The 288358-nt window shown below is 40.3% G+C and overlaps 1 protein-coding gene and 3 long non-coding RNA genes across 9 annotated transcripts; 2 read left to right on the plus strand and 2 right to left on the minus strand.

Moving 5' to 3' along the window:
- Nucleotides 1–3310: 3310 nt before the first annotated feature.
- On the minus strand, nucleotides 3311–182097 carry EYA2 (EYA transcriptional coactivator and phosphatase 2). 6 transcript variants are annotated; one of them, XM_020779433.3, is made up of 16 exons: nucleotides 179999–182097; nucleotides 108028–108146; nucleotides 98332–98380; nucleotides 96396–96538; nucleotides 87554–87670; nucleotides 63772–63839; nucleotides 58686–58863; nucleotides 51886–52010; nucleotides 50496–50579; nucleotides 38496–38585; nucleotides 22056–22114; nucleotides 20216–20376; nucleotides 14342–14456; nucleotides 13681–13802; nucleotides 9562–9662; nucleotides 3311–4169 (listed from the first exon to the last, which is right to left on the minus strand). In XM_020779433.3, exons 2-16 carry the CDS (start codon nucleotides 108134–108136, stop codon nucleotides 4089–4091), a joined length of 1602 nt encoding a protein of 533 aa, XP_020635092.3. In that variant the 5' UTR covers nucleotides 108137–108146; nucleotides 179999–182097; the 3' UTR covers nucleotides 3311–4088. The 6 variants fall into 6 exon arrangements, with proteins under 6 accessions (XP_020635092.3, XP_020635094.3, XP_020635093.3 ...); XM_020779435.3 differs by lacking the exon at nucleotides 179999–182097 and adding an exon at nucleotides 179685–179804; XM_020779434.3 differs by lacking the exon at nucleotides 179999–182097 and adding an exon at nucleotides 179370–179793.
- On the plus strand, nucleotides 15738–35796 carry LOC144588985 (uncharacterized). Its single transcript, XR_013544787.1, has 2 exons — nucleotides 15738–17636; nucleotides 35067–35796. It is a non-coding gene; the product is annotated as an uncharacterized LOC144588985 (long non-coding RNA).
- LOC140706510 (uncharacterized) lies at nucleotides 179425–196679 on the plus strand. Its single transcript, XR_012086154.2, has 2 exons — nucleotides 179425–179550; nucleotides 195635–196679. It is a non-coding gene; the product is annotated as an uncharacterized LOC140706510 (long non-coding RNA).
- Nucleotides 184480–242476, minus strand: LOC144588984 (uncharacterized). Its single transcript, XR_013544786.1, has 2 exons — nucleotides 242380–242476; nucleotides 184480–184955 (listed from the first exon to the last, which is right to left on the minus strand). It is a non-coding gene; the product is annotated as an uncharacterized LOC144588984 (long non-coding RNA).
- Between the last annotated feature and the right edge of the window lie 45882 nt (nucleotides 242477–288358).

Below are 288358 nucleotides of genomic sequence, written 5' to 3' on the forward strand. Positions count from 1 at the left end.
AGAATGTGGTTGCTGACGCTTTGTTGCGAAGGCCAAATGACTAAAAGGTGGATAAAGTTTGTAATATTGTATTAACTGTTGTTTGTATAATAGTTATAGAATATGCTTAAAGTGCCCAGTTTGTTTGGATGTTGATGAACTGAGAGGTGTATAGTGATGGTAAAAATAATGGTGAGTATCCTTATTAATGTTAGGGTAATGTAATGTAATTTGTATTGATGTAAATAATGTAAGAGGTTGATATTTGTATTCCTTCATAAACCTTTGTTTGTTTAGGAGGGCAAACCATTAAGTTTCCCCTTCTAAAATAAACATATTAAGGGGGGGGAGTAATGTGGTGTTTGCCCAGGTCATGAATATTCATATACTATTTGCATAGACCAATGGGAGTGCTGGAGGGGCGGAGTCACAAGGTATAAGAGACTCAGTAGCAACAGGAGGAGTTTTAGATAGAGTTTTGAGATGGAGAGAGTTGAGAGAGCTTTGGAGTCTGGGCGGGACAGTGGTGGTTGAGGGTGGATAAAGAAGAATGTTTGTTTAAGAGTTAACAACATTGCTTGTTCTGTCGGCACCTGTATCAATAAACAATTTCTATTTGGTTCTTTTAAAATGATATATGGCCTGGACTTCTATTATTAATAATAGGTTTTGTTGATGTAATCAACTGGTGGCAGCTGAGGGGCACGTAGCATGAGCTCTTTGGCTGATAAAACAAACAGGGGCCACGTGGAATCGTGGCAGGTAGTCACGACCAAACTAAACATGAACAGGGCCAAAGGAACATATCACCTTCATTCATATGCTTTCAACACACACAAAATCAGGGTGGGGCAACTGTTGCCCTCGGGATGTTTCATCAGCACAAGTCAGCCTTGCCCAAGTTGAGAGACAACAGAAACTGCAGTCCAGCAACATCTGCCACTGTTTCCCAGTCATGCTCTAGGTGACTACTAAGAGTGTTATTTAAAGCTAGCAAGAAGTGTCTTTGTATCTATCACCTGCTAAACCAAACCTTCATATTTGTTTAGCACTCCTTCCAAAGATGACTACTTCTTGATGTCTTACCAGAAATCTAGCACGGGCTAGTCCTTGCTGGGCTTTATGACTCAGATTCTGGTAAAGCTTTGGTTGGGTATCTGGCATATCTTGGCTCCGTCAGAAATCTCCTGCCAAAAGCTCTTTCTGCACAGATCACTGACATCTCTCAATAGTAAACTAGCAAGTAACAACCACCAGCAGCAGGAGAACCGGGGTGGTGGTGGTGGGTGGTGGTGGGGCGTGGCGGCTGAACATTTAAAAATAAACACCTCAGTAAAACAAATGCGAACTAGTGTGAATTTGGCAGAAATTTAGCATTAAATACTAAGCCACTAAGGAGATCAAGAAGCCTAGTTTACATATAGCCATGAAATAGCCTATTATTCATAAGAACATACGTAGAACTTCCCTCTATCCACTTTATCCATCCATCCTTTTATGCATCTCAATCATGTTCCCCCCTCAGGTGCCTTTTCTCTAGGCTAAAGAGCCCCAAATGCTGTATCCTTTCCTCATAAGGGAGGTACCCCAGCCCAGTCATCATTTTAGTCGCTCTCTTCTGCACCTTTCCCAGTTCCACTGTGTCTTTTTTGAGGTGCAGCGACCAGAACTGTCTGCAATACTCCAGGTATTATAATGGCGTACCAGTGTTTTATAAAATGGTATTATAATGTTGGCTGTTTTATTTTCAATTCCCTTTTTAATGTTACCTATCATGGAATTGGCCTTCTTCACTGTGGCTGCATACTGGGTTGACACTTCATTGAGCTGTCCACCAGTATACCAAGATCTCTTTCCTGATCCATCATGGACAGCACAGAACTCATCAGCTGATAAACGAAGTTTTGATTTGTTTATCAGAGTGCTGTCCTCTGAAGATGCTGGCCATAGAGAGTGGCAAAACGATAGGAAGAACAACCTTCAGAAGACAGCCAAAGAGCCCGAAAAACCCACAACGACCAAAGTTTTGATTTTTTGCTCCAATGTGCATTACTTTACATTTTCTTATACTGAAACACATTTGCCATTTTGCCTCCCATGCTCCCACCTAATTAATACAGCAAGGTCAAGATTCCAGACAAAAGCCAAAACTTCTTGATTCACACTGAAGAGTTGACTTCACTTGTGTATCTGCTAAAATATTTACTTTTGCTGGCTATCAGTGGCCTGGCTTTCAGTTGACCCAGTATCCTCTGAGCCTTGCTGTCTTAATTCAATTTGTTCATCTCCTGGAAACATGACCGTCTTCTAATTTTCAGTCTTCTACTTTTCTCCCCTTTGTTTCCTGTCCTGTCCTTGCAGCCAAGTTTACTTTTGCACTGGACAGTAATTCAGCAGTCAGTCTAGAGCCAGAAAAGAATGTTTTGTGCTGCCCAATTTTACTCTTTTTTAAACCCAAACATCCTTGTCACTTTATTTTGGTTTAAATGATCACAATGCTGAAGTGCAAACACAGCCCTTGAAATGAACCGGACATTGCCCTTTCCAGATAATTCTTGCTCCTTTTATGAAGACATACATTCTGAAAATACCATCCTTCTTGTAGAATATTAATGGTAGCAAAAACCTAACATGCATATAGCTGAGGGGCAGGGAGCTTTCCCCCTTCCATAGGTTCTTGGGCTGCATCTCCATCCATCTCACCAGAACAGCTAATAGATGAAGACAGGATAACATAGTCTTAGCAAGCCTTAGCCAGTATAAGCATCATGGCAGTTGTAGTGTATCAAGACTTGAAGGGCCACACATTCCCCACCCTCCATCTATCAAGACCTGTTTATCTCCCTCTTCTCCACTACCATTTTAGCAGAATGTGATAAACATGTCAAGGAGATGAGAAAGCTCCTTAGTCACAATGGCCATATAAAAACAAACTACCTCAAAGATTGCCTCCAGGATTGAAGGAAATATGCTTGGAAATACCCGTTGTTTGGCAACGCAAGCATGGGTTTTTTATTCATTTATGTCCTACTGGGGATGTACCTGATTGGTGACAGTGGAAACAGAATGGTGGAGCAAGCAGGCCTTTTGTTCCTGTTTACCACACGTCTTACATTTTTACAAAAGAACAGTTGTATACCCTCTGAAACCTATCTCTTCAGAGTTCTTTGTTGTGGATGAGCCCTCTCAGGGTCTGGACCAAGGAACAAGTACCCTCTTGCTTTAACAGGTACATATATTGGTTTTTAAGCCTTCACCACAGGAAATGACTGGTTGTAGGTCTTCTCCAGAGGAAAAACAAAAAACAAAGTCAATTTGAAAAAATTAAACATTTTTAGCCCTAGAATTGTAAACATAGTTTTATTGCCATTCATTCATCACAAGGTAATTCTTCCTCCCAACCATGAGAAAACAAGATGGCAGCCTACATAGACATGTGCAAAGCTCACATGCCACGGTTTTTTTTAAAAACTAGCTATAGTTCTTACACCAACAATTCCGTATGTGCTCATTTCAAATGGACATGATAATGATTATTCCCCAAATATTTACCTTGGAGAAAAGAGCTATTAAATTAGAATGAGCTGAGTGCATTCAACCCAGCAGATAACAAACACAGATACTGAGCTTAATATCAGAGTAATAGGATTAGGTCATAAATTAAAAAATACAAAAACAAAATCATCTATTTCAATCTTTCCCCCTTGCTTTTCCTCAGTAACTCATCTGAGTTGATAAACTCGCCAGCAAATATGTCTAGAAATTCTGTGTCATGCCTTCCCACCCTATTACCCTTTGTTAAAACAAGGGAAAAAAAAACCCAAACTAATGAATAAAACCACAACTGGTCTTCTGTATACTTGGAAGTAATTTGCATGGCCAGTCCCCTTTCAGTCCCAAGAATCCAGTTATTAGGTCATGTAAAGGTTTCTCCTCCATTCAAAGAAACAAGAACTTGGTATGCTGTGTTCCTGGTGCAGATTCTTTTACAGGCTTTCATACAAAAGAGCTCCACCACAAGGACAGGATAGCATAAAATGCTGACAAAATAGGTTGCCTCTTCAGGAGTGATAACGAAGCCCATTGAAGAAAAAAAAATCCTGGGTTTGCTACAAGTATTCCAGCTCTAGTGCGTGCCGCAGAGCCTCAAGGTCAGCATGACAGGAGATCCTCCAGAAAGGCATGTTGTGCTAGAATTGCAAATTAACAACAGTTAGGGAGACATTTCCGAAATCTTTAATTAGATGGTGGCAATCTTCTCAATGCATATGCAGTAGGACCCCCCCAGTAGCCATGTGGGATCAGTTCCAGCACCCCATAGATGCTGAAAAATGTGGATTGTAGCAGACACTATTATAATAGTGAATGCTATACAGAGCATACACCTACTGTCCAGTTTTGGTAACTTAATCATCTCTCTCTCTCTCTCTCTCTCTCTCTCTCTCTCTCTCTCTCTATCTATCTATCTATCTGGAATTTTATTTTTTAAAATATTTTATTTTCAGACTGTGGATAAGTGAATCAGTGGATACTGATTCTGCAGGTAACGGGGTCCTAATGCAGAAGAGTGATCATACAGAAGCAGTATGCATAATAATGAGGACACTGGAAAGGTACAAGCAAGCAAAAAAGCTATCTTCATATATCGTCTTCAAATTGTTTTTGTAGAGACTTTAAAAGCATTTTTTCAACATGTGTGTGATGCCAAAAACCCTTCTGCTCTTGCAAAACTCAGTGCAGAATTGGTCATGTCCAAAAATGCCTCAGTTTGTATCATAGCTGGCACAAGCCTTCTTGGCACCAAAGGTGGAAAATTCGAAGGACACACTCCTTCCAAGAAATTGGAATTCAACATACATACAAATTTTAATTTCAGATGTTCATTTAATGCTGTTTCTAGAACACAGTCCTTCGTTGTACATGAGTCAGCAAGCTAATTTAGGAGAACTAGCACATGCCACGTTTTCTCTCCTATGAAACAGGGGTAATTAAAGTGTATCCCCAGCATCCTGTTCATTACCCAATTGTTGACTGACAAAAGGAGTACAGAGGATAATTTCATGTTTTCTGCCTCATTTAAGTTCAGGGGCCTTTCTCCAAACTGGAACAGATTATTTTATTTCTGTGCAGGCTTTCTCCCCAAAAGGGACCCAAATTGCCTTAAAATGACTAAAATACATAAAAATTAGAATCACAAAAAATAAGAATATTAAAATATAATTAAATATAACAATATTTAAAACTGCCCAATATGACTAGCTAAACTCCAGTTAAAAACACACACACACAAAATGAAATATATTGCACTCGACACTAAAGCTCATTTTTCACGAGGGTATTGAATGTCCAAAGCTCTGCTTAAAAAGGAAGGCTTTGCCTGCTGAGGGAAGGACAACAGAAAGGAGTCAATCATGTTTTGTTTGTGAGGGAGTTTCATTGGCAACTGAAAACACCTTTGCTTGTATCCTCACCAAACATGCCTGTGAAGCGGATGTTAGATATCATCAGTCTATAAGTGGCCATCAAACCCACAAACTCTGTCCAGTTCTCACCACTGATCATCTACCACAGTGATCAAAGTTGTCTTAGTACCACAACTAGGCCAAATCCAGATGGTAACATATTTAGACAGTTTATGTCATCCAGAAATCCCTCGTGCTGGGAAGCCACCATGGACTGTGGTACTATGCCAAAAGTGGGATGTTGGATGCTAGCTGATACAGTCATTGCCAAAAATATTGGCACCCTTGCAATTCTGTCAGAAAATGCAACCCTTTTCTCAGAAAATTGTTGCAGTTGCAAATGTTTTGAAACTCACATGTTCATTTCTTTGGTTTGCATTAGATCAACACACACGCACGCACGGACGCACGCACACACACACACACACACAAAACACCAGAGAAGAAAAGTCAAATCTGATACAATTCCATACAAAAACCCAAAAACACACTGGCCAAAATTATTGGCACCCTGTCTAAATTGTAAGAAATAATTGCTTGTCAAGCATGTGATGCTCCTTTAGTTTGTATTTGGACACACCTGTCGCAAGCAAGAGGTGTGGGCAATATAGTAATCACACTTGCAACCAGTTAAGATGGAGAAAAGTTGAATTAACCTTTGTGTTGTGTGTGACACTGAGCATGGAGAAAAGAATGAAGTGTAAAGAGTTGTCTGTGGATCTGATAGAAAAAATTGTGGAAAAACATTGACAATCTCAAGGCTACAAGTCCATCTCCAGAGATCTTAATGTTCCTGTGTCCACTGTGCGCAACATCATCAAGAGGTTTACAGCCCATGGCATTGTAGCTAACCTCCCTGGAAGAGGACAGAAGAGCAAAATTACTGAAAAATTACAACAAAGGGTTGTTCGAATGGTGGATATAGAACCCAGATTAACTTCCAAACAAATTCAAGCTGATCTGCAGACACAGGGTACAACAGTGTCAGCTCTCACTATCCGTCGCCATCTGAATGAAAAGGGACACTATGGTAGGAGACCCAGGAGGACACCACAGCTGACACAAAGGCATAAAAAAGCAAGACTGAAGTATGCCAAAACGTATGTGACAAAACCACAATCCTTCTGGGAGAATGTACTGTGGACAGATGAGACAAAAGTAGAGCTTTTTGGTAAAGAACATCATGGCACTGTTTACAGAAAAATAAATGAGGCATTCAGAGAAAAGGACACAGTCCCTATAGTCAAACATGGTGGAGGCTCAAAGATGTTTTGCAGTTGCTTTCCTGCTTCTGGCACTGGATGCCTTGACGGTGTGAACGGTATCATGAAATCTGATGATTACCAAAGAATGTTGGGGCACAACAGTGGTGGCCAGTGTCAGAAAGCTGTGTCTCTACCACAGGTCATGGGTCTTCCAGCAGGACAATGACCAGACACACACTTCAAAAAGCACTCAGAAATGGTTACAAACAAAGCGCTGGAGAGTTCTGAAATGGCGAGCAATGAGTCCAGATCTGAATCCCATAGAACACCTATGGAGAGATCGCAAAACAGCAGTTGGGAGAAGGCATCCTTCAAATCTGAAGGGAGCAGTTTGCAAAAAAAGAGTGCTCCAAAATTCCAATAGAGAGGTATAAGAAACTCATTCATGGTTACAGGAAGCACCTGATTCCAGTTATATTTTCCAAATGGGGTACGACCAAATATTAAGTTAAGGGTGCCAATAATTTTGGGCAGTGCATTTTTGGGTTTCTGTGTGGGATTGTATCAGATTTGACTTTTCTTCTGTGTTTTTGTGTGGTTCCCACACAAACCAAAGAAATGAACATGTGAGTACCACTACATTTGCAACTGCAACAATTTTCTGAGAGAAGGGTTGCATTTTCTGACAGAATTGCAAGGGCGTCAATATTTTTGGCCATGGTTGTTGTTATGTAGGATTCAGACAAGACTTTTTCATGAAAACAGTCTCTTTTAGGCAAGGCGGAATTCTGTCCTGGAATTCCTGCTCTAATATAAGGGAATGGTCTAGAGCAGTGGTTCTTAACCTTTTTGAAAGAAACGCCCCCTTAAGCCATTGAGGAAGTTATCATCACCCCCCTCGCCGCGGTGATGATATCTTTTATTTATTTATTTATTTAATTTACTTGTTTATTTATTTATTTATTTAAGACACTTAAATCCAATGACCCTGAAAACAAAATTAAATTCCAAGAAAATGAAATGCCCCCCAAAAAGTAACATTTAATGATTTAGTTGCAAGTGAATTTTAAGACGCAAAAAGTAATATAAAAAGGGCATAAAAACAAATGCAGGAACTAAAAATTTCAATACAAAAAGTCTGAAACTAAATTAGAATTGGAGGAAAATATATATTCATGCACACTGTAAAAAGGCTGCAGCCATCTTCACAGGTTTGGCTTGCTCCAGCGCCCCCCTACTGCCCCCTTCTGCTCCAGAGCCCCCACACCACCCCTTTTCGTTCTACCGCCCCCCTGAAAAATGAAATCGCCCCCTGGGGGGCATTATCGCCCACGTTAAGAACCACTGGTCTAGAGAAAGAGCTCAGTTTCTAAGGCACAAGATGGTCGCTTCAATCTGCATAATGGTAGGATAAGGCCTGATGTTTGTGAGAAAGCAATATAGAATAAATTCAAAACGAAGGGGTGCAGTTTGCACTCAGAAGTCCGTTCCATCCCATCATTCCTCATCTAGGTTTCCCACGTGGACCTGCTTCAATTTAAATCTTCTGTTTTCCTTTCTATAAAGTGAAGAGAAGTTGGCAGTTCTGCCACGCCTGCTGCTCAGCTCCCTTCAATTTATCACTCCTTCGACAGGTGAAGAGAAATGACCCACTCAGCCTGAGATATCATCAGGGCTGCTGGCAAAGGAGTGAAAGGCGCCCTGTTCCTCCCAATGGGTTTACAAAGCTCAGGTGTGTAGTCACCCGTGCTAATGATCATCATCCATCAAAGGCCCTGACAGCTCCAGCAAAGAATGTGTGCTCTTAATGGGAAAGAGGCTTAAAGCAGGAGACACTGGGAAAGGGGGAGTCACACAGTTTGTATTGCTTAACCCTACCATGGGGCAACCCGGTGGCCTTTGATGCACTCATGTGCACTGACCCTTATTACCTTTGAAGTTCACAGGAGTCTTGCCTAAACCTTCACACTATTATCACTTCACTTTCTTCCTATGCTTTTGTGTTCTTATTTTAAACTTCTGGTGATTCACAATTTATTTCCTTGGGAACAGCTCAGTTTACAGCAATCTCTAACAGGCGGTGAGGTGTGCACATGGGAAATGTTCAACCTAAAGAGGAGTAATAGCTTGAGGATGGGAGAAGGCATCTCCAATGGGAAAACAGCACTGGTAGAAATGGGTCACTTGAGGGAGGGGATATTACCTTAAAACCTTAGCAATCTAAGACTGAATTCCCAACTTCTAGCTTGATTGCCAGATACCAAACTCACTGAACTATCCAGCCAGGCAAGAAAGCATTAGGAGTGTGCCAAACAGCCTTGGAGATGCATGTTATCCATAAGTCACACACTTCATCTACCCATTTTCAGATTTTTACAGTTTTATCATTCAGAGCATTCAATTCACATCTCTGTTTTCTCTCAGGTACCACATATTATTCTTTATAAAAGAAAGGAAAGAAAGGAAAAAATAAAAGAAAAATAGGGAACCTTCACTTGGACAGCAATGTAAAACATCCACTTCACAGACATGTATTCAATCACTCTTCCCATATTTTTGTTTTTGGACATGTAATAGCACTGCAGGAAAGAGAAATGGCAGATCCTAATGCACCCACTGGCCTGAGCTTGCTCCTTCTTTATGTACCTAACAACATCACTGTTAACAAAGGGGAGTTTCTGTAGCAAGCAGAAATCACTGCAAAGGCCTCAAAAGCTGCCCAGGGGGACGGAAGGAGGATTTACAGTAGGAAATTGCTTAAAATGCTTTATGGACTTTCAAGATGGTTTTTTAAAAAAATTAATTACAAAAAACTTAGAATAGGAAGGAATTCCTGCTTCCTTGCTTCAAACAGAGGCAGAAAGCTCCTTCTTCTTTTTTTTTTTAAATTGGAGTTTTAAACCAAAAAGCCATACCTTTTTGGCTCCCTGTTCCTCTTCAACACCATCTCCTATTACAACGTACACAGCCTTCCGCCCAAACCTTTGCATTATCCTTTCAAAACAGCTCTCTTTCCCTGCATAAGAAAAGGACGAGCATTAATTTTCTGAACAAAGTGTATAACATACATATATCACTTTGGGGACTTGTATGGTTGAAAATCAGCCTAGAAACCAAAACCAAGAGTACACTGGTCAGAAATTTTAACAAACAGATCCTTAATATAGTGCACTTATCATGCTTATCATTATTTCAGCCTAGTAATCATCATCATAATAATGTCCCATCAAGTCAATTCTAATTTATGACAACCATCCCTGGGTTTTCTAGATACCAAAGATTTGAACGTGGCTTCCTAGTTCCTTCTTCTGATGATGATCTGGGACCGCAGAGCTTGCCCAAGGCTGCACACCATGTAACCTCATCAGCTACACATGCTCCAAATGATTTCAGATAGCTCCTTTCCTGGGAAGTGCAGCCATCCAAATTTCCATCCTTTCTTTTTTTCTTTATTTGTATCAGAGTGTTGCACAATTTTAAATTATGGACTTATATGAAATACAGGTAAAATTAAAAACAAATTAAAACGTTAAGATAATTAGAATATTTTTGACGAGGACTACTTCAATGGCCCTTTGCTAGATGTTCTTTTATACATGTGGTGGGGCATAAGCTGCATGCACCTACCGTATTTGCCGGCGTACAAGATGACTTTTTGGGCCCAAAAACGTGCCTCCAAGTCTTGTACGCCGGGTGCACTTCATTTGGGCTCGCTCCCCCGCCACCCACCCGTTTCCCTTTTCCTCCTCCTCCTCCTGCCACCCCCTTAGCCTCTTGCCTTCTTCCTCGTCCTCGGCCAGAGTCCGCCGCCCCGCGCGTGCTGAGCCAGCGGCGCGCTCGCTTGCCTGCCACCCCCGTTTCCCCTCCTCCTCCTCCTCCCACCCCCTCAGCCTCTTGCCCTCTTCTTCGCCCTCCCGCTGTTGAGCCAGTGTGCTCGCTCACCCGCCACCCCTGTTTCCTCTCTTCCTCCTCCTCCTCCTCCTCCTCCTCCTCCTCCTCCTCCTCCTCCTCCTCCTCCTCCTGCCTCCGCCCGCCCAGGCTCTTCCTGTTGGGGGGGTTCATCTTATACGGCCGGTCGCCTTGTAGACCGGCAAATACGGTAAGTGCTGCATTGATTGAATTTCTCCATAGTCACAGATAGTTCGTCCTGTATCCAAGTGGCGCTATTTCCTCGATCATTCATTGACCTTTTTATTTTGCTTCAAAGTCTATTAAGTGACTCCCAGATGGCCCATCTTATCAGGGATGCAAATTCCTTGTCCTTCAGATGTTGCTGGACCACAGTTCCTGGTATACCTCACCACTGGTTATGTTCAACATTCCCTCTAAGCTGCCTGGGTGGCACAGCGATGAACTAATGCCGAGCATCTGCAGTTAGTGTTGCCACTTACCTGGTTCGGGTTGGGGCTGGAGCTCTGCATGCACAGGGTCAGGTTTCTGTTCAGTGCTGGTGGAAAATCAGAAGGAACATTGTTAATGTTCTCTCTAATTATCTACCAGCACTGAGCATCAGTGCTGAGTGAAAACCTCATACTGTATTGTGCATGCAAAGTTCTGGTCACAACCAGAACCAAATGTGTGGAAATGCTATCTACAGGTGCGTAGTACCAATACAATACCCACAGCTGAATTATGCAAGCATATATTTTATTGTCTATTTGCTTATAGCATTTACCACTGGCTGAAATTCTGTAGTGCAACCTGCACCATGCAATGATATCATCAGCAATGGCGATCCCATCCCTGCTAAAGGTCATGAGGCTCCCCTGAGATCCTTTTCACTGCAGAGAAGCCCTCGGGGACCATGAGGCAAGGAGAGCCTTTAGTTTCTGACAACTGCTGCCACCAGTAAGACCAACCAAGCAAGCTACAGAATTTAAATGCTCCTCTTTGGTAGCTTCCAAATAGCTTTCTTGTGGTGAAAGGAACCCCAAATGAGCCTTGGGACCTTTGGTAGGAAGAATCAGGAGTTTTCAATTCCCCCCCCCTCCAAAAAAGAATCACCATGACTCCTAATGTCATCACTTACATGGCATAAGTTAAAGGAATAGGATTTCAGCCAGTATTTGGCAATAACTGTATTGTATTTACAGTGGCGCCTTGACTTACGAACGTTCCGACATACAATCATTTCAAGTTACGACCAGCTCCGGCCACAAAATTTTGCTTCTACTTGCGGCCGGAGCTTCGAGTTACAACCAGAAAAAGGCAGGGGAAAAAGGCGGGGAATTCAAATTGCTAACCGTTGGTAGGCGAAGAGGCTGCTTCTTTGTAGCTCTTTCACCTTAACGGTTAGAGTGAGTGCGATCGGAGGAGGCTTCGGACTGCCTGGTAAGGTGCTGCTTTCTACTTTTAAAAAACTGTTTGGGTGGGTTTTGCAGTGTGGTTTTGAGCTGGGTGGTGGGATTATGTTTCTATGCTGTGATGGGTCTTGCAGGGTTTGTTTGCTTTTTGGGTCCCCCCCCCATTTCTGATGGGTCTTGTAGGGTTTCTTTGTTTTTGGGTCCTCCCCCCAATTTCTGATGGGTCTTGCAGGGTTTGTTTTGTTTTTTGCTTTGCTGTTTTTGCATTTCCGAAGGGTCCTGCATGGTTTGTTTGCTTTCTGCTTTGCTCATTTTACATTTCCGAAGGGTCTTAATGGTTTGTTTGCTTTCTGCTTTTGTTGTTGTTTTTTTGTTTTTTGGGGGGGTTTTGCATTTCCAAAGGGTCTTGCACAGTTTGCTGACTTGTTGCTTTGCTTTTTTTTTTTTTTGCATTTCTGAAGAGTCCTGCATGGCTTGTTTGCTTTCTGCTTTGCTTTTTTGCATTTCTGAAGGGTCTTGCATGGTTTGTTTGCTTTCCCCCCCTTCGGCCAGAATGGATTAATTGCATTGCTGATGGGTCTTGCAGTGTGTGTGCCTGCGGGTTTTTTGGTGATTTTCCCCCCTTTGGCCAGGATTAATTGCATTTCAGTGCATTCCTATGGGAAATGGTGCTTCGACTTACGACCATTTTGAATTACGACCGGAGTTCTGGAACCAATTAAGTTCGTAAGTCGAGGCACCACTGTATTAATATTGCTCTTACCGCAATGAAGTGATGTACAATAAAACTTATTACAACCCATAATTAAAATTTAATTAAAACAAATGTAACAACCAATTTTAAAAATCAGGTCCAAATAGGATAGTACAATTTTACTTTATTTAATATTGAGTCTTGGAGAATGAGTCAGTAATAGCATAGAGCATATGAAAGTGCTCCATGTAGGAAGGAGAGAGTAGTTACTTTGTTATTCCAGAGCCAGGGGTACTGTAAGGCAGTGGTTCCCAACCTTGGGCCTCCAGATGTTCTTGGACTTCAACTCCCAGAAATCCTGGCCAGCAGAGGTGGTGGTGAAGGCTTCTGGAAGTTGTAGTCTAAGAACATCTGGAGGCCCAAGGTTGGGAACCACTGCTGTAAGGGGTTCAGACCTTGGTTTAAGAAGTACTGCAGCTTTCTGCTCTTTTGTGTGATGAGTTGACAGGGAAGTAGATGGAGGAGAGCATGCTGTGCAGCTCATATCACTGAAATAAGTTTTTCAAAAAGTAATTTCAAAAGCACTATTTTTACTTATCTTTGACTAACAGGAAAACAAGTACTTTCACAAAATGGTAACTATACTAGTAACTAACTACTAGAGGGAGTTTTTGGAATGATAGCTGTAACTACTGACTTCTGAAAAACTATTTCCTAAGCTCTAGTGAAAGTTCAACTGTCCCAAATGGCATGCTGTTTATCCCAGACTTATTTTGCGAATATGTACTGTACAAATGGAGAAAGGCAGACTGGGGAATGTTGCCTAGGGATGTGATTCTCCACATTTAGCTGCAAGTTTAATGGGAGTCCTTAAGAGGGAAACCTGGAGCTTCTAAGAATGGAGGAACATGCTGTAGTTTTCAGGCATTCTCAACCCTGTAGGTGGGCAGGATTTTCATATGGTTATTTTCACTCATCAGATTTCACAAATCTATCACCAACATTTACACAGCTGCACCTCTGTCCCTTGTTCTTACCTGTCTTTGTTGCACTATAAATATTTTCAATGGGGAAGACTGAGCCTAGGCCATACAACAGCACTTTTGCAAGTGCTGGTATGAGCTGAGTTGTTGTCACCAAAACATTTACACAGTTGGGTCTACAAAACAGAAAACACTATAAGTGTTAAAGTCAAAGAGCAACCCTCCCTATCTGAAACAGAGAGCTTTGTTTTCTCCCTTATTAGTCTAAACTGGAAGCAGGATGTACAGTTTGCCAGCAATGAGTCCCATGAAATCAGTGATTAACACAGTAAGCAGTGGCTAGACTTTTAAACATTTTTCTCTTTCCATAATTTATTAGAACTCAAAACTAGTCTGAAAGTGAAGTATGTCACAAGTAATCGCACACTGGGGATATAAATGGTGTAAAACTCCAATAGCATTTACACTATTTCCCCCCTGGGCAGCTGAGTCCTTTTATTACTTTCCTGCTTTCCACAAAAGGTATATCTGGAAGCCAGGACTGGGGCCTAATTGTTCATTTTTCAAATCGAGTTCTCCATCACATGTCCAGATGGGCCCCCCACAAATTTGGCCCAAGGTGTCCTATAAATAAACGTGCCTTGGTTTGTTTCGAGAACACAAGAGAAAAGTAAAACTTTTGCAGCCTGGAGACGACTCCTTAAGCCTTTCTTACCGGGAATGTATCAAATCCAGAGCTTTCAAAGCATGTGTTAGCCAGAGATCAGTCAGCGCTTCCAGTTCTGCTCTTAACTGCAGCCAGGTTTCCCTCTTAGGAGCTCCTATTAAACCTGCAAATAGAGAAAGCAGTATTTGTAACTAGGTCCAATGGGAAGGCATGGAATAGCTTGCACATGGCTTTTGCAAAACTACAGAATCATGGAGTTGGAATGATCTACAGATCTATCTCATCCAACCTGATACCCCAAAGGCAGGACCATTCATCCACCAGCCGCCTACATGCATCCGCCTGCACAGCATGCCAGAAGATTGAGAGAAGGCAATGTAGAGGATTGCATTGCACAAAGGTCCTTGTAATAAAACAAACAGAAGGATGCTGTGAACTGGTTGATTCTACCCATTTCTTTCAATTCATTTTTTAAACACACGAGCTACTTGCATGTTACCTTGGGGAGCCTCAGAGATTGGAAATGTTGGCTGAAACCCTCTTGCTTTGTGTAGTAAGTTGCACTAGAGCAGGCCTATAGTGGAGGTTTGGTGAATCAATTCCTATTTAAGTTCTATTGATTCAAATGGACTTGCTCTAGCTGTGGCTTTCTACCCTAAAGTAACTCAAAACTAGAGGACACCTGTTAGAATACCAGCACATTAGAAGAACTTGGTGCATATTATTATAAAAATCAAGTAAAATCAAACTCAAAGAAGACTCCTATATGTGCATTTCCTCTTATTTATTTAATGGTCAGAACTATGCTGTGCAAGGTTGATCCTGCGGTAGTTATCTGAGTGCCAAGGTGGAAGTGTTACTGCCAAAGCACTTCTGCCAGTGCCCCATGTAGTTGGATGTGCCAGATGGGCACAAACCTCAGTTCAAAGGTTCATTCTGGTTCATATGTGTGGCAACATGTTCCCTTCACCCACCTTCATGGACAATGACCCACTCACCCAGTTGGAAGGTGTGCCTTTCCTCCTCCTCTTTAGCTGTTCAGCCAGTTTCCAGCAAGAGCACAGGTTTGGTTCTCCTGCCTCCTTGTCTGAGTGGGTGATCAGCTAAAAGGCGGGCAGGGAAGTCTGTGCTCCTGTCACGGAGTGGCCGAACAGTTGAAGAGGAGGAGGAGAGCAAGTGCTAGCTGGTGAGCGAGGGATCCAGCCGGAGGGGGCGGGGAAGGGAACACCTAGAGTGGTCTAGTATGAGCCGCCTAGAGTGGTCTAGTATGACCAGATAGGCGGGATAGAAATAAAATAAATAAATAAATAAATAAACACGTGGCACCACAAGTACGAACTGGCACGAACCTCCAAACTGAGGTTCATGCCCATCTTTACCTGGAACACAAAATGAATTGCACAATGGCAGAATGCAATTTATTGTTCCTGGGATTAATGGCCATCACGTTTATGCCAGCATAACTTTATGTTATGCTGGCATCAACAGGATACTGAGCATTATTTATTTATTATCTTCATTTACCCACAATTGTTTTGCCTGAAGACACCTATACATCACAACACCGTATGAAACAAACAACAATCTAATCACAAAATACATCACATAAAAGATAAAAATGCAAAGAAAAGTTAGGAACAACCTAAGGCCTATCAGACATATTGTCTTATATATACAGTACACAGTGAACACTTGCCACATACAACAGAAGTTTATTAACAACCAAAGGTATGTTGAAAGGCCTTCTATCCACTCCCTCAGGGATGTCTTCTGTCTCAGGAATTCAAGAAGAGAATTCCAAAGGACAGAGGCAAATAATCAACGAATCAATGACTCTCTCTCTCTCTCTCTCTCTCTCCAATATATTTACCTGAAAAACAAGCAAACATCTCAGAACCTTCAGTTTAACTGGAAGAGTTCAGGTTTTTAAATAGCAACTCTGGGAGGAAAATGGTGGTGTTCCTATCTCATATTTTAAAATCTAAGAGAAGCTGCAACCTGAATTGTTGACTTGTTGGAGGTGGGCAAACCCTAGTTTCCTGTGGGTTTCTTTGCTTACCTAAATTGCTTTCCAGCAAAGTAGTGGAGACAGCAAAGAAAATGATACACTTCTCCCTCATTTGCCCTCCCGCCTCGTCGTAGAGTGTCAAGCCACTCAGAAAGGTAACACACACAGGGAAACAAATCACACCACCTCTTGCATGACCTTCTGGAGCAAACTGCAGCATCCCTGACCCCAAGTCTTCTGTGGAACATATGTGCAACTGAGTGCCATGTGCTATTTCAGTCCTATAAAAATTCTGAGCAATCTTTGAGTTCGCCTGGAAAAAGTTGTGCCGATGGAGTTAAAAACTAGCTAAGGAGCAGCTTGGGGTTTAGACGTGTTTTCCCCCCTTTCCAGATACCAAGATCAGCTGTTAATGTTTTATGCAAACCTTTAAAACATGTTCAACAGAAAATGTACAGAACTTAAACAATAACCATTAAAGTTGCAGACTGTTTCCTGCAGATTAGCAACTTCCACAGAGAAGCCAATAGTAGGAGCTGAAGCAAAGGGCAGAATAGGTCCAACCATGATTTCAATTCCCCTGAAAAGCTGTGTGCCAAGTCATAAGTCTCATTAAGCATGAGAACGACATTACTCTGGATAATAAAGGCAGATAACACACAAGTTTTACATAGCTGCAGGGACAACTAGTATTTCTACCTTTCCCCCCTTCCCTTTTCCTTTTCTTTTTTTGCAAGTGTTGTTCTGGTTATACGAGCTTTGATGATGCAATACTGGGCCAGCTTTGCTGTAAAAGATGATAGAATCCAGTATGGGTGAAGATCACCTCTTTAATGAGGTTGTAAATATGAATTTTTCCCCCATGGAAGATTTCCCCCTGATATATGAGCAACACCCCCTTCCAGTCATGCCAGTCCTACCATGAAGCAGAATGAGGAAGCTGGTTAAAGCAGGAGATTTTGGTTGACACAATAGGACAGCAAGTGGCTTGACACTCTGCGAGGAGTGGCTGGCCGTTTACTTTGTCATGATTGTATTTCCACAGGCAGAGTTGGGAAGTGGTGCTCTTGAGATTTCTTGCCTCAATGTGCCAAAATAAATTGGCTGGGTTTCAGCTTGACTGAAGGTGAGGGGTGCCATTTCTATTCTTCCACAGGCAGCATTTTAAAAATCTCCAATATCCTCCCTCACACACAAATCACCTCCAGATATTTTAAATAAAGACCCATGTGTGCATGCACAACAGGGTCACTGTGGCAGACAGTGCCTGATCTGAACTTTGGACTGAACACCCACCCATTCTCTTTCCCTGGCAGCAACATCAAGCATTCCCAGGTAAAGTTTGCCATTACTAACCTCTGCTCTCAGCTTGGGTTCATCCACCTCCCCCTCTGCCTTTTTTTAAAACATAGTACTAGAAGCAGGAAGTTGCAATCCACACACTGTTTAAAATCCCCCGCAAAGCAACGCTAAAACCCAGTGTCTGTCTGTCTGTCTGTCTCTCTTTCTCTCTCTCTCTCTTCCCCCTCTTGACTTCAACTTGTATCCACTTTACTGTCCTTTTCAGTGAGTCTTGCATTTTTGTGATATATTACATGTACGTCAGCCTCAGTTTAGTCGTTTTACTTTCTAGTGGGAATTCAGGCTTGAGTTCATCAATAACCCAATTATTTATCTTTCTGATGGTCTACAACATTGGCAATGCTCCCTTCCAAGATAACATTCTGAATGATTTTTCTTTACCATTGACCTTTCACATCTGCACCTAGTAATTATGTACTGTGGAAATACCACATAATAGGTTATCTTGCTTTGGTTTCCAGTGATACATCCTTCCACCAGCCCCTCTAAATCTCAGTCACCTTCTAATTTATTGGCTGCAGTCTGCTTTTTCATTTTTAATTGAACCAAGGTATAGACTTCATTGCTGACTTCTTCATTTTCAGCATTAACATTGTATAATTCTTCTTTGTCGTTACTTTTTTCTTCCTCTATCAAGAGTCTTTCAAGTCACTTCTGTTTCCACACAACAGTATGGTATTATCTACATATCTGAAATTAAGGTTTATCTTGTCAGTGTTCACTAATCCTTCCCCCGAATCTAATGCAGCTTTTGATATATGTTCTGCATACAGACTAAACAGACATGAAAATAAAATGCAAGCAAGTCTGACACTGTTGTCTATTCAGTTTCTCTGTACAGTGGTGCCCTGCTTGACGACGATAATCCGTTCCAGGAAAATCGCTTTTAAGCAAAATTGTCATCAAGTGGGAAAAAAACCCATTGGAATGCATTGAAAACCGGTCAATGGGCAAATACCTCATCATCCAGCAAAGATTGCCCTATAGATAACCACCGACCAGCTGTTTAAAATTGCTCTCTTCCGAAGCAGGGGTCCAGAAAACAGCCATTTTATGAAGGGAAGCCATTTTGCGGAGCTGGAAAAATTGTCATTTAGCGAACAAACGGTTCGTGAAGCAGGCGAAAAAATCCTATTTGAACCATCATTTCGCGATCGCAATAGCGATCGCAAAAAACTCATTGAAAAGCAATTTTGACGTCATGCAGGGTAAGCTTCAAGCGGGGCACCACTGTATTCAGTTCTAACAGTAGTCTCTTGTCCAGAGTAAAGGTTATGCTTCAAGACAATCAAATATTGTAACACATCAACTACTTGTAGAATGATCCATCACTTTTCATGATCTGCACAGTGAAAACCTTTACTATAAAGTATTATAATAATACTATATTATTGCATTTCAGTATAAGAAAATGTAAAGTAATGCACACTGAGGGAAAAACCAAAAAATCATGTGGTCAGTGTGACTAGACACGGAATGCCATTACGTTCCCACCATGGTGGTACCTATTTATCTACTCGCATTTGCATGCTTTCGAACTGCTAGGTTGGCAGGATCTGGGAGTGACGGGAGCTGTCTCCGTTGTGTGGATTTGATCTTACGACTGCTGGTCTTCTGACCTTGCAGCACAGAGGCTTTTGTGGTTTAACCCAGAGCGCCACCACATCCCTGTCCTTATTATGGAGCAAAAACTGATTCTTTTCTAAAATCCACTGATATCCACTAGCAGCCATTGTATGTTTACAATATAATCACTAGTGCTTCTTTTCTGAATACAGCTTGAAAGTCAGGAATTTCTTGTATATATAGTAAAATACTTTGTGTAAAAAGTGGTGCATCCCTCTGCATGCATGAGGAATTAATGCAATGACCCTGTAGTTATCTTAACATTTGAATGTGCACTGAATGTCTCCGGTCTCTGGAACACAGTTCTATTTTCTGTATTTGTTGACATATTTTCTTTGGGATTTTGATATATTCAGATTCTGTACCTTCAAACAGCTCTATTGATATCAACCCCCCCACTCTGTGTGAAGTCATCTATCTCATCTATTTATTTCTTCTCATTGCTTGAGAATAGTTTTAACTTTTTTTTTTAAATCGCAGGTTCTTTATCAAAAGCTTATTCTTGAAAGAACTTTGGATCCTTGCAATCATTTTCCATCTTCTTCTTCTTTTACCTAGCACAGATAATACAGAATACTCTTCTTGGATTTTATGTAAGAAATTTCTTGTTTCTTGACCAAGTTGCTTGGGCCAAAATATGTCCCCATCTTCCCTGTATAATACATACAAAATAGAGTGAAAAATAATAATGGCCCCTTCCATTTCATTCCAGTGACAAGGCTCTGACAACAGTTCGTTTGTTTTGTACCTTCTCAGCTCATGTGTCAGGAGAACTGGAAATTAACAGACAAAACACTTCCTCTTCTCTGGTACTTCCAACTCTCTAAATTGCAAAGTCTCTGGGCCAGTCTTTGCATCTGCTATGAGGAATAGGGAAACTGACTCATAAGAGGATGACTTTCTTGATGGGTTGGGGACACACTTACCGCCAACGTTATTTTTGTAGGTGTTGTAGAGTTCTTTCACTCGCCGATAGCGGAATGCTAATTTCCTCATCCAGTCAACTCCCCCGTGAACTCCAGAGCCCAGACAAAGATTTGCTCCAGCGGCTGAACTGTGAAAGCCATCTGCTGAGAAATTATATGTGCTGTGGCAAAGGAAGGAGAAGGGGAAAGAGTGAAATTATAACCTATGCTTCCCACTAGGATGGAGAAAGAAAGAAACAGAAAAGGGGGGGGGGAGGAGAGACATATTCCAGACTTTCTGGTCTGTTTAAATATGGCTTGAGGGGAAAAAAACAGGGAAAGTGCTGGTCCCCCATCCCATTTCCCCCTGTAGCTTTGATTTTCTGCTTACATTTTGGCTATGAGCTGATGTACTTCAGCGTCTTGAAAGGAATGAATAAATTGAATCAAATTCTCAACCCATTCCCACATGCTTTAATAATGCTGGTAGAAAGAAATGTATGACAAAAGGCCAGCATTTACCCAGCTCTTCTCCTCTGGAACCCACAATGAATTAGAACAGAAGGAATTCACAGCTCTCTAACTACTGCACATGCAATTCTGAAATGCATTTGGGCAGGGCCTGTCCAACCATGAGCCAGAGTGAGGCAAGCACCTTGGGTGACAGATGCTGGGAGGCAGCAGGGTCAGCCCCTTGGCCATTTTCCTCCCCTGGAGGAGATAACCTGTGTGTATCTGTCAGGTACCTCTTAAACTGGCCAGCTCTCCTCAGGGGCAATGGAGGGAGCTTTCTCATTGCCAGTGTTGAAATCAGGCTTAATTGCCAGCCCAGTCTTGCTTCTGGACAAGGAATGGGGATGGTGCAATCTTACCCTTTGACTCTCGCAAGTACATGTTTCTGTCCAGTCCTGCCTTGGTCAACTTGGATTTTTGTTGCCCCATCAAATAGTTGGTTTCAGTGATAAATATGTCATTGCCCAGTGAGCACGTTAGTCCCTCAGTCAAAGGAATATAGCCTCAAATGTAGGGCCTGATTGCTGCTAAATTTATGTAAACCTGAGGGATTCCTCTCCCTCTAATGTAGTGCAAATTCTAATCCACTTCTGAACTACGTACAGCAGTAGGCCACTGCTGAAAAATAAAATAATGAGCGAACTGCTGAATCCCAATATAGCAGCTCTAATACATAAACGCGGAAAACCAGGTCTTGGAGGAAGCAACATTTCCAAGTAAGAAGAAACAACATTCCTTTTAAAAATGGTAACAAAATGAATTTCCTGAACATTACTTTTATCCTGTATGAGTAATGCCCATTTCATGTTACTTGTCACTGCTTGCCTTCCTTATCTGAGATCACGCACCAGCGTGGAGGGAATATGTTCTGTTTGTAACTGGAAAATAAGACCCTCTCTGTTACTCCAAATTTATTTACCACAGGATAGAAAATGTGGGAGAATGCCAGACACACTTATTGTGGTGTCTAGAACATTGGTACACTCACTCTAGGCATTGCACATTGCCTCCTAATCTTCCTGGGTTCTGATAAAGAAAGTTATAATTAAAGGAACAAAGAAGTCCTTATTTTCCAGTTAAAAGCAGAACAGAAACCTACTTCCTGGCTTTTTAAAAATCTAACAAAGGGTAGTAGCAATTAGTACTTGTAATATGCTATGATAATGAAAGTAACAAGCAACACAACAAGCTACTTTAGAAGATGGAATAACAAGTTTTCTTCCAGCAATAATAATGTATTACTTTTTAAAACTAGTATTTCAAACTCTGAGAAAATCTGTCTAGATCAAAATCTGGATTTGTGATGGAGACCACTTGCACTGGATACTGCAATACAGCAATACCTTACCTTAAATCTTGTCCATTGTCATCTGATGATACATCATCTATGTGTATCTGGTCACAATCCTGAAAAAAAAAATTAACCGAGAAATTATTGCTTATTAAGAGAGAGAGAGGGAGGGAGGGAGAAATTTTGTGCAACAGAAGTCATCCTGCGGAAACATTTTCTGACAACTTTTGGTCAATTATAGTAATTAGATTACAAGCAACATTTCAGATACAACATTCCCAGAACACAAGTACAATACAGTAGTTAAACAGTTAATCATCACAGACAACTTACTTATACAACTTTCTGTTCACCTGAGGGTAAATTATTCCCTATTCATTCAAGGCAGTGTTGAAACATGTAAAGGAACATCACTGTCTTTCACAAGGAAAGGATTATTAGTATCTTCTGGATTTTAACCTGCAAACTTCCTTCTTTAGAACAATTTCATATGAGTCTTCTACCATGCCATCACTGCAAGCTGAATTTCACTGAATCTTACGAGGACTTCAAACAATATAAACTTCCTTTGCTTCCCCACCAACTTCCCCCCCTCCTTCACCACAGGAAATCATTTTAAGGACAAAAAAGATAGAACAGCTGCACAATGCCTTCCTAGCATGAATGTTCTATATGCCAGAGATACATAACAAGCATCTCACAAAAGGCAGGGGTAGCCCAGCTGAGCTTAATAAGAAATCCCAAATCTATTTGGGGTAACATAGAATAATCGAATAATGAAGTTGGAAGGGTCCTATAAGGCCATTAAGCCCAAACCCCTGTTCAATGCAGGAATACAAATCAAAGGATATCTGCCAGGTGGTTGTCTAAATTTCTCTTGAATGCCTCCAGTGTTGGAGTACTCATCACCTCTTGAGGTAACAGGTTCCATTGTTGTACTGCTCTAACAGTTAAGAGTTTTTTTCCCTGATATTCAACCGAAATCTGGCTTCCTGTAACTTGAGCCCACTACTGCAAGTACTGTACTCAAGGATGATTGAGAACAGATCCTGCCCCTTCTCTGTAGGACAGCATTTCAAGTATTTGAAAAATGCTATCTTCTCTCAGTCTTCTTTTCTGAAGGCTAAACATGACCAGTTTTTTCAGTCTTTCCTCACAGGGCTTGGTTTCCAGCTACCTGATCATCCTTGTTACCCTCCTCTGAACTTGTTCCAATTTGTCAGCATCCTTCTTGAAATGTGGTGTCCAGAACTGGACACAGTACTCAAGAGGAGGCCTAGCCAGTGTTGAATAGAGAGGAACTGGTACTTTGTGTGGTTTGGAGACTATACTTCTGTTAATGCAGCCTAAAATAGTATTTGCCTTTTTTTGCAGCTGCATCACACTGTTGGCTCATATTCAGCTTGTGATCTACAATGACTCCAAGATTTTAATCACTTGCAGTTTTGCTGAGGTTGTAACTGTGTGTTTGCTTATTTTTCCCTAGATGCAGTACTTTGCACTTACCCCATTAAATTTCATTCTGTTCCTTTCAGCCCAATGCTCAAGCCTATTCAAATCATTTTGAATTTTGTTTCTGTCTCCCAGGGTATTAGGTATTCCACCCTATTTTGTGTCATCAACACATTTGTTTAGCATATCTTTATGAGACCAATCAAAAAGTTACAAAGGATATGAATTATTTCAAGATCTCTTCAGTTAGGCAAGACATTTTAAAAAGTCAAGTAGGAAAGAAGGATTATAAAAATGACTCAATATAATGAGCCCTGTCTCATCCTGCAGGTACTTTCTCTTTTTACATTTCAGAAAAACGTGCAGCCAATATGACTTTTTAGATTAAGTGTCTCTTCCTTTTCTTCATGCCTCCTTCTTTTGCAACATGGGCTATAGTTTGATCTGAAAGTTCACCGTTCATACTGGATGTGACGCGAGTTGCATTCCAGCCCACAGCCCCCTTCTTTCCTTTTTTCCTCTGATTTTTCCATCCTCGAGCCTCACCTCAGCTGATCCTTTTTTGGTTTGCTGGGAAGCTACTTTCTCATTTAAAGCTTCAGACTAGAGATGGGAGTATTCATAACGACTGCCCACTCACCCTTCTTCTGCTGCCATGGGCTCCGTGCTCCCTTTCTATCACTCTGGAGCTCACAGTCACTAGCCATTCCTGGCAGGAGGTGGGATGACTAGGCTCCCTGCCAGGCTGAAGAGTGGTTAGTCGACCACAAGCTCTGGAGCAATGGAAGAGAGCGCAGAGCCCACAACAGCAGTGGAAAGGAGAGTGGACAGTCATTACAACCACCTGTGCAGGGGTATTCATATTCGTATCTTGTAATTAGATTACAAGCAACATTTCAGATACCACATACGATTACTCCCACCTCTACTTCAGACTACTACATTTCTCAAAAACTTTTCTATAGAAAAATAACTTGGAAAGGTACTTAACAGTCTAAGAGTATAGAACAGCAAAAGTTTGAACAGTAATTTAGCAAAATATATCATAACTCACATATCAGAATGATTCTGTAACAGAGATCATCACCTGCCCCTTCAAAATTGTTACCCTTTCCTCTTACTTTCAAGTAATGTAGGAATTCCCTTGTCTCTGGTTGCATATGGTTTTAAAATATTGACAGGATAAACTGTGACCAGAGATGAAGTAATTCCTACATGTATGTAATCTAATGACAGCCTTCAGCAGACTTCATTAACACAGCATGGACCAAACTCACTTGTTTTTGTACAGTTCACTCAAGAAGATTATATGTTTGAACTGTGTTGATACAAAATCAGAGGAAAACTATCTTATGAAGAAAACTTCCTTTTGCTGTGGTGTATCAGAGGCTGTGAAAGGACAGGAGAAAAGACTGCTACTACAAACCCTATCCATAAATGGATACATAATTACTGGAGAGAAAAAACAACAACCAGACCACCTTACTAGATTACACACTTGGAGTTCAGCCACCATAAAATATGCACTGAAAACCTTATCTTTTCCAGATATTTTATGGCCCACGTGAAGGAGGCCTCAACCTCAGAAACTTTAAAAATGCTGCTTTAATGGTTCCTTTATTTGATCAGACATTCCACATTCCTAAAGAGTCAGGGAACTTCCTTTTGTGACCCTTGCAATGCAAAAGTATACTGCAAAGTACATGTAAATTGGCAAGTTGTTATCTTTCCCCCTCCTTCTCAATTTGACTTGAGATTCAAACAAGCTCCATGTGGGAAAGGATTTTATTAATAAAATTTAATAGCCCCTTTAATGAGCAGAGACCTCAATATTTGGCAGATCGCCTTCTCCCGCCCAGATCTACCCGAATCATAGCCAGCGGGGACGGCTGAGGGAACTGACGCCGAGGGAGGCCTGGAAGAAGAAAACTAGAAACCGGGCCTTCTCGGCGGTGGCCCTTCGGCTGTGGAACACCCTCCCTACTGAAATCCGGCTGGCACCCTCGCTGGGTGTTTTCAAAAGCCAATTAAAAACGTGGCTATTTAAACAGTCCTTCCCCCCAGTCAATTAAGTGATTTTTTTTCTTTTTCTTTTTCTTCTTTCTGAGTTTTGCCATCTTGGAAACATGCTGGTTAGAATTAACTGTAATAATTGTATTATATATGTTCATTTTAATGTGTTTTAACCTACGTAAGCCGCCCCGAGTAGACGTAGTCTAGAGGGGCAGGGTAAAAATCGAATAAATAAATAAATAAATAAATAAATAAATAAATAAATAAACAAACAAACAGACAGACAGACAGACAGACAGACAGACAGACAGACAGACAGACAGACAGACAGACCGACCTGGCAAAATTATACATCAGGCATTTAATGTGACTGCTTGTTTATAAGTTAAAACGGTTATGTGTTTGTATAGAGAAGAGGAGGCATGATCGTGGCCAAAGTCACAGTGGGCAGAGGGGACTTGAATCCTCCCCCCGCCCCATGGAAATAATTTAGCCCACACATACACAGAAAAGGTTAAAACTCGGTGAAAGAACACATGGTTCGTATGCAGAATGTCCCAAGTTCAACCCTGCAGCACCTCCTGATAAAGCTTGACCTAAACTTTGTCTAAATCCATGGAGAGACACACATACTTTTGCCGCTGAATTGTGTACAAGGACCATGCAACAGTTTTTGTTTTTACTGTTATTCACTGTAGACAATACTAAACACGTGAAAAGACTCCAGAGGTAGGGTGGCCTACTTTATAAAGGGCTGTCTTCTATTTCCATACCATCAGAAGACAGTCATCTATTTCAAATAACTATCCACTCAAATTTAAGAGACAAGTGAGAGAAATGGTGTAATGAATTTGCTCAGCCCATGAGAAAGTTAACAAGTGATATATTTACATTGTTTCCAAATTTGTATCTATGTGTAATAATGTGCACATTGCACACATTGCTTTATTCTTGCCAATGCTAAAGACACTGCTAACAAATTTGGGTGATGCGTAAGAGTAAGGGATACATTCCAAAGCTTCTATTGACATCTGGAAAGCTTCCACTGGGCAACTCAGGATCTGAGGGACAGATGGTTAAACTAGATATCAATGTGTATTTCTTCCAATTTACTCACAAAGGGCCAGCCTACCCATTAGTCCAGGGTGAAAAAACTGTTGCCTCAGGCAACAAAGCATTAATGCATCTGAAAAAAGGGCACAATTCTGTGTCACCTTCATTGTGAATGTGATATCATAGCAGTGACTAGAAGAGGGAGCACACCTCTAGCGCCTGGAGAGTTTGTGTTGCATGCACCTTTCACAGGATTTCCTTAGAGATATGTACCTTAGCAATCAGACTTACAGACTGAACCTCTCTTTACCTTCCAGTGACCAATCACAAAGCAGAACACATTAATTGCAAGATACAAACTACAGGAAAATCCTAAGCTATGACAGGTGCTTTTCACCACTTCAAGGAATTGCACTTCAAAAATTGGATAACTATAGTAACTGAGCCTAAACAATTTGGGTAGCGCAGGAAACTAGAAACATGCACCACTATTTCCATTTTTATTGTATGTATTTATTAATCATTTATACAGTAAGCCAACACCTGCAGTTAAAATCCTTCTTAAGGTGGTTTCTAACTACTAATCAAAACATCAAGAATTCAAAGTTTCAAAACAAACGCTAAGAGTAATAATGAGCACCTTAAAACCAACACATCCAGTCTAATTCAGATTAAACCGTTGTGCACTACATTGGGACATTTTAATCCCCCCCCATCACATTTGTTGCAGAATCTACATAGATGTACAGTGCAGGAATTCTATGACATTGCCACGTGGACACTTGTAAACAATGACTCCCATATTTTTGGCTACCTGCCATGCACAGGCCTCCTCTTCAACAAACAGAAAGTGAGTTTTAACACCTATTCATGTTTATTAATAGATGGAGTAATTTCCTATCAGAGTCAAAGTGAAGCACTGAGGCAAAATACAACTTGATAAATATAAAATACCAAAATATGAATCTCCTACACCGTTTTTTTCAGTAAGCCATGACACAGCAAGGTAGCAATGATATTTCACAGAAGTTGATTCCCATCTGAGTCACACAGAAAAATCTTCGACTGACATGGGGTGAGATTAATTGAGAATAGGAAATGTCTTACAATATAAGACATTAAATTGAATTTATTTATTACCGTTGGGTGACCAGCTCATAAAATATATTCATGGCTAAAATATACAAAATGCAGTTTAAAAATATACAACCAATGCATAAAACATACTATGTGGCTAAAATATACAGTTTAAAAATGTACAATCCGTTCATAAAACATATTATATGGCTAAAATATACAAAATACAATTAAAAAAGTGTACAGCCAGTTCATAAAACATATTATGTGGTTAAAATATACAAAATGTAGTTTAAAAGGTGTACAACAAATAATTAATTGTGTACTGGTTGCAAAACATGGGAAGAATCAAATACAGCATTTTAATAGCTATCCTTTGAACCATTGACTCATCTAGGGCAAACTGGTTTGGACAGGTTCTTTGGATTATAGGGAGTCCTTCCTACGTATTTGTAAAGATCTGTAAATATTTCCTCTCTTCGGTTGGGACCACAACATTTCTCTACGCTCAACAATAAACCGTTCATTCATTTAGTCGTTTAGTCGTGTCCGACTCTTCGTGACCCCATGGACCAGAGCACGCCAGGCCCTTCTATCTTCCACTGCCTCCCGGAGTTGTGTCAAATTCATGTTGGTTGCTTTGCAGACACTGTCCAGCCATCTCATCCTCGGTCGTCCCCTTCTCTTGCCGTCACACTTTCCTAACATCAAGGTTTTTTCCAAGGAGTCTTCTCTTCTCATGAGATGGCCAAAGTACTGGAGCCTCAGCTTCAGGATCTGTCCTTCCAGTGAGCACTCAGGGTTGATCTCCTGCAGAATTGATAGGTTTGTTCTCCTTGCAGTCCAGGGGACTCTCAAGAGCCTCCTCCAGCATCACAATTCAAAGGCATCAATTCTTCGGCGGTCTGCTTTCTTTATGGTCCAGCTCTCACTTCCATACATCACGACAGGAAAAACCATAGCTTTGACTATTCAGACTTTTGTTGGCAAGGTGATGTCTCTGCTTTTTAAGATGCTGTCAAGATTTGTCATCGCTTTCCTCCCAAGAAGCAGGCGTCTTCTAATTTCGTGGCTGCTGTCTCCATCTGCAGTGATCATGGAGCCCAGGAAAATAAAATTTGTCACTGCCTCCATATCTTCCCCTTCTATTTCCCAGGAGGTGATGGGACCAGTGGCCATGATCTTAGTTTTTTTGATGTTGAGTTTCAGACCATTTTCTGCACTCTCCTCTTTCACTCTCATTACAAGGTTCTTTAATTCCTCCTCACTTTCTGCCATCAGAGTGGTATCATCTGCATATCGGAGGTTGTTGATATTTCTTCCGGCAATCTTAATTCCGGCTTGGGATTCCTCCAGTCCAGCCTTCCGCATGATGTATTCTGCATATAAGTTAAATAAGCTGGGGGACAATATACAGCCTTGTCATACTCCTTTCCCAATTTTGAACCAATCAGTTGTTTCATATCCAGTTCTAACTGTTGCTTCCTGTCCCACATATAGGTTTCTCAGGAGATGGATAAGGTGGTCAGGCACTCTCATTTCTTTAAGGACTTGCCATAGTTTGCTGTGGTCCACACAGTCAAAGGCTTTTGCATAGTCAATGAAGCAGAAGTAGATATTTTTCTGGAACTCTCTGGCTTTTTCCATAATCCGGCGCAGGTTAGCAATTTGGTCTCTAGTTCCTCTGCCTCTTCGGAATCCAGCTTGTACTTCTGGGAGTTCTCGGTCCACATACTGCTGAAGCCTACCTTGGAGGATTTTGAGCATAACCTTGCTAGCGTGTGAAATGAGTGCAATTGTGCGGTAGTTGGAGCATTCTTTGGCACTGCCTTTCTTTGGGATTGGGATGTAGACTGATCTTTTCCAATCCTCTGGCCACTGTTGGGTTTTCCAAACTTGCTGGCATATTGTATGTAGCACCTTAACAGCATCATCTTTCAAGATTTTAAATAGTTCAACTGGAATGACATCACCTCCACTGGCCTTGTTGTTAGCCAGGCTTTCTAAGGCCCACTTGACTTCACTCTCCAGGATGTCTGGCTCAAGGTCAGCAACTACATTGTCTGGGTTGACAATAAACCACCCTCATGCTAAAACTAGTCAACCTGTGAACTCAGGAGACTCTAAGGGAGCACTGTGCCATTGCTGCTGCACAAAATTTTGCTCCAGAGCATGTAATAAGGGAGTCTTGATCAGAAAGAAGTAGCTCGATGTAAAATTCATCAGGTCTCCCTGGATATCTGAGAATGACTGGGCTCAGGTGGTTGGTGCATAGATCTCTATAGAAAAGACCGTACAGTAAGATATGACCTACACTTTCCACTTGGCCATCATTACACGGACACAGTCAATCCGAGATAGGTATATGTTGAAATCTTCCCTCCATGAGTTTAGAGGGTAAAACATTAAGTCTCACTAATGTGAAAGCTCTTCTGGTCTTTGTTGTCATTGTGCTAGTCAAATTTGAAAATATTGTAAAGGCATTATTAGTGACAACACTGTATTTGCCTGACTGGCTCATATGCTCTTGAAGTTCTATGTCCCAGATTCTTTGTTTGAGTGCTGCTTTAGCGCCGACATGCCCCATCGCCAAAAGAACATTGGTGGAAAAGCCCATTTGCCTTATTTCTTTTTTAAGTTGTAGTTTCCATTCTGATTGAAAGGAGTCAAAAAGTGACATCTGTGCCAAGCCTTCTGAAGAGAAGAGAAGCTTTAGCCAGTAATTAAACATGTGGACTTTGGTGTGTGCTCTTATGGCGATTAGGCCAGTCTCCAAATGAAGGGCTACATTAGGTGTACGGGGGGTGGGGGTACAGACAGAATAGATCTCAAAAATTTGGTTTGAACTACCTCAAGAAGATGTAGGTCAGATAAAGCAAACAACTGGCACCCGTAGAGCATTTGAGCAACAACTTTAGCCTTGAAAACCTGAATGGCTGAGGGGATATGGTGACCCCCTTTGGCGTGAAGAAATCTTGTTAATGCCACTGCACTTTTATGAGCATTCAGTGCTGCATGCTTTATGTGGGGGCCCCAGGAACCCGAGGCATGAAAGATTATGCTCAAATATTTGTAGCTGGAAACCTGCTTTATGGGATGACCATTGACAGCCCAATTGTGCTTTACTCTTCTTCTACTGACCATGATAACTTTGGTCTTCTGGTAATTAATTACTAACTGCTCTCGATTACAGTAGGAAGAAAGCCCCCTCAAGAGTCTTCTCAGTCCCACACATCTTAATGAGAGTAGTTCAGCTTGGGGGGATGAAATTCAGGCTTAGATAAATCTTCAACTATGTTATTAATATAGACGTTAAACAAAGTGGGAGCCAGTATACAACTCTGTTTGACCCCATTGAAAACTGGGATTGGATTGCATAGAAGTCTAGCTGGATTACGGAGGATTCTCAGGTGGGTATTTTCATACAGTTGTTTCATTAGCAGAAGCAGTCATCTGTCTATGTTTGTAGATTGAAATTTGGCCCAAAGTTTATTTCTTGGGATAAAATCGAAGGCGGACTTAATATCAGTAAAGGCTGCATACAAGGCGCCTCCTTGGGCGGAGGAGTATTTATGAGCTAGATGTTGTAGGATAAAGCCCTGATCCAAGGTAGACTTTCCTGGCCTAAATCCTGCCTGCACATCAGTCAATATATTTTCTGCTTGAAGCCAGTCCAAAAGCCTCCCCAGTAGATATCTTGCATACAACTTACTGATTGTACTAAGTAGGCTTATTGGACGGTAATTAGCAGGGTCTCCTCTATTACCTCATTTAAATATTGGGACTATAATGGCTAATCCCCAGTCCTCCAGAATACACACTGTATAATTAATCCAGGAAAATAGGGAGGCCAGGACGGCCTTCAACAAGTCTTCGGGGATATATTCAGCACCAAGGGCTTTAACCGATTTTGTTTGGAAAATTAAGGAGGAGATTTCACCTGGGGATACTGAGGGCCAATTTGGTAAATTTTCGTAAGATGTAAATGAATCAGAAGGACTCTCAGGATGGATAGAATAAAAGCTCTGAAAATACCATTCTCAGACCATGGGGAGGATGCAGCAGTCAGGTCTGGGAGAGTATTCCCGCGTACCCCCTGCCACAATCCTCCAGAAGGAGGCTGGGTCCTTAAGTTCAGATGCTAATATCAGTCGTTCCCATCTCTCTCTCTGAGCCTGATGCTTTTTCCTCCCGTATGTTTCATTATTTTATCACTATTTATTTTCATTCCAGAGTTTTCGGATTCTAAATTTCCACATAGGATGTACTTGATTTTTCACAAAGACACTTGTAATTTGTATGCACTGTTTCAGATCATACCCTCTGGAGCCACCCAAAATGAGATTACTCCATCTTCCATATGACACCCATTCAAATATTTGAAAATGGCCATCATATCACTTGTTAGCCTTCTCTTTTCCAGGCTTATCAAACTCAGCTGTTCCTTATAGGGCTTGATTGTGATACAGTGGACCCTCTACTTAAGGAATTAATCCATATTGGAATGGTGGCTGCAAGTCGAAAAGTCTGTAAGTCGAATCTCCATTGACCTACAATGCATTGAAAACCGATTAATCCCATAACCAGTGGTTTTTATTCTATTTTTATTCCATTTTGGTTTTTTTCTGGTCTGTAAGTCGATTCTCTGGCTGCAAGTTGAATCTAAATTTTGCAGCCAGAGAAGTCTGCAACTCGAAAAGTCTGTAAGTCGAGCCGTCCACTGTACTATTATACTGTACACTTCTGTTGATACAAGCAGAGAACTGCAATAGCTTTTTGGCCACCATTACAGCCCACTCTTTTTGCTGTTGCATCAACTACTACTATTACGACGACTAATAATAAGACCAGAATGGCCTAGGTAGCATCCTGGAACCTCTGAGCTTTGATCCCAAGTAACATGATATTGAAACTAAAGGCCTGCTTGGAGGTTCTGGTTTAAGAAACGTCCTCTGCCAACTTACACTGTATGTAATTGGGATGTATACAACAGGAAGACTGTATGTGCTTGCAAGTGACATCTATTTAAACTTCCTTCAACCTAACTGTTTAAGAACAGGAAAAACCACCATGTTAGAAACACATTTTGCTTTAGAATACCGACGTGTATGAGCAGACAGGCCTTTGCTGCAGGCAAATCTGATATGCTTGTAATTACAAACTGACTGTTGTATCTCTGGTTCTTTCCTTCCTCTGTCACGTTCGGACTGCATTTTAAGTTAGGGCTGACTCTACAAACACGGTCTGAAAAAACAGAATTGGAAGCACATTTCTGCTGGCAACTTCACATGCCTTAACAAAATGATAAAAACATTTACAACTGTGCATGTGAATTGTGAAAGCTATGCTGGAATAATATTGTGGCAGCCCATTCAACTTCAATTGCACTGTGCAGTGAAATTATGTCAGGGGAAAGGCATTTGTGGAGGGATCTGCTTTTCTCATTTGTGAATGAATTGTTCTGAATGCTAAAGTTTGCGATCAACAGTAGCGATCACATTTCTGACTTAATAAAATACCATGACACTTAGTGAGACACTACCTCATAGCCCACCACCGACTGACGCTATCGTGTTACTGGGTAAAACACAGCAAAGCTGGACAAGGCAAGAATGTAAGACCATATTTTACTACAATTCTTGGTTACCAGACTAATTTTTCATTCTTGCAGATTCTACTTTTGAGACTTCAGTGAGCAAGTAAGGATGTGAACATCTGGGTGGCTGAGTATAAGTCTCCAAGTTTTGCTTGAATAAAGTTTGGCAATGAGGATATTTCTCAGCCCAGGTTTCCACATCTGTTGGCTTTAACTGATATGCTGAGATCTCACAAGACTCTGTCGTTAATGTATTTCATACAGGTCATTTGGGTAATTAAAATAAACCACAAGCACCACTTGCAGTCTCAAAGTGCATTTGCTATGGTGCTGTAATGTTTAGGTCACTTCTCCCCAGTGATCATATATGGACTAATGTAAATAAGCTAACAGGAGACAGCATTCACTCAGAAAAATTCTGGAGTTTGTTGCTCTAGAAGTAAGAGACTTCTAAGTCCATTGCTGTCAAAAATGAAAATGACTTCATGTTATGCCAGTTAAAGACTTTGCTAAAATATGACACAGTGTATTCTCAATGCTAAGGCTTCTTTTGTATCAGGGACAGATACAAAATTGTCACTCGTCTACATGTGCATACACGACTGTGTATATGATAATTCATTTAAATTAGTTTGCAAAGTCTCTTTCTAGCTCTGACTATAAATTGCCCATTCAAATATATTCCTTCCTTCCTTCCTTCCTTGCTTCCTTGCTTGCTTGCTTGCTTGCTTGCTTGCTTGATCGATCTCAATTTTAGGTAGTAGGGTCTTTTCTTAAAACCCCACATATCACATTTTGAACATTAGTAGATGGTATCTATCTCTTTGGAGTTACAGCTGAAAATCTGAAATACTACTCTAAAATGGAGCACATCTGTTCTTAATTGTATTCCTAATAAGACAAGCTAATTTTAAATGCAGAATGTCCAGTTGATATAATCACATAAGAATGCATGTTTAAAAGTGCAAATACATTTAAATAATTTTACAGGCGCAAAGAACACCAAAACGTCCAAGGACATATTCAGGGTAACATCATACTTTGCAGAAGAACCCTCTATGGGGATGAAACGAAAGCAGATGTTGCAATATACCTGCGTCTATGAGAGAACCCACATTCTTATCCTGCTCAGGGTCCTCCCTCTCTACACTCTCGCAACCTCTTCTTACGTACCTACCAAGCTGCAGGTGAACTTGCTAGATGGATTCTGTTTTGGATCACTGTCCAAATATGTTATTCAGCCTTGCTCACCTCATCATACACCACTTGATGGTGCTACAGCATGTCACAAGCTTGGCAGATAAAGTACTGTAAATCAATCTTTCTGCTGCTTTCTCTTTTTAGTCTTTTCCCTACATCTTGTTATTTTGATTAAAATACTCCTTCCCTATGTATTTCTCCTTGTAAGGAAAAATATATATATTTTCCCTGAGGTAGAGGGAAGCATCTGAGAGGGAATCAAATCAATCAGAGGGAATCTGTGGAGAAGGGCCACAGTCCAGGTGTAGAGCACACATTTACACTAGATCCTTGGCATCACCAGGTAGGGCTGTGAAAAGGATTCCAGGGTCAAAATCTTGAAATGTCAGAGCCAGTCTATGACAACATTACTGGGTCAGATACACCAATGGACTGACTCAGTATATAGGGCAGCTGCCTCTACTCATATGCTCAATAAAATGGCTGTTGGAGAAATGCTGGAACTTTGTTTTCAGTGCTCCTCTAAATTTTCATCCTTCCATGTTTCACATTTTTTAAATATGCTGTTCATGTCATGGCGTCACAAAAAGGAAGCAAATGGTTAACTGCTCAGTTTAGTCTTGTATTTTTTACTGCTACGGATACAAAGAAATGTCTCATATTATCTTCTGCTTCAGGTGCTAAAGTAATAAGGCTGGCTTTGGATGCTACACACCTCAAACTGTGTATGGTTATCATTTACTGTTCCACTTCAATTTGTGAAAAGCCTTAGGCTAGCCTTGCGCCTGCAGTATGTCTATTAAGGAAAAACAGGTGACAAAAGGTAAATAAAAGTGTATTTTTCTAATAATAAAATCTAGTGCTTGCTCTCAAAATGCAAGTTCTTTCAATTTAGAAAGAAAAAGAATGTGATTATGTTTTTGTATGACATATAACTAGACATTTCCAATTAATTAAACTTGATTTTTTTTGTTAAAATAATCTGTTTAGCTGTAATGTGAACACATAGATGGCATATTTTACCTACGTTTCCATCAGTGATATTTGTTGTTAAATGTCCTCATAGACGACCAATTAATATATAGCTTTTGTATTTCTACTGCCTCTTCAATGTTTTGGCAATTACAAGAGGCTAGAAGATGCTTTGAAGAGGTGGGACATTCCAGGGTGTAGAATATGAGCTATAAATTAAAACCACTCCTGGTCTGAATGTCTGACCAACCATGAACTCAGGGCCAAAACTGTGTGAGGTGTGAATATTTTTGAACTGCAAATAGCAGCTGAAGAGGAGAGGTTTAATCAGGACTGGGACCAAATTGCATAGGAAAGAAAACCTCTCTCCTCTATTTTTGGAAACAGCTATTTGGCATTTGATAGAAACATTCATCAACACCCATCTCTTCTCCCTCACCTCATGCCAGTAGCACACTTGGAAGCGCTTCTCAAGAAAACCTTCTTTCCCATTCACCTCAACCCCAGCTAAGGTATATAGATAGACACATATACATGGAATGGAAAAACAATGCTTGCCCTCCTAAGCTCTTAAAGAACTTCCTTTGTGGAAGGTGTGTGTTGACTTTCCTTCTGAAACATTTTGATGCTATGGCAATGGATGTCATTAAAACCCAGTAATGGTGATCTCTTTTTGTTTTGAAACCAGGTTGTCCTCCAGCACAGCACTGCTATGGTCGTGTTAAACTTCATCTGGTAAAAGAAATCCTTCCAGAACTTGGAAGACTTAAGAGGAAAAAGATGAGTCAGTCCCTGTCCTTGTCTTAGGTCCGCTTTACTTACTTACTTACTTACTTACTTACTTACTTACTTACTTACTTACTTACTTACTTACTTACTTACTTACTTACTTACTTACTTACTTACTTACTTACTTACTTACTTACTTACTTACTTACTTACTTACTTACTTATTTCGAGGATTCTACTATTGGAAACAGACAGTGTCCTGATTACTGTATTGGTGGGGAGAGGTTGGACTATATGACCGTTTATGTTCTCTACAACTCTATGTTTTTATTATTCTGTACATACCAGAAACACCTGTGCAAACCTCATATATGTATTCTTAACTTTGCCTGTATACCATCTTTGATACAACTGAGATTCTGCCCTTTTAAAAACATGCCCTAAACCAGCGATGGCGAACCTACGGCACGTGTGCCACAGCTGGCACGCAGAGCCCTCTCTGTTGGGCATGCGAGCCGCAAGTCGGCATCGAGAAATACTTACCTGTCCTCCAATCCTGGATTAGCGGAGGGGTGCAATGGCGGCCATTAATGGTCTAGTCCAATGGGGGATTGGAGGACTGGTAAGTATCTCTCTGTTAATATAGCCCTAGGGGGAAAAAAACCCAAGCACTTAACCCTTGCAGTGCATGAGCAGTTGTGTTTTTTTCTAAACTAAAACCTCAGTATTCAGGTTTAATTGCAGTGTTGGCACTCTGAAATAAATAAGTTGGTTTTGTGTTGCAGTTTGGGCACTTGGGCTCAAAAAAGGTTTGCCATCACTGCCAATTTACAGTACATATACTCATCAATACATTAAGACACTCTGCCAAAGAAATGGACAAGTGACATAAGATTTTGCACTTCCATATGAGACTGTAAAGATCAGGTGTAACAGACTTTTCCTTCTTTGCCGAGTCATCTGAGGCAGCTCTCTTTTGCGCAGGCTTTGACTCAGACTTCATTCTTAGTGACTCCTTTTGTAGGAAATGAACTATGGGCAACTGCTTTGATTTAAAGCACCTCCTCTTAAAGTATATTCAACAGCCAGCATGGATTGGCCAGGCCTGCCATGAGCCAGTGGCTGCTTCATAGTCAGCAAAGTGTTCCAGGTTGGCATGGGGGACTATCAGAATTGTTTCTATTTCTAAAGGTTCCTGGCTTTTATTTTCATGGCCAAGAACTTGGGCATGGATGGGCTATCATACAAGTGGTTTTCATTGTCTGCCACTCTTCGTTCAATGCCTAGCCATTTGTTCATGCAATCAAATGGTCATGCAATAGAAATCTAGAAAAATAGCTGACACTGTATATACAATTATTCTTCCATAATCACATAACTCAACAGTGCTCCCATATTTCACCAGTGCTCCAATGAGCACTCTTCCACCCAATTTTATCTTTACAATAACCCAGTGAGAAATAACCAGTGAATTTATTGGCTTAGTCGGACTTGACCCTAAACCGTTCAAGTGTCACAACATTCTAAGCACTTACATCACAATGACACTCAGTTGAGCCCTCAGAGTTTCTTACACTCTTCTCCTGTCAGAACTAATCTCTGATGGATGTGACCAATGGTTTAATTATGCATGGATGCCAGAGCCCCTTCATCTGTTGGAACCCAATTTACAAGGGCTCAAAGCTAATTTGTCTCTCTAGCTATTTATCATATTTAAAGAAGTTTATTTAAAAATAAACACAGAGAAAAAATTAGGTTTGAATCAATATATATTTGGAAGACAAGGGACGTGGTGGCATTGTGGGATAAATCGCAGAAGCCTCTGCTGCAGGGTCAGAAGACCAGCATTGTAAGATCGAATCCACGTGATGGAGTGAGCTCCCGTTGCTTTGTCCCAGCTCCCGCCAAACTAGTAGTTCAAAAGCATGTAAATGCGAGTAGATAAATAGGTACCATGCTGGCCACGTGACAACGGAAACTGTCTTCAGATCAGCGCTGGCTCTTCAACTTGAAAAATGGGATGAGCACCACCCCCTAGAGTCGGACATGACTGGACTAAAAATGTCAAGGGGAACCTTTACCATTTACTATATTTGGAAGACAGCTTGAACTTACATAAAATATTTTTAAAGAAAGAAAGAAAAGAGTGAATCCCAGAAAGCATGAGAGGTAGTTTCATCATGAAATTTAGCAAAAATGCCATGACTATGCTTACCATCATGCTCACTTCATAAGCAGGCATTTACAAAATAAAGACATGCAAGATAGTTTTCGTTATTTTCTGATCATCACTTTGGTCATTAACAAAGCACTGAAAAGCATGTGCCTTCAAAAGGAATACAGTTCTGGTAGGTAAAATGTCCAGAAAGTATATGAAGTAAAATGAATAAAGAAATAACACCTACCTCCAAGTCATTGAAGAACAGATGTGTATCTGCAAGGTTGAAGATCATTTCTTCCATCATAAGTCCTATTCGCACAGATGTAGTAGTGTCCTGTTAGAAAAGATGGCATCAGCCATTTTAATGTTGCTCCGTTCACAATTTGTGGTTCAAAAGCTACTTCATTTCTTAGTCACTCACAGACCTAATCTAGGCAAACAATTTAGCTGGTGTGATAGCTGCCTGCAACAGATTCTGATGATTCTGAGTGGAGATCTTCTCAAGTGGTAAGGCTTCCCCAGATTTTGGCAAGTTTCTCATTTAAATTCACCCATATTCCCAAGTTATCTTGAGCTACTAAGTCATATCATGATATATAACACAGAACTAGGTAGACCTGAGTCATTAAACTCCGTAAAGTTAAAATTCAGAGCATCACGTTTGATCTTATTTTCATAGGACATGTCAAAAATTAGGCAGTACCACTACCTGTTTATCTTGATCCACAATTTACATTTAAAAAAAAGATGAAGAGCTTGGGACACAGATCTCTCTAGGACACGGATTGACAATCTACAGGGATCTGGGAGTTTGTACGTGACCATTCTTGGACCTTGTGGGTGAGCTACATTCACTCCTTGTGGCCATACACAACTTAACATCATGCTCCCTTGCCTCTGTTTGTAAGACACTTTTGGTGGCTTTTGCAATTATCTTCAAAATGTCGGAAGAGAAAAAACTCTGCTACCCACAATATCCAAGGCTTTGCACTCTGCAAACCCAAGCTTTTGAATGAATAGATCTTGTTTTTTTTTTATTTTAATCCTTTACCACTTTAATGTGTTTCCAACCCAAACTTCCTGCTGCAGATCAATATGTTTGAAAAACCCTGAAACTCCATGCCATCAGGCTTAAGTGAAAAGACACAACGTAAGAAGAACATAATAGCTGGGAGAAGGGAAAACAGTGGAACTGAGGCATCAGACTCTAATGTTACAAAATTCTTACTTTCAATATCATTTAATTCTTATATTTTTAAAATACATTCTAGTTTAGTTCTCAGTTGGATTCCTGTACCTTGGGTTCAGTCACACATTTCTCACCTAGACCATTTGCTATCCAATTTCAACTCAAGTTGCTTCCCATACTTTACCATGATCATTTTTTTCTTTTCCTGTTAAAAATGTTAAGGTATTCCCAGTGATCAGTTGAGAACTGGGTTTGTGGCACACTGAAATATGGGCAACACAGAGGTCCAGAAAAGAACTAGGAGGTGAATTAAGAAGTTTAGGGAGTTTCTTATTACACTTTAGCCATCTTATTTATAAACCTCTCACTACAGTCATGAAGGCTGGTCACTTTTCCTTTTCTTTCTTTTTTCTTTTTGGGTACAAGAAAATCTGGAGCTTTAAATTTAAATTAAAAGAATTTAGCATCAGGGCAAACCTAGGAAGCAAACTATACACTCTTCAACAGACAAAGTGAAAATAACTCACTAGAAAGGCTCCTCTATTAAATTTAAAACTTTGTATCATTACATCTATTGTTAGTTCAACCTTTTAAGCTTTATTTTCACTAGCTTCATACTGGACCTGCACTGGGGAGCTTTTTATTTTAATTTCCTTTTGCTTTTCCAGGTACTCTTCTGGTCCCAAAACACCACTCTTTATAATTTATTATATCACCACAGGCACTTCTATCAAAATGCTCTTGTAAATTAGTTTTAAGCTGTCTCTATTGAATTTAGTTTGATTTTGTTTCACAACTTTTTGCAGTCTGAAGAAATATATTTACCTGGGAATTTTGCTATATCAAGTATAAGAGAGAGGATGATGTTCTCTCATTTATAATTAAAAGCTTAAATTAAACCTCAACATTTCATGCCAATCAAAACTCTTCACCTAGGAAAAGAACAGGAAGAACAGTGTGCATGTATGTATGTCTATATTTATCCAGAGAAACAGTGTAATGTACTAGAAAATGACTCAAATTCAGTAATTGTTGTCATGTGCTGTTAAGTCAGAACTGACTTAGAGGGACCATAATAGGGACTTCAAGGTAAGTGAGATGCTTAAGGAGTGGTTTTACCAGTTCCAAACCCCCAGTGAGTTCCCATGGCTGAAAGGAGATTTGAACCCAGGCCCCTTGAGTACTAGCTCATCACTCTATCTACTATACCAAAATGGATATGACTCAGTAGCCCTGGGTTCATATCTCCATTGGGCCATAGAAGCTCACTGGCAGATGACACTGGTAAAAAACACTCTTTAACTATCTCACATACCTTGGAAATCCTACTACAGTACAGTTGTTGTAAGTTGGAATCAACTTGATGACATGTGATATGCACACGGGCTTGTCTAGAAACCCATCACTCTCAAGGATCTACCAAAGCACTGGATGGCTAAGCTTCCATGTTTGGTGCCTTCCTGCCGATGGTACCATATCTAGGGCATTTTGCTACAACTGAGGGCCAAACTAGTTATGACACTGATGCCTAAAACTAGATGCAGTTGAAGCATTTACATTTTTTTCCACCTCTCTAACAGCTACTAGCAATGTTTTGTTTCTTTCCCAACTTCCAGTGGCAGCCAGTGATGTGAAGCAGGGGCTGCATACCTGTGAATATAATTATAATTATGTTAGAGGACAGTAGGTTCAAGTAGGTGCTACAGTGGCAGAAATAAACTCATAGCTGCTCTTTTTATGTATACAATGTGGGCATTTCACGCTATATGCATAAGGATGGAACAAGTTTATGTTTGAATAGAGGGCTGTTTAAATAGCCAAAGAAGAGGAGGCCCAGAGAGCGCTTCGACTGGTGAGTGGGTCATTGTTCGGGGAGGCGGGGGAGGGAACCCACAGCACATGTGGTGCCGCACATACAAACTGGCACGGACCTCCGAATTGAGGTTTGTGTCCATCACTAGTATCTATAGACGAGGGAAGAGGGAACACGTCTTCATGCATTTTTATTTTCCCCACTCAATTGGAATTTCAAACTTTTTGTATCAAGGGAGCTTTTTCTACATTGACTTATTTACTGAGGGACAGCTTTTCTTGCACATCCATCATAAAACCCTTAGGATTATAGAAAATCTATTGACATATATTCTGCAGTATACGCCTCCAAGTGCATTAGGTTGGCAGTCATGAGAAACAGGATGCTGTACTTAATGGGCTACTGTCCCAATCCAGTATCGTTCTTATGCCATTATATGTTCCAAGCTCCTCTAAAACCAAGGTGTGTTTCAGAATAACATCAAGCATGCCCCTAAGAACAGTTCTCACAAGTTTGGTCTAGTGATCTGACTTAGACCTATATATTTGACATTAACATTGACAAGCATATTCTTCAAGATTCCTATCCTTCCTTTTTCCTGCAGGGCTGTTGTGCATGTATTCAGCAACCATACCTATACATTTCTCACAAAAATAAGAACATTTCATATGTCTGTTCCCATTCTGAGGTAACTCCGTAGGAACTGCAGAGCACATACAATTAGGGAGAATGTTCCACCACAGAGTTCACAGTAAGTGCTTATCCATATGCAGAAACTGGGGAAAGTTTGTTGCTGTTGTTGATGTTTTTAACTCCCAGAATGTACAAGTCAACATGGTCAGACTGGAGGATTCTGGGAAGTATAATCCAAAAAAATGCATTTTTCAACCTCCGGTAAATAATTTAGTCATAAAGCTTCAGAAATGGAGTGGGAGCAAAAAAAGCTCACCACTGAAGTCCAATGTTTCTATACCAAAATAAAGCAACAGCTTGAAGCTGCAACGTTTAGTTTATTTTTAAAAACAAACATTTGCTTATGCTTGTATTGAAGTCTGCACTAAGCCCCCTCCCCCCTTTTCACCACCTGCAGCTACTCTGGATCCAGTTGGCTGGACATTTTGAATCCTGCTTCCTTCTCCTCTAAAGCTCTCCATGAAATTGCAAGAGGAAGTTGGAGGCTAAACTTATCTTTGGCAATCTCTCAAGCACAAGTCACTCTTTCGTACTTCAGTTTCTGGTTCCAAATCACTCACAGTTCCAGACTGATGTCTTAACTAGTAAACTGTTAAGACTTGTACACCCTTAATAAACAGGCAGAGAGTGGGTGCCCTTCCATTCTACCCCAACGTCAGTTCATCTGACATTCCAAATACTTGTGCAATGTATTTCTACATCTCACTTTTGCTTTAAAAAACAAGACATATGCACACAGAAAAAAAACCCCACACCAGCTACTCTTTTATTGAAACAAACAGACTTTCTCTGCTCTTGCCAAATACTTGCTTATGCAGTGAACAAATAATGACTTTTCCACCAGGAAGAAAGCATTAATTAAGTGTATTTGTCAGACTTCTATTCTGCAGGGAAAAGGGGAGTGTTATCTTCTGGAGGTGTCAGCCAGAGGTGAGGAACAGATTAGTATGCAATTGAGGGCCTTCCAAGTTAAATCTCATTTTTGCGGTTAGCTGTTAATAATGAAGTTGTCACTAAAGAAAGAGTTTAATGGTTTTAATTTGGTTTAATTACTTGGAAATGTTTTGGAAATGGGACCAGTTTGCTTGCATTAACTAGAAAAAAGAAATCATGGTTGTAAAAGCGGGGGTGAACCACATGTCCAAACGAGGCAAGTTATAATCTATCCTTTGGTTACCGAGTTTCATGCCTAGGTAGCAATACTTTAAAACTTAACATGTCTGAGTGCTTAGGAAAGCTTTTCTGAACTCCAGAAGAGCCTCTACCAGTATCAAATCCTTCACTTTCATTTAGCTATTTATTTTGAAAATGTCACTAACAGGAGTCGTTTATGTCACTGTAAGAGTATTAATGATTTATGTGGAGACAAAACTATTACCTCCTGGTTGCATTGAAGTAAAGGGCACAAAATCATTACCTTTGTCTCTTTGTCGAGTTATCTTTTCTTCCTGACACTTGTTTTCAGAATGCACAAATTGTCTTTCATCCAAAAGGGACCCCGGACTGGGTTTTTTGTTTGTTTAAAAAAATACATAAATGTCATAATTTAAATTTTATAAAATATAAATCGTTAAAAAAATGGCAGAGTAAAATAGACTGCTTTCATGCCAAAAGGAAATGGCAGAAGACAAGAAAGGACAAGATTAATGCGAACTCCTATTCATTGAATTCATCATGGAGGAAAACAAAATAAAAGACATTGCTGAGGCGGAGACTGAACAAGCAGCAGGAAAGGGGGAAAGAGAGAAGAAAATAGAAGTGGAAGGAAAAATCTGAGAGAGTGCGAGAGAGAGTTGTATAGATAAGCTGATGATTTAAACATATCAAACAGCCCTTAAATGATAGATGTGCAGATATTAGCATACAGCCTGGTGCCTGTTTTGAACTTTCATTTCCCTAAAGCTGCAGGGCATGTGCACAACAGCCATGGCTTATGAAAACTGGGGGTCACAGTATCTGGCAACTACCAACTTGCCCCCCCATCTGTATTACCTACTGTCACACGAAGTCGCAAGAGCCACAGTGTAATCACGAAAACATGCTGCAGGAGCAGTGAAATAATTATTCTGGTCTTCATTCTGTTCACCAAGTATCTAACCAGTTCCATTTGGGAAGTCAACCAGCAGGATGTATTGTTAGTGCAATAGCACTATCCTGCTTGTGTTCCCTGGCAACCAGTATGCACACTGCCTGTGATGGTGGTGATATGCAGCCATCCGGACTAAACACAATTCAAACCATTTTCCTCCTATGTTTTTGTTTAATCTAGTTTTAAAGCCATCCATGTTGATGGTTATCATCACACCTTTAACTGCCAAGGTTTTTGATAGAGTGATGACGGGTTTTTTTCGGTTATAAAAGATGCAAACAGATGAAAATGCCACATTGCATAGCTCTACTGGTAAATGGTATAATGGCATCTCCAAAATCATCTGAAGATTGCTTACAATGACTGGATGCTTTTATTATTTAACCTAAAAGGGCACTGAATCAATGATTTCATCTTCAGTAGGTTAAGCAAAATATTTCTTACTTCCTCAGAAAATCCTACCCAAATTGTATTCATCTTGAGTTAATCTACCATCTACTGAGTGAATTAGCGTGTATTTGTTTTGAATTTTTTTATATATAGAATTCCAAAAGGCTATGTTTTTCTTAGGAAGAGCTTATTCTGACTCCCCCTACTTCCCCCTTCTTTATTTCTTTTTAAAGAGGGGTGCCTGCTAGTAGGCCATGGTAGCTTTTTAATATCCCAAGGTGCCCAGCACATATCCGTAACAAAATGTAAATAAACACAGCTGAATGAGGAAGAAGATGGAAGGTTTTCTCATTAAAGAAGTAAAATAAACAGATGTCCTTAAGCACTTTGGCTTATGTTTGTCAAAGGAATGGAAGACTCTTAGATGTCTGAACGGCAGCAGCAGTGGTACACACATATTAGGCCAATTCCCAAACAAAGCAAAGAATACATGCCATTCTGATTTAGCTAATAAAGCTCAAGGGGGAAGTGTGGATTTGATTCGAACCCTAACAACGCGAGTCTTCACTTATCAAACAAGTAGATCTGAACCTCTACAATTAGTTTCTATGGGGCAGTTTTTATTCCTCCAAGGTGTAAGAGACTAACAAAAGGATGGACTTTTTCAAGTTGATTACTCTGCTACAGCTTTTCAAATCTGGTTCAAATTTTAAAGGGAATGAACTTGACCATTAAAGCATATAATAAATCTCAATTTGAAATTTCTTCAAACGAATATGTAGTGAACTATTCTATCTTGATCACAGAGTTTCTGGATGTCATAGGAAAAAGTTAATTTGGAAAGGTGTCTAACAGATTGGTTGTTCATAATGTAACACCTATTTGTATCTATCCACCTCGCCCTTTGTTTATATATATGCACCAGGTTTACTGTACATGTAGCATGTTAACATACAGAATCCAAAGACAGATAACCTGTTAATTCTTATCCTAATAATTTTTGGTCCATCATGCCAACATATATTTATTGCAGAACTGGAGAAACTTTGGCCATCCATGCTAGCTTTGCATCCTATGTAATTTGCCAATTGTGATGTTGCATGAATCTGTATATAAAGAAGTGGAGGTGAAAACTTGCAGCTTGCATCCAGTCAGCTGTGCTGACAAAAGCTAATGGCACTTGTAGTCCAATAATATCCCAAAGTACAGTTGTGCAGTTCATAAAAATGTCTACTCTGAAAAAGCCACAACATCATGATTTCAAAAAGAGCTTGGCAATAGGCGGGAAAGGTTTGGGTGATATGACTAAATGTTATAGGCCATGCAGACTTTGTCTTCCTATGTACTGAAAGAACATGGAGTGGGAAGCACGGAACTATACAAGCCCTCCCTGTCCTTCTAGCTGATACACTAAATTCTCTTTCCCAGCTTGTGTGTACACTACAGTACAATCAGAACCAGATCAATGCATATAATGGCATGTGTCTGTAGATCTGCTCCAGGTTATGCAGGATTCTGATTGGGCCAGGACTATCCCTTGCATGGAGGACTTCTATGCATATGAATCAGTCCTCACTGACCGCCTCCTCTAATACACAGTACAACGCACAGATAACCTGAAACACTCATGAACCCATTTACATCTTTTTAAAACATACATTTCTGTGTAGCTGTCTGAATCCCACCATTATGCTTTTCTTCGCATACACATGCATTATAAAGTGATAAAACAACAATAAGTTTATGCTGTCACATCAACGCTGACTTATAGTGACTTATAGGTTTTCTCGATATACGTAGAGGACTCAGCAGTGATCTATCACTCCTTTCTTTTGAGGGTGCTCTGTGACTATATAGCTTATTAACACAGGCTGATTCCTGGAAGGCACAGTGTGGACTCAAAGTCCCAATACCTCTCTCCATAGGTAGGTACCCAACTCTCTATGTGCCAAAAATGGGGGGAAGGGGGGGAGAAAGTATGGAAGAAAAAAAGGTTCAAACATTGTATTTCCTTGATGCTTCAGCTAAGCTCAGGAAAGCAGTAAAAAAAGAACTATCAGAGAAATACCTATACAAGGTTATGACTCTGGCTATTAGCTTAATTTCAAAAAACTGTAGCATGCTATTTCTGTGATAACAAAATGGTACACACTAATACACCAATGGGGATAAACAACATGGTCTTCCACATGAGGTTTAGAGGGATCTGGCTGGCTGCACTTTTGTAAATACAGTAAAGGACCTGGTGGACCTATAGACTATTACAGCAAAATACTGTATTAATTACATCCTAAGATATCCTATAAAATGTGTGAAACATTAATTCAGATATAAAGTCCAGGAGGGTTATGCAAAGTAAACCTGAAAAGCTATTCAATTTTTCAAGAAGTATGTGAAACTATTATTTAATTCTGATAGCAAGATAGGCTGTTCCAAACTGAATCATAAGTTTGATCATACTGTGTTCCCTCTTCTGCTGCCATTGTGCTATAAAGTAGGAGCATTATGTCTTTTCATCTTGTTAGCTCACCTGTTCACACCAGAATGTAATAAAGATAGGTGGGAGGAGGGAGAACAACCTGGAACAATAATGCCCAAGTACAGCTGATGCTTTACAAGACCTCAGTTGTCCAAAGACTTGCCTCTAATCTATACAGGTTTTGTCACTGTGGAATTAATGCCTGTCATGTGTGATTAATGCCAGATTATGTTGCAAGATTTGTGTGGGAAACCTTCTGACAACAAAGAGGTTCAGAACTAACAAAACAAGCATTTCTTTAATTCGGCCACAACTGGACAAGGGAAGGTTGAGCTCATGTAATCACTGTGCAGTTAAACCCCCACCATCTAATGGCCTTTCATTCTTCCATGGTAAACTTTTCTTTGGGCTGTACCCCATAATTTAGACACCAATATCCCATGGAATCTTATTTTCTTACTCTACTGACTTCCTTATTCCCACTCTTCCTTTGTTTTACACCATAAAAATTATCTACAGATATTAATTTCCACGAAGTTATTGATCACCCTCTACTAAGAGCAGTTTTCTGTAAATAAAAACTAATCACATAAGATATATTGCCTTTTCAGTTCAGTTGGGAAGCTCTACTTCAAATGAGTTTGCCTTCTGGGTCTAAGAGAAGGAATTTCCCCTAAATTTTGGGGAATTTCTGCCCAGTGATGTATCCATGTGTCCTTAGTTTTCAGAACCTTCACAAAACATTTTATTGCAAAAAGACAACAAACCCCTCTCCTTGCTCAAAATTTAAGTTAAAAAAGTTTACTAGTTTAACTTCAAGTATGTTTGCCAATCAAGGCTCCCTGACTCACCAAGGGCCCTGGTTTGCAGTATTCCCTATATTATAAGAAAGGGTATGCTGGTTTCTCGTATGTGGAGGTAATTTGACTGTTTAAACCCATCACATACGTAGGTCCACACAACCTGCATGGATTAAGTAGCACCTGGAAGCATGCCCAAAGGAACTGGGAGCTTTGACACTGCTGCATAATTTATGGAGTATTTGGTTCAAATATCTCATCATCCTGGCACACATATTTCCTGGCTGCAGCAGGTTTCCTTGCCTTCTCCATGAATGTGGGGGGTTATTAATGGATGGCCAACCATAAAGACAATGGTGCTGCGTTGTTTGGCACCCATGAGGAAAGAGGGAAATCAGGCCATTTCTTGCAAGCAAGAGGCACTATTCAGGCCAGATGAAGTGCATCTTTTGTACTCTGGACTGAACATGTGAGTACTTGAGATATGAAATGGTCTTGGTTGTTGCTACATTAGCCTGACAGCAATTGACCAGTGTATTGTGGTGGTTTGTTGGCAGTGGGCTAGAGTTAGTTGTCTAGTTTGGGGGCCAGCCACATGTACTTCCACCACAGAGGGCAGGAGGTCTAAAGAATGGTCAAATGTCCCAGTGGCATCCAAAAGTTGGTCTTCCAAAGCCTTATCCAGTGCTCTGGCAAGTTTATTCAGCTGTAACTAGTACAGCTGTGGTCACTTGTTTCTGATCCATAGTTCTGCAGCATATATTCTGTGGCATATACCCAGAGACCATTGGCAATGGCATGGTTTAAAAAAATCTTGCAAATAAATAAATAGATAGATAGATAGATAGATAGATAGATAGATAGATAGATAGATAGATAGATAGATAGATAGATAGATAGATAGATAGATAGATAGATAGATAGATAGATAGATAGATAGATAGATAGATAGATAGATAGATAGATAGATAGATATTCACTATCCTTTTGTGATCAGGCTTGCTGTCTGTGCACAGAAATACAATGTTTTGAAAAAAATGCCATTGAGATTTTGGGCTACAATTCACCACATAGTACAAATGTTGAAGAAGAACTTGGAAAAGTTACTGTTTTGGGGTTCTCAGAATTCCCACCAGCCAGGTCAGTCACCACATTGGCTGAGGAATTATGGGAGATCTGCCCTGAAAAGAAATTTTCCCTAAGGACAGTTTCCTCCCTCCATCCTATGCTCCCATGGCTTCCATGGAATGAAACAGACTGTGAATCAGATAAGCTTTGGGACAGAAACAGGAAGCTTTTAGTTAATGCTTTAGATCTTTTAACATGTATTCATATCTAAAAATTGTCAATAAATCTACCTTGTTGATTACATGTCCAGCTAGTTATATACATGATAAAACAAGCCCAACTGGGAGAACTATAAAATGTCAAATCTATTTCTACAACCATGGCAGCAGTATTCAAATGTGCTCAAATAGCCACCAAGTTGGTCATTCAATTTGAAAAATAGCAAATATAATCTCTTCCACTCCACTTCAAAATGCATTATCAAATGCAAGGAGATCACTTTGAACATAATTGTCTTTGGAAAGAAAGAAAGAAAGAAAGAAAGAAAGAAAGAAAGAAAGAAAGAAAGAAAGAAAGAAAGAAAGAAAGAAAGAAAGAAAGAAAGAAAGAAAGAAAGAAAGAAAGAAAGAAAGAAAGAAAGAAAGAAAGAAAGAAAGAAAGAAAGAAAGAAAGAAAGAAAGAAAGAAAGAAAGATTTTCACTGAAAATATTTAAGGAATCTTCTGGTGGTTACACATAAAGTCCAACCTTTTTAGCCTTTGAAAAAAACACAAGAATTTTTGTTTTCGGGGAAATATAAGAAGTATCTTGCATACAAACTAAGTTGAGCTGCATGATCAGCAGATTCACATAATTTATTTGTGGCAGGAATAATAACAGATGGAAGGGGGCTGAATATATCAAAAGGCAAATTCCAGAGTGTACAGAAAATTTGTCAGGCAAAAAGATTGCAGCTCTATATTGTCCATATCAAGTTAATTCTAAAACTACAAGGAAGAACGCTGCTTTTGTTTTTAATACTGAAGTTTTTAACCCATGAAGAAAAACTGAAAACCTCCACACAGGCCTAATTGATGTAGTCTAGCAACAAGTACAGTCATGTGAAAAAGGAAGTACAGCTTCTTTGAATTCTACAGTTTTATGTATCAAGACATAATAAAAATCATCTGGCCCTCAACAGACCTGAAAATTAGGTAAATTAGGAAAATACAACCTCAGATGAACAATAACACATGACAGATTACACTGTGTCATGATTTTACATATGTACGTATGCATGCATGTATTTAAATACCCACACGAGTGTGCTATTTGTGCTACCTCTGTTACACAGACCACAATAACAAAATATCAGCTAAAATATGGTACTATGAAGCTTTTGCATCATGTCTGCTGAATAAATGGTGTCTTTCTTTTTTCTTTTTAATAAGAAAGCCTTGACAAGAAAAACAGCTCACTGTCCTATCTAGGAGAAGTTGAACAATAGCCCCTTTTGAAGACCTTGTTGTGTTGGCAATGTGACTGGATGTTAATTAAATTTTCACATGTTTGAGGGAAATACCACTGGACTTAGTTATATTAAATATATTCCAAAGGAAAAAAAATGAGCAACATCTGTTAGGAAAGCTGCTGTATTAACTGACCTTACAATTCTCAGTGTGTTCTGTGTGGATAAACAGCAATATTGTGGAGGGAAAAGCACACACAGATGAATTCAACAGTACCTTTCCATATCTGGATGCAAACGTTCCCGTGAGTAAGGAGTGAAAAATAATTATCGTCTCGTCCAAGTCCCACACAAACACACGCTGTGATGAAAAACAGAGAGATGGAAAAAACAGACAAAATCACACCAATTACTTGGAGGAGTATATTCACATGGGATTAGATAAGTATATTATGAAGATCCTTTTATAGGCTTGTATTTTTGTTCACCCAGCAGTGTTATATGGCCATCTGAGAATCTTCTGCTCCCTAAAAAGATGCTATCCTTTCTTCCTCTTTCCCCCTTATGCCTGAAATTGCCTACCAGAATAGCTCCATGAGATATTTGATTCCTTCAAACCCGTTAGTTTTTTCAAATCCCACTTCAACATATATTTTCTGTGAACCCACTGAGGGAAATACAACTATAATTCTAATACTGTACCATACAATAACCAAGCCACAGTAAACTTAATGGAAATTATCATGTATTCCTCTTTGTCTCCATTCACCACTCAGCCATTGTGTTTTGTTTCTCTTTTGTCTACTTTCAGAATGTAAGACCCACGGAGTAGAGATTTATCAAATCCTTTCATTCAAATGAAAATCATATAAAGATATATTTTTAAGGGAAAGAATAAGATTACTTCAGGTCTAGTGGCTAGATGGCTCACAGTCAGCACCAAATAAAGGGCCAAATATCAAATAATGAAACTAAATAATGATTGTTTGACTTATTGGTCACGGCTTTACTCAAAGAAGTAATTTTGTGTGGTGTTAAGATTTCTTTCTGAAAAGTTATTAATCTCTTCCTCGTAGGATCTTCCATGAGGAAAGAAAGAATGGCTGTTAAATCAGTCTGGGTCTGCAGAGCAGATAATAAGGTAGCTTGATTATGTACAAGGATATTCAAATGAAGTTGAATGACTAGTGGTGTAGTAAGGAGGCCTCTCACACTATGGATAAGACAGTCAAGCAGAAACCTCTTGGCAACAATATCTGCACCAAGGCCCACTGCTACTGCTACCTACTCTGGCAGGCAGACATTTTAATCCCCCACAAGGCCCTAGATGTACCATTATGCCAGGGCACTGTGCGGAATAAAAATAGTTGCCTATTGTTACTGTCATAGATACATCTTTGACAAGGGCCTCTGTAAATCTGGACTGAGTCTCGGTCTATTGACTCAAAGGATTATATCACGAAGGAAACTGAACAAATTCAAGATATGATCAAGATGGCCATGAGATTTCTCTGCATTAAGTTTTCCACTAGAAGAAATGATCTCAGCTTTTTTTGAAATGTATTGAATCATAAACCAGAAAGAGATATCTGACTGTCACTCTTTCGGATGTACTCAAATACAAAAGAAATGGGAAGTGTGGAGAAGGAACCCTCTAATGTTCTTACCTCAATTTCAGCATCAGCTGTTGGGGAGGTATCATTACTTCTTTTTGATCTACCTCGTATCTTTCCATCGGTCCCTCTGTGCTGCCGGTCTGTTTCTGTATCTTTTACAGGTGTGGTATATTCAGCTACAGATTAAAAAAAGGATCTTACTAAAAGCCAAAAGCAAAAACCCTGCTTCTTCTAGTTAGTTTAAAACTATGTAAGACTGTTGAGCTTTGTAAAGCAAAAAACAAGTGTGATAAGATCTTTGGAAATATTAGTGGTAGCTCCAAACTAAAATAGTTAAGGCAATCAGTTTAAGATGATCTTTTTGCTGTTAAAGAGTTTTAACCCATTAGTTGATTTGTTAGCTAATTTGCTGAGATATGAAGTTGTTGGACTTAAAAAATATAGTTTACAATTACTGAAAACAGGCATAACAAGTTCATGCAACAACAAAATTTAAAATAGCACCATTTGCATATTAAAGATTACAAAAAAGCAACTCTAATTAAAATTTCTTTTGTTGTTTTAATTTCTATTATTATGTAATTTTGATGTTAATCAGTTAGCCACCCAGAGTAGTGGTTCTGCTACTAATTGGGAAGGATAGAAAATAAGCAAATAAGCAAATAAGTGAATAAATAAATAAATAATAAATGACTACTATATAACTTTTTCCAAAATGAAAGGAAAGGAATAATCTTATCTATACCTGAAATGATAATATTCTTTACCTTTAAAATTAATATAATGACTATTAGAAGAAACTGCAAATTGGATAGTACATTCTAACCCACAGTTTGGGAAAGCTACTTTTTTGGACTACAACATAAAATGTTGTGCAGATTTTGAGAACTGAAGTCCAAAGCAGTAGCTTTTTGAAGCATACAGGTATGCATACATTTCTCTGCTTTCTCTAAATAGGTGTGAGAAGCTGCAACCCATCAGTCTATTTGATGTAGTTCTCACTAGCTTGCACATTTGTAAGTACCCTTTAAAAAGATTAAATATTTTGCTGTTCCATTAGAAACGGTTGACTTTATTTTTTGTCATATATTTAATGCAAGTACCACTTGGTCCCCGGTCTGTGGTAACAAGCAGATGCACAGAGAAGTGACAAGTCCATTTCTTTCACTTCTTGCAACTAGAGACGAGCATGAACCACCAGTTCAGCAGTTTGTGCTGATTCATTTATTGGCCAAACAATATATTTGAAAGCTCTGCCTTCTCTGGCAGGTGCACACTCAGAAGCAGTGGCCTGCCTGCCCCCCCCCCCCCCCGGTGCTGCCTCTGAATGAGCTCCTGGTAGAGGAGGTGGCTTTGAAGTCCTGAACCCCTGTGTCTGATAAACAAACCAGTATGAACTGCCAAACTGGTGGTTCATGCCCATCTCTACTTGCAACGTAAAAAAGTTGTATATCTTCAATACAGTAATCCGTTCCAGCAAAATCGCTGTTAAGCGAAATCATCGTCAAGCAAAAATAAAAATAAAAATCTCCATTGGAATGCACTGAAAACCAGTCAATGCATTCCAATGAGGAAAATACCTCATCGTCCAGCGAAGATTGCTCACACCATTGGTCCATGGCTAATACAGAATCTGAATCCAGGTCCAAGCCTGGAGCTTTGTTTAATTTAATTCCACTAAATTCTCTGTGTTTATAACTTCAGAGAATTCACAGCAGCACCTGTTCTCTAACTACACATTTTACATAGTCAAAATGTGGATGCACAGACCATCTGCATCACAATGCCGCCCAGGCCCTGCTGAACAAGAGGGAATGAATGTGCATCACCACCTTTCGGGCCACTGATTAACATGTATAAATACAGATACTCTTCTAAAATTATAAAATAAAAGATAGCTTTTTACAAAATAAAATAAAATATTAAAAATTACAATATTTTCTCAATCCCACAAGATATCAAACATTTTAATTTTTTTAAAAAATGTTTAAAAATATCTTCAGGGCATAATTTACATCTTTTAACTGTCAGTCAAGCCACATTTATTTTTTTTCTTTCTCCAACCAATAAAAACTGAGTTGCATTGCAAGCTGAATGAATTTTTCATTTTGGCGATTTTAATTAAAAATCATATGTAATTTTAATACTCTGCATTACTCCAAGAAACTCCAAGGATACTGCAAGAAAATGTCTTAAATACCTTCACTTGGGATTATGTTTCACTAAGAATTAATGAAGCTTATTACCAAACAAAAATGCTTAAACTGAGCATTCTTAATTCAACTGAACATCACAACAAAAGCCACAAATTTAGGTGTTCTGAAGTGTCTGAACCAAGATTTGTCACCTTTTTGCATCCACGTGATACAGGGGGGTACGTCCCAGATGATACACTGAATCCCTCCAGAGAGACCCAACCTCAGATATGTTCTCACAGCCCTGACCTGATGGAAAATGCACAGCCCTTACCAATTCATCATTAAAACAGGGAATGGTTAAGGGGTGAGTTGGGTTCATCACATCAGTAGAGTGTTTGGGTCTGCATAAAGGAAAGTTTTTTTTAAGTTCAAACTCCAGCATGGTGATGGAAACAACACATTACGGAGGTGAGATGTTATTGCTGAATTTAGAAGAGCAAGGTTCTAGTTAATGGATAATCTGTTGCTTGTCATTTGCTCTTAGCTTGACCTCACAGGAATCTTGGGAGGATAACGTGAAAGCTAATTGTAGGGGGGAAAGGGATATAATTCAGCCAATTAACAAAATAAATCAGTACCATTGCTTCTCTTCTGCCATGCCAGGGCATCACGCTTTAGAAGTTGTGACATCAGAACTTCATGGAAATTATTATGGAAAATATTAATGTTGATAAAATCCATGTTTATAAAGCCTCCTTATTTATTTATTTATTTATTTATTTATTTATTTATTTATTTATTTATTTATTTATTTATTTATTTATTTATTTATTTATTTATTTATTTATTTGATTTCTATCCCGCCCATCTGGTCTGGTCGACCACTCTGGACGGCTTCCAACAGAAATGTATACAGTACAATACAACATAAGAATATTACAAACAGTCCAAACACATACAATAGTAAATCAAATATAGAAGGGGAAAAAAGAGTTAAATATTGATAGGAGGGAAGGCCTGAACGTATAACCATGTTTTTAATTGACTCTTGAAAGTGCCTAGCGTAGGGGCCACATGAATCACCAGAGGAAGGTTATTCTAGAGGCCAGGAGCCACCGCCGAGAAGGCCCAATTTCATGTCCTTTCCTTCCGGGCCTCCCTCAGCGTTAGGCTCCCTCAGCCTCACCTCCTGGCTCGTGTGGGTGATCTGAGTAGATCTAGGTGAGAGCAGGTGTTCTGCCAGGTATCGAGGTCCTAAACCGTTTAGGGCCTTATATGTAAGCATTAACACTTTGAAGTCAACGTGGAAACGAATGGGCAGTCAGTGCAGCATGGCCAGAGTAGGAGAGATATGTTGGAATTTTCTCACTCCAGTAATGAGTCTGGCCACTGCATTCTGCACCACCTGAAGTTTCCGCGTCAGCTTCAAAGGAAGCCCCACGTAGAGCACGTTACAGTAGTCTAATCTAGAGATTACGAGCACATGTACTAAAGTAGTGAGCGCCCCCGTATCTAGGTAAGGTTGCAGCCGGGCAATCCGCCAAAGATGAAAAAATGCAGTGCGGACTACCGACACCACCTATGTTTCCATGGTGAGCGTCGGGTCCAGGTGTACCCCCAGGCTGCGGACCCCACTCTTCGTGGCCAGGGTCAACCCCCCAAACAAGAGAGAATCACCCAAGCAGCCAGCCACAGCGCCACCCACCCTCAGGACTTCCCTCTTGTCTAGGTTCAGTCTCAGCTGTTCTCCTGCATCCACTGCAGTATGGCTTCCAGGCAGCGCTGGAGGGACAGGACGGCATCCCCTCCAGTTGGTGAAAAGGAGATGTAGAGCTGGGTGTCATCAGCATATTGATGACACAATGCTCCACACCCCCTGATGACCCCATGCAATGGCCACATATAGATGTCAAACAGCATTGGGGAGATAATCGACCCCTGTGGAACCCCACATTTGAGGCTCCATGAGGCTGAGACACTCTCCCCAAACTGCACTCTCTGGGGACGGAACCAGGCCAGAGCCAAGCCACCAATACCCAGCTCGGAGAGCCTCCCCAGGAAGATACCGTGGTTGACGGTATCGAAGGCCGCCGAGATGTTGAGGAGGACCAACAAAGATATTTTACCTCTGTCGGCCTCCCTCAACAAGTCATCGTACAGGGTGACCAATGCCGTCTCAGTACCGTGGCGCGGCCTGAAGCCTGATTGAAATGGATCCAGGGCATCTGTTTCATCCAAATGTGCTTGAAGCTGGTCAGCCACCACCCTCTCGACCACTTTGCTCATGAAAGAAACATTGGCGACGGGCCTGTAATTGCCAATTTCGTCCGCCGCCAAACTAGGTTTCTTTCTTATGGGCCTAATGAGTGTCTCCTTGAGGGCAGAAGGAAACCTGCCCTCAAGGAAAGACCCATTTATTATAGCAGTGGCCCATTCTGTTGTTATCGGCCTGGCTGCTTTGATTAGGCAGGCCGGGCAAGGGTCCAAGGAGGAGGAGGAGGCTTGACAGCGATCACAGAATCAGGCATGACAGGCTGAAAGGTGTCGAAAGGTGTCGAAAGTTCCTGGGCAAGACGGAGTGCTGGACGTCTCTGCTCGACTCACTGTGTTCAAAAAAGGAGAGAGGTCCCGGCGGATGGCCTCCACTTTAGATTTTAAAAAGGCTGCAAACTGGTAGGGGGAGGCCTATCACCAGGACCAGTTCCGGATAGGTCGTGCACTATACGGAATAACTCCTTATTTTTTAGTTTTTCACACTACACCTGATTCTCTTGACATGTGAAAATGTAAGGATTAACACAAAGTAAACATTAATTCATTAATGGCAACCATTTTAGTGAAAATTATAAAAGCAATTTTTTTACATTGTTAGTTTGTAATGCATAACATTTACATTAAAAAACAAACTAAATAATAGACTGATGTCCCAAAAAGTAATGAGCTGAAATAAAGCAAAATCCTGATGATTACTTAATGTTAATATTGTTCTTGTAATGATTAAAAAACTGACTTCTAAAATCATTGTTAAATACAGTGGTGCCTTGCTTAATGATTACCTTGTTAAACGTCAAAACCGCTTGACGATAAAGTTTTTGTGATCGCTTTTGCAATCGCAAAACGATGTTTAGATAGGGAAATTTGGCTTAACGATGATCAGTTCTCTGCTTCGGGAGCTGATTTTCGCTAAACGACGATTTAGAAACAGCTGATTGGCGGCTCTAAAATGGCCATCCACTGTGCAAAATGGCTCCTTGCTGTGCAAAATGTCTCCCTGCTGTGTTTTCAGGATTGATTCCTCGCTTTACAGGCACCGAAAATGACTGCCCCATGGAGGATCTTTGCTAGACACTGAGGTACTGTATTTAGCCCATTGGAACGCATTGAACCGGTTTCAATGCATTTCAATGGGCTTTTTCGTTTAGCTTGACGAGGATTTCGCTGTACAGCGATTTCAATGGAACGAGTTATCCTCGTAAAGCGAGGCACCACTGTAATGTAAGAGACTGCAGGTAATTTTAACAAATTATCTATCAGCTTGAATTTTCCAATTTCACTCGCAACTCAGGTGCAGCTTTTTCAAGACAAATCTGGGTCATATTCTTTTACACAAAGATTTTGAAATCTGGGATTGAGATCAAGAAGTACAAGAAAATCTCCCCCAAGTTCTTTCAGAGAAATCTGTGCACACATTTCCCCCTAATACCCAATATTAATTTATTCTCCTTTCTGAGTAATAGCAGCTGTGCAGGCTTGTTCCACGACTGAGCAGACCCCCATTATCCACAAACAATGTGATGCTTTATTTAAATGACACTGCCTGCCAATGAAAATTTCACTGAGGAAAGGGTATCAACAGGCATATGACAGAAATCTAATTTGTCCAGTCCTACATTTGGGTAAATCTCACTAAATTCAGTGAGAGTGCCTTCCAAGTACATGGTTTTATTTTAAACCTATTGCACTTTTATTTGTTTGTTTATTTTATTCACATGCCACCTTTCTCTCAGTAAGGGGACCCAAGGCAGCTCACAATATAAATAGCCTTCAGATATTTAATACACAGAAAGTGCAGCTGCAAATTTCAAATCAATATGTTTTTATGCACAAAAATAATATTTTCTGTGGAGATGGAAGAAGCTGGAAATAGCATTTTCTTTCCCACAATTCGTCCCCACTGATTTTAGGCTATTTGCTTTATTATACTTAATTGCATTATATCCTTCCCTTTCTCCAGGTTGCTCAACATGGTCTACATAGTCCTCTTTCCTATTTTTATCATCCCCACAATCCTATGAGGTAAGGTAGGCTGAGGAGTGTCACTGGCACAATGTCACCCCATGAACCTCACAGTTGTGTCCATTAATTTTAAACTGAAGCTAGTTTTGTCCACCTCTAGTCTGACACTAATCATTACTCTCTGGCTTTATTTATTTAATAGTGAAAGAAACAAACACATTCTGTACATGCTTCAAATCACTGTCTTATTATATTAATAATTTGGTGGTTGAGTACTGCTTGCATTGCAAACAGGATCTGCCAAAGCAAACATTTTTCTTAACTCTGCTAATCTAAGTCAGAGGACTGCATCTGGAACTTGGGTTTGGGCTGAAATTAAGCCCTACACCAAGCTAAATCTGCAATAATTAAAATGGGAAAGAGAAAAGAGGGAGGGGAGAAGGGAGGGAGAGGTCTCCAGTTACTTGAGACACTTACCAGAAAGTGATTCGGTGCTCTGACTGTTTATGTTGTGTGATGACTCTTGGAGAGAATATGCTGACGTTGGGATGGCTGATGGGCTGATGCTATTTGCAGACATGTACGAAGAATTGTAAGAAGAGCTGTAATACTGTGAATACTGGCTTTGGGTGAAGCTGGGATATGAAGAATACTCCTTTGGAAGAAGAGACAGTAGCTCTAATCATTCCATGTATGCAGAACATTTAAAAATGGCAAACACAAATAAGAGCAATGTGGTTCAATAGCTAAGCATAACTTGGTTAATAGATACGTTGCAGTGTTCTTCCTATTACTGAATATAGCACTAACAGTGCCCAGTTACGTTCTACAGAAGTAATGCCATCTCTGGCTGAAGAGCTGACTGTGTTCCTAAGCCATGAATGAGGTGCCTAAGCAATTGGCTTATTTTCGTAGGTGGAATATCAGTGATCAGTGTTCTTTTATGCGCGCACAAGTGACTGCAGGCGTTTCAAAGCACTTTCTCTGCTTTTTCATATAACTGCTCTGTAGCATTATTCTAACACCAGCAAAGCCTGGAAAAGTTACTTTCCTGAATCACAACTCCTGAAATTTGCCAGCCAACATGTATGAAATGTAACCTGTTTTAAGTTCTGGATCCCAGTATGTGGAAGTATATGCACACATATTATGTGAGAAGTTGAGGATTTAGTGCACATACTGTCATCCTTCCGATTCTGCTCCTGCATAAAGAAGCAAACTCTGTTTTATATTGTTAGGGAACACATGGTATAAACCACTGCTTCCAAGTCTTGGGTCCCCAGAGGTTTTTGGAGTACAACTCCCAGAAATCCTGACCAGCACAGCTAGTGGTGAGAGCTTTTGGACTTTTAATTCAAGAACATCCAGGACACAAGGTTGGAAATCATTGGTATTAACAAACATGTACCTGCTTTTTGCTGTATAAAGTGTAAGTGACACCTAATCTGAAACTGTTCGTTTGGTGCTACAGGAACATGTTTCATGCACAAGCACTCCATCTCCTGCATATATTACATTTCAACAGATCAAACCAATTACACCTGCACTTTCATCAGACTGTAGTTCACTGAATCCTCCAGCTAACTTGGATGATGGAGTTGTGGTCCAGAAATATCTTTTCTTGTTTTAGGATGTTCTGGCCAGGTTTAGCCCAAAACTCTCTTGTCTGGACTAGTTATAGTTTTCCCAAGGTTTCTAGCAGGGACATTTCATTCCCTATCACCCTGAAATCTCTGTAACAAGAGATGCCAGGGACAGAACCTGGAGCCTTCTCCAGGAAAGATGGGGGACTGAACTGATAGCTGAAATCCATCCCAACCTGTATTTTCTCTCCTTCAAGACAAGAGTTTGAAATTCTGGAGGAAGTTGAAACAAATGAGTGGCATGCCATCTAGTATTTAAACAATGCAGAATCCCACACCTGCACTTTCATCAGACTGTAGTTTCCTCTTTAACTGGACCAATAAATTATGGTTTCCTTCATTTTACCAATCAGGCTCGCAAACCAGTCAAGACACACAAGCCAAAGTTCATATGCAACACTAAACCATGCTTCAGTGTAACCCTGGTCCAGATCAATGCAGTGGAACCTAGAAGCATAAGTCTTGGCCATAGGTATCAATTGCATAGTAGAGGAGTGAGTAAGAAGCCAGCACTCAGGGGATCACCTTGGCAATCTTTGAACAAAATGGAGCGGAGACCATATCACCCTATTTATTTATTTATTTATTTATTTATTTATTTATTTATTTATTTATTTATTTATTTATTTATTTATTTATTTATTTATTTATTTATTTATTTATTTATTCAATTTATATGCCGCCCACACTACCCAGAGGTCTCAATTGTTGAGTTTGCTACAGCTGTGGCAGCAAAACTTTATTGCTTATCCTTTAACTAGGTCATTCTCACCATGTGCTTTGTCTATAAAGCCACTCACATTTCTGAATACAACATTTCACTTGTAAACATTTTGCACCGGACAATGCACTTTGTTTTAAATCTTTGTTGCCATTATAAAGCTACTGCCTGGAATAGACAGGGGCATGCACTTGAAGCCTGCAGGGCATTATTGCTCATCCTTAGCATAATCTCCATCAAAGGTGTGATGGTTTGTGTTTTGGACTATAATTCGCAGAATTCCAGCTCCCTTTAATCATGCTACCTGGGGAATTTTGGGAGATTTATTTCTTTATTTATTGGATTTATACCCCATACCATCTGTCAACCAGGCCACTCTGGGCAGCTAACAGCAAAATAAACAGCACAGTATCAAGACACACCTTAAAAATACAATAATACATACATTCAAACAAATATAATAACCAGCAAGATAAATTAAAACAGATGGCAGTGAAGGTGGTAAAAGGAGGTAGTCCAAAATCAAATTTTCACATTTCTAGTTCCAACTATGGTTTGACATGCAGTTACATGTATATACCAAAGAAGACCACTGCATGGTGGATACTGAACTATATATTCCTGCTGAGCAACCCAAAGGACTATGTGTATTGCTTATGATATCCTCCAGCTGAAAGCCTGCTGGACAACAAAGCCCTCAGTAAAATGTCTTCTCATGAAAAACATTAGGTTTGTACCAACCGCCTCCAGCTGTACTGTCCAACTGGCTGGTCCAGCAGCTGTACAGGCAAATACAAGCAGTTGAAACAGGTGAATGATAACTATCTGTTATTCTGTTGTGCTAACACACATTCCCAAATGTACAATGGATCAATCATCAGGCTTGATAAGCCTGGCTCTCTCCCCAGAAGGCACACATAAAAGAAACTGTAGAAAAGACTCATTTCTCTGTTATATTTAGAAAATCAGAAGAGGGGGAAAAATCAACCCCACTTCAAACCATGTTTCAACTTCATTGTGTGGTGTAATTTTTTAGTGTTTTCCTTCTCAAAACAGCAACTTACAGAAAGGTCTACAATTTACCCCACTCAATTAGCATAGCTATAATCACTAGGAATGGTAAGAGTTGCAGCACAAGCACTAGGTTGGTAAAGACTAATCTGAGTCTTAAGGAAGAGGCCTTTCCCACCTTTATTACTTGGGAGCCATTTAGATTAAATATGTCAGGAATTGAAACCGGAACCTTTACTCTACAAGCAAACCATGAGCCTTCAAGAATACATCAAACCATGAGCATTTATTTCTCTCCTTCCTACAAATCCTCCTGACAGGAAGTGGCTATCAAATAATTTAAAGTACAATGCTCATAAGATGTTATACTGCATACCCCACCAATTTCAATTTATTTTTGAAGAGGCAATATTCTGTACGAAAAAATAATTTGTATGGAATGGTTGGAATAGTGTAGGTTCATTCTTGGTATGCATCAAATTTTACTGGTAAGCTCATACAGGGTGTTTGCATGTAACGTAGTCACTGCCTATGTTTATATAAATGTTTTATACATAAAGGTGCAAACATATGCAAAGGATGATATTTACAAACAGGTACCCATCCAAATAGAGAAGAATGCAAAAATAACCCAATGGCTTCATATTCACGAAGGGCTCTATGTGACATTTCAGAATGTTTATTCAAATTCATTACCAAAAGCCAAGCTTGGAAAAGAAAGATGTGGGAGCTCTTTCTAAGATAATGGAAACTGCTAGTTCTCAAAAGGAGCTGTTCATATGATACCTGTGGTCTCCCCAAAAGAATTATGAAATGTTTTCAGCACTGCAATTGAGCCAAAGCCAAGAGTGGTAAGAGAAGTGACGGGGGGAGGGGGGAAAACGGAGATGAGGAGAGGAAGCAGTTTTGAAACTGATCTCGGTTGAAAAGATAAGGTACATTTTTGGGTTACCAAAATCAAATGTTAAGTATGATAAACAGACATAAATCTTTTGAATGTTAGTCATGCCCATGTGGGTTAGTTAGTTATTTCTGAAAGACTGATATCAGAAGGTGGTGCTGGGAGACTTCTGTTCTAGACTGTGGCCTCAGCTAAAGTCTGGAAACATTACTTTTTTGAACTTCAGCTCCAAGAACCTTCTGTCTGTCTCTCTGGGAAATTTGGAGAACTAGGGTCCAAAAAAAACCATTTATCCAAGCTTGGCTTTTGGCTTATGAGATGACTCAGGGTTCTGTTTTTGTTTCCTGTGTTATGTAACTTCTACACAAAACCACTGCAGAAGTAGATGTAATCAAGTGGTCTGGAATGAAATGTTGTCAAATGTCACAAAGTCATTTCTCCCCATTATTTATTCAGATTCCTCATAAACTGTGGAATTCTTGACCTGGGAAACAGTCTTGAGATGGATAAATGAACAAGCTGATGTGTTTGAGTGACATAGTTATATCCCACCTTCCTTCTAATGAGCCTACGCTGGCCTACCCAGACCTAGTCCTGACCTTATATGTGGGTAGAGAGAGTCCAGGAGTACTTTTTAGCAGCTTAGGCTGATATACCAATTGCAATCCTATTTAGGGAGGATAGACTTTTTCTGTTATTCATGTAACTTTTCCTCTGTTATGTCCAGGATGGATTACTGTAATGTACTTTTGGGGCTCACTTTAAAAATGTTTCAAAAGCTTCAGCCCTTGTAAAATGTGTCCACCTAGACTGGTAAGTATCAGGAGGTCAAAAAGCAAGCCTTTTGGATGCCGTAGTTTTTTCAGGCCTAATTCAAAGTATCGCTAGTGGCCTTTGGCTTGGGACCACCATCACCTTCAAAGCCATTGCTTGCATGCCTGTCTATGATAGGTGGGTATGGGGAACAGGGCCTTCTCTGGGGTGCCCACCCCCAACAAGGAACTGTATTCCTTATGAACATCACTTGTTCCTATCATTGTAGGCTTTCAAATTGTATTTCGGTTTTTTTTTTAAATGCTTTGGTGCTGTTTTGCCAATATTTGATCTGATTTCATTTTAAGGTTGCTTTAGTGAGCTTCACGCTTTGCTGTTGATGTTTATATTGAGCATTATAAGGTAAATATGCATGCTGGAGCCCATCTTAAGTGTGGGTTGGCAAATATCTTTAAAATGAAATGAACTGTCTGTTTAGAACAATTTTTTTTAAAAAAAGAGTAACAGTTATACCTGGTGTACTGTGCTGAACCCTGCAGAACCTGTTAGGCCGTTGGGTCCTTGGTAAATCCCTGAGGTACCTAAAAGAACAGAAGAAGTAGGAACATGATTCACAGCATTCCTTTAAGTCCAATATAAACAGGAAAATTACTCTCAGGATAAATGTTCTCATTCTATCCTTCCTTGGTTCTTTTGTCAAGTATTAAGGAAGACCTTTGGAACAGTTTTCCTGAAACTTTAAAGGCTCGCAATGATTAAAAACAGACACAGATAAACACATTAAAATTTACAAGGTTAAAGCATGGCACAGTGTCACAATTCTACTGTAAATTAATAAGGAATTTTAAAACATCAGTAAAAAAAGTAAAGCACCCACCTGTTAAAAACCATTTCCTCGAGGCTGCATGAATAAAAGGGTCTTTGCTTGATGACAGAAGCGAGGAGGCCACCCTTGCCTCTGTTGACAAGGAGTTCCTCTAGGAAGGGGCCATGGAGGAAACTCTCATGTCACCACCAAACATGCTTCCGAGGAAGGTGAGACCAAGAAGCTGGCATCTTCCAAAGATCTTATGACCCATAAAGGCTACTGGAGGACAAAAGAACCATTCTGATAGCCTCAACCCCAGCTATATCGTGTCCGAATTGCAAAGGCTGTAATCCGTCATAATTTTTGCATGAACAAGAGTCTCAATCACCCTAATCTGGATTACTTGCAATTAATTAAAAGACTGTCTGCATTTTCCCATACAGTAACCTCTACACTTAGAGCACTAATTTATTTCAATGACTCTTTCCCTTTCCTTAAATCAGATGAGTATTAACCTCAACAAGGCCTTTAGAAAGTTCAAATAACACTTTATTTCCTGTGAATGTGATTCACACTAAATATTTTTATTGCCTAGTTTTGTTACCTCGGTTGAACAAAATGGCCACGAGAGATCAAGCAAAGGGACATGGCATTCTTATATCAAAACAACACTGACAATGATAATTGAGAATGCCAACTGAGGATGTTTCATACTTGTATGGTCACCACAGTGGATGAGCGGGTCATGTGAACAAGCCACATACAGATCAAACACCACTTTCACAGATCTTGACAACAATAGGAGAAACAACAATTTTGCAAACAAATCAGTTTACATATTTAGCAGCAAATTATCAAAAGCGACACCCAGAGACAGAGAAGAGCTACTGATGCCTAGGTGAGGAGAAGACCAAGACGTCTTGGGAATTTGTTACTCAAGCTAGTCCTACTTTTAGGCAAAGGGAGACACCCCTTCTCATCTGGCAGAGTACCAGGAGCATCAAAACATGCCACCCTTGACTGCTATGGAAAAACCCACATTGGCAAGATCCTAATTGAGCAGCGTAGGCAATTTCCCAGGGAACTCCACCCAAAATGTCTGCTCTGGCAAAGAACCTCTCAGAGCAAGGCATTTGGATCTGGTGGGCTCTAGGGAGTAAAGATGTAAATCCTTGCTTGTTTCGTTCTGCAGGCAAGGAGGAATTGCAATTCTTTCTCCTTTACCTGCAAAAGGGAGATATATTTTCTGGTTCTATCGACTGAATGGCTTTATGCAAATTATTTGTCCAAGCTTTATAGCTTGCAAAAACTAATCATAGCTGCTCTTTTTTCAAAGAATGATTTTAAAATCTGAAGCATCAGATGAGTTCTTTGCATATTTTTAAAAAATAGTCAGCCAGTCCTTCTGTGTGTGCACGCGTGCATTCGTGCTTTCCTTCTTAAAATGAATTTCGGATAGACTGCCCCAGAGGGATTTTGCATAAACTGCACAAACATTCGATGACAGGGAAAAGAGCATTTCTTGTTTCACTTTCATGATGGAAGTAAGGAATTGGAGGGTTGTTTTTTTTATAACATTTCTTAGGTAGGTGTCCCACTGCATTGAGACAGCCTAAACTTAGGAGAACACAGACCTTACTTAATACTGTTTCTCTCCCTACTACAGAGACCAATGCCACACCTTTTTCTGCGCTGCAGAACCCACTCCCCTTCCAACATGTTCTCAGAGGGAGACAGACGGTAGGAATTGGGGAGCTGAGTAGAAGCATTTTTCTTCCTCACTCAGGCAGCTAAACAGCTTGATCTACTGCTGTCCAGAGTTGGGGGCTATTTCCATACCACCACTGTGGACCTGGAAAAGCAAAGTTGAAACAACTGAAAAACAGCTTTGGCCATGTTTTCACTTGGGAAAGGTCATGCCGTAGCTGTACCTGTGCAGAAAAAAGAGACTGTGACTCAATCTCAACAGGTAAAACTGGTTTCTCATCTGAAGAAACCTTAGACTGTTGCTCATCAGCAATATCCAGGTATACACCATCCACTTGCTCCAGGAGTAACTTCTGGTCCATAGTTTGTGCAGTATGTCCAGCAGTATTCTGGCTTATCTCTCCCTCAAAATATCAGAGAAACCACCCAAAAACGAACGATGGCCAGTTATTGGTCTGTGTGCGCCAGGATCAGCACGTTCCTCTATTCTTTAAAGAAGATAAAATTATTTTAAAAGGAAAGAAAACACCATCTTCTTGTGGTTTTCAAACACCAATTAGCTACTTAGACTGTTGCCACTGCCACTATGCCTTTTAAAGAAGAACTTGAAGAACCCCATCCTTGACACAGTTTCTCCTCGCAGGAATGGCCAGTTTCCTTAGCCATACTGGAGAGTTGTGGCTGTACACGAGAGCAGTGGAGTGCTGTTTGAGCCAAAGCGCAGAAACAAGTGCTCCTCAGTGTCTCCACGGTGTGTCCCTTTTCTGAATATCCGCTTGTTTGTTTTTATTTTAAGACCCAAGATTAAGCAGGGGAATGGACAGCTGAACAAACTGCAGCTCGCCAAGTGCAGTCAGTCACAAAAGAACATGCAGGGAGAAATAAATCTCTTGCCAAAAAGGGGGGGGGGGACTGTAGGAAAAGAATCTGCTTCCAGAATTAATTTACCACCACATCTGGCCTTTAAAACCATTTTGGACAAAGGTGGGTGGGAGGGAATTAAAATCATACAGGGTGTCAGGAGCTTAAAGATGTCTCACCACTGGGATATCAGCTTGGGTCACTACTTTAGTGGGTTTTCTCCACTTAGCAATGCTTTGGGTTCAGACTGGAGTGTTCATGCCAAGGAGATAAATCACAGAAATATCTAAGTGTCAACAGCTTTACATTTTCCAAGTCAGTGAAGAATTTTCCCTAGACCCAGCACCTAAAATCAAAATGAACATCAAAATCCATACATGCTCAGAGACCCAAGCTTAGACTCTGGCCTCTGCTAGTGATGCTCAAAACAAATAAAAGTGGTAAGAAAAGGGAAGATTTAAGCTGTAATTTGTGATATTTATTATAGTTCTTAAACACCTCATAAAGCTAGTTTGCCTTGTAATTGCAAAAAGATGGGAGAAATCCCTGGATTCATGCACAACCATCACTCGTTATGTAGAGTTATGTAGTTCATATCACTATTTCTTTGCCTCTCATTCCCAGCATTTTGTGATTCTCTTTACCTGGTGTTGTGTGTTCGGCAAGCAATTCCATAAATTGCACCTATTCTCTCTGCTTATGACCACGATGTAGGAACATTATGACACAATGTGATGTACATTATGCAACTGAGACAGATGCACATTCTTGGGGAAAGATGCCTGGGTCTTTCACAATTCTCTGAGTAATGAACACCTTATAAGGCAGGTCAATATTATCATCTGATACTGCAGTGTGAGGGAAAGACTTAAAATTGTGATTTGCTACAAATTATTAAATGTGTTTGTGCTGGGGTAAAAACTTAACTGTGGACATGTTTCTACATCACAGTCAACCAATTAGCCACTACATGAAACTGGGCAAAAATCCTTTCCCATACTTACTGGCAGGGAAATGGAAGTGGTCTTCAAGAACTTTGACAAAGCAGAACTGTTGAATTTGCTCACCCCGCCTTCAGCTTTCCATGTCTTGTTCCATACAACAGCTACTTGGACACTTATGAACATGGTCCAATGTCATGTGCATGAAAGATGGGAAATAACTTTCAGCCCAAACTCTATTTCAGAAAAGTTTTAAGAGGCCACATTCCAATAGTAGGAAGGGCCAAAGACAAAAACTGTGGGGCTACATATAGCAACATTATTTTAGCTTAAAACTATCACTGCCTGTAATCATCATCATCATCATCATCTATCAAGTAGATTCTAATTTATGATTACTCTTTTCATTATTTTCTGAAAACCGTATCCCTTTTAAGATGAACTTGAAGAACCAAATCTCCAGAGTACTCAGAAGCTGTTTACCATCCCTTTCTTTTAGGGGTGCTTTGGGACTGTGCAGCTTGCCCTAGCCTACATGGTAGCTCTTCCCTTGGGAGGCACAATGGAGAAATCAAACTTCAGTTCTCTGGCTTCATTGCCAGTTTCCTAAAACACTGAGCTATCCATTCAGTTCTATGACAACTCACTGCCTTTAGTGAGAAGCACACTGGTCGTTTAGAAGAAGGGGGCAATGAACATCACCAAATGACAGTGTCATGGAGATGGGAAAATGGTGAGGATCAGACTGGGACCTTGGATGAATCAAATTCAGCCCGAGGGGCTTACCCCTGCAATACACTATACTTCTATGTCCTAGGACACTATGACAGAAATAAAAACCCCAGTTGTGCTAAGGAGGACATCTATATCTTCACAGGCATTCTGTTACTGTTGTTATAGTTTTCATTTGCACTAAATTTTAAAGACATACAAACAGCAGGAGTAAAACACAAACAAAAGGAGTAAATTCATTAATAATAGAAAACTGTTATAAACAATTGTGATGAAAATGCTGAGTTCCACATCAGACGTACCATTGAGATGAGGAGCCACTGCTGCACATTACACATAACTAGGGCACTCTAATGACAGCCAAGGGGATCATTCTATGGATTTCTGAGACCCACTCTTCCTTCCAAACAAGTCCTATCCAACATTGCTTCCCCATCCTGTCTACCATCTTACAGCCCCCACTGTATAATCTGGCCATTCTTCATAATTTAGACTTCCAAATGAATGTTTTTCAGTTCAGATATCAGTGCAGAAAAGTATCTCCAGTCAATCACAAGTAATTCTAACATTTATCTGGCAGTCCTCCCAAGGAAGAATTGGTGGGGAACACTACAGAGATGAGAAGACTAAGGGGTGATATGATAGCACTTTTCAAATATTTGAAATACAGAGGAGGGGCAAGATCTGCTCTTCATCATCCCAGAGTGCAGGACACGCAACATTGGGCTCAAGTTAAAGGAAGCCAGATTTCTGTTGAATATCAGGAAAAACTTCCTAACTGTTAAAGCAGTACAACAGTGAAACCAGTTACCTTGGGAGTTGGTGAGTGCTCCAACACTGGAGGCATTCAAGAAAAACTTAAAAAACCACCTGGCAGATACCGTGCTCCCCCCAAAACAAAACAGGGTCTTATATTAATTGTTGCTCCAAAAAATGCATTAAGGCTTATTTTCAGGGGATGTTTTATTTTTTTCATGTACAACAATCTACATTTATTCAAATACAGTCATGTCATCTTCTTCTGGTTGCTGCACAATGGTGGATGGTGGGATTTTACTTAACTGGGGCTTATTTTTGGAGTAGGGGTTATATTACGAGCATCCTGAAAAATCATACTAGGGCTTATATTCAGGTTAGGGCTTATTTTCGGGGAAACAGGGTATACTTTGATTGTACTCCTGCATTGAGCAGGGGGTTGGACTTGATGGCCTTGTAGGCTCCTCCCAACTTCATTTTTCTATGAGTCTATGACAACGTGCTCAAAGGCATGAAAATTCTAATTAAAATCAATGGAAGCACTGGCAGAACTTTGTCAATATATATACAAAGCTGCTCTCTGCTGATTTCTACGGGTTTCTGCTCTTTGCAACAGGGACACACACAGAGAGGAGTAAAAGGTACATTTATTTATTCATCTCTTCTGGTAGTGGGTCCATGTCATCTAGCTTTCATTCAGTCACATGCACCCCTTTAAAACCAGAAGCACAAATCAAGATCTTTTCCTTCTGGGTCTTCTCCATGCAGAGCATAGTTCACATCTGTGTTCAATCAAATCAGCTGCTAAAATGTCACAATGCTCTCATTCACAGGTAACACAGAGAACATTTAGCTGGTAATAAAACAACCCAGGTATTAGAGGGGAACAGCCCTTCAGATACACAGAACTGGAAAGTACTCAGTAGGAAAACTCTAAATTGACCTCGCACTATGGAATTTCCTAATGATGGATTGTGAGATGAGACATCTGAGCATATAAGGGCAATGCTCAAACTGAAGCCATTAATAAACTCATAAATGAAATAGTCTGTATCCTTTCATGACAATCTGATTCCATTTGTCACTCCTTTTAATGTATTTTTTAAAATAGAAGTTTGCCATACTTTTAATGCAATTGCATCTAAGTGACATATGTGGCATGTCTCAACTTTGGTGGGCGAAATGTCTGAAGACATGTCTCAGTCTATGGTACTCAGATATGGAGAAGGGAAATAGTATCATACATATTGTTGATAAGACTTAATAGCTACATTCAAAAATGAATCTGAAATGTTACCTAAATATTTTCACCTTGGAAGAGCACAATAATTTATCTTTCTATAGCAGGAGCTGGCAACTTGCAACCTGTAGGCTGCATGCAGCCTCTGATTTTTGTGTCTCCCCAAACCTTTCCTATGGATGCAAAAAATTATATAAAAATTGAGTCATATTTCTGGAAGGCTCTAGGAAACACAACTGCTTTCCATTTGTAAGCCATTTGTTTTCTTGTCACCTCTTCCACACTCTTTCTTTCCACAGAAGTTCTGTTAAGGAAAGATAAATAGCATACCTGCACAAAGCAGGAGCCATCCATTCAGAAGTTCTCCAGGGCTTTTGACAGCCATGTCTCCAGGCATGTTCCTCAAGGCTCACCCATAAACATGAGGACTATTTCTTACACCAGGTCACCAGCCACACACCCAAACTTTATTTTTGACACCTGTGAACACTTCAGCGCACGCACACATGCACAAATACATGCTCATTACTTCTCCAGCATCATAGTTGGGAGTGCATAAATCCGAACAGATTTAGTCTCTGACCAATGAAATGCCATTGGAAGGGATATTTTGGAAGGGGAAGAGGAATCCACACACCCAGACTGCACTGAAGTAACTGGCAATATTGTTAATTTTAACAACAGCCACCAACGTGGATAACCTCAAATGGAAGCAGTCACAACTTTTTGAAAAAGCAACTATGCCAAACATGTAGTTAGCACAACTGAGAATTGGAACAATAAGCATGTTCAAGCAAGCAGGCTTAAGATTTATAATACTTTTGAATGTTTTGGATATGTTACAATCTAAGCATTGTTGCATGTGTGCGTATATGGATATTTTCACACAGAACAGTAACGTTTATACAAATGCCAGTAATTTCTAACTAGCAACCCTGCCAATTAGCTACGTAGGAAAACTGCTACATTCACAAACCGCAGAAGACTGTTCCAAAGTCAGTGCTTTTCTTTCCACTACCAGTAAATATTAGCAGAGGCAAGGCCTGCAAAAAATATAATTTTTCATTACCAACTTTGAAACAATAGACGAACATTTTTCATAGCAATCAGCCTTTTAAAAGACTTGATAACAACTTTTTAGATGTCTAGATAAGCAATGCCAGTCTTACAAGTAGACTTCAGGTGTGTTGTAGTGAGCAGTGGTGGGGGGTGAGTGGGAACACAACATACAACACCCAGTTTCATATCCCAACATAGCCCTGGTATAACTGGCTCCTCCTACCAGCCATGATACTCACCTTGGGTTAGTTGCTGTCTGTGAGGCTAACCTATCTCACACACCATCGTTCCAATTCTAAAATGGTGGAAGGAAGACCTTAAGTTCTCTGGAGGAGAAGCAACAAATACCCAAGCAACTAAACTGCATGGTATTCCAACAGAGTACAGTACTATTAGGGAAAGGGTTGCTCTCAGGCAATATGTACTCTACTTCTAAAGTTGCTAACTCGTCCACCCAATTCTTATTTCTGCAAAGGAAATTGTGTCATAAATACATCCCTTCAGAGAGAGAAGAGAGAAGGCCCAGATTATTCATCCCCCTTAACTGCCGATAGTTATTTTCCCATATGTGATTGTTAGAATGAGCCTGCTTGATCAGCATCAAAGGTACTGGATAGAAAGAAATCCTTGTTCCCCATGACTATGGCCAAGTTCTGGCTAAACCATGGAAAAGCTACTTTCTGGATTCCAGCTTCCAAAATCCCTGCCTACCACCACCACCACTGCTTTACTGGCTGGGGAACTTGGGTAGCCAGCATCCAAAAAAGTAATTTCTCCAAGTTATCTTGAGCACAACAAGCTAGTAACTGACCCCCTTCTATTTCCCTTTTTTCCTTAAGTAATTTACATCCACTCATTTTCTCTAGAACCCTCTGTGATGCTTTTAAAGCAGTGGTCATTGGTCATTACATTTATATCCACGATCCTCTCTCTCTCCAGCCATGATGGAGTGCAACATCACATCACCTATATTGTTCCATAAGCAACTTCTATGCCCAGACCCAACCAAACCTGCTTCATTTCATCCTAGCTGCTGAGTCCTAAAATGTCAAGGTCATGCCTCTGCGATTTTGTTCTTCACCTACAAATCTCACTGAAGTCTTACATACATATGACTCGGACTGGCTCACACATATATTTGCATAACTTAACCTTTCATCATTTGGTCACTCACAGATGAATATATGAAGCAACTAAAGAATAAAAGCATCTTGTTTGAATTGTTATTTGGTGAAATGAGCATTTTACCCAATGGCCTCATATATGCATCCAAGCTGTCACTTAACGGTTCAATCAGTAGAGTTATGAATGTATGCAGCGCCATTGCTCAGATCCCAAGCTTGAGAAAGTAACATTTTTGGACCATAGTTCACTGAATCCTCCAGCTAGCTTGGATGATGGAGTTGTGGTCCAGAAATATCTTTTCTTGTTTTAGGATGTTCTGGCCAGGTTTAGCCCAATACTCTCTTGTCTGGACTAGTTATAGTTTTCCCAAGGTTTCTAGCAGGAACATTTCATTCCCTATCACCCTGAAATCTCTGTAACAAGAGATGCCAGGGACAGAACCTGGAGCCTTCTCCAAGAAAGATGGGGGACTGAACTGACAGCTGAAATCCATCCCAACCTGTATTTTCTCTCCTTCAAGACAAGAGTTTGAAATTCTGGAGGAAGATGAAACAAATGAGTGACATGCCATCTAGTATTTAAACAATGCAGAATCCCACAGTGAGTATGGTGGCTAACTCAGCTGGTGGATGGTGCTACAGACTATAAAGGGGATGTGGAAGGAGTGTACAATTTGCTGCTTTGTGTCAGACAGCAAAATATCTTGGGCCAGATCTTTTTATAGCTGCCAATTTCAATGGTCATTCTAAAGGTACTTCACAATGAGCAAATGCTTATTAAGAATATGTTTCTGAGAATAAATATCTCCTCCAAGATGACACTTCGGGGTGAAGAAGTTAAGAGCTCAACAAAATTACCTACCACCACCAATGCTCTGGTGGCTTGTTAAGGTTCAAGATTTTGCAGCAAAACTTCTACTTACTGAAGACAGAAGAACATAAAATGTCACACGCCTGTCAGTGGGGGATAGTTCAACTTGAAAGCAACCTGTGAAAGTAGAAGATAACTGAACCCATATGCAGGCTTGTCCTACTGCTCTACTGTCTGCCATCTGGCATAATGATCCTTTTCAACAAGCCTGGCATGTATTCCTGCTGGGAGAAGTCTGAAAATGGCTGTAAAGAGCATCTTTCAGGGAACAAAAAACATCTAGAGAGAACAAAGGACTTTGCTGCTGTTGGGCAGAATTATGGCATGGAGGATTTTAATTTCTTTAAGTCATATCAGGCATTATTATGCAGCTAATTCTGCATTGAAAAGACTTGCATTCCAAAGAAAAATGCCTACTTAAACCCGACATTTGCAAATTTGAACAATCATGCTTGCAATCAAAGCTGGCTAATGGCTGTCTTTCTTGTTGTTTAGTCGTTTAGTCGTGTCCGACTCTTTGTGACCCCATGGACCAGAGCACGCCAGGCCCTTCTGTCTTCCACTGCCTCCCAGAGTTGGGTTAAATTCATGTTGGTCGCTTCGATGACACTGTCCTACCATCTCATCCTCTGTCGTCCCCTTCTCCTCCTGCCTTCACACTTTCCCAACATCAGGGTCTTTTCCTGGGAGTCTTCACTTCTCATGAGATGGCCAAAGTATTGGAGCCTCAGCTTCAGGATCTGTCCTTCCAGTGAGCACTCAGGGTTGATTTCCTTTAGAATGGATAGGTTTGTTCTCCTTGCAGTCCAGGGGACTCTCAAGAACCTCCTCCAACACCACAATTCAAAAATGTCCATCTTAATTTGAAGTTAATGCAACTGTTTACAAGAAAATGAGAAGGATGGGGGTACAGTATAAATTTTCCAACAAATGGAACAAAAATATTTTTTCTTCTTCTTGAAATGTTGCTGGGCAAATCCATCTGTTTAGCTTTCTTCAACATTTGATTTTTGCATATTTTAGTAAATACTAATACAAATTTGACATTAAAAAGTTTGCAAGGCAGGGCAAGGCTAATGAAAGGACATTTTGGATGTCATTTCAAAAAGTTGCCTTAAGTGGAAATTCCTTGATGGTACATAACATGAACAATAAAAAACAAAGCAAAGTGGAATTTAATTCTTACCCTTCCCTAGTAGGATAACATATATCTGTCACACTTGTTTTTCTTCCACATTTGAAACTTGTAAATTTTGACCAATGGTGAACAAAGCAATTTGAAACAGAATTCTCTTGCATTCCGAGTAGGCTTAACAAATCTGCAACTTCCATTTCTCTCCCCATTTAAATATGTGAATTTTGATAAACAGTGATCAGAACCAAACTGAAATGAAATTCCCCTTCCTCAGGAAGTCCAAGCATCCAGCTGCTAAGGCTACAGCTCAGAGGAAGATTTTTCGTTTGTAACTTTTCCCTGACATTTATTGTCAGTCAAAAGCTTTGTGCTTATAGAGGGGGATATCATCTATTGACAGAAAGAGCTCGGTAGCCACTAACAGGAAGTGCTTGTCTAAACTTCCTAACCATCGTTTAAATTGCTTTAAGTGGGACATACATTAATAGAGGACAAGAGAGCAAGTGTGCTTTATTGGATTGGGTATCAGACGAAGACACAGGAGGCATGGGTTCAGATCCCCACTCAGTGTCACTAGGAAAGTCACCTACTCTTGGCTAAACCATTCCTTGAACTTCTTACAGAATGTGAAAAGTGACTTGACAGCATGTAATAACAAGCCTATTAATGGCTAGTAGTCACACTGTCTATATGCTCCTTCTAGCAGCACAGCAGTATGCTAGAGAGCGCTATTGCCTTCATGTCCTGCTTCTGGTCTGCTTAGAGACATCAGGCTGATCAGTGTGGGAAACAGCATACTGGATTAGACATGCCTTTGGTCTGATCCAGCACGCCTCTTATGCACGCCTGGATTAGCTCTAATGAACTGGAGCCATAATTTACAATCTGATGTCATAGAATTAAAGTTTAATTCTACAGCAGCCTTTATAGTTCTAAAAACAGTTTCAGAACTATTTTTAAAATGAGGACCTTATAGAATTCCACTTTAATTCTACAACATCAGGTTTAAAACAGTTGTTAAAATGTGTTAGTAGAGAAAGGAGACTGTGCTGCTATTTTTCCTGTATCTATTTTACTGGTATGTTTTTCGGCTGTTATATCTCTGGATTTACTTTGCTGCAGCTGCCAGCTTGGAAGCCATTCTGGGTAATTCAATTCTACTAATGGAAATTGGTTCCTTTCCCATAATGTATTGATTCAAGATTCTGGTTGTTTAAAGAGAACGATGCATTTCACGTGTGAGAAGTTGTATGCATGTATCTTTCTCTTGGCTATCACATTTCTAGTGCACTCCATCCCCTGCCATATGTGCGAACAAGAGACAGCTGCTCACTACAGACAAAAATCTACAGCTCCTTTTCTACAGACAGAAAGCCCTAAAGCTAGCTACTGCTTACTGTTCTCCTGTGCGTGGCGAACTAATCTGATCCATTACAAGACAGAGCAATACAATGCAAGTGCATTCTCACTGAATGGAAATGACAAATACCGTATTTTTTGCACCATAAGACGCACTTTTCCCCCACAAAACAGGGGGGTGGAAAGTCTGTGCGTCTTATGGAGTGAAGAAAACAGATTATATTTTCCTGTTTTCTTCTCCTAAAAAATTGGTGCGTCTTATGGAAAGGTGCGTCTTATGGAGCGAAAATAAAAGTCTTCCTTGTCCGTGCAACCATCTTGCTAGAGTGTAACTTTTACTTGTGCTATTCATGTGGTCATTACAGTTACTGTTCACTAGCCTGAAAACATTACCATCAGTTATTATACAATACCGTATCAATCAACAGAAAATAAGCCACATACATTACACTATCAGGTTAAGGTTGCACCCCATTATACATATAGGGGAAATGTCTTTGCTCATGTTCGATCTGAGCCTCATGAAGTCATGCTTAACAACCACTAAAGGAACTGCACAGAAACAGTCACCGTTTCTGATTTTTGTCATGTGCCTTCCAACTTTTTACAAGAACACATTAAGGAAAAGTACACACACACAGAGGCAAAAATCTCAATGAGAATATTATTGTATTTTCTCAGAAAAATGTATATATGAAGCAAGATTCTATGCAAAAACATATACAGCTGGAGATACCCACACAGAAACATGCCAGTTTTGTGCAGATTTTTTTTAAAAAAATCACAAACAAACGTAGAAACAGGAAAAGATAAACCTTATATTAAATGATAAAGTCAAATTAACAAGTTTGTATGTTCCTAAATCTTACACAGACTCGCCTGTGCTTTTGTTATGCGTGCTGAAATAGCACAGCTATGTCTTTGAAAAGTAATTATCTCACGGAATTCAAGGTGACTTACTTCTCAGTATATATGTACAGAATGTAACTCTTTTGCTGGACCTAATTTTACTGTTTGGACAATACAGTCTGGCTCCCAGAATCCTCCAGCTAGTATAGTCTGGCTGAGGGATTATAGTCCAAAACAATAGTTTTTCTAAGCCCTGACTCTGTCATGAGCTTGCATGTAAAAGTTACACAATTTTGCAAAAAGGCAAGCACAGTGTTGTAAGAAGAATGGGATATGATGGTGAATCAGTGCTATCATGGTAAAGATGTGATGAAATTAAGGTGGGAGAGGAGCAGAAATGAATATGCAGGAGAAATGTTCTCCCAAGTTATCAACAGCAAAATTCATTAATTTCACGGCAACCTGAGCTTTTATGGGAAGAACAACATGAAGCACTGCATAGGGGTCTCGTATAGAAATGTTTGTCTTTAAAATTCTTTTAAAAATCAACATTCTGTAAAAGAAATAACAGTAACAATCCATGTCCCATTTCTGTACATCATGTATAAAATTCAAGTATTTTTCTTGACAGGGGTCTCAAACTTTTTATCTTTTTAAAAATATTTTAAATTAATATAATTATGAAAAATAATAAATGTTAACTCTCTCTCTCTCTCTCTCTCTCACACACACACACACACACACACACATACACACACACACACACTTACATGTGTAACAATTATAAGCAAACATACTGTAGCAATTTTTCTTCAAAATTATTACTTCCAAAGGTTATAAACAAGCAAATTGTTTTTCCTGTGCGCTGTCAAGTCACCTTGACTTACGGCGACCCTATGAATGAGTAACCTCCAAAATGTCTTCTCAGTTATAACCTCTTCAGATCTATCAAACTCAAAATGAGCCAACAGCATATTTTAACAATTCTAGCCATTTGGTTTCTAAAATTACTTCAAAAACCTGTCCAGTTTGTTAGTAAGGAAAGGCTGTTTAAAAATATATATATATATATATAGAAAAGTCTTGTGCTCTCTTTGCAACTTGAGTTTTCATTATTCACAGTTGGCCATGATGTCTTGCAGTTTTTGAACATTCTAAGTACTGAACATCAGTATTTGTTGACATTAATGTCTTTGACAGAAAGTTAACAGTGCAGCTCCTGAAAGGAAGAGTCTATAAGTAAGTATGAGAAAAGGCTAGGGTTCTTATCTTAACAGTGTAAGATGTGAACAGGAAGGCACAGGCAGAATCCTCCACCTTCCTCTGACTTGCCTCCCTTCAATTCATGCTCCAAACACTTTTGGCCTAAATACTATGGAAACAAAAGGAAAACACTTCAGAGTAGTGGACAGCGGGGAGGAGGGTAAAGTCTGCCTTTCTGTCAGTGGGAAGACTTCTTTGATCCTTTCCTGCACACTTCATTTATAATTATTCTTTCTTGCTTTATACTTGAACAGGGGAGATACACGACTGATGGCTGCTAAATTTTGTAGAGAAAAATGTTGCACAGATTTATGTTCTAATGGAAAAGAGGGAAGCAACTTTAAACAGAATTCAGAGACAGTAGACACTGGCAAGGGGCACTGAGAAGGTCAACTAAGGTACCAGACCAAATAGCCAGGAGTAAAAGCTGTTGCATGTTGTCTGTAGTTTGAGTGACTGAGTTGGAGTAACTGTCTATCTATCTAGCACTAATCAACTGTTCCTTCCAGCTTTGAATTCAAAGATAGCCCCACATCTCTGCTCACTGTTTCTTTCCCCTTTCTTTCCTTGGTTGGTGGCAGTTGTTTGCTGTTGATCAGTTCAGCTGGTTGTTAATATGTGTGCCATAAAGAAAGCAGCATACACAAGTCTATAGTTTCACGCAACTGTAAGTAAATAAATATATTTGCTTCTGTCTCACAGTAAGTTACCAAGACTTAAGTGTTAATGAGAAAGGGGTGGACTCTGGGAAACTTGTAGCTATTCTCCTCTGTGAGTCTTTGTACTTCAACTGCATAGGAAAAACGCATTTTACTATAAATTCAAAATTTTGCAACAAAGGCTGCTGGGCACAAAGGCAACTTATAGAGAATTATATTCCTAATATAGAAGGACAAGAAAGGGAACAAAACTGGTATTCTCAGAAGATGACGATGTAATTAATCAGGAGATTCAGAATGCACAGTGCTAAGAATAGGAAGGATTGGTGGGAAAGGATGTATAAAAATCTCACACAACTCTTAGGGACTGAAAGACTTTACAATGAGAAGCAGACATAAAGAACAGCATGGGAATAATAGATCAAAGAAGCAGGTTGTGGATTCAAATGCACATATGGATTTGAAATAACCTGACAAATCTCTGGACACACAGTTTAATTCTTTTCAAATGGAGTCCTGTTTTAACAACAAAACGAGTGCACAAGCAAAATATTTGTATATGATGCAGATGTTCATGATGTTCACTCCTTCAGGCCGATTCCAACACAAGTTGTTAGTTTTGGCCTGATATTAGCCATGGTCTTTGTCCTTCACAATCAACAGCTAAGGGCCCCAGGCAGCCTTCAGCAATCCTGACCACATGTTCAGATCTAGTCCTGGTTGACAGCCAGTTATAGCTAAGGCAATAAGGTCAGTACAATCATGAACATAGCAATATCTATCAGCTTCTCACCTTGGACAACACCCCACTGCTCCCAACAAACCTGTACACCTTCTTCCTTGTGCATCATTATTTCTCCCTGTCTTGAGCTCCAAAGAGAGAGAGAGAGAGAACGTTTCATAGTGCTTTGAGTGAGAGTGTATATGTGAACCAACCTTGCTGTTCAAGAGGAGCTGATATTTCTATGGTTGAAAGGCAAGGACAAAGCTCTCCCGGGAAGAGGGCACTCCCACCTCAAGCTTGTTGCAGCATGAAGCACAAGGACTGCTGCCACAATCTTAAGACTGCAACTAATAGAAACCAGCTGTGAGAGAGAAGCTCCAGGAAAAAGGGACAACCAATTTTCTATGGAGCTTTTAATTTTATGAAGTTAAAGTATCAGAGTGACAGTTAGCCAAACATAGCCTCTCTGTCTTGTGCACTTTTCACAATGTTAGATGAACCTAATCTTTATAATGCACAGAGTAATTGACATTTCTCAATGAAGAGCTGAAAATTATATTACCAGAGAATATAAGCATGTTTCAGAGGCCAAAACCTCAAGGGAATGGATGTAATTTTAAAAAAAAGAAAAAGAAAAAAGAAAACGGTGTCAGTGGAATATCCAATCATCACTGCTAATGTGCACAATAATGTATGGAATACATTCTTAACATATACAAGTAGAGTTATACTGAGCACTGTATTCAGTTTAAGCAATGGGTAACCCACAAACAACAATGTTTATGGATTGTTTTGCAAAGCCATGTATTCGTAGATCTCCTCTGGCCTTGCCACCCATGCCTCACATTCAGATATGTACTAACAATTTCAATCTGTGGATACACTATTACAATAATATAATGACATCTGCAATGAGACACAGATGGAAGAGACCCACTTGATCAGGCCAAAGACCTATTTAGCCCAGCATCCTGTTCAGGTGTCTATGGGAAGCCCACATATAACATGAGTATCAATAGAACTTTCTTTCTGTGTTTATCAGCAGCTGCTACCAAGAAGCATATTGCTTCTGACACTGAAGGGAAAAATACAGCCATCACGAACACTGGACAAAGGAGATCCTTGTGCCAACGTTAGCCAAGTCTTTGAACACCATATGTTCAAAGACCCGGCTCTACATCCGCTAGACAAAGAATACACTTTTACATGGTTATAAGCAAAGTTATTAGCATCACAGGCTTCGAGTATTCCAAGGATGATGATGGTGGTGATGATAAAACATCAGAATGTTATAAGCCACTGTGAAGAGGAACCGATTAAAGCGGTCAACCTCAAAGTGAGCCGTCCCCTCCACTGTCTCAGGCGGAAGGAATTGACAACATGTCCTATGACTTGGCAGCATGAGTTCAAGGGATAACTCTAGAGGGAGATCAATCCATTGGAGGAGTGGGAGAGGAAAAGGCAGGGATAGAACAGCCAGTAGAGGAAAGTTTCTTGGTGATGACAGAGTGGGAGAAAAAGGTGGGAAAACAGAGAAGTTGGGGTTCAGAGGAGTGGAGAGTAGAAGGGGAAGAGGAAAAGGAAAAAGGTAGTGGGGGACAAGAAAGGGAAGAGGAACCTTATGCCTTGTCATTCCCGAAGAAAGAGACAGTGAAAGAGGAGATAGACCTGTAGGTGGACGCAGAAAAATGGTCATAGAAGTCCTGTTGGGGGAGTTAAACCCTCTAGAATAGACAGTGTACGTTTACCTGAGAGGGAAGGGTCCTTGGAAGAAGGTGGTGTGTCCAGACCCTATTCCCTCGGGGGAGACACATCGCGAAGGAGACTGGGCCCTTCACCCATGATGTGGGACTATATGAGCGGTAAAGAGTACCCCTTTGAGGAAGCCGACCTTTCAGGAGAGATATGGGATGCCACTGCATTAAAGGAGACAACTGTACAAATGAGTTTGTCCATGATGTGGACTGGTTCACCTATGTTAAACGGTCCCATTGGACCTACTGAAATTATTGTACTTCCCTCCTGAAGACAGTAAACATTCAGTTAAAGATATCCAGTCTCCTGTGGTTAATCACATAAAGGAAGAGGAACTGCTTAAGTTAGAACAGGAACCCAATCATAGCCACCTCTTTGTGGTGCAAAACACATTTAAGTAGTGAAGGCCGCACACCCAATACAGTGGGGTCTCTACTTAAGAACTTAATCCGTATTGGAAGGTGGTTCTGAAGTTGAAAAGTTCTTATGTTGAATCTGCATTTCCCATAGGAATGCATTGAAAACCATTTAATCCGTATCTGCTCTTTTCCGTCCATAGAAACTACAGTGGAACCTCTACTTAAGAACTTAATCCATTTTGGAATGGTGTTCTTAAGTTGAAACGTTCTTAAGTTGAAGCAAAATTTCCCATAGGAATGGACTGAAAACCAATTAATCCGTTCTGGCTGGTTTTTTTGTTATGTAGAGGTGCGTTCGTACATTGAAGTATTAGTTCCCATAAGAACTAATGCAAAGCTGGTTAATACATACTCTACCACTGGGGGAGAATTTTTTTTAACCTAAGATGACCTAAGGTTAAAAAAAGAGCAGGAAAGTTTTTTTTTCCTGTTCTTATCTTGGATTTCTGTTCTCAAGTAGAAGCAAAATTTAGCAAATGGAGCTCTTCTTAAGTTGGATTGTTCTTAAGTAGAGACGTTCTTAAGTAGAGACCCCACTGTACAACCATAAAAGTAAAAAAAAATCAATCACAACTACTCAGTGTAAGGCATGAAGTTATCTCTTGTTACATTACAATCATAATCAACTGTGTGATGCCTTTGTTATTGTGAAAAATACTTAAAGTAACTCATTATTTGTAACAGTTTACCTCTCAACCCTCCCTGTTTCCTGCTCAGGAATGCACACCTCACATCGAAATGTTCTGTGAAAAAAGTGAAGTAACATCCAAAAATGATTTTCTGCTTTCACAACTCCTGCATAAGGAGAAGTGGGAGGACTGCTGTGAATATTATAGTACAAACTCTTAAGGTTTTGCAGAACAGCACTGTTGTTGCTGCTTGGTGCTGCTGCTCATTCTGTTGCTTATTGTTCCTATAATCCTATAGTTTCATTACAGAACGGAAAGGCATAGAATGGCCATTATGTTCACCTTGCACATCTAAATATAGAGCTAGTCACTTTGAATCTCCAGGTCATGTCACTGTATACAGGCCACACTATCATAGTTGTGAATGTAAAGCAACTACAGCACATTCTTGGGGCCAACACAAGTCTCTCTGGGCAGCTTGTGCAAGTGTGCCAAGTTACATGCTATAGGTGAAAGCAAAAACTAAAAAGAAGATTCATATCTTTCCTTTGGTTACAGGGTCAAGTTTAAGGATTTGATGGGCACAGAGAATTGCTACTGCTTTTTCAACTTTTCCATATGTATTACATCAAGTTAATTTGCTGTTTAGTCAACAAGGATCTTATAAGGTGTCAGTAAAGCCATTCCTGGGGAAAATCTCCTAGTTTCCTTTAAGTGGCTTATAAAAGCTAAGGATCAGGGTTGATTGGGGGAGGGAAGAGGAGGAAGAAATAGCCTTTGTCCGCTTTCCCAGGTGTTAAGAAGTGTGGGAAAATTCTGATAGTACATTCCTCAGTAGCAACTAAGGAAGAAAGGTCCTGAACATCCCATGCAGACCTTTCACCAGCACTTTGGAAAGGTAAATAAACCCAAGAGATGAAGAGCTCGTTAGACAAAAAAGGACTTGGGAGCTTGGAGAACAACTTTCCTGTCTTGAGCAGCTAAAAGGAAACTTGTTTTTCATCAGAAGAGCAACTGTGTATCTATGGACAAGGTTCTCAGCTGAGACAGGGCTGCCTCATTAAAACAAAAATTACATCCCCCCCCATGAAACAACATTTAGTGAATACCCATAATCCCACAGGAGAGACAAAACAGACATTGAAGGCTTCTTCCCTCCATGCAGCTCTTTTAGCACATGTCAGATATGAATTACATGGAGGAACTGTTGAGTACAGTAGCTTCCCGGCATTTTCAAGCATGAATATTGCTTTAGTGCATGGGCGTGGTGATGGTGGTGGTGGCGGCGGAATCACTTGAGTAAATGAAACAGAGATTTTTCCAAAAACAAAATTGGTAGAGAAAGTTGACATAAGGGATTAGAGCTGAAAGCATTTCGGAAAACAAATATATCAATATACAATTCAAATCACTGGTTCTCCAGCTGGGTTCTGAAGTTAAAGGCAAGCTTGTTTTGGTGGTGGTAGTGGTGGGAAGGTTTTTTGTTGATCAGGTGTAGTGAAGGGACATGGATACGTATGTCTAATCCCAAAGGGTACTCCCTTGCCTTCATAGTACATGGCTTGGTTGAGTCCCAGCTTGGGAGATTCCCTTATTTGGGGAAACACTACATAATTCAGCACAGAAGTAAAAATGAACTGGAAGTTGGTTACAGAAGAAAAAGAAGAAAACACATTTTTCCATTATGGAATGAAGTAATTTCTCTGATGTATTGAAAGAAATAGCATACAACTTTTGTTTTATTATGGACATTTGATCTTATGATGAGTCAGGCAGACATAAGTCTATTCATTTCAATTAAAGACCACTTTTACCATACACAGAGCCAGTTCTATAAACTAAGGGCAACTTACAACATTAATAGATGATATTAAGATATAATATATCTAGACATATAATAGGTCTGCTTTGATTTGGATTCCTGCATTGAGAGGTTGAACTCGGTGGCCTTATAGGCCCCTTCCAACCCAATTATTTTACAATTTTGTATCATTAAATAAACAGCAGTTGAAAAAAAAAGGAAAAATAAGGAGGACAAAATCAATGTAATATATAAAGGAAATTCAAAGATAATAAAAACTCTATTCAGATCCCTGTGAAGAGGAGCTGTTGCCACACAACCTATTTCCCACCAAATTGTTTACAACACACTAACATAACACAAAAGGAAGCAAACATGAAGAAGCCATCAATTCCTCTATGCCTTTAGAGCAGAGAGGGTCCACACATTATTATTATCTTGCTGGTGGATGACACACACTTCAGTGGTTCCCATAATAATTGGGAACAATATCAAGAGATTTCACACAGTATTATAAACAGTTGCAGATCTCAGAAATCATACCACCAGAGCTACAAACAATGGCAGTACAGTGGTGCCTCGCTTAGCGATTGCCTCGTTTAACAATGTATTTGCTTAGCGATGAGGTTTTTGGAGCTATTTTGCGCTCCGTTTAGCGATGTTCCCTATGGGGAAAATTCGCATAGCGATGTTCGGGACCTTGCCTCACTTAGCGAAGACAGTTTTAGGTCCCCTGTTTCACTTAGCAATGTTCCATTTTCGCTATTTTTAAAGTGTCTTAAAAGGTTCAAAAACGGTTCAATGCTTTCCAATGGCAGAAAAAAATCACCAAAAATTAACAAAGAGTCAGATCAAAGCCAAATTAAGTTTGCAAAGGTTTCAGAAGGTGCACTAACGATCCCAAGCATTTAAAACCTTTTTTGAACCTTTAAGACACACTTAAAATTGCAAAAACGGACATCGCAAAACCATTGGAATGCAATGAAAAGGTTTCAATGCATTCCAATGGGGGAAACATTGTATTGCTTAGCGATGTTTCCTATGGGGATTTTCACTTAAGGACGGCAATCCGTTCCCATTGGAACGGATTAACTGGTTTTCAATGCATTCCTATGCGAAATGGTGTTTCTCTTAACGATGTTTTCCCATAGCGATTGTAGCAGGCCACTCTCAAGCCTCTACCCATCCAGGCCTCTAAGAGTGCTCACTACCTCTCACCAAAACTGCTGCCACCAACCTATCCTTAAAATCAAAAGGACAAGTGTTTCTTTCAAACAAATAAAAATGTTTATTGATTACACAAAAATAAAAAGGGTGAATCACTGTTATAAAATCAAGTTGTCAATCACTGTTTATAAGACACTAGCTCACACAGACTTTTCCCTCACTGACAGGCCCTTTCTCACTCTCTATCAATCTCTCTAATCACTCATTTTCCAAACTGATCTGATCTCACACATCACACACACCTTATATAACCCAGCTCCTCCCACCTCTGCACCACCCTCCATCCTCTCATTGGCTGAGGTTCCCCTGCCCAGCTGTGACGGACAGGTGAGAGCAGAGCTGAACACCACAGCGATGTTTTTTTTGGAACCAATTAACATCGTTAAGAAGGCACCACTGTATTAGGAACAGCATACATACTTCACCAATATTGGATAACACCTGTATCTGATATATAATACCAGCCAATGTTTGTATAATTTTGATTGACTGTGCCTGGTGCTTTTGAATACTACTACTATTCATCACCACTATCATCCCTTCCATAGGCACAAGCCTTGTTGAGGCGGAGGGGCTTGCATGCTTCAATGAGGCTGAGAGCTATGCTGAAGGGTCTCCAAAGCCAGACAGGTCTCAGCTGAAAAGCCAGACCAATTGTGTCCACCAACCATTAATTATGATGAGAAGGAATAAACAGAAATCAGATTCTATAGCCCCTGGGCATCTGGTGACAAATGGGCAACAGGGCTCAGCAGACCCTGTTATGGAACCAGGACAGTCTGCTGCAAAGCTACTAGAACAACACAAATGCATAACTTGGACTCCAGCTGAAATTCTAGAAATTATTAAATGTTATTATGAGACGAACCCAACAGCCTGTGATTTTCAAAAAAAAAAAAGAATGATGGAAATTTGGAAAAGGAAACACCCAAGTAGTGACATAATTGAACAACGATTAATGGACCAGGGAAAGTTTATCATCTGGAGTAAAGTATTTTCAGAATTGGAATGGCAAGAACTAGAAAAGGTGGCAGAAGGAAAATCAATACAGAACAATGACCATAGTATGGAAGACAAATGGAGGGCAGAGGTTGACGCAATAGTGGAAGAAATCATATCAGCAGAGGAACAACTTGCCTCTTAATAATTTCAGTTGCTATCGGGCTTTGGGAACAATATCAAGAAATTTCACACAATACTATAAGCAGCTGCAGATCTGAAAAATAACACCATCAGAGCTACAAAAAATGGCAATATTAGGAACCACACACATACTGCACCAGTATTAAACAGATACTTAGGTTTTTGGTTAAAACTTGTATCTCTTACATAATACCAGTCAATGTTTTTATAGTTTTGATTGACTAGTGTTTCTGAACAACAACAACAACAACAACAACAACAACAACAACAACAACAACAACAACAACAACAACAACAACAACAACAACAACAACAACAACAACAACAACAACATGATGCCATCAAATCAATTTTGCCTTATGGGGACCATTTTCAGGATTTTTCTGGGTAGAGAATACTCAGAAGTGGTTTACGATTCACTTCTTCTGGAGGCATCCTAGGACTGTGCAGCCACATAGGCTGGCTCTAGTGGCAGGAAGCACAGTAAAGAATCTCTGCAGTCCGATACCTAAACCATTGAGCTAATCAACTCAAAAAAGAGCAAAGACTGGGTCTAAAACTACCCTTGCATAGAAGTTCACTCAGGTGTATCATAGGAACATAAGAGAAACGGCCTTATCAACACACTGGTTTAATTCAGAATCATCTACATCAAGGATGCAGAATGCCTGGTTTGTTCACTACCTCTGGCCTTCATCCTATCAAGTCTCATGTAAGGACACACCACTAGCAGCACCCCCTGCACCTCACCAGATAGAAGCACAATCCATTCATCAAGGAGATAAGGGAATGCAGTCATCTCCTCAAGGATGCAACAAAGATTCCTTCCTTCTTGTCATGTTTTGCAGTCAGGGAAGTCACAACAGGTGCAAATCCAGGTTGGGACTCAAGCAGTGCCTGGAGGAGCTATCTTCCCACGAACTGGGCAAGTCTGTATGCCCACAGTTTGCCATCCCAATCAAAAAACTAAGCCAGCACACCACTCTGCCATGTCTTGGAGGATCTGTTTTTCCAGGTGCTGGCCGAGATGCTTTGCTTGCCATTCTAACTGAGCAGGAAGCAAGTGTCTTTCTCCAGAAAGAGTGAAACATGGATAGCTTGATGCCTTTTTCTGCAAAAATGGGCCTGATTCTGTTGGAGGTGGCGTGGTAGGAGTTTTGGAACTGAAAAAGCGATGTTTCAAAAACTATGGGTGCCGCAATCAACATCACAACTACATAGAATGGTACTAACCATGCATTTGGTAGGTGTAGGGAGCCTGTCCAGATGTCGCAGTACTGAAGCTTGATCCATAGCTAAGGAACCCACTCTGCCCTGGTGAATGGCTTAGGCTGTCTTCTGTTTTGATGCCTTAGGAGGACAAAAAAGAAAGAGGAAGAAATGTTACCAGGACGTTGCTGTCAAACTTGAATAAGTATGCCCTGAATTCATTTTTAGCTCTCTGTCTGGACTGTATTAAATGGACTGTGATTTTCACACTCTTCTCGCAGGGAAATCTCAATGATCAAGCAGTATACATGAGATACAGTGGACCCTTGACTTACAGACGGCTTGACTTACAGACTTTTTGAGTTACAGACTTCTCTGGCCGCAAAATTTAGGTTTGACTTGCAGACTGAGATTTGACTTACAGACCAGAAAAAAACCAAAATGGAAAAAAACCCGGCCTGTTACGGGATTAATCGGTTTTCAATGCACTGTAGGTCAATGGAGGCTTGACTTACAGATTTTTTGACTTGAGAACCGCCTTCCAATATGGATTAAGTTCTCAAGTCTAGACCCCACTGTACAATACTGACCCCTGTAAAGGATAATAATACAATTTAGAATTAAAAAATTCAGTACCTTTGGGGTCTTATACCAACAAGCAAGTATCCTCCCCCCCCAGTTTTCCCTATCTTGTGTCACTTGTGAAATCCTGTTGGTGAAGCTGTCCCATGCAATGAGAATGATGTCATGATTTTGGGGATCCAAAGGGACCCTTGCCATTCTTGAATAACCTTTGGGAACTGTAGAATATGAGGTGAGATTATTTAAAGGTGGAGAGTCAAAGCCACTGGTGCCAGTTCTGCTACTAGGGCCACCAGTAGCAATTTTCTGCCTTTAAATTTCCTTTCCTGTTCTTCAGCTTCCAAAGGCTGCCCCCATGATGACCCGGGAAGGGGCCCTGTCACATTTTTACTGCCACAAAAAAACCATAGTGCAGTCACAGCTGATGATGGCATCCTAGTTGTGCAGCACAAAGTTGACTAACATGAGTTTTCCGCCTACATGTTGTATAGGCGCCCCGAGTAGACGTTATCTAGAGGGGCGGGGTAGAAATCGATTAAATAAATAAAAAAATATGTTTTCCTACAAACTACCATGTTTCCCCAAAAAATAAGACAGGGTCTTATATTCATTTTTGCTCCCCAAAACACATTAGGGCTTATTTTCAGGGGATGTTTTATTTTTTCATGTACAACGATCTACATTTATTAAAATGTAGTGGTGCCCCGCTAGACGCTTACCCCGTTAAACAACAAAATTGCTTGATGATGCCTTTTTTGCTATTGCTATAGCGATCGCAAAACAATGTTTCCTATGGTTTTTTTTCGTTTAACGGCGATTAGATCCCTGCTTCACAAGACAACGATTTAAAACAGCTGATCAGCGGTTCACAAAATGGCTCCCCAGTGTTTTCCGGACCTATTTCCGCAAGACAGGGATCGCAAAATGGCCGCCCTATGGAGGATCTTCGCTGCATGAGCAGGTATTTCCCCCACTGGAATGCATTAACCAGTTTTCAATGCATTCTAATGGGGTTTTTATTTTCGCATGACAACAATTTCGCTGTACAGTGATTTTAACGGAACGCATTATTGTCGTTATGCGGGGCACCACTGTACAGTCATGTCATCTTCTTCTGGTTGCTGCACAATGGTGGAGAGCGGGATTTCACTTCACTGGGACTTATTTTTGGGATAGGGCTTATATTATAAGCATCTTGAAAAATCATACTACGGCTTATTTTCCGGAAAACAGGGTAACATGTTTAACTTAACATAACTGAATGGTTTTGTATCACTGAATAATTAATCAGTCCAGACAACTGTGTTCCCCAGAACTGACAAACTGTGATCTATCGTAATTAAGGTTAACAGAAGAAAACCCATGTCTAAGTACTGTCTATGAAGTTTATTTCCACTAAGCAGAGTTGAAATATAACGTTGTTTTGTTGAGTTTGGACAACTTCCTTGTTTAAACTGGACACTTCATATCTCTTACTTGTTAGTGTTCCAAAAGCTGTAAAGAGAAGTGAAGCAGGCGAGTCTGATGTTCACTACTGGCTCTTCTGACAACACTTATGTTGTTACATTTCATACAAACTGAGATGGCCTGTTAGGTTATAACTTGTCTTATAAACAATTACATTTATTACATATTTTATTTTAAATGGTATTGCATCAAAAACAGTGAAATTAATGAAAGGCATAAAGGTTAGCACAATCATACATATGACTATGGAGACAAAGAGCAGGAAGAACTAATTTTACAAAGCAAAACAAAGAAAACATAGTACATACAGTAGCCAAAGATACAGTGCCCAATTACCATTATTTTTTAAAACGGCATAAAATACCTATGGATACCAATAGGACTAAAGACCTCTAAACTACTCTGGTGGTCAATGAATTGCACTTCTGATAAAAATAAAAAGCAGAAACAATAAATCATAACTGCTATCACCCAAGAGTTCAACAACTTCTTGTATAATGGGGTGATTAGTCATAGTGCTTATTTTGACACAATATAAGACTTGAATCTAATAGCTCCAAGTTTTATTAAATGGCTGCATTTTATGCTTATAGCTGGCTGGATAGCTCAGTGGTTTAGATATCTGTATACAGAGCCATAATTCAATACGCCACTGAGCCTCCTGGGAGTACAGCCAGCCTGTGTGGCCTTGGGCAAGCTGTACAATTCCACGGTGCCCCCCCCCCAAGAAGAAAGGAATGGTAAACCACTTCTGAATGTTCTATACCTTCAAAATCATGAAAAGGGCTCCATAAGTCAGAACTAAATTGAAATCCCATGATTATTATTTATTAATGAACCTAACAGGATTTTCAAGGCAAGTAAGGTGCAAAAAGCAGTTTTACCAGGCCTCTGCAACCGTCAAGAGTTTTCATGGCTTATGGGGATTAGAACCAGGTTTCCTGAGTCCTAGACCTTCACTCTATCCACTATGGCAAGTCAGTATCACCTGCATGGTAGAGGGAAGGGCCTTGTGCTACACCAATAGCATTTCATCTAGTAGATCCCATCAATAGCTACAAAATGGTCTGAGCCAATGGAAAAGAAAGAGCTCAGAGAAGTCATTTTTTCAGATGGCCTCCCTCCCTCTCTTTCAGCCAGCAGGGTCAGTAGCCATGTCAACATACAACTCGATCAATGGCTAATTGGAATGTTGCTCTCAGAATCTCCTACCAACTTGTGAGCTAGTTGTGGGAGTCTGAGAGTTTTGGTTAAACAAAATAACTTTTGCCTGGTGGCAGCAGGGGCAGAGGGGAAACCTTTACAAGAGCATAGGGGCATTGCACAAATCGAGAACCAAACTTTCCGTGGACATTTAAACATTAAGAACAACTTGCTCAGATTCCCAGAAGTGCATTACTGACTGGATAACAAAATCTTGTGACCGGATAACAAAATCTTGTGCCAAAGACAAACCAATTTGTTTGGACAACAATGAGTGATGATATGCTTTTATGTCAGAATCCATTGTTGCTGACTGAGTTGGACTGTTGTGGGTGTATGCTAAGAGAAACTGCTTTTCATAACATGACAGTTTGTATTCTGATTACGATCGGCAACATGCATGCAAACATTCAACCCATTACAGCCCTGATCACGATTAATCTTCAGTGACAGGCTTTTTCGGGAAGCCTGTTGTCAGACAGAGAAATAACTTGGCACCATGTTAATTTCCACATAGTTCTCCGTTTTGTCTAGGAACTTGGGATAGTTTTATTTTTGAGCCAAAAAAACAATAGTACTTTATTGTACTTGGTTGTCTGCCAAGTGGGATTTTTCAAAAATTAAGAGTATCATATGCATTGCTGACAGGGGTTGGCAGTGGTGGTGGTGGGAGCCATTGTTCAAATGATGCAGATAGGTAATCTACAGGATTTATAAGCACCATGTGGGCCTAGTTTTTGTATGCCTTGAAGAGACTAGCCAGTAGCCAAAAGGCTGGTTTTCACCTGCTGTTAAGGATGACAACTGTTCAGCATTTGTCTTGGCTTCATTCCAGCTGATCCAACACACGAATGCGACTCCAGAAAATGAATCTGCATGTTTCTCCATCGGCCTTGATGGAGAGGATCATATAATCAGAGTGCATTGTCTAGAGATGGCCATGCAATTGATAAGATTCTGTTAAATACATTTGGTTCTTTACTCAATCAGGTGCAAATTAAAGTTTTTCAAGATTGGGACAGTGATCAGCATCAAAATCTTAAAATCATAAATCTTGAGGTGCAATAGGCAATATAAGCAGTGCAATCCCATATAGATTTACTAGAATGGGAGCCCTATTATTTCAAGGGTTCATCCAGATGAGGAGTACTGTATGTCATTGTAGACCCCAAGAATTAAGACTAAAACATTCTTGCATAACCAAACCTTGACTGATTACGAATCACTCTTCAGACTAAATGTTAATGTTTTGTTATGCAGAATACAAGCACAAATCTGATTAGAACAGACACTCAATAAAAATAATTTTTTCATGTTTTCTGCATCACACCACCAACATCTAAGAACAACACATCATGGTCCTTACACCATTTTTGAAATCACTGTATGACTGAAATCCATTAGGAAATCGAACTAGAGTAGGCCGATTCAATCAATGATTGGGTGAGTCAAAACCAATGTGAGTTCCACTGATTCAATAGGTGTACTTTAGTTGCGACTTATTATTGCATTTCAGCCATTATCTTCAATTTTCAGAATATTATGATCCTCCCCAAAATGTTGTAAGATGTTGGTGGCAGTCACTGATAGGTATGAAGCATTACAAAATCTTCCAGTGACTTGGTTAAAAAAATACAGTCTAGATTAGATCCTCAGGATCAAATTCAGGAATCAAGAAATATAGAATTGCACTTTTCAAATTTCTGAATAATGTGTATTGCTTCTTTTCATGGCATACAACAATATATCTCAGGCTAAAACAAACTATCACAGTCAATTTAGCTGGCCTTTGCAGATCCCAACTTACACAAGGTAGATAGGACAAGGCCCAACACCTGGGCCACATGCAAATACTGTCTTATGTGAATTTTGACTATTTGCTTGATCTGTATGAAGCTTCTACCACTTTCAGGACTGTGGAGGAAGAATCACTGGTAAAGAAATTTGCCTACTCACATGTAACACAGTGTAATTCCCCGGAAAGAAACAGCAGCAGCAAAAAGAAGTAATGATTAAAAAGTGAATAGCTATGGCTAAAGCTACACCATCACCACAGCACAGAAATTCAGCCTGCATATCAAATACACACCACACATACATTCTCACTCAAAATGCTGCCGTTTCATTTCCCCCTGCACTGCTGCAATGATTTGATGACTTACGATTTGGTAACCCTCATTACCAGTCCAGTGGCAGACACAAAAACTTAAATGCTTAGCACTTTCGCCAATTTTCCAGCTCAGTAACCAAATGGGTTCTCATCCAACCAAGACTCAATGTTACTTTTATGTTTTGGAAGGCTCTTGGACAGTGGTTCCCAAACCTTTTTGATCTGTGGCTCCCTTGACTTACAGGTCACTGGCTGTGGTGCCTCTGGCTGGGTTTAGTGACGACCCAGGACTCCACTGCACACAATTTGGGAACCTTTTCTTTTGGAGAAAAACCACCACTCCCATAACTTTCTCACCAGTATTGCTGATCAGCTGTTCCTTCTTTTCCTCTTAATGTCTGCCACAGGTTTGCTTGCTAAGCAGAAAGCCAAAGAATAAGCAAGTGGGCAGGGGCACCTGCTGCTCATTTTTCACTCTAACACCATTGTTTGCATCATAGAAAAACTTGGATAAATGAGAAGACTGCAATAGTGAAGAACCGGAGCAATCCCCTATGAATGGGCTCCATTTCAAGGCTCAGGTCCTTGATATAAGCCCAACCATGCCAAACCTTGATGTTGGCCTTGTCAAAGGTTTTCTGCTTGGATCATTGCATGCAAAAGCCAGCAAAATCCCCACAAGCTATATCAACAGCAGAAGCTATGACATGTGACATGTTTGAAGTACTACAGGTCCCTTCTCTGTTTTACCTCTGCAGCCCCTGTATTAACATTCTTGCTTTTAAATTATGCAAAGTTCTACTGAACTGGTTCCCAATTTGGGGTGACCCAGGTTTTCCTGGAATACAATTCCTAGAAGCCTTCACTGCCAGCTGTGGTAGCTAGAGTTTCTGGCGGTTAAAGTCCGAGAACACCTGGGATATACAACCACCGCTCTACATGAAATATTTCAGACTTTCAGGACATTTCTATGATTTTATTTTTATTTTATTATTTTATTATAACACATATTATATTTTATATTATATTTTATTATAACACATGCTGCAAAATTATACATAGCAAAAGTCATTGAAGTAGGTCTACTAAGTCTAAGTTTTATGTCTGAGGAAGTAGACCTGTCTATGAAAGCTCACATTAAAATATAGCAGTCAAATATAGCATAAAACATTGCCACAATGTTTTCGTCTTTGTATTCGCGAAGGCTTTCACGGCTGGGATCTAATGGTTGTTGTGGGTTTTTCGGGCTCTTTGGGCGTGTTCTGAAGGTTGTTCTTCCTGGGAAGAACAACCTTCAGAACATGGCCAAAGAGCCCGAAAAACCCACAACAACCGTTTTCGTCTTTATTATTTTTCTTTTGTCTTTGCCTAGTATGAGAAAACAAAAGAAGATCTCTATTTCTCAAATACATCTAATATGGTATCTATTTATACACGCTGAAGCGTAAATGTGTTGTGAGCTCTTAGTAGCTTGAACAGTAGAAAACAATAGAGAAAATTTTGTAAACAACCATCTGTTCTTTATCAACCTTACTACAACATGTCTGAAATGTTGCCACATTTCTTCTACCTGTAGAAGAGCAATGACTTCATCAGCAAGGAGAAATTGTTGATAGTTCAAATTCTTTATTTTTATTCCATGGGTTTACTGATTCCTGTGTAATCCCTTTCATTGTGTGGAAATTGTGGGAGTCATGAGATGAAAGAAGGAAGACTTTAATTACTGGAAATTGTTGCCACAAGGTGATGTTACTACCAGAGGGAGATTTTTTGGTAATTTAAAGATCTCTTCCTTTCATCCCATGGCTCTCACAGCTTCCATACAATGCAAGGGATTATTACATGGAGATTAGAAAAGTTGTGGGGCAGAAGGAGCAAGTTTTTAATTACTGAAGATCTTCCTTTGCCAACCATGTCATGACTCTTCAGCAGATGTACGTTATTGCATTTCACCAAGTATACATCAGAGAATGAATGGTTGTCTGGGACACTGGTTCTTAACCTTGGGTTACTCAGGAGTTTTGGACTGCAACTCCCAGAAGCCTTCACCACCAGCTGTCCTGACTGGGGTTTCTGGGAGTTGCAGTTCAAAAGCATCCGAGTAACAAAGGTTAAGAACCACTGGTCTGGGAGACTATGGGATCTGCATTCTGACATATCATGAAGGGACTAGTGCGGAGATTCCTAACCTGTGCTTTACCATACAGATCGATTCAGTAGTCAGTCTTACAAAAAAAATCCTGTGTTTACTGCCTTGTGACCAGCTACCACATAAAATAGGCTAGCTTGCAAAATGTGATGGTGGAAAAAGTTTGTACTAAGATATTGAGATGTCTTTTGCCACTTTTAAGAGCTCTGCTTCTAAATATAGAGCTGAGCATCTCATGTAACTTGACCGTGATGTAGGCCTTCTTATCTTCTGCAGACTCCTTGCTGACATCACTTTGCTTCTCTGATGCTTTGGATCTTTCTTTCTAGTCTAAGGTACAGTTATAACCCTCGACTAGTTACTGTTCTCTCCCACTCAAATGGATTCCACTAGGCACATACTGAATACATGGAGGAGTATCTTATAGACAGGCCAAAATCACAGTATCATTGCACTTTGTGCCCATGTCCTTCCACTTATGGACACATCTGTGCATAAAGACTCCTATCATTTCTACAAATACACACATAATTATTTGATATTTAGGCATAACATATGGGTTCCATTACTGAATATCTGGTAAGGTTTTTCTGCAAGTGACTTTCATCTTTCATGAACAGGGACACAGTTAACAACTTTTGATCTTCTTAGTCTTCCTTTCCTCAGCTGCATCTTTCCATATATTTTAAGATTACCTCTGCATACAGACATTTCTGTGTAAAATGAAACAAGATACCTACTAGATACAGGTGGGCAACGTGCAGCCTGCAGCCCACATGTGTCTCCCAAGTTTGGCCCCTCACACTTGTGGAGACTAAGCCAATATGATGTAATGGATGGACTGCTTCATTAGACCTACGTTCAAACTCCCACTTGGCCATGGAAATTCACTGGAAGGTGTCAATGGTAACCACTCGAAATCTCACACATCCTGAAAATGCTATTCATGTTAAAAGTAACCTGATGGTACATAAACAGCAAGAACCACTGCCCTCGGTACTCCCTTGCACTCCCTGCTCATCCACATTTGTAATTATTTTTTAAAATATAAATGAATCCAAAGTCACTGTGCCCTCTGGGGTCATGGAAGGCAACACTTCCATGTTTTTGTACCCCTCAGTGCCCTTGCTCTTCCAAATATTTTTTATCAACTTCTTTAATATTATTTTTAACAACTAGAGGGTATGAGGGAGTGTCCAAAGTTTAAAATAAAGGGTTTAAAGGTGGGATGCAGGAGAGAATGTGTGGCCTTCAAAGTCCAGGGGAAGCTATGTATAGTCTTCAGATCTCTGGAGGTTCTTCAGCCCTGCTCTAGAATGAGCCAAGTAAAATCAAACTGCTACCACATTACTCACTGTAAGAAGGTATTCCATAAGGTTGCCCGGGTGGTGGATATGCAGTATAAGCAGCAGATTGCTGGATTCCTGCACTGTACTGAGTCTGTCCATATGTGGCCATCGCTGGAAATGATGGGATGGTTATTATATGTGGATAATGTCTATTAAGAAAAAAAAGAGAGAAAGAATTCTAAGGCAAACAATAGATGACTTCCAAAATAACTCCTGATGATCTTAATTAATAATGTCTACTATTTTGGTGAGCCATGCTTTTAAACCATGAGCACAAATTACTACTTTTTGAGAATTCCATAGAATTGCAGTATCTGACTGTAACACTAGTCAGAATTTTACCCAGTCAAAATAATTATACAGTGGTGCCTCACTTGACGATGTTAATTCGTTCCAGCGAAATCGCTGTAGAGCAAAAACATTGTCAAACGAAATAAAAAAGCCCAGTGAAACGCATTAAAACCCGGTTAATGCGTTCCAATGGGCTGAAAACTCACCATCCAGCAAAGATCCTCCATAGGGGCGGCCATTTTCCATGCCTGTGCAGCGAGGAATCCGTCCCTAAGCACAGCAGGGGGGCATTTTCTTCAGCCGGTGGCCATTTTGAAACCCGACGATCAGCTGTTTTTGATCATTGTAAAGCGAAAATCGGTTCCCGAAGCAGGGAACCGATCATCACTAAGCGAAACTCCCCCATTTAGACCATCGTTGTAAAGCGATTTCCTCGTTAAGCAAGGAAATCGTTAAGCAGGGCACAACTGTATACACATGGACCCAACTTAGACCCAAGGTCATAAATGTACATTTAATAACTACATGGCATTTCTGTACTTGAGCACTAAAAGGGTGAGATAGTAATATGCACAGTAGAACTGTACAAATGGTAAAAAACCAAAGCTGATTTCTTCCTATGGCTGCATATAGACATTATCTGTAATCATTTTAAAAAAAAACGACTGAATAATCCATGTTCAATTGCTGGTGATGGCATCTAAAGTCAATTAATGGTCTATTAGACAGAAAAACAATGGCTCACTTCAGACATGATGCCAAACAATGAATATATGCTGTGGTTTCAACTTCCAAGCACACCAGGCAAACCCTTGTTTAAATTTAGTTGTCCTCTTTTGTTCTCTTAACATCTAAAGTTTTAAATTCACTTATGTTTCTGTAATACAGCAGTCTCTGGAGACAAAGAACTAACATATCAATTTAAACACGGTGCCAGGTGACACAATAAACTATGTGTTCCAAAACAATTTTAAAACAGCATTTTGCTTTAATGATCAGTGATCAATTGCATATCATGGTTTGTTAATTCAGACATCACACAGATCTAGGGTTCTTCAATCACTGTCTGGTGAATTTCAACCAGGCTGCCCCACCCAACTCCCAGTGTTTCTTTTGAGTCAATATCCATTTGACATTCAACAAACATTCTACAGATAATAACAATGATTTCAGTTGCTCTGCTAATAATAATTAGCTTAGCAACATTTGGTTGACTGTTTATTTTAAATCGCCCAGATTGATATCTTTGATTATTTAGCAGAATTTTGTTTTAACAACTGAACTAGCTTAAACATAAATGCATATCAAAATGGTTGGTGATGTCTGGTTTCATCTTAGAGATATTTCTTCTGTTGCAAAAAAGAAGCAGCAATGTTCTGTTAAGCTACTATGGGCCATGATGATTAGGCTTTTAAAAAACCTATTCCTTTCAGAATCATCTGTATTCAAATATATTTAGATGTAACTGATTGGTCAGTTACACACTTGACTAACTGATTCAACATGTCTATTAACTCATTTGAAGGAAACATTCTCTCAGTTAAGTGCACTTTGGACTAAAGCCTACAATGTCTTTTTCTTAAGAAACTACGGTTCTAGAAACAGAGCATTTATTCTGTAAGCAACTACAGATTCAACAAGGAACTCTTACTTTGTACTGTAGAGATGAAGAGAACAATGATGTGCAGCTTTGCTGGTGCCTACAAAACAAAATTAGCACAATGAACAACACCAATTATAATCTGTCAATTATTCTTGAAGATCTGTATGTAATTAAAGTGTAAAAGAATCTGAAGTGCAGAACAATTTGTATTATCAGGGAAAAAAGATTTATCTTAGAATTGGAAGGAAATAAAAGCTTAGTTGGATGAGTGATGAAACCTTGAAAAGCAAACTAAAAATATAACAGAAATACGATCAGAACTTGAAATGCAACTCTGCCAGCAACTTTAATGTAAGACAAGATAATTATTATAGCAATTACTGCAAAGAAATAAAACAAACATAAAAGGAAAAGAAGAGATAATTCCATAAGAACAAATATGTTACAAGAAAAAATTATTAAATCAGCATTTTGCTTTAATAATCAGATGCAAATCATAGTTTGTCAATTCAGACATCACACAGATCTCAGGTTCCTCGATCACATGAGGGTGAATTTCAGCCAGCCTGCCCCACTCTATCCTCATGATAACACAATTTGGCTGACTGTTTATTTAAAATCCTTTAATCACCCAAATCTAATTTAATATCTAATTTAAAACAATTTCCCTATTTTAAGACAACAGCATCAACATACTGAAGAACTATAGAAAAGAGATGCAAGAGTGGGGGATTCCTTTGAAAAAGAAACCTATGATAAAGAATCTGCAACATTAGAAAGTTAAATTACAGCTTCTTTCAAAACAATCGGAAGAAATAAATCCTCAGGAATAAATGGGGTAACTATTATTATTATTATTATTATTATTATTATTATTATTATTATTATTATTATTATTATTATTATTATTATTATTATTATTATTATTATTATTATTATTATTATTATTATTATTATTATTATTATTATTATTATTTAATTTATACCCCGCCTATCTGGTCGGTGAGGACCACTCTAGGCGGCTAACAACAATAAAATACAGTAACAATATAAATAAACAATTCTAATCAGTAAAAGCACTATAATACATTACATAGAGTGCAAAACAGAAATAGTAAAGAGGGAAGAAGGAGGTCAAGAGGAATATGATGGAAAGGCCTGCCCAAACATCCATGTCTTCAACTGTTTCTTAAAGATACCCAGTGAGGGAGACCCGCGAATCTCAGGAGGGAGATTGTTCCAGAGGCGTGGAGCCACCGCCGAGAAGGCCCGATTTCTTGTCTTCTCCTTCCGGGCCTCCCTCGGCATTAGGCTCCTCAACTTCACCTCCTGGCTCGCACGAGTGACACGGGTAGAACTTGGTGGGAGTAGGTGTTCCGCCAGATATCGAGGCCCTAAACCGTTTAGGGCTTTGTACGTAAGCGACAGCACTTTGAAGTCGATGCAGAATCGTATGGGCAGCCAATGCAATGCGGCCAGAGTGGGTGAGATATGTTGGAATTTCCTCACTCCACTAAGTAATCTGGCCGCCGCATTCTGCACCACCTGTAGTTTCCGCAGCTATTAAATTATTTTGAGCTACACCAAATGATTGTATAAAAACCCTAGCAAGAATGTGCCAACAAATACGAAAACTAAAATTGGCCCATAGATTATAAATACAGTGGAGTCTTGATTTACAGTCGGCTCCACTTACGTACTTTTCGATCTACGGACTTCTCCGGCCGCAAAGTTTCATTCAAATTTGGCGCTTTCCCCGCCTCCCCCTTCCAGTCCATAGGCCGTAGGTCATACCTCCAGATACCTTCCAGGGCTGCCCCGCCGCCATGGGAGGCATCTCAGAGGACCCCCAACGCCGCCATCGGTGGTGGTGGGAGACCTCCGGATGCCTTCCAGGGCTTCTCTGGAAGGCATCCGGAGGTCCCCTGCCGCTGCTGCTGGGAGCCGCACCGCGCTGGGCAGTCCCAGCCATGCTCGGACTCCTGGACCGTCCAGGAATCCGAACATGGCTGGGATCGCCCGGCACGGCGTGGCTCCCAGCAGCAGTGGCAGAGGCGGGGGGGGACCTCCGGATGCCTTCCAGAGAAGCCTTGGAAGGCATCCAGAGGTTCCCCGCCACCGCTGCTGGGAGCCTTCACAGCTCTCAAAGGACTTTCCACCCGACATCAGAGGAAGCCGTTTGAGACCTCCGAAAGCAAAAAGGCAGGGAGAAAGGGCGGGAAATTTGAATTTCCCGCCCTTTCTCCCTGCCTTTTTGCTTTCAGAGGTCTCAAACGGCTTCCTCCGATGTCGGGAGGAAAGCCCTTTGAGACATCCGAAGGCTCCCAGCAGCAGCGGCGGCAGCGGAGGACCTCCAGATGCCTTCCCTGCTGCCATGGGACGCCTCGTGGAGGTCCCCCCCGCTGCCAATAGTGCCTCCAAGAGGCCTCCCATGGCGGCGGGGAAGGCCTCCGGAGGTCCCCCCCCCGCTGACGCAGGCTTTCCCAGGGTGGACCGGGCCTACCAGGGGAGGGCTTCCCCTGGTAGGCCTGGTCTACCAGGCATTCCCAGGCAGTAGACTGGGCCTACCGGGGGAAGCCCTCCCTTGGTAGGCCCGTCCACCCTGGGAAAGCCTGCATCCGGGGGGGGGGACTCCGAGAGGCCTCCAGCAGCTGCGCCGAAGCCCTCGGAGTCCTCCAGCAGCAGCGATGGTGGCAGTGGGGGAGGTCTGAGAGGCCTCTGGCAGCGGTGCCAGAGCCCTCGGAATCCTGCAGAAGCAGTGATGGCGGGGGAGCTCCGAGAGGCCTCAGGCAGCGGCGCCGAAGCCCTTGGAGTCCTCCAGCAGCTGTGATGGCAGCAGTGGGGGACCCCTGGAAGGCTTCAGAAAGATAAGGTTTTATTTTTAACATTTTATTTTAATTTTATGTGTGTGGGGGGGTCTGTTTCTTGGGCGGGTTGCAGATTAAATGGTTTTCAATGCATTCCTATGGAGAATGCATTTTCAACCTGTGTACTTTTCGACCTACGGACTCCGTTCCAATACGGATTAGTTCCATAGGTCGAGACCCCACTGTATTCAATAACATTCCAGTCCCTCCAAGGAAGGAGCTGCCATAACGTGCATTAACGACAAGAGATTATATTGCAAATATAAACTGACTACTAGAGCATAGCCAGGGCTTGGAAATTTTTAGAATGTCACCCCAGTCAAAAATTTCATCTGTCAGCATGACCGGACTATAGCCTTGCAATTTATTGGGATTGGGAATCACTGATTTATACCCTCAGACTTGGGTTGCTTTATTACCTGTGGGGTCATGAAGCTTGTATTTTGAATGCCTTTCTTTTGAACGTCTGCAGCAAAAATAAAACTGAAAGCAAAATCGCCTGGCCTCTTAAGGAGTCACGGTTCCCTCCCACTCCAGGATGTGTCCTTGTTCGGTTGAAATTGGGAGCAGGGAATCTCCATATTCTCCAGCATGAGAGTACTCTACATTCCCCTGCAGAGCTACTGTATATCTCTACGTACCACTCAAACTCTCTTCTAGAGAAGAGGGCAGTTTTCCTTTTGCAATGGGAGGGGGTTGCAGGATTAGAGAGAGAGAGAGAAAGGCGGAGGGGAAGGAGGCAAACAGGGAGGGAGCTGTGACTCATCAAGCAGCATTTTTCACTCGTCACAGACAAGTGGATGAGTGCATTTTTCAAGCCCTGAGCATAACAAAGAATTGGGGGGGGGAATCACTTTGTGTTTTGTAAAATATAGCAGAACATTTGACTGGACACCAGAAAAGCTGTGCATCACTCCAAAAAAACATGGGTTTGCAACACTATTTATCTTGCTGTGTACCATATTCTGGCAAAGAGGCTTTTATTGGGACAGACTATGGAGAAGCAGAATGGTTTCCACTTGCCAAATGACTTCTAATTTCAATCTCCCTCTTTGTTCAGTCTATATCCAGAGAATATCATATGAAGAACTAGATTATATTTACATGGAGAAAAATGAGAGAAAATTGGTGGAAGAAACATAGTACTTCAAGATATTCAGATGGCATATTACTACTAGAAGAAAAGAACAATGTTTTGAAATGACTAGTGAGGGAAAAGAAGAAAAAAAAGCAGAATTAATTGGCCAATGAGAAAACAAATACGGCTACAGAACAATTGTGTGACTGTAATGCTGACAAGAAATACATCAAAACTATTTTACAGTTTCTATATTCTGTGTCAGTCAGCAATCCAAGTGGAGACTGCAGCCAGAATATCAGAAGAAAACTGGGATTGGATGAGCGGCTGTGAAAGAACATCCTTAAAATGAATGATGTGTCACTGGAAACCAGAACCAAGATCATCCACATATAATTCTTGATTACTATATATATGTATGAAAGCTGGACAATGAAGAAAGCCAATAGGGATAAAAATGGATTCATTCAAGATGTGGTATTAGAGGAGAGCTTTCTGGACACCATGGAGTATCAGAAAGATGAATATGTGAGTTCTGGAGCACATCAAGCCTGAACACTCTCTAGAAACTAAAATGACTGACCTGAAGCTATTATACTTTGGGCACATAATGAGAAGACAAAGCGGGGGGGGGGGGGCTGGCGGGGGGGATAAAAAAAGGCTAAGAAAAGTGGCAGATAGTAGGAGAAGAGGAAGACTAATGTGAGATGGATTGACTGACAGTAATTATTCTGTTTAGTTTTTACTTCATGCTTTTTTTAAAACAATGTTATACATATATCAGATCATGCTAGAGTAAGTATAGAACTTTTGGTAAAATGTGATTACAGTATAAGGAAGCCTTTTGATAGAAAATTGATTCTAATATCTATTCACAAAAGCATATAATCGATTAATTCCAAGGGATTCCTGAGGATTCCAGTGAAGGGGCTAGGCGGATTTCAGGTGGGAGGTTGTTCCAGAGATGAGGGGTGACCGGTGAGAAGGCACAGTTTCTAATCTTCTCTTTCTGGGCCTTTCTTGGGCTCAATAATTTCAACTGCCCCACCTGAGAAGACTGAGTAGGTTGGGCAGATCTCATTGGGAGCAGGTGTTCTTTCAAATAAGAGAAATGTTGGAAGAAGAGAAGATCTCAGATTTATACATACTCCAACAAGAAAAATGGACAACAGACGGAAAAGGAAGGAAGGAAAGGCAAGAAGATTGACAAAGTTTGAGGAATATATAAAAAAATAGACAGAAAAGGGATATAATAAAAAATAAGAAAGGCATTGTAAGCAAAATATATTTAAAAACTGATAGAGGCAGAATATGAAACACCTATGATAAAAGAGTTGTGGCAGGAGGATGTGGGTAAAGAAATCAAAAGAGGAGAATGGGGAAAGATATGGAATAAAAGAATACTGAAAAATACGTCCATCAGCATCAAAATGTTATAAGGTAATACAGAAACAGTATTTAACACCTGTCAAATTAAATATAATAAACAATTTTTTATCACCTCTGTGTTGGAGATGTAAGAAAGACAAAGAAGCATACATGCATATGTGGTGTTTTTGTGAAATTAGAAGGAAAAAATGGACTTTGGTTTTTAATGAATAAGAGATTTAATAGGAATTGACATACAATTGTATCCTATGGTTGCTTTATTGAATATTGTTAATGATAAACTAATAAAGAGGGGAAAAGGAGTTAATTACCATAATGGTAACTATGGCATGGTTAATAATTGCAAAGAATTGGGAAAAAGATAATTAAATCAATATGGAAGAATGGTAGAGAAATGTAGTATATGGCATTTAATGATAAGTTGACTTGCAATATAAAAATCAGAAGAAATAAGATAAAAAATAATGATTTTAGAAAAATATGTAATCCATTTCTGGAATATGTTCTGATTACAGGGAAGGGGTATACACCAAAAGAAGAATCAATATATTTCTGGAGACATACGGGGTGGCATGAATTGTAAAGTGAAAATATTGGAACCTAGTCCCGAAGGGAAGGGTGGCACAGGGTAGAAGGGAAATGTAAAGAATGTTAGCGTACAAGAATAGAGAATATAAGGAGGATATAGTAGTTTGTGTTCGGATGATTATTGTTCTTTTCTTTTGTGTTTGTTTCAGCCAAACTCTCTCCATGATCCCAGATTCCCAACTAATATTATCTTAAACTTTTTTTTAAAGACCATTTAGTTTGTTTCCCTACTTCAAAAACAAATCACTGCTGAAAAATATTATTTGGTGGAGTAAGTTCTCCCCTCTAAGCAACCATCCATTCACACGATTCTTGCAAATCTGAGATACTTGATCTACAAATTAATATTCTACCATTGCAATAACGTTAATCTGAGAATATTCATTCCACATACAGACATTCATCTATGATGCTGTTGTTACATGCTTTCAAGTCACCTCAAACCTACAGTGACCACACGAATGAGTAATTTCCAAAATGTTCTATCATCAACAGCCCTGCTCACCTCTTAATTCAAAGCTTTAGCTTCTCTTACATCTCCTATTTTGTCTTCTTTTCCCACTGTCTCCAACTTTTTCCAGCATTATGGTCTTTTCCAGTGAATCTTGCCTTCTCATTATGAGTATGAGAAAGTATGATAGACTCAGTTTTGGTTGGTGGTAATTTTGTGCTATATTGCTCTCTAGGAAGACCTTTCTAGATTGGGGTCTGATTGTTTTACCAGTGCCAAATAAACAATTTTATGCATCCATGACTTTTAATTCTGTAGTTTCTGTATTGCTTTAAGCTGACTTTTTTGTCATTCTCTGCTCCTCCTGTTTCATTCTGTTTTAATATAAATGACAATTGTTTTATTGTTTCATTGTTTTCAAAATGTATCAGCTGCTCTGAGCCACTTTTATCTAATAATGTTGTACTGTATATATTTAAATAGATTTTTAAAAAAATCTTATTGCTATATTGATGATCTGCAGCTTCAGTTCATGGCCAACAGCATATACAAACAATATATAGTTATGGATATAGACATTAAAAAGGAATACAGTTGCATTCTCTTTTCAGACACCAAATCTTAGGGTGTCTCCAACTCACATATAAGTAGCAGAGAATGTTTGCTGGATGACATACCAGCACATCACAGATTCCATCTGCTCAATGGTACTCTCAGCACAAGAAGAATTCTGCCCATGGTCTGTATTAAGTAAAAAAATGCCTTCTGAGAGCATTAGTGATATGGCAAGTAAAGGGTTAATCCCTAGTGTTAAATAAGTTGGTGCCTTCTGCCTGCTCAGCTTCAACACGAAAAAATTGCTGGGGCCCCAACCACAGCAAACAATAGCTGGGATTGTACTAGCAAAAACAAGTTTTGCAGCATCATTTGCCAATAATTTTAAAAACAGATTTAAGCATTACTTCTCCTTGCCCTGCCCCCATTCTGTTTCTTACCATAAAAATGAAGGCAGAAGAAGGGACTTGGGGGAAAGCAGATAAATTTCCATACCCTAACCTCAGCTACCAAAAGAATGTGTTCTTAGTACCTGCCAAGCATGAACTTCAGACCACAAAATTGGAAGAGTCTGAGCATGTGTGTGTGTGTGTGTGTGTGTGTGTGTGTGTGTGTGTGTGTGTGTGTGTGTGTGTGAGAGAGAGAGAGAGAGGGGGGGGGTGAGGGCTGAGTGAGAGAGAGAGAGACAAATGTTCAGCATAAGTATCAGAATCTCCTTTCTAATCTTTTCATAAAGGGCACTTAGTATATGAGAGAATGGCTAGAATCTGAACACTTTCTCCAGCATTTCAACAAACAGGCACGAACAGTTGTGAGGCAGTGAGATACCGTTTTGCATCTACATACATGCATGTGCTTTAGAGCATATGAGTAAGACAGAAAGAACAAACTCAGTGCTCAGCAAAGACAATAAAGGGTCAGCATCTGCTTCTTGGTTATTTCAAGGGCACACTCTCCAGCACTTCATACTAGCACATTTGTGTATCCTCCGTCATTTCAGAGAGTATGACACATCATTCTAAAGATCACTGCTTGAGCATCCTGTGATCCAGTCCCGACTATAGACTGTGACATGGTACATGGATGTTTAGCCTTCCTGGGCATCTGGCTGTATGTGCCAGGCCAGTTTAAATTCAAACACATTTCAGCAACATTATACAAACTAGAAAGGCAGTTAATTGGCGGTGTGGTAGCAAAGCAATGCAGTGGTATGCTGTATCCATCTGTATGCACATCCATTATAGTCAAGATGCACACTCACAACTTGGGGGACATTTGCACTGGCAGAATAGCTTGCTATTTGGAGAGCAGTAGGGCTATAGCTCTTTTGCTTCGATTCAGAATGCTCCTAATTAGCCTGTTCTCTAGTCCATGCGGAGGGTTAGTCCACGCCAAAATAGAGCTGTGGGCAGTGTTATCTGAGACAACCACCCTGTGACATATTTAGTGGGCTGTGTCGCTGAAAAGGATAACAGAGAACTTCATCCTCTATTTATTTTCATCCACTGTACCATTTACATTTTTAAAATTTTCCTACGGATGCAGGACTATTTGAGATAAATAAGATACTGTACACTGGCAGTATTATCTACCATGCCATGTAGATGTATTCCTGTTTTGCTATGTCACTTACTTGATTTAACAACAACAAAAGGAAAGTCACTGTGGCCCACTGAATGATAGCCATGGGAAAAGATGGGAAAGGGAGTGTCATTAAATGAAAGAGGGACAAATTGGGGCAATTCAAAGACCTGTCTCAACCCTTCCCAGGAGAAAAAAAGGTGATTAGTGTCAATGGAAGGACTGGTCCCATGAGAGATAAAATAGATGACACTAAAGATAAGAACTTTTAAAGTGTAAACTATGTAGACTGTTCCAGGTTCCCTCATCCAGACATGCCCTTAGAGACTGTACATCTAGAAACCTATGATACGGAAACTGTAACAAGTAAAATTTCAATGTGTTGGAATCAAAATCAACATTTTTAAAAAGGCAGCAGTACTGTGCCCTCACAGTAAAAGTGACATTATCTCTTCTAAGCAGTTGGAGCATATATAGTAGTTTAGGACCTGAATCAGAAAATTCAGGACTCAAGCCCATTCCTGTTTCCATTTCTAGTTCAGTCGTAAAATATAAATGAATCTAAGAGCTAACACTGACATGAAGGATGCCAAGCAGGCCAGCTGAGAGAGAAAACAACAGCAAGTCATTTCATGATTAGGGAAGTTGAGTCATGTCCACATCTTGCACATAGAGCTAGGAAAGCTCCCTCAAGGGAGGTCACTGGCTGCTCATATCAGATTTGCTAAAACTGATGACTCTGACTTTAAAAACCTTCCTTCAGCCATCTCCTGACTTCTTCCTTCTGTGTGCCTCAAAAAGGCACAAGCAAGCAAAAGTAGGAGTGAAAACTATTTCAGCTCACTGTGTGATATTCATCACCACTACGTATATCTCAGGCAGAGTTTCCTCCTGCAAACCTGGTGTTCTTTGAAAAGGAAACATGGAAAGGAAGGAGAAAATTGACCTTGGAGTCTTTTGCATGCGAAGCTTACATTACATCAACAAGGTATGGAACCTTCCAAATATAATCTTCGTGCAAAATTGAGACAACAGAGTTGGAAGTAATCAAGGAAATACCAATTCATCCAAAAGGAGATTATGATGATTGTCTGAAACATTTCAGAGAAAAATATTACCACCTAATTTGTACAACCATGGCCCCATGCATTCACGGTCCTCCTACCTCCTCCACATATACTATCATGGGGAGGTATCTAACAGTAATAAACCATGAATAAGAATTGTTGGCTTACCTTCTATGTCATCTGGAACTGTGGCATAGGTGTTAGAAAGGTTAAGCTTCAGAATATCAGGGTGTTCTCTATTTACAGTCAAGCTGGGTGATGTCACTAGATCTAGCATTTCCTTATACCTGGAGGAACACAAAAAGGGGAGGGGGGACCCAGATAATTTATTCATTAATTATGCACACTTGCTAATGATTCCACTTTTTCTCCCTAGGAGTACAAATATTAAAGCTGATTACCTAAACCCTGGCTTCATATAAATTCAACATAAACAACATTCATGAAAAAAAGTTTTCAGCAAATGTTGAATTAAAAATCAAGCATTAACTTCCCTAGGAGATTATACCCATATGATTAAATGTTTTCCCACTTATCTCGGATTTTGCCATCAGAAGATTACATTTGTGTACTTTGAAAAAACTGCCACGAGGAGCATGCAGCATATATTACTATTCTACCATCACCTTCCTGTACACACACAATAGCACTAAAAAAGCTGTGAGCTATGGAAATGTCTGGTGCAAAAATGCAGGCAGGAAGCACATGATAGTATTACGGAATTATGCAACATTTAAAAGGAAAAAGCTGTTTGTAAGGATCAGTCCATTTTAATCCTAAAAACATCAATCCTGCTTAATTATCACTGAAATCAACAAGATTTCAGCAGGTTCAACTTTTTTGTAGGAGTGCATGCCTTGAATATTTACTACTGTATTAAAAAACCTGAAATTTCTGCAGTCAGGTCACTTGAGAGAAAATCACAAAGAACAGATTTCTACACATGTCTGATTTGGCATCCTTATATAAGCCTAACCCAAGTTTTCATCTGAAGCTATCAAATACACAAAATGTGTCATCAACAACCAGATTTATTTACAGGTGGATCCTGAGGATGGGGCCATGGTATCACACTAGTTTTCTAAGTAGGTTTCCAGAATGTTCATGGCCATAAATACTGGTTCCTCTCTCTAAATTATAAAATATTTGAATTAGTTCTTTAGCATCTTTTCAAATGAAATCCAGATATTAACCAGAAACACACACCCCCAAGGAGGTTTTGGGGACCACTAGTAGGAATAATTTCATGAAATGGAAGTTTTGCAAATGGGAAGATGTTGCTGAGAAATCTGCAAAATCTATGAACGTTGAATTCATTTATTCATTTTAGTTACCCAGCATAGCTTTCACTAGCACAAAAACCAGTAGTAAGTGGAAACTGGAGTAGGTACATTGAGTTGGGGGAATTTGGTGTCAACTCCTATGTAAGTTCCATTTATTCAAATACAGGACTGTAGTTGTGATTTACTACAGGATTTTAGCCATTATAGCACAGTAACTCTTAATTATGAGTCTATAAATGCAGCTCATGAATACAGTCCATTTTCAAAATGTTATACTAGTCATAGAAGTATCTTTCTCAAAGCTTTAATGAAGATACTCAATGAATTATTAAATTGGGGAAACCGGCTGCTACCTCTCCTTGCTGGTGATTTAGTATGAAATGAAGGATTTTCCAATGACAACAGACAGGAGCAACAATATACTTCCTGCAAGACAGTGTAAAAAATTCCATTAAATTTTAAGGGTTGATGATATTTATCACAGTTCCAGAAACTTATGGAACCTAAATGCAAGACTGTCTTTCTCATTTCTGCTGTAGCCTTGCAATGTTGTCTTATTCTGTAGCTTTGAACGTCATATCTATCTTGAAGTCTTATTGATTATGTAGTGTTAAATGCATAGGGATGTATTTAAATTAGTAAGTTAAATGTGTTAGAATGAAATTTAAATGCACTTATACAGGGCAGATCTACAGCATGGTGAAGGTGTATGTTGGTGGAGGAGGAGAGTTACCACCTTTCCTGCCCACCACAGGTGAGTCAAAACCCATCATACTGCTTGTTTATGCCTGTCCAGTCTTATTGGGATGAACATTCGTCTGTTGTATGGCTAGGTAAAGGTTCCCCTTGACAATTTTTGTCCAGTCGTTTTCGACTCTAGGGGGCAGTGCCCATCCCCGTTTCCAAGCCATAGAGCCAGCGTTTTGTCCGAAGACAATCTTCCGTGGTCACATGGCCAGGGCGACTTAGACACGTAACGCTGTTACCTTCCCACCGAGGTGGTCCCTATTTATCTATTTGCATTTGCATGCTTTCGAACCGCTAGGTTGGCAGGAGCTGGGACAAGTGACGGGAGCTCACTCCGTTGCGTGGATTCGATCTTATGACTGCTGGTCTTCTGACCCTGCAGCACAGGCTTCTGCGGTTTAGCCCACAGGGCCACCACGTCCCTTGTATGGCTAGAATCTTTTTTTTTCTTGATTGCTTTGGAGATTTTTTCTGTACAAGACCTCTGCCTGAAGCACTTGTGCTCATCTTACTATGCACGTGGAAAATGGGAGGGGTGCCTGACAGATTTGCCACTGCACAAGAGCTGTGGTTTTAATCAGTGCCACAGAACAAAAAGAGCAGGCAAGATTTTATGTGCAAATGGAGTCTGGGATGTACTTCAAGTAAAAGAAAGTGCAGAATATTACGTATGCCTGGTAGACATTAAGTGAAGTTTTAGAAACTCTGCCCACCCAACCTCCATTTTTGTACATTTTCAGTAGAGAGCCATTCTGCATGCGCTCAGAGTCACTCCATATTTTTTAGGCTGAGACCTGTCATTCAAAGCAGGCTTAATGGCTGGCTCAAATGAAGACTGGACTACATTTCATTCTCTTTTTCCCCAAATGGGACCTTGCAGTAATGGTACCCATAGGAATAACATAAATGAATTCTATCACGGACCTCTTTGCATTGTCAGATACACCCGAGCCCATTGCAGACGAGCCTGATACAAGCTTCACAGGAAAAGATCTAGAAGTGCACTGCCTACCCTCAACCCCCACTTTCCTTTTCACAGCTGTATACAGCAGATTGCACCATTTGTTAGTCCTGTCTTCACTCCACATCCCCTGGGGCTACAGCATTAAGCCAAAAGCATGACTGTGCTTTTAGAAAAGTGCTCCACAGCAGTGTCAGGGAGCAGAACTTAGGAGATGACAGCTGGGCAGTAGGAGAAGCGGGAGAGAGGAGGGGAGTGACTTCAAAAGGCTTCCAGGGCTGCTAACGGATTAAAAGCATATGGCAGGTTCCAAGCTGGGGCCTGAACCAGCTCACCTTTCTGTTTATTCCTGCATGCTTTTGTTCAGCTACCTAAGCTGCGGACAACTACCTATAGTCAGAGATAAAGATCTAAGATTCAGAAGCATAAAGGTAACAGATGGTACCACATCAACTATGGAGAATACAGGGCAGGAAATAAATTACTATGTACTTTGCTTGGGAGTGGTACCTTCATGTTTTGTGCTTCCTATTTCAGACAAGCTGATAAAACTCTCCATTTTTTAAAGTATATACATACATACCCTTATGGCCCCTTAACAGTCTAACAAACACATTAGCTTTCTTACTTCATGAACTGCATGTCATGTTATCCTTAAAGAGCAGGAAAAGATGCAGATATAGAAAGGAGATGAAAGCAGTAAAAACAGAGAGAACAGAAATGCAAAAAGGAGACAGTGATAATTACCTTAAGAAAACAGTAATTGGGTGGTAGCACAGAATTCTTTGCATTGATGAACATAGCTGCTCAACACATGTAACATGATTGTTGAAAAAGCAAATACTTATTTTTATTTAAGGAATTGTAGATAAGAGCTTAACCTTTTGAAGAATTTTGTCCACCTGTTTTCATACTGGACACCCTCTCTTGGAAGTTCTTCTGTTAATCATTGGCCACCATGAGAGCAGTAACAGAATGACAGGGGATGGCTAAAGGTTCTTCCACTTTTTTTGTTTTTAATTACCATTTCTGATGCCAAATTCTACAACAGCAATTTTGATACCCATGTTTCACTGACTTATTGGTTAACCTTGGGCCACGATAGACTGGCATATGCTGTGCTGGAGAAGGAAAAAAATGTGGAGAAATTCCTGGGATGGAGTGTGCAGCCAGAGGTTGGGAGTTCAATTCTCTACTGTTCCTCTTTGACAGGGGCTGGACTTGATGATTCATAGAGCCCCTTCTAGTCCTGCAATTCTATTATTATTACAGTCGTGCCTCGTTTTACGATTGCCCTGCATTACGATGAAACCGCATTACGACAATCTTTTTGAGATTGCAATTGCAATCACAAAACGATGGTCTAAATGGGTTTTTTTCGCTTTGCGATGATCGGTTTTCTGCTTCAGGAACTGATTCTTCGCAAAACGACAATTTTAAAACAGCTGATCGGTGGTTTCAAAATGGCCACTGGGTAAACAAAATGGCTCCCCGCTGTTTTCTGGGACGGATTCCTCGCAAGACAGGCAGCGAAAATGGCTGCCCTATGGAGGATCTTCGCTGGACGGTGAGTTTTGACCCCATTGGAACACACTGAAGGGGTTTCAATGCCTTTCAATGGGTTTTCCCCCCGCTTTACCAAGTTTTCGCTTAACGACGATTTTCCTGGAACAGATTATCGACGTTAAGCGAGGCACCACTGTATTGTAAATTATATAGGAGTCATTAGAAATTTGCCTAGGGAGGCTGACGGCAGTATACATGATGGGGGTGTATAGGTTCATGCCCTTTTATCAACAAATACAAATAGTTGTCTTCGTGACTTTCAAGCAGCAAGATTTTGCACTTTCTAAAGTTTGACACCCTAGGTCAAGCTCATTACTCCATCCTAGTTATGGCTTCAGGCCCTTCATTATTTTGTACAGTAAGGTAAAGGTTCCCCTTGACAATTTTTGTCCAGTCGTGTTCGACTCTAGGGGGCGGTGCTCATCCCCGTTTCCAAGCCATAGAGCCAGCGTTTTGTCCGAAGACAATCTTCCATGGTCACATGGCCAGTGCAACTTAGACACGGAACGCTGTTACCTTCCCACCGAGGTGGTCCCTATTGATCTACTCGCATTTACATGCTTTTGAACCACTAGGTTGGCGGGAGCTGGGACAAGTGACGGGCGCTCACTCCGTCACGTGGATTCGATCTTATGACTGCTTGGTCTTCTGACCCTGCAGCAGAGGCTTCTGCGGTTTAGCCCACAGCACCACCATGTCCCTCTGGATTTTGTACAGTAACTAGCCTTTTTCTCCTTTGCAAACTGCAGTAAGGTAATGAGTGTTTACACACCCATACCCACCAACATTCATATCAGTTGGAGAGTACACTGCATGCATCTGATCAAGTGGCTGCTTCCACAAAAATTTAAGCAACAGTATGTTTGTTAACCTTCAAGTTGCAGCAAAACATTTTGCTGTTTCTCCTAGTGCATGTAAAAAGAGTCACAAGATTCAGCAACTGTCTCATTCAGACATACAAATTGTGGGGGAAAGCCCATTTCTGAAAGACCCTTTACAGAACCATAGAACTATACAATTGAAGGAGATCCCAATATATAAGGTTTCCCCATATGCCAGATCAATTTTAAATTAAAATTCCATATGGACATGCTGTCCCTTTTGTGTAAGGACAGTATTAATAGCAACACACCATTTGTTTTGTTTTGTTCTGTTTTATTTTGTTTTGCTCTGAATTCAGTTCCCAGGATTGTCCAGTAATTCTCTAGAATTCTGGGAACTCTAGTCAACAGATACACAATTATAGAAACCTACATTTTGCTCGCCTGGAGAAGGGCCTAGCTCCGAGGCTGCATAACCTAGTTACAGTCTTACTTCTTGTTTTTAATGTATAAGAAAGGAAGCTGCTGCAGAGATTCCTGGGAGTGGTAGTCCTACAGGAGGCACGTTCTACAGATTCTAAAGGGGAGTCAGACTACCACTTCCAGGAAGCATCATAGCAGCTTTATTTTTTATGTTAGCAACAGAAAGCAAGCTAGGCACTGGGCTAGAACTGCCAGAATTCAGCCAACGAAGTTCTTAAAGAATTCTCAGAGTTAGAATCCGAACAATCCAATGGTGCATACATACGTAGTGGTAATAATAGTACAGTACTGTAGTAGTAGTAGCAGTACAAGTAAAGTTCATGCTTCATATTCAGAAGGTCCCAGACTTAATTCACAGGATTGCAAGATATGGCTGGAAAATACTTCTGGCTGGAAAGTTGTTGCCAGTCAGTGTGAAGGAATGACAGATCCATCAAATCTATTCTTATAGGCAGCATCTTTTCCTTCCTCTGAATACATTGTGTGTGGACTTTTTTTAAAGTACTCCTTTGCATGGCTGAATTTTTTTAAAAAAATGTGATGTATAATATCTTTTGCATACTTTTCAAACTATATACATTGTACACGTCCACCTATTGACTGAAGCATGCCTGAAAGCTATTTTCAAATGTACCCGTTCTGAATGTTTTCATTTTACCAGATGTGTATCTTTCCTGTTCATGCTACCAGTGTTGAAATGTGCACATTTCTGAATGCTAAGTGTGTCTGATTCACATCCATCCAAATAGTTCCATACCAGCAAAATACAACACAATATAATACACTGTGAGGAATTAATTCCCTGTGAGCTCCATAGCACTGACTTCCAAACGGCCAAAGGACTGCTGAACAAAGTAATTTGACAAAGCATAATACATTATAAGAACAGTACTGTAGTCACAAGAAAAAAAATGGTACTAAAGAGTGGGTGTTTAGTATCGTAAAATGACAGGATTCCAACATGGAATCAAAGACTATTAGCAGGAATCAGGTACCTGATGAAATGCTGTAATTGAGAAAATCAGTCACAGCATGAACTTTAACAATTTGAGTCAACATGCAAATTAACCTTGGGCAGATAAGAAGTCATATACATTTTAAGTGGCAGGTATGAGCACATCCCATTGCAAACAATTATGTCTGCAGTTAATTGAATTCAGATATACTTTGCTATCTAGTTTCATTTAGATTCACTAAGCTACATAATTTATATGCAAGTACAAACTCATTAGCCTCTGGCTCTAGAATTATGTATTGAAGTACCTTGTCCCAGGTCACAGAAAGAGTCAACAGCAGAACTGGAAATTAAACCCAAGAGCCCCAAACTTTGCACTTCTCTATCCTAATATATATATATATTTTAATTTAAATGTTATTACAACACTAGTAAATGAGTAATAAAACCTCCTGTTACTTGCAAGACTAGTAAAATCTCCTTTCGTTTCATTATTTAATGTCATATCAGATTTTATTTACCATACTGTAAATAATTTAAGTTGCCGTACTACACATTCAAATATTGTTTACCAGGGATAGGGAACTGATTTTAATGGGCTTCTCCAAATCCACAGCTGAGCCTATTAGAAGGATCAGAATATCAACATAAAGAGGCAGGAATGGACAATTTGCCAGTCAAGGCTACATGCATTCATGCATACATACACAGATAAGATTATTATAATTCCTCTGCTGTATAAGAGCAGCAAAAACTCAGCACATATTTTCCTCCCATTACTCTATCCCTGTCTGGAAACAGCTTCACCTGTTCAGTTTCAGCCCATTTTGAAGCTATTCATAGCAAAGAATTCAGAAAGGAAAAGTGTGTGGCAAACCTATTCAGTCATCAGCATGACCACAGCCTAAGTCAATCTAACCTTCAAAAGTTGCTATGATACTGTTTAAAAATACCTATGCTTCTCTAGAAGTCATAATCATCAAACAGCACAAGAAAGCCAGGCATTTCCACATGTTCCTTTATATTTCTAGTTTCCTGATCCCCAAAAGATCTTTTCTCCCATATGTTTTGTACCAGGATGAATGCAGACATGTTTAATTTTTGGCTGATCTAGAAATCCAAATGCAGTCCTACTGATTTTGGAATTGCTCTACTGATATCATTTTCTAAGTCCATCCATACGTCTTACACTGTTTATATTTTAACACCTCAGTCTGGATCTATTATCAAACTTGTGAGCAGTGCAAAAAGCAGGAACAATTCTGCATTACTATAACTGCACAAGCGTGCATCTATAATATTGTGCAGGAGAGCAAATCAATATTCTACAAGGCAATTCTAAAAATAGGGACAGCCCAAGCAAAAAATTATAACTTTGAAACTGGGCTTGGAATCAGCACCAGATTTGGCATAGGGGTAGCAGGCAGTCTGTCCTTGCTCTGTGCTAAAGTTTAGGTAGCCTTTTTAAAAAGAAGTAAAACTGTCCTCTGAAGATGCCGGCCACAGAGACTGGTGAAACATTAGGAAGAACAACCTTCAGAACACAGCCAAAGAGCCCGAAAAACCCACAACAACCATTATGTTTTCTGTCTGTTTAGAAATAGGTGACTCCAAGCAATTTCATATTTAAAATAGGTAACATAAATAGAAAATACCAATCTTGCTTATCTTAAAAGAAAATCTTAAATCCCACCCACTCTTTTATTTGAGAGAATCCAGGCTGCAAGAGCTGAAATATTGATCCTCAAAATCGGCCTTTCAATAGAAGAGACTTGCTAGTAACAGATTCATGAAATGATATAATGTATAATTTATTGGTGGGGAAGATATTTAGACAGTTACGGGGCAACTAAAGAAATAGATTGAAAAAACAGGTTTTCTTTAAAGAAAAGAAAAGCATGTTTGCTTTTTAAAAAAATAATGGAATGGCAGTTCTCCAGAAAGAACATTTTGCCATGTATCTTCAGGGAATTAGTATACCATTCTGTAAGGCATATTCAAACTTTTTCCCCTTAAGTCAGAAAAACAGATAGCAGTTGTGTTCATTATAGTACTTTCAGTCAACGTTCTCTCAAAATTTCTGAGTCCAAACAGTCTCCTCACCAAAGTTTTCAAAAGGGGAAATCAATTCCAGGTCTGGGCAATCAGATCTTCTGACTCTGACAATCAGGACTGAATCATCTAACTCTTACCTAACTTTTAAAATTCTTTTTGGCCAAACAGATTTATCAGAATCATGCTTGCAAAAGGATGTGTCTGGTTCTAAAAACAGAGACACAAAGATTTTTTAAAAAAAGATATTGAATTTTAAAATATATATATATTAAGAAAGAATACAAAACAAACATTCAGAAGCTTATTCATCTAAGCTGTGAAATTACTGATTTTTGCTTTGTGGCTGGGGATGGTCTTTCTTGATATTAGAAGAGCTTTGGTGCCTATATCCTGTCATAGTCTCCAGCTGACATCTCCAGTTGGTTCCTCAACAATTTTGATCATCTTGTCACTATACAACTGCTTGGTAATTTAAAAAAAACAACCAACTCCAAAATGTTATGTGCCATCAACTCAGTTCCAGTGTGTGGTGACTATATGAGTTAATGGCCACTGAAATGTCCAATCATTAACAGTTCTGCTCAGATGTTGCAGACCGACAACATGTCAGGTTGCTCTTTCTTCCTTACACTTTCCTAGCAATATGAATGCATATAATGTTTCATTTTGCAAACCTCATGCTGACAACCCTGTACAACATGCTCAGTATGAATTTTTTTCTAAATTAAAAAAAAGGTGGGGCCAGCCATTATCTTTCAAGATAAGGAAGATTGGTCTTTTTAATTAATATAAACTGTTTTAAATCTGGAGTCTTTGGGGGGGGTCATCTGTTTCTGAATGGGGGAATAAAACAGATACTTCAAAAAAATCATAACTCAAAAATCCTTTGACTAAACTTCCCCTGATTTGGCTCAGAACAGGAGCAGATTGTCTACTACCACTGTGCCAAATGTGGTGCTGATCCAAAGTTTCAAAGTTAAACAATTTTGTTTGGGCTGCCCTTGATTTTTAGAATTGCCTTGTACAACGTTTGCTCTCCTGCACAGTAAGAAAAATACTTTCATGTAGCTATAATCTACATTCAAGATGCTCTAAATCTATGCTCAGTTCTGGAAACAACATTTTAATATAGAAAAACTAAAATGAGGACATAGAAAAGCTAAAACTAAAGGATGTTGAAAAACTAAAATGAGCCCAAAGAAGAGCAAAGGTATGGCAATGAAATGGCAAAACATGCTGTAAGAAAAAATTGGCAGAACTGGATCAATTTAGTGAAGATATGAGTGGGGAACCACATCATAATAATAGCAACATGCTGTCAAGCTCATTCTAAGGTATGGTGATTCTTTCAAGGGTTTCCTACATATAGAAAACTCAGAAGTGCTTTACCAGTCCCTTTTTCTAGGGCACCTAGGAACCACATGGCTTGATCAAGGCAACACAACCTGGGCTACACAGCCTAGCTCTTCTCCAGGACTGAACTGAATTCCCAGCCTCTGGCTACCAAGCCAGATACCCTACCCAGTGAGCTATCTAGCTGGCTAAGGGCATGATAACACTATACAAATATCTGAAAAGCTGTAACTTAGAATAGGCCAAAAAGTGGCCTTCTGCTGCCCCTCAAGACGAGACTAGATCTATCAAACGATATTTCAAATATTTCAGTGTTTGACAACACTGCTTGAGATGGTCATCAAGTACAGCTAGGATAGCAACTTTTTTTCTTAATCAAGCACAAGGTTTTTGGACTAACACTCTATATACCGTTCTACAGCCTCTCAGAATTTTTCAGTGATCATGCTGTCTGGGGCATTCTGTCCAGACAACTTTTCCAGGTTGGCATAGATGGGTCACAAAGCCTGATCCACCTCAATAGGTCTAGCACACAAATGAGTGGGCAAAAGAGTGCACAATCACAACACTTTTAGCCAGGACTCTGCTGAATTAGGAGTTATTTTACAAAGGATGATATTATGTGAAAATGCTGTGTTTTCCAGTCTTGGCAGGGGCAATTCCAAACAACTGAGTCATGCAATCTGTAACTTAAACTAAATGAGTCTTGTGAGTTGTAACAAATTCCATGTGCATATACATAGAAACTACCATGAATATAGATCTCCACAATAAGTGGAGAGTGAGGATGCTTGTTATGCTCAACAGATGTCTGCCTACAGTTTCTGAGGGAGCAGAACAGGGACTGAAGTAGGTCAATATGTATATACATGGTTTGTTCTAGGTATAATATATTATGATAGGAATCTACACCATCAGTGATATGTAATGGTACATCTCCCTCTCTAATCTGCCACATCAACATTGCAGTTTAGTATGACTAGCCAGAGATAATTAACCACTAGAGGCAAAGAAGAACATGGCACCTATTCCCTTTCCAAATACAAAAACAAAAAACAAAAAACAGCTGGCCTAGAATTTGACTCTTTCTTCACTGATGGTGAAACAGTAATCTCCATTGCATATGAAGCAACATGGTAAGTGTAGCAGTGCACAACAGGCTGTGAGGTACATCACTCTCTCCTCCAACATTTTGCTGGTCTTCCCACCATCTGCTCCCTTAGGATACTGCCTTAGACCTCCCCAGTGATAGGCCTGGCTCTCCTGTTTAGGATACTTGAAGATAATTTTTCAAAAGTGATCACTGTGCATGCCACAATACAGATCTCTCTCTCTCTCTCTCTCTCTCTCTCTCTCTCTCTCTCTCTCTCTCTCTCAGAACTGGCACTGATAAGGCAAGTTTGTCAGGATTTTTCTGCATTTTGATATCCTACCAATGAAAAAGAAAAATGAAGAAGAGAATGAGTCAAAAGAAATATATGGATATACCACAGAAAGTGATTCTTCTTTCTAACCCCATTAAATGTTCCTGCAATTACAGTATATCACAGAAGTGAGTACACCCCCTCACATTTCATAAACATTTATTACTGTATATCTTTTCTTGTGACAACACTGAAGAAATGACACTGCTACAATGTAAAGCAGTGAGTATACAGCTTGCATAACTGTACGTGTGCTGTCCTCTCAAATTAATGCAACACACAGCCATTAATGTCTAAACCTCAGGTAACAAAAGTGAATACTGTACACCCCTAAGTGACAATGTCCAAAGTGGGCACAAAGTGTCAATATTTTTTGTGGTCACTATTATTTTCCAGCATTGCCTTAACCCTCTTGGGCATAGCGTCCACCAGAGCTTCATAGGTTGCCACTGGAGTCCTCTTCCACGCCTCCATGACGACATCACAGAGCTGGTGGATGTTAAAGACCTTACACACCTCCACTTTCCATTTCAGGATGCCCCACAGATGCTCAATAGGGTTTAGGTCTGGAGACATGCTTGGCCAGTCCATCATCTTTACCCTCAGCTTCTTTGGCAAGGTCATTTTGGAGGTATGTTTGGAGTAGTTATCATGTTGGAATACTGCCTTGCGGCCCAGTCTCCAAAAGGAGGGGATCATGCTCTGCTTCAGTATGTCACAGTACATGTTGCCATTCATGGTTCCCTCAATGAACGGCAGCTCCCCAGTGCCGGCAGCACTCATGCAGTCCCAGACCATGATACTCCCACCACCATGCTTGACTGGAGGTGCAACACACTAGTCTTTGTACTCCTCACCTGGTTGCTGCCACACACGCTTGACACCATCTGAACCAAATAAGTTTATCTTGGTCTCACCAGACCACAGGATATGGTTCCAGAAATCTATGTCCTTAGTCTGCTTGTCTGCAGCAAACTGTATGCGGGCTTTCTTCTGCATCATCTTTAGAAGAGGCTTCCTTCTGGGACGAAAGCCTTGGAAGCCAATTTGATGCAATGCGTGACGTATGGTCTGAGCACTGACAGGCTGACCCCACCTCCACCCCTTCAACCTCTGCAGCAATGCTGGCAGCACTCATACGTCTATTTCCCAAAGCCAACCTCTGGATATAATGCTGAGCACGGGCACTCAACTATTTTGGTCAACCATGGTGAGACCTGTTCTGAGTGGAACCTGTCTTGTTAAACTGCTATGTGGTCTTGGCCACCGTGCTGCAGCTCAGTTTCAGGGTTTTGGCAATCTTTTTATAGCCTAGGCCAGTGATGGCGAACCTATGGCACGCATGCCACAGCTGGCACGCAGAGCCCTTTCTGTCGGCACGCAAGCCATAAGTCACGAGATGGCTACTCCCCCCTCCCCCCCCGCAGCCAAACCTGAGCAGGCGGCTGCACTGCGGTGCTGGTACCCAAACAGGTGGCAGGTCAGGATCTGGAGCAGCTGGTGCTGGCGGTGGATCCAGAGTGGGGTCTCAAGGCACCTCCATGCCCGGGATTCCCCTTTCCACAGCCACTTCCAGTTTCGCCACTGCCACTTCCGGTTTCGCAGTGATGGCACACACACCCCTGTTTCTCCCCCCCCCATTTCGAGGAACGCGAGCCCAAAATGGTTTGCCACCACTGGCCTAGGCCATCTTTATGTAGAGCAACAATTCATTTTTTTCCAGATCCTCAGATAGTTCATTACCATGAGGTGCCATGTGGAACTTCCAGTGACCAGTCTGAGAGAGTGAGAGCAATAACACCTGCTCCCCGAGACTTGTGACACTAACGGGTCTCATGACACCAGGGAGGGAAAATGGGTCCAATTTGGACATTGTTACTTAGGGGTGTACTCAGTTTTGTTGCCAGTGGTTTAGACATTAATGGCTGTGTGTTGCATTATTTTGAGGGGACGGCACATTTACACTGTTATACAAGCTGTATACTCATTGCTTTACTTTGTAGCCAAGTGTCACTTCTTCAGTGTTGTCACATGCAAAGATATACTAAAATGTTTATGAAATATGAGGGGGTGTACTCACTTCTGTGATACACTGTATATATGAGTCCCCAATTCCTAGACATACAAACATATCTAAAGACACACAATGTATCTAATGAGGTGTGTTCAGAGCTTAGAAATGTTACTTTCTCAAGTTCTGCAGACCTTCACCAACACAGCAAAATCAGACTATGGGGAAGGGGTGCTATCTTGATGGCCATTTGCTCAATACAAGCAATCCAGAATGAGAATCCCAACACAGACTTGTCCAGAATCTGCTTGAACTAACTGGTCCCATCAGCAGGAAATTTAGATGAATTCATCCATTTGTGAAGTGTATGTAATGACTGGACCAATGTTAGAAAATGCTTTCTTAACTTTTATTTGTGAACTAAATCCAAGCCAACCAAAGGGCCATATGTGACTTAGGAATTGGACTTTACATTTAAGCCTCTGTACTGAGAGCAATGTTCTTCAATGGTGATGAAAGGTGCCCATAGCATTTCAAATAAGGAACAGATTCATTCTTCCACAGTAATTCTGAAGGGAAAAAAAGCCAAGTTAAACATTTTAAAAGCCTCAGATTCATAGTCCCGGAATACAATAGCTTATACAGTATATGGTGTTTCTTTGGAGAAAAAAAAAAAAAAACAACCCTCAAAAGTTGTATACCCAACTGCCAGCTTTTGAAATTTCAGCTCTTAAATTCTAAGCTGAATGCTTTACTCAGCACATCAGTCAAATGAGGGTTTCCTTCATTCAATGCTGGAAGCAAATCTTATTTTGATACCACTTTGGCTCCAGAGTTTTTCATTACTAAGAAATACTACTGTACTTATGGAGAACCTTTGGCCTTCCAGATGACTTTGGCCTTCAACAGCCTTCAGTCCTACTCTGTAGGGCCAATGGTAGAGAACTCAGAATTGAAGTCCAAAATATCTGAAAGGCCAAACATTTCTAACCACAGTAAATGTTCCTGTAATGAAGCTAGTCCCCTAGCCCCAGACATACTAACATATCTAAAGACACACAATATATCCAATGAGGTGTGTTCAGCCGGAGAAGCTGGAACATTAGTCAACCTACAATCTTGCTTCTAGTTACTTGGGAGAATGCCAGAGTGAACTAAGCATCGTTTACTTCTGAGTAGACTTTATGTATGCCAGTATTTTCACTTAGTGGGAAAATAAAAGGTAGGCAGCTTATTTTGTAGAGAAACATTTCTCAAAGCTTTGCTACCCTATGCATGATCTGCTTTCAATCACTTAGCTTACTAATTCCACCTCTTTACCACTCCTTGAACAAAACTGGAAAGATTCTTACAGTGGATACCTGCTTCTTATGTCTAAACAACTGCAACCATTTACCACAAATTATTCAGATATATTATTTGGAAAATGTCCTTTTAAGTAGGCCACAAAACAACATAAAAAGAATCAAGTATATATATGAAAGTTCCAGCTTTACATGGACTTCTTGAACATTCAACAGATTCTTCTTCCACAAAAATGAAAACACACTGAGTGGGAGATCCCATTACAAATGCATAATAGTAAACCACAAGCTAAACATGAGTCAGCAGTAAGATGTGGCAGCTAAAAATGTTTTAATGCAGTTCTGGGCTGCATAAACAGAAATAAATCTGGAAAGCTTTGTCCTGTTATGGCACTCAGAACTTCAGAAAAGGTTTTTTTTTTTTTAAGACTCTCATGCTGGCAAAGGGATTCTAGGAGTTTTAATCCAAATTAGTAACTTTTCTAAGAACTATTGATTAAGGAGGGAATTGTCAAACTGGAGGAAGGCAATGTACCTGGAGCACATGTTCTGTGACATAAGGTAGGACACGAACATGTTCAATGTGGAACTGTGAATGTTGTGTGTTGATAAACCCTTTCAAATATCTGAACGGCTTTCAGAGAGATGTAGGAGCAATTTTTTCTTATGCTTTAGTGGATGGGACCCAAACCAAACCAATAGGTATAAATGACAAAGAAATGTGTTTTGTTTATTTATTTTTAAAGCCCTCTGAAGGTTTTTGGAAGTTTGAAGGCTAGTTCTTCCCAATTTATAGCCAAGCAACTGCTCCTAAAGGAGCAGAAAATGACCTCTGTAACCATCCCTCCTCCCTACTCTCAGTGGTTTTTTTGTTTGCCTGTAGTGGGCTGCATTTCATCCACCCATGATCTACAGGAAAAGATCATACCACTTTCAACCTCAGCATCAGTTTTGAAAAGACTGGACTCTTCTCTCGACTGAACAAAAGGGTCAACATGTGATATCCTTTCAGAGACTAGGAAGCAGTGTTATAGAGTTGTTGTTCCTAACAGCATATCCATTTCATTTTCCTGAGCAAACTGCTTTTATTTTAATTTTGTATGACCCATCAAGAGAGAGCTATCTTCCATAGTGGGCTGAGAATATCTCATGTTCAAATTCCCATTCATCCATGATGCTCCTTGAGGAAGACTGCCAGGCAGCAGCATCCTGCTCCCTTATACCTGAAGAACTCAACCTAAGACTAAGGAGTGGGCCCATTCTGATGACAGAACAGAAATAGGCCCTTGAGATGACACTGAGGTGGATCAGGCAATGGTTGGAAGTGGGACTGAAACTGCTTAGAACCCAACCGATAGTGGAAAAGTACATGAGAAACATCAAGGTAAATCGGTGCTCTACCACCTGTCTTTTTCCAAGGTGCACAATGCATGGAAGTCATATCTTCAGCAACTCCTTCCCTAGTCTCCGCCCTCTTAATTCAGATTTTATGGTGTGCTGATATTATGCAAGCACATACACCTCCACAATGAGGAAACAAATCCTGATGCTAGCTGGGAGTGGTTGAAGATGGGGGTCCAGGTTTTAAAGACACCGAATACACTAAAATCAAAACTCCTCTTCCTTGAGTACCAATTGCCTTGTTTCCTTCCCTGAAGTTCCCAAGAAGCACAACAATCCCCTGAGACCTATGGTCTAGGCATGTGCAAAAGTAAATGTATAAGAACAGACTAAATCAGGGATATTTATGCATTTCTGAGGCACCTCGGAAGTGGAGAAAGAAGTTACATTTCACCTCCTCATGGTGGAACACACTGCAGATTGGTTGTTGTACGTTTTTAGGGCTGTTTGGCCGTTTTCTGAAGGTTTTTCTTCCTAACGTTTCACCAATCTCTGTGGCTGGCTTCTACAGAGGACAGGAATTAGAACTCTGTCTGTGTTCTGGTGTAGTTTGTGGGTTAGTTAAGTATTTATGACAGTGGGATCAGCTTTTTGTCCTTTTCAGGAGACTGGGTGATTATGGTGATCAGGGTGTTTTTTATTATGGGTGTATTATTGTGATAAGGGGGAGAGATGATCTGTCACTGTGATTGATGAGCGTCGTTAGTTGGTCTTTTGTGTGCAGTGATCACCTGTCCTTGTGGCTGGGTAGAGTTCACTGACCTTTTGCAGGCTGTATTTTTCAGTGCTAGAAGCCAGGCTTTCTTGAGTTTTAGACTTTCTACTTTTTTGTTGAAACTCTGCTGGTGTTTGTGGATTTCAATGGTTTTCCTGTGTAGTGTAACATAATGATTGCTGGTGTTGTCCAGTACTTCTGTGTTTTGAAATAGAATTTCATGTCCAGCTTTTTACAGGGCATGTTCAGCTAATTTTTCCGGTTGTTTTAGTCTACAGTGTCTCTCATGTTCTTTGATTCTGGTGTGGATGCTGCGTTTTGTGGTCCTAATATATACCTGGCCACAACTGCAAGATATCCGATATACTCCTGCAGTGGTGAGGGGGCCCCTTTTGTCCTTAACCCTAACCCTAACCTACAACAACCATTGGATCCTGGCAGTGAAAGCCTTTGATAATACATTACAGATTCTTCAAATTTATCTACAGTATTTACAATATTTATACCTGACTTCCCTCTCAAGAGGACCCAGGGTGGTAAACAATATTAAATTAATACAAAATTTAAAAAGAATGAACCAGATATAAAGTGGATAAAAACAGTTCAAGCTGTTTCAAAATGCATTAAAACAAACAAACAAACAAACACAGCAGCCCCATCTTTAAGAACCAGTTACTAAGGAAAAGCCTGCTTTAACAGAAAAGTATTTGCCTGTCTGAGGAAGCACAGCAAAGAAGGGAAGAGAACTCTACTACCTGGGATCAGTAACATAAAAAGTGCTCCCTCATGTCTTCCACAAATGCAACTCTCTTGATTTTAAAAGATGGCTCATAAAGGGAGATGCAGTCTTTGAGATAGCTTGTACCCAAGTCATTTGAGGTTTTAAAGGTCAAAAACAGTACTTGAATCATGCCTCAAAATGGACAAGCAGCTAATGGAGCTGCTGTAAACAGGGCAGTTACACCTGTAACTAGCTCTACTTCACAATCTGGTTGTGGCATTGCTATGCTGAAGTTTCCAAGTGAAGCTGGCAAGAAATGGATCTACATCATCTTTCTCACCCAGGAACTCTTGGAGCTGAGAAGCCACCACATGCTCCTATACCATGCCCAAGAATGGAATATTTGAGATTAATTTATCCATGGAATTCAAAGAGGGCTTTTTCTCAGGTCCTGTACTCCCATTTAATCATGCTGGTATCCTGCCCCACTGTAGGCAGGCATTCAACATTCCTCCTACCCATGTGGCCAGTCCCCCTTTAGCAGCTTTTATAAGTCAGAAAGGGCAAGAGTCCATCAGACATGTGGTGCCTTGCGCCTCTCCAAGGTTCCTGTCCACATCTTCAGGGTGCAAGCATTAAAACATATCCAGCAACAGAAGACTAGCAGGAGACAAAGTTACATTCAACTACAGCAGCTAAGTCAAAGCATTATTGTTTCTCTCTAGTTGTTGTAAACTGCCCAGAGTGGCCTTGGCTGCCAGATGGGTGGTATAGAAAGCAAGCAAGCAAGCAAGCAGATCTAAACAGTTTTGGCTGAATAACCCATTTGGCATTTGTACAGTCAAAAGATGGCTGCACAAATTTGAATTGAGGAAAAGACAAATCAAAAGGAACACAGAGCTGCTGATGAACAGCAGAATTCCATAATAAAGCCCAAGATCTCCATGGACACTTCCACCCTGAGGTAACTAAGGAATGGTCCGACTGATGACACTGCATGCTATATAGGAAATCCTTTGCCAACCATTCTAAAGAGAAAACCTTGCACGGCGATTTAGACAAATGTTTTGCATTCTGGAATCTTTTTGTAGCTGCTTTGTTCTCTCAGTCAGTTTAGTTTAAAAAGGTAAAGGTTCCCCTTGACAAATTGTCCAGTCGTGTCCGACTCTAGGGGGTGGTGCTTATCTCCGTTTCCAAACCGTAGAGCCAGCGTTTGTCCGAAGACAGTTTCCATGGTCGCATGGCCAGTGCAACTAGACATGGAATGGCATTACCTCTATTTATCTACTTGCATTTTTACATGCTTTCGAACTGCTAGGTTGACAGGAGCTGGAACAAGCGACAGGAGCTCACTCCGTTGCGTGGATTCGCTCTTACGACTGCTGGTCTTTCGATCTTGCGGCCCAGAGGCTTTGCAGTTTAACCCACAGCACCACCACATCTGTTTAGTTTACATAGCTCTAAAAAGCAAAAGTGTGCTGCTTATACACTATCACATTCTCTGGGCAGTTTGCAATTTAATTATGCAGGCTACACATTGCCCCTCTTCCCACAAGCTGGTTACTCAGTTTCCTGACCTCGGAAGAATGGAAGGCTAAGTGAACCTTGAGCTGACTCCCTGGCCCTAAATCTGGGTTATGAACAGAGTTTTGGCTGCAGTACTGCAGTTTAGCCACTGCACCATGAGGCTCTTTACTGAAATGTTACATTATTAGGATGAAGTGTTAATGTGATTGTGGAAGGATGATGGTTGTATGAGCTTTGAGTGGGTAGGTCATATAATTAGTGCCCCCTACAATCTCATAGCCATTTGCATTCCCCAAATTTCATGGGATTTTTTTTTCTAGCAGAGATCTGGGAACAAACAGATAATACAGTACTAAGGTTCAATTGAGGAAGCAGAGAATGATCTGCCACCTTAAGCTCCCTGAAGAAAAGGGATATAATGTAAATAATAAATATTATTTTAATATGTATTCCCTGTCCTTGCATCATTCATTCAATATGCAAGGCAGCTTAAATACAGCACTTAAAAATATAAATTATAGTGCTAAAAGCACATTTCTCTAGTGCTTTGAACAATATTTATGGGAAGAGAGGAGGAAAAACTAGCTTCTGCTTTCAATGCAAAACCACAGCCAGATCTCAGCAGAAGCAAGTGAACTGTAGATGAGCCAAGAATTGCAGCAGTTTACTTGATGTTCTTCTTTTTCCATAAGCACGTAATCGACACATACACATCATCAAGCATCACCATGTACCTTTGGAAAGGAAAAAATTCTAGAAGAATACCTACCTAAAACATCTTGAAAATGCCTTTTAAGGTGATAAACGGTATGAACATGAAGGTTACATATAGAGGTGCCCACATGGAAATGATAATCACTGGAATATGCGAATGAGCACCACTGACATTTAGGAAGAAAGCAGGGTGGGTTTGATTTAAATCAAGCTGATTTAAATTTTTAAAAATCAGATATTTTGGATGATTTCAATCAGAAAGTTATCTTAAGCTGATCCATCAAATTTAGCACTGTCTACAAAGTAAACTGGCAATGACTTTGCAGGGTTTCATATGGGAGTCTTTTTCGCCCTCCTTGTGGAGGTGCCAGTGGCTGAACTCAGGGCCTTTAACATATAAAAAGCTGGTACTTTACATCTAATCTACAACCCTGCCCTTAACTGATGTACAGATAGGAATGTTGCCCTGCAAAGTGTGAATTGCCTAGCAAAAGCATTCTGTAAAGCAACGTTGGTAGGTCTGGAAATTGAAAAAGCAGCAAACAAATTTAGTCATTCATTTAAAATATTATTGACCACAACTTTCCACTTAAAATAGGCCCAGTGCAATACAATTGCCAGAAATTCACTTCTAGTTTTTTTAAATGGTTTGTTGTTGTTAAATGGTCCATTGGAGTTCTAGAAGCTATTTTAAGGGTGGTCCGTTGCTCCTGAAGGCTTCCATTGGTGATAATTCACCTTCTTCCATTAGAAAAAGAAGAAAGCACAAGGAGAGCACAGGCTGCAAAATAGCCCTGGGGCAGGAGGCCACAACTTTGCCCATTCTTCTTCTATAAGCGATTTTTAACAAAGATTTTATTTTGTTAATCATCATCATCAGGGCTTGAAAAATGCATTCATCCACTCGTCTGCGATAAGTGAAAAATGCTGCTTGATGAGTCACAGCTCCCTGCCTGCCTGCCTCCTTCCCCTCTGCCTCTCTCTCTCTCTTTCTCTAATCCTGCAGTCTTGTCCTCCCCCCCACCATTGCAAAAGGAGAACTGCCCTCTTATCGCAGCACATGGAGATATAGCTCTGCACGAGAATGTAGAGTAATCCCATGCTGGAGAATACGGAGTTTCCCTGCTCCCAATTTCAACCGAATAAGGACACATCCTGGGGTGGAAGGGAACTGTGGTTCTTTAAGAGGCCAGGCACTTTTGTTTTCAGTTTTATTTTTGCTGGAGACATTAAAAAGAAAGGCACTCAAAATACAAGCTTCATGACCCCACAGGCACGCAGGTAATAGAGCAACCCAAGTCTGAGGGTATAAATCAGTGATTCCCAATCTTGTGTCACCCAGGTGTCCTTGGACTGGTTCTTGTGCTGGTCAAATGCTGGTGAAGACTTCTGGGAACTGCAGTCCAAGAACACATGGGGGAACCCTAAATTGGGAATCAGCACAGCTGGTGTTGAAGGCTTCTGGGAATTGCAGTCCAAGGGAGGAAATGGCGGGAAATTCGAGTTTCCCCACCCTCAACAAAGCAAACTGAAAAGCAGAAGGCAAAGGAAAAGACAAAGAACAATGAAAAAAACATTTTAAAGGCATACAAGCGATGAAGCCAGCTCCCTACCTTTCCACCGCTGGAGAACTGCACCGAAATCTACTTATTAATTAATTAAATAATTTATTATTTAATTTAAAATATTTATACACCTCCTATCTTCCCCTAAGAAGACATAGGCGAATACCATGTATGTAACACAATTTATTTTGGGTTTATACGCATTTCTACGTAGAAATAAAAGTGAACAAGTGCCTAGTTTAAATTTGTTAACATAAATTGCAAGGCTATCATCCCGTCATGCTGTCTGGTGAAATTTTTGACTGACTGGTGAGACATTCTAAAATTTTTCAAGCCCTTATTATTATTATTATTATTATAGTGGTACCTCGACTTCCATATTGGAACAGCATTCATATGTCGAAAAGTTCATAAATCGAAGCACCATTTACCATAGGAAGACAATGAAAACCATTTAATCCATACCGGCTGTTTTTCGTTCTTATGTCAAGGTGCTGTTCGCAAGCAGAAGCATTAGTTCCCATGGAAACTAATGCAAAGCCAGTTAATCTGTACTCTACCACTAGGGGGGAAATTTGTAAAAAAAATTTCTTCTTTTGACTTAAGATGAACTTAGGTCAAAAAAAGGGCAGGAAAGGTGTTTTTTTTGTTGTTCGTAAATTGAGGCTCCGTTCGCAAGTCGAAGCAACATTTTGTGGACAGAGCTGTTCGTAATTCAAAATGTTCATAATTGGAGTCAAGGTACCACTGTATTATTAATAACAACAACACCCTGTTTCCCCGAAAATATGACCTAACCTGAAAATAAGCCCTAGTAGGATTTTTCAGGATGCTCATAATATGAGCCCTACCACAAAAATAAGCTATAGTTAAGTGAAACCTCACCCTCCACCGTTGTGCAGCAACCAAAAAATGACATGAATGTATTTGAATAAATATAGATTGTTGTACATGAAAAGAATAAATCATCCCCTGAAAATAAGCCCTAATGCATTTTGGAGCAAAAATTAATATAAGTCCCTGTCTTATTTTCGGGGAAACAGGGTAATAATAACAATAATAACTCTCTCTCCCCTAATAAACCCTGAACTTTTGCAAGGCTGACAATTTCACATAATGCAAAATGATTCCCCCCGCTTCCAAGGTGACCCTCTGGGCACAGTTCCATGGACTGTTTATATCCTCCTGAGCATTGGCTGTCTGCTGCTGACAAGACCAAATTTAAATCTCCATCAGATTTTTGGATTTGATAACTCCTTTGCTAATGCACTGTTCAGGCTTCAGGCAACCAGTTAGTTTCTGATTCTCTTAAGCCCTCAGTAAGCCAGCTCCTAGGATAGGAAGGAGGCAGAGGGAAAAAAAGAATAGAATAATATGTCATCCCTTAAATATTGGGTTTGTAATTGTAATAGCAATGCGAAATTATCTATACAGCAAGTGAATATAACAGTAGAATTACTGTTTTTCAGCCTAAATATTGATTGGAAAAAAAAATAAAGGCAATAAAATGCACCTAATTAATTAGGTACTGATTCACATCTCAGTGACATCCCTTGTCTCACACTCAACTGCCCAAACGAGATGTTTTCCAGCCACCTCATCTATTAGTTGTAGCAAGTTATACAAATTGAATGGAATCATTAGCAGGATTTTGCCCAAAGTCAGGTGTGAATTGTCACTGGTGAAAATGAGGGCACCATATGTGTGACTTCCTAAAAAATTTTTTGGGTTGTTAAAACTACAATAACAATTTAATACCTTTTTTTCCTTTAAAGACTCTGACAGGGAATTCAGTTTTTTAAAAAAATGACCTTCAAGTATTTAATGCCTAGGTCCATTGAGTCTATTTCTGCCTTTGTAATGGTGTGTGTGTGTGTGTGTGTGTGTGTGTGTGTGTGTGTGTGTGTGTGTGTGTGTGTGTGTGTGTGTGTGTGTGTGTGTGTGTGTGTGTGTGTGTGTTTAAAAAGCTTTAACCCAAATTTTCCTTTAAAAGGATCCAAGGCAGCTTACAACAATTAAAAGACAATATTTAAGTTAGCAACAAGGAGTACACAATACTAAAATGATCAATGAATTCAATGCCAAAAAATATAAGCAACACCAAAACACATTCAATGCAGTAAGGTAAAACAATCCATTTAAAAATCCCCACTTGGCAGCCAACAACTGACCTGAACAGAAAGGTCTTTGCCTGCTTGCTGAAGGACAGCAAAGACGGGGCCAGCCTGGCCTCCCATAAGAGGGAGTTCCAAAGTCTTGGAGTAGCAATAGAGAAAACTCTTTGTCATGTCCACCAAGGGCACCTGTGAAGATGGTGGGACTGAGAGAAAGGTCTCTCCTGATTATCTTAACACTCAAGCAGGCTCATGAGGGGAGATGTGGTCCTTGAGACAGCTTGGGTCCAAGCTGCCTAGGGCTTTATGGGTTAGAACCATTACTTTGAATTCTGCCCAGAAACGGATCAGCAGCCAGTGGAGCTGCAGTAACACTGTTCCTTGTTGTGAACCGCCTGGTAATTAAACAGTTTTTTTTTAAAAAAAACTCAGTGATTATAACTTCATCCTCTTTGTAGATGCAGGCAACTATGCAATTTTTCACACTGGACATTACTTATTTCTTTTTATTTAAATTTCACCCTTCATTACATTCCGGAGATCTTTTAAGTGTAAACCAGAACATTCCAAATTCCCACGTCTGGACAGGCCCATGGCTGAGTTTTGTTATGGATGTACAGTAATGTGACACAGGGTGAACCTTTTATTATAGCATTTAATTTTAAAATTACTTTTAGTTATAGGATATGGTTTCGCTAAATGGCAAACCTGCGAGTTATTACAGTAAACCTTACTATCCTGAAAAACTTAGGGATTCAAGCCCTCATAGCTGCAATTATTATTTGCTTATAGACATAAAAAGCAAAACAAAATTACACAGTAGATATAAATGCAGATGAAAATTTGTTCCGTACATTTAGGCTTCGTTTTTCCATGGCATGAGATTTTGTTCTTCTCTTTCCTTCAGTACAGAGTAAACACACCCGCTTCTGATCTACTTTAGAACATCGTTCTTCCTATTACCTTCCATGCCAGGGTTCCAGAATACAATTTCCAGCTAAACCAGTATTTTAGATTCTATTCTAAATCTCTAGCATGCTGTATTCATCAACTGGTTTGGTACAATTTATATCCCATTAATTCAAACTAGGCTTGGGGAATATTGCAATACTAGCAAAATCATATCCATGTCCCAAAGGTTTATTATACTCAAAACTTTCTCCTTCTCTGTCCCTATGCCATTGGTTATACCTCAACTGTATCCCATGACTGAGTACCATCTAGAAATCTTAATTCTTCTTTCCAGATACATCTTACAGACATCTCAATACAACTACATCAGCGTTTTGTCAAAGAAGCCAACAAACTACTCATCCAGAGGTAATGCTAAGCCACAGTTCAGCAGGACAACTTGGGTGGGCCTGGGGGCCAAATTTTCTACCCACTAGATCCTCTGAGGGCTGCATGGACTATCAACATTGTGAAAACAATACATGAAAAAATAGGTCTCCTGGAGCTTTAAAATGGACGTTCTTAGGGCAGAGCCTATGGTGTGTTGTTGTTTTTTTTAAAATCACTGCTCCTTGAGGATCTGAGGAGTTGTGATTCATCTCTTTTTGTTGCTAATGTGGAAATCCATTTTGGTGGGGAGGGAGAGTCCAATGCAAAAATAGCTTTGAGGGGCAGCATGTGACTCGAGAGCCACATTTTGCCTGTTCCTGGTTTAGCCTTATGAGAAGGAGTTGCAGCAAACCCCTGGATTATACACTCCCTTCCACCTTACTTCTTTCAATATAGGTTCACTTTGGCATGCCATTCAGCCTTCAAACCATAATGAAAAGCATGGTCATTGGAAACAAGTTTACATTATAAATCACAGGTTGAAACTGGCTTGTTTCCCCAAAGCTAAGATTAAACTGTTAATCTTATTAAAGCAAACTGCAATTAATCTATGGAAGACAGGACTTTACATCTCTTATTTCCAGCAAACGGAAAAATGGAATGGGTCTACATCAGGGGTCTCAAACATGCGGCCTGGGGGCCATTTGCAGCCCGCCATACGATAGTTTGTAGCCCCCGCCTTGCCTGCCCCCCCAAACCGCCCACGCGTCCTCTGCTGTCAAGAGTTTAAAAAAAGTCTCACCTCGCTGGCCGGCTCTCTCCCAAGACAGCGCCTCTTGCACCCTCCATCCAGAACTGCAGCCTGCCAGCCAGCCCATCTGTGCCAGCTGACACGCTGCAGTTCCGGATGGAGGGTGCAAGAGGTGCTGTCTTGGGGGAGAGCCAGTGAGCAAGGCGCGCTGCCAGCCCTTTTCCCTGAGCGCCCAAGGTGCTGCCGAGCGATGCCTGCAAGCAGAACTTGCTCCCAGCCCATCCTCGAAGAGTGCCTCCAAGCTGCCAACAGCAGCTGCCACCGCCACCTCTTCCAGGAAAGCGGCTCTCTGGCTCTTTCTCTCTCAGCACCCCCAGCACCAGCCCGGCCAGCGGCCACCTCAGTGCCCGAGAGTGCTTCCTCCTCTTCCTCCTCTTCCTCCTGCTTCAGCCGCCTCAGCTCTGGAGGCTCCCTGGGCTCGCCTCGCAGTTTGCTCCTCTGTCGTTGTGGTGGTAGCTGCTGCTGCTGAGTGCGCCTTTTTTTGAGGGGGGCCCTCAGAGGAAGGTTGCCAGACCTCTGTGTGTGTGTGTTTGTGTGCGTGTGCACATGCACCTGTGGGGGCCCCACCCCCTTAAAAAATTTATGTTGTGTCCTCCTCCTCCTCCCCCCAGCTAGGCAATCGCTGGTGCTCCCACCCTTCTCCGCCTGGCGGAAAATCTGATGCGGCCCAGCTTCACCCAGACTCTGCCTCCAGCGGCCCCGAGGTAAATTGAGTTTGAGACCCCTGGTCTACATAGTCTCCGTGCAGTATATTTTTGTAACCTTAAATTTGGTTTTGACTAGCCCGGTGGGCCACTATAAAAAGGCAGTACCAGCTGAAGAGTCACAAAGAAAAATTCAGTGACATGTTAATTTTTTTTTAAAGTCCACTACCAGGAGATCCACTGGGCATGCTGCTGTGTCTATTCTGGAGCTACAACATAAAAACTCTTTCCATCTCTGAATATTGTACTCTGCAACAATATTCTGGGATCTAACCTTCTGAAAGAACGAACATCTGGAAACCCAGTATAGCACTGACAAAGACCATAGGGGGGAGACTGCAGAAAGCCCAATGAGAATTTTAAAAATAAATATGTGAAAATGGAATTATTGTAATCACGTTGCACTTTATACCAGTGCTGTAGGTTTCCACATGTGTTTGGTGCATTTATCTGCAAACTCAACAACAGCCGCAGGCTTAACTTTTCTTTTAGTCTTTTTTTTTAAAATGAGGAATATAGGGAAGAAGCCGGAAAAGGAAGGACTGGCAGTTTTCTTACTACCAGGAGGAATGACGGAAGTGTAACTCAGTGAACTAGGCCCATTTGTTGGGGGGTGGGGGAGCCAAAGCTGAAGATCTTCCAGGAAGCTTAGGGCTGAAATTTTTTTATAACCCTTCGGCCTGTGGGCAAAGAATTAAAGTCCTGAGATGAATTGTCACTGCACATTTGAACCTACACATAAAAAAATTTTCAGCCATTTACTGAGGAATGCCTTTCATTTATATGGTCATGATGGGCCATTTATCCAATTACACAGCATAGAATATCAGTACAGTTGAATGGATGAATGATGATGATGATGATGATGATGATGCCGCATTTCTCCCAACAAGGGACTTAAAGCAGATCACAACATTAAAATTCACACAATTTAAAAACACACTAAGTTAAATATTAAAAGATGAATTAAACAATATACAATTTAAAATACAATTAAAAGATTAAAACATAGAAACATAAAGATTAAAATTATCTACTAAAATAGGGCGAGCATTCCATACCCAGCATGGCTTAGGGAGCTTTTAAGAAAAACTCCCCTCTAATGCAGGTGAAACAGGAGCCCTCCTTTACTTCTGTTTTTTGTTTGAAAGTATGAAGAAGAACAGGGCTCTTCCTGTTGAACTTGCTCCCTGAGGAGGTTAATCAGGTTTTATGAGTAAAGCCTCTTTAATTCTGTAGAACGTATGGAAGCAGTCATAGTGATTTGCTAGGTTACTGTCTGGTTGCTTAAAAGTCTGCCACTATGATTAATTTGACTTTGCATTGAGCCTTGTATGACTTTATTTTTGTAAACTGTACTTATCTTTCAAACACTATGGAATCTCTTTCAGATACAGATGCATGAGGCATATTTTACCACCTCCCCCATTCACCAAGTTCCAGATTCAATTCTTGGCATCTCCAAGTGGCCATGGGAAAGAATTTGTTGCAGGGTCCGCACCACCAGAAGCCAGAAGAAAGGGCTCCCCCCTCCAGGCTGCTGGTCTGGGATATCATGACATGGTACTAAAGGGTTTTTCTTAAATTCTGCAGGGATTGTGATGGTCATTCTTGCATATGTAGGAGGAGTGTCCTCAAGCAACCCAATTCTGGACATTAGAAAAATTACCAATAAGTTGATGCATCTACAGCCACATCAAACACTGTTAAATCTTCTTTTTGGGGGGTGATTCCCACTTACGGCATAAAGATTTGATGACATTCTTACTTCTTACTGCTTGACAAGACACTGTTCATCACTGCAAAGATGGACAGAATGGTATCACAGAAAAATTGTATGAATGAATATGGGACTTGGTGTTAACAGGGAAACAGATGCAAAAAGTCAAAAGAGCTAAGAAACCAAATGACACCTGAGACTTTGAAGAGTTTGCTTCCCATTTATTTATTTTATGCAACAAATGATATTGGAGGAATACTCTAAATAACCACAGTAGTACTTTAAAAACACACTTAACAGCATATGTTCGCCATCCAGAAGAGACTCAATATTGGCTATTAAAAGTCTGCATAAAGTGGTAGCTTTTTAACTGTCATGAAGAGTAAGAAGGAGAGATCCTATCTAAGCTCCCAAGAGAGAGAGCATTCCACAACCTGGGAGCATCCACAGAGAAGGTCCTCTCTTGTATCCCCATTAAACCAGTTTGTGATGGGAACAGAACCGAAAGTAGGGCCTCCTTTGAAGATTTTAGGAGCTGGGAAGGCTCATGTGGGCCTCCCCTGAAGATCCTAACACCTGAGCAGGCTCAGAAAGGGAGACAGATGCAGTCTTGGACCCAACTGTATAGGGCTTTATAAGTCACAACTAGCCTTGAATTGGGCCCAAAAATGGATGGGCAGCTAGTGCAGCTATCGTAGCAGGGGAGTTATTTGCTCCTTGTAACTAACTTGAGTCAGCATTCTGACCGTTTCATTTTAAGTTTTCATTTTAAGGTTAAGATATTTGAGTTTTCCAAACATCTCCAAAAGCAGTCCCACATACCTGTACTGTGAGCCTTATCCTACTGACAGTAAACTCTGTGTTCTGCTGGAAAAAAACCACAACACAAACTTAAGTGTACACACAAGGCATGTACACAAGTGGATTATTCTGCCAGGGAAGAGAGTTTTTCTGCTCCCTGCCAGAGATACGTTTACTGTATTTTGAGGGGGATTCCAATGAATTACGTCTGCCTATGTGAACATAACTGCTCTGCATTTCTTCGTTTTTTGACAGTTGCCAATCAGCCGAGACAAGCCTTCTTTCCCTCTCTTTTCAGCCCCTGCCATTTTCCTCCCCTTCTGGCCCATCCCTCAGGCCAGCAGTCCTAACAATAGCATCATCAGTGGCAGGGTGAGGGCGCACACAACACCACAGAAGTTTGGGTTTCAGGCTAAAAATACACTTGCTTGTCTTGTTTATTCCGGCAGAGGAAACAGGGTCTGAGTCTTGGAGTAATCCAAGCGAGCTGTAACTAAGACAGGTTTCAAGTATTTCAAGGAATGGATGCATCTGGCATGTCAACTTTGACTGTACCAGTACAGTCCTGCACAAAAAACTTGGTGCCCAGGGGTGAGTCCAGAAGCCAAGTTGCTGTATCTGTGTGTGTCCTTCCGTCTGTCCATCCAGTACTGGTTGAATCACTATTCCTCCATGTGACTGACTAGAGCACACTTTCATCTCCGCTGGATTACGTTTCTGTTTATCTGCCCAAGTCATTATTGACACCAGGCTTGGGTTTAGATGTGAGCAGGCATGGGTGAGCATTGCTTACATCATGCCCCTATCCCTATCCTTCTTTGGCCAGAATCCCACTGAGCAGCTATGCTTGCATAACTCAACGTTATGCAAGAGGTAACCCTAATTATGTCATGACAGAAGTGCTATTCACAAAGCATTTCCACAGGTTGTGACAGTAACCATGGGACCGTAACCATGGGACCTAATGTGCAGTTGAATTATGCAAGCTCTGCTGCCTGCACATAACACCTGCCAAAGAATGCAATTCCAGCCTTTTGTAAGAAAGGGGGGGAAAACTTCATTCTCAAGAGATGAGAAGGACGAAGAAATTGATTTCTGAAGACAAGCTGATTTTATGCACAAGGACTCTATTATCCTATTAAATGGTAACAGATTGTAAGTCTTACGTGTACTGCAGTTGTACATCTGATAACACTAGAGTGTGTGACACTGCCCTTTCAAGGACTCTCTTAAACATGCCAGTGGTCAGTGGAAGTTAATGGGAGGGTCAAGGGGCAACTAAACAGATTAGCTGTCCAAGCAGTGTCACCCTAACTACTGGGGGACAGAGACAGTTGTAGTAAAAAGAAATAGATCACAGTATGTTCCCCTGCCAGAAGCTGAGCCTGCCCATGAAACATAACTGATACCAGGTGTGCTTAGCAGCAAACAGTGGTGCCTCGACTTACAAATTTAATCCGTACCAGAAGGTGTTTGTAAGTGGAAATGCTCGTAAGTTGAAGCACCATTTCCCACTGAAATGCATGGGAAGAGAATTAATCCATTCCAGCATTTCAGAAATATACCAAAATAAAAATAAACAGAGCAAATCCCATGCTGGGACTGCAAAATAAAAAAAATAAAAAAACAACAAAAAAAAACCACAAATAACTAATAAAAAAATCACCAAAACCAAAACAACACTGACCCTCAACCCACCACCACCAACAACAAAACAAAACCTTTTTTTAAAAAAAGCAGCACCTTACCAGTCTGAAGCCTCCTCAGCCTCCTGGGCTTCCACCACCACTGTGACCACCCCCACCAAGAGGCTTGAGCCTGGCCGGGGTGCTTTGGCTGCTCGCCTCCTGCTTGGTCCTCACTGCCCTCTGCCGACCGATGCCGCCACTGATGCCTGACACCAGCTCCGGAACCGGCAACAGTGGCTGCTCGCCTGGGTGGCCACGTTGGTCCTTGGCACTCCTCGCCGCCCTCTGCGGGCCAATAGTGGGAAATTTAAATGGCCTCCTGGCTGGGCTCAACCTCCCAGCCAGGCTGTGGGAGGCAGAGCCTGGCCAGGAAGTGAGCGGTGTGGACAGGCCCAGCATCGAGAGGGAGAGCCTGGCCGGAAGGCGATTTGAATTTCCCGGGCTCCTGCCTCCTGGCGCTGGGTCGGTCCCTGCTGCTTGGCGCTCAGATCCCAGCCGGGAAGTGAGCAGCGGGGCCAGGAGGCAGAGCCCAGCCTGGATGGATTTGCTGGCGCTGGGTCCCGCTGCCACCGCCACTGCATCCCTTTTCCTAACCTTTGGGGTGAGAGAGCTGTACAAAGAAGCAGCCTCTTTGCCAACAACGGTTAGCAAATTTAAATTTCCCACCCTTTCCCCCTGGCTTTTCCTGTTCGTAAGTGGAAGCTCCGCTCACAAGTCGATGCAAAATTCGTATGTCGAAACGTTCGTAGGTGGGGTGTTCATAAGTCGAGGCACCACTGTACTTAAATCTTCCCTACTTGCCATCCACTTCAGGCAGGCAAGCTGCCTGCCTTTTGCACAGAGTTTAGAAATTAACATGTTAAAAGTAACCTAATCATCTACAATGAGGTTATTTGGTAACAAGGATATACTAAAAGTTCAAAAATAACGAAACAAGTGAGAGCAATGCTACAGGACTGGTCCAACCTGTAACATTTGCTAGTCATTTTTCTAGTGACCTTAAAAGGCCATTTTTGGGAGTATGTTTACAGAAATGTTTTGTGTTTTATGTCATTCTCTTACCATTACTATTCCCCCTCCTCCAAAGCAACAAAGAAGCATAACAGCAGAGAGTTGTGTTCAAGCAGTGTAAAAAGTAATAGCAATGACTTACTTATAAACATTATAAAGAATATGGGGAATAAATCACTTTTTAAAAATATGTTCCAAGCTCTTATGCATATCTATATCTACATCTACACATAGTTTTAAGGACTCCAACCTCTAGCTTTGAGGCCAGAGACCTAAGCCACTGAGCTATCCAGCAGTTCTCTCAATTAAGTGTTTAGCCATTTGCTTGGTCTTTATGAGGCAAAGTCCCATAAAAGTGCACGAATGAGGAATTCTTGGCTACTTCACTTCCCTTTACAACTCCAAAAGCTAACCTTGAAGCTCTACTGGTGTAGGGGAGACAGGGCCTGGGGACTTCCTGATGATCAGGAAGAGAAAATGACATCATCTGCTCCTCTCCTTCAGGCATCCTTATTTCCTCTAAGCTTAGCTTCAATCATCACTGTACCTATGTGGGGTGGGGTGGGGCTTCCAGGAACAACATATCCTTGTTTAGCTTTTTTAAAGACCCCTGCTTCTGGTGGAAATAAAAATGGTCAGAATGGATACAGTCATAGCCAACTGTCATAGTGAGTGGTTTGCACTTCCAAACATTTCATTGCACCTTTGTGGGGCTCAGTGCTTAAAGCAATAAGATAACATATTTACATATAGAATATATAGTACAGACATATAAAAACCATATAAAAACCGTACTGGAAAAACAAATAATCTGTGTTTCTCATTTGTCAGGAAAGCCAAAATGCTTTTTTTGCCAAAGTAAAAGTAGACTGCGAGACAAGAAAGCAACCCAACCAGTGTATATCTCTTGCTTGGATAAATGAAGGATATGCATCTATTAATATATTAAGGTTGCAATCTTATACCCATTTATGTGAGAGAAAGCCGTACTGAAGTGAGTGGGGCAGGCTTTTTCATTAGATACATACAAAACTGTACTGTCATTTATATGGGGAAAAAACTCACTATGAAATAAGTTCTTTTGCCAGGAATAATATCTCAAATACGTAGAAAAGATGCCCCTGTATTTTTATGCAACTGAACCAGTTAAGATGATGACCAGTGCTAAGAAATTGTGCTTGAAATCACTATCCTGCCGTATTTACTCAGCTTAAGTATCTGAAACATATGCAACCACCCATCAAATCTTAATGTGAAAAGTCTGTGGGAGTCCATTACTGCATGGTATGGCAAACTCCTGGTCCTCCCAATTACTCATCCCATCTATTAATAGTTTTGTCCTTCTTAAAGGATTCTCTTTCTGTGGTTTGTTGTAAATTTTCCTTAAACCAAATGTCTAGTTGCTATGCACACCGTAACTGCCAATGGAGCATATTTATTGCTGCAGTAGAATTTCAAGCTTTTTCCATTGCTTGAAGATAGCAGAATATGCAGAGTGACCAATGAAGCAGCTGCATATCCACAGTAGAAGATTCACTGGGAGGGACCTCCATCAATAGTAGGAAACTAAGGTTCCTTACCTTGCAGTTGTGGCCAGGTCTATATTGGGACCACAAAACAAAGCATCCACACCAGAATCAAAGAACATGAGAGACAATGCAGACTAAAACAACCAGAAAAATCTGCAGTAGCTGAACATGCCCTAAAACAAACTGGACATGAAATTCTATTTCAAAATACCGAAATACTGGACAACACCAGCAATCATTATGTCAGACTGCACAGGGAAGCCATGGAAATCCACAAGCACCAGCAGAACTTCAAAAGAAAAGAGGAAAGTTTGAAACTCAACAAAACTTGGTCCCCAGCTCTCAAAAATACAGCGTGTAAAAGGTCAACGAACTCTACTCAGCCACAAGGACCGGGGATCACTACACACAAAAGACCAGCTAATGATACCCATCAACCACAGTGACAGATAATCTCTCCTTCTTATCACAACAATACACCCACAACAAGACACACTAATCACCCATCTACAGAAAAGACTTGCACGACTGAAGTTGCAGTTTAAATGTTTAAAATATAGATGTAGTTAGAACAGACTCATTGAAATGAATGGGCGAAGTTATTCCCAACCAACTTTGGTTCCAATTATTAATTTGAGCACAACACAATCTGGATCAAATCCAGAGTGCCTGGATGAATTTTGTTCTTACCACCGTTTTAGACTCCTGCTGTAGTCATGACTCCCCTGATGCCCACCCAAAGTTATTAAACTGCTATTTTAAAAAGCTCTCAACTATGTATTAACATTTTTCTCACTTGCTTATTGTTTCTGCTATGCCATATTTTCCTTTTTTAACTTTCAGACTTTATAATTTAAGGTCCACACAATGGTGTGGAACTCTCTGCTATGCCACAAAGAGAAACAGTCAGGGAGAGAGAAAAAAATTAAGGTAAAAAGTTATAAAGAACAGCAAGATTTCATTTCCAACTTAGCTCTATAATAGCCTGCATAGTATTGTATGAAACATAAGGTGTAGACGTCACTGGCATACACTACTATTCAGCAAAAGAAATTAGACTAAAAATTTAACAGCTGGCTCAGAACACAGTCAATTTATGCAGTGGGTTTATAGAGAGTTATCCAACTTCTGCCAGAACATAAAAATGAACACTGGAGGTCTTAAAGTTAGAACTATTCACAGCAGCACCTAAAGTGCTCCCTGGTTTCTGATCTATTCTGGCTGTCAGATCATGAAAATGTTTGGTTTTTTAAGAAACTCAACAGTACTTGGAGTTTTAAACATTTAGAGCTGTACAGCCAGGCTGGTGAGTGAATCAAAACGTATGAAAATTAAATTATATTTATTTTAATTGCATACTGCAGAAATCCGAAGGCCTTCAAGTATAAAGTGTGAGCTGTGAACTTTGTTCAAAGCTCACGTCAGCCATAAACTCACCAGGTGGTCATAAATGAGCTAATCTCTCAGAGCCACCCACTTACAGAATGAGGATTATAATAGCTAATGTAATTTACAGGGCTGAAATGTGAATTGTAGAAGCAACATAAATCAAGCACTTTCATTGAAATGAGTTCTCTAAAATCACTAAATATATCGGTAAACAAAAACAAACTTATTCTTAATATATTTTCCAACTATAATTCCTCCCCCTTCTATTCAGACTCCCATCAAACCTGGGTACCGTTTTGTGTTCTGGAAGGGACTCATTACAGAAATGTTTCAGTATACACTCTCACTATAATCCAACTCAATAATTCAGTGTAAACCAGGCTTGTCCAACCTGCAGCCCGAGGGCCACATGCGGCCCAGGTCGGCTCATAATGTAGCCCGGTGCAATTTTTTATTTTTAAAGAAATTCCAAAGTTTCAAGTTACACTGCCGGTGCTTGCGGCTGGAATGTGGCTGGGGCACGTCACAACAGTGGGGGGGGGAGGGAAGGAAGGAAGGAGCGGGAGGGGAGGGGAGAGGGGGGCTGCGTGACTGCATTGCGCCATCCCCGTCAATAGGTGGGCCCCCTCCCGGCCCCATAAAGCCGCCGGAGTCGAAGCTGGCAGCCTCTGCTGTCTGAGATCACAGCTGCCGGTAAGTGCGCTTGGAGCGGGGCTGCAGAGGATGGCTAGGGCTGCCCCCCCATGCGGCCCAAACCAAATTTATGTGCGTCCCAAACCAAATTTTCATCTTCTAATGTGGCCCAGGGAAGGTGAAAGGTTGGACACCCCTGGTGTAAACCTTCCAGCATGCCTGAGTTCATTCTAGACATCATTTAGTTATGTAAAGAAAAGGAGTGGGGAAACTAAAACTCTCATCTTCCACCTACCCTTACCCCAGACAGAAGTTGATCAGGAGCGTTTAATCTGTGTCCCTTTTTCTCCTCCACAAGACAGATATTTATATTAAACATCTGCTATTTTATTATTTTCAAGTAAGATTAAGAATCAGCTGCCCAATCAATCTGACAGCAAATGTAACAAAAATGAGAAGCTGTCACATGCAACCTCTATGCTGATGATGTTTTTTAAAAAATTACAAACAAAAATTACCCTCAATTTATACTCAGAAACAAAATTTAAGGTTGTGTAATACTTTCCTTTATATCTACCCTGTCACAAATAGGTGGGCTTTCAATTTTTCAGTATTCTTTATCAAGCTTTTTGTTGTTGTTTAGTTGTTAAGTGGTGTCCGACTCTTTGTGACCCTATGGACCAGAGCATGGCAGGCCCTCCTGTCTTCCACTGCCTCCCGGAGTTTGGTGAAATTCATGTTGGTAGATTCGGTGACACTGTCCAACCATCTCATACTCTGTCGTCCCCTTCTTCTCTTGCCTTCACACTTTCCCAACATCAGGGTCTTTTCCAGAGAATCTGCTCTTCTCATGAGATGGCCAAAGTATTGGAGCCTCAGCGTCAGGATCTGTCCTTCCAATGAGCACTCAGAGTTGATTTCCTTCAAAATGGATAGGTTTGTTCTCTTTGCAGTCCAGGGGACACTCAAGAGTCTCCTCCAGCACCACAATTCAAAAGCATCAATTCTTCGGTGGTCAGCCTTCTTTATGGTCCAGCTCTCACTTCCATACATCACTACTGGAAAACCCATAGCTTTGACTATGTGGATCTTTGTCGGCAAGGTGAGGTCTCTGCTTTTTAAGATGTTGTCTAGGTTTGTCATCACTTTCCTCTTAAGAAGCAAGCATCTTTTAATTTCGTGGCTGCTGTCACCATCTCCAGTGATCATGGAGCCCAAGAAAGTAAAATCTGTCACTGCGTCCATATCTTCCCCTTCTATTTACCAGGAGGTGATGGGACCAGTGGCCATGATCTTAGTTTTTTTGGATGTTGAGCTTCAGAACATTTTTTGCGCTCTCCTCTTTCACCTTCATTAAGAGGTTCTTTAATTCCTCCTCACTTTCTGCCATCAGAATGGTATCATCTGCATATCAGAGGTTGTTGATATTTCTTCCCACAATCTTAATTCCATTTTGGGATTCATCCAGTCCGGCCTTTCACATGATTTATTCTGCATATAAGTAAAATAAGCACGGGGACAATACACAGCATTGTCGTACTCCAGCCCCAATTTTGAACCAATCAGTTGTTCCATATCCAGTTCTGACTGTTGCTTCCTGTCCCATGTCTAGATTTCTCAGGAGACAGATAAGAACTTGCCATAGTTTGTTGTGGTCAACACAGTAAAAGGCTTTTGTGTAGTCAATGAAGCAGAAGTTTCATTGTTTTTCTGGAACTCTCTGGCTTTCTCCATAATCCAGCACATATTAGCAATTCGATCTCTAGTTCCTCTGCCCCTTCGAAATCCAGCTTGTACTTCTGGGAGTTCTCAGTCCATATACTGCTGAAGTCTACCTTGGAGGATTTTGAGCATAACCTTGCTAGCATGTGAAATGAGTGCAATTTTATCAATTTATTTATCAAGCTAGATGGTACCAAATTTGGAACATTGGGGAAGGTTTAGGAAGTCCAAAACCTGGCCAGATTACTTTTTATTTCTGCAGACAAACCGATTCTCAAGGCAGATTCGGTGAAGAGGAAATAAGTTGTTCAGGGCTGCTCTCTCCTGTGTAGACGAAAGGTTCACTGGAACCCTGAGAGATCTGTGTATTACCTTGACTGAAGCACACAGTTTCTCAAACTGGCCTAGAGCAGAACCATGAAGCATTGTAGCTGCAGAAATGGAAATTAAATTTGAGTGGAAAAGACATGGTGGAGGGAACTGAAAGCAAAGCAAAAGCATAGCGTGCTGTCATAAAAGTGAAGTCAGTTTATGAAACTGTCATAAAAGTGTAGTCTGTTTTCAATAGTGGACAAATGTCTTCCTCTAGTGATAGATCTTGCTCCAGGTACAATCACTATGGGTAAGGGATAAAGAGCAAGAAAAAATTAGGGTGACCACAGGGATTATGGGTTCAGTCACCATCTCTAGATTCAAAACGTGGTCATGTGGGAGGGCATATGCAAATTACCTGGGTTTCTTTGCTTAAAGAGCTGGAGTGTGATATCCAATCAACAGCTATCTGAACTGTAGTTTGAAAACTACATCTCCAATGCAGCCTGCAGTTTTTCTAAGTCAGCTCTAAGAAGCAAAACTGGCAAATCATCTGCCATGACCTTTGGGACTCAGATTTCTCTGCGCTACTTACAAGACACTGGTCCACTGAGGAAGTAGAACTTTAATTCTTTGTCTTCTAATAAACCTGTTTCTGTATCTCTAGGTGAGCTACAGATCTTTAAGGATTTTGTCTCAGGCAAATTAACCTGACAGTCACAGACTAACACTTGGACTGGACCAATTGGACTTTGACAATTCTCCAAATTTTATGAGGGATTCTCAGTTTAAAAAAAACAACAAAAATGAATATTTTAGGATAAAATCCATCTAGAAATTTATATTTTTATGTTCAAAACTATGTGCATAAGTATGAATTTTCATGCAGATTTTAAGAACTGCAGATTAAGGCAGAAACAGGAGAAAACAGATTTATGGATGAATGTATAAGTAACTAACATGGACTCAAAACAGGAGAAAAAAACAATCCCTAAAATGACCAAGTTAACTAGAGGGCTTAGAAATTCTACCTTTTAATGTAAGATCTGACCCTTACAAGGTACTGAAAAATAATAAGAAAACCTTCATGAAACAGTAAATAGCCCAAACATTTTAAACAGAAATCTTCCACTGAGATATTAAAAGGAATATATATATAAAATTCACAACATCAGCTCCTCATAATATGCATAGTCACTAATTATAATCAGGCAGACAAAGCTTTTAAAAAATTTTTTACATGGAATATAAAAAAGTGGTACAGTATTTTATTTTTCACAAACATTTAAAAATGTTTTCTTTTAGGTATTTATACATACAGAGGGAAGCATAACAAACAGTCTGCATGCCAAACCACCAGTGAGCAATTTTGTCAGCAAACTTACAGATGTCTGATCAGAAACAAATCTCAATGAGTTCAGTGGGACATATTCCCAGGACAATGTGCCTAGGATTCCAGCTTCACTTTGGGACTGAAAACCAAATGTGGAAGATGTGATTTTTTTTCTCAGTACACATTAATACATAATTTTATTAAGTCAAGTTTTAAACCCTTTGTTAACATGGTTAATTATCAATCTGCACATTGGCAAAGCAGCTACCATGTTCTCTAGACTCATAAAGAGAGTACAGCTTAATAAGAAGCTGACGGTATATACCAAGATCCAGGTCTATAGAGCCTGTGTCCTGAGTATACTCCTGTACTGCAGTGAATCCTGGACCCTTTGTGCACAGCAGAAGAGGAACACATTCCATATGCGCTGTCTCCCAACGCATTTTTGGTATCACCTGGCAGGACAAAGTTCCAAATAGAGTAGTCCTAGAACGAGCTGAATTTTTTAGCATGTATACATTACTGAAACAGCGACATCTACATTGGCTTGGGCACATCGTGAGAATGGGTGATGGTCGGGTTCCAAAGGACCTCCTGTATGGAGAATTAGTACAGGGAAATCGCCCCAGAGGGAGACCACAGCTGGGATACAAGGATATCTGCAAGCAGGATCTGAATGCCTTAGGAATGGACCTCAACAGATAGGAAACCCTGACATCTGAGTGTTCAACCTGGAGGCAGGCAACACAGCATCATCTCTCCCAATTTGAAGAGACCCTTGTTCAGCAGGCCGAGGAAAAGAGGCAGTCCCGAAAGCAGCAAAACCAGGGAGCTGGACAGGGGACAGATTCTGTTTGTCTTCAGTGTGGAAGCGACTGTCACTCTCAAACTGGCCTTCTCAGCCACCCTAGACGTGGTTCCAAGATCTCTATTCAGAGCACATTACCACAGTCTTTCGAGACTGAAGGATACCTACTAGATTATGCTGGACACTCAGTGTGGTGAAGTGAATAAAGACCGAGGAGGCCTGGGTTCAAATCTCGTCTGAGCCATGGAAACTCACTGGGGATGTGGAACTGGTAAAACCATCCCTTAAATATGTCACTTACCTCAAGAGCCTTATTAGGGTAATTATAAGTTCATTTTGATTTGCTGGCACATAACAACAACAACAACATGCTACTTTTTATTGGTTTTTTAAAAATATTGTTGTTTGAGTTATGCTTTGTTCTGTTTGTGCTCCCGAGAAACAACTCCACCAAAAGAGACTTGGAATTTAAAGTTCCCTCTTCACTTTCAATAATATTGTCTGGAATCCTACTGGTGTTTGCATAAGATTCATATAACTTGCCACAAATAATTGTGGCTAATTGACAGGGTGCTGGGGTGCATCTCCATTGCTCAATTGGCTGCATGACCAGGTTAGAGGCAAAGATGTACCCCAACACCTTGTCAATTAGTTGTAACTAGCTGTGGCAAGTCATACACATTTTACGCAAACATCAATAAGACGGTGGCCATTTTTAAAGGAAAATATTTTATTTTATTTACCTCCCACCATCTTTATATCCTCCTATAAAATTTGACCAGTTCCCCTTCATGGGAGTTTTTAAAACTGAAACTGCACAACAGCTGAGCTTTCTCAGTCACAGCAGGGAATAGGTTACCTATGTTAAAACAACTTTTTAAATATTTCAACAAGTTCTTAGATTCAAATTATAACTGAGCTGACAAAACAAAGCTGAATTCTTTAAAAGGTCCTTGGGCTCATTTGAGCAAATTCAAAACCTTTGTTATATTTCAAAATCCAGTTAGTTTCATACCTAAATCCTTGCACTGTATAGTTCAGATTTCAGCTTAAAATACAAGGAAGGAGTGCTCACCAGGAAAACATGCCAACCTGAAACACCTAAGCAGTTTCCATTTTAGGAGCAAGATCTGAATTAATACAAATAAAATTGCATCTGTAGTACACTTATAAAACGAGAAACAATGTTGGTGGTGATCATAGATATCACAGACATACATGGATGTGCATTTGTAGGAGGTTGTTCATTTTCTGTGTGTATGAGCATAAGATCACTAACAAACTATGCACAAACTTGGATTTCCACAAAAGTAAATAAACAGAAAGAAATTACAAATAATAAATTTAGTCCAATACATCTTAAGTCCAGTAACTAAACTAAAAGCTTTTACAACTACCAGCATAAGACACAACCACAATTTAAAGACCCAGAGATCACCAAGTCAAATCAGAAACATATACAGTAATACAAAAGGCTACACAGCATGTATATTTCTGATTTGATCATATCTTGTTCACTACCACTGGCAACCGCTACAACAATCCAAAATTTAACAAACATAAACCAATAACAGGAGAAGTCAAGCAATCAGTAGCAATATAAAAGAAAACTGAATATTGAGTAGTGGGAAGAATTACTTTAAGGTAGCTTAGAAGGAAACCATAGTAGTAAGAAGAAAGGGCAACTGTGTCGGGAAGACAGAACTATAGCATCTAAATGTAATCTTATCTACCAACTTTCTTTCTAGACTATAGACTTAAAATGCCTAATTTTCTGCTTGGTTAATGAGAAATAAATGCACAAACTGCAGAAAGAAGTGGAATGTGATACAATGACTTGTTCAACTGCCTTGTAAGGGACCTTGTTTATAAAGTCGTTCACACATTTCAAAAAAGAGCAAACAGAAATCCTGTTCTCTAATGTTGCAATAAAAAGTCAAGCTATAGTTTAGTAACTCTTGAGTGTTACAGTACAGAGTGTGACCTATATTTGGTGATATCTAGCTAGCTACCAAGCTGGATACCTGCACCTATTCATAGCAAGAGAGAAGATGTCCCCAACGGGTAGCATATTTTGACGTAATGGGGATGAAAGATGCCTATAAAGCAAACATGGGGAACTTTTGACCTTCCAGACACCAGGCAGTTATTGCATTCTTACAGGAAAGGAGGGTGTCCTATAAAGACGACTGGAAGAACTGCCTGAAGGGAAGCAAGTGCTTCAGCTGAAGGATATGGTGCAGGCTTGCAGTGCATGGGGTGGGTCACAGAGTGAAATAACCCTTCCATCTTTTCACGAAGACTTTTTTTGTGGCTGATTGCTTTAATGGTAACTGAACAGGGCTTAAAATCACACTATATTATTTTCAATTACACACCATCATTATTATATTTGATTCCCTCCCCCCAATAATTATTATTAAGCAAAGGCTGAAGGCAGTTAAATAATTTAAATGAATGTGACTACCAGCTATGAAGTCTGAGATGTAAGCGAAGTAAATTTTGAAATAATCAGTCTACCCAAAACATGGTTTGGCTCATCCTTCTTTAACGTAATCTAATGCGTCAACCCTTCTGGAAATACACATCAGTCCTAGAAAGAACTCCAACTAATTTTGCCAGGTTGAGGGCTACTGCATTATCGCTGATGGTTGCTGAAAAATGATCTCTTGGACAACTATAAAATAATTCATCTAATGCTTCTTCCTCCAACAGTTGCTTCTAAAGTGCTGAAATTTTAGCTACTCTCATCCTTCACAAGAACCATAACATTTAAAGATACTGAGGAAGAATCATTGATTCCTTTTTGTTCCCGGTTATTAATGTACTGAGAGCATGGCAACCAAGAAAAACAGCCAGTGTTGGGAAGCCACAGAATGGTAAGCAACTGCAGAAAAAGAATCGGGAAAACAATTACAGTACCGTGTTAAAGACGTTTGTCTCTAACAACGTGTTAGTACCTGTGTTGTGATTTATGAAATGTCGGTTACAGCTCTTTCACCAGGGCTACGTTTTGCAAGCTGTTTTGGCAGTCGCCTTCCTACAATCATTAGGAACAGCATGTTCTGGTTGCTGCACTGTTCCTGGTCAGCAAGAAAAGAAAACACAAACCCCAAACTTTACAGTCATTGTAGAGTTTTATTTAATGAACTGCAGGTTAAACACACACACACAGACACACAGAGGGCAGGTTTCTGAACTTTTAATGCTTACGCATATATTTCTAATAGTTTGTCTTGGAACATCTACAAGAGTGGGGTAACAGCATGTTTGGCATGCTGTCCTTTTAACATATCTGAACGCGACCGCGAGATAGACACAACATCTTAAAAGGGAAACAAAGAACAATGCAGACTGTGTTTTCTTCCCAGAACCTACTCTCTTCGCCATAGTTCCAAGGGACAAGCAGGTTTTAAGTGGGTGCAAATATTCATTATTCTGAACTTGACTGTGTACACAGTTTTGCTAATGCTCTGCCACTCACCACATCCATTTAGTCATCTGGGGCAAAATTTGACAATAATGAAGTTATCAGCTGGAGTTAGCTGCTAAGAAATGGTTAGACTGGAGGTGCTATGCTACTGACGTATGTTTCCCATGCTCCCTGCACTTCATCAAGGAACAGAAAGATCAGGAGATTATTTTTAGTGTTTCTTATAGTTGCAACATTTTTAATAGTGAAGATGGGCACTGAAAAAGAGAATATGCAGCCCTCTAGACCAGGAGTGGGCAATTAATTTCTGGGGGGGAGGGGACATGAAAAATCTGAACTGTGTTTGGGGGCTGAACCAACTTTACTTAAAAATCAAATGAAACAGTGATGTTATGATTGTTTTTATTTTAAATGTGTTAATCTTTACAAATACTAAAGAGGTTTTTTGTGGTATGTTAAAGATAAGCAACTGATAAACTTTAGACAAAAAGCTATAAATGGTTTTGATGTTCAAAACTGTCCGCGGGCCAGACAGGAGCGGTTCGCGGGCCGTATGTGGCCCTCGGGCCGCACTTTGCCCACGTCTGCTCTAGACATTCTTAGATTACAACTCCTATCATTCTTCACCATGGACTATGACTGGCTAGAACTGAAGAAATTTGCAATCCCTCAACATCTAGATGGCTGCATGTTTCTCATAATTGCTTTAAAATGGGGATGGCAAAGAGTGAACCTCCATATGTTGTGGGACTGCAACAGCGACCATTTTCTACTATTGGCTATGCTAGCAACGGCTGATAGGAGCTGCAGAACAATAACATCTGAAAGGGTGTGAATTGCACACTGTCACTTTGAAATAACATTTGTTCCCTGGAAACTATACGAGCATATGACTATAGCCATCCCTCTAATTCTTCGTTAGCTCTCATTTGCTGAAATCCTGCTGCAGTTACGCAGATGCTATAACTTGCATGCACAAACTGCTGCAAATTAAGAAATCTCCAAACCAATAATCTATTTGCATGCTGAGACATGCAACTCAGTATGCAACAGATCACATATGTGGATATGTCTTAATTTACAGGAATTTACATCTAAGTATCACACCATTTGCATTACTGGATTTCAGCCATTTGCTGGTTACATTCCTACTTCAATGGTTTACAAAACCATTTCCTTCCAGCATCAACAGCACCTGAGAAACCATTTTAATAGCAAAATGTTTAGCACAAATAGGGAGTCTTCTTACTCTATGGGGTTGTACCACTAATAATATATAGAGTGTTGAAAGTCTTCCATAATGCTGAAGAACTAATAAAGAAGATGGCTGGCTGGATAGTTCAGTGAGAAAGGTTAGGAGTTTGATTCCCCAGTGTGGCTCCTGAAATAAGAGCCAGCCTGTGTAGCCTTGGGCAAGCTGCATGGTTCCAAGTGCCCCCAGAAGAAAGGAAAAGTGAACCACTTCTGGCTCCTCTATACCTAGGAAATCCTGAAAAAAAGACCCCATAAGTCAGAATCGATTTCATGATAGTCGCTGATCATTCAACTAATATGTTGAATGTATGCAGGATTGTTCTGAAAGACAGCTTGCAAGCTGTTAATGGATTCAATAACACGTGGTTACTGGAGGTTTGACTCCACTCAGTCAGTTCACCTGGATCACAAGGCACCAACGCTGTGAGCAGATGTCACCAGCCACATATTGGTTTCTAGGCTTTCTCCAAAGATGCTGGTTTTGGCCCCTGTAACCCTCTATATAGCCTAGGTCCCAATAATTCACTTCTTCCATACAAAGCTGCCTGGCAACTTTGCTTGTCTTCTGATGTTCCTCTGCTTGGACATCCTGCAATTAATATGATGTGACAGAAGAGAGAGGAAATGTTTTTTAAACTTCTTTGGACTACAGCTCCCAAAATTCCAGAGTGAATATGTCAGCTGCATTCTCTGGGCAGCATCGAAAGATAAACATTTCCTATCTCTGTAGATGAGCACTTGAGACAAGACCTTTTCAGATATGGCACTCAAGATTCACCATGGACGTCTCTGTAGTCCCCGCACTGCTTGCTTTCAACCCAGCAGGTGGCAGCAAATTTTTTAGATCAAATGGCTTCCAGACTACCATTTTAAAATGACTGAACATTATAGTCCTTTGATTTTAATGACAACTTTTTAAAAAACTGTACTATTTTTATCCTTATAGTGAGCTACCTTGATTTTTTAAAAAAACTAAGGTACAGTACAAATAGAACGTGGACAAGTTATGTATGTGCTAAAACTCCCAGAATTCCCAAGCAGCATGACCAGTGGCTGGGGATTTGGAGAGCTGTAGACCCAAAATTATTTTTATTCAAGCTCTGTATGTGTGAAACACATACATCTGCTACATTTACTGCATTTACTGAAGCAGAAATGTCTATAAATACAGTGAGCAAATCAGATTACAAAGATTACTTTTGTAAGTTGCTCCATATTCATCATTACATTCCCCACCACTACAACTGCGCCTTCTGTGCAGCCCCAACTTGATTTGTGAACTTCCATTCACAAAAGCAAGCTCTAAAGACTCTGATCACCGTTTGCTGTGTTTTGAGAAAAGAGTAACATCTGAGCCAAGGTGAAGAGGTCAATCAAGGGTAAAGTCCAAGGCAATTTTAGTGGTGGAGCTAAGTACTGAGGAAACTAATGGAAGCCATTCTAATTTATTACAGTTTTCCCTTGTGAATATAAAGACAACATCTTTTTCTACAGCAGCTTGATTAAAAAGTCTGCAATTCCCACTGTGCCTATAAAACACAAAACCACTGTGGAGAGAGTGCACATCAAGCTGTAGAAAGAGAGTTCTTTCTATTCTAACTATGAATAAATATTACAAGACTGTGATATATTGTTTACTTAAAAAGGTAAAGGTTCCCCTTGACATTTTTAGTCCAGTCGTGTCCAACTCTAGGGGGCGGCGCTCACCCCGCTTTTCAAGCCGCAGAGCCAGCGCCTGTCCGAAGACAGTTTCCGTTGTCACGTGGCCAATGTGACTAGGGAACGCCGTTTTACCTTCCCACCAAGATGGTACCTATTTATCTACTCGCATTTACATGCTTTCGAACTGCTAGGTTGGCGAGGAGCTGGAACAAAGCAACAGGAACTCACTCCGTTGCGTGGATTCGATCTTACGACTGCTGGTCTTGCCCATTTGCAATTCCCTGTTCTCTGCAGGTTTTTTTTGTTTGTTTTATTTTGTTTTGTTTGCAAAGTAGCAAGCGGGATAGCTCCATTGTTTAGGCATCTGGCTAAAGAGCCAGAGGTTGGGAGTTCAATTCCTCACTGTGCCTCCTGGGAGAAAAGTCAGCCTGTGCAGCCCTGGGTAAGCTGCACATTCCTAGGTGCCAGAGAAACGGCACCTAGGAATGTGCAACTTACTTTGGAGTATTCTCTACCTGACCTGATGGGACATGGCTATTTTTACATATTCCAGACAGTCACATCTCAGACCCATTTCTCCCAAGCACTTTGCTACTCTCCCTTTGATCATTCTTCCACCTAAAGAGATGTTCTCCTTTCACAGCATTTTTTTTTTGAAAGACAAAATACGGAGGTGGGATGATTATCTCTCCAGTACGATTATTTATTTATTTATTTATTTATTTATTTGTTTGTTTGTTTGTTTGTTTGTTTGTTTGTTTATTGCCAGCAATAGAAACAGAGTCATGCTCCTGACTACCAGAACTGACCCACCATATGCAGACTGTTGTCAATACAGACTGCTGTTCAGGTAGGATTTTTCCAAAGTCTATGATACTGCTAGATCTTCTGGAAAGCTTATCACAATCCTTTTGCAATTTCTTTTCTAGTTCCTGCATTTTTGCAGCCTGGGCTTCTACAACTCACAAATTGTGATGCTGTCTGGCTCCAAATTGCAAAATGGGTGCAAGCTAACACACTAACCTATCTCTTCCTGTTACTCCCCTCCTCAGTTTTCTCCCTTGGTCCAGGCATTTTGGTGTGGCAGTTATGAAAGAGCACAGCACACAGAAAAGACCCTTCAAGCTAAGGGTACCCACAAATGGGTAGAGCTAGATATACAGGTTTTAAACCAGGGTGAATAAAAATCTATGCTTTTAAAAAATCAAATCCAATTTTTATTTACCGTAAATCTTAAATCAATTTGATTTAAATCAAACCCACCCTGCTTTAAACCCAAATCACATACAAAAATCAAGCCTCGTCTGCCAATATTACCTTTGATTTGTCTCCCCATCTGGACACCCTGAAAAGAATAGCAATTTTCTGAAGGTCCAGCCTTGAGAATTGGCAACAATCAACTGTCTTTAATGCAAAATGACAATCTAAAACATACAATGGACATGCAGTCACTTTTAATGTGATCCATCCTCTCTGGTACCTCCATAATGGGTTGTGTAGGCCAATGCAGATGTTTCATCGGTTCCATCAGAAATCCAGTTTTTCCCTACATAAATGTTGGAGAGACAATGCCCCACCAGAGCACAAAACAGGCCTTGTCGCTTATGTTCTTGCTCTTCCAGAGCTTCAAAACATGAAAAGTAAGATTACTGGCGTGACAGGCAGCAGACACAAATCACCCAGCTTCAAAAAGCACAGGAACTATTCTGGTAGACTCTAATATCATAGAGCACACAGTAAAATTTTAAAGGTTATTTTGGGGGGATTATATGACTTGCCAAACCTCCCCAACCAGCACAGCTGTTGGCCCAAGGATTCTGGTAATTGTACCCTGCACTCTCCCCAATTTTTCAGGCTGTGCTACAGAAGTGTTAGTCAATTATTTCTGACCACAACAAAAAGGAAATCACAATTGTGTACTGCTTTTATCCTGATTGTAAACTGCCTTGACAATTTTATGGAAATCTGAAGAAGAAATTTACACAAATGTACAGAATTAGTACAGCAGAGAAGGATAAGTCAGTTTATGTTCTGCAACATTTTGGAGCCTCTCTTCCTTTTCAAGTTGTTGGACCATCTGGACCAAACATTTTTTACACACCATGACCTACCTTTTCATAGCTATTAATATGCACAGAAGACTGCTTTACTTGCTTTATTGCCTCTTCTGATCACTGTGCCCTTTTTTGAGCTGCTCCTCGGATCTTCTAGGAAGAAATTATTGTTTCTCCTTTTCTATTCAACTGGTTTCCTCAGTTTTAATTATTTGTGATTTCCTCATTGTAACAGTATGCTTTTATTTTGGCTGTAAGCCTTCCTGGTTTCTTTCAAAGGAAAATGGTAATACTTTTTTCTATGCATATGATGAACAATAAGAAGAAATCTCAAGTTAAGGAGGATCTGGGCATGCAGATCCATTGAGGTTATACGGTATTGTGCTATGTGCTGTCAAGTCAATTATGATGTATGGTGATCTTAGGATGGTACCTGAGGTGTACAAAATATTTAATGAGTGGTTTTACCTATGCAATCCCTCTTCCCCACAAGTTTCCAAAGCCAAGCAGAGACTTGAATTGAGATCTATCAGTCCAACTAACACAACACTGACTTTGGAATGAGATGCCCACTGAAGCCAGGTGTTTCATTTAAATTTTTCAGTGGATATATTCAGCAGTCCCTATGAATGAATTTCTGGTTCACAATAGGTCACATGTGGGCATAGTGAAGTGCTATAAATGACTCCAAGTGTACGTAGTGGTGCACAGCTTATGTTCTTCCTCCTCATCCACATTTAAATACAGAGCAACAAAAAGTAAACTGTTATAGTGAGCTGGCTGAGTTATTTATATCCCGCCTAGAGTGGTCTTAACCGACCAGATAAGCGGGATATTAAATAAATAAATAAATAAATAAATAAATAAATAAATAAATAAATAAATAAATAAATAAATAAATATCTGACTCTATCATAGCCAGAATGCAGGTGGGAGTGTATTTTGAATGAGACTTCATATTCATTAGCATATCAAGGAAAATAGATAAGCACAGACCCATGTTAGTAAGCTACATTCATACAATCAGGGGGAGCCTTCAATAGCCTATATTTCTACCACTGCATCCCATGCAGTCTGTATAACTAGCTTTTTTAAAAAAAAATTATTTATATCCTGCCTATCTAGTCAACTCAGGACCACTCTAGCTTTATATTGGTTTGCTGACTGGCACAGTCCCATTTCCATTGAGAAAACAGGGGTAGAAATTATTACAACACTGCATGAGTTCAAGTACAGATGGTTAGACAACTATCTGTCCAATATATTTTGATTTAGAATCCAGCATTGAGCAGAAGGTTGAATTTGATGGCCTTGTGGGCTCCTTCCAACTCTATTCTATGATTCAATTATGCTTGACCCACCTTGCTTTTTGTCACTTGCTTTAGGAAACACTGGTGTGGCACCTGTGTAACTGCACTAAACACAACCACAGCACACTAGAACTACATGCAGAACTTTCCTTTCTATGTAATACTGAACTAAAAGCTGCAAGAAGATTCAATGACAAAGACACATGCCCTCTTATCTCCATCATTAACCAATTCTCTAATGCTCCCCTGCCTACTGGCACCACTGCTCTCTTCCAGTCCATGCACTAATTACTACACTCTGAAGCAATTACTGTCTTTGTTATGACAGCAAGGTGAAGCCTCTGGGCACCATTTCAATAGCATTAATTAATAATATGGTCAGTAATTACCTAGTCTGCTTAGGACAGAAGAGTTGTAAGGCAATTTATTCAGCTGTCATTTAGTTTGCCTTTGATCTCTCCTACAAACTTAGCATCTTGCCCGGAGAATTTCTGTATACTATTTGTACCTATCCTCACCTTAGCTCTTAAGAGCTGCCAATTTGTGTTGGTAGACAGCAATATATCTTAAGGCTTGAGAGCCATATCCATCCATATTACTATAAATATATAAAATAGCAGCAAGTGAAGAACATGGTATTTAGCAGAGAGGGTTGGCAGAAGAAAAGAAGTTCTAGTGAGAGGGGGAAAGTAGATAGATGCTGGTGTACTAAAAGCTAGAGTGAGGCAGTGACCTTAAGCAGTAGATGATGGGGGTGAGGTGACCAAGGAACTTACATATTTTTGTGTACTTCACGGCGGATAACAGGATTCACAGTACACACCCCACAAAAGGGGAGTCCAAAAATACAGGCATCTGAATTGGTCCAGATAAACATATGAAAAGGCATTGTGGAAACATAATAGCTTTTACATGGCCATTCAAGAACTAACTACCCTCCAAAACTCAGCATTACAGCAGTTATAATAATAATAATAATAATTATTATTATTATTATTATGTGCCGTCAAGTCAATTCTGACTTATGGAAACCCTTTGCAGAATTTTCTAAATAGAGAATATTCACAAGTGGTTTACCATTCCCTTATTCTGGGGTGCCCTGAGACTGCGCAGCTTCCCCAAAGCCACACAGGTCAGCTCTATTTACAGGAGGCACAGTGGGGAATTGAACTCCCAAACCATCCAGATAGCTAGGCAAATCCATTTTTCTTCCAGCAAGGATAACAGTGAAACAGGTAGCCTGGAGAGGTGGTGGTAAATGACATCATAGTTCCTGCTGATCAGAAAAACTTCAAGTTTCAGCACTATTAGCACTGTACCCCCACTATACCACTGACTGCCAATGCTGATGTCTCATCCACCTGCCAATGTGAAGAGCTTGTCCATGTGGAGTGACAGCAGATGCCATTTTCTTTTTGCTCTTCAAAATGTATTGGAGCATCCCTGGCTAGCATACAGTTAAGAAAAAGTGGTTCAAGGCTCAAAAAGGCCAAGAAGATTTAGGCACAGGAATTCTAATGATCAGAATTCAATGTTCCTATGTTCATGCCATCTTGATGTATGCTTTCTCTTACTCCTAGCCCATCTTCATATGCTGTCAAGCCAGATTGTGCAGAAAACCTAACTCAGAAGATGCACTGATCTCACTTCATTTTACTACTATCGATCACATTTTGCTTCTTTCCTGTTACAGAGAGAGAGAGAGAGAGAGAGAAGAGAGAGAGAGAGAGAGATTAATTTTGCTGAAGGATAATGATGATGCCACATGGCTAGCTTATTACGGCAGTGGCAATATATCTTAAACTCTGAATTAGTATTTTTCACTTTAACTAGTTTCCTCAGCTTGGGATTCCCCAAGCAATAACTAAAAAAAGAGACTTGTACATTCCACAAATATGGATATACTGTAATTTGTACTGTGTGTGTCCCTTCGCATCTGAAGTAGGGAAATAATGTTTAGGTGAGAGGGAAGTTTCAAAGCAGAAGATGGACAGGTTCTGACTGCCCTGCCGGAACAAGAACCTCCATCTTTCTTACCACACAAGTTTCATTGATTAGAATTCTTCTTTCTTAAGGCAACCATTGGAAGCAATCTGTGAAATTACCAAGAGGCAATACAGTTTTCATTGCAGTAAAAAACATTTCTTGCAATGATGTAATTCATTAAATTGATAATAAGGTTTTTTAAATCAACGATACACTGTGGGAATAAGGCTCTTCCACCCCCATTGTTTCCCTGCACACACATATCACATTGCAAAGCAGAAGGCAATCTCATCCCTTCAGGTGCCTTGCATTACACGCAACAATGCGCTCAAGTTAAAGGAAGCCAGATTTTGGTTGAATATCAGGAAAAACTTCCTAACTGTTAGAGCAGTACGACAGTGGAACCAGTTCCCTCGGGAGTTGGTGAGTGCTCCAACACTGGAGACATTCAAGAAAAACTTAGATAATCACCTGGCAGATATGATTGTATTCCTGCACTGAGCAGGAGGTTGGACTTGATGGCTTTGTAGGCCCTTTCCAACTTCACATTTCTATGTTTCTATGTTTCCAATTCCCAGCAACCACAGTGAAACGTGATCAATGGTCAAGAACTATGGGAGATGTTGTTAAAAATAACTGGAGGGCACTAGATTCCCAATCCCAAGGATAAATAATACATTGAGCATCCCACACACCTGACATAGAAATGATGATACATGTACATTTTTATGCAACATGCAAGAGCAATATTATTGTGGCACTGAAGAACGTGGAATGAGCATTAACAACCATAACAGATAACATTCCAGTAGCTACACCCAGTTTAGCAAATCTGCATCCTACAAAGTACTTCGTTTCACAGAATAAAGGCACAGCTGAAGAGTGATACTCAGCATGTAAGAATAACTTTTTGAACAGTTTGCATCCTTACAACTGAGTGAAATTCCTTTACAACTTTTAAAAACCTAAAATTGTTCCATCTCATTTATGAAGAAATTTGCATATTTAGGCAAGAGTCAGAAAGAGAGAGGGGGAAGGAAGGAAGGAAGGAAGGAAGGAAGGAAGGAAGGAAGGAAGGAAGGAAGGAAGGAAGGAAGGAAGGAAGGAGGGAGGGAGGGAGGGAGGGAGGGAAGGAAGGAAGGAAGGAAGGAAGGAAGGAAGAACCATCTGCCCTGGACTAACTCAGTAAAAATCACTATTCCCAGAAGTCACACAATGGCATGAAGTTCAGATGTACTGCTCCACAGACATTTTCATCTCCTCTGCACAAAGAGATGGAAAATGTCTGATTCAGAACCACAATTCTCCATTATCTTCCAACATGAGGAACTGTGACTTTGTTCTGACTTAAAACCAAAATGGACATATTGTGGCTTTATAACCATGCTTTGTTTTGCTTAGCTACAGTTCAGCCACTGCAGAAAGAAACAAAACAAAACAAAGCATTAGTCAGTTCTGATGAAACAATGAAATATTTCCATTATTTTGCACAGAGGAGGAGGAGGGGAAAGAGTTCATAATCATAAAGCTCCCATTAAAACTGAGCAATTAGTCTTTAAGATGCCACAATGTTTTTGTCTTTTTTTTTCTTTTCTTTTCCTGATATGCTAGCAAAGACTAACATGACTACCTCTTCTAAAACACAATCCTGAGGTTAATGCAGGCTGTAATGGACCAGTGTGGTGGAGTGGCTAGAGTGTTATACGGAGACTCAGTAGACCTTGACTCCACTCTCAATGAGCCACAAAACTCACAAGGTGACCTTGTGCCAGTCACACGCTCTCAGACTACGACACCTCACAGGTTTTTCTGAAGATAAAGTGGGAAGTCAATCAGCCATATATCAGCCTGCGCTAACTGGAGGAAAGGTGGGTTATCAATGTGAACTCTCATATAATAAATAATGCAAAATCAAAGTTTGGCTGAATATATGAAGTGCACCAGAACAGAGTCTACAGAGTTTTAGTGAAGAAGGAGTATTTCCCATTAACAGAATGGGAAAGGTTGGCGCTCTAGAGACATCGCAGGCTGGCACTGTTTGAAAAGGCCCACCCCTTTTTTTCTGGAGTATAATTTTCCAAATCCCTACTCATGAGGGGTCCTGGGAACTGCAGTCTGAAAAAGCGGCAGTGGCTCACATCCTTCAACTGGGCTTTGGACCAACTTTTGCAATTGGAGATGCTAAGCAAAGGAAGGAAGAACCATTTCTGTCACGAAGAAGCAGGTGTAAAATGTCAACCTGATGTGGGTAGAAGACTGATGAAGTGTGAACTGAATACCAACTGAGAAGAACTATTTTATCACTATATAGGGGGAGAACTGCTATCACACAGCCCTAATTATAGCTGTAGACATGTGAAAATTTGTCCACAAAGCATGCAGTCTGGTTTAACAAGGTTCCACATGTATATATATATATTTGTGTAGTTTAGAAGCACAATTAATTTTGTTATCCAAATTCACTACACTATCTCTAGTGAGCCAATGAAGTAGAATGAATGTACATAACTAAGATGCTTATAATTATAATTGGAATATCATTTGTCCATGGCAGGTGTCAATCTATAGTTGGCTGACAGATCATATGAGCGTACTGTATCCTTCCTGATGAAGACGGCAATGTATTCTTGATTTAGGGACGTAGAAAGTGCCATAAATAAAGTAACAAGCGTTTCATCAAGAGAAGACCAACTGGAGTCCACATCTTCAGCTTATAGTTAAAGGCAAAATGTATTATTTTAGCCATTGTATTGGTAGTTTTGGAGATTAAGACACTGACTACTTGCTTTAGACAAATAAAAAAAGATAATTTTGTTAAGATTTGGTACCTTTTGGTTTTTGGTTTGCACTTAAATTGAAGGGATGAGTTTTTGAAAATCTGGTTGGATTTTGGTATGGTACCTATTAAGATGGAATGGAGGAAGTTGATGGACTATAGGAATGGGTTGTATCATATTTACGGATAACCTTATTGTTGTGCATCGGATTGATTAAAAAAATTGATTATAGGTCTTTATATTATAATCACTTTTATTGATTCCCCCAAGGATGTTCAATAAAGGGAGTGGGGGAGAACTAGTATTTATATGGATTTTTCAACATAAGAATTAATAAACTATTTAAACAAATATTCTATCAAGCAAAAAGTCTGGATGATTGTCACAATTTCTTCTGAAGATACCACTAGAAGCTACGTACATGGCATGGGTTTAGGCTACTGGCCATGAGAGATGGAGACTTTGGGGAACTGTAGATCAAGTAGGCAGCTCTTCTAAACTCTAGACATTTTGAGTGCACTCCTGATACCATTACATCACAGGGAGAGAAAGCTGCTGCTGCACTTGTCCTGCAAATGAGATTCAAAAGCGAACTTCAGATTGTGAAACCAGCGAATAATGAACTCAAATCCACTTCAGAGACATAAATGATGTCTTTCCCAGAACCCAGCTGAACCTGTGTGCACATCAATATGTCCATAAAGAAGTCCCACTGTAATGCAAGGCACAGAGTGATGAAATAGTTTACACCTTGACATGCTCATCACCAAAATATACATGTTACCTCCAAGCCTACACTCTTTGATGTTTTGATGTGCAAAGCAAAGCTCCACTTGTTTTACCTTTACTTATTTACTTACCAACTAACTAACTAATCCACTGGTTCATTTATCACTATATAGGGGGAAAACTGCTATCACACAGCCAACAACCAGCAGAAACCAAACCCATTAGAAACAAAAAAAGTAAAAGATATAAAATCTTAAACTGCTTAAAACAGCATCAGACTAAAATCAATAAATAAGAAATAGCAATAGTTCATAGAATACTTCAGTGACAAAGCCTGTGGCCAGAAAGGTCTTCATGTGGCACCAACAAAAGCTCACGCACTATCACCAGACAATGTTCTCTCGGGGAAGCTCTGGGGAAGGCACTTCTCAATATAGGTTCTGCCACATGAAAGATATTCTCTCTGGTGGCCATACTCCTCAACTCATTTGGCAAGGTTAAGTGAAAAAGGATCTTTGAGGAAAGGATCTTTAGGTCCACAAAGTTATGGGCATACAGTGAAACAGCTGTTGTATCCCGTTAACTGTAAGTCTGAGTTTTAAGATGTTTGTTCTACGTGATACCAGTAGGACTGGGGGTCGGGAAAAGTACATTAGTGCATTCCCCTGAGTTACAGCCCTAGAAAGAATTCTAGGCACCTCATCAAGCTTCGAGTCTCAGGATTCTAAAGGATAGAGCCATCACATTTAAAGTGGTGTCAAATTGCTACAAATGTGCAGTGGAGTGGAGATACATCTCCAAACGGTGGCAATGATTTCAGTGCCTAATGAATAAGGAAGCAAATGGTGGAATGTATCGACACAGATGCAAGCAACAGTTAGTAATTTCATCAGCACACCCACCATTTAGTGGGTGTGTTGCTAGTCACAAGGCAATTTGCTATTTCCTTGCAGTGCAGGCGGAATAGTGGTTGACATACCCTCACAGCCAAAAGCATTGCAATTTATCTCCTCTTTAACAAGTTTCATTTCTGATTGGCTAACTTCACCTAAAAACCACTAAGGTTAGTCTGGTAATTGTTGTAAAATACAAGTAAAACGTGGGACTCAACTGCTGACACAAAACTATAACATTTCCAATATGAAGGAAGGCAAATAGATTGCTTGCTTTTGGTTTCAATGGGCGATTTTCTCACATGTGGTGCTGTCCAAGAAAAGAGAAAGGGGAGAATTGAGTCAATTCTACAGAATGCTTATTAAAATACAACAGCACATTTTAAATTATAGAAGCCATTTTATTCCTGAGGAAGGTCTGCTTGCATCATTTTTACATGAAGCAGTACACTAACTCCTAGCATAACTGCTGCTGAGGTCTCTTTCGCTGTTTTCAATGGTTCTATAGAAAGTGAGCCAGAATAAAAGGGCAACATTCTTCCTTTTAAGGTTACTTCACATCATCCAGAACAGTGCTAGAAGAGTCCATGATGGGTGGTTTTTTATTTGAAACAAGCATCCAAGTAGTATACTATTCCTCCATTAATTGCTGTTCCACCCCTTGTCATTTATAGCATTACACTTTCCAATACCCAAAAAGTTTAAAGCACAGAGAATACATGTAAAAAGTTTAAATCTATAAGCTACTTAGAAAGTATAAGATCATTGTGCTGTACGGAAAGAAAAAGCTGATGAATAAAATGGTGACACCAGCTTCCTGGGTGAGTCTACATTTTACAACTCTCTATTCTGAGTTTTCAGAATGACAAACTTGCACCAGGTCCACTCTCCTTGCTCACTCTTTAAACCAATGATTCCCAAATTGGGTTCCCAGATGTTCTTAGACTACAAATCCCAGAAATTCTGGCCAGCAACAGCTTGTGGTAAAAGCTTCTTAGAGTTTTAGTCCAAGAACATCTGGGAACCCAAGGTTGGGAACCACTGCTTTGCAGGCATCCAAGTTTCATAGCACAGTGGTGCCTTGCTTGACGAGGATAATCCGTTCCAGCAAAATCGCTGTAGGACAAAATCGTTGTCAAGTGAAAGTAAAAAACCCATTGAAATGCTTTGAAAACTGGTTCAATGCGTTCCAATGGGCAAAATACCTCAGTGTCCAGCAAAGATCCTCCATAGGGCGGCCATTTTCCGGTGCCTGCTAAGCGAAAAAGCCTTCCTAAACACAGCGGGGAGCCATTTTGAAACAGCAGACGGCCGTTTTGAAACCCGACGATCAGCTGTTTTGATCGTGGTAAAGTGAAAAATTGGTTCCCGAAGCAGGGAAACGATCATCGTCAAGCGATTTTTTCCTATTAAAACATCGTTTTGCAATCGCTATACAGTAGTGATCGCAATATACTCATCGTTAAGCGATTTCCTCGTCTAACGAGGTAATCGTCAAGCTGGGCACCACTGTATATATAACAATTTCATTTAAAACTCTCAATACAAATGTAGTTTTGTAACTGTGTTTACATTGTAATGGTTAGCTAATTAATACCTGGAGGCCTCTGCTTATTTGGTGGGATGGGGAATCAACCATCCTTGAATGAATAAATTATCTGGTAGTGGCCTTGGGTTTAAATTTCTATTCAGCTTGTAAAGTCACTAGGTAGTCTTGAGTACATCATACTTTCTGAGTTCAATTACACATCTGTGAAATGGGAACTGAGATGGAAAAATGGCTTTGTAAAAATGAAAGAGCTAAAATTGATTGCATACTTTTTCAAAAAGTAAAGTCTATTACACACCTAAAGAGCATTAAAAATCATCTGGTTCATGTAATGATCTAGTACTAGAACCCCTTAAAACACAAAAAGCAGTATTCTGCTGGTGCAATAGTTGGCCAGCCCTATCTAAACAAGCTTCAAATAGTCAAGGAACTAGAAAGGGGGAGGAGAAGGAGACACATCTGCATTTGAAGATGGTTGGGAAACTTCAGCTGGTGTAAAACTCAGCAGCCAGACTACTGACTGAGATCAGCTACAGGGAGCATATAACACACCTGTTACAAGAACTGCACTGGCTACCAGTCCGTTTCTGAGCCCAATTCAAAGTGCTGGTCGTTACCTATAAAGCCCTATACAGCTTGGGTCCAGGCTACCTGAAGGACCGAATCTCCCTATATGTGCCTTTTTGGAAATTAAGATCAGCAGAGGAGGCATTCCTCTCAATCCCATTGCCAGCACAAGCACAGCTGATGGGGACATGGGAGAGGGCCTTCTCTGTGGCATCTCCCAGGCTATGGAACACTCTCCCTCAGGAGATAAGGATGGCCCCTTCCCTTTTATCCTTCCGAAAAAAAACTAAAGACCCATCTCTTCAGGAAGACTTTTAACTGTTACAACTGAATCCCTGAACCCCATTTTAGCAGATAATTTTAATCTTTTATATGTTTTATGTTTTAATCTTCTAATTGCATTTTAAATTGTATATTCTTTAATTCATCTTTTAATATTTAACTTACTGTGTTTTCAAATTGTGTGAATTTTAATGTTGTGAGTCGCTTTGGGTCCCTTGTTGGGAGAAATGTGCTATATAAATAAAACTAATACTAATACTAATACTAATACTAATACTAACACTAACAACAACAACAACAACAACAACAACAACAGCAAAAACATCATAATACCACAAGAGAGTAGAACACACACTTATAAACCATAAATGTTTGGTACAGCTTTGTAGAAATAGTTGGTTGTTGTGGGTTTTTCGGGCTCTTTGGCCGTGTTCTGAAGGTTGTTCAGAGGCATCTTCAGAGGACAGCATTGTGCTTCAGAGGACAACACAGAGTGTTGTCCTCTGAAGATGCCGGCCATAGAGACTGGCGAAATGTTAGGAAGAACCACCTTCAGAACACGGCCAAAAAGCCCAAAAAACCCACAACAACCATTAGAGCCTGGCCGTGAAAGCCTTCGCAAATACATTTGTAGAAATACTTTAGCACAACCTTAGGGATACAGTAAAAACACTGAGTACTCATTGCTTAGACTTAGAGTACCCAAGTCCTTTCGCTCACTTCGCTCATCAGTTTCATTTGTTATTGGTGCATGAGAAATATCACATGCTTCCCAAAGTTTAAAATAATTTGCTGATTAGAAGATGAGGAAAGGAGAGAAGTATGCACCTGGAAATTCTCTGCCCTTTGTTGTACTCCTTAATTTTAGAAGACTAGTTTTCACCAGTTCAGAGTTTCTGCAGTTGTTGATTCACTCCTCCTTTCCTCCCCATTATAGGATGCATCCAGAGTATGAGTTGATATGAAGTTATCTATCACTGAAGTTGTTCTTACTACTATTACTACAGTCATCACTGGCTTGCTTTTCTGTGCAAAGCACAACCACAAGGAGACTCACTGTGACGTGCCCCTTGCGTGTCCCTAGATTATTTCACTTAGATGGCAGAAGCAGTCAAGGGAAAGTTGGGCCACTGAAGAATACACTAGCATAGGCAAAATATTGGCCATCTGGATCATCAATGGCTACCCTATGATTCTCTCTTTGTCTTGAAGCCAAAAACAGAAATGATGAAGAAGCTATGCAAGTGTCCAGTGCAACTTATTTTTGAAGTGGAAAAAATTAAACTGACTATTTAATGCATTTGTACTTCATTTTTGCTCTAAAAACCAAATGATCATTGGTCTATGTGGTTCATTCTCCCTAAACAGGTACTATGACTAGACCACAGCTATCTATTAAGATTTATGGCTGAGTCATAAATCTGAACCTGAGGTCTGAACCTGACTTCCTTATGCTAAGACTCTTGCTATTTCCCTCTCTATGTTTCTTCATTTTGCCATAGCTGGGGAAGATTGTTTTTCCATTTATTATTTTGGAAATAAGGGTGACCAGGAGAAAACTGTTTCAAGCAATGGACACACAGCAGAGAAAGGCAGGAAGAGGTGTTAAGACTCTGTCACCATAGTCACTTATGCACTGAAGACTTGTTGAGGGACATAAATCCCATCACTGAGAATGTGAGTTTCATACATCTTTTTCATCCTTATTCTCTACAAGATCTCGCCTCTGGAACAACTTGCCCGTGGAGATCCACCAGGCTCCCTCTCTGGGTGTCTTCAGCAGTAAGGTTAAGACCTGGTTATTTGGGCAGGCTTTCCCTCCTGCTGTATCTTAAATTCTACATTTTTGCCATTTTGGATTTCTGTATGTGTTTATTGGTCTAGTCTGGGAAATGGTGGTGCTGCGGGTTAAACCGCAGAAGCCGCTGTGCTGCAAAGTCAGAAGACCAGCAGTTGTAAGATCAAATCCACGTGACGGAGTGAGCTCCTGTCGCTTGTCCCAGCTCCTGCCAACCTAGCAGTTTGAAAGCATGCAAAATTGAGTAGATAAATAGGTACCACCATGGTGGGAAGGTAACGGTGTTCCGTGTCTAGTCACGCTGGCCATGTGACCACGGAAGATTGTCTTCAGACAAACGCTGGCTCTATGGCTTGGAAACGGGGATGAGCACCATGCCCTAGAATCGGACACGACTGGACTAAATGTCAAAGGGAACTTTTACCTTTGCTTTATTGGGCCAACCTGTTTTTTTAAATTTGTAATGCTGCACAGAGGAGATCTTTGGTCTAGATGTGTGGGGTAGAAGTCTAATAAAATAAAATAAAATAAAAATCTTTTTTTTTCCAATTGAACCTGGGACCTTTTGCATACTCAGCAAGTTTTCTGGCACTGAGTTCCAGACTGTCTCATAATAAGGAAGTAAGTAAACTAGGTTTTTTTTAAAGTCCTAAAACTTCAACTTTCAAAAAAGACTTCTCAAATTAAGAGTGGGGGAGGGAGAACAGCCTTAATCAGCTTTCTGAAGACTATCAATGAACTTCCTCTGTAAGGTGAGCCTCCACTTGAGGAAAATTCTAACAGAGCAGTTAATCCAACTGTGCAAACACTATCCTTCATGGCCACTAGTCTAATTGTGCAATGTTCCAATATGCAAAACAGAGCCTCCTAAGATATGGATATAAGTCAGTCAGTAAGTCAGACAGACAGATAGATAGATATAGATAGATATAGTAATCTTATGAATTAATGATCTTCAGAAGATCCTATTATTAACAGCCTGTTCAGATTTTCCATATTCAAGGCACTTTTATAGCAGAGAAGGGATTTCGTAAAGGCTAGGACCATATCCAGAGCCCCCCCCAGCATATAAAAGCCCACAACAGACCCCAAACTCCAATTTTTAAAAGAACAATTTGCCTGAAATTGGCCATCATGCCATCTAAGGTCTTTCCTCCACCAGTGCCCATATCTTATTTTGACTTGCAGAGACCTTATTTTGAAACAGGAAGTTACTAAAAGAGAATTGGACTGAATTACCCTTCCAACTTTACTATTCTCTGATTTTTGTTGTTGTTGTTTGGTCGTTTAGTCATGTCCGACTCTTTGTGACTCCATGGACGAGAGCATGCCAGGCCCTTCTGCCTTCTACTGCCTCCTGGAGTTTGGTCAAATTCATGTTGGTAGCTTCAATGACACTGTCCAACCATCTCGTCCTCTGTCATCCCCTGTCAATCTCTGATTTTGGGCCAGGCCAAAATATTGAGGGAGTCAGAGGGGCCAGGGGCCAGAAGTCCATGGTGGGTTACTTTTTGCCCATTCCTATTTTACATACAATAATTATAGGTGCATATACCACTAGACAAAGCTGTTCTTTCTTGCATTCCAGTTTGCTGTTATATCCAAACCCATCCTACCCCAAATATAACAAAACAGAGTTGGATATAAGCCACAATTAGGAACTACAGTCTGTTCTTGGCTTATGTGCTCTGGCCTGTTGTTACATATATATGTATAATTATGATTTGTCCCTGGTTTGTTTCTCCAACTGCTCACCTTGCAAGAGAAGCTCCCACCCACAAAATCTGGCTAAGTGTGGTGTTCAGATGCCAGCTGTGTGTTCCGCTAAGGCAAATCAGAGACCAGTTGCATGCAACACCTTTCTGACCTTTAACTTCATTCTAACCTAGTATCACTGATCAAAGACTATATAACACAAGCTTGTGGGCAGACAGTAAGTCCTCCACAGACCACATTCAGTCCATGGGTCAGAAGGAATTCCAAATTTCTGAATTGAGGGAACACAGTTTTAGTAAGGAGGATTCAACCCATTCTATATTTTAGAGTTTAATTTATATAAAGGATGGGGAACCTATGGTCCAGCAGATGTAGCTGGACTACAACTCCCATTTTCCCTGATCCATGCTCGCTAATGATCAGGGATGTTAAAGGTCCAATGCCACAGGCTCCCAGTCATGATTTATACTTTATTTCTCCTTCCTTGTTTATTATATCTTGGTTCACCTTGGCATTTACTCAATACAACCTTTGCAAACATACTGTCATAGAAATTATGACAAAGAGTTGTGCAGTTCATAATGACTGAAGTAACTGTGTACAAAACTGGGTGAGGTTTTGCTAATGGTTTCAGCCGCACATTCTGTTAAGCATACTTCAACATTTCATCCAACACATTTCGGATTAACCACTTAATTCTTATAACTACCCTCTACACATGTGCATGCATGCCTGGACACGCACACACATTTTTCAATTACTTGTGTAAAAGACACAAAAGGACTCAAGCTCCAGTGGCCTGGATCCACGCTCAATCACATTTAAAGTAAACCAACTAGAATTAACAGAACTTAAATTAGCTAGACCTTTTCTAGAATCCCTTAATTTAAATCCCATTATTTAATGTTTTAAATTAAGTAGGTAGTCCAACCTAATGGGCCTCCTTCAAGTATGAATCAAATTTAGATCAATCTAAATAGAATTATTGAGTTCAAAAGGTTCCAAAAACGGTACCAATTTTTCTTATTTTGATTTAAAATATATGTTTCGATAAAATACACATGAGCAAGCAGTGCTGTTTAAAAATAAGAAAAGAAATAAAAATAAAAGGAAAGCACATTTTGAATTATAGTGTTTGACACCTTATATTATTTATTTTCTTGGCACTTGTACTATTAATTATTCTTTTTGGTATCCTTAAAAAAATACAATGTAGCAGCTCATCTCAGAATATGGCCACACAACAAGCTGTATTTGATTTCAAGAATGCAAGGTCAGCATAAGATTTTCCAATTGTGAATAAATCCACAACATATTTTAAAATGGGGGAAGGGAAGGAAACCCTTCATCCACTAGTCATATTTTCAAAACTCCCCCCATAAAATAATTGTGAAATATACAATTCATAATTCTCATCCCTAATTTAAAACAATGACAACAACAGAATGCCATGTCTGTGTGCATGTGAGTATGTTGTGTGCCATCAAGGCAGAACTGACTTAAAGTGACCCTAATAGGGCCTTCAAGGTAACAGATATATTTAAGGAGTGGTATTAACAGTTGTGCTCCACCAGTTATCTTAGCCAAACGAGGATTCAAACCTTGTTCTCCAGAATTCTAGTCTGTCACTCTATCCACTACACCACACTAAGAATCACCATGCCATGTTTACTAACCAAAAAATGTCAAGCTTACTTCCTTTGACAGAATTACTGTAAAACTGAACCCTGATGTGTCTCACTATGCAATTGTTCCAGACATTTTTCCTGAATTTTATATAGATACAGATAAATACGGAATTGTAAACCATGCAATTAAACAAAACAGGAGCAGTGTCCACACACTTCTGTCCCACTCATTCAATACTGTATTTTTGTTGCCAAATGAATAAAGAATTCAAGTATTGTGTACGATGCCATTGCTCAAAGCTGAAAACCTCTTTCTTCTGTAGCTTGTAACATAATAATAGTTCTATCAACATTTTCTTGGCTTTTGATCAACTCAGCCACATATGCTTTAGTTCAGCAAATTTGTACAATTGTCGTGCCTTTAGGAAAGGTATTAAAAAGAATGAAAACAGATAACAGTAACTTCACTTTGAAAGACACAAGGAAAGAGAAAACTCATTAAATATACTTAAAGGAGAAAAGATATTTCAAAAGACTTTTGTCAATTTTAAAGTGGGTTTCCCCCCCCCCTTAACCCGTACTCATGAACAAACTGTGTTCACTTTCATCTTAGGGAAACCCCACTGCTTTCAAACGCTGCTCAACTGTCACACCAGTCTTTTAATTCTTCAAATCCATGCACAAGTTTCAAGTACATTTCACAACCACATTTTAAGCTTTTATAATAAAAGTACAGGAAAGTTTGTGCCATTTTTAGGTGATGAACTGCCTATGTCTAAACAGAGTTCTCAACATTTTTCAAGAGACAGAGGGTTCTGTGGTATTTATATTGAATATTCAGTTCATTGAATACTTAGTCACTCTCTCCAACACTATAATTCAATACTATAATTGAATACTATTATTCAATAATTCAATACTTGATTTTGATTAATTCAAAATCAATGTCATGGCTGATTTTCTGAGCTGTTATCTGGCTCACCCAGTATTATGCCCTCCTATTAAAATTATTCCATTAGCCATTCGGATTTAATGAATTATCTGTGAAACATGAACATACCCCTAAACATCTTTCCCTCTGAGCATGCCTGGTTTGTGAAGCAAAGCATTTCAAAGAAGATTTTGGGACTATTCAGTGAGACCGCAAATGTAGACATCGACAAAGAATGTGGTTTTGACACATTTTATTTTTAATTTATTAGATTTAGATGATATCTTTAATTTATTAAGTTTATTTGTTATGTTTTCTCCCAACTTTCTACACGGAATACTCTATTTTAGCAAAGAGAAAGTACATACTTCTTCTTTTTAAAATTCATATAAGATTAGATAAAATGTATTTTCAACATAATACTTTGAAATATAAAACAAGCACCAAATATGGAATTTGCAATGGGTCTAATTCACCTACAAGTTCTTCACTGTTGCTCCTACTGAAATAAAATAAACAGCTCAGTGGCATAAGAAACAATTCACTGTGCTGTGTCTAAGGAGTCAACAACATAGGAAGCAACTCTTGGTAAAAGGTCCATGTCTTGCACACCAAAGCACAATCACTGGATGTTTTCATACCAGGAACAGATGAGTAAAAAAAAAAAATCTAGCTTAGTTATTTGGATCAATCAATGTGTAAAGTTAATGGAACAAAGACCTTTCAATTGCACATGCTGTACGTGTAGCTGTTAAAATGAAAGGACTGCTTTTGTGCTAGCAGTCAGAACATGTACCCAATGAAACCACAGCACCGCTAATATTAAATAAATGTGTTCATATGGAGCCCCTAGTGCAAAAAGTTAAAGTTGCACACTAAAGATGGTAATTTAGAGTTGATCTATTCCTTTCTTGCTCTTCCCGCAAAAATAAATAAATAAATAAATAAATAAATAAAATAAAACAAGAGGAAAGGATCTTGAGCATATATTTTTGCCTGGCTGCTTATGGTTTGTGTTAACACCTAGACTATAAGGAATAAATAAACTGAAACAATCTTATTTAAGGTAAGTTTTTAAAGATATAAACCATAATCCCGCACACTTATTACACATGCTCACTCTAAGTGCACATAACCATGTCTTGTGGTTGTGGCACAATATGTCTGTTCCCAAGCTTAAGCACTTTACACATATATACAGTGGTGCCTCGCTTAACAATGTTAATTGGTTCCAAAAAATTGCTGCTAAGCGATTTCATCGCTAAGCGAAACGCGGTTTCCCACTGAAATGCATTGAAAACCGGATAATCTGTTCCAATAGGAATGAATGGCTGTCCTTAAGTGAAAATCGCCATAGGAAACATCGCTAAGCGAAACACAGTTCCCCAATTGAAATGTATTGAAACCTATTCAATGCATCTCAATGGGGAGGGAATACAACAACAAACTAAAAAAGAGTCAGAACAAAGTCAAATTTGGTTAACAAAGCGTTTATTAAGTCACTTTATGATTTCAAACATTTTAAACAGTAAACTTTAACTTTATAAATAACAGAAAAACATTTAAAAAACAGCAAACATGAGGCTGTTTAAACCATCGTTAAGCGAAACAGAGGACCAAAAATTTAATTGCTATGCAAAGCATGGTCCCAATGATCGCTAAGCGAAAATCGCCCATACGAACCATCATTAAACGAAGCGTAAAAACGCTCCAAAAAAGTCATCGCTAACGATTTCATCATTAAACGAAGCAATTGCTAAGCGAGGCACCACCGTACATGTGCACTGTATGAATTTCTTTCAGCTTGATGTATATAAACTGTAAGTACTCTTAGGTTCCACTGGTTTCAATTGCAAAGTTAAGCTACAGTATTTTGAAACTATGCACCTAATGTATTTTAGTAATGATTTTCCTAAATATTGTTCTGGTTATTTTCTCTATAAACACAGCTTCTTTTCTTTTTCGAAGTCTGGCTATAGAACTGAATATACTACTGTGCAACAGAACAGATTTCAGCTGTTTACACATACCCAGCTTATCAAGTTAGATTGTGCCATTGTTCAGACACACTTCACACAAAAAAGAGATGGACTATTTGCTCACAGAAGATCACAACATTTAATACTGATTTTGCTCGATATTTGTTTTATGATTAATATTCTATTGAGACTTGGAGCAAAATACTGTCATCTTAACACAAGTTAGCAGCACACCCATGACAAACTGTAACAGTACAACAGAACTGTAACTACAAAAACCCTTTCAGATATTCCTTTCTGCAACATCCCTGCAGTACTGTACTATGGTACAACATGCTCATATGTTACAGGCATCTATTTTGTTTGCCGCCCTCTGCATTTCTCTCTGCATATAGTTTCAAAAGGAGGAGTAAAGCAGAAAAAAGGGGATTTGTTTTTTAATTCACCCCCAAAATATCTATAAAGAATCTCACTTTCTTTAGCTTCCCTTTCTATCCTTTGCATAATCTACAGCCAGAAGCTGAACAAACATGCAGCCCATCTTCCTATCAGAATAACAGGTATGCATGAGCAGTCCCTATTCTTTTTATAACGCTGTGTTTCAGGAAAGGAGGAGATCCAGAACTGTTCCACACAATGTTTTTCCCTTGTGAAATTACAGAAGAGCTAGCCGCCACCACACCTTCCTGCAAGTGTAACTGATCTAAGCCCCCCAGGTACTCGACAGGCCTCATTATTTCCTCACCACCTAATTGTGGGGATTTATCTTCACCTGATTAAAACAGGGTGTTTGCTAAACACCATTAGAGGAGTTAAGATCTATAAATAAAGATTAGGTGGTGTTCTCATCAGTTTGTTGACTGCTTCTCAACTGTCTTCTGAATGGAACTTTGAACTAATAAACATAAACAAGAAGCAGGCTTTTGTTTCAGGAAGAAGAAGGGAGAAGGACAGAAAGAAACAAAAGAGAAAAAGAGAATTCATTTTCTATTCCTCACTCTAGGTCTGCTTTGCTCTTATTTTTATTATTTTTCCAAGAAAAAAGTGCTATATGGAGAGTGTGGCATAGTGGTGAGTGGAAGCCACAAGACCCCTACTTAAACAAGCCAAAACTGTTACCAGTGAAACTCATCCAAACACCTTTCTTGGGGAGGGGGAAGGGTTTGCTGATTGTGATGATCTCATATCTAGTTACATGGCATTTCAAATTACGAGACATAAATAAGTTGCAAAACCAGAAAAACTGGTGGTGAATTTCTCTGGATGCTCTTGTGGTTTTACAGGGCAAGGTATGCTAGGTAAGATTACATTCTCCTTCACATCAAATTTTTATGTTAAAGTTATAAAACAATAAAGTTCCCCAAAAGCGACCAGACATCCCCTCCTTTCATATTTACTCACATAACCTAGACTGCGGCATCTGAAACATTCCTTTACAATCTACCAATTTACCTCATGGGTAAAGCTCTATTCCTGTTTTTCATTAAAATAATACTTTTTTTTCTGGCTAGAGTTTATACTCCATACATTAAAACAACATGAAATAGCCAGAGTTAAGGATTTTCGAGACCCACTGATTTCAATGCGAGACAGTCAAGCACATTCTTATCTATTTCATTTCATTTAAGAAGATTTTAGGGGGTTATTTTAGCTGAGTTTTTTCCCGACTATTTAAAATTAAGTTTCATGTTAACCATTTACCATGAATAGTTTTTGTTTCAGCTTTCAGAGACAGGGATTCCATTTTCCCCACAGACACAATTATGTCTTCTAAACGTACCTAGTTCTTTCAAATGCAGTTTAAAAAAAATACTCCAGTCACAACTTCCTCAATAAGCAACACGGATTCGCAGCACAAGGAAATTGTAATATTAGCTATTGCTACTTTTAAAATTTACTAGCTAAAGGTTCAATAAGAAATCCATTGGTGAATTTTAAAAAATCTGGAGAAAAATGTAAAGAGCACTTGAAAAAAACTATAAACAATTAAAAAACAACTGCTCATTTGTGACATTTAGCAGAAGGGGCAAACTCTTATATATTAAGGATTACATACTTACCCTGCAAGTAAGCCCCTCTGACATTTATGACTTTTACCTAGGAGTAGATAGATACAGGACTGCACTGTGTTTAATGTAGAAATATACTGTATTCCCTGGACCAAATATGATACAGCTCTGTCATTATATCCCAATTAGAATTCCTCTCAATTTACTTTTACATTTATCAGTGATCTTGGTTATGAGAAGTGAACAAAAGAACAAACAGCTGCAGGACTAATGGAAAGCTCAGTGGTTTAGGCATCTGGCTGCAGAAAAAGAGGTTGGGTGTTTGATTCCCCGCTGCGCCTTCTTGACAGGGGCTGGTCTCAATTATCCATGTGATCCCTTCCAGCTCTGCAGTTTATTATTATTATTATTATTATTATTATTATTATTATTATTATTATTATTATTATTATTATTATTATTATTATTATTATTATTATTATTATTATTATTATTATTATTATTATTATTATTATTATTAATAATAATAATAATAATAATAATAATAATAATAATAATATCATCATCATCATCATCATCATCATCATCATCATCATCATCATCCCTTAAATCACCTTAACTTTCATTCTGGCTACAACTCCAATCACCAGTGTAACTAGTTATTTCTTTTTGGGACAATATAGTTAGTATTTCATATTCAACTGTGAACAGGAAGTCATCATAACATAACTCTCCAGAAGAGATACGTACAGTAGACGCTTTTAGATACGTAGACGCTTTTTGCCATTTTTAAAAATCATCATTATCAAAACAATCCCAAGTTCACTCTTGGCACTGCAATAAACCTTGAAGGTTTCAGTCAACTGATGATGTTAACGATCCACACAGTCAGATCCCACCTTTCAAACATTTCTAAGAAAAGGCAGAAAATAATGCTAAAGCAAAACAAGGCAGAGACAGCCATTGTAAGGATGGACATGTGCTGTGTTGATTTGTGGCATTTCTAACATTATGTTGAAAAGAGCTGTGTGTGCACGGAACATACACTATTATTTCTTCTCATCTTTAAAACCTTGTTTCAAGGCACCACTGAAATATTGCCACTGTCCTTAAAATATAGCTGTTTTTGAAGGAATTACATTGACAGCAATTTAACAGAGAAAGGGGGGGGGGGGAATCCAAATACTCCATGTTGGAACAAAAATAGCAGAGACCTCTGTTTAAACTAAAGGTAAAGTAAGCACTAGCGGCAGTTGTGTACAATCTGACAAAAATCAATTTTTTAGAGTGGATTAAAAAATACAGGAAAATTCATTAAATAAGTATATCTTAGTCACCTAGTTCACCTTTAAAGGTGCCTTCTCAGGGTCAGCACACAGGGATCAGACACAAATGCATCACTGTGCTTAGAAAGTTATCTCTCGCTCAGGGATGGTGCGGACGTCTGGCCCTAAGACTGAATATTGCAATCACAAGGCAGTTTCTGTGTTCTCCTCCCATTTCTTCTTTCAAACCAAGGTGAACTGCTGCTCCTGTAGTGGAGATTCGTCTTTTAAGTAACTCACTGGCCTCCCCTGTACCACTGAACATCCCCCAAAACACCCATTTTTCAAAACAAGAGATGTATTTTCAGCCCCTTCCAGTTTCACTTTGTCCTCCCCTCCCTTTTTCTTTTCAGTTGTCCTGGTCTGGATGGCTCCAGGAGGGTCACCGAGGCAGACAATTGGCCCTTGGAGCCACGAAAAGTTGCTCTCCCCAACCCTAAGGACACTTGCATTGTTGCTAACACTTTGCCTCAAGAGGACTGAGCTACAGAATCAGCAGCTCTCTTGCTAATTTGTAAGAAATCCTGATGTTTTCGGTCACTGACTTTTGCCTTCGCCCTCTCTCAAAGCCACATCATACAGTATTATTAAATCTGAATGGTGAAACAACTCAATATTCCACAAACGCTTCATGCAAAAATGACTATTCCTACCCCAAAATAAATTGGAACTTAAAACAAAGTGACATTCTCAGTCTGTATTATGAAAGACATCTTTGAAGATTACACAATGTGTTTTTGTTGATAAAAGAAGCCAGAAGACTACAGTATATGGATAACCTGCCAGTCATCTGCAACTTTATTTGCTTTCTCTTTTTTAACAGCAATTATCCCCTCCTGGTGTTCCCTTTGTGTGATGAATACTAAACAATAGGCAAGTTAAAAACCTGAAACAGATGTAAAGTTAGGCAGGAGGCCACCCTTACAGGATCAATCACATTTGCTTAGTGCTTCTTTAAAGTCACCAGGGTCTTAACTCAAGTTTCAGTTTCTATGTTGTGTGTTCAAAATGCAATTCATCCAGAACATACAAAACCAGGTATGAGCTCATGAAGACATCGGCAATTCAGCACTGTTTTCTCCACGCAAGGGTAGAAACATAAAGTTATCCATAATGTAACAGACTACAATGTTCCTTCGTAGGCATATTAATTGCCCCAGTTAAAAAAAAACATGTGTATCGTGACTTCTGGGTTACCTGCACACTTGTCTCTCACACAACTGAAATTCATGTCTACATTAGATCCCTCACCAGCACTTGATGAAACACCTGAAACTACACGGATATACTACTCAGCAAATGAATGAGGACAGAAAATCAATGTTCACCTACTCAAGATTACGCAGGAGGGTTTGTAAGTCTTCCGCACAGATTCAACATGCAGGGGAATTTTTTTCCCTTATTGTGAACAAAAACAACCCACAATAAGCTTTGCCTTAACTTACCCCAAATACAATGACACATCATTAGAAAGAGGTGACTCCGCCAAATCCCACAAGTGGAGGGATGTCAAAAAATTAATACCAGCTTCCCCCCTTCCCCCCCCCCGGCCCCAAGTACTGAAGGGAAAGCAAAGTGGTCCTTTACTCGTCATACACTCACTTTTCAAGCGGGGAGGGGAAGAAAATACAGGCGGATCTGCCCCAGCCCTAAAGCCGCACGCCGGCGCCGATGGGAGTTTTGGGGAGGAAGGATGGAAAAGGCTCCGCATTTGAGAGAGAAGGGCAGAAAATGAATGAAGACGGCGCAAGTCGTTGTTGACCTTTCCGCCCGGAAAAGCGGGCGATGGGGGGCAACCTGGCGGCGATGGGGGCCACCCACACGCGAGGCGCCCCCTCGAGCCGGGTCCTTTGGGGAAGGTGACGACTCAAGGGCGGGCGGCGCCCCCACCCCCGCCATGCGTTCGCCGCCTGCGAGCCCCCCGACGGGAACGCAGGCGGCAAGCGCAAGGCGGACGGGGGGGGGGATGCCCTTGAGTCGTCTGGAGGCTGCCCGAGGTTTGGACAAGTGCGCTCGCGGATGGCCAAGTGTGCTCCCGGTTGCTCGCCTCCCTTCTCCCCCCCCCCACCCCCGTCATCTCAGGACCCGAAGCAGGAGGAGGGAAGGCGGACGGCAGTGGGGAGAAGTTTGCTTGGGGGGGGGAGTTGTTGCGTCCTGTCCACTCACCGCAGGCTGCCGCAGAGCGTTTGGCGCCGCCGGGCTCTGGGTCCCCGCACCCGCCAGGCTCCTCGCGAGGAGGAGGAGAAGGAGCAGGAGAAGAAGAAGAAGAAGGACGAGCGAAGGAACGCAGGAGCCTGCCGGCGAGCCAGGGAACGGCCGACGCGCCGGCTGGGAAAGTCCGCACCGGGTGTGTAAGCGCACGTTTTGCTTTCCCGTCCAGAACGGCGCCCTCCAAACTCCTCACGCCGTCCCAATGAGCATGTGCGCGCGAGCTTCGCACATGCCCATTCTGAGGCGAGGATGCTGCCGCGGTGCCCTTACCTTGCCCTCTTTCCCCTAATCGTCCCGCAGCTTTTTGGCGCGCCCTCGCACCCGCAAGCTCGGGCGGGCGGGCGGAGTAGGCGGCCGGGGTGGTGGTGGTGGTGCGCGCGCCCGTCAGAAAGCGCGAGCGAGCCCCACGGGGTGTCCAAGGAAGGGAGGGGGCGGGAAAGCGGGAGGGAAGACGAAGGAGACGCCGGGGCGAGGCACCGGTGGTTTGGTCTTATCCTGCTCGGGGACTTGGCGGGGCGGAGGGGAGGGGAAGGTTACCCTTGGGAAAGTCGGAGACAATTCCTGCTCTCCCCCCCCCCAATTACCTTGCCCTGAATGGTAACTTGAGGAGAGCCTTCAAGGAAGCCTTCGCTTGAGTAATTACGTCGTCCACGGGACACGGGAGTTTCAAAACACGTGGGAATAGCTCATGACACAGATCCACGAGTTCGCGTCTCTCACAGATTGAGTTTTGTTCACTTTTCCTCGCTTTTTTTCAAGTAATCGAATCTGGCCACCGTTAGTCCTAGGCACAGGAAGTAGCGCGAAACTAAACACGTCTGCTGGTTTCAGTGAGGTTTACGTCCCTTACTTTAGGGTCGCATCCTGCGGGCCCAGTCACCACACCGCCCCAAACATGTTGACTCCTCTAAATTTTAAAGAGGGCAATGGGCGTTGTGATTTAGGAGTCCACGAAAGCTTATCTTAAGCTAGACAGTTCGGTGGTCCCTCTTTCCATAAAGCTCAGTCAGTCAGCTGGACTGGAAACTTAGAGTCGGTGCTGCTGAGATAGAAGTGAATCAAAGCCTTAACTCGCTGAGTGTCCCGGGTCGAGATATGTATTTGCACGCTTAACAGAGATAATACGGTTTTAGAACCTCAGATTATTTGAGGGTCGTATAAATAAAAACAATATTTCTGTGCACACGTGACAATGCTGTGGGGCCTCTCAAACCTGAAGAAGGAGGTCGTCAAGCTATTTTTAATCCAGCCCTGAAGATACAAATACCTTCGTGTCTGATGGTGTTCTATTTTGGTTGCTTTGCTGTTGTGATTTTATTACCGTTTTAGTTTTCGCTTTGCCTTGGATGGTTTGGGAAATCTTTGTAATGCAGAAATCAGAGTGCTGGACTTCTACCTTGTGGAAGCTTGCGTTATCTGTGCAGCCACAGAGATGACGGCATACCCGGGGCCAATTGCTAATCCGCTTCAAAAAGTTGTTCTGAATATATGTATTTTTAAAAGAATATTTTTAAAGACTGTTTATCCTGCTCTGAGCTTCTTGGGGGAAAAGGTGAACTAAAACTCTAAAAAGACAGATGAATTTTATGCCTTTTTTTGTTTAGTTTAGTTTTTAGCTGTGTGATTCTCTACTACCTGAACCTGACATTTTAAAATTGAACTACGGTACTCTCTCAAAGTGCAGACATTTTAGTCATTTTTTAAACCTTAACTCTCAGAACCCTTCAGCCAGTGGCTATGCTGTTTGGGGATTTCTGGAAATTATAGTCCAAAAAGATGGGGTACAGTCTATAATTAATAAAAACATTGGTCAAAGAGTCGCCTGTGTTGCTAGTCATTTTACTATCAGAGTAGCAAAAGACTATAGTGTTTAAATGTTAAATGAACAGACTAAACCTAATATGTGATTAGGATTCAATTTAAAATAATTTAACATTTTAAGCACTATAGTCTTTTGCTACTCTGACTGATAGTTTTAAGCTTTATGGGTGCTTGTGTTTCAGTCTGTTCAAATAAGGCACCTAAAAAGCTTAGTTCTCTCATCTTGAGACTTTCACAGTCACCAGCATATTCTCCAGCAGCCCAGGGATAATCTGAAATAGCTACAAGATTGTCTGCATTATGGGAAACACTGCAGTCTCAGCTACATTCCTTGGAATCTAGTGCCATTAAAGAAGATGACATTTTATGTGACACAAGCTGTGACTACATTGTCAAATACTATGGGATTTGTTCTGTTTTTAAAATGGGTGAATCTGAAGGGGTTTTTTTTTATTTAAAAAACCACATAACACAAAGGCTGATTTGAATCAATCCAGCCCTTTTTGCTCTCAGAGTGGCTTTTCCCCCCTCTGTTCCCTCAGGGTGGTGGGGTGGTGGTGGCTTCTGCTTTTTCAAGCCAGAATAACTCAAATAGGCTTTTCCCCATGTGGTTAGTTGTGATATGTTCTTGTAAACGGGGTGGGGGCATGTCTGTAGGTGATGTTTCAGTGACGCAGCAGATGGGGCATGATGTTGAGGAATGGGGGAACATACCCTTGCATTTTTTCCTCTCTTTTGATCATCCTCTGATTTAAAAAAAATCTTACATATATGTGATTAATGGTATTAATGCTAATTTATTACATATACGTGATTAATGTGATTAACCTTATCTCTGGGTCCTCATTATTATTTCCTATATTTACACCCCATAAAAGGATCTGCAGAGGTGGGACCAGAAGAAGGAAGGATTGATAGATGCAAGACCAGGGGAAGGAAGGAAAGAAGGGGGGCTGTGGGCTCGAATGCAAATTGCATTGCATCCAGTCTGAATGGTGAACTCCTGAATCAATACTCAGCCTCTGTGTGAGCAGTGACTTCGATTTCAAATGTGATACAGGTTGTGAATCAAATCACAGCAAAGCCAGATTGCTCCAGTTCAGCTTTCCAGTGTAGCCATACCCATATTCTGATAAATCATTGATCTGTTTGATTTGAATGCATTGTGACACATTGGTTTTTATTTTCTGGAATAGAAGAGAGTGAAATTGACATTAAGGGCTGGGGACAGACTTACTGTGAGGCAAAGTTCTGCTCAAGGATCTCTTCCCTGGAAGAAAGGGGAGAGATTTTCACAGATTCCTCATGTGTCCTACAGCCTTCCCCTGCCCTTCCCAAAAAGCTCAAGACAGTTGCCTGGCACAACAAGGCACCCATCACCCTCTACAATATGCACATCCTGGCAGTAGATGATGGCAGTTATAGTTCAAGACACTTGGAGGGTACCAGGTAGCAGCAGGGTAGGAGACATCAGTGAACAACATATCCTTTCTTTCATTAGGAGTACCACCTAGGTTAAGGGCCTTTCCATGAGCATAAAGAACAGGGTATGTCTGGATTAAGTGTTTATGTTTTCAAATGACTGGCTCGAATACATGCAAATCCTTTATCTGGACATCCAAGTAGTCCCATATATCCTAAAACACTCTTTTTGTTTGTGGTGTGCGACAATAGAAGCTAATCCTAAGAGGCATTCATGGGCATTATCTAAATGTGTCAGTACGGGTACTGACAGTAGTTTTAACACTCAAACAACAACTGTAACGAAAAGGGCTGTAATTGCCCTTGCATAATGCATTATGAAAATGACAGGTTTGGGTATCATTATGGATTCCACCCAGAATCTGGATAAGCCCATCTCCTAGTTCCTAAGAATGTTAGACTTCATGGGGGGGGGGGGGTTGTTCCGTATGCAATGGCCATTGTCTCTCATATAGTAGGCATCCTTCAGTCTCGAAAGACTATGGTAGCGTGCTCTGTATGGAGGACTTGGAACAGCGTCTAGTGTGGCTGAGGAGGCCAATTCGAGAGTGACAATCCCTTCCACACTGGAGACAAATCCAATCTGTCCCCTGTCCAGCTCCCTGGTTTTGCTTCCTTTGTGACTTCCTCTTTGCCTCAGCCTGCTGGACAAGGGTCTCTTCAAATTGGGAGAGGCCGTGATGTACTGCCTGCCTCCAGGCTGAACGATCAGAGTTCTTCTAAATACCTCCTAGGATATATGATGCCTATGAAAAATAATGAATTATTTTGGAGGAATCTTAAACAAGCATGACAATCTTATCCTATCAGATATGGAAGTCTCTTTTATAGAAAACAAAGGGACAACAGAAAAACATTTGAATTTAAGATTTTAATACATCGCAGTAACCCTACTTGAGATTTTATTCCAGCCTCTGACAATGCAGCACAAACTTTATTGTAGCCAGTCAGATGGTTTTACTATCAATTTTTTAAAAATCCCTCAGAACAACTGGAAGGCCAAATGTGTCAAGAAAAAGGAAGAAACAAAACACACCACAGCATCAGTTAAGAGCTGGCCAGCATATTTTCAGTGACTTACTTCCTGGCACAATCATAACTCATGATCTGTTCATGGTTTAGCTGAAGATTTTGGTTTTTATTGTTGTATTGTGGGATATGGGGCTTAGCTGCCCACCATGCTGTCACAGACCAGTCTCCAGCGGTTTTTAGCAGCAGTGTCACTACTGTTTTCTTTATTGTTATTTTGTTTCAGAAGAGAATGAGGGAGGCCAAGGAGAAAGAAACACAGATCAACTAGATATGTAGTAAAAAGTAAAACGTGGGTCCTGGATTAAAAATTGGATTCCAAACTGGGCACAGGATCTTCAAGGAAAAATGACTATTGACCTAATTTTTTCCATGTAGTTGAGATATAATTTGGGTAGACCCCCTAGGCATTGCTAAAGGGGGAAACATGCAAAAAAGTAAAATCACTCTTATTTCTGATCTGCAATTTGTGATATTAAATATATGTATATTTCAACAGCCTGCCTTTGTTAAAATTACCCCCAAAATACATATATTTGTAAAATTGTCACTAAAACATGCATGTTTCAGATTTAAACAATTTTTCATAATGGATGAGAAAATCTGTGAGCATTCTGTACATCCTGCAAAGCAGGGGAGGACATGCTAATTGGAGATAGAATCGGAAGCAAAATTGAGGTTTCTGTGTTTCCCAGTGTCTTTCACTCTTTTTCTTTACCCATTTCTGATCTTCTTTTCTTTTTTTTTCCCTTTCTTCCTCCCTTTCACTCTTTTCAGAGGTTTGATCACTTGCAGGGGGATGTTGGAATTTGCCTGAGAGCCTCATCAATTTAGACATAGGGCTATATACAGGTTGCTCATCTCTGCACAAAAAAATATTAGGAGACAAGAAAATATATGTTAGGGCCCTAGGAGTTAAAAGGCAAATATATACAGATCGTGCAAACAATTACGCTCTCTGAGAAGGGGTCAAAAATGCTCAATGATACAAATGTATATGACCTCATGAGTAAAGATACTTTCTAGTACCAAATATGGAGATCTGTAAGTTTCAGAGTGTGAAAGCCAAACCCATTTCCTCTTACCTTTTTCCCAAATATATTTTTCAGTTTTTCCTTTTTCAATATTTTAGCCTTAATTCAGTCAATCTTAGGTTGTCTTGCAGCTGGATTCCAACCATCTGCTTCTATTTTCTCAACAGTTGAATGCCTAAGGGTTTTAAAAACTCAATTTTAGCAGTGAGCAATTTTATAATTGTGTAAAGTTGTAAATGAATCAACATATGCACATTAGCAGTGGACAACAGCAGTCCAATTCAACTCATTGTTTTGGCAAAATATATCTTTTTTTATTTTGCTATTCCACTTTAATTTCAGATCAGAGAGAGGGATATGCAGATGAGCAGCAGCCTAAGGAGATACTGTGAGTTTGTTAATTCATCAGTAATGGTGGCACTAGCAGTTTTACCCATATAGACTCCTGAGCATCTCAGAGAATATTTACTCCTTAAAACTAGTTAACATCACCTGAGGAGGCCTTTGCAAGCACTTCTAAGAGTGCCTACCAACACTAGATTGGTTGTAGTGATAGCAAGACATTTTCTTCAGAAGAGTTAAAAAGAGGCTTCTTAAGATGTCAGCCATTCCACTTTTTTATAAAGTAAATCAAAATTTTCAGTTCACGTATCTGACTTAGTTTTGTAGGCCAGTATTTTGGAAGGTGGTCTCTACTGCTGCAGCCCATCTTGTCTGATTGCTTTTATTTATTCTTTGGATTTTATGAACTCATATTTTAGTGCTTTCACTGTTCTGTTTTTAATTATACTTGAGTGAGAAGGATTGTTTCCTCATCCAACAGGTCACAGTTAAAGCAGCAGATTAAAATAATAATCATACAGTAATCCTTTGTACTCATAGCTTGCTTATATCTTCAGGTGTTGACTCCCCATGAATCTACCTTTCCCCTTCAATGACATATTTGAAGTGACATCTCTGGGCAAGTATGTTTTGCAGATTTAAGAACAGGTTTACACACCAGTCATCAAGCACATTGACAAAAAGACTGCCAATGTGCCTTGAGAAGTAACTAATCCATATAAAAGGTTCATAAACAGATGGCCACAGAGAGACTGTCAACTTTCTGATTCATAACCCTGGAGATGGCTGCTTTAAAACAACAACAACAACATGTTGTGGAAATCTGGTAGCTGTTGGACAAAAATGTGAGGACTTCTCAGAGTGTTGTGGATAAATGGAAACCACAGCCTCCACAAGGGCTGTCATGGAGGAGCCAGTTTGGCATTGTGGTTAAAGTTTCAGACTGAGACCAAGAGATTTGAAATCTGGTCCCCACTGAGCCATGGAACTTACTTGGGAAGCCAGTAACTTGCAGAATGACCTACTCCACAGTGAGGATAAAGTGGAGGAGGGAAAGTCTGCTGCTTTGAGCACACAGGAAAAAAGGAGGGACATAAATACAGCTAATAAATAAAATCAAGACATGTGTTCTGGTTTTCCTTTAATGCTTTCCCACCATGCAAAGGTGAACATAAAGGTAAGAAAGAGGCTTTTTTAAAAAAAGGTAAGAAAACAGTTGTATTAACTTTCTGCTGCTCACGCATTCATTCTTGTTATCAGTTTCCCAAACCCCTACTGCCTCTCAATAAGCATCAGATGCAAGTTGTGTGTGAATTTTACATATGTGAAAGCATTGAAAACAGTCCTATATGCTGCTATTAAAATATCCTAGGTGGGTCATATATCTGCCATGATGGCTGGTGCTTTACTCATTCCTAGAGAAAAAAGATGGTTCTCTTGTGCTCAGTCCTCTTGAAAGAACACTTTAACTAGAGGACATGCTATATGCCAGGGAGAAAAATGCATACTGTGGTGTGTCACATTGGGAAAAGATTAAGGTTACCAACTTCTGTTGTACTAGTAATAGCACTGTATGGTTATTGCACTATGCACTGATTCCACCATTCTTTACAATTTTGTTTGGTAATAATTGTGATTGCAAATTACGTTTTTAAAAAAACAAACTATGTAAAAATTAAAAAGCTGAATGCAAGGTTGGATTTTACTTTCCAAGGGCTTACTAAGCATGTAGAACGGCTGTGACGACAGTCCTTTTTTATTTTCTTACAATACACATGGTTTCCAGTCTGGAAGAAACTTCTCCTCTGGCCTACACCATAAAGTTCTGAAAACAAGGCCAGGACTTGAACTTTGTATATGGCCTCGAGTTCCTTGGATGACAGTTCAATTATAAATTAAATAAACTGTTTCAGAGTTCAACCTACTGCAGTGCTGAGATTACTAAGGTGGGTTGGGGAGAGGGGGAATTAGTCTACTATCTTTACTGTTGGGTCACCCTTTATTTATAGTACAAGGTGGACGTGACAAAACTGGAAGGAATCAAGGAAAGGAATTGTGATTTTTATTGAAGCCACATTCCCAATAATTAACGCACTAAACTTCCCCCCCCACACACACACACCCAAGGCTGCTTTTTTAATCAGAGGCTCAACAAGCAGATTGGCTTATGCAGTTCTGTGGTCTCACAATCACTTTACTGTTGCACTTGTTCCTCACCCCAGCATGGTTTTGTTCAAAGTTTGGGAAGGTTCTCTTTTTCTGACCTACAAGTGTCATCCAATGAACAGGGGATTCTGAGAGTTATAGCCCAAAAAAGTAACATTTCTAAGCTGCACTTCTCCCTCATTGGATCAGTGTGTTCTCTCTCTCTCTCTCTCTCCTTCCCTTCCTCCCACCCTACACAGCCTTCCAAGAATCTCTCCTGTCCTTCCTCTCTGAATTCCAGGTTTTAATTTATTCCTGTGAGCATGGCCATCTTTTGAAGAGGACAGTTTCAAACAGAGAACTGTTCTGTGGAAAACAGCACGGCCACCTTCCTCCTCCTCCAGCACATCATCAGTGACAACTTCACAATGTGATAAACTCCTGAAGCAATCCACAATGGTCAGGGATTTCCAAGTTTGACAAGTTCCCCTCCATCACCATTTTTGTGCTGCTCTTTTTAAAATAATTGATCTAGTTTAATACCAGGCAGAAACAAACAGTGATCCAATTCTTCAGTGGAGAGATGAAGTGGCTAAACGTTTTCATGCTTTGCTTTATATTGTCATCAGATTCGGAACATTTGTAACTCATAAACAAAATGCATGTTAGCCATTAAAGCTTAAAATTAGGCAGGCAGTAAAAAGTAATCTGAGAGGAGGACTGTTGCTACTGATACTATTGATGCTGTTCTTAAAACATATGGCTCCCAATCATTAACACAACATGCAAAAATAAAAGCCTGCTTCTGACCGATGTTTGAGCTTTTCATCGCTAACTGATGAAACATGCTTTCTCTTTCTTTTGGTACTTTCACACGGCCCAAATTGCCCTTTGGTTGGCTTAAAACAAAACCAGCCTGGGGCCAATTTCATGGTATGCATGTTTAGTAAATATTTGATGTAACAAGTATCAGGTAGAGCTCAGAAATGGGAGCCAGCTCCCTAAAAATCCAGAGAGAACGTTATCATCCGATCAGTGCTGTGACAAAGGTTTGCACAGCAGACATGGGGGGGGGGCAGTCTGACTTGCTTCCATGCCTGCCCCCAGTAAACTATCCAGAACCTTTGGCAGTAGCATGGCCCAAAGACACAGCAAATGGGAGCTGGGCACCAGTTAGGAGCCAGGAGAAGAAGGTGTACCTGGAGGGCAAAGCCACTTCGAAGGTGGAATGGCAGGCACTGAGCTTAAAGAGGAGCAATAGAGGCTTGGTTTGTTACTGTAATTGAAAACAGGGTTGGAGGGCTGCTCAGAAACCTGGAAGGAATCCCACCCATTTCTTCTGCACTCTAGGGGAGAAGATGGGGGTAGGAGAGAATGGACCAGAGAATGGTCAGCTTTGTCGAAGACAAGGAGGGGAATGCCCATCTTTCCCCCAAAGGGGCTTATGCCCACCCAAAAGAAGTTCTGAAGCAGCAGGAGGAAGCACCAACAACTGCTACAGTTGATCCCGGAGTGGGATGAACTCCTGGGGCAAGAGGGGATCCATCAGCCTAACAGTGCTGACTCTCATGGAGGAGCATTGGGGGGCTGGGGTCAGGGCTGCAAACTTGGCTCTAACCTCAAACCATGGGCCAGTGACAGAAACTGGAGCCCAGATACAGACAATGGGCAATGGTGGATTACTACAAGGAAATAAGCCGCCACTGGACTTATGGGACAGAGGGCTTAATGTGCTCAACCTTGTGACTTGTTTCCCTGCCATAGCAAAAGCAAGCACCAGCAGCACTGAGTGTCTGGAATTCATGGAAGCTATGGTCTAGCTGTTTGAAAGCATGCAAATGCAAGTAGATAAATAGGGACCACTTCGGTGGGAAGGTAACAGCGTTCCGTGTCTAAGTCGCACTGGCCATGTGACCACCGAAGATTGTCTTTGGACAAAACGCTGGCTCTATGTCCTGGAAACGGGGATGAGCACCATCCCCTAAAGTCGAACACGACTGGACAAAAATTGTCAAGGGGAACCTTTACCTTTACCTTACCTATGGTGTAAGAAACTCACCTGGCCATCTTGTCCCTGGGTGAGAATGAAAGTGCTTACACACAGACTCTACTTCCTTTTGCACATAGGATGGGGGAAGTGTTTCTGTCTTCCATATAAGTCCTGAATGACTTTGGAGTCAATACATCAGAGTCTGTAAAAGTAACTTTTAAAGATTACAACCCCCCACAATTTGTAAACCAGTGTGACTACTGACTTTGCTGGTTGAGAGATTCCGGGAGCTATAGTCTACAATCAATTTCCCCAGCTGTGCTCTGAGCATTAAATAATGGGTGAGTGCATGCATGTTGTCTTTGATGCTCATGTAAACAAACATAAGCACTAGAGATTAAGATGCTAGGTAATGTCCTAATTTCACATGCAGTTTTGAACATTCAGTAACAGATTATAGGGCACTTACATTTTACTTGTCTCTTTTTAATAAAAACTTCCATGGCTTTTAGAATAATACAGAAACATTACTATAGAACAGATGGATGCAACAAAGCAGAGAAGAACCTTCAATTATGTGTTTAGAGACGTGTTGCATGCAGAAGTTGCCAGGATCAATCCCAGACATCTCCAGATAAGGCTGTGAGCTGAAACTATGGATCACTGTTGCCATTCAGTATTTATAGATTTGAAAGATTAGTGGCTTGGTCAGAATAAAACAGATTTCTATATTCATAATGATGAAAGGATGGGGCTTACAAAGTCACTCATACAGTGTGTTCCCATATCTGTGAAATGTTAGAGAGAACTTGTGAAAAACCTAATTCTCATGCTCCGTTTAAACATGGCAACTGAGCAACCTGTTCATGATAACTGCCAGAGGATTTCTGAATGTTCTACACTTATTTCTACAAGGGTATCTGCATTATCAGCTATAAGAATCACTGTATTATCCATTCTTGGCTTCAGTCCATTGTCTGTTAAAAGGAAGTAGTAACTATCCATTTTGCACAATTGTTCGTGTTCTATAATATAATATTTTTATTAGGTTGCTGTAAGTAGGGCTTTCAGTATGGGTTGCCCAAGGCAGTTCCTGGCTAGCTTCTTGGACTTGATGAAGTAGTGATGATGGCCCGTGATATGTTTCCAAAAGAGTTAGTGATGGTCAGAAGTGATATCTCGTCTGGATTTTTTCCCTTTCCTTGACCCAGGGGCAATGAGAAAGCTAACAGTGACTGCAGTGTGAATCTATGCAGACTAAAAAAAAAACCATACAAAAATAAAGAGGGAAAACTGAGTTTTAGGTGGTATAACTGAACAACATTTTGGGGTGCTGTCTGCCCCCCTCTAGTTTCTATAGCTATGATATAGGAGCAGTGCACATTGGCTGCTGATTGAAAATGTAGGAGAGTGGTATCAGGAGACAGGTATCTAGTTGCCTCATGTGCTCCCAGAGGCATCTGGTGGGGCCACTGTGAGAAACAAGAAGCTGTACTAGATGGGCCCGTGGCCTGATCCAGCAGGGCTTTTCTTATGTTCTTATGAAGTGTGCCTCTATCTATGTTCAAGAATATTGAGTTGTTGTTCTTTAGTTGTTAAGTTGTGTCCAACTCTTCGTGACCTCATGGACCAGAGCACGCCAGGCCCTCCTGTCTTCCACCGCCTCCCGGAGTTGGATCAAATTCATGTTGGTAGCTTTGATGACACTGTCCAACCATCTGATCCTCTGTCGTCCCCTTCTTCTCTTGCCTTCACACTTTCCTAACATTAGGGGCTTTTCCAGGGAGTCTTCTCTTCTGATGAGATGGTCAAAGTATTGGAGCCTCAGCTTCAGGATCTGTCCTTCAAAGAATATTGAGTAAACATACTCAAATATTCCAGAATTCCACAAAGCTCTGTTACGTATTTGTTATGTGTTCTGCCTTTCCTTACATAGCTCAAAGCAATATATACAGCTCTCCTCCAATCCACTTTAACCTCACAATGACTCTGTGAGGTAGATCATTCTGAGAGACCATGATGGGCGCAAAGTCACCCTGTGAATTTTATAGCCAAGTGGGGATTTGAACCCAGGTCTCCACAGTCCCACTTCCAACAGTCTAACCCCTGTACCCATAATGGTTAGGGGCTGTATTTTAAAAATCACCAAATCCCTACAAGCGCTGGCTCTATTTCGGCAGTAATGGGGCAGTAAGTAAGTAAGTAAGTAAGTAAGTAAGTAAGTAAGTAAGTAAGTAAGTAAGTAAGTAAGTAAGTAAGTAAGTAAGTAAGTAAGTAAGTAAATAAATAAATAAATAAATAAATAAATAAATAAATAAATAAATAAATAACACTCTATTTTGAAAATTAGTTTTCTTAGGCATTGCTTGTAAGAAAGATATGTAAAGCAGGTTTGTAACTGAGCATTTAAAAATAATTGCTGCAATTCAGCAGTTGTTTCCTTTACTGGATTTTATGGCTGTCCCCTCTCCCTTGCCCCCACAATGAGGCTACTTGCAGTGGACCAGAATGTAAAAACTCATATAATACAGGTCACAAGTACTGAGTACATTACAAGTAGCAGGTTACACTTCAAAATCTTTGGTTCACAGAGCACAAGACTATCCATCATTTTTATTATTCTAAAGGACTGGAACGGCTTTAGAAACTTTGCCTAGGAAGCAATATAGATTCTGAACAGCTGGACGTGGTTCCTGCTCATATTACTGAAGTTGTAATACAGAGCACTTTTTTTGCAGTAAATAGTCTGGACATTCTGAAAGTTCTTTTAAAAACTAAAACTAAACTAGAAGTCTGCTTGTCAAAAAAATCACCCTTGTTCTTAAAATCAAGGGCAACCTTCTCAACTATTGTAGTTCAAATAATAATTAAGGCACTGATTGCTTATTACCCTATATAAAGGTATAATAGAATCTGTGATTCAGATTACCAAACTGAAGAATGAGGAAAGTGGATTTGTGCTGTGTTTTTGTATTGAAATGATTTTGTGACTGACTGCTCCTTAGTCTAACCTGCCGCTCATGTCCCATGATGATTCTGCACCATGACAAATGAACTGAGCAATAACCTTATAATTTTGGACTGAGTTGTTTGTTTGATAAAGAATCTCATGAATGCCCCAGCATGAGTTAAATGCTGAAATCTGCATTCAAAGCATACTAGTTGTGTGAATTAGACTGCATATACAGTACTAGGCATTGCAGTCAAAAGGAAATCTGTGGGTTAAACTATGTATAGTTATAAATAGTAAACCATTAGAAGAGGGAATTCCTTCAGTATTGAAAATATCTGATCATCACAGCAGGACCTTTCCATGCCTCCAACAGTTGGGACATTTGTTTGTACTCTTTTGTGACTGGTCATTGGGAAGTAAGGACAGGCTTTGTCTGCAAGTATGATTGCTCAGTAATGATGTAATCACTTGAATAGGAACTGATTTAGCTTCTAATGATGGGCTAACTGTAATGCGTAGTTTAGTCTTGTGCCTATTCTGGAAAAGGCTATCGCTGTATCTTTTAAATGGTCTTTAAGCCTGCAAATGTGTAGGGCTCAAACACAGGTGTTTCTCACCCCAGGTAGAAATCATTCAGACTTCTGCATGTTAAGTATGAAGGTCTCAATAGGTGCTGTAAGCTTATAGCATTTCTGTAACTGATGACACTTATTTATCATACACAAAGATCTGCATGACTCCCAAATGGGTTGGCAATGTTGGGACACAGCTTACCTGCACTCCCAGCTCACCCCCACACCTTGAGACCTACATAGTTTCAGACTCGGCACCTGAGCAGAGTGTATATGTTTGACATGATAGTCCTGTGAGCGACCCAGGGAGAGGATGATGATGGTGAAAGTGAAAAGGAGGACAGAATAGCAACAGCTATGAATGGGACAAAAGGCTATAAAGGCAACTGACAAATTATATGTCAGCTCAGTTTTAAATAGCAACACCTGAAACTATTGGTTAAGGTCCAAATTGGCCCTCTGAGGCCTTCAGTAAAGTCCAAAATAGAAATTAAACGCACGAGAGGCAGCCAGCCCACTACATTAAACATAAGGGAGATGGGCAAGTCTTTGGGCCGAGTCTGAGTCCAAATCTTTGGGCGCGAGTCCTGAATCCAAAGCTTTGAATCGTAGTCTTGAGTTGATGATCTCCCTACTGGCCACTGCCATCCTCCGAGACAGCAGTTCCAGCATCCCTTCCAAGAGCTGGGAGCTGTCTCATGCCCATGCACCCACCATCCAGTTGATAGGCCAGCACACACACAGAGGCAGGGGAAGGCAAGGCAAGCCTGCTGCGTCTGAGGATGGTGGCCACAATGGTGGGAGCAGAAAGAGAGGCCCATCTCTAATAGGAACTCGACAACATGACTCGGAAAAATGAGTATTTGAGTCCAAGTCTTTTATTTTAAACCCAAGTCAAGTCCAAGTCAAGTCGCTAGTGTAACTTAAATTGGATTTGACAGTGAGTGGCTCACAAGTCACTCGCACAAACCCTCACCATTTGGCATGGTGGTGAGGCTTGTTGGGAGCTGCAATGCAGTAGCACCTGAGAGCAAGTGAACCAGGTTGCAGTCCCTGAACTAGGCTGTGGTCTCATCAGGATAACAAATAGATAAGAGAATACAGGATTCAAGATCGGGGGAATGTAAAGTTTCATCCAAGTGGATGGTCAAAACCAGCAGTGCCTACAGAAAACAAAGCTAAAGTCTAAAGCTAGGTGATCTGTTCAAAAAGTAGGAAACAATTTACCAACCAGGGAGAAGTTTAACTCCTGCTCTCTATTTTCCATGGTTCTTCCAAGGCAGAGTAGATGAAATAATTTGTTCCCTGAGACACAGCAGAAAAGCAGAAAGTTCCACAAAGGCTTCTTCCCCAATCCTTTCTGGAAATACAAATGCAGCAGTATAGATCTAATTGTTTTTAATTTAGAGTAGAACCGAGTATCAAAGCTGGACAATGAAGTAAGCCAACAGATAACTCATTTGAAATACTGTGAAGTGAAAGCTGCTGTGAAAGCAATGGGGAGAAATAAATCACCAGGTGTAGATGGAATACCAATCCATTTCAAGCCACAGAGGCTAAACCTATTAAAATTCTAACAAGACTATGCCAACAAATATGAAAAATAAAACAATGGTCTACAGACTGGCAATGTTCAATATACCTTCCAGTTTCCAAGAAAGGAGATGTCAAGGAGCACAATAACTATCAGATCATTGCTTTAATTCCTTATGCAAGCAAAGTGATGCTCAAGGTGTTGCAACAAATGCTTTTGTATTTCTGATCAGCTGGATGTGAAAGTAAAGAAACCTGATGGAAAAAAAATTGATTTGTTTGAAATATGGTACTGGATGAGAGATGCGTGGATTCTTGGACCGACAGAAAGACGAACAAATGGGTCGTAGATCAAATCCACCCCGAACTATCTGTGGGGACAAAAAGGATGAAACTGAAGTCTTTCTTTATGCACACCATGAGAAGTCAAGATTCTCTGGAAAAGATAATAATGCTGGAAAAGGTTGAAGGGAGCAGGAAAACAGAAAGATCAAGTATGAGATGAATTGACTCTCTTCTGAGTTCACAAAAGCTGAGCAGGACCATTGAAGGCAGGACATTTTGGAGATCACTCATTCATAGGATGACCATAAGTTGAAGGAAACTTGACGCCATGCAACAACAGTGACAAGAACACTGAATGACAGGAAGTTGTTTCCTCTGATTCCATGGTCCGCTCTGATTGAGACTAACAACTGGATTTAGGCCAGTGACAGCAGACTAAATAAATAATCATCTGATGCCTTTTTAGGGCAAAGGTGGTTTTGCACCAAAAAGGGTTTCCCTTGAACTGCAAGTAGCAGTTTTGGAGAAGCTGCTTTTTTTGGTCAAGTTACAGAAGGGAGAGAAGGAGTTAAATTTCCCTTTGACACCAACACCTGCCCTCTTTCCCCTTGGCTGTTAGGTAACAAAAAATATCCATATGTTAATTGTATTGACATCCTTTGGCTCTCAGTAGTTTTTACTGAAATCAGTACAACTTAAGTCTTCAATGAACATGTTTGGGAGCAAACTGTTAAGTTAGCCAGAAAGTTCAAGTGCAGGACAGAAGCCGTTTTCTGGTGCTGATGGGGTTATATTGTTTTTGCTTTTTCTGGAAGACCACAGTGTTTGTCAATGTTATGGAAAAACAATTCTCTGCAAAATGCTGTTCCCAAAAGTCAGTTCCAGTCTTCACCATTTTCCACCAAGGCATGCAAGTTCCCAATTTGCTTTCCGCCCATTGATCTTAGGTTGAACTTTACTTGCATTGCCTTTCGCTTTTTTTAAAGTACTTTCCCCCCAACGCCAAGCAAAGTGTTGTTTTTGTTCCCCTCCAGACTCATCTTTTGAAAGCACTGAAGCATGTTGAATACAGGCAAGTAATTTGTCCCTGCAGGCGGTCTGTGCCTTTATTAAAAATTACAAGGTGGGAATCCACAGCTAGGCTGAGAGAGAACATATGTTGGAAATCCAAAGGTGGAAGACATTGGACGGCAACTAATCTTACACACTCACTGCTAATAATGGAGGTACAACTTGTTTTCCCTTCCTTCCTTCCTCTGGATGGATCAGGCTGTATCTCTGTCATTTCAGTGACATCTAAATCAAGAACACATTGATTAAAGAGGGTAAGAATGCATAACAACTACTTCTGAAAGGGGGAAAAAGTGTTTTAAAGGGTTTCACTGGGTATGATCCTGTGAAAATATTTGGCTTAGCAACCTGCTAGATGATACATAATGTGCTTTCTGTCAAGTCTCATCATGAATAGAAAAGCTTCAAACAGAGGGAAGGCACTGTTGTAAAATAGAAGAACAGAAGGAGAAATAGAATAAAGTATTACAAAATATTGTAGACAAAGGTATTGCAAACTGTCTTTTAAATCCATTTTTAATGAGGTCATCTTATAATGATATGTTGATTCTTTCCCCCACTCCCCTGGTCATCTTTGTTAAGAGTGAAAAATTGAAATATTGTTTTAGATTATGCTTCAAAATATTATTTTCACCAAATGGTGTATATGCTTTCCTTCTCCTATTAGAGTCTCCCCATAAGATAATTCCAGATGAAGCTTTCAGTGTGTAATTGCACCAACTAATTCATGAAAATGTACAGAAGATCCAGACAGCACCATCTTCAGTTTCCAGCCCTCCTGTAATTTCCCTTATTTTCTTCAACCTTTTTTCCTACCTAATAAAATTTATTAAGGAAAAAGGACAGAGTAGCTTTATGAGATCTTTTAATCAAAAGTGGAAAGAGCTTTCCCTCTGGAAGCACAAAAGTTATTTCTGACTTGGTTATATAGTCCATATATATTGCGTCTGAGAAAGTGTATGTTAATCCATGAAAACTCACATTGAAATAAATCTGTTCGTCTTTAAAGTGTCACAGTACTTTCATTTTCATTTTTGCTATACGTACTTGGTGATGTAAGCAGATTTTCCAAAAATCAACAAAATCCGTGCGCAAGCAAAAAGCTACAGTTTCTCTCACACTTGGGAAGACGAGTTGCCATGGAAATCTTGGAACTGTAGCTGCCTGTAGAGGAGGGGCAACCCTGGCTGTTATCCAAAGTGAGGCTGTCCTCTCAGACGGAGAAGTGTTGGGGAGTGACAGCAGAACCATCACATCCTTCCGCTCTTCAATGCCTGAGTGGGCCTCTACCAGCCTCTTCCTCTACCCGTTCTTGCTGCCGTCATCCCCTCCACAGTAGGGCTGCTTCTCATCTGCCTATGTGCCTATGTTGCCGTAGTGCTTGGTCTAGAAAGTAAAATTTGGTCTTCTTTTCCCAGAATGCCTGGGCTATGAAGATTCTCATGGCCAAGCACATAGGTGGCTGAGAAGCAGTCACACCGTGGAGGTGGGGAAGCAAACAGGAGAAAGAAGGAACTTCTGGTACGGTACCACCACTCCTTCCCTTTCCCACTATTGCCATCATCCTGGGCATTGTGGCACAGAGTGAGGGGTGACGATGCCTCTCATCCCACATCAGGTGGTGGAAGGGCTTGTGCTAACACTGCTGCATAGAGGAATTCAAACTTCCTAAATGCATTATTTATCATTTGAAACCCTGCTGTTTAGCATAGTAAGTTGCACTAGAGTTTGTCCATTGTATCAGTGGGGGTTTGGTGAGTCAGCCCCTCCATATGTTCCATTGATTCAAATGGGCTTTACTACCTTAGCATAGTAAGTTGCAACTAGAGTAAGCCAATTTGAATCGTGGAAAGGAGAGATGGGCATGAATCGGAAAAGCAATGGCTTGTGGCTAACAATGAACCACCACAAACCCCTGGAGAAATGAACTGGCTTGCGGTTCATTTTTCTGATTCATACCTGGGTGGGGTCTACCTGCTCCTGCCCTCTGCCTCCTCCATCATCTGCCCTTGCCCTTCTCACTGCCCCCCTTGCCTCCATATCTGGTCTTGGTCCTGCTGCCACCTCCACCACCATCACCACTGCCATCCTTAGAGATAGTGGGCCCAGCTTCCCTTCCCCTGAGCATGCACTCTCACTGCCCGACTGATGCATTTTATGCAATATACTATGTAAATTGTTGCATTTGCAAACCTTTTGGAAGGATGTGTTGGGATAATAAAAACTGTGTTATCAAGGAGTGCTTAAGATGGCATACTTCCTTCAGGGAAGTCCTCAGAGCATATACAGTCTCTGCATGAAACAGAAGCAGAATTCTCATATACACACTGTAAAATGCCTTGGTAAACGTTTCCAGGTCCTCTCCTACTGTGAACCATCATCTGATAGTACACCATTCGCAAACTAGAAGACTTCCTTTATGAGTTACACATAAAATCCACACCTCCAGTCATGCATAGGAAACACCTGAAAGAGTTCGATTCAGCCCTGAGAGCATGCTGGTTCTGTCTTGTAGAGGCCAAAGATCTCAAGGCTGCTGCTCAGAAAACTTTGATGTGTGTGTCATTTCTGGCCCCCATAGAGGTTTTTAAGAAAATGGACTTTTGGCTGTTTCATCAAATACAGAAACAACAGAAAAGGGCTGGGGAGAAAAGCCAGTAAAGTCTGAAGAAGTGTAATTCCTGAAAACTCACACTGAAGAAAAATTACTGTATGTTAAGTAACACAATACTTCTTGTTTCTGTTTTCGTTCTTGCTAAAACAGACTAAGACAACATACTTTAGGCAGTGGATATATTATGGACAGTAGCCACAGTCCAGAAAGGTTCCTCCCAGTCAAACCTAATAAGGCAGCAGTCTAGTTTGCAAAAAAACTTCCAATACAGTTTGCAGATATGAAAGTCAGAGAAATAAGACAGAAGAAATGCATGTATTTATTTTATTTATTATTTCTTAAATTTATATACTACCCCATTAGTATCGTGCACATTTGCAACAGAAATTTGTGAGAATCTACTGTCTAAGCCAGGTTAGGACTCTACATAGAAGGTTAGAGAAAAGGTCTCTCCAGGGAGACTGAGTGGTAGTCTTAGATGGTTCTATATGTAGCTTTCATTTGGCAGTACAGAGGGACCACTGTCAACGATCAGCCATCACAATGGTCGTCATAATGGTGCCTGTGGATGCTTATCAGCCATGTTCTTAACAGAAGTCCTGCCCAAAGAAGCCAGTGGAGACCAAGTTTGACCAAATTAACATGGAACCACAGTAATGTGCATGTCCACTAAGCACATACTAACTACTAGAAGAACACAGAGGTAGGGCATAGAGAACCTATAGATCTACAGTCCCTGCTCCAAAAAGCAAATTATTACTCTTCCTCCCTACCTCTCTCCAAAATGCAAATTACTATGAAGTATAAACACACCTCACTGTCCCCATCAACAATTTTGGTTGCGTTCTGTAGAAGCTGGGTAAGACAGGCCATCCTTCTCAGAGGAACCCTGGCAAAATGGTGACAAAAGAGGGGAAATGATATATATTCACGCACTTCTGGATTCCCAGTGTGGTATTGTGGATAAAGTTATGCACTAGGACTTTCGAGAACAGGGTTAGAATCCTCACATGGCTATGGCAACTCAATACGGTGTGTGGAACTGGTAAAACTACTCCTTAAATATCTCACTTATCTTGAAAGCCCTATAAGTCAGTTCTGATTTGATGGCACATAACAACAACAACAAAACTGGAGAACAAATTGCACAAAACAAGCAAGAATTCTGTAGGCTTAGAGCATATCATTTCAACTAATAGTGAACTAGGTAGCTCAAGAGCCTTGCCATTTTCAAAGTACATTAGGGTTATCCAAAAATAAATTGGTAGTTGTCAAGGAAGTATTGCAGTGCGCTGAGCTAGGGGCTCCCTAGACATCTAGGTACCTTTGTGTTTACAAAGATTTAAAAACAAACATTCAAAATACAGTATAAAAATTGCCCTGAGAACTTCCAGGACCTAAAAGCCTCCAGGGTTTCTAGGATGGACTGGTTTGAGCATAGCTAATTCTAGAGTAACACACTGGTTAGAATTCTGTTGGCTAAATGTGAAACAAAAGGGAAAATGACATAAACATTCCCTTCTTCTAGTAGACTCCCCATTGCTGCCCAGTTGCATGACCAGTCTCACTACCAGTGCAAGAATTAACATGCAGTGAGGAGCCTGCCAGAGTGGGAGAGGGATATTTGAATGATTTCCCTTCTGTTCCACATTTAGGCAACAGGTTACTAGCCGTTGTCTCTAGAGCCTGACATAACATTCAACCTAAAAACAAACAAACAAAACATGAACTTCTGCCAGCTTGTAACCCTGTAATAGAAATGTGTGCAGGCTGTTCTCAGCATGTGCAGGTCAGCTTGAGTGTAAGTGCAGATTAATACCCTGGGATCTTTATCAGTAAAATCAGAACCAAATCTTTCTTTAATTCTGTATTACTGTTATGACAAGTGCTGTAGCAGCTTTGTCTATTTCACCATGCACACTGGATCCTTCTGTCAGCATTCTTCAGAGAATTTGCCACCCCTCCCACCATATTGGAATATATCATCAATATATCTGGCAACTGATATGAATCAAATGATGGTGGGGAACAGGTAGATAAATGCTTTGGGCAGATAATTTATTTCCCTTTTATTATGTCTAACATCTATATGTAGATTGTTACTCTCAAGCTCTTCCTTCCTCCTTCTCTTTCTGGAATCACTTCCTGCTTTTTGTTCCTTCCTCCAGCCACACAGAGCAGCAGATGTGTAAGTATCAGAGCGAACCATAGAATCTCCTGTATAAACCCTACAAACTCTTTTTCCCCACCTGCATTATCCTAAATAGATTTCTTTAGGAAATAAACTTTATGTTATTCTTTTTGCCTTATTACCAGTCACCAGACTGATGACTACCATTCAGTTATCGCAAGCAGAGCACAAGACCCTGACCTTTTTCCAGTAAATAACAAATAATGATAAGAAACTCTACTCCGATTTTTCCTCCTGAGATTGCATATTCAAAAGATGATTGGCTGCCTGTCCTGACTCTTTATTAAATTTCCATGAAGACAGAAGACAGTTGCAATTCTGAGTGGCTCTCACTATGTCAAGGCAGCCTGCAGTCAAAAGCACAGTTTGTCTGCACAGATTCATCTACCTGCCCCTCCAGATATGCTGCATTTCTTCTGCCATCTAAACAATCAGGGAGGGGCTGAATTGTATCTGTGCAAGTTGCAGGAAAACTGAGCCATCACCTACTCTTTTACAAATGTATTTCAGAAAGTTGCCTTTAAAAAGTAGAATGTGTAATCTTGTGAAAGTGAAATATAAAGAAATACCAGAAATTATGGCTGAGCATGTGTTTTTTAAAGGAGTTTGTTCTAGCTGCTTGAGGGTTCCAGGTCAGCTGTTATGAATGCAGCAAGAAGCAAAGCTTAATAAAGTTATTATTATTTTTTTTGAGTTAAATTCCCCAAATTCCTCCAGCTAACATAGCCTCTAGCTGGGGGATTATGGGAGCTGCAGTCAACAGTGCCATGAGCAACATAGGTACAGCTATGTTAAAAACCATAGTTGTGACATCCCACATCATGTCTAACAGCATGGACAATATGCAAGCTTTATTTAATAGTATTAAATGTGACTTCAGGAGGGAGTCGCTTTGCAAACTTTGATGAATTATCCCAACCATTAAACATAACCATTGATAAGACTGACAGGGCCTGGTGAGAACCAGAGTTCACTGACAGTGGGAAGGCTACATGTTTCCTAACTCTCGGTTAGAGGATGGGCTTTCTGATCCAAATGTGTTCTCAAATCAGGCTGGTGAAAATGTCAGAGGTTCAGCATCTTGTTGCTAAAGCTTTACGATTGCCAGCATATGTGCTCCCAGTATCTTTTCTCTTTCTGTGCATCATATGCTGTAGTTTTAATCCAATGTACAGTGATGTATTGGAACATCTCAAAACAGGCAAACAAACAAAATAAAACAAAAACCCAGTTCTGTGCAAACAGTGCCACCCTAAGGACAGGATTAACAGGCACAGTGGGATGTTATGGAGCAGCATGTGGGAAAGGATTCCAGGCATGGTGTTTGTGTTTATGCATCAAGATATCCAAAGCCAAAAGTGAAACATTCTGAATTGGAGATCTGAAGAAAAATATAAATGCTGAAGTTTATTTCTTTATTTATTTCACTAATTTCTGTACTGCTGACTTAGTCCTGGGCACTACTCTAAACAGTTAACAACCAGAATAGAAAACAATAAACAATAAGAACATATGAAAACTCATCCACTCCACACACATCAATAAACAAGACGTAGACCAACAATTAAAAATCCTTAAATCCCAAAGAATGGCAGACAAAAAAAGCTATAGGTCTAGGGGAGAATATCACTGTTGAAAGAGGATGGTCTTCGGATGATACGGGATGATGCTCTTTGGGAAAGGTGCTCCAACAAACAACTAGTTTGATATTGTTGCTATAGTGTTTGTCAATTTTTGAAGAAGATCATTTCCATGGGATTCACCATTTAGAAAAACAAGAAGAAGTGAGCACTTAAGGTTGGTCAGTATCTCACTGATGGAGGTGCAGGTGACTAACTACCACAGTCCAAGCCTGGGGGCAAATTAGCTGATCCTAGGTTTGTTTGGCTATTGAGATGTTGCATCCTTGCTTTCTTATTTCTCCCTTCCTTGGTGCATTCTTAATTCTTTTTATTTGAACATTTTTCAGCTCTTTGTTTCATGGCATTTTGCCAGATGTTTTGGTCTTGAGTGACAGCTTCCTAGTTGACATAGTCAATATTAAATGCCTTCAGTGTTGTCTTCAGTGTATCCTTGAATCACTTCTTTTCTCCACCATACAGCTGAGCACCTGCAATATGCTCTCCCTAGAAGATGTTGCTAAGATGAATGGCAAAGATGGTTCATATGTTCAGAGTAGTCACTACTGCAGAAGTATCCCACTGAGTATATATGTGCTCAGTGAATTTAGAGGGCCGCAGTACAAAGAGACACAGAGTGGTGAAGATTTATTAGAAGCCAAGAACCTTTCATTGCAACCTTGCTTGAGAAATAAGTCCTTTTGAAACATAAATGGCTTCATTTAGCCAAATGGTCTGAAAGACATTTTGCAGCATTTGGGTAATAGAGATCTTGAATTGGCAAGGACTCGTGTATATATATACACACACGAGTATATATATATACTGTATAGTGTGAGATGCTAAATCAAAAGAAAGGAAACTGCATCCTCAGCAAATGGGTTATTTATCCATGTCTTTGAAATCTCCAGAGTGAGAGATTCAGGAACTCCTTTGGCTTGTTTCATTGCTGAATTTCTCTGCCACAACCTGATCTGAAGAACTTGATTTAGATGCTTTAATGAATACATGTTTTGCTTTGCCAAACACAAAATGAGGTTTGGGAAGTAAATTAGAGATATCCCAGCTCCACTCTGCTTATTTTAAAATAAACTTCCTATCAGAGAATATGGTGCATTGTTCATCTCACTATTTCAATCCATGCCCAGTTATGATTTTAAGAGTGTAGAGTGTTTACAAAAGTAGCTTGCTTATTGGAAAAAATTTGAAAACTTAGAGCTTGCACACTTTGCTGCTGTTTAGGTGGTCCTCATAAATGTATCACCTGATTATGGGCACCCCTCCTCCATGGACCAGCATGGCAATCTTATTTTATTTTTTTATTATTATTTGCTTATGTTGGTGCTTTGGGCTCATGCACCATATGTTGGTGTCCTGCTGGATACACACTAGTCTCATCTGCATGAATGTTTTTTATCCTCCCTGGTGGTAAACGAAACAGATTTCGGAAGTCTTTCCTGAAGGATGGTATGAAATAGAAATGTTATTCATATCTGGTGATGAGTATATGTGAGATATGTACAGTAGTGACAACTTGTTTTGGGTGAAAACCAGTGTTGCATAAATAAGGAAGATTGGGACTTGAACACTCTCTTAGATTTGCAATCATCAACAGTATGTCGCTCTTACCAGAACTTCGAAGAAACTACAAGTGTAGTAGACGACATCTGGATTCAACAACAAAAGATAGCACATTTGTAATGTTCCTTCCTTTCTTCCTTTCTCTTTTTTCTTTTTGAAAGAACAAGACGAACAAGAAGATTGAAGGTCTCTCCCCCCTTTTTTGCATCTGCCAAAAGTTAAGTCGTTACTGATGCAAACAGCATCTCAGGTTTCTGTTTGGGTTTGGAAACATTTATGATTTGCAATCGATTGAACTTCTCAACTCTGAACTTCAACCTCCATCTTTCCCCCCTGACTAGCACCAAAACATGACTTTGATTGTGTTCTGTATCTCATAGAGGGCTGGGAGTGGAGGAACGTCCTTATCAAGTATATTGTGAGAAAAATGCTAATGAGAAGTATGACTTTATATTTGGAACCACATCAGAGTTTCAGAACTTGATGTCTTTTGCTTCTATAAACACAGGCTTCCAGTAAGAGCCAAATATAAATGGTAAGCATTCCATTGCGTACTGTTTAAAAACTGAAGTCTTTGTCAACCAAACAGACATTGTTAAATATATATTGCATTTCGTCCAGGGAGATGTATATAGCTTTTTCTTAAACTGTGTTGAATTCTGTATTGGTAGTCCATGTAATTAGCAGAAATTAAGGAAATAAAACAAGTTGTTGTTTGCATAATTTAGAAGATAAAGGCTTCCTGGCACACACATAATTATGCATAAATTATCACCTACCTGCATCATTTCATTAGGGCCTGGACAAGATATATTGTTGCCTGAAGTGAAGGAATACCCAATGGGTCAATAGTGTTGTCCTCCTGTACCTATTGTCCAGAGTCATGCCTTGTAGAGCCGTCCAGGGCCATGTCTTGAGAACAGAGGATGTATGCTTGTGATGTCATTGAGTGTGGCTCCATAAAGATGGGACCAGCAAGGACTGGAAGGAATGCCAGAGCTGCTTCCAGACAAATAGACTGTGGAAACAGGCATCAGGGGACATCAGTGAAATAGGACTAGAATTCAGGTAAAACCCAATGAAATACATAATATAGCAATACAATGGGATAATATTTTTTTCTGGCAGCAGGGCAGGCAGCAAATGCACCCTGCAGTTGCAGCTCCACCACTATTTCCACTTGGATTCTCATTGTGCATAGCCTTAGCAACAAAAGCAACAGAAATTTGCAGCCCAATAATTGGTTACTTAAGGGACGTGGTGGCGCTGTGGGCTAAACCGCAGAAGCCTGTGCTGCAGGGTCAGAAGATCCGGCAGTCGTAAGATCGAATCCACGCAACGGAATGAGCACCCGTCGCCTGTCCCAGCTCCCGCCAACCTAGCGGTTCGAAAGCATGCAAATGCAAGTAGATAAATAGGGACCACTTCGGTGGGAAGATAACAGCGTTCCGTGTCTAAATCACACTGGCCAAGTGACCACGGAAAGATTGTCTTCGGACAAAACGCTGGCTCTATGGCTTGAAGAGCGGGATGAGCGCCACCCCCTAGAGTCGGACACGACTGGACAAAAATTGTCAAGGGGAACCTTTACCTTTTTTTAATTGGTTACTTACTTCAAATTGCTGTTCTTGTTATTATGTGTTATCAAGTCAATTCAGATTTATGGCTACCCTTTCTAGGGTTTCCTAGGTAGAGAGTATTCAGAAGTGGCTTACCACTCCCTTCTTCTGATGGTGCTCTGGGACTGTGAAACTTATCCAAGTCCACACAGGTTGCTACTTCTCATAGGTGTATAACATTCAGTCCCTGCTAATTTTTTTTCCTTAGCCCTCTTTGCCCCTTTAGATATACCCACTTTCAACACTGAGATATAGTTCAAAGTGTAAGTTCCATTTCTGTGCAACTCGTGAAGTAACAGCAACCCACCAAGTCTAGCATTGTAGATCTAGTATCGTCCCTATAGCTCCTTGGATTGATGGCCCACTTCTTTGCTGTGAATAGTTCACAGTTCCTTCTGTTATAAGGCCATTGTTATTTTGCTTTAGTCCTTCTTTCTCTTGAATCCTGCTTTCTTCATCTCTTCACCAGGAATGGTTTCCTCAGATTCAAGGCCAGTGGCAGCCTCTGGTACGACTGGGGAGCGGCTGAGGGCCCATAAGCACTTGAATTGGGATCTCCCAATTGTCCTTCCTCTTTGCTTTGAATTTACCAACAACAGTGGGTAGTAAGCTGCCATTTTGCCATACCAACTATGCCAGTCATATGACCAGCCCCTTGTTAATTAGCTGCAATTCACTGTTATGTTCTTTCACTTACTTCAGGGTAAAGTCCCAAGAGGAGTCTGTTCAATAACTGTAGTGGCAACCTGGGTGTTACAAAGCAACAAGTAATGAAACGAGATTCTTTTAGAATGTAATCTTCTGTATTCTGATTTATATCAGTCAAGCCAATTGGGGTCTTCACTGCCACAAGTAGAATGTGGTACACATATTGTCTGTTACCATTTTTTGCTCATTACAGTGAACACATAAAAAGAAATAGGTGTGCAATGTCGAACATGCTAGCATAGATGACGTCCAACAACAGTACATCAAAGACCTTCTCCCTTGCCATGAATATTCAAGAGAGTAAGTCATGGAAATGATGACTGGCTCCAATCACTTGGAAACAAAAAGATTAGCTGCTAATATGGAAATTTACCTGTCTTGGTTTTTAGATCACCCGTAAGGGAGCAAAGGAGATGGGGAGGGAGGAGAAACTCCTCCAGTTGTGAGGTAATGTAGCCACTGATGAAAGCTGGAGGAGTTAATAGTACCAGAGGACCAAGCAAAAACTGGATTTTTCTGCAGCCAAAACATACGTCATTAAATGGCTGGATGGCTGTTCTACATTTGATAGAGCATTTGACTTTTTACACAAATAGGAAGGAGGGGAAACATGCAATCCTGATGGATATGTTTACTGAAGTGCTGTGACTCGTAGCCTAGCTTCTGTGCTGGGACAGCAGAAGCGTTCAGTGTTGCTGCATGATGAGCTGGAGAGAGAGGTTGGGCTGCCAAGCAGCATATTGCAAAAGGTTGCACGGGCCAATTGAGGGATCATGTTTTACCTCTTATTGCATGGCATTGTGCCAGTCATTTGAAGGCCTGGTAGTGGAAACAAACTGTTCAGAAGCCTGAACAAGAAGTACTATTCTGCAAAAGAACTGGGCAAAAACTTTGGATATAAGATTCCCCTTTTTTGCAATCGGAGAAGCTCAGAAGGCAACAAAGGCTTGAAATAAATGGTCAAATACTATAGGATTTGCTACAGGTACAAAACAAGTGAATTCTTTTTTTTAACTGATCACATGAGACAAAGACCAATTTAAATCAGTCCAGCCTGTTTTGCTCCTGACATGGAGTTTTTTCTTTGCTGTTGAGGTTTTCTAAATTTTTCAAGTTGGAAAGACTCAAACACTTTTCCCCGCGTCAGCAGCTGTTTCCACAGAATGACATGGGAGTGTGTGTCTGTGGCAGGTGTTGTGGTGATGTAGGCAGTTGGGCATGATGTTTAGGAACTGTAGGAACAGCCACCCCCAAGATCTGTCCCCTGTGTGTCCCTGAATTTTAAAAAAATGTTTTTGAACAACTGAATATAGCACTAAATCATTGCACTGATATATTAATTTAATGTTATATCTCCTGGCATAGGAAAAAAACCAACAACCTCCAATCCAAATATCCTTCTACTTTTTAAGTTGAATCCTTTTGCTTTCATGGCAGAGTGTTTAAACTGCTGTACTGAGCCTTGTGGCGCAGTGATTAAACTGCTGTACTGCAGCCAAACATCATCCAGGGTTCAACCCCAGGTAGCCAGCTCAATGTTCACACAGTCTTCCATCCTTCTGAAGTTGGTAAATGAGTACCCAACTTGCAGGGGTGGGGAATGTGTAGCCTGAATACAGTAATTAACTTATAAACTGCCCAGAGAGTGCTTTAAGTGCTATGGGGCAGTATATAAGCAGCACATGCTTTTTTACTTTTCTTGGTGCAGAAAGGAAAGACCAAGCAAGAAAGCACACATGCTCGCACGCACGCACGCACGCACGCACGCACGCGCACACACACACACACACACACACACACACACACACACACACACACACAGAGAAATAGAGAGAGAGAGAGTAGTGCTTGGCAAAACATTTTCCCTCTTGCCTCCTACCTCAGGGAGGATGATTAGAAGACCGCACACATGCACACATACCAGCACTCATTTCTCTCCACAAAGCCTCTCTCCACCTTAAAAAAAAGTCTTTTGGAAGAAGAGCTCATCTATGTATGTATGTATGTATGTATGTATGTATGTATGTATGTATGTATGTATGTATGTATGTATGTATGTATGTATGTATGTATGTATGTATGTATGTATGTATGTATCTATCTATCTATCTATCTATCTATCTATCTATCTATCTATCTATCTATCTATCTATCTATCTATCTATCTATCTATCTATCTATCTATCTATCTATTTCCCACTGAATTTCTTTTTGCCCCATAGTTTGGGCAGCATCTATCACATCTGTGAAAGAGCCTTGAGAAGTTCTCAGACAGCAGGACCTCACATCCTGCCCCACTACTTTCCTTTCCTCAAATGTGCAATGGCAGTTCACAGACGTGAGTGTAATACATAGAAAGAGCACACCAGGGCAGAGTGTAGAAAGGTACTTTCAAGAATAATGGATGTAACAACAAACATCATAACAGAATCCTATCATTGTTCAGTGAAGGCTAGCTTTCTCATTTTAATTTCTTTTTTTCTTAAGAAGAACTTTGCAAGATCTATGCAACCAGTGATTTGTAGCAATCTCACATTACTATTATAACTAGCATTCAACATTATCATGCCCAGAACATCCTAAATTTTGCAAATGTCTCTGTTGCTAGTTGAAAGCGGTATAATTTGATTTACCCCAACTTCAAAATGGAGATTTCAACATCTGGAAATATATGTTTAATTTAAAATCTGACCAACCATTTAACAGGATTGCATTCAGGCTAAAATAGTTTTTGTAATTTTTTAAACTGGCAAATAGGTTCAAAACTTCTGCTATACCAAAGCTCTCCACTAAGAGAGAGAGAGAGAGAAAGAGAGAGATTTTGTAGGTATTTGAGCTTCCCTAAGCCTAAAGTCAATGTTACACAAAAGATCATTTGGATCATTTGCAATGCTTCTTGACGTGGTCCTTTAAAGTTGTAATTATGATCTGAACCTAGGTCATGACTCAATTGAAAAGACTGCAATAAAGACAATAGAGTTAAAACCAGAAACATGATAGACTGGAGTAGGCATAATTTTGGAGCTAGAATCAACAGTCAAGTTACACGTCACAAACATAGTAACTCAGACCTGATCTTGAGTTATTGAGGCTAGTTTGTTGCAAAGAGATGAAATGTTGGAATGGAGCGGGGAGAGACCAGGTATTGGTCACAAATAGTGGGTAATATTGATACTATTTCATGGGTGCTTGGTAGTTCTTGGTTGTTGTTGTTATGTACCATCAAGTTGCCTCTGACTTATGGCGACTCTATGAATGAGAGATCTCCAAAATATTCTGTTCCCAACAGCCCTGCTCACCTCTTGTAAATTCAATGATCAATCCATCTCATATTTGGTCTTCCTCTTTTCCTGCTGCCTTCAGTCTTTGCAGACATTATTGCCTTTTCCAGAGAATCATTCCCAATCTAGGTCTGAATATCCCTTTGATTTCTTGGATCTTCAGGAAGAGAGCCCTTGTTTCCCCCCATTTGTCGTTCTCTTCTATTTCTTTCCATTGGCCATTATCATTGCTCTTTTTGTCTCTGCATGAGAGTCACAGAAAAACTTCATTTAGGGTTCTCACCCTATTTATGTTGTTTTACTTCTGCTTCTTGCCAATCCTTTACAATTTTAAGTGTTGCTTCTGTCATATATCTTGGCTTTCCTTTTCTCTTTTCTGCAGGAATGGTCTTTTTACATTCTTCCGTAATACTATATCTGGTTTCACTCCACAGTTCTTCTGGTTCATGGTCAATTGAGGTTAGTGATGCCAATCATTCTTTATGTGGACTTTAAAATCCATTTGGCACTACCATTCCTTTAGTGGTCATTTGCAGCTTTACTGTAATCTTGGATATTAACAGTTCATGGTCAGTACCACAATTCACTCCTGGTCTTGTTTTCGCAGAGAGGATTCAACTGCTCCATCTCTTGCTTCCAGTTATGCAGTCTATTCGATTTCTATAGTGACCATCTGATGATGTCCATGTATACAGTTGGTCTGTTTGGTTGCTTGAAACATGTATTTGGAAAAAAGAGATTATTTGCTTCATAGAACTCTAGGCATCATTTTCCTGTTTCATTTCTGTTGTCTAGGCCAAATTTTCCATCAACATTTGGTTGTGCTTTGTTCCCTACTTTTGCATTGTGGTTATAAACATGTCTTATTCTGGTGTGTGATCAGTTTCCTCCTGGATGCTTGCTTAACAACTTTCCATTTCATCTTCTTAATCATCTTTAGTTAGAACATAGATCTGAATGAATGTTGGTAGGTTTCCCACAGAGTCTGGTTGATATTATTTGGTCAGATCTTGTATTATAGCCCGTAACTGTCTGTGCTACATATTGCCACAGTATTAGAGCCACTGGGTTTGTCATTTCCAGTGCAGAATGCTTTATAGTTATCTAACAGAAAATATCCAGTTCAGTCCATTTTAGGTCACTGAAACCAAGCACTGCAATGTTTATATGTTCCATGGATTGTTTATGGTTTCCAGTTTACCTTGATTCATACTTCCCACACCCCATGTTCCAGTTGTATGTGTTGTACAGCACTGGACATTTCTTTCACTTCTGTGCACATCCCCTCTTAGACATCCTTGCAGCTTTAATCTAGTTATGCTATTAGTGATGGAGCTATTTGTACTTGTTCTTTGCTCTTCCCCGGTAGCTGACTAGGTGCTTTCTGACCTGGGAGTCTCATCTTCCAGCACTATGTCTTGTTTAATTTTGGACTTTCTCATCATAGGGTTTTCATGGTAAGGAAAGTTCAGCAGAGGTTTATCATTGCTATTTTCTGTGCTATACTAACAAAAACTAACTTGATTGTCACCACTATTGCCTCTTCCACCAGTGTCACCTTCAACGTCTGCTGCCGCCCAGTATCTGCGTTAAAAAGGGTGGTCTGGTATTTTAGCTGTGACCATTCCACTATGGGTGACCTTGCTAGGAATCGAGGCTCATAATGGAGACTAGCCTCTTGATGGCATTGCTCTCAGCTTCACTGACACACTCAAACCACTTCACCACAATAATTGTGTATCCAAGAAGGTAGTAGCAGTTAGTACTTATCCTAAAGTTGCTTTATAACATTAATTTAGATCTCCATATGCAGTTCAACATTGTGTTGATCAATACATAAAGCACAGGTTAATTTTGTCTGTAGCAAGAAGATGGTTGATTAATAAATGTTGGATTTCATTTAATTTGTTCTAGTATTCTACTGCAACCTAGCTCAGCATGGCACTTCCGCTATGTACACGCAAAAGTATAAAAAGAAACTGTAAAATATGTTCCATATAAAACAGCAAGATTTTGTTTTTAAAAATGCACATTACCACAAGATTAAAGTCTGATATATGAAGTTTGATCCCTAGCTAATATAAACCAGTCCAATAAAAACCATATCTTGGTGGCTGCAGAAGAATGGGATGAGGTGGAAGTTTGGGAATGAAGATCTAATATGACCAATACGTTAATAGCAAAAGGCAGATTTGAATGCATCACTTCTACTAACCACCACCACCATGCCTATATATGAGAAGGCTAGACAAAGAATCTTTTCCTTCTGCAGGATATAAAGAAAAATATGGAGAAGAATTTAAAGGTGTTTGTTGTTGTTTAGTCGTTAAGTGATGTCCAACTCTTCATGACCCCATGGTCACGCCAGTCCTCCTGTCTTCCACTGCCTCCTGGACTTGGGTCCAATTCATGTTGGTAGCTTCGATGACACTGTCCAACCATCTTATCCTCTGTCGTCCCCCTTTCCTCTTGCCTTCACTCTTTCCCAGCATTAGGGTCTTTTCCAGGGAGTCTTCTCTTCTCATGAGATGGCCAAAGTATTGGAGCCTCAGCTTCAGGATTTGTCCTTCCAGTGAGCACTTGGGGTTGATTTCCTTCAAAATGGATAGGTTTGATCTCCGTGCAGTCCAGGGGACTCTCGAGAGTCTCTTCCAGTACCACAATTCAAAAACATCAATTCTTTGATGGTCAGCCTTCTTTATGGTCCAGCTCTCACTTCCATACATCGCTACTGGAAAAACCATAGCTTTTACTATGTGGATCTTTGCCAGCAAGGTGATGTCTCTGTTTTTTAAAGGATATACTGTACATCTCTACAAATTTAGCAAGCCTGAGGCTGTGTGCCTTGCCATCAATGCCCTTGCTGGAATTTGTTGGCAAACGATTAAAAAGAATATTTTGAAAGAGGCAGGAAATACTTGTTTGAATGGGGCCTGCACAGGTTGCATTTTTAAGGGTTTTGCCAAGTTTTGATGCAACAATTAAGGAACTGGGGGTCCATAAGAGGTTTCTTTTTGAGGTGAACTATGAGGAACATGTTGCACAGAGCTTGGAATGCTATATTTAGAAGTAACCAATGGTGTTACTCTTTACTTTTAAATCGCTAGCTTACCATAATTTGAATGGTGCCATCAACTTTGTTACATTGTTCATTATTTGTTATCTGTATCAAAAAGACAGGAAAATACAGGAAAATATTGACTCATGCCCTCTTGTGGCTAATTCTGATTTTGCCCTTTGGAAATACTGTATATACCAAAAGGCAAAAGGCAGAACCAATGCTTATTTCCCTGACCACCTAGGATTGTAAAAGAATAGCATAAATCCTGAAAGGTTTTTGTCAAAATGACTTTAATGATTCCTGTCAAAATGCATTTAAAAGGTAACTTCAAAAGTAACAATGTGTTATTCATTTGCATCAAGTAACTTATACATTACTTGTTAACCTGAAAAGCAACATTGTAACGCTGTTATCTAAGATTTCCCACTCTCATCATACCAAGTAGCAAAGTCTGGGAGGGAATGACCCATGCAATTCTTTGATTACGATGAACATCTGGATCTCAGATGAGATAGTACCTCTCCAGGCCATTGATTTGTATTTGTGAACCCAGAGAGACAAGGAAGGAAGGAACAAGGGTAGGAGAAGGTGAAGAAGGAGAAACAGCACCTCAACATGGTAGAATAAAAGGTATCACCCACTTTTGCATTTGTATGATCTTGGACTATGTTATTTCTGGACTATGTAAGATACCATTAATGGTTGGACTCAGTACCACCTACAAGACATTGCAGACTCTCAAAACCAACCACACAAATTCTTCACCTCAACCAAAGGTGACTAGAATATGAAGATAAGTCTTCTTATGCTCACCAGGTAAAACATTAATCTGACTTTTAATTTGGCACAACTGGCTGCTTCTAACTGGTGAATGAACCAAATTATACCCTCTGACTTGTGCTAGAAGCTGCTAAGTCTTGGTGTTGTCTTTCCCCATCCCCAAAGCTGAAAAAACTTTATGTTTCAAGCAAGCAATGTTGCCGGGTGCAATCACAGGTTAATTGGCACTCTTTTGATATGGTTTTGTACTGTGCACATGGCTACTGTGCAACAGTTGTGCAAAAGCTATAACAGTGCTTCAGGGCAAAAGAGACAGCAATGCAGGCTTCATTATTATGGTCAAGATAAAGGGAAACAAACAAAAATCTGTATCGGATGAAATGGGAGATGCCAGTAGAAGAATATGCAAGTCACTACTAAAGCATGTCTATCAAGTTTGCTTTGATACAACTTTTATAAAAGAAGCTAGACAGGATGGAAATTTATAGTGGAGTTCAATAAAAGCCCATTGTTCTCTAAATGTATCTCAGGAAGTGGGTTGTTATAATATAAAGCAGATTCTTAACTTGAGAAATTTTTTGTCAGAATGAAGTTACATTTTCCTTTCTTTTCCTTTTTTTTTCTGCAGAGAGCTATGTTGGGACCATGAGCCAACAATGAATGGCTAAAATCCTGTTCTGGAAGTTATGCCTCATAAGACTGATGATGCCATCAGATCTGACAATTTTTCAAAAGCGAAATGTTCCTAATTTTCTCCCCTCAAAGATTTGATGGCTCCTGTGGAATCTCTTTCATTGTTGGAAAGTTGTTGGCGGTTATGAGGTGTGGGAGTCTTTAATTATGAAAAATCAGTGCCATCAGGATGACTTTACCAGTGGCAACCATTTCCAGTAAATAAAGATGCCCCCCATCCTGCAGCCCCTAGCAGCTTCCAGATGATGAAAGAGATTCCACAGAAGCCTTGTGAGCTTCAGCAAGGTGGGGGGGGGGATTTTAAAAATAAGTATTATTTCCAGAAAAGGATTTCAACCAATATATTCAATAAAGAAACAGTAGACAAATTCTCTGGTGAAAAAGGAGTGGCAGAAATTCAATTTAGAAATAGAGTGGTCCAGCAAGGCCATCAGTGACAAATGAGAGGACGTGTATTAGAAATGAGATAGCTTTGTTGGACATCACATGGCCTATTCTCCCCACAACACACTTCTGAATGCCTAAATCATTCCTGCTTACATATGTGCCTCTCCAGGGGAATGTCCAGTTTCACATCATCTCCCTTTATGTTTCTGATCATTTATGCTGTTAAGACTGCCATGCATTTTCACTATTGTGTCTGCCCTTTGTGGCTTGGAAGTTTCTTTTTCAATGTCATAAAACCTCAGGTTGTAAAATTCATAATGTAACTTTAACAACCACATCTGTTTTAAACATTTATGCTGTAACAACCCAATGTGAATTTAATGACACAGCTGTAAAAGGAAAAGTTGAAGGAAATTATCACAGATTTGTAAAGCTATAAGATAGGGCATTATGCCTGGGGTGAGAAATCATATTACAAGGAAACAACCTGTTTACCTTTTTTTTTTTACAGTAAACTCTCATATTTAAACATCTTGTTTTAATTTCTAGTGATCTGCCGTAACATCTTATTTCACACTGTCTTCAGTAACAGCAGTTTTATTCACTGGAAGAATGCTGTTTTGATTATATTTTCTTTCATTTCCATTTTGTGAAATAATGAGCAAAAGAGATTCCCTCAAGTGCTTCTGTTGTATGATTATGCATTTGTTCCTATCACCTCATAAATTAGCAGATAATTTCATCCGTGTTAAAAGTGGGAAGGGTTTTCAACACAAGAAATTAGCTTCTTAAACTCAAACTCAATTATGGGTTTCTTTCTAGAAAAGAAAACTAGGATATCCTTTGATGGAACATAACGTTGGTACTTTCATAAAAAAAGCATATGCCATTTTTCAGCCTTCCGAAGAGCCCCCAATTGAGTTCACAACCCTAAATATAGGTTTTACTACCATATGAGACACCAGTAAGGTAACCTTTCAAATACCAGATTCAAAAGAGGATTGAAACCATTAAAAGCTGGATGAAACAAAAATGATCTTGGCTGCCTTCCACAAAATAGGAATGTCTGAGGCTGCCATCTGACCAGTTGCAGGCCCAGTTTGCTGATTTCGATTGGGTTCTACTTGGTTCAGACAGATTCAGAGCAGATCTGATCTCATTCAGAACTCAATCCAAATCAAAAATTGGAAATCCAAATTTTTGCAACTTCTGTTGACAGGCATTGGGAAAATCAAACGGAACATAATATTTTCCTTTCCTTACCTTGTCTTTTTTGCACTACTTTTCTGCATTAGTATGTTTTCTATGATGAACATGCTCTGAACTTCTGAGCAAACAGGGGTGTTGAGCACTGAAGGGGAATGCTGGGAATGTAGATTACCATCTACATAGGACAAACATTGTGAAAGAGCCACCATAGTGACCTGCAACACCTGTGGCATATTTGCCTTCTTGTCAGAGTATGCAGGAAGCTGCACTTGTAGCAAGCAGAAGCTGGTTGTCCTGTTAGAAGAGGAAATACAATAGCTTGAGGCCTACCTACCCATATTTTGGCAAATCAAGAAGATGAATCACTTTGGGTTACAGTGAAGAGGAAACACACACAGAAAAGCAACAGAGGTTCCAGGCCTCCGTGGAGGATCCATACTATCACCTGCAAAAGGTAAGTATCTGGAGAAATGTGACACAGAGAAGCAGGAAGAAATATGTGCCTTAGCAACTGCTGAATCGATATCAAGTAGACTTGGGCTATTTGTATTCATACCCCTAGTGACACAAATATGGATATTGGCACCACGGGTGCTGCAGAGATCCAGTCCTCCCACACTCTCCAAACCAGCCACTTCACTCACTGGTCACCGTTCACGTTGTCATGCCAATTACGGAAGCAGCTCAGCCAGTGCTTCCCCACCTCCCACGCAGCCAACCACTCAACAACTGAGCAGGGAATCTCTTCATCCCACTTCGCCGGAGTGGTTGGCTGCATGAGGAGGCAGAGAAACACTGGCCAGGCTGCTTCTGCGATTGGCAAAATGACATGTAAAGTAAATCTCATCACAGCAGACATCCAGGCAGGGCAATCCAAAGTCATGGTCCAAGAAGCAGTCCAAACAAGGTCCAGGCAACTCAGAGCAAGGGTTTCAGGCACATAGGAATCAAACAAATTGCTTCCAGCTGCTTGCAGAGTCCACTGAAAGCTGTTTTCTAGCTATGCTGCTGGAGCCCTACCCATTAAATGCCTTCAGTGGACTCTGCAAGCATCTCATGCCTTCAAGCCTTCTACAGTGCTGAAGGCTAGGAGATCATCTCACCTCCTCCTTGGACTCAGCTCTTGAGCCCCCCCATCATTGATACGCTCAGGCTCCTGGGTCCCTGAGGGTCCAGAATCTGTGAGTCCAGGGCCCTCATTCCCTGAGGGTCTACAGAGGATCTACAGAGTCAAGCATTTCCCCCTACCCCAGATTTTGGAGTGTCCAATTCCTCAGGCTCATCCTCACTGGAGAAGTCCTCTGCTGATGTCATGCCAATAAGTCAGAAGATAAGAAGACATCAACTACTGAGGACAGGAATGTCAGTGATACTGCAGAAACTGGCATTGTGGAAAAGGAATCTGCCAATGGATAGACAATGGCAATAACCAAGCCCAAAGCTTCCTGAGAAACTAAGATTTAAAAGGGACATGCAGAGGAAATGGAAGTGGGGAATCACCAATGAACACCACAGATGAATTCCCAGTATTTGTAGACTGGAGATTTGAAGGGCTAAAACTCTGAATGAGCTCAAGAGAGATTAACAAAAAGAAGGTGTTCAGCTATACTCATAACAAGATGAAAAACAAGGACACAGTAGGGTCCCTGCATGGAAAAGACAAATTCGAATACACTGGGCCAGGTGAGATGCATCCAAAGGTTACTTGGAGGAACCTGAAAGTGTAACCTCAGAACCTGTGTCTATAATCTGAGAATTCTTGAAGAACATGTGAGGTCCTGAAAACTGGAGGTGAACAATTAACATCCCAATTTTTAAAAAAGGAGCAACAGAGGATCTGGTAACTACCAACTGGTCATCTTGATGTTGATATCAGGAATCATCATCATTGTAGATCTGCAGAGCTGGAAAGGACCCTACGGCCCATCAAATCCAGCCCCTGTCAAGGAGGCACAGTGAGGAATCAAACTCCAAACCTCTGCCTAAACCACTGAGCTATCCAACAGTTCATCTCTAGAACACATCATTAAGACAACAGAGAAGTAACAGTGCCATCTTTAACTATTTGAATGGCTGTGATGTGGAAGATGAAGGAAGCTAGTTTTCCGCAGCTCCAGAGGGCAAGGCCTGAAGTAATACATTCAGATTACAGGAGAGGAGATGTTAACTAAGCATTAGGAAGAACTTCCTGTCAGTAATCTCTGTGTAACAACAGAACGTATTGTCTCAAAAGGTAGTGGACTGTCCTTCAATGGAGAATTTTAAACAGAGGTTGGATGTCTATCTCTTAAGGGTGTTTTAGCATAGATTCCTTGTTTAATCAGGGGGTTTATTTATTTATATTTATTTATTTATTGGACTTATGTACCGCCCCATAGCGCTACAAGCACTCTCCGGGCGGTTTACAATTTTAATTATAAAGGCTACACATTGCCCCCCCAGCAAGCTGGGTACTCATTTTACCGACCTCGGGTTGAACTAAATGACTTTTGAGATCCCTTTCAGCTCTCCAATTCTCTGATTCTGTGAGTCTATCATAGCATGACAACCATTTCTCAAATTCCTATAGGAGGTAAAGGTAAAGGTAAAGGTCGCCTTGACAATTTTTTGTCCAGTTGTGTTCGACTCTAGGGGGCAGTGCTCATCCCCGTTTCCAAGCCATAGTGCCAGCGTTTTGTCCGAAGACAATTTCCTGTGGTCACATGGCCAGTGCGACTTAGACACAGAACGCTGTTACCTTCCCACCAAGGTGGTCCCTATTTATCTACTCGCATTTGCATGCTCAAACCACTAGGTTGGCGGGAGCTGGGACAAGCGACAGGCGCTCACTCCGTCGCATGGATTCGATCTTACAACTGCTGGTCTTCTGACCCTGCAGCACAGGCTTCTGTGGTTTAGCCCGCAACGCCACCACGTCCCATTCCTGTAGGAGACCTGGAGCCAAAACATTGAGCTTCCTGATCGTACTGCTTCTCCTTGCCAATGCCTCTTCATAATTTGATGAAAGGAGCAAATAAAAGGAAGAAATTGGCACCAGTAAGGAGGAGAAAGAAGTGAAAGTGGTTGGGGAGAGAAGCACAGTGACGGCATCTTCCCCAACACCCTACCCCAACCCCACAATCTGCTGTCAAATCACAACATTCAGTCCACGAATGCGAACAGGCCATACATCAATAACAAACCCAAATACTGTAACTAATAATGCACTGTGACATTCCTTTAACAAAAGGAACAAGGACAACAAAGAGCAGTGAAACATCATTGCCTTCAGGAGTTAGTCTTAAATTGCTAAGTCTAAGAGCCACTACCAAGTTTTCTTTTGATGGCTGTGGCTACAGCATAACAACAAGTGCAGAAACCAGCTCTTTAATGTTAATTGGACTGATCTTTCATAGCTAAGTCACATTAATCAATATATTATTCTAGTTTAATTTACATTAATTGGTATGCTGTTCCAGATAATTTTAAAGAAATTTCTGCAGAAAGATTGTAAAGTTCTGTGTTGAGCTCAGGATCCATCAGAGGCAGGAAAACCCCTTTGAGTCCCCTTATTGGGAAGGCAGCATATAAACAAGACAAACAGACAGATAGACAGACAGATAAACCAACCAACCAACCAACCAACCAACCAACCAACCAACCAACCAACCAACCAACCAACCAACCAACCAACCAACCAACCAACCAACCAACCAACCAATCTGACTTCTGGTACCAATTCTGGCAAAAGAGGTTGGTTATCATTATTGCATTATTGCATGAATTAAGTTGATTTTGTCAGATGGGTACCAGAGATCATGGGGTGCCTTGTCATATCAGTCCAAGTACACATCCATCCATGGTATCCTTACCATGTGGGTGTTGTCAGGCCCAGCTTCTGTGAACCTCAGAATGAGGTGGTGGCATCCACAGCATAAGTCTCTTAGATCAGTGATTCTTAACCTTTGTTACTCAGGTGTTTTTGAACTGCAACTCCCAGAAACCCCAGCCAGCAGAGCTGATGGTGAAGGCTTCTGGGAGTTGCAGTCCAAAAACATCTGAGTAACAAAGGTTAAGAACCAGTGTCTTAGATTACCCTAGGGATTTTAAGTGGGCCAGAGAATATTCTGCAACTTGATTTTCCCTTGTTGGTGTAAGGCAAACTACGGGATGTGACTTACTGCAGGTCCCTTTCAAAGTTAGGATGAAACCCAGTCTGATGTCCCTCATGTCACTTCAAAGTCCACTATATTAGCTTGAGCATTTGTTACCTTATTAATTAACATTTCAAAGCTTTGCAAAGTTAATTGTAATTAAAAAGATAAGCTCACAGAGCCCAGAGAGTGGTACAAGAGTGGAAGGACTCTATGCAGTGACTTGTGGGATTTAGCCATTAAACTGGTGTCCACACTCTCCTATGTATGCATGTGCACAGAAAAAACACATTTTCCCTTTCAGTTTCCTTTTACAATTCTCATCAAGGATAAAACCACCACACTGTTGTAGACACCAATTTAAACCATATTCAGCAGCATAAACTTGAAAAGCTTGGCAACTATCAAACTCTTTACAATTTCCTTCAAAGGAACTGCCCTCTCTCCTTTCTCTATTTGCAATGCAGTTAAAAGATTGTTGTAACACACTGCGATGACAGATCAGATTTCCTGCTCATTTTTATGGCCTTCCTTGACTCCAGTGAAATGCCTTATTGATTCAAAGCACTTAAAAAGTAATTGAAAGGGGCTTCCTATGTCATGGAAATTTTCCGTATTTCCCCTTTGGTGTGGTGGGTGAGATAACATAGGAGCCATCCATTTTTGAGGTTAGGATTATGTATATACCTGAAGAACTATTAGTCAGTCCTTGGCTAGAGGCAGTTGATTTTAATATTAATTTTTAAACAATTGTCTTAAAGTGTCTCTATTGCCAATTGTCAATGGATAATGTGTCCACAAAATATAGAGAGGGATATAAATAAGAGCACATGTCCAGTTGCTTATGAATGACATGGAGAATGATCCCTCTCACATATGGTCCCTCTTTTCCTAATGCCTGTGCTAGGTGAAAGCCACTTGGTACGTGTGGCACCACAGGTGCTGTGCCTTCCCTTCTCCTTCCTCCCTGGCTGGATCCCCCACTTGCCAACTGGCACACACTCCTCTCCTCCTCCTCTTCAGCTGTTTAAACAATCTCTGGCAGGAGCATGGGCTTCCCTGTCATGCCTTCTTGGCTGATGGCCCACTTAAACAAGGATGCAGGCAGGACTAATCAAACAGCCGAAGAGGAGGAGGAGAGGAGTGCACTCCAACTGGTAAGTGGTTCATTGGCAATCGTGGTTGAAAGGAATGTGTAGCACCTGTAGTGCTGTCCGTATAAGTCAGCATGGACTTCCAAACTGAGATTCATGCCGGTCTCTAGTATTCTTCCCTATATGTGGGAACCTTGACCCTAGAGAGTTATAGCTCTGTGTGCTCCTACCTGTACAGGTCTCAAGGTCCTTTCACACTATTGCTGAGTTTTTGATCACTTTACAACATGACCATCAGACTTTTTGGCTTGGGGAAATTATCATATCCATGTGTATTTGCAGAATATCTAAAGTTCAAGGAGGTCAAATAACATACAGATAGTTCGTCCAGTGTTTACATACTGATCTGTGTGTCTGATATTCATGTTGTGTAGCTGAGAAGACAGAAGTGCTATTCAGCCATGCTTTAAATAAAGCATATGAAGCTCACATACTGTATGCTATGGGGAGCATGCTATTCCCCACTCTGACAATTTCTTTTAATGTGGAAATAAACTGTCTGAAGAAGAGACCACTGTGCCCATGTGGTCATTTGGGTCAGAACCCTGATGGGGGGCAGGGAGGTTTGGTCTTGTGGAGAGGCTATCTAGGTACATCAGCCTCCTCTTTCAGGCAGTGCATTTCCATGATTAAAGGGATGATGGAACACGGTGAAGTACCTCCTTCCCATCAATGCTTGAATGAATCAGGTCAAGCCAAGGAATACTGATTCCACTGCTACAGGAGTAATGTTTGCATATCTGCTCTGCATTTTAGCCTGAGCTTTACAGAAATTATCTAAGATGCCTATACCTATAATGCAAACAAATTCAGCACCTTGGATAGCTCCTGTTCAATTCAGACTAAGCTCTGGCACAGATTCACACTGCCTTTGTGAAGCTGGAGTTACCTATTTTCACTGGACTATGTAGACATTGTGGCTGTTGAAGAGCTTGTTGGCGCAGAGGTTAAACTGCTCTACTGCAGACAAAACTGTGTTCACGACCTGGGGTTCTATCCCAGATAGTCGGCTCAAGGTTGACTCAGCCTGCTGTCCTTCCGAGGTCAGTAAAATGAGTACCCAGCTCACCGGGGGGGGGGGCAATGTGTAGCCTGCAAAATTAACTTGTAAACTGCCCAGAGGGTGCTTGAAGTGCTGTGTGGTGGTATATAATAGCATGCTTTGCTTTTGCTTTGCTGTTTGTGAATTCTGTTTTGACCATTCCTCTGTCTCATCCTGAGCTGCAGGGAAATCTGTATGGAATCCTGTGATAAGGTGTCTGTTTGAGCAGCACAACTGTCAATGCACTGAATGAGTAAGGAGAAGGAGGATCATGTGTGCTTACTATAAGCCTTCAGTGTCAAATGCCCACTGGATGCATTTGCTGAAATATAGTATTTCTATAGAATTCTTATATAAAAATATATGTATATGTTTTGCATTCAGGTAGCAATACGACAAAGGTCCGCATAATCAAAGCTATGGTAGTGATGTATGGAAGTGAGAGCTGGACCATAAAGAAGGCTGACCACCAAAGAATTGAAGCTTTTGAATTATGGTGCTGGAGGAGGCTCTTGAGAGCCCCCTGGACTGCAAAGAGAACAAACCTATCCATTCTGAAGGAAATCAACCCTGAGTGCTCACTGGAAGGACAGATCCTGAAGCTGAGGCTCCAGTACTCTGGCCATCTAATGAGAAGAGAAGACTGCCTGAAAAAGACCTTGAAGTTGGGAAAGTGTGAGGGCAAGAGGAGAAGGGGACGACAGAGGACAAGATGGTTGGACAGTGTCATCGAAGCTACCAACATGATTTGGACCCAACTCCGGGAGACAGTGGAACACAGGAAGGCCTGGCATGCTCTGGTCCATGGGATCACAAAGAGCTGGACACAACTTAACAACTAAGCAAAAACAACAACAAGCAATACTGAAAAGAATGCAAAGTGACACATAAGTTTGAACTCTCTTCTTGTAATTTCGCTGTCTCACCATTAGCTGCAGGGAAATATGTAAAGAATCCTCTGATGTTAGGTTTCTCATATAGACATAGTTATATTTATGATCTTTTTGATGTGAGCAGGAATCATGACTGAACATGATTGCTGCTCACATAAGAAACTTTCATTCATAATAAAGTATAAACAATGTTAATATAAAATACAACCAGGAAACAAGGTTGCATGGCTATAGTTAACCCATTGATTGTGGACATTCACATCGCCTGCTGAGTTTGATCCAGGATTATGACCTGGATTATTTGTAAAAATAATTGATTTTTAGAATAGTATGCAAACAAGCATTTGTTTGCTTTGTTGCCTTTTCTTGGATGGTTTTTTAATCTTTGACAAAATAGAAATCAGAATAGATTCCCCCACCCTTTGCTGCCAGACACTGAAGCATCTGAGAGCTAAAACCTCTCTCTCTCTCTCTTTCTCTCTCTTTTGCCATCTGTACAGCACAGGTGTAGGGCTCTGCATAAGCCCCGTACACAACCTGATAGACTGAACACACTGCATGCATTGTTCTGCTTATGGGCCATGGATTCACGGAACAGCTGCTCTGAAGCAACCATCTGCAGAGTAAGGAGGGGCAGCTACAGTCGCAAAGGGACAGATTTTTGAATTTGAGTAGCAGCTGACATAAGCTAATTTATTAGACACAGATATTAGCAGGTGCTAACCTGTCTCAGACTAGAGCTAATGAGATATTCACTCTTGGGATTTATCCCAAAGAGCCATTAAAAACCTTAGTATTAGTCTATCCAGTTTACAAGACAACATGCCTATTTGTACTGCTGTTGTTGGTTTAGCATGTGTGTGTCTGTATTTGTGCAGGTGGTGGCTGCTAATTGTGATCTAATTGACTGCATTATTTACTTTAAATTGTTTGTTTATTTATTTTATTTTTACTTTGGTTTTAAACATGGAGTGCTGATCAATGTAAGAAGGCCTTAGCACAGAGAAAATATGGGGAAACTTTAAGACAGAGAAAAGAAACAGAGGAAGAAAAAATAGAGAAGAACTAGTTTTCTATCTGAAAGGAATAGTTTGTGTGAAAGCGGATTTGGTCATGCGAGCTCCAAATAGGAATCTGAGTTTACAAATAACTTTGAAAAAGCAGTTTATGATTGGTATTTCCAGTGATATGGAATGTATTAAAAAGTAACTTTTTATAGTGTTTGTGATGTTATGGGTGGGGGGTTTGCTGTTGCTTTTTGTGAACTTTTAAAACTTGTTTTTAAAAAATCCATGGATTTGATTGTAGGTGGTTTCTCAACTGGCCTTTCAAAACAAGGCAAATATTAAAAAAAAAAATAAGTGAGGCAGCACATCAATGATATTAGTCTAAAAAATAAATAAATCATTTCATCTGCTAATCCACTGAGGGGAAGAGGAAGTCTTCAATTTGGCAATATCCTAAAGTGGGTTCACTTATTAAGCCACTTCAAGATATTAGAAATTCCAACAAGAAGGAGCTTTGACAGCCAGATGACTTACTTTTAGTCTGTTTCCAGCAACAAAACATGATGGAAACGGATCACCAGACCAGAGCAACCCTACTGACACCAAAATAATAGAAGCGCCTATCAGGGGCTCAGAAAGGTGTGGGTAGGAATGCTATGGGGATGATTTGGTTTGTTCCAGTGGAGACAGTGTGATATAGTGGTTATAGTGTTGGACTGGAACTTCGAAGATCTGGTTCAAGTCCTCATCAAGCCATTGCCAGTCCTTTTCTCTCAACCTGGCCTGCTTTACAACACTTAAAGGGAGAGAATACCCATTCCTGAACCTTGATATCATGAAAAATGAAGTGTAAATATAGAAACATCTTCTTCTCTGTAAGCAGTACTAACCACCGCATTTACTGTATTTTCAGTTGACACCAATGATAGAGCTGAATGAAATGTGTCATGTTTCTCCTGTGAAGGCTTACTGAAGGGTGTGTAGATCTTAACACTCTTCAGCACTAGAGGTACAAATTCATTTTTTTAAACCAGTGATATAAATTATTTCACACTAGGCTGGATTGTCTTTCTGCCCAGTGAAAATAAATCCTCCTGAAGTGCCCCAGACATATTAATTTTCCAGTGATGTTCCTGCCTCTCCCATTCCCTTACATGAGATGACATCTTTCCTGTTATTGATGGAGGATCGCTTGTCAGATCTTCCTCTTGTCCCACATGTGCAAGTCACTTAATAAGATGGGGAGCAATGTGTAAAATAACAAGAGTGTTGATGTAAAGTTCTCAGATGGCCAGTCCGTCAATGAATAGTTAATAGCTTTATTGACATATGTTTGGTATTGATGAGCAATGCAAAGGCTCCAGTAACACCCTATATAGATGGAGTCACTTCCGATGGCTGTGTCCTCTTTCAAAAATTAAAATTAAAAAAATTCATCCTATTGTAAAATTAACAATGCACAGACCCTTAACCCAACAGGCTCATAATGGAACTGATGCCTCTCTCTACTACTTTCAAATTTTGCTTCGTATTGTTTTATATGAGGAGCCTCGTGGTGAAGTGGTAAAACTGCTGTACTGCAGCCCAACTCTGCTCACAATCTGGTGTTCCCTCCCAAGGTTCAGTCAGCCTCCCAGCCTTCTGAGGTCAGTAAAATGAATAGCCAGTCAGCTTGCTGGGGGAGGCACAATGTGTAGCCTGTATAATTAACTTGTAAACCACCCAAAGAGTGCTTTAAGCGCTATGGGGTGGTATATAAGCAACACACTTTGCTCTTTTTTCTTTTATATAAGCTGTAAACAAGATAAAATGTCTATTACAATATTAATTTTAAATGTTAAACAATGTCCCAAATCCGGTTGCTTTGTTATATTTGTGTAAAGCAAATTGCATAATTCACAGTGGCTTCTCACTGCTAATTAATGAGCCCCTGTTTAGATTTTTGAAGTCAAGCCAGTCTGACATATGGGCATGAAACTCTATGTGGGAACCTATTAAATGGAGCATTTTCTATTGTGGCTCCCTTAGTTCTGGAATAAATTACCACCTGAGGTTTGCCAGGCACCCACCCTCCCAGTTTTTTAAAAACCAAAAATGGAACTACTTAAAGCTGCCTTTCATTAATGTCCTCCTTTTGACAACTTTTATTTTAAATCTAGTTTATATTGGTTTAGCTGGGTTATGTTGTGTTTTATTGTATAGTGTTGCTTTTCATTGTACTGTTTACTTGCGTATTAATTGTTTTTAACTTATTGGATCATTTGTATTTATGTGCAGGCTATTAGCAATAAATAAATAATAAATGAATGAATGAATGAATGAATGAATGAATGAATAAATAAATAAATAAATAAATGAATAAATAAATAAATAAATGACTTTGTCTGTCTGTTTGTTTGTTTGTTTGTGAGAAGCTCCAGTGAGTTATGCTATTTTTCGTGCATATTAATGCAACAGGATTTTTGCCATTGTATGCTAACAACCATTTAGAACTCGTGTTTCCTACTTGACTCTGGCGATTGAAAGTTATTTTCTTCAAACAAGGAACTCCTTTTACCACTTCTAGAAAATAATGCAGATCCTTGTCTCAAGACATTTTCAAGTGTGGGCACCATGGCTGCCAATTTCAGCCAACTTACAACTGTGCAGCCAAATATCAATAAGCTCATTCCTAATGCCACGTGCAAAACTCAACACGATTTTTCTTATGGTATTTCAAAAGTATGGAAAAAGTTGGCCATCCAGCTGCTTCCAATTTGAAGAGACACTTGTCCAGCAGGCCAAGCCAAAGAGGCAGTCCCGGAAGCAGCAAAATCATGGAGCTGGACAGGGGACAGATTGTATTTGTCCTCATTGTGGAAGGGATTGTCACTCTCGAATTGGCCTTCTCAGCCACACTAGATGCTATTCCAAGTCCTCCATAAAGAGCACATTACCATCGTCTCTTGAGACTGAGGGATGCCTAATCTAACCATGCTGACATCTGAGCATTTATTACTGTTCACATAGTCTCTTCAGTGGAAAACGAGCAAGGCATGGCAGATTGCTTTGCCAGCACAGTTAGTGGTGAAACCTTCTGGGAGACGCAGTCTAAGAATGTCTAGGGATCGAAGACTGGGAATCACTGCACTAGCTAGTAGCATAGCAATAGAGGCACATACACTCAGGAGATGACAGACCAGCAACCCTCTCTTGGTGGTTAGAGAAGTTAAAGCTCATCCAGCCTGGCATTTATCCAGCTTTAAACTAAAAGTTCTGCAAAAATCATGGAATCATAGAGATCATAGAAAAGTGCCATCAAGTCCAACCCCCTGCTCAAGGCAGGAATACAATCAAAGCATATCTGCCAGGTGGTTATCTAAGTTTTTCTTGAATGCCTCCAGTGTTGTTGCTGTTTTCTTCTATTGAGGTGAAAATTTGCTCACATAAAGTACAGCAGATTTTTTTTCCTGTGACTTTTCTTTATGTCTTTTGTTCAGCTTCACGTGTGGGGTTATCGGTTGTTGAGTTTTTTTATTTTTATTTTTTTGTGAAGCAGAACATAACACACTTTTTGTACCAGTATTTTACAGTGTGACTGAACATAGAGAACATTTAATGGGTGAATTTATGACAACTCCAGTAACATAGCGCCTTGCACCAAGGTTCTGAAATACAAACAATAACATACATTAAAAAAATTGATTATTAAAATGTTTGCAGTGTGATTAACCTAGTGCTGGAATCTTCTCTTTTGCTGATTTGTCACTATTTGTGTTATTGTAGCACATCACACACTGGATTTGCCATCTCCAAAAGATGCTGAAAAAACCTCATAACATCTTTCTTTCTTTCTTTCTTTCTTTCTTTCTTTCTTTCTTTCTTTCTTTCTTTCTTTCTTTCTTTCTTTCTTTCTTTCTTTCTTTCTCTCTCCCCTCTTCCTTCCTTCCTTCCTTCCTCTCCCCCCCCCCCTTTTGTTTTGATTAGGGGTTTGGAAAGAGGTTTGCCTAACAGTAGAATGGAGTTAAACTGGGGTTGAATTTTGTAGTTGAAAAGTTCTAACAATTGTTTTAAAAAACAAACCAACAACTTTTTCAAGCTCTGTCCCCACCCTGTCTTTTGAAAAGCTGCTATGAGCAGTGGAGGAAGGCACATCAATCATGTTGCAAGGTTCCCTGGCTGGTGTCATCTGAAACAGATATAATTAACCTTACAGGGATTCCATGTTGATACATGGATGCTAGTTTGGTAAATACATCCTTGGTTGATCCTACAGATGGTGAGAAAATATAATGGTGGAAAGTGATCTTCTAAGACACAGCAAGCCCAAGCTGCTCAGAAGAATATTAATTCAAAGGCATTGGATGGTGCCTAAATGAAAACACTGAGCCGGTGGCACTGCTGGACAATGTTGCCTTCTGTATCAGATCTGCAATTTGCTTTTATTATGGACAAGATTGCTTTTAAGTAGCCTCCTGAAAGCAGACCACTTAAAGCAGGATTAATGACTGAAATCCTGTTCAGAAAAAATCAGGACTCTTTTTATCCTGTTCAGAAAAAAATCAGGACTCTTTATATATATATATATACTCTTTATATTTATATACCCAACAATATATATATATATTCTAATGGCTGATTAAAGCCATCCCCTACTCCTGCATTTGTATTGAAATCCTGTTGTTTAGCATGGTATGTTGCACTAGAATAGGCCAATTGACTCACTTCTTTGTAAGCTCCATTACTTCAAATGAGCTTGCTCAAGTTGTGACTTCGTATGATAAAGTAAGTTCCAGTTAGAGGAGACCCATTTGAAGCAATGAAGCTAGCAGAGGAGCTGACTTACCAAATCTTCATTGATTTAATAGTCTATTCTAGTGTGACTTACTACTCTAATCAATAGATTTCAGCCAAAATGTTTTATCAGAAGTGTAATCCATGTGGAATTCTTACATGGTGGCATAGGTTATGCAAGAAGATGTACATAGCAAGAGTAAAACTAAATAGTCACATCAAGGCAAAATACCATGCAGTGATTCAGTTCTTTTCCAAGTTCTGCTAGGTCTCTGAAAGCCCTCTTCAGTCCTGAGATGGGCGGAGATTCTTAATTAGTAAGAATGGTGTTATCATGAACTGCTGGATAGTTCAGTGGTTTAGGCATCTGGCTGTAGGGCCAGAGGTTGGGAGTTTGATTTCCCACTGTACCTCCTTGACAGGGGTTGGACTTGATCATCCATAGGGTCCCTTTGAGTAAGACTTCCCTCTTCACTCTGAGTTTAGCTCTAATCCTTGCAGAATCTGTGATGAAATATATTTTCTCACCAAATGGACTCTTGTGGCAAGCTATCCTGCTATAAAGTATTTGAGGGTAGCTTGACCTTGAAAGGAGAACTACATATTTGCATGTATTCATACATAGACCATTTGAAAGGAAAAAGAAACTACTGTATGTTTTTATTCCAGAAGAGCAGCTACTCAGGATATGGGAAATTGCATCTACATAAGGGGAAAAACTTCCATCCATGCAGTTGTGGGCAGGCAGAATTAAATTATCGTTTACAGTTTCCAGAAACCACAAAATAATATAAAATTATAGTTTGGAAGCTCATGTTTCATGATGATTTATATAGACAGGGAACATCTTTCTTTCTTTCTCTCTCTCAAAGCCCATTGCTTGAGTTCTCCTACAGTGTAGGACACCATTCTAACAACCCAACAAGAGAAAAGTAGGGTGGGTTAAATGAATAACAAGGGTAGGTTGTGGAAATAAAGGGGAATTGAGATATGGGATGCTGGTCTCTCAGAAGGTTATACTGAATTCAGCTTCATTTTAAGCCACCTTCCTCCATGGCTGGCTTCAGCTAGCTCATGTCATCACAACAACTCTGGAAGGTAAGTCGGGCTATTGACACACAATGAGTTTCATGGATGAGGGGCCGTGGCATCGCAGTCCACCATGGTCACCACAGAACCACACTGGATCTTTGTGGTCTGCAGCTTTTGTCACAGTAATCAAAACATGCAAGGGGCAAGGCTCACGTCGATTACAGGACAGCAAGGGCACGTGCAGCTCTCCTCCAACTACCAACAAGGGCTTTTACGTATCATTTTTCACAGAAAGCACAGCCCTTGTTGATCTCAAGACAACATTTTGCTCACAAAACCTCACAAAACATCCCTAGGCAGTAGATCCAACCAATACAAGTGCCTGTATATCTAACATAAAAATACAAAGCCACACAAATTTAATATGCATACAAGCTTGTATCTTGAGGGTATTCTTCAGTTCATGTAAGAGCAGGATGATTTTGGCCAGCTTCTTCAGTCTGCATCTGCCATATTGCACACTATTTCCAAGGGTCCCAAATTGTGCAGTGGAGCCAGATTTATTTATTATTTATTATTTACAATATTTTTAGCTGCACCATTACCAGTGGCTTCTGGGTGGCGTACAACAATATTAAAACTTAAAAACATTAAAAACATTAAAATAGACAACATAAAATATCCTATAATAAAATTCTTAAAACATTAATATTAATAAATCCTGGTGCTCATGTGGTAAGCTAGAGCAGTGGTCCTCAACCTTGGGCCTCCAGATGTTCTTGGACTACAACTCCCAGAAGCCTTCACCACCACCTCTGCTGGCCAGGATTTCTGGGAGTTGAAGTCCAAGAACATCTGGAGGCCCAAGGTTGGGGACCACTGAGCTAGAGAATACTGTTTAATTAAAATGCTGGCTAAACAGAAAGGTCTTTGATCGTGGAGCCCAAGAAAGTGAAATCTGTCACTGCCTCCCTATCTTACCCTTTTATTTGCCAGGAGGTGATGGGACCAGTGGCCATGATCTTAGTTTTTTTGATGTTGAGCTTCAGACCATTTTTTGCGCTCTCCTCTTTCACCCTCATTACAAGGTTCTTTAATTCCTCCTCACTTTCTGCTATCAGAGTGGTATCATCTGCATATCTGATGTTGTTGATATTTCTTCTGTCAACCTTAATTTTGGCTGGGATTCATCCAGTCCAGCCTTTCACATGATGTATTTGGCATACTGTATAAGTTAAATAAGCAGGGGGACAATATACAGCCTTGTCATACTCCTTTTCCAATTTTCAACCAATCAGTTGTTCCATATCCAGTTCTAACTGTTGCTTCCTGTCCCACATATAGATTTCTCAGGAGACAGATAAGGTGGTCAGGCACTCGCATTTCTTTAAGGACTTGCCATGCTTTGCTGTGGTCCACACAGTCAAAAGCTTTTGCATAGTCAATGAAGAAGAACTAGATGTTTTTCTGGAACTCTCTGGCTTTCTCCATAATCCAGCGCATGTTAGCAATTTGGTCTCTAGTTCCTCTGCCCCTTCGGAATCCAGCTTGTACTTCTGGTAGTTCTTGGTTCACATATTGTATAAATGTTAGACTTTGTTATAAGGCTCATGGGCTTCTCTGTTGTAGAGATGGGCACGAACTGTGGTTTGGCAGTTCATCATGGTTCAGTGTAGCATCCACACAGGTGTTCTGCGGGTGCCACACACTTCTCTCCCCTCTGCCTCCTCTGGGTGGTCACACACACATCAGCAGGAGCCCGCTTCCTCTTCCACCTCCTTGGGCGATTGCCCACTCAGACAAGGAGGTGGGGTAAGTTAGCCCACACTGTTGGTAGTGAGTAGGTGATTGCCTAGAGGAGGTGGGGGAGGGAAGCACAATGTTCTCTCTGGACACCTGTATGGGCACCGTGCAAAACGAGGCTGAACCACCGAACCATGGTTCATGGCCATCTCTCCTTCTTTTTTCCTTCCTTACCTCCCTTCCAGTTTGTTAGCATTACGCATCACTGGCCCAGCCTTTGGATCAACAGACACTAAATTCTAGAGTCCTTTCTAATGAACCAAACGATCAGTTGAAGGCAAAGGGAGGGGAGGGGAGGGGAGGGGAGGGGGGAGAGAGAGAGAGAGAGAGAGAGAGAGACTGGTGTTGTACCAATGCATAATAGATGAGACTCCTAGCAGGGCTTCAGTGTCTAATAAATTATTCAAAACAAACTCATTAGGGAAAGATTTCATTATGGGATAATTTAATTAAATGCTGGACCTAAAGAAGATGCAGTTGAAGCTGTAAAGTGGCAAGCTCTTTTGTTGACACTTGCAATTTGAAAAGGGAGTGAGGAAAAAATTCTTTCCAGTCTGGAAATGGTCCCGGTGTTGCTCATAGAGATGCCATGGGATTTCTTATGTTTTGAGATTGCTTTTCCTCTCCTGCAGCTTTGGTTTCATGATTCCATGCCAGTTTTAGAAGGCTGATTTGGTTCCACGTTTCCACACTCGTTTTTTTGAGGCTGGTTTACCAGACATTTCTCCAGTGTTCACAACTATAATTACAATGTTACATTTTAGTTTTTGAGGTTAAGGACCAGCTGAGATGCTGATACATTACTGGGTGCAAAGGAGTTCAGCTGTAACTCGGAGGCAGGCAAACAAGTGGATAGATCTGTTTTTTTGAATACAGCAAATTTTGGCATATAACTGGCAGAGAACAACAAGGGCCACCCTATGCTTGTGGGAATTGCTGTGGGAACTGCATTCCTGGGAAATATCTGGTTAAGGACGCAGGAATTTTTGGAAAAGCAGTCATTTGGTTTTGAGCTATTCTTAAAGATCTGAAATGATCTAGACAAAGACAAGTCTAGTGCAGTCTAGTGAACTAGGAAAACGTGATTAATTAATTGATGACTCCAATTTACAATGTATATTCCCATGGTTTTCTAAATGGAAAGTATTGAGAAACACTGTATTAGTCCGTCTAGTGGTGGTTTACCATTACCGTCCCCTCATGAATTTTCAGTAGCCAACTCTAACATTGGAAGATGTTTACAAAGCCGTAAAGAGATATGTATAATATTAAACATAGTGCAGAGAAAGTTGATAAGGAGACACTATTTTCCCGCTTCTTAAATGTGTTGTTGTTTGGTCATTAAGTCGTGTCTGACTCTTCGTGACCCCATGGACCAGAGCGCACCAGGCCCTCTTGTCTTCCACTGCCTCCCGGAGTTTGGTCAAATTCATGTTGGTAGCTTCGATGGCACTCTCCAACCATCTTGTCCTCTGATGCCCCCTTCTCCTCTTGCCCTCACACTTTCCCAACATCGGGGTCTTCTCATGAGATGGCCAAAGTATTGGAGCCTCAGCTTCAGGATCTGTCCTTCTAGTGAGCACTCAGGGTTGATTTCCTTCAAAATGGCTTCTAAAATACTAAAACAGTATGAAAAATACACACCTGGGGTCATCTACTGAATGTGACTGACGGAAGATACGGGATGGAGAGAATGAGGTACTTGTTCTCCGCATAGTTCAACATGGAATTCACTGTCACAGATGCCAAGGTGGATAGCTTTCAAAGGGAACTGGACAAAGTAAGGCCAGGGCTAGACTCCAGCATTCTTCACCACTGGTGAAGGCCTTTAAGTACACTTTTCTCACCTTTAATTTATAAGAAGCAGGAGAATTAAAATTATAATTTGCTTCTGCCATAATTCAAACTGATAGCACAGATTTTAAAACCAATGCTCTGTATTTTATACATATAATAGCTCATGGGTGAATTTTTGTCCCTGAACATTTTCCCGTTGAAAAGGGGGTGCTTTCAAGATGGAAAATCCAGGAAGTCCTTGAGGAAAATGTGCATCACTCCTTTATGCAGAAGGATGGCAAATGGTTTCAAGGAGAGTCTTGGTCTTTGAGTAACAGTTTGAACAAAGGCAAATCAACAAAGCTCTGCATTTTTCAAATATAAAAATATTTTGTATTTGGAACTGTGAACTTACTGACCAGCTGTTCCTCTCACAGTAGATATTTTTCAAGATGAAATAGACAAGGTCAGGTGCACACAAATCAGGAAATATTGGGAAAGAATCCTTTCAAAATGACAACCATGGCAAGACCAGAAAATTCAGATTTCAAAGTAGATACATTAAGTATCTTTTTAACTTTTGTAGCGCAATCTGCATACAGCTGTTCAGCATTTATGTAGTCTTTTAATCAACTGTTATTCCAGTGGAGTCTGACCAAAACAACATCTTCCCCAATGTGGTGGTTTTGTTGGTCTTCAGTTCCCATCATTTCATGCAAGCAGGCCAATGGCTGTGTTGTCTGGAGATATTGGGCAGCTGTGGTTCAACACATCTGGGGGGCACTAGAGTGGGTAGAATTGTCTCACCTCTATGTACTGCCTTGATATAACTAACAACTGCAGTTAAAGCTGTTTCTGCTTTCCAGCTCATTCATTCATTCATTCATTCATTCATTCATTCATTCATTCATTCATTTATTTACTTACTTATTTACTTACTTACTTACTTACTTACTTACTTACTTACTTACTTACTTACTTACTTACTTACTTACTTACTTACTTACTTACTTACTTACTTACTTACTTACTTACTTATTTACTTATTTATTTATTTATATCCCGCCTATCTGGTCACTTACGACCACTCTAGGCGGCTTCATCGTTTGGTCATTTAGTCATGTCCGACTCTTCATGACCCCATGGCGGCTTACATCATAACAATACACAGGAAATATATAAAAGAAAAAAAAATTATTACCTAATTTTTTTCAAGCGTATATTCAAGAAATATGGGATGTCAGCCTCTAGATTGTGGAAAATACCTCCCTCCAGTTGTACCCCAGTTGCAATAAAGATGAATACACTGCAATACAATAAAATAAATACTGCAGAAAAATGTAGATACTTTACCAAAGACAGGTCACAGTATTCTTAGGAGGGGGTTTTTGTTTTGGCACAGGGGCTGGCATGCTAGGGATCAACTTTTTTGCATTTAGGATCCTCTAAAGCCTGTATAGACTAACAACATTGTGAAAAAATTGGGAGAAGTGGAAGCCTGACTGACAGAAACTGACTTCTGGTTTTTCAAAATGGGTATTATCTCCGGATTTGGTGAGTGCTTCAACACTGGAGGCATTCAATAAAAACTTAGATAATCACCTGGGAGATATGCTTTGATTGTATTCCTGCCTTGAGCAGGGGGTTGGACTTGATGGCCTTTTAGGCCCCTTCCAAATTCACTTTTCTATGATTCTACGTTTCTATGATTCCAGAAAAAGCACTAGAACAAAGTGGCCACACATGAGTCATAATTTCAATTCACATGTGCATAGAAATAGTAGCAACACCCTCCACACCCTTGAGGAATCAGCTCAGAAAAATGACCAGCAAAAATATTTGTAGCAATAAATTTACAACTTCATAGAAAATGACCTCATAGCTGTCTGATAGCCACCTGTTTTGTAATGTTAAAAGGTTTTAATTTTGTCTACTAAACTGTTTTATTTCAAATTGTTATAAGCATTGTTTTAAACACATTGTATTTTAAATTCAATTTATATGGCTCTGTCCTGAGATTCTGTGATACAGGGTAGGCTATGACTGCTTTAAATAAATTAATCAACTAAATCAGCATTGGACTATCAGCATTAGACCATTACACCTTGATATTCACATCAGTCTCTCAGCAACAACACAGTTCACTCCCCCTCCCCCGGCTTTTTACCAGCTGAAGAACAGCCACAAACATAATTCTGGACTTTCTAATCTACCATGCTATCTTTACATTTAGATTTATCTTTATATATGTAAATGCACCATTTCTGACTTTGTAAGTGATGGGCTAAATCCAGATCCAATAGCCCGAACTAGATTAGGGACACTGAATGAATGGGACTTGTTAAGACAAATCACAAATTCACAAATCGTATAAATTATATAAATCCCATTGATTCCATGGGTCTGCTCTTGTTGGGACTAGTGACAGATTTAGCTTTGTGCAGTCATTCTGTGTATTTGCTAGTGTTCTAGGCCCTAAAAAGTGAATAATCATATGGAATTGTCCAGAGCAGTGATTCTGAACCTTGGGTAACCCAAGTGTTCTTGGGCTGCATTTCCCAGAAGTCTTCACCATCAGTTGTACTGGCTATGATTTCTGGGAATTGCAGTCCAAGGAACACCTGGATTACTCAACGTTGGGAAGCACTGGTCTAGAGGCCTTCTAAAGATGAATTTCCTAGGCCTGTCTCTAGCCTTGTCTTGGGGAAAGCTAAGGATGCCTAGTATCCAAAAAGGTACTGCAGTCTGCCCAATAAGAACAGTCATTAATTGATTTAAATAACAGGAAAACCCTCAGAGAAACACTGCTGTATGTATGACACATCCCCTTCTATCCATGCATATCTCTTCATTATACATGGGCAGTTTGAGGGGACTAGGTTTCATGGACTCAGATCTATGCTAGAGATAGATAGGCACACTCTCACAGATGTGAGCACACACACACTTTTATTATTACAGAAAATAGGTACAGTGGGGTCTCTACTTAAGAACGTCCCTACTTAAGAACAATCCAACTTAAGAACAGCTCCATTTGCTAAATTTTGCTTCTACTTGAGAACAGAAATCCAAGATAAGAACAGGAAAAAAAAAACCTTTCCTGCTCTTTTTTTAACCTTAGGTCATCTTAGGTTAAAAAAAAGTTCTCCCCCTAGTGGTAGAGTACGTATTAACCAGCTTTGCATTAGTTCCTATGGGAACTAATGCTTCAATGTACGAACGCACCTCTACTAACAAAAAAACAGCCAGAACGGATTAATTGGTTTTCAGTCCATTCCTATGGGAAATTTTGCTTCAACTTAAGAACGTTTCAACTTAAGAACACCATTCCAAAACGGATTAAGTTCTTAAGTAGAGGTCCCACTGTAGTTTCTATGGACGGAAAAGAGCAGATACGGATTAAATGGTTTTCAATGCATTCCTATGGGAAATGCAGATTCAACATGAGAACTTTTCAACTTGAGAACCACCTTCCAATACGGATTAAGTTCTTAAGTAGAGACCCCACTGTACGCAAGAGCTTATAAACCAAATTTAGAAGAAGAGGACTAAGTTGGGATGAGTCCTAATATGAACTGGGAGATATAGCAGCTGCTTTTTTCAAGCAAGGAATTGAGGCAGGGGATGGTTGTGGAACAGAGTTGGAAGAACAACCTTTCGGTGAGTCTCCTGGTCAGCTTACCCATGCTGACCAAGGGATATCAGGAGTTGCAGTCTGAAAAAGTAGTTTCCCCAAATTCTGCTGAAGAACTGGAGACAGAACGAAAAAGCAATAGTGTCTGTCTCACAGCACTAGGCATTGACTTGCAGAGGAAGGGCTTAGGAGGCAGTCCTTTCTTACACTTATTTCTTCCAGAGTTCCCTCTCAAGACTTCAAAGAAACAGGCGGTGGGAGAAAGAAAGATGAAGCGTATTTCCAGATGGACATGATCCTCATTCTCTTCTTGTCTTCATGCCCAGCCTACCAGGATTTGCAATGTTCTGAAAGCATCAGTGTCTCATAATTGGAGAACCTCTGAACTATGGTGACTGTTCCAAGCCAAACTACTGTTTGTAATGTGTGGGGTCATTGTTAACATGAAATGTTTTTACAGTGATGATATTCTCATTTGAAATTACCTCATTTTTACAGGTCAGGCCATGAAAGAATAAATGAAAGCTAAGGTGGGTAGAAAAAGTTTAGACTAAAGCTGGTACATTGCTCTTTGGCTCTCTCTGTTATTTTCATACCTCCTTTATAGGCAGTGACCTTGCCAGCTCCCTACTTAACTTCTGAAATGATTGTATATAATGCTGTCAATAAAATGTGGCCCTTGATTTGCATGTACAGAAGGTGTTGGGTTCAAAAATCATGGCAATGCAGAGCCAGGGGGCATTATTTAGGTGCTAGAATTGGCTCACGGATTCTTCTTTCCCAGAAGAGAGGGAGATTTCTTCCAGGTTGGTGGGTCATGGCTAAGCATGAATGAGCTTGATGAAGGTGTTAATGAAGTACGCAGGGTTAAGAGACGTCTCTCTTGTTCTTTTTGCATATGGTACATATTTGGCTTTCTAAGAAGGGGATTCATAAAAGGATTAGGGGTTTTCTTTTTTTCTTTCAGTACTTTAATTCTTTGGAATTCTGGGTCTAATCAGTGGTAGTCAGTTATAAAGAGTTAGAAAAGGATTATTAAATGAATAGGCATCTTATAAAATGTCCCACCAACATTATATAATGTCCCACATGCTCCTGTAAGTGATCTCTTCTTTGACATTAGTGGGATGTCACATTAACTGGAAGCAGAAATAATTAGAGCAGACAGAACAGAAGATATTAGCACCCTCTTCAGCCATTCTCAGTGGGGGACATATAGCCCTTGTGATCCTGGCTACATTTAAAGGGGGCCACCAATTGGAAACATATTTACAACCCTCACAAGCATTGTAGGGGAACATCACTGCCATCATCACTGCAAATGAGTCATCACTGCCTTTTTGACTTCAGCCGCTTTTAATGAAATAAACATTAGCAAATCTTGAAACTGAATCTTTCAGTCCAACACTCTGACCACTAACCACTCTAACCACTATACCACACTGGCTCTCATTTAAAAACTCTTATAAGTCAGCTTTCCACTATTGCAGAGCACTCAGGGGGATTAAATCAGTTTGAAAATAATAAAATCCAGAGCAGGGTTTTCAGGGAAGAGCATTAAGCACTAGTAAAAAGAGTTAAAAAATAAAAATGGAGAAAGGCATTGCCCAGGCAGCAATTGAACACACACTTAATTGGGAGTAAAGCCTTATGCAATACAATGTGAATTATTTCTGTGTAGACATAGAGAGATCGTTAGTAAAACCTCAGATCGTTAGTAAAACCTCACTGCAAAGTCAAATTTCCTTTTCTACACGAGCAACTATGATAAATAGTTTCCCTCCCTGAAATGTAATCCTTGAAATTGATTGAAAAATCAATTGCAAATCCAATACTCACCTGACCAAAACCTTATTTCCATTATTTTATTTCAGAATAAAAGGGGTTTTAAAGTATCAGGTGAAACTAGGATCTCTTTTCTGATATCCATAAAGGCTGGAAATCCTTTTCCTCTTAGAACTAAAATTGTATTTTCAGAGAGATAATAGAAATTAGAGGTGGAAGACACTTATTAGACATACATACTTGCACTAGTAATTCTTCCTTTAATTTATCCTCAGCAGAACCTCCTTACAGCTGTGTATTTTTCATCCCCCATCCACCCAATCACTGCTCCTGAGAATTTAGCCTAGTTTGGCCATTCACTATTTAAAAATAACAATAATCATATACATGTATTATATCACAGATAACATAGTAAATGGTGCCATCAGAGGCATGAAACAGTTTAGACTAGTTTATGGTTGCTCCCAACTTTGGACAAAGATTTAAGAAGGCATTTCTAGTCTTCTTTCCACTCTTTAAGAGTCATTTTGCCAGCAGAAAACAAATGCCAGTAAATCCCAGTATATGTGCAAGCATAGCCCCAAATGGCAGGATAAAACACAGTGCCACCGATGAGACTCATGTTGACACGTGACCCAGCCAGACCTCTGGAAGCTGCTGCCAAAAATTCTAAGCCCTTACAGGAGTTCTCAACTACTCACAAATGGAAAATGAACCTTTTATCAGCCATTATGTCCCTATGAGAAAGAGAGAGGAAATGGGTGGAAGTGGCTAAAGTCCATGGGAGCAACGAAGGATTAGAAAACTGGTAGTCTGCCTGCCAGTCACCTAATACCTTGTGGATCCCATGGAGCTTCACCATTCCCACCCATTATCTATTTCCTCCTATGGAAATCAGTGTTTCCCATCAGAGAGAATGGCTGGTCTTCCAGAGCTATCATCTCCCCTATGTGATGAGTAATGCCGGCATTTTTACATTTGCAGAAGGTCTTTTCCTGCAGCTGTTCAAGATCATCCAACTATTGGAGAGGCAGTCCAAGTCTTGTCCATGCTTGAGCACCTTGCAGTGCATGTACTCAGCCATGTGAGCATCTGTTGCACACTGTTGAAAATACTTCCAGACTATTGATTTCTTTGGAGCTCCGGTTGTTGTCTGCATGTTCCTAACAAGGATTTCTAATTTGTTATCATTATTAGTTCTGGCAACTGGTGGGGCAAGTGCAGCTGAAGGGGCAGGGGTTATTTCAGTATCACCTGCTTCTGAAACTGAGCCCCCTCAGTCTTGTCCTCCAGCACATCAGATGTGTATCTACTCGAAGGGGAATTCCCACCAATCACAATGCTACTTTGCACAGGAGATATTTGGTGGGAATGGAGGCTTGAATAGGATGAAGCTACATGGTATGGATATGGAAGGCAATGTCGGGTGCTCTTCATAGACCTCTTTCTGAACTGCAAAAACAGCAGCACTGCTGCTGATCAAGATGACATGTCCATCTGAGTGGTAATGCAATCCTTGTCCTTCTCTGTCTCATCATCACTTTGGGAGAAGAGTGACTTGTCCCCATTTTCGACCCCGTGCATTGGCTGCCCTGGCTTGATTGCACAAAGACGTCACTGGGGCATTTATGAAGTTCACTCATATCTGTCCCATCTTGAACCAGAGGCTTCTCTGCCACCTCCTTGGGAGATACACACACTCTGTATTGCTTCCTGTGGGTATTTCATAGTGTCAGTGCTAAACAAGGCAGCTGGATGACAGATTTTGTTTTGTGGATGGCTCATAATAGCAGCAGTAGCTTGTCTTTTTCCTCTCCTTCTCCCACTCCTTTTAGTAGAAGCTGCTGCAGTGGATGCAGGCAGCAGTCCTGCAGTCTTCCCCAAGTGCCTACTCCTACCACAGTCACATTTCATACTGCCTGCAGCTGTACACAAAGAAAAAACAGTATCTGATTCTGCTACAGCAGAACAGAAATTCTTCCAATGAAAATCACACACATGCAGACACAGACACAAATTCTATTACAGTGGTGCCCCGCATAGCGACGTTAATCTGTTCCAGGATTAATGTCGCTATCCGGATTCGTCGCTATGTGGGGGGGGAACCCATAGGAACGCATTAAACTCTGTTTAATGCGTTCCTATTGGGGAAAAACTCACCGGTAAGCGAAGATTACCCCATCCGGCCGCCATTTTCACTGCGAGGGCAGGGCGCGAAAACGCTCCGGGTGGCCATTTTCTGCATCCGGTGGCCATTTTGGAACCACCGATCAGCTGTTTTCTAAACATTGCAATGCGAAGATCAGTAAGCGAAACTGATGTAAACATCGCAATGCGATCGCATTAGCGATTGCAAAAAACGCGTCGCTATGCAGATCTGTCGTTAAACGGTGCACTCATTAAGCGAGGCACCACTGTAATTTAATATATCTGTCTATAAATAATAATATCTTATTCCCCCAAAGTGGACTAAATATAATATTTCCCTGTTGATTTATAACATATGAATCTATGGATCTACTGATACTAAATCTTATTCCTAACTGTATTAATTAAACAATATAGAATGAGATGTAGAGAATGTAAATGCAAGTTGAGGGTTCTGAAAAGGACACAGAAAACTGCTGCAATGCAGGCTTGGACCACAACACATCCTAGCAAATGCTCAGGGGATTTATAACCAGTTTGCTTACCTTTCAACTGGAAAGAACAAATATGAAAAAAAAAATCTTCTGGTGTATTTTGGTGCCTGCTTCTATATTTCATTGGTGCAGACTAACATCCATAGGTTTTCTCTCAGTCCAGCCCCTTCCTTTTGGAAACTGATGGCAACTCCAATTTATGGCAACACTATCCTTGGTAACAGTGTGTCTTTAAATTTCATTTCTCAATAAATTAATCCAGGGTGCCTGAGTAATGGGTTTTACTTTCCCCCTTTCTTCTAGCATGCAGAAATCTAGCCTTTTGCTTTCTAATCCAGATATGTCATTATTCAGTGAATTTCAAATATTTCCAAATCCCTAATTTGTAGTATGCTTAAATCTTTTTCAGTCTTCTAATGAGGGCTACCTTCCCCTATGCTACCTTCCTAGTCAAATTAGCAGCCTCTGACAAAAGCTTTAAAATTACACTCAGAGATGTAACACTCAGGATTTCCTTTTCTCTTTGCTGTTGGAAGGTCACAACTGCAATAGACACATCTAGCAGCAGCCAGGGAGAGAAGAGCGTGTTTGTGCCACTGTTTGGGGCAAAGGGTGCTGAGATTGTTTTTTTCCCCACCAAATCTGCAAATGATTTCTGTTCACGCAAGGTCTGGTGGGTGGCTGCGTGGTAACTCTGAATTTAAAATACATAGAGGGGAATGTCATGAAATTACCTCCATGCCCACCAAAGGGGACAAGGTGTCTTTGCAAGTCAATTATTTTGGAGAACAGGTAAGCCCTGGAAATTACCCACACCTAATTAATGATATAGGTACTAATCATTTGATGGTTTAGAGGAAGCAGGCGAAGATACAGGTTGCATGCTCTTTCCTTCTCTCATTTTTCCAGTTTTAAGTTTGATTTCTTGCGAACTTTGAGATTTTTTTCCTATCTTAAGTTTGGTTTGTCCCAAACTTTGAAAAATATTTTTCACATTCACATAACATTCACATTTTTATGGACATTTCTTCTAATACATGCATTTTTGTATGATCCTCCCCCCAATATACCCATTTGGAATGATTTTCAAATGCATTATATTTGAATATGATTTTGATACACAGTTGTAGCGCACTTTCCACTTTCCATATACTTTTAGATGAATCTGAAAGGATAACTAAGTTTTTGGTTTGCATATTGGCTGGCGTTAAAATGCAAATCAACTGCATTTTGCTCCCATTGGTAACTTTTACCTCTCAAGCCAAAGGAAGCTGCCCTCCATGTAGCCTACCATGAGCTTGATTCCTCTCCTCTTTCTGCTTCTTCCACCTGGCAATCCACAAGACATCACTGTGAGACTGCCTTCCCCTTGTTAGGTCACAAATTGTCTCGGCCTCGCCCAGAGCTTTAAGCAGCAAGAAGTAATCAGATCTAATTTTGGGAAGTTTAAAGCTGACAATGCAAATAAGGGGAGGGTAAAGCTGAGGAGTCAATAAACATATTAACTTTTTATCCTTCTTCACATAAACTGAACGGGCATGGGTGTGACATTCCTAGCATTTTAACCCAGGAAAAAGCCTAATCCCTGTTTAATGGTCTCTGAATGGAATTGGTCAGCAGTTTGGTAAATGTTTCAGTGACAGATTGATAGACATGGAGCTCACACTTTAATCCTGGCTGAAGGGCAAAGGGCTAGCAAACAGCTTCTCTTTTAAATCCTAGAGAGGGGCATTTTATTTCCAAGAGAAAGCTGAAGGAAGACAAATCTGCAAACCTACAGGTGTGAAAAGAGCCTATGACATTGGTAGCTTCTTCCTTGTCATTTAAAATTTAATGTTTAGATAATATTCACCTTGCGGTAATTTATTTTATTTATTTATTTGATTTATATACTGCCCATTCGTTGTGAAGCACTATTCTGGGCAGCTTAGAATAATAGATAAAACATATAATACTAAAGAGCAAATACACAAGATTTAAAACATTAATAAAATAAAAGCAAGCGGCACCAAAAACAAGTGGCAGGACAGGGAGTGTAAAATAAAAATCAAATAGGCCTGGTGCAGAAAGCCTCCCTGAAAAGCAAGATTTTAAGTTGTCTTCTCAATGTTAGCAGGGAGGGAGCCAGAGATAACTCCTAGGAGCTGGTTCCACAACATCAGAGCCACTGTGAAGGCTCGGTCTCTCATGGAGGACTTCGGGGCCTCCCTTGGGGTGTCTACCTGGAGGGGGTTGGCCTGGGAAGCTCTGATGGGTCAGGCAAATGACACTGGGGAGAGATGAACTTTCGACATTTGTACCAAAAGTACCTTTGCTCATGCTGTATCAGCAGCCTGATACAAATGCTTGTTTTGTGCCAGGGAGGGCTGAATAAAATATATAGCTACCGTTCACATCAGTTTTCAATGGATCATATTGCCCAAGTGGTCACATAGGTGAAAAATAAAAATGAATCAGAGTGAAATTCATGGCCTAGTATAGGTGAGGTTCTGGCCTAGCTACCTGATGCATGCTGGCAGCAAAACTCTGTGAAGAAAACTAAATCAAAGCAAACTAAAACTCCAGCTCATTGGATTCCAGGCCCTTCTTCAGATTCAGCATTCCCCTCCCTCTCAGATATTCTGATTGGCTGCTGAGAGCCCTCACTGGTCACACCGCTATGCCTTTACAATATGATTTATTGGATGCTATTGGATGAAAATAAATTGGTGATTTGACATACAAAGAGTGAAAGAAAGGTTAAATAAAAGAGGGAAACATAAAAGAACACACAACTTTCACATACCCCTCTTCCTTTAATATATCATTCATGTTTTAAAGGCTCTCTTTGGGGAATGAGCAAAAATACAAAACCAAACAGAAGACTCTGAGAAGCTCTTTTGTGTGTGTGATTTGTGTGTGTGTGTGTGTGTAAACACAAACAGCCTAACTGAAATACCACTATTCAGAAACGATTTCATCTAAGTATTTTGTTTGATTTATGTTCAACATTTTTCTTTTCTTTGCTGTTCTCATATACCAACAAGTTCCTTCTGATTTATGGTTTATCCTATGAGTTGATGACATCCAAAAGTAGGTCCTATTTTTAATTGCTCTGTGTAGATCTCACAAACTACATGCTATGGTTTCCTTCATTGAATCAGTCCAAGTCCTCTTAGGCATTCTTCATTTCTTATTACCTTTTACTCTTCCTAGCATCCCATTTTTTCCAGTGAGTCTTTCAGTCTTATGCTATGCTCAAAGTATAATAGCTTTACAAAAACCAGTGTGGTGTATATAGCAGACAGAATAACATACTATAGCTCAGGAAACCTGGGTTTGAATCTCCATGCAGCCATACAAACTCGTTAGGAGATGGTGATGGTAAAACTTATATATCTCACATACCTTGAAAACCCTGTTAGGCTTTCTATGAGTTGGATGTGATTTGATAGCACATAACAAAAAGTGACAGCTTTGGTTTAGTCAGTTTAGCTTCTACTGAGGGTTCAGGATTGACTTGATTGAAAACCGATGTATGTGGCTTTCTGGTTGTCATGTCTGGTTTCACATCTGGACATAGTAATCTAGAATACCATGGTATCCATGCCCTTAACCTTGGTCTCCAGAGACACATCCATACATTTAATGATCTTTTCTACTTCCTTCATAACTGTCTTTAAAGTCTTCTGATTTTTTGGCTGCAGTCCTCAGTTTTATTAATGATTCAGTTAAGGTAAAGAATATGTTTAACAATTTCAGTGTCTTAATTGTCAGCAATAAAGTTACTCAGTTCTTCTGCAGTCATGTTTTTTGTTGTTGTCTTAACCTTCAAATATAATCCAGCTTTTGCACTTTCCTTGTTTAAACCAGTAGTTGTTTTCCATCAATAATATCATATCATATGTGCCTATTAGATTATAGATCTTCCCCCCCAATCAATTTCTTAATTTCTCCTTCATCTGAATTTAACCTGCTTTCCTTTATACAGCCCTCTTATTCTAGTTGTTGAGCTGTTTACATATACCTATTTAGTTTTTTTTTAAAACAAAATTTGGATACACTGTTGTTTTTAAAAAGCTTACTCCCTGAGCTTTTGTCAATCCATCTAAAGCAGAGGTCGTCAACCCCCGGTCCACGAGCCGCTGCTGGTTTCTGGCCTGAGTCTGACCAGGCCGCAAAGACACACCTCCTGCTCCAACCCCTGCATGCACTCACAAAGTCTGTTTGTGCCTGTGCATGCGGCCATGCGTATGTGCACAAGCATGGGGGTGCCCCACCTTCCCCAGATGGTCTGTGGACCGAAAAAGATTGGGGACCACTTATCTAAAGGAAAAGAGAAGGATAGAAGCTGGTAGATTAGTTCATAAATAAATAAACAATCCACAATATCATGAAAATTACAGATGATAACTGATAGTTAATTACTGTGTCAAACTGATGCCAAATTATCCAGATCACAACATTACATAAGAAGAGAGAAGAAAGCATACAGCCAAACCAACAAAGGTAGTTTTGCTCCAGTTTTTATAAACCACATATACTGCATACTAATTTGTCAACTAAACTGTTACAGTATATTGCTACTGATTTATTTTACTTACATGATTATGATTAAAATGTGCACCAACAGCACTGTGTCAGCTAATCCTTCCACAGAGGATTGCTTCTGACATGGACAAAGAAGAAGATTATGGTACCTGATTTACATGAATTTTGTAAACCCATCACTTTCTGAACATAGAAGGAAGGATATATATGCTGTTAGCAGTGTGTGAAAAAGTCACTTTTTTGGACAATAGCTAACAGAATTCCCCACCTAGCCTGTGTTGACTAGGGCAGTAGTTCCCAATCTTGGGTAATCCAGTGTTCTTGGGCTGCAACTCCCAATAGCTTTCATCACTAGCTTTGTTGACTGTGGTTTCTGGGGCTTGCACATGGGTTACCCAAAGTTAGGAGCCACTGGACTAGGGGATTCTGAGAAGAATAGGTTATAATTTCTGAATGTTAGCATCAGTTGTTTGCTTAAGTTGATGTTTTAAGAGATAAGATTTCATATTTCATAGACTGAGTGGTTGCGATAGATAGATAGATAGATAGATAGATAGATAGATAGATAGATAGATAGATAGATAGATAGATAGATAGATAGATAGATAGATAGATAGATAGATAGATAGATAGATAGATAGATACTGTTTGTGTGTGGTGCTAGATATATATAATATATTCTGTCTGTTTTGTGCTTATACTTACTCGCAAAGAAAATGAGTTCAAAGAGGCAGTTTAAATAGATTTTAACTACCAAAGAAACACAATCTTTTTCAAATGTATGCACCACGTTTTAGTCAAATATTCCCCTTTCAAACTGGAAAATGTCCTGCCAACATATTTTTGCTGTTTGCTCTATGTTTGAAATAACCTACCCATTGGGGAATACTTTTTTCTTTAAAAAAGGAAAAAAGAAATATGATTGACAACTGCACTCAGACCATGAGGATTACAGGGGATCAGTTGGGATTTTCTCATTTACTTTCATTAACCCTTGAGTTTACTTTTCCCCTTTACTTCGGAATGCCACTTAGTTCAGTCTTAACAGTTTCCTTTAACAGTAAGCTTTGCTATCAAATTGAGACTCTTATTTTTCTTGACAGTGTAGTTAATGCCCTAAAGTGGTTAGAGGTAAAACAAACCTAATGATGCAAACCTACCCTCCAGCAACTCTTAAACCAAATGGAGAAGGAAAAGGTTGCTTTGTGCCCATGCAGCTCCAATGTATGGCCATATTTCTGAGCAGGGCATAGAGAGTTTGTTACACTCTTGTAATATTATAGATGTTTTGAGATGGAGAGATTCTAGAGATAACTAGCGAAAAGTATGCAGGTATTCTACCTCCTCCTCATTGTTGTTGTTTCTGCAGTAGAAGGAAAAAGATGGAAGAAGTAAGTTCTCAGACTCTTCCAGACAGTGTTGCTACTGAGCACTGAGCAGTAAATTTTGCAAGCTCTTTGGAGGAAGTGGCAGGAAAACATGGATAACAGTAGAATATAACATCTCTTCCCATTGATACAGTAATTCCATGAATCAAGCAGGACAATAGGCATAATAAAACTGGAAAATACAAGAAATTATAAATATTGTAACCCACTTCAAAGTGTAATTATCATAATAATCATAACCCATTTTTCTTTCCCACATGCCCCCCCAACACTATATGCAATTGTATTGAAATAGCACAGCACTGTTGTAAGTATGACACTGTAAGAGTAAAGCGAGGTAGCTGGTTATCTGCTGGAGGAGGTTCACATACAAGAGGCTTAGAAGTCTGCTAAAAGCAAAAAAAAAAAAAAATTCTCAAGGTTTTTGGGAAAGTTTTGACAGGCTAGGTCTGTTCCCCTTTACGGCAAAGTTATGGCAAAAGAAAAAAATCCATAGGAGAAAACTGAGAACTTAAAATGTCAGCCCCTCCACTCAACCCCCTGCCCTGGCACTATTTTTAGCTTTAAATATTGCCTTTCATGATGTAAGCCGCCTTGGGTCCTTTTTCAGGAGAAAGGGGTAGGGTGAGAAATCAATCAATCAATCCTGAAGCCAAGCATTTCAGACTAGCACAAGTACTGTATATAAAACTCACCTCTTGTATCAATATGAGTTATATTGGACTGCAACGCTGTTTTCCATGGGAACAGAGTGAGCAAAATGTCCAACTTCACAAAGGTGGTTGTTATGTACTGTATTGTCAAGTTGCTTCTAACTAACGACAACTCAAGGTATGTTCAAGAAGTGATTGACTATTGCTATCCCATAGTCAGTTTCCATGGTGGAGAAGGTATTTGAACCCAGACTTCCCAACTCCATCTGAACTCTGAATTCCATCAGCTACACCACATTGGCTCTCATTTTACAAAAGACTTTTCACAAACCTGCCCCTGGTCTGAAGGTGTTCTCTACTTGGCCAAACCCCAATAGATGAAACCGTTCCCAGATGTGAGCCTGTGGCAGAATGAACATTTTTATAGTATCTTTACACATAAAAGGATATGCTGTTACCTCTTAACCCTAGTTCTCATCTTGTATTCAGCACCAACTGATGGTAGACAATACAGTGATGTGTTAGTTTGTTTGTTTATATCTCGCCTTTCGTCTTAAAAAGGAAAGTCATAGGACTGAATGGTAACCAGCATTTCTATAACTAGTGGGTAAAAAGGGGCTCTCCAGGAGTTCCTGGGTCACGTTTCCAACCATTCCTTAGCATTTGGTTTATGCTGGCCTAAGGCTGATAGGAGTTGCAGCCCAACATCTGGAGGGCCACATGTTTCCAACCCTTGAACCAGAGCGAGAATTGAGTAACAGACAGGCAGACTGATAGCCAAGTAAACACAGAGAAGTGGTATGGCAGACATAGAGGCTAATTTAATGATCTGGGCCTGCTGACAGCATATAGATCAGGAGTAGGTAAAGTGTGGCCTTTTGGATTTGTTGGACTGAGCCCCCCCCCCCAAGCTGTCTTAGTTAGGATAGCCAAGGGCGAGGGATGTTGAGAGTAGCAGTCCAATAGCACCTGGAGGGAAGCACTCCCCCCGCCATGGTTTATGCACTTGGACCTCCGTCCCCCACCACAAACTGTCTTCATGCAGTAAGGAAATTAAAAGCAACCCTGGGTTTCGCTTGACACGCTCTTCCCATCTCAAAGTGCTTCGCACAGAATGCAGTGGGGCTCCCCTTTAGGGTAAATTGTTCCGTATTTGGCAAGTCAACCAATTAGTGCCAGACATGTCAATGACATCTGGACTTGATTACAGGAGCATTAGCTGTTCATTGGGATGTTTTGACTGGGACTCTTCAATGGGATTTATTGTACTTTATCGTTGTTTATTTTCCAATCAAAGCCAGCTCTTTAAGTCAGGACTGCTGCTTCAGCCTCTTCTGAATAAAAGGAAACACAAAGTGGGGCTCCGCTGACCCCTAGGTATAGGGTCTACCATCAATTACACAAAGACATAGAGCCTCTGAAAGTCAAGAAACATCAACAGAAAAAAAATTAGCTTACTCTAATAGGTGAAGGGGGTGGGTGTTAGAATAGACTGAAAGTAGCCAAATCAAGTAAACGTAACTTTTTGCAGCTGGGCCAAGATTCCCTGTAGGACAAGCTAGTTTTTCAGATGCGATGGTGAATAAAATAAAACAAGGTTGTTACTGCCGAGGGCACAGCAGTGGCATGATGTGCTGTGCACACTGCCTTGTGTTCCTTTGGAAGAAAGATGGGATAAGAATGTGATAAAGTAAACAAACCAGAAAAGGATCCCAAGGACTCAGCCATAACAAAGCAAGCCCAGGACTAGACTGAACGCTGGTGCTATGCTAGTACAATCCTCAGTAGTGCAACTGGCTGCACATTTACTGCACTGATGCAAGGAGGCACTTTATGCTACTTGCATAAAGTGCTGCTTATATACCGCCCCATAGTGATTCAAGCACTCTCTGGGTGGTTTACAAGTTGATTATGCAGGCTACACATTGCCCCCTCCCCAAGCGAGCTTGAGCTGGCTACCTGGGATTGAACCCCAGGTCGTGAGCAGAGTTTTGGCTGCAGTACAAGCAATTTTCACTCTTGTATAAAGTCCAGGGAGTGCAGTATATGGCTGGGCTCATGTCAGTCACCCAAATAAGCTTGGTCCACAACAAGCTTCCATTGAAAGCCCACTGTAAGTACATTGGCAGGACTTTTTCTCTCTGTGCTGGCTTTGCAATGGATCTCAGCCATGGAGTATAATGACATGTTCAAGTCTAACAATTTGGCCTAAGTTTTGATTGCTGTTAAATGTGCACACTTCATTAGATGCAAATAAATATACTGGACGGAACACTGAGATAAAACAATATTGATACATTCATGTAAAATTAGAACATAATCCAATGCCAATAAAGCCTCTTAGAAGAAATTAGTTCATAGAAATGATAGAAAAGTGAAGTTGGAAGGGGCCTATGAGGTCCTCAAGTCCAACCCCGTGCTCAAGGCAGGAATACAATCATAGCACATCTGCTAGGTGATTATCTAAGTTTTTCCTGAATGCCTCCAGAGTTGGAGCACCCACCAACTCCCGAGGTAACTGGTTCCACTGTTGTACTGCTGTAATGATTAGGAAGTTTTTCCTGATATTCAGCTGAAGTTTGGCTTTCTCTCTGAGCCCATTGTTACGTGTCCTGCACTCTAGGATGACTGAGAATAGATCTTGCTCCTCCTCTGTATGACAGCCTTTCAAGTATTTGAAAACAGTTGATGGGCTTCAAGTGAAACTAAAATATTTTCGAAGTATTACCACCTACCTCTTCAATCTCCCCTTTACTTTGATATAGCTTTAATTGAAATACTTGAAAGCTTTTCTTGATGCTTCCCTTTGAAGCATCCTGGAACTGAATGTGATTCGGTGTGAAATCAAACATTAAGGTGTCGTGTCATTATAAAAAGGAAACACATAGTTGTGTCTGGGCAGTCAGAAACCAAACTAAGGACACAATGCTAATGAACCAAAATGGCTGAGGACTGGCTGAGATACTAAATTATATGACATTGAGTTAAAAACAGATGTCTCCCAGCCCAGGGATGTCAGGAATCACTTAGGACTATCCTGAATGTAGCTGGCTGGATAGCTCAGTGGTTTAGGTATCTGGCTGAGGAATCACAGGTTGGGAGTTCAGTCCCCCACTGTGCCTCCTGCAGGTAAAGCCAACCAAGCTGCACAATCCCAGGATTCCACCAGAAAGAAGGGAATGGAAACTACTTTTCTACCATAAGTCAGAATTGACTTGATGGCAGATGATTATTATTATTTTGACTCTAATTTTGTGTCAGTCCAGTGGCTGTAAGTCTACAGCTGAGACAGATTTAGAATGACAGTAAATCAGGTCATTCTCCTCTTCTTCACCCCTTTCTGGATTTTTCTGCCAGCTGATCTCAGTCAGTTGTGGTGGCCGATATAGTTGTCCTAGCAGATGGGTGGTCAGCCAACACAAGGGGGCTGAGTCAGTACAAGGGCTGTTGTGGTGTCATGAAAGGCATCTGTCAATTCCAAATGCATTATAGGCAACGCTATCTTTCCACTGTAAACTGGTGTTTCATTTTTGATGTTCAGTCACTATACAAATTAAGTTATCTGCAAGTTACAGGAGATCAGAAAGACTTGTGGAAGTACACTCCGGTGGATTTTGACATTTAAGGAATTGCTGCTTCTTACAATGAACCCTCTGACCTTTACCCAGCTAAATCTGGTTGTTGGTCATCAGTCTTGTTCATTGTAAACCTCAAAAAAAAATGCAGTTGCCAGCTCTCTGCAGCTACCTAGAATCCATCAGGTAATAACATTCCCAAGAGTTATTAGTAGGACTTATACTCTTATTAATTTTTATTGTATTGTCTGGGGCAAAGTAGAATTGGTTTACGTTTGGGGTTTCCATATTGGCTGAGTTACAATCCTCAAAATCCTCACTGAGAGCTTTAATTTCTTATTTTTGTCAGTGTTTCCTTTGGGTTTGTTTCTAGCTGCCTCAGTGATATTGAGGCAAGATTAAATGCTTCTACATGTAACTTCATTTCTGTAAAAATTTTCCTCTGCTTCCCTTGATAGAAGATTAATCCAAGAGGATCATGTGCTGAAACTGTAATTCAGATGGCATCTACTAAATGCCTTGAAATAAACATCCTGAACTAAAAATATTGGAAGGGTGTTAAGGACCATGTATTCTTAAAAGACTATGGGGGACATTCAAAACATTGAGGTAAGCAAGAATGCTGTTTACATTCAGGGAGAGGAAGGCTTGGATCCCAAAATCCCTTTGTTTTGCATTCTTGCCAAGCTCTAAAAATTCAAAATATGTAAATAAATATTGGATTTTCCCCAGTGTCTCCAAAATCCCTGTTCCAAGAACTAAAACTCCTCCCTTCCCATTAAATTCAAAACAAGCCACTAGTCAGCCAAAATCACAGCTGAATGTCCAGACCCATGCAAAATGAAAAGCTATAAAGTTCAGATTAATATTTGAATATGAAACCCCCCCCCAAAAAAGAGCCTGTTTTCAGCCATGGTGGTGAAGACTTCCTCGCACTAGTAATTATTGAATTATAAACCATATAATCAGTCCCATCATTCAGGGGGCTGATATGAGTTACAGTCAAAGATATTGAAGGAGTTGTCATGTTGGAGACGGTTTATTATTGAATGTTGAACTTTGGGTTTTGGTCGAAGAGACCAGGGTCTGACTTCTCATTCAGCCATGAAACACACCAGATTGTCTTGGCCAGTGGCTGTCTCTAAGCCAATTCTACTTTATGGTTTGACAGGGACATGACTCTATGTATGTTTTGATATCACCTGCAGTTGAAGAAACAGGTTGGGAAGGTTGGTGTGAAATCGTAGGGAGTCCCTTATGGAGCCCTAAAGGTCACTGGTTAATTCTCCCAACCTCCCCATTTATTCAAGTGCTTCTTTCCCCAAAATCTGTACACTTCATTGTCGCTATCATGGAGAACAATTAGACCCTCCTTTCTTCCTATAGCTAAAACACTCATTCTGATTTTGCCTCCATTCTATCACATTTCCCTGCTGTCAACCACCCTCTCTCTCATTCCCTTGTTACAGTGGAATATAAAGATGACATCTGAAATAACAGCCAATTGAATATTATTGCCAGTGTGTTTGTGATTATACACTGAAATGATAAGCCGGGGGGGAAAAAAACCACCTTATGAAACAGGCCATGTGCTGATGCAGCCCCATGCTGGACACCAATCATTTCCACAACTGGAGTGGCAGTTATATGACCTGACCCCAGGATACTTTATATTGCCATACATTACAAAGGTGAATAGTCAATTTGTTTCTTTTTGAGTTCTGTTAGCAACCTTAATTGATTTACTACTGAACCTTTGGAAGCTTAACTTGTTCATGTTAATTAGGTTAGAGAGGAGTTGAGCTCCCATATGGAACTCTGGGTTTGATTTAGGAACTCAACTTCTTTTCAAAGGACATTTTGCTTCTCCAAATCGATTGTTTAAGAGAGCTTTACCACAAACAACAACAAAATACTTGTTCTTATGATTTAAGCTGAGAAGAAGAAAAGGTTGGCAGCTTTTTTGCCAGATAAAAGCAGTACTCTGCTCTCAGGTTAAGATTACATCTATGCGTCCACACTTTTCTCTTGGGAAAAGGGCCAGTCCTACCATTAGACAAAGGATGGTAGTCATTTCAGGTGGCAGATACTAAGGAGCAGCAGTAATGTTTTGGAGGAGAAAAGCAGCGTGACTTGTGCTCCCTAAGTTAGCCTGGTCCCTTTAGGTGGTATGGAAGGTGCTGCTCCATTCTTTGGTGCTTCTTCATGGTTCCACTGCTTTCTTCATGAAATAGGAGGGATGGCTTTTGTCCTTCACCTCTGGCAGGGATATGCTTTGGGATGGTCCTGCTAATTTGCTCAACTACCCTTCACAAGGCACATTTTTCTTGCTTTCAATGCCATGCATCTCCACCAGCAATTCCAAGAGAAGATGCCCTCATACTTGAGTCTTGACATGGGGGCCCTGGTGACCTGTGAGTAGACTTGCAGCCCATCATGATGCAGTGGGTGGCAATCTGTAAATATCCAATACCACCAATTTGCTCTCCTTTCCTTTTCTTTCTCTATTCGTACCAGAGCATTATGGATGCATAAGAAATATAAGTAAAATTAAAACAAATTGAAAACTTTAGATAATTAGATTATTTTTACCATAACTTGGCTACTTTAATAGCATCATCTTGGCCATTTGCTAGATCTCCTTTTGTACACATGGTGGAACATAAATTGCACGTGCATAAGTGCTGCATTTATTGAATTTCTCCACAGTCACAGAAAGTTTGTCCTGTATCCAAGTAGCCCAATTTATCTTGATTATTCTTTGATCTACCTACTTTGCTTCGAAGTCTATTAAGTCTAGTAAGTGACTTCCAGATTTGCTCTCCTACTCCTTGGCCATGTCCTTCAAGGTCTCCACTCAATCGTTGTAAGAAAAACCTGTCCAAGTCCGTGAAAATTTTGTCAATTTTGTCACCGGTGCTGATATCTTTTATCCTTCTCTTCTCTGGTTGCTGATAAAAGTGGCAAAAGGGGGAAAAAACCCTCCATGTCATGTTCATGGTTGCAACTTGCAAGCCTATATGCCATTTAAGGGAAAGTGGCAACATCTGAGTGAAACTAGAGGAAGGATTTCGCCTCCTGTCCATTTCACCAGCGATCAAAAGAGGGAGAGGAAAATAAATGGTGGCTCACAGTTGCTCATGGATGGAACAAATGGAAAAATCAGGTGTGGGAGTTTTGATAAATAGTGGCCAAAGGGATACTTTGGTGCACGGAGGAAATGCTGCAAAGTGTAAAAAAATAAATGTCTAAATATGTGTAACTCTGTGGAAAAAGCGTTAGTAGGTGGACTACAGCCAAAATTCCAAACTGTTAGTCCAAAAAGAGAGTGGAGGAAACTAATGGAACTTTGGTTGTCAATAGGATTTGGAAACACTGTCCCACTGTCTGAATAAGTCTACTCTATTTTGAATTGACAATTAAATATACCCTTAAAATTGCACTTTAGATAGTTGAGTGATCTATCAGGAATCGCACTAAATGCACATGTGTGACATAAAAATATAGGAAAGTCAAAAAGGAATTGTAAACCCATCTTCCTGAAAAGCTGTGCGCTGAATTACAAAGGCACTCAGAAGCACATTTCTGTCTTTGCACGTGTGCGCAAACAGGGAGAGTCGGGGCTAGCCCTTTTGTTAAACAGAGTGAGGTGGCTGTCACAATTGATGTTGGATCTTGGGTTCAGAAAGTGACTGCAAAGTCTTGGACGGTGAGGTCTCCTGGGCCATGTGGTCAGCTTTCTGTCTTTAAGCACAGAGTATAATGATGTCCTGTTACCAATGCTTTCAGTCTAATTGGTTTCTGGATGTTGAAACGTGGGGCATATTTTTATCCACAGGAAAATATATAAGAAGGTGCACATGGGAGGTAGCATGAGACTTCAGAGTCATTTCTTACAGAGCAGCCCAGTGGCAAAATGTCTTGGGCGATCTGACAAATGGAGAAATATACTCTATATAGAATTAAACTGGTCTCACTGAGGTGATGTGAACGCATACATGATACTTCATTTTAAAATAAAATGCATATTAATATTCAAATGAATATCCAGGATGTTTCAATAATACTAATACTAATCTGGCTGGATAGATCAGTAGTTTAAATATCTGGCTGTGGAGTCAGACATTGGCAGCCTGATTCTTCACTGTGCCTCTTGGGAGAAGAGCCAGCCTCTCTGGCCTTGGACAAGCTGCACAGTCCCACAGTGCCCTCAGAAGAAGGGACTGGGAAATCACTTCTGAATATTCTCTATTGAGGAAACCCTGGGAAAGGTCACCATAAATTGGAATCAACTTGAAGGCACACAATTATTATTATTATTATTATTATTATTATTATTATTATTATTATTATTATTATTATTATTATTATTATTATTATTATTATTATTATTATTATTATTATTATTATTGTTGTTGTTGTTGTTGTTGTTGTTGTTGTTGTTGTTGTTGTTGTTATTGTTGTTATTGTTGTTATTGTTATTGTTATTGTTGTTGTTGTTGTTGTTGTTGTTATTGTTGTTGTTGTTGTTGTTGTTATTATTGTTATTATTGTTATTATTGTTATTGTTGTTGTTATTGTTATTGTTGTTGTTGTTGTTGTTGTTGTTGTTGTTCAAAAATATCAGGCACAATCTATCAAAATTATAAAAGCATTGACTGATATTATGTAACACATACAAGTTTTAACCAAAAACCTAAGTATCTGTTTAATATGGATGTAATATATAGGCTGTTCCTAATATTGCCATTTTTTGTAGCTCTATTTCTGAAATCTGCAACTACTTTTTATACCGTGTGAAATTTCTTGATATAGTTCTCAATATAGTTCTCAACGGGGAACACTGAGGTATGTTTCATTCACAAGTGAGACATTTCTCTGTATTTTGTTAGTTTTTCCAATTCTTTATCTTAAACTCTGGCATCTCCTGGAATTGCAAGGTCAATGATCCAGAGATTTGTTCTCTTGCTCCAATGTTTGGTGTGTTATGTTCAAGGTGTCTATTAGCTCGGATCCAGAAATCCCACAAGATCTTGACTTCATCATTTTCTGACACCTTCTCTACCTGATGTTCCCATAGGTTTTTGGAAGCTGGCAAGTCATATTTTTTGCATAATTACCAGTGCACTAATCTTGCCACTCTGTCATGTCGAATTTTGTAATCTGTTTGTGCAATCTTTGGACATTCACAGATGAGGTATGACACGGTTTCATCTTTTTCTTGGCAGAGTTGACATTTGCTGTTCCTTGATTCTTAGCTTTCAGTCTTAGCAACTGTATAATATGAATTAATCAACACCAGCACTTCAACTGTAAAGGAAAATAATAAGTGGATAGGGGTAATAAAGAATTTACTGGATTGATGGCTCTCCTTTTGGGCCTTCCAGCAGAAAAGTAAGCTTCATCTACTTGTTGGAAGGAAGCTTTTGACTAGCAGTATATGTTCGTGCGCACTGGTGTGTGGATGTACTTGCATGCTTCACTAGCAGTTGAGGTGATAACTGTTCACTTTCTACCACAGTGTTGCATCTGACAGAGAACAATCAATACATGCCTTCCCTTCCTACTTCATCCAGTGGCATTTCTGCTGGATGTTCCTGTATGGAATCAAGACAAAGTCTTTCACATGGTGAGGAGAGGAGGCTATTTTCCTTCACTGCAATTTATGTCTGGATTGCCATTTGGAACTTCCAGTAGAAACTGCTAACTTTGCAGCCTGTCATTTTGAATGCAGAAAATAATGAAAAATATCACTTAGTTTGCTACAAATACCAAAAAAAAGTTTAAAAATAACTTTGTCATCAGATATGCCTTGCTCAAAGAACAACCCAAAACAAGAACTGGTTTTTTTTTTTTAAATGAGTTATTGCTCACACAGGAAAGAAGTACCTGTTTCAGTACTGTTCTTTTTGGTTATTTTCCCCACTGATTAGACAAGAAAATACTGAGTTGACAGAGATTCCTGCCTTCTTCACTGTCTTCTATGCCTTTTTGCTCTCCCTATGAAACATCCTGGAGAGTGAGGTCAAGTGGGCCTTAGAAAGCCTGGCTAACAACAAGGCCAGTGGAGGTGATGGCATTCCAGTTGAACTATTTAAAATCTTAAAGGATGATGCTGTTAAGGTGCTACATTCAATATGCCAACAAGTTTGGAAAACTCAACAGTGGCCAGAGGACTGGAAAAGATCAGTCTACATCCCAGTACCAAAGAAGGGCGTGCCAAAGAATGCTCCAACTACCGGACAATTGCACTCATCTCACACACCAGCAAGGTTATGCTCAAAATCCTACAAGGTAGGCTTCAGCAGTATGTGGACCGAGAACTCCCAGAAGTACAAGCAGGATTCCGAAGGGGCAGAGGAACTCGAGACCAAATTGCCAACATGCGCTGGATTATGGAGAAAGCCAGAGAGTTCCAGAAAAACATCTACTTCTGCTTCATTGACTATGCAAAAGCCTTTGACTGTGTGGACCACAGCAAACTATGGCAAGTCCTAAAAGAAATGGGCGTGCCTGACCACCTGATCCATCTGCTGAGAAACCTATATGTGGGACAGGAAGCAACAGTTAGAACTGGATATGGAATAACGGATTGGTTCAGAATTGGGAAAGGAGTACGACAAGGCTGTATATTGTCACCCTGCTTATTTAACTTATATGCAGAATACATCATGCGGACGGCTGGACTGGAGGAATCCCAAGCTGGAATTAAGATTGCAGGAAGAAATATCAACAACCTCCGATATGCAGATGATACCACTCTGATGGCGGAAAGTGAGGAGGAACTAAAGAACCTTGTAATGAGGGTGAAAGACGAGAGTGCAAAAAACGGTCTGAAACTCAACATCAAAAAAACTAAGATCATGGCCACTGGTCCCATCACCTCCTGGGAAATAGAAGGGGAAGATATGGAGGCAGTGACAGATTTTACTTTCTTGGGCTCCATAATCACTGCAGATGGAGACAGCAGTCCCGAAATTAAAAGATGCCTGCTTCTTGGGAGGAAAGCAATGACAAACCTTGACAGCATCTTAAAAAGCAGAGACATCACCTTGCCAACAAAAGTCCGAATAGTCAAAGCTATGGTTTTTCCTGTAGTGTTGTATGGAAGTGAGAGCTGGACCATAAAGAAAGCTGACCGCCGAAGAATTGATGCCTTTGAATTGTGGTGCTGGAGGAGACTCTTGAGAGTTCCCTGGACTGCAAAGAGAACAAACCTATCAATTCTAAAGGAAATCAACCCCGAGTGCTCATTGGAAGGACAGATCCTGAAGCTGAGGCTCCAGTACTTTGGCCATCTGATGAGAAGAGAAGACTCCTTGGAAAAGACTTTGATGTTGGGAAAGTGTGAAGGCAAGAGGAGAAGGGGACGACCGAGGATGAGATGGTTGGACAGTGTCATCAAAGCAACCAACATGAATTTGACACAACTCCGGGAGGCAGTGGAAGATAGGAGGGCCTGGCGTGCTCTGGTCCATGGGGTCACGAAGAGTCGGACAGAACTAAACGACTGAACAAACAAACAAATGAAACTTGTATTATTTAAAATCTGCATTTCTTGCAGTCAACAAGAGCTTTGTGCTGCCATACTTCCTAGGTAAAATACATTTTCATGTCCAGGGGTCCGAAGTTGGAAGTCTAAACATTTAACTGGCTACAAATGGAGGGATGGACCCAAAGGCAAAGCTGCAGTGAGGAAGGAATTTATTAAGATATGTTTCCTTCAAAGCCTAGATAAGTGATTTTCAAGGACCTGGCTTTTACCAAAACAGGTAATGCTGAGTCAGTTGTAAAGTTTGGAATGTTGGTGGACAATATTAATTGTGTACCTCTGACTGCCCCCACCCCGATGATCAATTGCACGGTTTAAAATACTTAGTTGTATCATTGAAAAGCTTGCATTCCTCAGTATGCCTCAGCTTTTAATTTGGCTTGGATTATAATAGAAAGCAACACATCTCCTTCCCTCATGCCTTGAACTTTGCAAGTGTTGCACAGAATCCTGGAAAATGTAATGTTCCCAGGGGACCTGAGTCTTTAGTAGAGATGTGGTATTCTGGAAACCACATGTTCTAGACACTCTGCTCTTGGGATGGATGTTCAGGAGGAAAGAATCCTTTGGACATACAGTTCCCACGGTGCCAAACATTGGCTCAAGACAGATACTTGAGATACACTTCCTTACTTGCATCATCTTTGTATATGTGGATGAGGGATTGCAAAGAGTGAGTTATTTTGTGGCGTTCTTGACAAGAGAAGAGAATGAGAACTACTGTATTGTAACAAATCTGCAAATATAACAAAAGTGCACAAATAATGCTTTATTGCCAAGAATGCTTGAACACAATTAACACAAATTGCACAAAATGATGATGGTGTGTTTTTTTTTAAAAAAAACCTATCAAGACTCTTTGCATCTTTTTAAATAACTAGCAGGAATCTGACATGGAAAGATGGATTTATTTGACATATGGTATTGGAGGAGAATTTTATGGATAGCATGGATTGCCAGAAAGAAAAAGAAGTAGGTCCTAAAGCAAATCAATCTTGAACATGCACTAAAAATGAAAGTGTCTAAAATGAGGCTGTCATACTTGTATTTGGAAATTATGTGCTAAAATTCTACTGTCAGAAATAACAGTGTATTGAGGCAGAGGATGTAATCAGTCACAGAGATTTTTTGGAAATTATAAATGTTTGAGGCTCCTTTGAGATTCCCTTCTTCACAGGGAAATGGCTGGGGGCTACAAGACAGTGGGGAAAGAGTGCCATTTCTGAAAACCATCAAAGTCATCCCAGTTGGGATTATTTTTGGAACCTTAAGATAATGAAGGGCATTCCATGGAAATCTTGGTACCTTTGCAGAATGTTCTTATTTCTGGAAAAATTGGTGCAGTTTATGAAGTCATCAGCCTTAATTAGCATAGCTGAATGAACAAAATTTTAACCATGGTTATGGTAGCATTCTAGATGTCAAGGAAGAAAGGTAGTCAGTCTTTTTGTACGTATGTTTCACATGAGATTTCCTCTCCACTGCTGTTTCTCTGCTGCCTAGTAAATTTGAGAGATTGGAAGAGGATGGCAAATTTTAGGGGATCACTAGTTGTAGGTCACTGGAAGGAGCAGGGAGAGCCATTAAATTTCCTTTCTGCTTGCAGTTCCATCTACCAAGGGGATGAGGTCCCAGTTCAGAACCAGGATTTTTAAAAGTGTGAATTATTTTCTGGTGTGGGAGCCTGGCTGTAAAAAAGGGTGAACTAAAATGTCATGCAATATAGTTTTAAAAATAATTAAAGTATGCATTCAGACTATGTAGGCATAGAGTCAATCGAAAGCCATGTAACAACTTGCCGAGAGGCTTAGTAAGGGCATCAAGGTAGATACTGAAGGTTGGTCATTGCGAACACTGGTGAGCATATGGCACACACACTTGTCATCTAAAGTGTGAAGTGGCCCTAAGAGAACACTTAAGCATTTACCGTCAATAAATGCATGACATCATTGCCACAGAGTGAGCCTTTTGTTGCTCCTTGGTGACACAATAACAGCCAGCACCTTTGAGTTTAGCAACCAGTTCAAAGGATGATGTTATGATGCTGGGGCATTTAATGCCTTTTGTTCTCTGTAATTATAAGGGTGATTTGATGGGAAGGGCAGCTGCCAGGTAAAGAAGAAAGCTGCTTGCTTTAACAATCAAAGCAAAATATGGGGGGATAACAGGATAGAAAATAATTGCTTCGGTGAACCTGGAAACCTTGCTTAATAAAAATGTAGCCTGCTTCCTCCCCTGTTCCCCCCCCCAGCACTCCCCACCCCCTCAGACATCTGCCAAGATCAGCCAGTATAAAATGGTTTCCTGAATAGCCTGGATCGTCATTATACTACTTAGCATTATCACAAATCTGACCAGTGCTAGCTTGAGTTTCATAATTCTCCTTTTCTTTTTCCCTTGCATATTCCCTTCTTAGTTTGCCCCAAGAGATCTTTGTCTAGACAGTGACCTGAGAATGTTTTGGGGAAGAAAGAGAGAGAATGTGGTGGGGGAAGGCACAGTCTATAGGGCACTTGCTTGCTTCTATGCAATTAAGGCACGGAGCCATGCTTTGACTTATTTTCTTCCTCTGGGTTTTCACTAAAACTCTACAGCGAACTACAAAAGGAAGGCAGGATTTGTCTTCAAGAAAACCAAAAGGAGGTCTTAGAGCCACTACGTCGGATCCCAGTGACCATTTTTAAAGTAGGCATAATGAAATGAGTAGGCTTTAAGTTACTCATTTGCTGTATTGATTTCAATTAAGTTTTAATCTAAAAATGACTAAGTCTGGATCCATCTGTCGGCCAGTACATCGTCATACTTAATGGCACGTGCTAAAAAAAAAAGCCACATGCTAATAAGCCTCTGCTTTTTCATGTGCAGTTCAAAGATGGGAAAAGTTACTCATTTTGACAAAAACTCCCAGTGTTCCTCAGCCATTCTGGCCATTTGGGGGTGGAGAAAACTGGGGGGAGGTTTTGCTGTTTGCTGCCATTTTTAGTAACATATTTTTTTTTGGAGTTAATGATTTAATGAGTAACAATTTTAATCAGTGATTAACATACAAAATAAATTAATTGTATTAATTATCCTAACTACAGCTTAAGAGAGTTACATTTTAAAAGTAGTTAATATATTATACTATTCAGAAAGGAAGTTATTATCTTTTCCCATTACACTATTCAAAGATTTCCAGTAAGAATAGCCATGTTAAGTCTGTTCCAGCAAAAACTAAAGCGTCTGAGATGTTAAGGACTAATAAGCTCAAGGCAAAGCAAGGCCTTTGAAACTGCATGATAATAGAGTAACATAACAATTGTTTCTGGTATCCCATTTTATTCTGTTCCACCTCTCAGAAACAATCAAACTTGTAGCTTGGATGTTGTACCCTACATACCTAAAGGGCTGAGCTATGTCCATAAAAACTCATGCCAAATAAAACTGGTCAGTCTTAAAAGATGCCATAAGATCCTATAATGCATGAAAGTATCTCATTATGCCATTCATTGCATAGTTTTTCTTCCTTTTTTTGTTACTCTGTGTGCGTGTGTGTGGGAGAAACCTTAGATTTGATGAGAGAATTGCATAAAACAGGAAGAAAAAAATCCTGTGCCTTTAAAATATTTAGAAATGCCCTTAAAAACAATTGTCCAAGGTAACCAGAAATGATTACTCATTGCCCCAATTTGTTCCAATGCATTAAATTACTTTTGAAATGTGATGTCATTACACACTTGTTACAAAAAAAGGGGATAACCTATTAGAGGTAACTGAATTACTTTTAAACTGTGACTTTCAAGCTGTTTTTAATATTAATGAACTGATTTTCATCAGTGACTTAATGCTAACATAGTAACATTATCATTAATATTCCCAGGCCCTGAACTGAGCTCCTAACAAAGGCCATAGTCTCTCCTTCCTTTGCATCCAAAACAGCTGCTGTTACACACAATTAATAAATGCCCTCCTAAAATGTTAGGTCTCCAGAAATCTTTTTACAGCTGCCTCATAGATTTCTAAAGAAACACATTCTTCAACAGGTTGCCTGCCTCAGTTTGGCTTTGGATGAGAAAAAGTTTAGTGTGTGGTATGCTACATAAGCCACCTTATCGCCTTCCCATCTGGTGCTGCATCAAATGGATGAGACCTCTCTGAAAAGCTTTACTTTTGAGGTCCTCCATTTTAGCACCTTCTAGGGGGGATGACCTTGACCTCCTCTGCTGCCCTCTATTAACAGAAATATGTACCTTCAGGAAGTTCCACTCAGGGGCTTCAGATAGGACTGCTGAGCACTGAAGACTTGATGTATTGATGTCTTACACAAATATTTATAGAACTGTTTCCTCCCCAAGTGATCAGTGTTGCTTGATAGGAATATATAAGTATTTCTGTGTTTAGCTAAGAAAACCAGGGTAGCTGGGGATCTCAAAGCAACCTCAAAGGCAGCAATGTAGAAGGAAAGCCTTTTAAATCCCCAATTACCAAGCAAGGTTACTTCTTCAAAAGGCAAAATCAGGATGTGGCAGAAACCATCAGAACTAGGGAAGAAGAAGCTAATATTCATATGATTAATAATATTCAGTTGCAGAAGAATGGGGCAAACAGTTTCCTGCAGAGGGGTAGACATTTTAAGAAGATCTTAGGAACTCCCTTGATGGATGAAGTAAAATATAAGTCCAGGCCAGTATTATTTTTAATGTCATTAAGCCCAAGCCCCTCAATATTTAAATTTCAGAATTCAGGATCCCAAATTCTGGCATGATATAATTTTTTTTGGTGTTACTCAATACCATAAATTTCAATGCACATGTATATACTAAATAAACCAGATTTAGGAAGTAACTATTTAAACATTTATTTATTTATAAGTTCCTTTGCTCAATAACTAAAATATAGCTGAATTATATTACAATTATAATAAGGAACTGTAACTGTAAAACATAGGTGGTGAATTTCTTGACATGCTGCATATGCCCATCCTTGAATCTTGGGAAACTGTACCTACTTCAATGACCTCCACCCATACTGTCCTCTGGGATCATAAAGGCAAACTCTTGATGTTGTTCAGGAGGCAGTTCCCTCCTCTGCCTGATTTTAATTATTTTTTTAAAAAATTATCCACTAGTGGGTATGGGGGTGGATGGGCTCTAGAGGTTGCCCACTCATCTCCTAGATAAAAGCTATTTGAAAATAGAAATCAAGGGGTAATGTGGCCTGGATTGTATATAACTACTGGATCGTTTTTAATACCATCAGATTATGACTAGAGATGGGAACGAATATAAAAATGGATCAGTTTTTCTGATGAAAATAGCCGATTCATCATATATTCATCGATCCCTATTTGTAAAATTTTAAATCAGGACGAATATGGCTTGACGAATATTTCCACGGTTTTATTCGTCGATCCGTTCATATTCGTCTATATTCGTTACCCCTTTTGGGGGCCTCTCTGAGCTTGCTGGTGCCAATTTGAGCTCTGTGTGTGTGTGTGTGTGTGTGTGTGTGTGTGTGTGTGTGTGTGTGTGTGTGTGTGTGTGTGTGTGTGTCTGTGTCTGTGTCTGTGTCTGTGTCTGTGTCTGTGTCTGTCTGTGTCTGTGTCTGTGTCTGTGTCTGTGTCTGTGTCTGTGTCTGTGTCTGTGTCTGTCTGTGTGTCTGTGTCTTCTGGTGGTGGTGGGGAACTGTTGTCGTGTGACTGTGGAATCTCTTTTCCTTTATATTCAGTTTTCAAAAGTTCATTTTAGAGAGGCTTGTGTTGCTCAGGGGATTTGGTGGGTGGCTGGATCCATCATTCCTTTTTCTTCCAAAACCTACCTGTCTGTCTGTCTGTCTGTCTGTCTGTCTGTCTGGGTGGGAGGATTATTCAGTTTTCAAAAGTTCATTTTAGGGAGGCTTGTGCCCCTCAGGAAATTTGGTGGGTGGCTGGATCAATCATTCCTTTTTCTTCCAAAACGTCGTGGGGGGGGAATTTTCCTAATTACATAATACTGGGGGGGGGCTTTGTTTAGGCAAGCAGGTCACATTTTAGTAAAAGAATTACACCACCATCATTCTAAAGATAAAATTTATGCACACTCTCTGACCCTCTATTAGTTTCCTTCCTCAATCTCCATTGCTTTATTTGTTTAGCTGGTTTGTTAGGCAGGCAGTAGAAAATGAAGGGATTTCTTCAGGGCAATCCAAGGGGGAAAAGGCTGAAAAGCTCTGCAGACTAGGTAGCAGCACCATCATCAGGTGCACAACCACATGGTGATGTGCACAACCACATCACCACGTTCACAACCACGTCTACGATAATCAGTGCCACTGTCCCTCCTCCAGTGGCCTTGCAGGCAGGCATGGAACCAAAGCTTCCAGAGGTGCCAAAAGAACTGCTGCCCCTCTTCCTAGAGGAAACTGAGGAGTTACTGGTTTCTGAAGATCCCCAGTCCAATTTGGAACCAGTAATGGCAGGGCAGGCTTCACAGAGTCTTCTGTTCCCTCCTCCCAGACCAGCAGCACCCCTGGGACACAGAGTTCTTCCCAGGCCAGCAGTCAGGGGCAGGCCCAAAAGCCTGCTTTCCAGCTGCCATGTGCCTGAGTGACCAATGGGGCAACACACTCTACTTTGCTGCTGCCAACTTACCTCAGTGCCCCGATGGGGCCCAAAAGCCTGTCCAGGCATCGCCCCATCACACAGCTTGAGACTGCAGAGTTTATCTTGTGCCAACAACAACCACCATCCCTTTTCTTCATCAATAACAAAACAAACAACACCATTGCACGGCTTCAGACTGCAGAGCTGATCATCTGGTTTTCCAAAGCTGTCCTCCTGGCTTCCCCATGTCAAGAGGGCTGGGCCGACCCAAGCCCTTCCTGGTAGTCAGAAACAGCATACTTGACTAAATAATTAATTCTTTCTGGAGGCTTGTGTTTCATATGCCACCTTAATGGCAAACGTAAGTAAGAAAATAGAATAAATAGTTGCTCTTGTACAACTAAAGTGTACAAGAGCAAAGTGTTGGGTGATGCCCATAATGTTCCAATACAGAGGGCTGCCCAGCCATGTTGGCACACCCAAAGCTGGGCTCTGTCCCATCCAAGCCTGTCACCCCATCGCCCGGCTTCAGACGGCAAAGCTCATCTGGTTTTCAACCTGTGCCAAAGGGGCTGGCCTGTCTAAGCACCCCCAAACATCCAAGGGCTATCTTTATCATATCTGGGCACCTCAGCAGCCAAGTTGCAAGCAATCCCCAGCTTTCCAGTTCTAAATGAGCATCTTTGTCTCCCCATCGCTCAGCTTCAGATTGCAGAGCTGTTCTGTTTCCGACAGCCCTGTGGCCCCGTGGATTAACTGTTAGTAGCACCAATCCTGTTCATCTGATGGTGCTGCTGGTGCTGTTGGAAGTTGCAAGCAACCTCAGTTGCCTCCTGGGAGCAAAAACCTTTCCTTTGCAAGCAAATCTGATGTTGTTGAGGAAGACCAGAGTCTGCTCTGCTGCCTTTTGCCTCAGTACCCTAAAGGGGCAAGACATGCCACTTTGCTGCTACCACCTACCCCAGTGCCCAATGTGGCCAAAAAAGCCTGCTTTCCTGCTGCCTTTCCCCTCAGTGGCCGGCATGTTGGGGAAATACATAGGAAGCTCCATTGTGATTCTGTAGTCTCTAAGTACCTGGGGGGAGCTTTCCTGGGGGGGGTTCCTCTTTGTGACCATATAACTCAGGGTTCTGTGATCCAGTGTTCCCCAAACATTCAGAAGTTGTAGTAAACCATTTGAGGAAGCTTCCCTGCAAATTTGGTGTCTCTAGGCCATTGGAGGCCATTGTTATAGCCATTTAAAGTACAGATGAATCAACGGTCATTTGTCGATTCATCAAAGAATATTCGTATATTTGTATTCGTTGATTCAGCCTTGATGAATAATGGATCAAAACAAATCACTATTTTGTTAATTCATCCCCATCTCTAAGTATGACCAAAGCTAGGGTTGCCCAATATCTGGCAAAAGGAGGACATGTCCTCCTTTTTAGCCTAATGTCCTCTGTCCAGCAGGCAAAGCTAAAAACCTTTAAAATGTCCAGCTTTTGTAATATTTTATGTTATAATTTTGGATGTGGGGGAGAGGTGGGAGGTGGAAAGCAGTCTCTGAAAGAGTCACAATCTACAATTTACACCACTTCGGGCTGTAAATCAGCCACACCCACGTGGAGCCTTTGCTTCTGGAGGTGACTTTCTGCTTCATTTTGAGCAAGCTGTGCATAAAGATTAGCAAGGAAAGGAGAGCAATACACACACACACACACACACACACACACACACACACCACGAGTGAGAGGGAATGGGCAAAACAAAAGGAGAGAGTCAAGAGAGAGCGGCGGCCGGAGAAGGGCAGGATCTTTTTTTAAACGGGGGGGGGGAAAGGTGTGGGTTTGCCTGGAGGTATTTGAGTGAGCAGCAGGAGTCGAGAAAGGAGAGGTGGCGGCAGCTAGAAATGATTGAGGAAGGCTAGCGGAGAAGAAGTGAAACTGCAGGGAAGGGTAGCCAGATCAAGAACGGGGCTCCGGACCAGGTGCCTGCGAGAGAAAGAGGGAGAGGGAGAAGAGGTGGCAGCCACCGCCACTGCAGCAGCAGCAGCAGCAAAAGGAGGTGGGAAAGAAAGGGGAACCTTCTTGCAGAGCTCTCCTCGGTGCAAGTGAAGGAGCAACAACAGCAGGTGCCGGGATAAGTCGTATAATTAATAAAGATTATAAGGTAATAATTGTACAATTGGCTGTTTAAGTAATGTTTTTTGGTGTTTTGAAAAAAAGCCTCCATTGAATTTATTTTTATTTTTTAACATGACTGTTTCTTGGTCGGTTCACTAAGAGAGATCTATTTCCAGCTATTGTAATAAAACTGTATTGATTGCAAGTTTAATCCAGAACGATTCAAATGAAACATTCAATATGTCCTCCTCTGTCCTCTTTTTTATCTTTCCATGTCCTCCTTTTGGTACCCATGTATCTGGCAACCCTAACCAAAGCCCTGTTCAGTCGTACTTTAAGTCAGCACACACTGAGGGGAACACAAGAGCTCCTGCCAACCCTGCAGTCTTTTTAACCATGGAAGTGTGAGTGTCTGAAGAAGAAGAAAATGCTTTTCCTATGTAACTTATTTTCCTTTATTTATTTATTTTCAATAGGTTCACTCCACTTTCTCCTTAAAAAGGATCCAAGGCAGCTTACATCTTTAAAAGACAATATTTAAAACTAAAAACAGTGAGTGTACAAAGGTGGCTTACAAAATTAAAATACAAGATTTAAAACTAAAAACAATAAGTATACAAAGGTGGCTCACATTATTAAAACGCAATATTTAAAGCTAAAAACAATAAGCATACAAATATTATAAAGGATCAAACAAGTACCACTCTGAGAAATGGTAAACAAAGGCAATACTAAAACCACGTTCAAAGCAGTAAGGCATAGTTTAACAATCCATTTAAAAATCTCACTCAGGCAGGCACTCAGGGAAAGCTTGCCTGAAGAGAAAGGTCTTTGCTTGCAGAAGGACAGCAAAGAAGGGGCCTATGGGAGGTACTTCCAAAATCTGAGAGTGGTAACAGAGAAGGCCCTCTCCCAAGTCCCCACCAAACACACATGTGAAGGTGGTGGGACTGAGAGAAAAGCCTTTCCTGATGATCTTAACACCTGAACAGGCTCATAATGGGAACACAGTCTTTGAAATAGCTTGGACTCAGGCTATTTAAGGCCTAATAGGTTAGAACCAGCATTCTGAATTGTGCCCAGAAACAGCCTGGCAGCTATTGTAACATGGGAGTTATAGGATTCCTGTAGCCAGGCCCAGTCAGCAATCTGGTTGCTGCACTTTGGACCCACTGAAGATTCCTGACACTTTCCATAGGCAACCTCATGTAGAGCACATGATTAAAGAAATGGTGGAGGGACTGGGTCTAGAACACTCTGACCAAAGCATATGGGGTCTCTGTGTATGTTTTAATGAAACTTGTTTTTTCTATGGTTCAACTAAGGTGTCTCTATTCATGCACATGGCAGCTTGGGGTGGATTTTCACTGGAAACACAGCAGGAGGGGAAATGTTATCCTCCCCTTCCTCAGTCACCATGGCTGATGCTAATTCTCCACGGGATGTTGTTTATCTTTTAAGGAAAACTTAAAATGTGCATATTGACTGCAGTGATGCAATAAAGGTATATGTTTGGCTGTTGTACAGCTGTAAACACTGAAGATAATAATCTTAAAAATGTAGATCTGGAAGTGACCCTATAAATCATCAAGTCCAGCCTCTGTCCAGGAAGCACAGTGGAGAATCAAACTCCCAACCTCTGCCTCTGCAGCCAGATACCTAAATCACTGAGATATCCAACAAGTATTATTATTATTACAATTTATGTTGCTTGGATCAGGGAGCTCGATGTTAAAATAACATTCTTCTTGATACTAGATTCCACAATTGGATGGAAGATGCAACATACCAAGCTATCATGGAAATTATATCTTGCGGTAACTTCTTTGTATTAAAGATTAACATGCAAGTCAGGCAGAGTTTCCAGTTGAGTTGTCTTGTTGGATTCACAATAAGACTTGAAAACAAATTTGTCTCCTATCTGGTGTCAGTACTTTCCTCCTACTTGATGAAACAAAGAATACTCAAGCAGACTTCATGATTTCATCAATTACTTTGCAGTGACGTGGCATCCTCTGAATAAGCCAGATGTGCATTTTCAATCGCAGGTTAATTGATTGAGATGAGAAATGTGATGATAGCATTCTATAACATCAAGGAAAGTAGTCTGAGATCTTTTTAAAAACAAAAACAAATGTGTTCCTATGGAGGCTTCATGATCATGGGAACAGGAAACAATGATAAGTCAAGCAAAAGTAATGACATTCTTCATTAACTGGAGAGCAAATATGTGGTGGGAAATTGACCCAGTCAGGAAGGAAGTGTTGGTTCCATCCAATGGAAAGGTAGATATGAGTAGCTGTATACAAAACACTGAGTGGCAGCTTTCAAAAATAGGAAAACAAAGCAGCTTTTATATTGTATCATTCATTCATTCATCCACTCATTCAGTTACTGTATTTAGTTTATAAGCCACCTTTGTTCTGGCCTTGGGACTCAAGGAGGCTTACAAAACAGTTAAACCAATTAAAAAACTTATAATACAATGGAATTACAAATGTTAAAATAGGATTAAATTCAATGGTTCTTGTTGGTTTAAATTCATTATCATGTTAACATTAAAACTGAAATGATTTAAAATATTTGCAGTATTCGTTTATCTTTAAAAAGAAAAGCACCAAATTGGGTGAAATCTTACTGTTTGACACACTTAATTTCCGAAAGCTAGTAAGATTTTACTTGCCTGAATCCAATTTTTTTTTTTTTGCCTGCTGCTGGAAGTATAGCAGGCATGATAGGGTGGATGGAGGGGACAAATCCAGTCTCTCTTGGCAAGGTGTTCTAAAGCCACCAAGCAGGTCCTCTCTTGAGTCCCCATCAAATGGGTACTGTGACCAAGAGAAGGGCCTCTCCAGCAGCTTTTAAAGCCCAGGTGGGCATGCATGGAAAAATATGGTCTTCCAGATAGCATGGACCCAAGTACTATCGGAATTTATAAGTCGTAACCAGCACTTTGAATTGTGCCTGGAAACTGGCTGGTAACCAGTAAAGCTGCTGTACAAGGCAGTTTGGTGGCACCATTTTGAACCGCCTGAAGTTTCAAAACACCAGGCACTTGATTTTTTTGTTAAAGCAAGCTAACTTTCTTATAACCGTTAATTAAAAACAAAAGGGAACTCTGTTATTCTGTCACATAAGGAAAGTTTCATCTTTAATTTTAGTTCATTATCTTTCCCCCTTATTAAGAAAAGTAAATCTGCTTTGCGATTTCATTATTCCATTAGCTCGAGAAGCCTCATCAGGAACGCAGAAAGCTGCCAACATAAATAGAGCAATTTTCATATGTGAGATGCTCTAATTTGTTTAAGCATCTATTCTGGAGAGCTGGTGCTACAATTAGAGAAAGCTGCATGATTTGAAAATAAGTTACAATTGATTGTATTTCAGTGGAAATGAAGTTTAGAATATCTAATTAGATTTGGCCCAAGCATCTGAGCCACATTAAGTTGACGGGAGACTTTCGGATAGAAGAATCTTCCGCAGAAATCTAAATATATGAAATAGCTTAATATAATAGTTCCAATGCAATTAAAAGCTGCATGCTAATGGTAACATTGGTTGCTACTACTGAATGAGAAGCAACAACTAGTGCAGCATTCATTTTGGGCGTTGAAAGCATTCAGTAAGCATTAAAAAAGATACACCAACGCTGGGCAAATGAATCTTCTGTACAAACCAGGCTTTTGTCCAAGGCCACTGCCTAAGTCAGGCATCCAAAATAAGCTGAAACTGGGAACAAGGAGAGAATCCTCTCACTGACTCCACTGGGAGACAGGCTATCTGAAGAGAAAAGCTCAAAACAATAGAGGGAGCCTGAAAAATTAAGATTCCCAATTTTATGGAGAGGCTCAACAAACAGCAGAGGGTCTCTTCTTCATACTGTCCTCCTTCATGTGGAGACAGCAGCAAACAGAGTGCAGAGCTAGAGCTCCCTCCCTGCTCATGCTTTCACACCAACCCTTTTTGCAGTGCCCAAATAGGCCACATAAGGCTGAGCCTCTGTCATCCTGAGGGTTACGCTTCTTATTTATTTATTTAATGCCTACCTTTGAGACAGCCAGTGTGATCAAGTCATGAACTAGGTCTCAGGAGACCTGAGTTTGAATTCAGCCATGGAAATATACTGGTAAAACCCCTCCTTAAAATATCTCAGCACCTGTGTACATTTCTCAAAAAACCCACACTATGTTGCTTTTTAATTTTGGCCGACTCAAGTCATGTGGTTTTTTAGTTGTTTCCAGCATTCCTAATGAGTAATTGAAATGCATATCTTTTTCTGTTAATGCACTGATTTGGGAGGCTACATATTTTCAGCTTGTGTTCTTAAATTAGGTATGCATGAAGAGGCTCCCTTTTAAAACTGGCTGTAAGGTTCATAATGAGCTTAAGCCAGTTAAGAAAACAGCTTGCTAGAATAAATGGCTCTCCAGCGGCCGTTTATTTTAGCTCACTTCCTAAGGAAATAAATTGAGTTGGGGAGAATTTATTTATTTTATTTATTTATTTATTGGACTTATATACCGCCCCATAGCGCTACAAGCACTCTCCGGGCGGTTTACAATTTTAATTATACAGGCTACACATTGCCCCCCCAGCAAGCTGGGTACTCATTTTACCGACCTCGGAAGGATGGAAGGCTGAGTCAACCTTGAGCCGGCTACCTGGGATTTGAACCCCAGGTCATGAGCACAGTTTTAGCTGCAGTACAGCATTTTAACCACTGCGCCACGAGGCTCCTATAAATACAGACTTTGGAATTCATTGTGTGAATTTGAAACTCAGCATGGTTTTAAATACAGGTCAAATTGCAGGTTTTTTGGCTATGTGATCAGACCCTCAAATACTACCTTAAAAATCCTATTGGGGTCACTGTAAGTCTGCTGTATATCAGGTGTGACCTGACTGCATATAACAACAGTCCACCTTTCACCCAAGAATTAGTATCAAGGCAGTTTACCATTAATTAAAAAAAAAAAAAAACACCAAACAGACAAAACTAAAACATAAAATACAGGTAAAAGAGTTGTTGTTTTTTTACGAAAACAGGCCAATAGAAGAAATATGAGTTAATACTCTTCCATTGCAAGTGCCAAACATGTGCCTATAAAATGGTTTGTATTTCTGAACATTAAAATACTTTATCAAGACTTTATAAAGCAGTTTCAGTGACACACATGTACAGTTATTGTTTAGGTGGCTACAGCCACCTTGCAACTCAGAGTCAAACTAACTGATAAGGGAAATTCAAGTTTTCCTTCCAGTTATAGAATTTCTTCAGCAAATGACTCCCTTTGCAATCAGACTTCTCAAAGTAAAGTCATGCTCACCTTCCAGTGATGAATTAAAAAGAAAAGCACAGGGAAATGTGAGATATAGAGGTGAGGAAAAGCACATGCTGTAACAAGCAGACTTATTTTACCACCTGAGAAGAGCATCATTTCACGTTAAGCATGTCACGGAGCTTGACTTTCAGGCATCAGACACAGTGGGCTTATACCACAGTATATCACAGATATATTCCTATTTCTCTGACCATCAGTCACAATGGGATGTATTTCTAAACAGATATGTGGCAACCTGTGCTGTAAATAAAAGTCTGATAGAGCAGACTCTTGGGGCTTCTGTCTTTTCCAATCTAGTGGTACACATGTTTCAGTGATGAGCAGTACTCCAGGAACGAAATCCAAATAGTGCTATAAGATGGATGGACTATAGGACAAGAGAAGGACCATTGACTGGAATTAACATCATTCCATCCCACCCTAAGTAAAAACTGGGCTGCCAAAAAACCTACTCCCTTTCCATGATACTTTCTGTTAAAAATAAACTCTGTTCCTCTAATTGCTTATTGAAAATTATTTCTACGCTACTGTTAAGGGGAGGGACAAGGTGGCAGCATCTGTTTTTGCTCTTCCCATACAGAGGATGACAAGAATGGCAATGGAAGGGGCAAAGCTCATTGTCCCCTCCCCATGCTTTTGAGCAGAGCTGACACGCAAGCTGAACAATCAGGTAGCCTAAACAAAATAAGCTGCCTGATTCATTGGAAGGCCTAATGAGAAAATGAGCTTTCTTTTTTTGCTTGCTATTTTTATTTATTTTTCTTCACCTAAGTGTCTCTCAATGTTGTAGCATTTCTTCCCTGAACTTCCGCTTCAATCTTATCCTGTGCCTCTGCTACACTTTGGGGCTGTCATCATCTTTTCTGTGCTTCTGCTTTTCTTCAGAAACTCCTGGTTTCTTCCTCTTGGCTGCACTCCCAGGAATTCCTCTCTCTCTCTTTTTTATTATAACTCTTGTACAATGACCAGCAATGAAATCCATGATGCAAGTAATACTGAACTTTTATGATAAAGTGGAGCAGGGGAGAATTCATAAAAATGTTTGTCCAAATTCTTTACAAACTAAAAGACAACCTAAATACCCGCATTTGTTTTGAAGGCAAGAAATTTAATGTTTTTAATGAGGAATTGAATTCTGTCTTTTTTTATGCTTACATTTACTAAACCTGGGCCCACTAACACAATGTGTGCAATTGTTCAATGACGTTCTCTTGGTGACATTTGGTCAGTTCCTATCCAACGCTCTAACCTGCCTCAAATAGTTGTTGTGAGTTTAAGAGAGGTAAAGGAGAACCTTTGCATGTGGTTTGATTTGCCAAGAAAGCACTTTTGGAGAGGGGCAGAAAAAGTAGTTTAAATAAAATGAAATGGAAAGAATTACGCATTTGTTGCCATTAGTACTGAATGGCACTTTGGTGTTAAATTGTAGCATGAACACATGATGGCCTGAATTTAGTTGCTAGTATCAATGGGAATAGTTACACTTGATTAATTAGATCCCTTAAGTGTTAACATCATCATCGTTATCATCACCACATTGTGGCATCAAGTCAATTCTGTCTCATAGTGACCCTTTTTGGGGTTTTCCAGGTAGAAAATATTCAGAAGTGCTTTACCATTCCCTTCTTCTGGGGGGCATCCTGGGACTGTGGAACTTGCCCATGACCACACAGGCAGGCGGTACTCCCAGGAGGCACAGTGTGGAACTGAACTCCCAAACTCTGGCTCTGAATCCAGGTACCTAAACGACTGAACTATCCAGACAGCTGGTATTAAGTTAAATTGACTGATTCAATAGGTCTATTCTAGCTGGAACTAGAATTAGATATAAGCATTGCCCTCCCATCTCCCAGCCTTTGCCTTTACATCGTAACAATTAGCTCTCTGTGTACTCCAGCCAATTAGTAGGATATGGGAAGATCTGAGAAAAGACTGTTGGAAGTTTCTAACACAATCTAATGTTGTGGTTGCTTGCAGCACCACTGTAGATTTCTAGCTTCCATAATTTTTAATATGATTTGGCTTTTCCTTTGCAGTAATAGGGCAAATATATAATTGCTGCACCCCTCCTGAGACCTTGCCAGGTTTATACTCTATTTCAGTTTGTCACTACTGGTGGCTCCCCCTTATCTTGCGTCATTGATTGCTCAGTGCTTATCCACTTGCTCACTTATTGCCATGTGCTGTCAGATGGTTTTACTGATTGGCAGACACAAATGACTAGGCAGCTGTGCTCTTCATTGGAGCATCAGTTGTCTAACTAGTGGTTCCCAAACTTGGGTAACCAAGGTGTTCTTGGACTGCAGATCCAGAAACCCCAGCCAGCACAGCTGGTGGTAAAGGCTTCTGACAACTGCAGTCCAAGAACACCTGGGTCACCCAAGGTTGGAAACCATTGGTCTAAACCATCTTGCATGTTTTAAGCTAGTGCTTCGAAAGCATGCAAGTGCAAGTAGATAAATAGGTACCACCTCTGTGGGAAGGTAACAGCGTTCCGTGTCTAAGTCGCACTGGCCATGTGACCACGGAAAGATTGTCTTCGGACAAACGCTGGCTCTATGGCTTGGAAACGGGGATGAGCACCTCCCCCTAGAGTCGAACACGACTGGACAAAAATTGTCAAGGGGAACGTTTACCTTTACCTGGATGCTCTGATATGAAACATGGCTGCTGCTTTGAGTAGCCATATAAAGTTTGCCAGTTTTGGTTCTAGGGTGAAATGAATTAAATTTACAAATTGATTTGGATTTGAGGCGACAATTGCTTAAGTCTAATAGGGATTGCTCCTTTTTTTTAGGGAAATTTAAAGGAAGGAATTCCTTTTGAAAAGAAGTCTGAAGAGGAAATTTCATAGCAGTCCTTATGGCTGAAAGTTACTTATGAGGCAGATTAGTAGTGTGTGAAGGTCCCATGGCTCACAATACAATCACTTCTACGGCACCCAGCATCCTTCCTGGCTCCGCACACTTTAATTAAAATCTAGGGGAAACAGCAATAGGGTAACTCTTCCTGCAAGGCTTTTCGGATCAGGACATATGGACAGCCAAGGAAGCTGCAGAGTTATAAAAAGATGTGTAATCGGAAGAAAAGCCTTTTTGGCCACCTTGCAATGTTACAGTAAGCTAAGAAATAATCACCAAAATAAATTATAGAGGTGTCTGAGAATGAGGCAGAAAATGTGGAGGCTCTTTTAATGGGAAGAAAATAGAAACATCTGGAAAACTGAAGGACAAATTTTGGCACATCACTAGATCCATCTCTTTTCTGGAACTGAATGCAATACCTATTGCAGGTTAAAGGGAAGGAGGTGTATTATAAGTACAGTATCTGCAATAGAAACAAAATTTATCTACAATGATTTTCCAAAATGTAGTGCTTGAGGTCCCTGGGGAAGGTGATGAACCTTGAAGAATGATAATTAGTACTGAGCCACTTGATCAAGAATACATTTCACTGAGAACTATGGTGAAGTTTTTCCATTTCTTACAGGATTAAGCTCCCATGCCATCATCTCTCTCTCTCTTTCCATACTTCATAGTTGTGAGCTTCTGAGTGTTTCCTAATTCCTACAGTCAGAGTCTATAAATGTTAGTAGTTATATATGCTCAGGAGAAAATCCACCCAGTCAGCCAAAGACCACCCACAACTCATTGTTTTTGAACACTGTAACTATATAACTATATATTTTTCCAGTAAAATAGACACCATTGGAACATACGGTATTTGGCAAATATGTATCTGCTAAATATATCGATGGAAAGCTAAAGACCAAGTTGGCTCAGCCATTTTACAAACATCTGAAGTTTTAAAAAACATGCCCTGGATTTTTTTTCTATGTGGAAAATTCCAAGGATATATTTCCTATGAATATATGGTCTTAACATTCATAGACAAAATGAGTCTCTTTCTCTCACATTTTCTTTCTCTGTCGCAATATTTTTTTGCAAGTGCTCTCAGTGTTTCTGCAACTGCTAATAAAAATGATAAAACCCAACAAAGATTAAATAATTTTGCAAGTGCTCTCAGTGTTTCTGCAACTGCTAATAAAAATGATAAAACCCAACAAAGATTAAATAATAATCTTAGAACCACACAGCTGGAAGGGATCCTATGTTCCAACCCCTGTCAAGAAGGCACACTGAGGAATCAAATTCCCAACTTCTGGCTCTGCAGCCAGATACCTACATTTCTATCCTGCAGGCTGCAGTCCTATGCAAGATACCTCGACCCTATGGGATTTATTCTTAACTAGATATACATAGGAAGGCAATGTAAACATTTCTTTGAACGTGAGAGATTTAAGCATGTGCTGCAGTCTTCTCAATGAAATAGAAGAGAGCTGAACATGCCTAAAACCTGTGTGGAGTTTTAAGCTATTTTCATTAAAAGGCCCAGATTGGGACCTGACAGTGTGGGAGGATGTGGCATAGCTCATGTGTCCATCCTTCCACGTATAATTGGAAATATGAGCTTGAGAAGTTCTTGTGAACCAGTAACAGAGGTCTATATTATAGTAGTGCAGTTACAGACTATGCACAATATCCTAATGAACTTCAGCTATGCAGAAAGACTCGTCATCGTAACATGGGATCACGTTGCTTCAGCACACATTACCATTGTGCAAGCAGAGAGTTGGTTTCATCATTGCAGATCAATGCTTGCTTGTGGAAGCGGTGCAATCCCATGTTACTGTACTTTGCTGGAGGAATTTTCCACTCAGCAGATGTTCAGTAGGCTATTGGCCTGTAGGTTGCATCCAAGGGTGCCTCATCTCAGCATAATAGCCCTGCTGGTGGAATGGTTTTCCCCTCCCCATTACAATACATCTCTCGTATTAATTGTAAATTAAGCTTGCATTTAACTCAGGTAACTCATGGCGAAGCACACTAAATGCAAATAGATCAGTGAGAAAATAAACATCCTGTGACAAACAGCCATTTTTCACCATTTGTGAGAGCACCTCTGCACAACAAAATGAAAATACCAGAATGTCAAGTTACTTGATTGGGCTTTTATTTGTCTACTGGCTTTTGCACCTCTGCAGAGGTTTTTAATTTCTGGTTAAATTCCCTTTCATTAAGCAGTAGAAGTACAGAGATCCACAGAGCAGAATAGCTACAAATTTTCTAAATAGTCCACCTCTTTCTCATTCATTAGCACCTAATGTCTCAGTAACTCACTCTGAGACATTTGTAGGAGAAAGAATAAAAATCTTTCATTACTTATAGTTGTGAACAGATCAGCAGCAAACAAACAAACTCTGCTTGCAAAAGACTAACAGTGGTTTAAATGTACCAAATATTGAATATTGGTGTTTCTCACATATGAAGTAGCTTTGTATTTGACTTCAGATAAATGAGTAGAATTATTTATATTCATTGGGATTATCTGTTTTCAAGACTCAGAGTAAACCGAATATAAAAATAATCTCCGGGCAGACTGATATCAGAATTTAATGCTGAAATTTGCATATTTAGGAGACAAGGATTACAATTCAAGACGCTCTTACACGGAATTAAGCCTGATAGAATCCTGTGGGGCGTATTATTGAGTAATAAGCCTATATTTTGCAACCTTTTTGTTTGTTTGTTTGACCAGATTCTTGACCAAAAAGTTGCTTAACTGGATGGTCTGCCCTTTTTTACATTCATGCATGGGCTTCTGGAAGATTCATTCTTGCAAAAGAGGCACAGAGTGACCTGGATTTTCCTTTTTTCCTCTAAGCATGGCTCTTGCAAAGAAGAGGGGCAGATAATGAAGATTAAATATAAAGATTCCAAGTTCAATTTGACGTGTCAATGTGTAACTTAGAAAAAAGAAGAAACTTTTTTCAGTTGCTAGTGAAGTAGAACAAAATAGTGGGAATAGAAAAGGTAATCTCCTTAAGTAACTTGAAGGCCATTTCCAAGAGGCATTGTGCATTAACAAAACACTGAAGTATTGTGTATGTGTGTGTTTTTAACCTGCCTGTGTTTCTCCAATGTCTGTAATAGCGTAAAATAAAAAGATTTTAGATAAGATTTCATTCAGTGAATCAATTGCGAAGCCACACAGTGCCTTAGCGGGCATTCTGTCCTCAATCTAATGGAAATTTTTTATGAGGATGTCAATGCTAACTTGATTCCTATAGCAGAAAGCACATACAAAAGATCCAATTACAGCTGGAAACCTCTTGCAGCCTAAAAGACATTATTAACCCACCAAACACCAAATGTTTAGGGGTTAGAGGGAAAGGCCAGGGTTGCTGACTTCTTAATGGCTCAGAAGAGGCTTTGCTCCTTTGGCCCCCATGTTTTATTTTTTCTTTGTGTGTATATGAGCAACCCCGTGGGTTTGTGATTTCATTTATCCTGAGGCCAAAGAGAAAGCAAACAAGACTTCAGATGTGACTTCCTGGCAATAGCCACAAAACCCCCTACTGTATGAAACCACCCTTAGGGACTGAGGTCCTAAGAACTAAAAATTGGAGCTGCAATGTATAATTATTTAATTGGTTAGATTAAGCAGTTCACAGTGGAAGTCTGCACATGTCTGTTCAGAAATAAGCCAAACTGATTCAGTGGGATTGTACTCTCTCATAACCATAACTTGAAATGCAGCCATAGAAACCTCTAAATGGACTTTAGAAGTTCCTGTGATGTATAAGGTATCAGAGCTTTTTTTTAAAAAAGAGTCATTATTGAATTGATTTCACATGCCATGCAAATTATTATACCAAAGATACTGTGGATTAACCTTGTTTTCAATACTAATGTCTTATTGTATTTTAAGTTATGTTTAGTATATTTTTGCTCTTTTTATATTATTTTAAAGTTTATGCTGATATAATTCAATGTCATTTCATGGTAATTGCTGATTATTGTTTTATTTTGTTGTAAACCACCCAAAGTGGCCCTTGACCAGATGGGTGGTATATTATAAAATAAAATAATAAGAAGAAAAGAAAAAGATGAAGCTGTCCCACTTCATCTGTGAATGCCCAAAGACTGCACACACAGATTACAAAATTAGACATGACAGAGTGGCAAAATTAGTGCACTGGTCATTATGCAAAAAATATAAATTCCTAGCCTCCAAAAACCCATGGAAGCATCAGGTTGAGATAGTGTCAGAAAATGATGAAATCAAGATCTTGTGGGATTTTCAGATCCAAACTGACAGATACCTTGAACATAATACACCAGACATATTAGTAAGAGAAGAAAGAAATGTCTGGATCACCAACATTCCAGGAGATGCCACAGTTGAAGCTAAAGAATTGGAACAATTAACAAAATTAACAAAACCCGGTACATTTCCTGGTCAGCGTTAGCTGAGTATGCATTGCCAAAGGAAGAAGAAAAAAAGTGCACCACCAAAGCAGAGGGCATAGATTTGCAGTATGATGATTGTCCCTTGTAAATTGGACACATGGCTATCCTATTCTTGTAGCATAAGCCCAAGCATAACGTTCCCCTGGCTTGGTGCACACGTGTGTGTGCGCGCGTGCATGTATGCATGTACACAACCCATCCCCTTGGAGAATCATAGCAACAGTGGTTTGTTTACCAGGGAGGGAATTAATCAAAAGTTACACTTGAACTTGTACTACAGACTCAATTTCAGCCATACTAACATGTACATTTATGCTCATTGAAACTTGTAGAGTAGAATAATTAAATGTTGTTTGTCCAGACTGCAGCCCTAAAACCCATCTATTCTTGGAAAAAAGGGGAATGGTGCCAGGCAATGGGTACATGAATCTTCCACCCATTCATCTTGAGGGCTCTACAACCGGACCCCTCACCTACGTGAACCCGCAGCATTGTGAATGTGAACAGCGGGAGACAGAAAATGCAACCCTAGTACTCTACTCTTGCCAGCACTAGTAAACAGGCTTTGGGATGGCAGTGAATCCCCCTACTTTGTACCCATTGACAATCACACTGCTAAGTGCCAAATGAAGCCACCTTCACTATTAAACTGCTTTAAGTGCAAAGCAGTAATTGATAAAAAAAAGAAATGTGTCAAAAAAAATAGGATCAGGTGAATCTGAAAGCAAACATAGCTTTAAAAATTACGCAATATATATAGAGCAAAATTACAGAGACTGGCAATCTTTTTTTTCCTCCTCTGATAGGAGAACATTTGATTCTTTTATGTGTGGTTGCTTTAATGATTGGAGATCCATCTCCTCCCCTCGTCCAACTGGTGCCAGAGGTCACTGATTTCAGCACAAAGATGCTTTTGTGTCTGGCTCCAACCAACGCATTGGGCACAAGCGTTTGCACCCAGCAGCTCTTGAACTGTTGCCCAATTCCTGGCAGCAGAAATATGATGTCTCAAAAACAAACTCCTCTGAATGCTTGCCTGCCTCACCTCTATGACATCACAAGATTCCATCCCCTGATCTTTTGGTTTTGGCCCTGAAATCCCAGGGAATGGGATGCTGTTCACCTGAGAACCTTTTGGCTTTCAGAAAACAAAAGCATGCTTGTTATTTGTGTGCTAGTTTTATTTTTGTGCTTCCACTGGCCCTCATGGTGAGTGTTTGTTTGCTTTACAGAAAGGTGTTTAGCAAAACCTGGAACAGATCATGATAACCCACATAAGATGAGTTACAGATCCAGATCCAGTGGATAAAAACCAAGAGATTGTCTTGGGCCAATTTCATTATAAGCAAAAAATAAAAGATGGCAAGAATTTTTTGTTTTTTGTTTGGCAAGGCTGAGTTTCTCCCTTGTTCCCAAAACTGAATACATGAACAAAGCGCCCCCCCATACTGAGAGCAATCTGGCCAGACCAAAAGGAGGTGGCCCCCATGAATAACAAAGATTGAATTAGAGAGCAAAATCCAGATTCTTGCTGGTGGTTTCTTGATGTTTTATACTGAGGAAGGAGAAGAAGAATATAAGGTCTGGGGACTTTTAATCTTTGGTGATTTGGTTAATGCTTAAGATTTGGATGTTTGAGACACATGGGAATGTAAAAAGTCAAACTTTCTTCTTTAGCCTTATAGATTTTTTTTCATCTATATTTCCCAAAGAAAGAAAGAAAAGAAAAGAACATTTCACAACTTTGCTCCGGTTAGGACATGGAATGGAATCAGTTGCAGCTTGTTCTTAATGACTCAAAAGTAGAGTACTTTGATAAACTGTTCCTACTGCCAAAATACTAAAGAGCATCGAAACAGGATTAAGACAGAAGTGTTGCAGTAGATACTGTATGAGATAATAGCACACCTTCTCTTTCGTGAATTTGTGGATTATGTCATCATCCTATGCTCAAGCCAGTCTGGTAAAATGACAAACACCTACCTTATTCCAGAAAAATGCTTAAATGATATTAAGATTAAAATTAATTATAATTAATTTTGTTTTTTACTAGTTTTATTCTGAGCTTGTGTCTCTGCTTGCAGCTTATTATTAATTTTTGAAATGTTATTGTTCTTTAATGCTATTGCATCATCATCATCTTAGAATTGCAGAGCTGGAAGGGACGCTGTGGACCATTGAGTTCATCCCCTGTCAGGGAGGCACAGTGGGGAATTGAACTCACAACCTCTGGCTCAGTGGCCAGAAAGCCAAACCACTGAGCTATCCAGCAGTTTTTGGGTATCATGCCTATTATGATGCCTTTTCTGAATTTTTATTATTGCTTGTACTGTTATTATTATCTTTCTTTGACCTTGTTCTGTTAGCTACCCAGAGTACTAGCTCTATTACTGGTTGGGTGGGATAGATAGATAGATAGATAGATAGATAGATAGATAGATAGATAGATAGATAGATAGATAGATAGATAGATAGATAGATAGATAGATAGATAGATAGATAGATAGATAGATAGACAGACAGACGGACGGACGGACGGACGGACGGACGGACGGACGGACAATTTACATATCCATTCCTCTCCTTCTCCCAAAGCATTCAAAATCAAAGGATTTTCATGTTTTATCCTCACAATAATCCTGCATGATAGGTTAGGCTGAGAGATAGTTTTATCTGAAGAATATTTGGAACAGCACTAATTACACCAACAGAGAATACATCTTAATTCTGTTATTTTCCTTCAAATATTTCAAAAGATGCTATAAAATGACATGGTAATCTGAGAAACAAAGAATCATATTGTATGGCCATATGATTCTTGCATAACATTATGATTATTCTCATACTGAACTAATACTCAATTGAATGGACAATGAACTCATACAGAACATATTCATCATTTTCATGCTGCTAAACCCTCCTGATGCTTTGTTACTGAGCTGGTCCTTCCATTTATTCAAGGTGATGAACAATATCTGCAAAAGGAAGAGTTGCCCCACAATTTGCTATATTTAGAAGATGACAAGAAGACTTCAATGGCCATTGGGGATGTTGACTTTGGGTAGCAATTGATATCCCTGAAGCAGAGGTCAATAACCTGACCTTTCCGCCTGCCACAGAAACAGCTGAGCTTTTTGTTATTCTTCAGGACAATCAAACCAGCAGATGGCTGTTCAAAGGCAGGGCAGTGTAGACCTGCTTTTTTTTTTAGCAAAGACTTTCATAATTCATGAATTAGTCAGATATTTGGGAAAGCCCAAATGAGTGATTTTAAGTGATTCTGAAATGGAACAATGTTGGAGCATGATTGTGGTATCGTTGAGTAAATAGTTCTTTTGTTCCAGAGATGTGCCAGCAGGAAGACTGAGCAGCTAAATAAGCACTAGCTACTAAGGACTACCAAGGCTGCCTCCAGAATTTCTACACAGGCAAAGACGGCTAGATGTGTACACATGCAACATAGGCTGAAAACTACTACTGTATAGGATTTGCTATGGGTGTAAAATGGATGTATTTACAGTACGACTCCCATATCCACAGGAGATTAGTTCCAAGCCCTCTTGCGGATGCTGAATAATGCAGATTATAGTGATTGCTATTTTAATAGTGAACACATAGTATGGTCTCACTCTAGTGGCCAGTTATGATAATGACATTGTAGAAATATATTTGTCATGTGAATGTTATACATGGCATGGTCTCTGTCTCCCTCTGGTGGCCAGTTCTTGTAACATCATCTGCAGAAATATATATTTCTAGGTTTTTTCTTTTAATATTTTTAATATTTTCAGACCGTGGATAAAGGAATTAGTGGATACTGATCTGGTAGATATGGGGGTTCTACTGTACTTTTAAAATTGATCACATGATTAAAAGGCCAATCTGAATCAGTCCAATTGTTGCTCCTACATAGTTTTCTCTCTCTCTGCCACCGCGGACGTCTACTTTTTTCAGGCTAGAACAATTCAAACAGATGTTTCCCTGTGTGATAAATTTTCTTTCTCCAAAAGTATGCGGGGGCATGACTTTAGGTGGCATTCTGGTAATGTATTAAGCTGGGTGCAATGTTTTGGACAGAGGAAACATCCACCTTGTGATCTTTCTCCCTAGTCATTCTGAAGCTTTTATTTATTTTTTTTACAACGCTGAATTTAGTGCTATATCAATGTTTCCAAACTCTGCTCCATAGCAAGACTGACCATCCAACCTATAAAATGGAAATCAAAGTGAACTATCTTGTAAATGTGTCAGAAGGTTATGAGAAGAGAGAACATGTTATCTGTCATGAACTTTGGGGATCAGAAATCATCTCAATGTGTCTCTCATATTGCACAAGCAGACAAACTGGATACAAGTTTGTGATCTCTCCCCCTCTCCTTAAAATGAGAGGAGTATATATTGGGATACCACCAAAAGTCCTTCTAACTCACAGGCTAGCTTTTGGGTTTGCCCCAAACACTGATAGAGAGGGCAAAACGCTTTAACATTTTGCAAGCATCTTGGCAAGACTATTTTTCACTACAGAATCTCTGGATGCAACAAAGCAACAAGTTTTATAGAAGCAAATAACAGTACAATGCCTGGGACCAAGACTTTCAGTTTTATTCAGTTATCACCTCTAGCAGTTATTTGGATAAAACACGGCTTTTCCATTCATCCCAGAGAAGAACAGATGAAAAGCAGACACAGTGAGTCTTCATTTAGCTGCTTGCCTCAGCTTCTGTTAGTAGTTAAGATTTTGCAAGCTTCTCCATTATATCTCCAGATATATTACATCTTTATATATTATATCTTTTCCATTATATCTCCAGGTTTAAATAAAATGGAAACCAGTCTAAATGGCAGGGCAGCTTACCAAACTAAGGCAGGAACTCACCAGAAGCTAGGCTGCAACTACACCGGTAAATAGTATAGGATTTGTCATTTGGTTTTTGGAAAATATGATGCAAAAGTCCATTTGAATCAGCCTGACCCCTTTTGCTTCCAAAGCAGAATTGTTTTCTCTGCCACTGGGGCTTCTACTTTTTTCAAGCCAGAGTGATTTGAACTGTGTTTTACTCATAGTGCTACATTCTCCAAGATGATGGGTGGGGGCATGGCTGTGTGTGCTATTTACGTACTAAGCTGGGCATGATTTTCTGAACAGTAGGAAAACACACACACAATACTGCCATGATCTTTCTCCCTAGTTGGGAGACATCAATGACATTATGGGAGGAGGGTAGAAAACGGAGTGCTCATTGCCACTACCAAACTTTCTCTCAAATCAAATAGCCTGGATATCCTTGATGGAAAATTTCCTGTGTTGAAGGTTCTGTGCCAAATGCCAGGTCAGTGAAAGGTAAGACAGTTTACATGCTGACCTGTCTTGCATTACAGAGACCTCTGTGTGTGTGTGTGTGTGTGTGTGTGTGTGTGTGTGTGTGCGTGTGCGTGTGCGTGTGCGTGTGCGTGTGCGTGTGTGTGTGTGTGTGTGTGTGTGCTTTTGGTATGGGTTTGGTTTCCAGTAAGAGTGAACCATCCCACCTCTTTTGAGTTCTGGCACAGTGCTAGGGCTGCTGTTTGCCCTGTTATGCCGTATGTATGGCTGGTTAATACACTCTCAAAGAGAGCTGTGGGTTGATTTCTCTCTGGCAACAACCTTGCGATGTAGTCAGTGGGTTGTGGCAGTATATTCCTCTTCTCACAATTTTTAAAAATTTTCTTCTACCTGACATGGCACTATTTCTGATATAAGGCAGTATCCATGCTAGACTGATGTACTGCTGTAGCGTTATGCTGCTTACTAAAAACAAAAAAAAGAGAGAAACCACTGGAGTCTATTTATTATTTATTTATTTATTTATTTTATTTATATCCCGCCTATCTGGTCGTGTGAGGACCACTCTAGGCGGCTAACAACATAAGAATAAAACAATAAAATACATATAACCATATTACATAACAAAAAGGAAAAAAAAGAAAAAAAATTATTAAACAAGATATGTCTATGAAATGACAGCTGTGAAAAAGGTGGGGAAATGGACAGGGCCATCAGTAATTGAAAAGGAAAGAAGTTGAAGTGATCTGAAGTACTGTCTGGATCCTTCTTACAGAAGAAGAAACGTCTTTAGTGTGAATGGAAGGATCACTCAAATGTGAGATAAACTAGATTACACTGAAGATAAGAGACTTTTAAATATGACCTGGATTGCTCCAAATCCTTCTATCTAGTCATGCCCCTGTTTGAATGTAGCTGAGATAGTCTATCTCAGCTTTGCCTGGGTTCTCTGTACAGTTGCAGCTGCAATAGTCTTTCAAAATTCAATCACCCTTGCCAGTTGCCCTCTCCCATGATGACCATGTAGCTGTCCCAAATGTTATCTGGCCCCATTCATATCGCAGGGCACACGTTTGACCTGATTTTGTACAGTACTGGGCAGGAAGGTGATGATATGGGTGTGGACAGATCACTGCCTGGTGGGGTTTAGGCTTATAGGAACTCTAACCTTCTGTAGGGGAGCGAGCCAGTTTAAATGGTCTACCCTAGGAGACTGATGGGTCCAAATGGTTTTCTGAAAGCTCTTGGGGAGTTTCAAGCTGTCTTGGTAGGTGATTTTTCTTCAAGGCCGTGGCAAGTCACAGGAATGAGGAGGTGGCCAGACTATTGACACAATTGCTCCTAAGCTTCCTCTCCCACAGTCAGACTACTTCCTTGGTTTCCTAGGGAGCTGGGGATGATGGAATGAGTGGAATGGAGACTAGAGTGATAATGGTGGAAAACTCAGAGCAGATCTGTCCAAGCGGGGGCTAGGGCTTATCAGAAAGCCTACTCCATGGCAGTTGTGGCAGTAAAGAAGCAATTCTTCTCTGTCACGATTGCATCTGCACGTAGCTCTCAAGAGGAAGTCTTTTGGTCAAGGACCTGTTGCACAGATGTCTGCAAAAGAGGGAGGATGATCATGTGATGGCTTGCCGTGAAGATTTTGCACAACAGTTTTCAGACAAAGTCATTCGTATCCACCCTGACTTAGATGCTGTAGTTGATGGAGTTCGTCTTGATGTAACTTTGGTCTCTGATCAAGGAGGCACAGTGGGAGATTGGCAGTGACCTAAACCAGCAAGGTATCCAGCATCATTGCTGTTTGTTCAAGCTGTTCATAAGCCATGTTGGTATTTCTTTTGTAGCCATTTCTCCTCCACTTATTCACACACACACACACACACACACACACACACACACAGAGAGAGAGAGAGAGAGAGAGAGAGAGAGAGAGAGAGAGAACACCGCACTTTGGCTTCCACTTTATAATTATAGCATTCTTAATGTGTTTTTATCATTATTAATTATTTTTACATGCTGCAATTGATTCAATATGTGCCGGGCTGCCATGCTAGTACATGCCTTGGTTCCCTGCCAATCTGAATCCCACGCATGCCAAAGCCAGAAGTGTTTCAAAAGTTTTAAATCACCCAAGCACTGACTTAGTGGTTTAACTGATATTGGAGGGCATTCAGGTTTTTACAAGTGCTTGAATGCAAACCCTGTTTGGACTGCGAGGAGGTGGAATAATTGGAGTGCTTGGCTTTCTTTCTTTCTTTCTTTCTTTCTTTCTTTCTTTCTTTCTTTCTTTCTTTCTTTCTTTCTTTCTTTTTCTTTCTTTTTCTTTCTTTCTTTCATTCATTCATTCATTCATTCATTCATTCATTCATTCTTTCTTTCTTTCTTTCTTTCTTTCTTTCTTTCTTTCTTTCTTTCTTTCTTTCTTACGCCTCTGTACTTTTTGGGACATAAGAATTCTGCAGAATGATCACTGAGATATTTTAAAGATACTGCTCATTCTTTAAAAAATGTGGTCCCTGTTTTTCAGTGGACTGTCCAGTTTGTGAACTGCGGCCTATAAAGTTACTCCTATTCTTTTTGGTTTGTTCAACTGTCATGGTTATGTCCTGGCAAGTTACTTCTGACTTTTGCAGATCCCATAACTTAATGACCGGTAAAAACTCCTTTCATTAACAGCCCTTTTCAGTGTTGCTAACTCATGTCTGTGCCTTTCTTTACCAGGTTAATCCACCTTTTGATAAACAGTGGCATAATTACATTTGGAAATGCAGATGCTCCTGATGATTGTTCCTGCAGCAAGCCTTGCAAAGAAAATCAAAATCTATAGACAGCTGCAAGCATCCACAAATTACGATCCAGTCTTTTGTAAATTTAATGGATCCTAATTGTCCCTTTAACACATAGTGTTTTGAATTACTATATGAATA

This window comes from Pogona vitticeps, chromosome 4, assembly GCF_051106095.1.
Source record: "Pogona vitticeps strain Pit_001003342236 chromosome 4, PviZW2.1, whole genome shotgun sequence".
Taxonomy (NCBI): Eukaryota; Metazoa; Chordata; class Lepidosauria; order Squamata; family Agamidae; genus Pogona; species Pogona vitticeps.

What these genes read in the sequence shown, in the direction of transcription:
- EYA2 (XM_078392692.1), bottom strand. Translation starts at nt 111,641, where the DNA reads ATGCAAAGAATTCTGTGCTACCACCCAATTACTGTTTTCTTAAG. An exon ending in CTACACCTACCAAATGCATG is followed by an intron (nt 63,840 to 87,553) that starts GTTAGTACCATT and finishes CTGTTCTTTTAG; the next exon opens with GTACCTCAGGGATTTACCAA. An exon ending in GACAATGGACAAGATTTAAG is followed by an intron (nt 20,377 to 22,055) that starts GTAAGGTATTGC and finishes CCTTTGCCACAG; the next exon opens with CACATATAATTTCTCAGCAG.